General features: G+C 45.0%; 1 long non-coding RNA gene, 102 other non-coding genes and 1 pseudogene across 103 annotated transcripts; 93 read left to right on the top strand and 11 right to left on the bottom strand.

Annotated features, from left to right (window-relative positions):
- Nucleotides 1-3,953: 3,953 nt before the first annotated feature.
- Nucleotides 3,954-4,025, bottom strand: trnad-guc (transfer RNA aspartic acid (anticodon GUC)). The gene has a single exon. It is a non-coding gene; the product is annotated as a tRNA-Asp (tRNA).
- A 1,575-nt stretch (nucleotides 4,026-5,600) lies between these two features.
- On the bottom strand, nucleotides 5,601-5,682 carry trnas-aga (transfer RNA serine (anticodon AGA)). The gene has a single exon. It is a non-coding gene; the product is annotated as a tRNA-Ser (tRNA).
- A 1,868-nt stretch (nucleotides 5,683-7,550) lies between these two features.
- On the bottom strand, nucleotides 7,551-7,632 carry trnas-aga (transfer RNA serine (anticodon AGA)). Its single transcript has one exon. It is a non-coding gene; the product is annotated as a tRNA-Ser (tRNA).
- Nucleotides 7,633-7,848: 216 nt separating this feature from the next.
- trnad-guc (transfer RNA aspartic acid (anticodon GUC)) lies at nucleotides 7,849-7,920 on the bottom strand. Its single transcript has one exon. It is a non-coding gene; the product is annotated as a tRNA-Asp (tRNA).
- Nucleotides 7,921-9,808: 1,888 nt separating this feature from the next.
- trnad-guc (transfer RNA aspartic acid (anticodon GUC)) lies at nucleotides 9,809-9,880 on the bottom strand. Its single transcript has one exon. It is a non-coding gene; the product is annotated as a tRNA-Asp (tRNA).
- Nucleotides 9,881-11,775: 1,895 nt separating this feature from the next.
- On the bottom strand, nucleotides 11,776-11,847 carry trnad-guc (transfer RNA aspartic acid (anticodon GUC)). The gene has a single exon. It is a non-coding gene; the product is annotated as a tRNA-Asp (tRNA).
- Nucleotides 11,848-13,742: 1,895 nt separating this feature from the next.
- Nucleotides 13,743-13,814, bottom strand: trnad-guc (transfer RNA aspartic acid (anticodon GUC)). Its single transcript has one exon. It is a non-coding gene; the product is annotated as a tRNA-Asp (tRNA).
- A 1,894-nt stretch (nucleotides 13,815-15,708) lies between these two features.
- Nucleotides 15,709-15,780, bottom strand: trnad-guc (transfer RNA aspartic acid (anticodon GUC)). Its single transcript has one exon. It is a non-coding gene; the product is annotated as a tRNA-Asp (tRNA).
- A 1,594-nt stretch (nucleotides 15,781-17,374) lies between these two features.
- trnap-agg (transfer RNA proline (anticodon AGG)) lies at nucleotides 17,375-17,455 on the bottom strand. Its single transcript has one exon. It is a non-coding gene; the product is annotated as a tRNA-Pro (tRNA).
- A 98,201-nt stretch (nucleotides 17,456-115,656) lies between these two features.
- trnaf-aaa (transfer RNA phenylalanine (anticodon AAA)) lies at nucleotides 115,657-115,738 on the top strand. The gene has a single exon. It is a non-coding gene; the product is annotated as a tRNA-Phe (tRNA).
- A 1,581-nt stretch (nucleotides 115,739-117,319) lies between these two features.
- Nucleotides 117,320-117,391, top strand: trnad-guc (transfer RNA aspartic acid (anticodon GUC)). The gene has a single exon. It is a non-coding gene; the product is annotated as a tRNA-Asp (tRNA).
- Nucleotides 117,392-117,606: 215 nt separating this feature from the next.
- Nucleotides 117,607-117,688, top strand: trnas-aga (transfer RNA serine (anticodon AGA)). The gene has a single exon. It is a non-coding gene; the product is annotated as a tRNA-Ser (tRNA).
- Nucleotides 117,689-119,267: 1,579 nt separating this feature from the next.
- Nucleotides 119,268-119,339, top strand: trnad-guc (transfer RNA aspartic acid (anticodon GUC)). The gene has a single exon. It is a non-coding gene; the product is annotated as a tRNA-Asp (tRNA).
- A 215-nt stretch (nucleotides 119,340-119,554) lies between these two features.
- Nucleotides 119,555-119,636, top strand: trnas-aga (transfer RNA serine (anticodon AGA)). Its single transcript has one exon. It is a non-coding gene; the product is annotated as a tRNA-Ser (tRNA).
- A 1,579-nt stretch (nucleotides 119,637-121,215) lies between these two features.
- trnad-guc (transfer RNA aspartic acid (anticodon GUC)) lies at nucleotides 121,216-121,287 on the top strand. Its single transcript has one exon. It is a non-coding gene; the product is annotated as a tRNA-Asp (tRNA).
- Nucleotides 121,288-121,503: 216 nt separating this feature from the next.
- Nucleotides 121,504-121,585, top strand: trnas-aga (transfer RNA serine (anticodon AGA)). Its single transcript has one exon. It is a non-coding gene; the product is annotated as a tRNA-Ser (tRNA).
- A 1,579-nt stretch (nucleotides 121,586-123,164) lies between these two features.
- Nucleotides 123,165-123,236, top strand: trnad-guc (transfer RNA aspartic acid (anticodon GUC)). The gene has a single exon. It is a non-coding gene; the product is annotated as a tRNA-Asp (tRNA).
- Nucleotides 123,237-123,452: 216 nt separating this feature from the next.
- On the top strand, nucleotides 123,453-123,534 carry trnas-aga (transfer RNA serine (anticodon AGA)). Its single transcript has one exon. It is a non-coding gene; the product is annotated as a tRNA-Ser (tRNA).
- Nucleotides 123,535-125,572: 2,038 nt separating this feature from the next.
- Nucleotides 125,573-125,644, top strand: trnad-guc (transfer RNA aspartic acid (anticodon GUC)). Its single transcript has one exon. It is a non-coding gene; the product is annotated as a tRNA-Asp (tRNA).
- A 216-nt stretch (nucleotides 125,645-125,860) lies between these two features.
- On the top strand, nucleotides 125,861-125,942 carry trnas-aga (transfer RNA serine (anticodon AGA)). The gene has a single exon. It is a non-coding gene; the product is annotated as a tRNA-Ser (tRNA).
- Nucleotides 125,943-127,521: 1,579 nt separating this feature from the next.
- On the top strand, nucleotides 127,522-127,593 carry trnad-guc (transfer RNA aspartic acid (anticodon GUC)). Its single transcript has one exon. It is a non-coding gene; the product is annotated as a tRNA-Asp (tRNA).
- Nucleotides 127,594-127,809: 216 nt separating this feature from the next.
- Nucleotides 127,810-127,891, top strand: trnas-aga (transfer RNA serine (anticodon AGA)). Its single transcript has one exon. It is a non-coding gene; the product is annotated as a tRNA-Ser (tRNA).
- A 2,038-nt stretch (nucleotides 127,892-129,929) lies between these two features.
- On the top strand, nucleotides 129,930-130,001 carry trnad-guc (transfer RNA aspartic acid (anticodon GUC)). The gene has a single exon. It is a non-coding gene; the product is annotated as a tRNA-Asp (tRNA).
- Nucleotides 130,002-130,217: 216 nt separating this feature from the next.
- Nucleotides 130,218-130,299, top strand: trnas-aga (transfer RNA serine (anticodon AGA)). The gene has a single exon. It is a non-coding gene; the product is annotated as a tRNA-Ser (tRNA).
- A 1,579-nt stretch (nucleotides 130,300-131,878) lies between these two features.
- Nucleotides 131,879-131,950, top strand: trnad-guc (transfer RNA aspartic acid (anticodon GUC)). Its single transcript has one exon. It is a non-coding gene; the product is annotated as a tRNA-Asp (tRNA).
- A 216-nt stretch (nucleotides 131,951-132,166) lies between these two features.
- On the top strand, nucleotides 132,167-132,248 carry trnas-aga (transfer RNA serine (anticodon AGA)). The gene has a single exon. It is a non-coding gene; the product is annotated as a tRNA-Ser (tRNA).
- A 1,579-nt stretch (nucleotides 132,249-133,827) lies between these two features.
- Nucleotides 133,828-133,899, top strand: trnad-guc (transfer RNA aspartic acid (anticodon GUC)). The gene has a single exon. It is a non-coding gene; the product is annotated as a tRNA-Asp (tRNA).
- A 216-nt stretch (nucleotides 133,900-134,115) lies between these two features.
- Nucleotides 134,116-134,197, top strand: trnas-aga (transfer RNA serine (anticodon AGA)). The gene has a single exon. It is a non-coding gene; the product is annotated as a tRNA-Ser (tRNA).
- Nucleotides 134,198-135,776: 1,579 nt separating this feature from the next.
- trnad-guc (transfer RNA aspartic acid (anticodon GUC)) lies at nucleotides 135,777-135,848 on the top strand. Its single transcript has one exon. It is a non-coding gene; the product is annotated as a tRNA-Asp (tRNA).
- A 216-nt stretch (nucleotides 135,849-136,064) lies between these two features.
- Nucleotides 136,065-136,146, top strand: trnas-aga (transfer RNA serine (anticodon AGA)). Its single transcript has one exon. It is a non-coding gene; the product is annotated as a tRNA-Ser (tRNA).
- A 1,579-nt stretch (nucleotides 136,147-137,725) lies between these two features.
- trnad-guc (transfer RNA aspartic acid (anticodon GUC)) lies at nucleotides 137,726-137,797 on the top strand. The gene has a single exon. It is a non-coding gene; the product is annotated as a tRNA-Asp (tRNA).
- Nucleotides 137,798-138,013: 216 nt separating this feature from the next.
- Nucleotides 138,014-138,095, top strand: trnas-aga (transfer RNA serine (anticodon AGA)). The gene has a single exon. It is a non-coding gene; the product is annotated as a tRNA-Ser (tRNA).
- A 1,580-nt stretch (nucleotides 138,096-139,675) lies between these two features.
- Nucleotides 139,676-139,747, top strand: trnad-guc (transfer RNA aspartic acid (anticodon GUC)). Its single transcript has one exon. It is a non-coding gene; the product is annotated as a tRNA-Asp (tRNA).
- Nucleotides 139,748-139,963: 216 nt separating this feature from the next.
- On the top strand, nucleotides 139,964-140,045 carry trnas-aga (transfer RNA serine (anticodon AGA)). Its single transcript has one exon. It is a non-coding gene; the product is annotated as a tRNA-Ser (tRNA).
- Nucleotides 140,046-141,625: 1,580 nt separating this feature from the next.
- Nucleotides 141,626-141,697, top strand: trnad-guc (transfer RNA aspartic acid (anticodon GUC)). The gene has a single exon. It is a non-coding gene; the product is annotated as a tRNA-Asp (tRNA).
- Nucleotides 141,698-143,574: 1,877 nt separating this feature from the next.
- On the top strand, nucleotides 143,575-143,646 carry trnad-guc (transfer RNA aspartic acid (anticodon GUC)). Its single transcript has one exon. It is a non-coding gene; the product is annotated as a tRNA-Asp (tRNA).
- A 216-nt stretch (nucleotides 143,647-143,862) lies between these two features.
- trnas-aga (transfer RNA serine (anticodon AGA)) lies at nucleotides 143,863-143,944 on the top strand. The gene has a single exon. It is a non-coding gene; the product is annotated as a tRNA-Ser (tRNA).
- Nucleotides 143,945-145,524: 1,580 nt separating this feature from the next.
- Nucleotides 145,525-145,596, top strand: trnad-guc (transfer RNA aspartic acid (anticodon GUC)). The gene has a single exon. It is a non-coding gene; the product is annotated as a tRNA-Asp (tRNA).
- A 216-nt stretch (nucleotides 145,597-145,812) lies between these two features.
- On the top strand, nucleotides 145,813-145,894 carry trnas-aga (transfer RNA serine (anticodon AGA)). Its single transcript has one exon. It is a non-coding gene; the product is annotated as a tRNA-Ser (tRNA).
- A 1,580-nt stretch (nucleotides 145,895-147,474) lies between these two features.
- trnag-gcc (transfer RNA glycine (anticodon GCC)) lies at nucleotides 147,475-147,546 on the top strand. Its single transcript has one exon. It is a non-coding gene; the product is annotated as a tRNA-Gly (tRNA).
- Nucleotides 147,547-147,762: 216 nt separating this feature from the next.
- On the top strand, nucleotides 147,763-147,844 carry trnas-aga (transfer RNA serine (anticodon AGA)). Its single transcript has one exon. It is a non-coding gene; the product is annotated as a tRNA-Ser (tRNA).
- A 1,580-nt stretch (nucleotides 147,845-149,424) lies between these two features.
- trnag-gcc (transfer RNA glycine (anticodon GCC)) lies at nucleotides 149,425-149,496 on the top strand. Its single transcript has one exon. It is a non-coding gene; the product is annotated as a tRNA-Gly (tRNA).
- A 216-nt stretch (nucleotides 149,497-149,712) lies between these two features.
- trnas-aga (transfer RNA serine (anticodon AGA)) lies at nucleotides 149,713-149,794 on the top strand. The gene has a single exon. It is a non-coding gene; the product is annotated as a tRNA-Ser (tRNA).
- Nucleotides 149,795-151,663: 1,869 nt separating this feature from the next.
- trnas-aga (transfer RNA serine (anticodon AGA)) lies at nucleotides 151,664-151,745 on the top strand. Its single transcript has one exon. It is a non-coding gene; the product is annotated as a tRNA-Ser (tRNA).
- Nucleotides 151,746-153,614: 1,869 nt separating this feature from the next.
- On the top strand, nucleotides 153,615-153,696 carry trnas-aga (transfer RNA serine (anticodon AGA)). The gene has a single exon. It is a non-coding gene; the product is annotated as a tRNA-Ser (tRNA).
- Nucleotides 153,697-155,276: 1,580 nt separating this feature from the next.
- trnad-guc (transfer RNA aspartic acid (anticodon GUC)) lies at nucleotides 155,277-155,348 on the top strand. The gene has a single exon. It is a non-coding gene; the product is annotated as a tRNA-Asp (tRNA).
- Nucleotides 155,349-157,226: 1,878 nt separating this feature from the next.
- Nucleotides 157,227-157,298, top strand: trnad-guc (transfer RNA aspartic acid (anticodon GUC)). Its single transcript has one exon. It is a non-coding gene; the product is annotated as a tRNA-Asp (tRNA).
- A 2,166-nt stretch (nucleotides 157,299-159,464) lies between these two features.
- Nucleotides 159,465-159,546, top strand: trnas-aga (transfer RNA serine (anticodon AGA)). The gene has a single exon. It is a non-coding gene; the product is annotated as a tRNA-Ser (tRNA).
- Nucleotides 159,547-161,128: 1,582 nt separating this feature from the next.
- On the top strand, nucleotides 161,129-161,200 carry trnad-guc (transfer RNA aspartic acid (anticodon GUC)). Its single transcript has one exon. It is a non-coding gene; the product is annotated as a tRNA-Asp (tRNA).
- A 216-nt stretch (nucleotides 161,201-161,416) lies between these two features.
- On the top strand, nucleotides 161,417-161,498 carry trnas-aga (transfer RNA serine (anticodon AGA)). The gene has a single exon. It is a non-coding gene; the product is annotated as a tRNA-Ser (tRNA).
- A 1,866-nt stretch (nucleotides 161,499-163,364) lies between these two features.
- On the top strand, nucleotides 163,365-163,446 carry trnas-aga (transfer RNA serine (anticodon AGA)). Its single transcript has one exon. It is a non-coding gene; the product is annotated as a tRNA-Ser (tRNA).
- A 1,581-nt stretch (nucleotides 163,447-165,027) lies between these two features.
- trnad-guc (transfer RNA aspartic acid (anticodon GUC)) lies at nucleotides 165,028-165,099 on the top strand. The gene has a single exon. It is a non-coding gene; the product is annotated as a tRNA-Asp (tRNA).
- Nucleotides 165,100-165,341: 242 nt separating this feature from the next.
- On the top strand, nucleotides 165,342-165,422 carry trnas-aga (transfer RNA serine (anticodon AGA)). Its single transcript has one exon. It is a non-coding gene; the product is annotated as a tRNA-Ser (tRNA).
- Nucleotides 165,423-167,288: 1,866 nt separating this feature from the next.
- Nucleotides 167,289-167,370, top strand: trnas-aga (transfer RNA serine (anticodon AGA)). Its single transcript has one exon. It is a non-coding gene; the product is annotated as a tRNA-Ser (tRNA).
- Nucleotides 167,371-168,951: 1,581 nt separating this feature from the next.
- On the top strand, nucleotides 168,952-169,023 carry trnad-guc (transfer RNA aspartic acid (anticodon GUC)). Its single transcript has one exon. It is a non-coding gene; the product is annotated as a tRNA-Asp (tRNA).
- A 216-nt stretch (nucleotides 169,024-169,239) lies between these two features.
- trnas-aga (transfer RNA serine (anticodon AGA)) lies at nucleotides 169,240-169,321 on the top strand. Its single transcript has one exon. It is a non-coding gene; the product is annotated as a tRNA-Ser (tRNA).
- Nucleotides 169,322-170,901: 1,580 nt separating this feature from the next.
- On the top strand, nucleotides 170,902-170,973 carry trnad-guc (transfer RNA aspartic acid (anticodon GUC)). Its single transcript has one exon. It is a non-coding gene; the product is annotated as a tRNA-Asp (tRNA).
- Nucleotides 170,974-171,189: 216 nt separating this feature from the next.
- Nucleotides 171,190-171,271, top strand: trnas-aga (transfer RNA serine (anticodon AGA)). The gene has a single exon. It is a non-coding gene; the product is annotated as a tRNA-Ser (tRNA).
- A 1,580-nt stretch (nucleotides 171,272-172,851) lies between these two features.
- trnad-guc (transfer RNA aspartic acid (anticodon GUC)) lies at nucleotides 172,852-172,923 on the top strand. Its single transcript has one exon. It is a non-coding gene; the product is annotated as a tRNA-Asp (tRNA).
- Nucleotides 172,924-173,139: 216 nt separating this feature from the next.
- On the top strand, nucleotides 173,140-173,221 carry trnas-uga (transfer RNA serine (anticodon UGA)). The gene has a single exon. It is a non-coding gene; the product is annotated as a tRNA-Ser (tRNA).
- A 1,580-nt stretch (nucleotides 173,222-174,801) lies between these two features.
- trnad-guc (transfer RNA aspartic acid (anticodon GUC)) lies at nucleotides 174,802-174,873 on the top strand. The gene has a single exon. It is a non-coding gene; the product is annotated as a tRNA-Asp (tRNA).
- A 216-nt stretch (nucleotides 174,874-175,089) lies between these two features.
- Nucleotides 175,090-175,171, top strand: trnas-aga (transfer RNA serine (anticodon AGA)). The gene has a single exon. It is a non-coding gene; the product is annotated as a tRNA-Ser (tRNA).
- Nucleotides 175,172-176,752: 1,581 nt separating this feature from the next.
- On the top strand, nucleotides 176,753-176,824 carry trnad-guc (transfer RNA aspartic acid (anticodon GUC)). The gene has a single exon. It is a non-coding gene; the product is annotated as a tRNA-Asp (tRNA).
- A 216-nt stretch (nucleotides 176,825-177,040) lies between these two features.
- trnas-uga (transfer RNA serine (anticodon UGA)) lies at nucleotides 177,041-177,122 on the top strand. The gene has a single exon. It is a non-coding gene; the product is annotated as a tRNA-Ser (tRNA).
- A 1,581-nt stretch (nucleotides 177,123-178,703) lies between these two features.
- Nucleotides 178,704-178,775, top strand: trnad-guc (transfer RNA aspartic acid (anticodon GUC)). Its single transcript has one exon. It is a non-coding gene; the product is annotated as a tRNA-Asp (tRNA).
- A 216-nt stretch (nucleotides 178,776-178,991) lies between these two features.
- Nucleotides 178,992-179,073, top strand: trnas-aga (transfer RNA serine (anticodon AGA)). The gene has a single exon. It is a non-coding gene; the product is annotated as a tRNA-Ser (tRNA).
- A 1,568-nt stretch (nucleotides 179,074-180,641) lies between these two features.
- On the top strand, nucleotides 180,642-180,713 carry trnad-guc (transfer RNA aspartic acid (anticodon GUC)). The gene has a single exon. It is a non-coding gene; the product is annotated as a tRNA-Asp (tRNA).
- A 216-nt stretch (nucleotides 180,714-180,929) lies between these two features.
- Nucleotides 180,930-181,011, top strand: trnas-aga (transfer RNA serine (anticodon AGA)). The gene has a single exon. It is a non-coding gene; the product is annotated as a tRNA-Ser (tRNA).
- A 1,580-nt stretch (nucleotides 181,012-182,591) lies between these two features.
- trnad-guc (transfer RNA aspartic acid (anticodon GUC)) lies at nucleotides 182,592-182,663 on the top strand. The gene has a single exon. It is a non-coding gene; the product is annotated as a tRNA-Asp (tRNA).
- Nucleotides 182,664-182,879: 216 nt separating this feature from the next.
- On the top strand, nucleotides 182,880-182,961 carry trnas-aga (transfer RNA serine (anticodon AGA)). Its single transcript has one exon. It is a non-coding gene; the product is annotated as a tRNA-Ser (tRNA).
- Nucleotides 182,962-184,541: 1,580 nt separating this feature from the next.
- On the top strand, nucleotides 184,542-184,613 carry trnad-guc (transfer RNA aspartic acid (anticodon GUC)). The gene has a single exon. It is a non-coding gene; the product is annotated as a tRNA-Asp (tRNA).
- Nucleotides 184,614-184,829: 216 nt separating this feature from the next.
- trnas-aga (transfer RNA serine (anticodon AGA)) lies at nucleotides 184,830-184,911 on the top strand. Its single transcript has one exon. It is a non-coding gene; the product is annotated as a tRNA-Ser (tRNA).
- Nucleotides 184,912-186,491: 1,580 nt separating this feature from the next.
- On the top strand, nucleotides 186,492-186,563 carry trnad-guc (transfer RNA aspartic acid (anticodon GUC)). The gene has a single exon. It is a non-coding gene; the product is annotated as a tRNA-Asp (tRNA).
- A 216-nt stretch (nucleotides 186,564-186,779) lies between these two features.
- Nucleotides 186,780-186,861, top strand: trnas-aga (transfer RNA serine (anticodon AGA)). The gene has a single exon. It is a non-coding gene; the product is annotated as a tRNA-Ser (tRNA).
- A 1,568-nt stretch (nucleotides 186,862-188,429) lies between these two features.
- trnad-guc (transfer RNA aspartic acid (anticodon GUC)) lies at nucleotides 188,430-188,501 on the top strand. Its single transcript has one exon. It is a non-coding gene; the product is annotated as a tRNA-Asp (tRNA).
- Nucleotides 188,502-188,717: 216 nt separating this feature from the next.
- trnas-aga (transfer RNA serine (anticodon AGA)) lies at nucleotides 188,718-188,799 on the top strand. The gene has a single exon. It is a non-coding gene; the product is annotated as a tRNA-Ser (tRNA).
- Nucleotides 188,800-190,379: 1,580 nt separating this feature from the next.
- trnad-guc (transfer RNA aspartic acid (anticodon GUC)) lies at nucleotides 190,380-190,451 on the top strand. The gene has a single exon. It is a non-coding gene; the product is annotated as a tRNA-Asp (tRNA).
- A 216-nt stretch (nucleotides 190,452-190,667) lies between these two features.
- Nucleotides 190,668-190,749, top strand: trnas-aga (transfer RNA serine (anticodon AGA)). Its single transcript has one exon. It is a non-coding gene; the product is annotated as a tRNA-Ser (tRNA).
- A 1,581-nt stretch (nucleotides 190,750-192,330) lies between these two features.
- Nucleotides 192,331-192,402, top strand: trnad-guc (transfer RNA aspartic acid (anticodon GUC)). The gene has a single exon. It is a non-coding gene; the product is annotated as a tRNA-Asp (tRNA).
- A 216-nt stretch (nucleotides 192,403-192,618) lies between these two features.
- trnas-aga (transfer RNA serine (anticodon AGA)) lies at nucleotides 192,619-192,700 on the top strand. Its single transcript has one exon. It is a non-coding gene; the product is annotated as a tRNA-Ser (tRNA).
- A 1,868-nt stretch (nucleotides 192,701-194,568) lies between these two features.
- On the top strand, nucleotides 194,569-194,650 carry trnas-aga (transfer RNA serine (anticodon AGA)). The gene has a single exon. It is a non-coding gene; the product is annotated as a tRNA-Ser (tRNA).
- Nucleotides 194,651-196,518: 1,868 nt separating this feature from the next.
- trnas-aga (transfer RNA serine (anticodon AGA)) lies at nucleotides 196,519-196,600 on the top strand. The gene has a single exon. It is a non-coding gene; the product is annotated as a tRNA-Ser (tRNA).
- Nucleotides 196,601-198,082: 1,482 nt separating this feature from the next.
- trnad-guc (transfer RNA aspartic acid (anticodon GUC)) lies at nucleotides 198,083-198,154 on the top strand. Its single transcript has one exon. It is a non-coding gene; the product is annotated as a tRNA-Asp (tRNA).
- Nucleotides 198,155-200,319: 2,165 nt separating this feature from the next.
- On the top strand, nucleotides 200,320-200,401 carry trnas-uga (transfer RNA serine (anticodon UGA)). The gene has a single exon. It is a non-coding gene; the product is annotated as a tRNA-Ser (tRNA).
- Nucleotides 200,402-201,883: 1,482 nt separating this feature from the next.
- On the top strand, nucleotides 201,884-201,955 carry trnad-guc (transfer RNA aspartic acid (anticodon GUC)). Its single transcript has one exon. It is a non-coding gene; the product is annotated as a tRNA-Asp (tRNA).
- A 2,165-nt stretch (nucleotides 201,956-204,120) lies between these two features.
- On the top strand, nucleotides 204,121-204,202 carry trnas-aga (transfer RNA serine (anticodon AGA)). Its single transcript has one exon. It is a non-coding gene; the product is annotated as a tRNA-Ser (tRNA).
- A 1,576-nt stretch (nucleotides 204,203-205,778) lies between these two features.
- trnad-guc (transfer RNA aspartic acid (anticodon GUC)) lies at nucleotides 205,779-205,850 on the top strand. The gene has a single exon. It is a non-coding gene; the product is annotated as a tRNA-Asp (tRNA).
- Nucleotides 205,851-207,728: 1,878 nt separating this feature from the next.
- Nucleotides 207,729-207,800, top strand: trnad-guc (transfer RNA aspartic acid (anticodon GUC)). Its single transcript has one exon. It is a non-coding gene; the product is annotated as a tRNA-Asp (tRNA).
- A 217-nt stretch (nucleotides 207,801-208,017) lies between these two features.
- trnas-uga (transfer RNA serine (anticodon UGA)) lies at nucleotides 208,018-208,099 on the top strand. The gene has a single exon. It is a non-coding gene; the product is annotated as a tRNA-Ser (tRNA).
- Nucleotides 208,100-209,680: 1,581 nt separating this feature from the next.
- trnad-guc (transfer RNA aspartic acid (anticodon GUC)) lies at nucleotides 209,681-209,752 on the top strand. Its single transcript has one exon. It is a non-coding gene; the product is annotated as a tRNA-Asp (tRNA).
- A 217-nt stretch (nucleotides 209,753-209,969) lies between these two features.
- Nucleotides 209,970-210,051, top strand: trnas-uga (transfer RNA serine (anticodon UGA)). Its single transcript has one exon. It is a non-coding gene; the product is annotated as a tRNA-Ser (tRNA).
- Nucleotides 210,052-211,632: 1,581 nt separating this feature from the next.
- On the top strand, nucleotides 211,633-211,704 carry trnad-guc (transfer RNA aspartic acid (anticodon GUC)). Its single transcript has one exon. It is a non-coding gene; the product is annotated as a tRNA-Asp (tRNA).
- A 216-nt stretch (nucleotides 211,705-211,920) lies between these two features.
- On the top strand, nucleotides 211,921-212,002 carry trnas-uga (transfer RNA serine (anticodon UGA)). Its single transcript has one exon. It is a non-coding gene; the product is annotated as a tRNA-Ser (tRNA).
- Nucleotides 212,003-213,873: 1,871 nt separating this feature from the next.
- Nucleotides 213,874-213,954, top strand: trnap-agg (transfer RNA proline (anticodon AGG)). The gene has a single exon. It is a non-coding gene; the product is annotated as a tRNA-Pro (tRNA).
- A 1,595-nt stretch (nucleotides 213,955-215,549) lies between these two features.
- Nucleotides 215,550-215,621, top strand: trnad-guc (transfer RNA aspartic acid (anticodon GUC)). The gene has a single exon. It is a non-coding gene; the product is annotated as a tRNA-Asp (tRNA).
- A 1,894-nt stretch (nucleotides 215,622-217,515) lies between these two features.
- Nucleotides 217,516-217,587, top strand: trnad-guc (transfer RNA aspartic acid (anticodon GUC)). The gene has a single exon. It is a non-coding gene; the product is annotated as a tRNA-Asp (tRNA).
- Nucleotides 217,588-221,436: 3,849 nt separating this feature from the next.
- On the top strand, nucleotides 221,437-221,508 carry trnad-guc (transfer RNA aspartic acid (anticodon GUC)). Its single transcript has one exon. It is a non-coding gene; the product is annotated as a tRNA-Asp (tRNA).
- A 1,890-nt stretch (nucleotides 221,509-223,398) lies between these two features.
- Nucleotides 223,399-223,470, top strand: trnad-guc (transfer RNA aspartic acid (anticodon GUC)). Its single transcript has one exon. It is a non-coding gene; the product is annotated as a tRNA-Asp (tRNA).
- Nucleotides 223,471-223,686: 216 nt separating this feature from the next.
- On the top strand, nucleotides 223,687-223,768 carry trnas-aga (transfer RNA serine (anticodon AGA)). Its single transcript has one exon. It is a non-coding gene; the product is annotated as a tRNA-Ser (tRNA).
- Nucleotides 223,769-225,348: 1,580 nt separating this feature from the next.
- On the top strand, nucleotides 225,349-225,420 carry trnad-guc (transfer RNA aspartic acid (anticodon GUC)). Its single transcript has one exon. It is a non-coding gene; the product is annotated as a tRNA-Asp (tRNA).
- A 216-nt stretch (nucleotides 225,421-225,636) lies between these two features.
- On the top strand, nucleotides 225,637-225,718 carry trnas-aga (transfer RNA serine (anticodon AGA)). Its single transcript has one exon. It is a non-coding gene; the product is annotated as a tRNA-Ser (tRNA).
- Nucleotides 225,719-227,601: 1,883 nt separating this feature from the next.
- Nucleotides 227,602-227,682, top strand: trnas-aga (transfer RNA serine (anticodon AGA)). Its single transcript has one exon. It is a non-coding gene; the product is annotated as a tRNA-Ser (tRNA).
- A 6,375-nt stretch (nucleotides 227,683-234,057) lies between these two features.
- Nucleotides 234,058-241,050, bottom strand: LOC139254666 (zinc finger protein 180-like; annotated as a pseudogene).
- A 10,951-nt stretch (nucleotides 241,051-252,001) lies between these two features.
- LOC139254665 (uncharacterized) lies at nucleotides 252,002-258,381 on the bottom strand. The gene is made up of 2 exons (XR_011592035.1): nucleotides 257,791-258,381; nucleotides 252,002-253,376 (listed from the first exon to the last, which is right to left on the bottom strand). It is a non-coding gene; the product is annotated as an uncharacterized lncRNA (long non-coding RNA).
- Between the last annotated feature and the right edge of the window lie 20,383 nt (nucleotides 258,382-278,764).

Genomic DNA, 278,764 nt, shown 5'->3' with positions numbered 1-278,764 from the left:
GAATAATTTGCTTTTTTATTTGTACTACCAAAGGGGATAAGCTGACATTTTAACACATTACAGTCCATCTGCCAGATTTTGCCCACTCACTGAGCCTGGCTATATCCTTTCGTAGATTATTTGCGTCCTCCTCACAGCTTGTTTTCCCAACTATCTTTGTATCATCAGCAAATTTGATTATGTTACACTCGGTCCCTTCATCCAAGTCATTAATATAAATGGTAAATAGTTAAGGCCCCAGCACTGATCCCTGTGGCACTCCACTAGTTACAGTTTGCCAACCTGAAAATGATCCATTTATCCCGACTCTCTGTTTTCTGTTCGTTTGCCAATCCTCCATCCACGGTGATACATTAACCCCAACCCCATGAGCTCTTAGCTTGTGCATTAGCCTTTTCTGTAGCACCATATGGAATGCTTTATGGAAATCCAAATATACAGCATCAACTGGATCTCCTGTATCCACTTCGCTCGTTACATCCTCGAACAACTCCAGGAAATTTGTCAACATGATTTCTCTTTCATAAAATCATGCTGACTCTGCTTGACTGCAATATGATTTTCTAAATGTCTTGCTACTTTTCCTTAATGATGGACTCCAGTATTTTTCCACTGACAGATGGTAGGCTAACTGGTCTATAGGTTCCTGCTCTCTGTCTCACTCATTTTTAATTAAGGGTGTTACATTTGCGGTATTCCTGTCCACTGGGACCTCGCCAGAATTTAGGGAATTTTGTTAGATTACAACCGATGCACCCTCTATCTCTGCAGCCACTTTTTTCAGAACCTAGAATGCATGTAATCAAGTCCAGGGGACTTGGCCGTCTTTAGTCCCATTAGTTTGATTAGTACTTGATCTCTAGTGACAGTGATTGCTCCCCCGCTCCCCCGCCCCCCGCAATAGCTCCTTGGTTATCAACTATTAGGAAGTTTTTAGGTGCCCTCTACCATGAAGACCGATTCAAAATTATTTTTTTAAAGTCTCTGCCATTTCCGTGTTTCCCATTATTAATTCTCCAGTTTCACCTTCTAAGGGACCTCAGCTGCTCGTTTCCGTTTTATATCCCTGTAGAAGCTCTTATTTTCTGTTTCCATATTCCTTGCTAATTTGCTTTCATCTGCTATCTTCACTGTCTTTATCATTTTTTCGTCGTCCTTTGCTGGTTTCTAAAAATTTCCCAAACCTCAGGCCTTCCACTGTCGTTCGCAACATTATATGCCTTTTTTCAATTTGATACCATCCTTTACTTCCTTAGTTAGGCAGGGATGGTTCATCCTTCTCTTAGCATCTTAATTTCTCACTTGAATAAATCTTTGCTGAGAGTTATGAAATATATCCTTAAATGTTTGCCATTGCATTTCTACAGTCTTATCCTCCAACATATTTTCCCAGTCCACTTGTTGTCAGTGACAAGGGTTGGTTTATATCACATGGGAGGAACTTGGTGTCAGTGACTGAGGCTTTGGTTCAACATTCTTTGACATGACGAAGGACTTTGACAAGGTCAACCATGAGCCGTTATGGAGTGTACTCTACAATTTCTGCTGTCCATATTCCCAATACAAGCCTCCTAAAGCAAGTGCTCCATTCGGAGTTTCGACACGGCAGGGACATTGGGTGGGCGGGGCTTCAGGGTGTCTGTCAGTTTTATTAGTCATCATGTTTGTGCCCAGATCAGTGGCCCCTGAAAGGGAACCTTGTTGTTCTGGTGATTGTTGTCTGGTGACTCTGGGCCAAACTGGCTCACCCTATTGGGCCAGCCTGTGATCACCCTATTGGGCTAGCCCAGGCTCACCTGGCCCAGGCCATCCCAGGCTCACCTCATTGGGCCAGCCCGGGCTCACCTATTGGGCCAGCCTGGCCACGCCCTACTAGGCCAGCCCGGCTCACACGATTGGGCCCGCCCGGCTCACACTATTGGACTAGCCTGGACTCACCTATTGGGCCAGCCTGGGCTCACCCTATTCGGCCAGCCCGTCTCACCCTATTGGGCCAGCACAAAAGACCCATTGTCCAGCGGAAAGAATCGGCAGCTCATTGATTTTATTCTCACTCTGCGCACAGCGGTTGCAGAACTGAACCCAACCTTGTAAGCTGAAAATGCATAGTCACAGTCACACTGGGGAGATCCCGTTCAGCTGCTCTGAGTGTGGGAATGGATTCACTCAGCCATCCCACCTGCTGACACACCAGCGAATTCACACTGGGGAGAGGCCGTTCTCCTGTTCTGAGTGTGGGAAGGGATTCACTCAGTCATCCCAACTGCTGAGACACCAACGAGTTCACAAGTGACTGCAGGAGTTGGATTCTATTGATTTTGCTGCTGTTAATCGCATCCTTTTGAATCATGTTTGTTGTATCACTTGGGGTTTGTTTCTGTTGATGTGAATAACCTATAACTGGGCTAGAGCTTAATATTTTCATATTTCAAATAACACAGTGTGTCGATATTTGATATCTCCAAGACCAGAGAGGACTAACTGATGTCCTGTTACTGACTGCACCAATTTGGGCCTTTTCTTCTTTCTAATTCTGGATTATTACAGTTCTCATACCATCAGTTACTCTCCGGGACAAGTTCCCAGTCTGGTAATCACTTTCAGATACTGGACTTAGCGTGTGCCCCACAGCATCTCTCTCACCTTCGATGTGTGAATGGAGCACCCCGCCTGCAAACCTGGGTTCAATTTAAATTTGAATCCACTCAGCAAATGCATTTTAAAAAATATGTACATGTAAACTGATCACATGAAATAATTGGCAAAGGTTTAGAGTCACCAAGATGAATAAGTGAACACATCACGGACTAACAACCCAGCTCTATATTCACAGGGGAAAGTTTGTTATCTATCTGCTCGAATGTCAGTTGGTGAGATGAGCGACTGAATCTCTTTCCACGCACAACAGCATCCATTCCCGCTGTCCCCACATTTGCAGTGTTGAGTCAGGTGGGTGCACGAGTCTCACAGGCTGAACGATTGGTTGTAGGAGCATCCACACACAGAACAGGTGTCCTGTTTCTCCCCGCTGTGATTGGTGTTTTTACAAAGGCTGATGATAAGATGATCCTGATCAATCTGGGGAATCTGTCAAATCTTGACACGATGTCTGGATTGCATTTCCCAGTTGCAGATCCTCCCCTTCTAATACCCTGCAAATAAATGGTGGTTACAAACGTTGTTACTTTAAGTACAGGATATAAATTAAGAATAGACAATTCTAGATTCTATGGAACATTCTGTCCCCTCCTGTCCCTCCTAAATTCCTTATTCTAGACATTTACTGTCTAAAATCAACATTCATTTCATCGCCTGAGCTTTATTATCTCCAGAAAGTGATGAATCTGGCTCGGTGCAATTCCACAGACATTAGTTAACCTCTAGTGCCTCACGGTCAGTCGATTCAGTGAGTGCCAGCAGGATTTCCACTGTGGTAGGCATCACAGCCTCAACTCCTGTCCTCAAATGACATCCACACACTTCCCAGTTGTACAGAGGACAATTATAACCTGTGAACTGCTGCCTTGGCTGAGCTCAACTAACAGCCCAGATCAAGGATCGAACTTGTGACCGTCCAAGTCAGTACTGCAGTGTTCTGAAATTGGGGGTTGGGGGTGCGGTGGGGGGGGAGGGGGTATGGGGCAGGGTGGGAACAGAATATTTTGAAACAAATTTGGCTCCACCTGTAAAGGAAAACTTCGTCACAATGCACAATTCTGAACTCTTTCCAAATTAGACAAGCAAGTGAAATGCATCATCTAAAACAGTGAGACATTTTAGAATGGCTCAAGTCACTGAATTAGCTTTACAATCATTGCACAGTACAGAAGGGAGCGACTGGTAATGGTAGCTCGGTTCGTAAAGTCCCCCAACACAAGATATTGCTCTGGAACTTTTTAATATGCATCTCTTCCAAGAAAGAGAAGTAAAATTCGACATCTTGAAACAACTGCCTCCTCATCAGGGAATTGAACCCCGGTCTCCCGCGTGACAGGCAGGGATACTCACCACTATACTAACGAGGAACTGACGTGTAGCAGCTCTGTCAGAGCAGGAATCGAGTCACTGTGAACAGAACTGGACACCAGGAGAAGTCGACAGACACATTGAGAGACAGAGAAAAACCGACAAACAGGGAGAGACAGACAGCGAGATAGAGACAACGAGAGACAGTTTGTGTGAGACTGAGAAGGAGAGGCAGACTGAGTGCGAAAAAGAATCAAATATATACATATACAGAGATGTGTGTGTGTGATCTATTAAGAGAGAAAGGGAAAGAGTGAGAGAAAGACAATGAATAAAGACAGTGACGCGGAGAGAGAGAGATAGAGGGAGAGCGATAGAGACTAAAACAGAAAATGATGGAAATACTTCTCAGCTTACAAGCAGGGACTAACAGAGATAGGCAAAGACATGGACAGACCGAAATGATGATGGGAAAGAGAGAGCCAGTCAGACAAAGAGTCTGAGAGAATCCCATTGGAACAGACGTGGCACCGTGAGAAAGAGACAGATTGAGAGACTGAGACAAACAGAGAAACAGGGACAGACAGAGTGAGTCAGACTGAGAGAGACAAAGACTCAAACATACAAAACTCTCTGAAGAGAGAGAGAGGCAGAAACCGAGCGACACAGATACATTTCACAATTTCATTTCATTATCGGTTCAGAGTGACACATAGTTACAGAAAATTGTTGATTCAAACGATGAAAATCGGACATCACTGATCAGAATGGGAGGAAATCTGTGTTAAAATAAATAGAAACCAGGAGTGGGGAAGAACCCACGGTGGAAAACCCTTTGAAGTTTAAGGCCAACGACATAACCACTCGGTTATCCTGGCCCTGTGAGAGCTTGGATTCTGTCTCTGTGACAAACTGGGCTTCAACCCCAACCCCACATACAAACACATGCACATAGTCTTTTAGTGAGCATTTACGAACATTTTTAGGAATATTGACACGAGGGCAACTCTCCTACTCTGTTTCGAGTAATGCTCTGGGACCTTTCATATCCACCCGAGGGTGCAGACGGAGCTTCAATTTAACATTTCATCCGAAAGTCAACAGCTTCAACATTGCAAAATTCCCCAAGTGCTGCACTTGAGTGTTAGCCAAGATGATATGCTCAAGTCCAAGGAGTGCGACTTGAACACACAAACTCCTGATTCAGTCGAGAATGCTGCCACTGAACCAAAGCCGATACAAAAGTTCACAACCGTATTATTTTCCCCAAGTCTTTTTTATAAGTTCCAGGACATACCAAATTCATGGTGATGATTTCCACAGACAGTTGCACATACACAGAGACAAAAATAGAGATAGACAGACACAGAGACACACATAACCAAAAATTTACACGCACCAACGGGCATGCACAGATGCCTTAGACATCTCGAGGGATAGACAGGCTGAATCACTGTCGCAACTTTGACTGATTGTTGCGATTTTTTAAACGGATGTATCGTAAATATTGCAGATTAATAAAAATGAGAACAAATGTCAGTGTTGAAAGGTGTGGGACGTTATTCCAATTATCACATGATCAGTTTGGGAGAGAACTGGTTAAATTGTGAAATGGAATGAAAAATGCTGAGAATCGTAGTCGGCAGGATTCGAACCTGCGCGGGAAAACCCCAATGGATTTCTAGTCCATCGCCTTAACCACTCGGCCACGACTACTGTGTCGCTGGCTTTTTAAACGTTACTCAGAAAAAACTCAGTCATCCATCTCTGTGCAGCAGACGGCCAAAGAATCCTGAAAAAGTCTCCGTTTGCTAAAAATCTGGAAGAGGCAAACTCCTCTACCTGTATTTTCACAGTTCGATTTCGCTCTGGAATTTTTAATATGAATCGACCAAGAAACAGAAGTAAAAATCACATTTTGAAACAGCTGCCTCCCCGTCGGGAAATTGAACCCCGGTCTCCTTCGTGACAGGCAGGGACACTCACCACTACACTAACGAGGAACTGACGGATAGCTGCTCTGTCGGAGCAGGAATCGAGCTGTGAACAGAACTGGACACCATGAGAAGTCGACAGACACATTGAGAGACAGAGACAAACCGACAAACAGGGAGAGACAGACACCGAGACAGAGACAACGAGAGACAGAAAGGGTGAGACTGAGAAGGAGAGGCAGATTGGGTGAGAAAAAGACTCAAACACATACAGAGACAGAGATTTGTGTGTTTGATCTATTAAGAGAGAAAGGGAAAGAGTGAGAGAAAGACAATGATAAAGACAGTGACAAGGAGAGAGACAGATAGAGAGAAAGAGATAGAGACTAAAACAGAAAATGATGGAAATGATTCTCAGGTTAGAGGCAGGGACTAACAGAGACAGGCAAAGAAATGGACAGACCGAAATGATGGGAAAGAGAGAGCCAGTCAGACAAAGCATCTGAGAGAATCCCATTGGAACAGACGTGGGCACCGTGAGAAAGAGACAGATTGAGAGACTGAGACAAACGGAGAAACAGGGACAGACAGAGTGAGTCAGACTGAGAGAGACAAAGACTCAGACATACAAACACATACACAGCTCTGTGGAGAGAGAGAGAGAGGCAGAGACCGAGCGACACAGATACATTTCACAATTTCATTTCATTATCGGTTCAGAGTGACACATAGTTACAGAAAATTGTTGATTCAACCGATGAAAATCGGACATCACTGATCAGAATGGGAGGAAATCTGTGTTAAAATAAATAGAAACCAGGAGTGGGGAAGAACCCACGGTGGAAAACTCTTTGAAGTTTAAGGCCAACGACATAACCACTCGGTTATCCTGGCCCTGTGAGAGCTTGGATTCTGTCTCTGTGACAAACTGGGCTTCAACCCCAACCCCACATACAAACACATGCACATAGTCTTTTAGTGAGCATTTACGAACATTTTTAGTAATATTTACACGGGGGCAACTCTCCTACTCTGTTTCGAGTAATGCTCTGGGACCTTTCATATCCACCCGAGGGTGCAGACGGAGCTTCAATTTAACATTTCATCCGAAAGTCAACAGCTTCAACATTGCAAAATTCCACAAGTGCTGCACTTGAGTGTTAGCCAAGATGATATGCTCAAGTCGAAGCAGTGCGACTTGAACACACAAACTCCTGATTCAGTCGAGAATGCTGCCACTGAACCAAAGCCGATACAAAAGTTCACAACCGTATTATTTTCCCCAAGTCTTTTTTATAAGTTCCAGGACATACCAAATTCATGGTGATGATTTCCACAGACAGTTGCACATACACAGAGACAAAAATAGAGATAGACAGACACAGAGACACACATAACCAAAAATTTACACGCACCAACGGGCATGCACAGCTGCCTTAGACATCTCGAGGGATAGACAGGCTGAATCACTGTCGCAACTTTGACTGATTGTTGCGATTTTTTAATCGGATGTATCTTGAATATTGCAGATTAATAAAAATGAGAACAAATGTCAGTGTTGAAAGGTGTGGGACGTTATTCCAATTATCACATGATCAGTTTGGTAGAGAACTGGTTAAATTGTGATATGGAATGAAAAATGCTGAGAATCGTAGTCGGCAGGATTCGAACCTGCGCGTGAAAATCCCAATGGATTTCTAGACCATCGCCTTAACCACTCGGCCACGACTACTGTGTCGCTGGCTTTTTAAACGTTACTCAGAAAAAACTCAGTCATCCATCTCTGTGCAGCAGACGGCCAAAGAATCCTGAAAAAGTCTCAGTTTGCTAAAAATCTGGAAGAGGCAAACTCCTCTACCTGCATTTTCACAGTTCGATTTCGCTATGGAATTTTTAATATGTATCTACCAAGAAACAGAAGTAAAAATCAACATTTTGAAACATCTGCCTCCCCGTCGGGAAATTGAACCCCGGTCTCCCGCGTGACAGGCGGGGATACTCACCACTATACTAACGAGGAACTGACGGATAGCTGCTCTGTCGGAGCAGGAATCGAGCTGTGAACAGAACTGGACACCATGAGAAGTCGACAGACACATTGAGAGACAGAGACAAACCGACAAACAGGGAGAGACAGACACCGAGACAGAGACAACGAGAGACAGAAAGGGTGAGACTGAGAAGGAGAGGCAGATTGGGTGAGAAAAAGACTCAAACACATACAGAGACAGAGATTTGTGTGTTTGATCTATTAAGAGAGAAAGGGAAAGAGTGAGAGAAAGACAATGATAAAGACAGTGACAAGGAGAGAGACAGATGGAGAGAGAGCGATAGAGACTGAAACAGAAAATGATGGAAATGCTTCTCAGCTTACTGGCAGGGACTAACAGAGACAGGCAAAGACATGGACAGACCGAAATGATGGGAAAGAGAGAGCCAGTCAGACAAAGAATCTGAGAGAATCCCATTGGAACAGACGTGGCACCGTGAGAAAGAGACAGATTGAGAGACAGAGACAAACAGAGAAACAGGGACAGCCAGAGTGAGTCAGACTGAGAGAGACAAAGGCTCAAACATACAAACACATACACAACTCTCTGAAGAGAGAGAGAGAGAGAGACCGAGCGACGCAGATACATTTCACAATTTCATTTCATTGTCGGTTCAGAGTGTCACATTGTTACAGAAAATTGCTGATTCAACCGATGAAAATCCGGTCTCACTGATCAGAATGGGAGGAAATCCGTGTTAAATTAAAGAGATACCAGGAGTGGTGTGCGAACCCACGCGGGAAAAATCCATTAAAATTCAAGGCCAACGCCTCAACCACTCGGCGATCCTCGTCCTGTGAGAGCCTGCATTCCGTCTCTGTGACAATCTGGGCTTCAACCCCGACCCCACATACAAACACATGCACATCGGCTTTCAGTGAGCATTTACGAACATTTTTAGGAATATTGAGACGGGGGCAACTCTCCTATTCTTTTTCGAGTAATGCACTGGGAACTTTCATATGCACCCGAGGGTGCAGACGGAGCTTAAATTTACCATTTCATCCGAAAGTCAACAGCTTCAACATTGCAAAATTCCCCAAGTGCTGCACTTGAGTGTTAGACAAGATGATAATGCTCAAGTCTCAGAAGTGCGACTTGAACACACAAACTCCCGATTCAGTCGAGAGTGCTGCCACTGAACCAAAGCCGATACAAAAGTTCACAACCTTATTATTTCCCCCAAGTCTTTTTTATAAGTTCCAGGACATACCAAATTCATGGTGATGATTTGCACAGACAGTTGCACATACACAGAGACATATATAGAGATAGACAGACACAAAGACACGCACACACATAACCAAAAATGTGCACGCACCAACGGGCATGCACAGATGCCTTCGTCATCCCGAGGGATAGACAGGCTGAATCATTGTCACAACTTTGACTGATGTTTGCGATTTTTGAAACGGATGTATCGTGAATATTGCAGATTAATAAAAATGAGAAAAAAATGTCAGTGTTGAAAGGTGTGGGACGTTATTCCATCCATCTCAGGATCAGTTTGGCAGCGAACCGGTTAAATTGTGAAATAGAATGAAAAATGCTGAGAATCGTAGTCGGCAGGATTCGAACATTAGCGGCATAACCCAATGGATTTCTAGTCTACCGCCTTAACCACTCGGCCACGACTACTGTGTCGCTGCCTTTTTAAACCTGACTCATAAAAAACTCAGTCATCCATCTCTGTGCAGCAGACGGCCAAAGACGCCTGAAAAATTCTCCGTTTGCTAAAAATCTGGACGAGGCAATCTCCTCTACCTGTATTTTTACAGTTCGATATTGCTCTGGAACTTTTTAATATGAATCTCTTCCAAGAAATAGAAGTAAAATTCTACATTTTGAAACAACTGCCTCCCCGTCGGGGAATTGAACCCCGGTCTCCCGCGTGACAGGCAGGGATACTCACCACTATACTAACGAGGAACTGACGTGTACCCGTTCTGCCAGATCAGTAATCGAACCACTGTGAACAGAACTGGACACCATGAGAAGTCAACAGACACATTGAGAGACAGAGACAAACCGACAAACAGGGAGAGACAGACAGCGAGATAGAGACAACGAGAGACAGAAAGTGTGAGACTGAGAAGGAGAGGCAGACTGAGTGAGAAAAAGACTCAAACATATACATATACAGAGATGTGTGTGTGTTTGATCTATTAAGAGAGAGAGAGGGAAAGAGTGATAGAAAGACAATGATAAAGACAGTTACAAGGAAAGAGACAGATGGAGAGAGAGCGATAGAGACTGAAACAGAAAATGATGGACATACTTCTCAGCTTACAGGCAGGGACTAACAGAGACAGGCAAAGACATGGACAGACCGAAATGATGGGAAAGAGAGAGCCAGTTAGACAAAGAATCTGAGAGAATCCTATTGGAACAGACGTGGCACCGTGAGAAAGAGACAGATTGAGAGACAGAGACAAACAGAGAAACAGGGACAGCCAGAGTGAGTCAGACTGAGAGAGACAAAGACTCAAACATACAAACACATACACAACACTCTGAAGAGAGAGAGAGAGAGAGACCGAGCGACGCAGATACATTTCACAATTTCATTTCATTGTCGGTTCAGAGTGTCACATTGTTACAGAAAATTGCTGATTCAACCGATGAAAATCCGGTCTCACTGATCAGAATGGGAGGAAATCCGTGTTAAATTAAAGAGATACCAGGAGTGGTGTGCGAACCCACGCGGGAAAAATCCATTAAAATTCAAGGCCAACGCCTCAACCACTCGGCGATCCTCGTCCTATGAGAGCCTGCATTCCGTCTCTGTGACAATCTGGGCTTCAACCCCGACCCCACATACAAACACATGCACATCGGCTTTCAGTGAGCATTTACGAACATTTTTAGGAATATTGAGACGGGGGCAACTCTCCTATTCTTTTTCGAGTAATGCACTGGGAACTTTCATATGCACCCGAGGGTGCAGACGGAGCTTAAATTTACCATTTCATCCGAAAGTCAACAGCTTCAACATTGCAAAATTCCCCAAGTGCTGCACTTGAGTGTTAGACAAGATGATAATGCTCAAGTCTCAGAAGTGCGACTTGAACACACAAACTCCCGATTCAGTCGAGAGTGCTGCCACTGAACCAAAGCCGATACAAAAGTTCACAACCTTATTATTTCCCCCAAGTCTTTTTTATAAGTTCCAGGACATACCAAATTCATGGTGATGATTTGCACAGACAGTTGCACATACACAGAGACATATATAGAGATAGACAGACACAAAGACACGCACACACATAACCAAAAATGTGCACGCACCAACGGGCATGCACAGATGCCTTCGTCATCCCGAGGGATAGACAGGCTGAATCATTGTCACAACTTTGACTGATGTTTGCGATTTTTGAAACGGATGTATCGTGAATATTGCAGATTAATAAAAATGAGAAAAAAATGTCAGTGTTGAAAGGTGTGGGACGTTATTCCATCTATCTCAGGATCAGTTTGGCAGCGAACCGGTTAAATTGTGAAATAGAATGAAAAATGCTGAGAATCGTAGTCGGTAGGATTCGAACATTAGCGGGATAACCCAATGGATTTCTAGTCTACCGCCTTAACCACTCGGCCACGACTACTGTGTCGCTGCCTTTTTAAACGTGACTCATAAAAAACTCAGTCATCCATCTCTGTGCAGCAGACGGCCAAAGACGCCTGAAAAATTCTCCGTTTGCTAAAAATCTGGACGAGGCAATCTCCTCCACCTGTATTTTTACAGTTCGATATTGCTCTGGAACTTTTTAATATGAATCTCTTCCAAGAAATAGAAGTAAAATTCTACATTTTGAAACAACTGCCTCCCCGTCGGGGAATTGAACCCCGGTCTCCCGCGTGACAGACAGGGATACTCACCACTATACTAACGAGGAACTGACGTGTACCTGTTTTGCCAGAGCAGTAATCGAACCACTGTGAACAGAACTGGACACCATGAGAAGTCAACAGACACATTGAGAGACAGAGACAAACCGACAAACAGGGAGAGACAGACAGCGAGATAGAGACAACGAGAGACAGAAAGTGTGAGACTGAGAAGGAGAGGCAGACTGAGTGAGAAAAAGACTCAAACATATACATATACAGAGATGTGTGTGTGTTTGATCTATTAAGAGAGAGAGAGGGAAAGAGTGATAGAAAGACAATGATAAAGACAGTTACAAGGAAAGAGACAGATGGAGAGAGAGCGATAGAGACTGAAACAGAAAATGATGGACATACTTCTCAGCTTACAGGCAGGGACTAACAGAGACAGGCAAAGACATGGACAGACCCAAATGATGGGAAAGAGAGAGCCAGTCAGACAAAGAATCTGAGAGAATCCCATTGGAACAGACGTGGCACCGTGAGAAAGAGACAGATTGAGAGACAGAGACAAACAGAGAAACAGGGACAGCCAGAGTGAGTCAGACTGAGAGAGACAAAGACTCAAGCATACAAACACATACACAACTCTCTGAAGAGAGAGAGAGGGAGAGACCGAGCGACGCAGATACATTTCACAATTTCATTTCATTATCGGTTCAGAGTGTCACATTGTTACAGAAAATTGCTGATTCAACCGATGAAAATCCGGTCTCACTGATCAGAATGGGAGGAAATCCGTGTTAAATTAAAGAGATACCAGGAGTGGTGTGCGAACCCACGCGGGAAAAATCCATTAAAATTCAAGGCCAACGCCTCAACCACTCGGCGATCCTCGTCCTGTGAGAGCCTGCATTCCGTCTCTGTGACAATCTGGGCTTCAACCCCGACCCCACATACAAAAACATACACATCGGTTTTCAGTGAGCATTTAGGAACATTTTTAGGAATATTGAGACGGGGGCAACTCTCCTATTCTTTTTCGAGTAATGCACTGGGAACTTCCATATCCACCCGAGGGTGCAGACGGAGATTCAATTTAACATTTCATCCGAAAGTCAACAGCTTCAACATTGCAAAATTCCCCAAGTGCTGCACTTGAGTGTTAGACAAGATGATAATGCTCAAGTCTCAGAAGTGCGACTTGAACACACAAAATCCCGATTCAGTCGAGAGTGCTGCCACTGAACCAAAGCCGATACAAAAGTTCACAACCTTATTATTTCCCCCAAGTCTTTTTTATAAGTTCCAGGACATACCAAATTCATGGTGATGATTTCCACAGACAGTTGCACATACACAGAGACATATATAGAGATAGACAGACACAAAGACACGCACACACATAACCAAAAATGTGCACGCACCAACGGGCATGCACAGATGCCTTCGTCATCTCGAGGGATAGACAGGCTGAATCATTGTCACAACTTTGACTGATGTTTGCGATTTTTGAAACGGATGTATCGTGAATATTGCAGATTAATAAAAATGAGAAAAAAATGTCAGTGTTGAAAGGTGTGGGACGTTATTCCATCCATCTCAGGATCAGTTTGGCAGCGAACCGGTTAAATTGTGAAATAGAATGAAAAATGCTGAGAATCGTAGTCGGCAGGATTCGAACATTAGCGGCATAACCCAATGGATTTCTAGTCTACCGCCTTAACCACTCGGCCACGACTACTGTGTCGCTGCCTTTTTAAACCTGACTCATAAAAAACTCAGTCATCCATCTCTGTGCAGCAGACGGCCAAAGACGCCTGAAAAATTCTCCGTTTGCTAAAAATCTGGACGAGGCAATCTCCTCTACCTGTATTTTTACAGTTCGATATTGCTCTGGAACTTTTTAATATGAATCTCTTCCAAGAAATAGAAGTAAAATTCTACATTTTGAAACAACTGCCTCCCCGTCGGGGAATTGAACCCCGGTCTCCCGCGTGACAGGCAGGGATACTCACCACTATACTAACGAGGAACTGACGTGTACCCGTTCTGCCAGATCAGTAATCGAACCACTGTGAACAGAACTGGACACCATGAGAAGTCAACAGACACATTGAGAGACAGAGACAAACCGACAAACAGGGAGAGACAGGCAGCGAGATAGAGACAACGAGAGACAGAAAGTGTGAGACTGAGAAGGAGAGGCAGACTGAGTGAGAAAAAGACTCAAACATATACATATACAGAGATGTGTGTGTGTTTGATCTATTAAGAGAGAGAGAGGGAAAGAGTGATAGAAAGACAATGATAAAGACAGTTACAAGGAAAGAGACAGATGGAGAGAGAGCGATAGAGACTGAAACAGAAAATGATGGACATACTTCTCAGCTTACAGGCAGGGACTAACAGAGACAGGCAAAGACATGGACAGACCGAAATGATGGGAAAGAGAGAGCCAGTTAGACAAAGAATCTGAGAGAATCCTATTGGAACAGACGTGGCACCGTGAGAAAGAGACAGATTGAGAGACAGAGACAAACAGAGAAACAGGGACAGCCAGAGTGAGTCAGACTGAGAGAGACAAAAACTCAAACATACAAACACATACACAACACTCTGAAGAGAGAGAGAGAGAGAGACCGAGCGACGCAGATAATTTTCACAATTACATTTCATTGTCGGTTCAGAGTGTCACATTGTTACAGAAAATTGCTGATTCAACCGATGAAAATCCGGTCTCACTGATCAGAATGGGAGGAAATCCGTGTTAAATTAAAGAGATACCAGGAGTGGTGTGCGAACCCACGCGGGAAAAATCCATTAAAATTCAAGGCCAACGCCTCAACCACTCGGCGATCCTCGTCCTATGAGAGCCTGCATTCCGTCTCTGTGACAATCTGGGCTTCAACCCCGACCCCACATACAAACACATGCACATCGGCTTTCAGTGAGCATTTACGAACATTTTTAGGAATATTGAGACGGGGGCAACTCTCCTATTCTTTTTCGAGTAATGCACTGGGAACTTTCATATGCACCCGAGGGTGCAGACGGAGCTTAAATTTACCATTTCATCCGAAAGTCAACAGCTTCAACATTGCAAAATTCCCCAAGTGCTGCACTTGAGTGTTAGACAAGATGATAATGCTCAAGTCTCAGAAGTGCGACTTGAACACACAAACTCCCGATTCAGTCGAGAGTGCTGCCACTGAACCAAAGCCGATACAAAAGTTCACAACCTTATCATTTCCCCCAAGTCTTTTTTATAAGTTCCAGGACATACCAAATTCATGGTGATGATTTCCACGGACAGTTGCACATACACAGAGACATATATAGAGATAGACAGACACAAAAACACGCACACACATAACCAAAAATGTGCACGCACCAACGGGCATGCACAGATGCCTTCGTCATCTCGAGGGATAGACAGGCTGAATCATTGTCGCAACTTTGACTGATGTTTGCGATTTTTGAAACGGATGTATCGTGAATATTGCAGATTAATAAAAATGAGAAAAAAATGTCAGTGTTGAAAGGTGTGGGACGTTATTCCATCGATCTCAGGATCAGTTTGGCAGCGAACCGGTTAAATTGTGAAATGGAATGAAAATGCTGAGAATCGTAGTCGGCAGGATTCGAACATTAGCGGGATAACCCAATGGATTTCTAGTCTACCGCCTTAACCACTCGGCCACGACTACTGTGTCGCTGCCTTTTTAAACGTTCCTCAGAAGAAACTAAGTCATCCATCTCTGTGCAGCAGACGGCCAAAGACGCCTGAAAAATTCTCCGTTTGCTAAAAATCTGGACCAGGCAATCTCCTCTACCTGTATTTTTACAGTTCGATATTGCTCTGGAACTTTTTAATATGAATCTCTTCCAAGAAACAGAAGTAAAATTCTACATTTTGAAACAACTGCCTCCCCGTCGGGGAATTGAACCCTGGTCTCCCGCGTGACAGGCGGGGATACTCACCACTATACTAACGAGGAACTGACGTGCGCTTATTCTGCCAGAGCAGTAATCGAACCACTGTGAACAGAACTGGACACCATGAGAAGTCAACAGACACATTGAGAGACAGAGACAAACCGACAAACAGGGAGAGACAGGCAGCGAGATAGAGACAACGAGAGACAGAAAGTGTGAGACTGAGAAGGAGAGGCAGACTGAGTGAGAAAAAGACTCAAACATATACATATACAGAGATGTGTGTGTGTTTGATCTATTAAGAGAGAGAGAGGGAAAGAGTGATAGAAAGACAATGATAAAGACAGTTACAAGGAAAGAGACAGACGGAGAGAGAGCGATAGAGACTGAAACAGAAAATGATGGACATACTTCTCAGCTTACAGGCAGGGACTGACAGAGACAGGCAAAGACATGGACAGACCCAAATGATGGGAAAGAGAGAGCCAGTCAGACAAAGAATCTGAGAGAATCCCATTGGAACAGACGTGGCACCGTGAGAAAGAGACAGATTTGGAGAGAGAGACAAACAGAGAAACAGGGACAGCCAGAGTGAGTCAGACTGAGAGAGACAATGACTCAAACATACAAACACCAACACAACTCTCTGAAGAGAGAGAGAGGGAGAGACCGAGCGACGCAGATACATTTCACAATTTCATTTCATTATCGGTTCAGAGTGTCACATTGTTACAGAAAATTGCTGATTCAACCGATGAAAATCCGGTCTCACTGATCAGAATGGGAGGAAATCCGTGTTAAATTAAAGAGATACCAGGAGTGGTGTGCGAACCCACGCGAGAAAAATCCATTAAAATTCAAGGCCAACACCTCAACCACTCGGCGATCCTCGTCCTGTGAGAGCCTGCATTCCGTCTCTGTGAGAATCTGGGCTTCAACCCCGACCCCACATACAAACACATACACATCGGTTTTCAGTGAGCATTTAGGACATTTTTCGGAATATTGAGACGGGGGCAACTCTCCTATTCTTTTTCGAGTAATGCACTGGGAACTTTCATATCCACCCGAGGGTGCAGACGGAGATTCAATTTACCATTTCATCCGAAAGTCAACAGCTTCAACATTGCAAAATTCCTCAAGTGCTGCACTTGAGTGTTTGCCAGGATGATAATGCTCAAGTCTCAGAAGTGCGACTTGAACACACAAACTCCAGATTCAGTCGAGAGTGCTGCCACTGAACCAAAGCCGATACAAAAGTTCACAACCTTATTATTTCCCCCAAGTCTTTTTTATAAGTTCCAGCACATACCAAATTCATGATGATGATTTCCACAGACAGTTGCACATACACAGAGACATATATAGAGATAGACAGAAACAAAGACACGCACACACATAACCAAAAATGTGCACGCACCAACGGGCATGCACAGATGCCTTCGTCATCTCGAGGGATCGACTGGCTGAATCACTGTCGGAACTTTGACTGATGTTTGCGATTTTTGAAACGGATGTATCGTGAATATTGCAGATTAATAAAAATGAGAAAAAAATTTCAGTGTTGAAAGGTGTGGGACGTTATTCCATCGATCTCAGAATCAATTTGGCAGAGAACCGGTTAAATTGTGAAATGGAATGAAAAATGCTGAGAATGGTAGTCGGCAGGATTCGACCATGTGCGGGATAACCCAATGGATTCCTAGTCCATCGCCTTAACCACTCGGCCACGACTACTGTGTCGCTGCCTTTTTAAATGTGACTCAGAAAAAACTCAGTCATCCATCTCTGTGCAGCAGACGGTCAAAGACACCTGAAAAATTCTCCGTTTGCGAAAAATCTGGACCAGGCAATCTCCTCTATCTGTATTTTTACAGTTCGATATTGCTCTGGAACTTTTTAATACGAATCTCTTCCAAGAAACAGAAGTAAAATTCTACATTTTGAAACAACTGCCTCCCCGTCGGGGAATTTAACCCCGGTCTCCCGCGTGACAGGCAGGGATACTCACCACTATACTAACGAGGAACTGACGTGTATCAGTTCTGCCAGAGCAGTAATCGAGCCACTGTGAACAGAACTGGACACCATGAGAAGTCGACAGACACATTGAGAGACAGAGACAAACCGACAAACAGGGAGAGACAGACAGCGAGATAGAGACAACGAGAGACAGAAAGTGTGAGACTGAGAAGAAGAGGCAGACTGAGTGAGAAAAAGACTCAAACATATACATATACAGAGATGTGTGTGCGTTTGATCTATTGAGAGAGAGAAAGGGAAAGAGTGATAGAAAGACAATGATAAAGACAGTTACAAGGAAAGAGACAGATGGAGAGAGAGCGATAGAGACTGAAACAGAAAATGATGGAAAAGCTTCTCAGCTTAGAGGCAGGGACTAACAGTGACAGGCAAAGACATGGACAGACCGAAATGATGGGAAAGAGAGAGCCAGTCAGACAAAGAATCTGAGAGAATCCCATTGGAACAGACGTGGCACCGTGAGAAAGAGACAGATTGAGAGACAGAGACAAACAGAGAAACAGGGACAGCCAGAGTGAGTCAGACTGAGAGAGACAAAGACTCAAACATACAAACACATACACAACTCTCTGAAGAGAGAGAGAGGGAGAGACCGAGCGACGCAGATACATTTCACAATTTCATTTCATTATCGGTTCAGAGTGTCACATTGTTACAGAAAATTGCTGATTCAACCGATGAAAATCCGGTCTCACTGATCAGAATGGGAGGAAATCCGTGTTAAATTAAAGAGATACCAGGAGTGGTGTGCGAACCCACGCGGGAAAAATCCATTAAAATTCAAGGCCAACGCCTCAACCACTCGGCGCTCCTCGTCCTGTGAGAGCCTGCATTCCGTCTCTGTGAGAATCTGGGCTTTAACCCCGACCCCACATACAAACACATACACATCGGTTTTCAGTGAGCATTTAGGAACATTTTTAGGAATATTGAGACGGGGGCAACTCTCCTATTCTTTTTCGAGTAATGCACTGGGAACTTTCATATCCACCCGAGGGTGCAGACGGAGATTCAATTTACCATTTCATCCGAAAGTCAACAGCTTCAACATTGCAAAATTCCCCAAGTGCTGCACTTGAGTGTTTGCCAGGATGATAATGCTCAAGTCTCAGAGGTGCGACTTGAACACACAAACTCCCGATTCAGTCGAGAGTGCTGCCACTGAACCAAAGCCGATACAAAAGTTCACAACCTTATTATTTCCCCCAAGTCTTTTTTATAAGTTCCAGGACATACCAAATTCATGATGATGATTTCCACAGACAGATGCACATACACAGAGACATATATAGAGATAGACAGAAACAAAGACACGCACACACATAACCAAAAATGTGCACGCACCAAGGGGCATGCACAGATGCCTTCGTCATCTCGAGGGATCGACTGGCTGAATCACTGTCGCATCTTTGACTGATGTTTGCGATTTTTGAAACGGATGTATCGTGAATATTGCAGATTAATAAAAATGAGAAAAAAATGTCAGTGTTGAAAGCTGTGGGACGTTATTCCATCGATCTCAGGATCAGTTTGGCAGAGAACCGGTTAAATTGTGAAATGGAATGAAAAATGCTGAGAATGGAAGTCGGCAGGATTCGAACATTAGCGGGATAACCCAATGCATTGCTAGTCCATCGCCTTAACCACTCGGCCACGATTACTGTCTTTTTCAGGTACAGACAGAGTGAGTCAGACTGAGAGAGACAAAGACTCAAACATCTGAACAATGCTCTGTTCTGTGAAGTGAGAGCGAGAGGCAGAGACCGAGCGACACGGATACATTTCATTATCGGTTCAGATTGTCACATTGTTGCAGAAAATTGCTGATTCAAACGATGAAAATCCGGTTTTACTGATCAGAATGGGAGGAAATCCGTGTCAAATGAAAGAGATACCAGGAGTGGGGTACGAACCCACGCGGAAAAAAAAACAATTGAATTTTAACGCCAACGCCATTACCACTCGGCTATTCTGGTTCTGTGAGAACCTGGTGAGTACTTGGTAGAGATTAACTCAGAAAAAACTCAGTCATCAGACTGCCAAAGAATCGTGAAAAAGTCTCCGTTTCCGAAAAATCTGGAAGTGGCTCTCTCCTCTACGTGTATTTTTACAGTTCTTTATTGCTCTGGAACTTTTTAATATGAAACTCTTCCAAGAAACAGAAGTAAAATTCTCCATTTTGAATTGAACCCCGGTCTCCCGCGTGACAGGCGGGGATACTCACCACTTTCCTAACGAGGAGCTGACAGGTAATGTAGCTGTCAGAGCAGGAATCGAGCTGAACAGAACTGGACACCATGAGAAGTCGACAGACACAATGAGAGACAGAGCCAAACCGAAAAACAGGGAGAGACAGACAACGAGATCGAGGCAACAAGAGACAGAAAGTCGAGACTGAGAAGAAGAGGCAGACTGAGTGAGAAAAAGACTCAAACACTTACATATACAGAGATATGTGTGTGTGTGTGTGATCTCTAAAGAGAGAGAGGGAAAGAGTGAGAGAAAGACCGTGATAAAGGCAGTGACAAGGAGAGAGACAGATAGAGAGAGAGCGACAGATCGAGAGAGAGACAAAGATATAAACAGAAAATGATGGCAATTCTCAGCAGGTTAGATACAGGAACTACCAGCCACAGGCAAAGCGAGACAGACAGGCAGAGACATAGACAGACAGAGATGATGGGACAGTCAGAAGAGAGACTGAGAGAATCCCATTGGAACAGAACTGATCACCGTGAGAATGAGACAGACACATTGAGAAACAGACACAAACAGTGAAACAGGGAGAGGCAGACAGCGAGATAGAGACAGAGATAGACAGAAAGCTTGAGACTGAGAGGGAGGGTCAGACTGAGCGAGACAAAGACTCAAATGCATACATACACAGAGATATGTTTGCGTGCTCCATAAAGAGAGTGAGGCAAATAATGATGGAATGACAAGAAAAAGACAGGAACAAAAAGGGAGACAAAGAGGGAGACAGATAGAGAGAAAGTCAGATAGAGAGAGAGACATAAAAATGATGGGAAAGAGAGAGCCAGTCAGACAAAGAGTCTGAGAGAATCCTATTGGAACAGAACTGGACACCGTGAGAGAGACAGATTGAGAGACAGAGACAAACGGAGAGACAGGGACAGACAGAGTGAGTCAGAGAGAGGCAGACTGAGAGAGACAAAAACTCAAACACATAAACACATACACAGCTCGCTAAAGAGAGAGAGAGGCAGAGACTGAGCGACACAGATACATTTAACAATTTCATTTCATTGTCTGCTCAGAGTGTCACAGATTTACAGAAAAATGCAAATCGGATATCACTGAGCAGGATGGGAAAAATCTCTGTTTAATTAACATATTCCAGGAGTGGTGTTCGAGCTCACACGGGTATAAACCCATTGGATTTTATGCCCAACACCTTAACCGCCCGGCCATCCTAGCCCTGTCAATGCTGGGACTCTGTCTCGATGAGAAGCTGGCCTTTAACTCCATCCGCACAGACGCACACAGACACATCGGATTTCAGGGAGCATTTTCCAACATTTTTCGTCATATTGACACAGGCGCAACTCTCCTATTCTTCTTCGATAAGGCTCTGGGAACTTTCACATCCACCCGAAGGTGCAGACGAAGCTTCCATTTCACATTTCATCCGAAAGTCAACAGCTTCAACAATGCAAAGTTCCCCAAATACTGCATTTGAGTGTCAGCCAAGATTGTATGCTCAAGTCTCAGGAGTGGGACTTACACACACAATCTCCTGATTCAGTCGAGAATGGAGCCAATGAACCATAGCCAATATCAAAGATCACAACTGTATTATTTTCCCCAAGTTATTAAAAATGTTCCAGGACACATCAAATTCAATGTGATGATTTCCATAGACAGTTGCACATACACAGAGACATACATACAGATAGACATATACAGACACACACACACACACACTTGTCAAAAATATACACGCATCAACATAGAAACATATAAATTAGTTGCAGGAGTTGGTCATTCGGCCCTTCGAGCCTACACCGCCATTCAATAAGATCATGGCTTATCATTCAACCTCAGTACCCCTTTCCTGCTTTCTCTCCATACCCCTTGATCTCTTCAGCCGTAAGGGCCATATCTAACTCCCTTTTGAATATATCTAACGAAATGGCCTCAACAACTTTCTGCGGTAGAGAATTCCACAGGTTAACCACTCTCTGAGTGAAGAAGTTTCTCCTCATCTCGGTCTTAAATGGCTTACCCCTTATTCTTGGACTGAGACCTTGGTTCTTGAACTCCACAGCAACGGGAACATTCTTTCTGCCTCTAACCCTTCCAATCTCGTCAGAAAGTTATATATTTCTATGAGATCGCCTCTCATTCTTCTAAACTCCAGTGGATAACAGCCCAGTTGATCAAGTCTCTCCTCATATGTCAGTCCTGCCATCCCGGGAATCAAGCTGGTGAACCTTCGCTGAACTCCCTCAATCGCAAGGACGTCCTTCCTCAGATTTGGAGACCAAAACTGAACACAATATTCCAGGTGTGGCCTCACCAAGACCCTGTGTAATTGCAGTAAGACCTCCCTGCTCCTATACTCAAATCACCTCGCTATGAAGGTGAACATGCCATTTGCCTTTTTACCGCCTGCTGCCAACTTTCAATGACTCATGTACTATGACACCAGATCAAGATATACACAGAGTGCCTTAGACAAATAGAGGGATAGACAGGCAGGATCACTCTCGCTACTTTGGCTGCCTTTTGCTTTTTTCTATCCGTATGTATCGTGCATATTGCAGATTAATGAAATAAATAAAAAAAATGGCAGTGTTGAAAGATGTGGTACTTTATTTCACAAAACCACAGGATCAGTTTTGCGGAGACCTCGCTAAATTGTGAAATGGAAAGAATTGTTGTCGGCAGGATTCGAACCTGGCGGGGAAAACCCAATGCATTTCTAGTGCATCGCCTTAATCACTGGGCCACGACTACTAGTTTGCTGCATTTTTAAATATCACTCAGATAAAACTCAGTCATCCATCTCTGTGCAGCAGACGGCCACAGAATCCTGAAAAAGTTTCTGTTTGCTAAAAATCTGGAAGAGGCAATCTCCTCTTTTTGTATTTTTACTCTTCTTTATTGCTCTCGAACTTTTTAACATGAATCTATACCAAGAAACAAAAGTAAAATTCTACATTTTGAAAAAGCCTTCCCCCTGTCTGGGAATTCAACTCCGGTCTCCTGCATAACAGGCGGTGATAATCACCACTATACTAACGAGGTACTGAGGGGTATGGGTTCTCTAAGAGCAGAAATCGAGCTGTGAACAGAACTGGACACCATGAGAAGTCGACATGCACATTGAGACACAGAGATAAACAGAGAAACAGGGAGAGACAGACAGCGAGATAGAGACAAAGAGACAGATAAAGTGTGAGACTGAGAGGGAGAGAAAGACACAGTGAGAAAAAAAACTCAAGCACATACATACAAAGATGTGTGTGTGCTCTATAAAGAGAGAAAGGGAAAGAGTGATAGAAATACAGAGATGAAGACAGGGACAAAGAGAGTCACAGAGATAGACAGATAGAGAGAGAGAGACAGATAGAGTGAGAGAGACAGAGATAAAAAGAGAAAATGATAGAAATACTCAGCAGGTTAGAGACAGGGCAAAGAAAGACAGGCAGGCAGAGACATAGACAGATAGAGTGAGACGATGGGAAAGAGAGAGACAGTCAGACAGAGAGGGATGATGGGAAAGAGAGACCCAAATAGACAGGGAGACTGAGAGAATCCCATTGAAGCAGAATTTTGACACCGTGAGAAAGTAAGAGATAGATTGAGAGACAGGGACAAACAGAGAAACATAGAAAATAGGTGCAGGAGTAGGCCATTCGGGCTTTCGAATCTGCACCACCATTCAATAAGATCATGGCTGCTCATTCAGCTCAGTACCCCTTTACTGCTTTCTCTCCAAACCTCTTGATGCCTTTCGCCATAATTGCCATATCTAACTCCCTCTTGAATATAGCCAATGAATTGGCATCAACAACTCTCTGCGATAGGGAATTCCACAGGTTAACAACTCTCTGAGTGAAGAAGTTTCTCCTCATCTCGGTCCTAAATGACCTGCCCCTTATCATTAGACTGTGTCCCCTAATTCTGGACTTCCCCAACATCGGGAATTTTCTTGCTGCATCTAACCTGTTAAGTCCCGTCAGAATTGTTCATGTTTTGATGAGATCCCCTCTCATGCTTCTTAACTCCAGTGACTACAAGCCACTGTCGATCCAGTCTCTCCTCATATGTCAGTCCTGCCATCCCGGGAATCAGTCTGGTGAACCTTCGCTGCACTCCCTCAATAGCAAGAAAGTCCATCCTCAGATTACGAGACCAAAACTGAACACAATATTCCAGGTGAGGTCTCACAAAGGCCCTGTAAAACTGCAGTAAGACCTCCGTACTCCTATACTCAAAACCCGTAGCTATAAAGGCCAAAATACCATTTGCCTTCTTCACCGCCTGCTGTAACTGCATGCCAACTTTCAATGACTGATGTACCACGACACGCAGCTCCCATTGCACCTCCCCTTTTCCTAATCTGCCGCCATATAGATAATATTCTACCTTCGTGTTTTTGCCACCAAAGTGGATAACCTCACATTTATTCACATTATACTGCATCTGCCATGCATTTGCCCACTCACCTAACCTGTCCAAGTCACCCTGCAGCCTCTTAGCGTCATCCTCACAGCTCACACCCCACCCTGTTAGTATCATCTGCAAACTTGAAGATATTACACTCAATTCCTTCATCTAAACCATTAATGTATATTGTAAATAGCTGTGGTCCCAGCACTGAGCCCTGTGGCACCCCACTAGTAACTGACTGCTTTTCTGAAAAGGACCCGTTTATCCCGACTCTCTGCTTCCTGTCTGCCAACCAGTTCTCTATCCACGTCAGTACATTACCCCCAATACCATGTGCTTTAATTTTGCACACCAATACGTGTGTGGGACCTTGTTGAAAGTCTTTTGAAAGTCCAAATACACCACATCCACTGGTTCCCCTTGTCCACTATACTAGTTACATCCTCAATAAATTCCAGAAGATTTGTCAAGCTTGATTTCCCTTTCATAAATTCATGCAGCTTGGACCGATCCTGTCATTGCTGTCCAAATTCACTGCTATTTCATCTTTAATAATTGATTCCTACATTTTCCCCACTACTGATGTCAGGCTAACCGGTCTATAATTATCAGTTTTTTATCTCCCTCCTTTTTTAAAATGCGGTGTTACATTTGTTACTCTCCAGTCCATACGAACTGATCTGTAGTCCATGGACTGTTGGAAAATGATCACCAATGAATCCGCTATTTCTAGGGCCACTTCCTTAAGTACTTCCAATGCAGACTATCAGGCCCCGCGGATTTATCGGTCTTCAATCCCATCAATTTCCCTAACACAATTACCTGACTGATAAGGATTTCCTTCAGTTCCTCCTTCTCGCTAGATCCTTGGTGCCCTAGTATTTTGGAAGGCTATGCGTGTCTTCCTTCGTGAAGACAGAAACAAAGTAATTGTTCAACTGGTCTACCATTTCTTTGTTCCCCATTATAAATTCACATGAATCTGACTGCAAGGGACCTACGTTTGTCTTCTCTAATCTTTTTGTCTTCACATATCTTTCGAGCTTTATTATGTTTCCAACAAGCTTCCTCTCATAATCTATTTTCCCCTTCCTAATTAAACCCTTTGTCCTCCTCTGCTGAATTCTAAATTTCTCCCAGTCCTCAGGTTGCGGCTTTTTCTGGCCAATTTATATGTCTCTTCCTTGCATTTAACACTATCCTTAATTTCCCTTGTTAGCTACGGTTGAACCACCTTCCCCGTTTTATTTTTACTCCAGACATGGAAATACAATTGTTGAAGTTCATCCATGTGATCTTTAAATGTTTGCCATGGCCTATCCACCGTCAACCATTTAAGTATCATTTGCCAGTCTATTCTAGCCAATTCACGTCTCATACCATCGAAGTTACCTTTCCTTAAGTTCAGGATCCTAGTCTCTTAATTAACTGTGTCACTTGCCACCTTAATAAAGAATTCTACCTTATTATGGTCACTCTTCCCCAAGGGGGCCTCGCACAACAAGATTGCTAATTAGTCCTTTCTCATTACACATCACCCAGTCTAGAATGGCCAGCCCTCTAGATGGTCCCTCGACATCCTCCTCCACCGTATTGCTTCCTGTTTGGTTCGCCCAATCTACATGTAGAGTAACGTCTTGATAACTGCTGTATCTTTATGGCACACATCCCTCATTTCTTGTTGGATGCTGTCCCTAACTTCACTTCTACTGTTTACTGATCTCTACAAAACTCCTCTAGCGTTTTCTTCCCTTTGGTATTCCGCAACTCCACCCATACATGTTCCAGATCATCCAAGCTAATGTCGTTCCTTACTACTGCCTTAATTTCCTCTTTAACCAGCAACGCTACCCCACCACCTTTTCATTTCTGTCTGTGCTTCCTGAATGTTGAATTCCCAGCCTTGGTCACCCTGGAGCTATGTCTCCATCATGCCAATTATACCATATTCAGTAATTGCTGCTGGGCAGTTAATTCGTCCACTTTATTACGAATACTCCTCGTAATGAGGCACAGAGCCTTCAGGCTTGTTATTTTAGTACATTTTGACCCTTTATAATTTTGCTGTAAAGTGGCCCGATCAGGTTTCTGCTCTCCACCTTTACTTTTATTATTTCACTTCTGCGCCCCTTCTACTTCCCTCTGTCTCCCGTCGCCCTGCCATATTACTTTAAACATGCCCCAACACTAGCAAACAATCCCCCTTGGAATTTGTTTCTGGTCCTGCCCAGGTGCAGATCTTCCGGTTTAGTTCTGGTCCCACCTCCCCCCCAGAACCAGTTCCAAATTCCCAGGAATTGAATCCCTCCCATCTGCACCACATTTCAAGCCACGTATTCACGTGAGCTATCCTGCGATTCCTGCTCCGACTAGCAGGTGGCACTGGTCGCAATCCTGAGTTTGCGACCTTTGAGGTCCTACTTTTTAATTTAACTCCGAGCTCCCTGAATTCAGCTTGTAGGTCCTCAGACAGAGTGAGTCAGAGAGTGACAGAGACTGAAACACATAAAGATATACAGGGCTCTCTAAAGACAGAGAGTGAGAGGCACAGATACATTTCACGATTCCATTTCTTTGTCAGATGAGAGTGTGACAGGGTTACAAATTCAACGGAAGCCATTCGGGTAACACTGAGCAGGATGGTAGAAAATCGGTGTTAAATTCAAGAGTTACCAGGAGTGGGGTTCGACACCACGCGGGTATAAACCCATTAGATCTTAAATGCAACGACTTATACACTCGGCCATTCAGGACTTGTGAACCTTCACCTTCTGTCTCTGTGAGAATCTGGGCTTGAGCTCCACCCTCACAGACACACGCATACACACAGGTTTTCAGTGAGCGTTTCAGAATATTTATATAAAAGTGACACGGGGCAACTCACTACTCTTTATCGAATAATGCTGTTGGAACTTTAACATTCACCCGAGAGAGCAGACAGAGCTTCAATTTAACATTTCATCCGAAAGTCAACAGCTTCGACAATGCAAAATTCTGCAAGTACTGCACTCGAGTGTTAGCCAAAATTATATGCTCAAGTCTCAGGAGTGGGACTTGAAGTCGAAAATACTGCCGCTGAACCAAAGCCGATATCAAATGTCACAACCGTATTATTTTCCCCAAGTCTTTTTAACAAGTTCCAGTACATACCAAATTCAGGGTGATGATATCCACAGACAGTTGCACATACACAGTGACATACGTACAGATAGGCACACATAGAGACCTTTGAGGTCCTACTTTTTAATTAACTCCGAGCTCCCTGACCCCTCTGTGAAGGGAAATAGGTCCTTCCTATCCACTCTATCCACTCCTCATAATTTTATACACCTCATTAACGTCTGCCCTCAGCCTCCTCTGTTCCAAAGAAAACAAACCATTAAGTGGGTTGATGGGCTGGTGGAGATTACAGAGATAGGGAAGGGTGAGACCCTGGAGAGATTTGAACACTAAAATGCGTATTTTAAAGGCTGATGCCACCAGCCATCACGCCCAGCATAGAATGTGACTCACTATCAACAGGAAGGATGTTACGTTAACTACTACAAATGCATAATGAGAGGAAATCAATCTCTGTCCCTTTAATTAACAGCAACATGTAAAGAGGGAAATGAATGACCTTTAAATACTGGTCCACTTGGCACTGAAGTGTCTGAAACTCATAATAGGAACTCATAAATGGAAATAAAATACTGACAGATGTTAAACTGTTTTGTTGACAAAAGAAATCTCGATTTAACTTTTAAAAGATAAATAGTTTAACAGGGGTTGACACATACTCACCCGATAGGCCTACTCAGGATCCACGCCTCAAGAACCGCGATTGGTTGCAGAACACGCTGCTCCCTTGGCCCTCCGGCCTCTGATCTCTCTTCCTGTTGGTTCCCAAGGCAATCAATCACCATTCGCCAACATCCCACTGCCAGATTAAGTTGAGGGGCTCGGAGGAAGAAATAAAATGAGGCCGTGAATCTGAGTTAAGAAATAAAATTAGAAAAAACATAATTAAATGAACGAGGAGAGACAATATAAACTAAAGGGTACAATCCTAAAGGGGATGCATGAACAGTGAGACCTGCGGGTATATGTGGACAAATCGCTGAAGGTGGCAGGACAGGTTAAAAAAGCTTGCAGGATCCTGGGCATCATAGAGTACAAAAGCAAGGAGGTTATGACGAACCTTTGTAAAACACTGGTTCGGCCTCAAGTGGAGCATTGTGTCCAATTCTGGGCACCGCCCATTGGGATGGGATACCCTTAGAGAGGGTGCAGAAGAGATTGACAAGAATGATTCACCAGATGAGGGACTTCAGTTTTGTGACTTGACTGGAGAAGCTGGGGTTGTTCTCTTTGGAGCAGAGAACGTTGAGAGGAGAATTGATAGAAATGTTCAAAATCATGAGGGTCCCGACAGAGAAGATCGAGAGATATATTCCCATTGGTGGAAGGGTCAAGAACCAGAGGAGACGGATTTAAGGTGGATGAGCAGAAGAACCAAAGGCGATGTAAGAAAAATCTATTTCATGCTACGAATCGTCAGGATCTGGAATGCACGGCCACAAAGGATGGTGGAGGCAGACTCAATCACAGCTTTCAAAAGGGAATTGGATAATATCTGAAAGAAAACATTTGCAGGGCTGGGGGAAAAGGCGGGGCAGTGGGACTAGCTGGGAGCCGGCAAGGGCTCGACGGGCCGAATGGCCTTCCGTGCTGTAACCATTCTCTCATTGCGTGAGCAGAACCACTCTGTTCCCTGACCCAATCTAAAGCCTTCCTGTTTGTAAGCACCTCTGTTAAACCTCTTTATCTCCGCCTTAAATATATTCAATGATCCAGCCTCCACAGCTCTCTGGCAGAGAATTCCACAGATTTGCAAGAAGAAATTCCTATTCATCTCATTTTTAAATGGTCTGAGGAGAAAGGCTGCATTTGTAAATAGAACAGGATTTACTCGGATTGCTTTGGGCACTGAACCATGTTCATTCTGGCAGCTCTTGTTTGTTTCTGATTATCTTAATAACCCCTATATATGGGCTGGAGATTAATATCTTGTATAAATGTTTCACAAATTATCTTCGTTTCAAACACAGTGTGTCGAATATTTGATTCCTCCATGATCAGAGGAGACTAATTGATGTTCTGTTACCGACTGTTCCATTTTAGTGCTTTTTCTTAATCTAACTTATATCACTTCTCACCTAGTTCATCTTCTATTATATCAAACCCCAAACTTGTCCCGTTTGAGTACATGAGTTGCAATTGTAGTAGACTTAACTGCAGTGTCTTAATTTAAACTCAGCTGAAATCCTTTGAACCGCCCCTTTATTGAACTGCCTTGCAAAAGATTTGAAATCAGTTACTTTCTGTAACCTGGTTTTCGAACCGACTGAATTTTAAAATGCATCCACACATTTTGCCCGTGATAGCCTGTGAAATATTCTGATATTTGTAATTGTCATTGCCACAAACTCAGCTCTCTAGCCACCGATTCAATCCCTCTCCCCAACTTGTGTCTGTACCTGAACCGGACTGTTTGCAACCTTGGTGCCATATTTAACCCTGAAGTATGATTTTGACCACATATCCACAGCATAATTAAGAATGCATATTTCCACCTGTGTAACATCGCCCTTACCTCACCTCATCCGCTGCTGACCCCTCATCCCTGTCTTTCTTACTTCTGGATTTGACTATTACAACACACTCCTGCCACATTCTCACCTGCATAAACTAGAGTTGATCCAAAATTAGGTTGCCCGTGCCCTAACTCTCACGAAGTCCAGCTCACCCATCAGCCCTGTGCTCGTTGAACGACATTGGCTTCTGGTTCAGCAACGCCTTGATTTCAAAATTCTAATACTTATTTGCAAAACTCTCCATGGCCTCACCCCTCCCGAGCTCTGGAAACTCCTCCACCCCCAACCAGCACCACACCGCCACCTCCCCCCCGCCCCGACCCCCCGCCGCCCACCCATGAGATATCTATCTTCCTGAGCATCCCTGATTATAATTGGTGGCTGTGCCTTCTGTTGTCCAGGCCCCAAGTTCTTGAGAACCCAGCCTAAACCTTTCTGTCTAACCTGTGCAGTACCTGCCTTGACAGTTCCTGATGGGATACTGCAGAGCAAGCTTTTCTCTCTTATCTAATCCATGCTGCATCTTTCCACGGAGTGTTTGATAGCAGAGTGTAGGGTGAACTTTACTCAGTATCTAACCCGTGTTGTTCCTCCTCTGGGTGTGTTTGATGGGATGGTGTAGAGGGAGATTTACTCTGTATCTAACCCGTGCTTTACCTGTCCTGGAAGTGTTTGATGGACAGTGTCGGGGGAGCTTTACAGTGTATGTAACCTGTGCTGTACCGGCGCTGGGAGTGTTTGATAGGACAATGTCGCAGGAGTTGTACTCTATATCTAACCCATGCCGTAACTGCGATGGGAGTGTTTGATGGATCAGTCTATGGGAGCTTTGCACTCTGACTAACCCATGTGCCTATTGTGCGAGTGGTTGATGGAACAGTGTAGAGGGAGATTAACTCTGTATCTAACCAATGCTGTACCTACCCTGGGACTGTTTGGGACAGGCTGGAGGGTGGTTTAACCTTCAATCTCCAAGGCTGTATCTACCTGAGAATGTCTGGTGAGACATTGCAGAGGGAGCTTTACTCTGTATCTAACCTGTGTTGTCATCATCATCATCATCATCATAGGTAGTCCCTCGAAATCGAGGAAGACTTGCTTCCACTCCTGAAGTGAGTTATTTGGTGGCTGAACCGTCTAATACTAGAGCCACGGACTCTGTCACAGGTGGAACAGATAGTCGTTGAAGGAAGGGGTGGTTGGGTGCAGCACGCTCTTTCCAGTACCTGCACTTGTTTTCTGCATGCCCTTGGCGATGAGACTCCCGGATGCACTTCCTCCACTTAGGGTGGTCTTTGGCCAGGGACTCCCAGATGTCAGTGGGTATCTCGCACTTTATCAGGGAGGCTTTAAGGGTGTCCTTGTAACGTTTCCGCTGCCCACCTTTGGCTCATTTTCCGTGAAGAAGCTCCGCATAGAGCACTTGCTTTGGGAGTCTCATGTCTGGCATGCGAACTATGTGGTCTGCGTAGCGGAGCTAATCGAGTGTGGTCAGTGCTTCAATGCTGGGGACGTTAGCCTGGACGAGGACGCTGATGTTGGTGTGCCTCTACTGCCAGGTGATTTGTAGGATTTTGCGGAGACATCGTTGGTGATATATCTCCAGCGAGAAAAATTGTCTACTGTACATTGTCCATGCCTCTGAGCCATACAGGAGGGCGGGTATTACTACAGCCCTGGAGACCATGAGTTTGGTTGTACCTGCCCAGGGAAAGGTTAATGAGACAGTGCAGAGGAAACTTTACTCTGTCTCTAACCCGTGTTGTGTCTGTCCTTTGAGTGTTTGATGGGACAGTGTAGAGGGAGCTTTACTCTGTATCTCACCCGTGCTGCACCTGCCCCGCGAATATCCGCTGGAATAGTATAGAGGGAGATTTTCTCTATATCTAACAGGTGCTGTATCTGTCCTGGAATGGCTGGGACAAGTTAGAGGGAGATGTAGTCTGTGTCTAACCTGTGCTGTACTTGCACTGGAAACGTTTGGTGGAACAGTATAGAGGGAGCTTTATTCTATATTTAACCTGTTAAGTCCAGAAAAAGTAATGTGATTGAGTACTGTAGACGTGAGTAAGTGTGACCTGTCTCTTTATTCTAACTTCAGAGTGCACGTACAAAATGGAAGGTCTGCTTATATACAGTGCTCCCAAGGGACGCTGGTATCCCTTGGGACTCCAACAGATACGCCCTGTGGTGGTGGTAGAATTCTGGTTACATAGAGTTATATACATCACATCACTCCCTCCTAAAGTCAAAGTACACTTATTTGCAAGTTGAGACGATCTGGGGCTTTTCACTCCCGAGTCGATCGTCTCGGTACAAATACAGGTGCAGGTGAGTTGGTTGGTTCTTCGCTGGGCTGCTGTGCAGCTGACCTTACTGGGCTGCTGGGGATGATGAGTTCAATTTCGTGGTCAACCATGATGTTGGTTGCCACTTGTGTGTGTGTCAGAGGGTCGAAGTTGGTTGCTTGTGGCTGTCTGTGAATCGAAGTTTGGTTTGGTCCAAATGCTTTCTGCAAGTTAATTCATTTGCGAGTTTGACCTGAAACACCCTCCTCCTTTCTTTGTCTATGACAGTGCCAGCAAGCTATTTGGGACCATGTCCATAGTTGAGTACAAATACAGGGTCATTGACTTCAATATTGCGTGACAAATCTATGCGATCACGGTACATGCTTTGTTGATGCCGCCTGCCCTCGGCTTGATCATGGAGATCAGGGTGAACAAGATAAAGTCTTGTTTTGAGCATCCTTTTCAGGAGCAGCTCAGCTGGGGTACCCCGGTGAGAGCATGGTGTCTGGTGCAGTGGCTGAGCAGGACTCGGGACAGGTGGGTCCGCAGGGAGCCTTTTGACATGTGTTTCAAGCTTTGCTTGATGGTTTGGACTGCACGTTCTGTCTGGTCATTGGATGCGGGCTTGAACGGGGCAGATGAGATGTGCTTGATCCCATTGCGTGTCATTAAATGCTTGAATTCAGCGTTGGTGAAGTATGCACGGCCCGTTGTCGCTAAAAAGACATCAGGCAGGCCGTGCGTGGCTCGTAGGTTTTCGAGGAATGCAGTGGACGTTCTTACAGACATTATTACAGACTCAATCCAGTTAGAATAAACATCCACAAGAACGAAGAACATTTTGCCTAAAATGGGCTGGCAAAGTCAACGTGGATCCTAGACCACGGTTTGGAGGGCCATGACCACAAACTTGGGTGCCCTGGGTGCATTGCTCAGTTGCGAGCAAGTGGTGCATTGGCGCACGCAAGACTCCAAATCTGAGTCGATATCGGGCCACCACACATGGGGTCTGACTATAGCTTTCATCATTACTATGCCTGGGTGGGCACAGTGTAGGTAACGTTTGAACATTTCCCTCGCTTTCTTGGGCAAAACCACGTGATTACCCCACAAAAGACAGTCCGTCTGTCTGGACATTTCGTCTTTACGCTGCTGGAATAGCTTGATCTCTTCATGCATCTCCGCTGGGACGCTGGACCAACTCCCATGGAGGACACAGTTTTTACAAGGGACAGTAAAGGATCCTGGCTGGTCCAGGTCCTCATCTGGCGGCCGTAACGGGTGACTTTTCATTTTCAAATGCATCCATCACCAAGAGCAAGTCTGCAGGCTGTGCCATTTCCATCCCGGTGGTGTGAAAAGTAGCCGACTGAGGGCATCAGTGCAGTTCTCTGTGCCTCGCCAGTGGTGAATTACATACTTATATGCATACAGCGTGAGCGCCCATCTTTGGATGCTAGCAGAAGCATTGGTATTCATACCTTTGCTCTCTGTGAATAGCGATATGAGCGGCTTATGGTGAGTTTCTAACTCGAACTAAAGCCCAAACAGGTACTGCTGCATTTTTTCACCCCGTACACGCATGCGAGCGCTTCTTTTTCAATCTCATGCTGTAGGTCCTTTCGGCCTTGGACGAACTCCTGGTCGCATGGGCGACCGGTTGCAATGTTCCCAATTCGTCTGCTTATTGTAACATCGCAAGCTAGCACTAAACGTTTACATGGATCATACAGGGCAAGCAGTTTGTTGGAACATAACAGATTTCGGGCTTCCTCAAAAGCAGTCTCTTTTGATCTCCCCCATGCCTAATAATCTCCCTTGTGCAGCCATATGTGCAGAGGTTCTAGCAAGGTGCTCAACCCGGGTAGGAAATTACCAAAATAATTGAGGAGCCCCAGGAAGGACCACAGCTCCGTCACGTTCTGTGGTCTCGCCGCATTCTTGATGGCCTCCGTCTTGGTATCAGTGGGTCTGATGCCATCTGCCACAGTTCTTCTCCCTAAAAACTCGACCTTTGGAACCAGGAAAACACACTTCGAGCGTTTCAACATGAGTCCCACATGATCTAGCCGACTTAGAACCTCTTCCGTGTTCTGCAATTGCTCGATGGTGTCCCGACCTGTGACCAGTAAATCATCCTGGAAAACCACGATGTGCAGAACCGACTTCAGCAGACTCTCCATGTCCCTTTGAAAAATAGCCACGGTCGATCAAATTCCAAACGTGCATCTAATGTAGATGAACAGACCTTTGTGCGTGTTGATGCAGGTGAGGCCTTTTTAAGGTTCCGCCAGCTCCTGCGTCATGTGGGCCGAGGTCAGGTCCAACTTGGTGAATGTCTTTTCTTCTGCCAGTGTCGCAAATAGTTCATCTGCCTTGGGTTGCGGGTACTGGTCCTGCAGCGAAAAATGGTTAATCATTACTTTATAGTCCCCGCAAATTCTGACCATGACATCACCCTTGAGAACCAGAACAATCTGACTGGCCCACTCGTTGAACTCCACCAGTGCGATGATGCCCTCTCGTTGCAGCCTGTCTAACTCGATCTCCACTTTCTCTCGCATCATATATGCCACTGCCCGTGCCTTGTGATGGATGGGTCATGTACCGGGAATCAAGCGGACCTGCACCTTCACCCTCAAGAAACTTCCGATCCCTAGCTCAAACAATGACGGAAACTTGCTCAGAACCTGGGCACATGAGGCGTCATCGATGGATGAAAGCGCTCGGATGTCATCCCAGTTCCAACGTATTTTTCTCAGCCAGCTTCTGCCGAACAGTGTGGGGCCATCTCCTGACACTATCCTGAGTGGTAGTTCGTGTACTGTTCCATTATAAGAGACTTTTAATACTGTGCTGTCAATTACTGGGATCAGCTCTTTAGTGTAAGTTTTCAGTTTTGTGTGTATGGGGCTCAGCTTGGGCCTGTCGAAGGCCCTTTTCCCATGATGGAATGACTCGCACCCATGTCCAATTCCACAGATACTGGAATTCCGTTCAGTTCAACATTTAACATGATTGGTGGACATTCCGTGGTGAAGTGTGTACGCTGCACACTTCTGCCTCCTCGGTTTGAGTCTCTAGTTCAGTTTGATCCATCATGGATCGGTCTACCACTGCAATGTGGTGCTTTGCAGTGTTAGCAGCTCATCTGCACATTCGCTGGAGGTGTCCCATTGTTCCACAGCCTTTGAACGCATAGTGTTTGAAGCTGCATTAATGGGCTCGATGATCACCTCCGCAGGGACAACAAGCTGTTAACTGCCTCGCATTAACGCTTGATGGCAGACTCTGAATCATCTGAGATCATGCAGCTGCAGGTGTGTACATTCTGCCATATGCATTCCTGCCTGGAAACGATGTTACTTTGTGTACAGTACTTGCCGAAACATCTGTATGCTGCGAAATTTGTTTGGCTGGTGGAAATAAATGCCTAGGCTATCGTTATGGCTTTGCTCAGGTGCGGTGTTTCAACAGTCAATAGTTTGCGAAGGTTATCCTCATGGCCAATGCCAAGCACAAAAAATCTCTTCGCATTTACTCCAGGTGTCCATCAAATTCGCAATGTCATGCAAGGTGCCTTATTTCGTCGACGTAGCTCGCCACTTCCTGGCTTTCAGACCGTTGACATCTGTAAAATTGATACCTTACCATCAGAATGCTCTCCTTCGGATGTAGGTGCTCCTGGATCAGCGCACACAGTTCTTCATACGATTTGGTTGTTGCTTTCACCGGAGACCATATTCTTCATGAGACCATAGGTTGTTGCCCTGCAGAGAGTGAGGAGGATCGCCCTTTTGTTTGGCATAATTCACATTCCCTGCCAGCTCGTTGGCCATGAAGTATTAATCAAGTCGCTGCATGAAGACCTCCCAATCGTCCCCTTCTGAGAATTTCTCCAGGATATCAACAGTTCTCTGCATTTTCACATGATGGTTCATTATCTCGTCGCTAATTGTTATGTCCAGAATAAAGTAACGTGATTGAGTACTGTGGACATGAGTAAGTGTGATCTTGGTCTCTTTTTTCTAACTCCGGAGTGCACGTACAGCATGGGAGGCCTGCTTATATACAGTGCTCCCAAGAGATACTGGGATTCCTTGGGACTCGAACAGATATGACCTCTGATGGCGGTAGATTGCTGGTTACATCGGGTTGCATACATAACATAACCCATGTTGTACTTGCCCTGGGAATGTCTGATGGGACAGTGTAGAGAGAGCTTTAATCTGTATGTACTCCATGTCCTTTGTACTCCGTAGAGGACGAAATCCCCATTGTGACTCCAGGAGAAGCTCCTCAGCCACAGGGGAAGACGGTTGAGGAGGATTCTAGTGATGACTTTCCCAGTGGCTGGTAACAGAGAGACTGATCTGTAATTGCTACAGTCGGACTTGTCCCCTTTGTTATAGATGGTCATGATTACTGCATCTCTGAGATCTCCAGGCATGCTCTCCTCCTTCCAGATGAGAGAGATGAGGTCATGCATTCATGCCAATATTGCCTCTCCACCATACTTTAGTGCCTCAGCGGGGATTCCATCCGCTCCCATTGCCTTGTTGTTCTTGAGCTGGCGGATGGCCTTTTCTATCTTGTGCAGTGCTGAGGTTTTGCTGAGATGTTGGCGGATAGCATGCTGCAGGATGGAGTCGAGGACACTCAAGTCAAAGGCAGAGTCTCGGTTAAGGACATCTTCGAAGTGCTCCTTCCAGCGGGTCCTGACTGCCTCAGTGTCCTTGATGAGTGTTTCCCCATTCTTGGCCAGCATTGGGGCGGTGCCTTGGGTGCTTGGGCCATAGGTGGCCTTGACTGCGATGAAGAATCCTCGCACATCATGGCTGCCGGCCAGCTGCTGAAACTCCTGTGATTTCTCCACCCACCATTTATGCTTTATTTCACAGGTTTTTTCTTGGACCTCAGCCTTAAGCCATCTGTAATGCTGCTTTGCTGCTCCCGAGTTGGGTTGTTGTTTTAGGTTCAGAATTGCCCTGTGCTTGAGATTAATTAGCTCTTGGATCTCCTGGTCATTCTCATCAAACTAGTCCTGGTGTTTCCTCGATCAAGCCAACATCCCCAGCATCGAAGCACTGACCACACTCGACCAGCTGCGTTGGGTTGGCCACATTGTTCACAACTATTTTAAGTAGAACAATAATCAAGTTCCCCCTGATTAAAGGGTGGAGGGGGGTCACACTCAAGAAACTTTCATTAAAGTGCCCCCTTGTTTTTTTTAAGGAACCAAAAACACAACTTAACAATTCAACATAAAGGTAACTTTTGTCAAATCAAATCAAACGAATTAAAATTACAATTCTGTTCCCTCTTGAATGATGCACTCCAGTCTCTCTGGTGCTCAACTCTCATGGAAGGCCACGAATCTACCAGTGGACACTCCATGCTCAATCTCCAGTGATACCATGGCTCGACACATTGTTCACAAGACTCCCAAAGCAAGGCTCTACTCGGAACTCCTACATGGAAAGCGAGCCTACAGTGGGCAGAGGAAACCTTTCAACGACAACCTCAAAGCCTCCTTGATGAAATTCACCAACCCCCCGATACCTAGGAGTCCCTGAAAAAAGTCCGCCCTAAATTGAGGAAGTGCATCTGGGAGGGCACTGAGCACCTCGAGTCTCATCGCTGAGTGCATGCAGAAACCAAGCTAGGGAGCATGTGGCAAACCAGTCCCACCCACTCATTCGTTCAACGACTCTCTGTCCCACCTGTGACAGAGACTGTCATTCCCATACTGGACTGTTTCGTCACCTAAGAACTCATCTTTAGAGTGTAAGCAAGTCTTTCTCGATTTAGACGGACTGCCTGTGATAATGATGATGTCTATCTCACCTGTGTTGTGCCTGTCCTGTGCATTTTTGGATTGGCAGTTTAGAGAGATGTTTACCATGCATCTAAATTATGCTGTACTTGCCCTGGGAGTGTTTGATGGGACAGTATAGAGGGAGCTTCACTCTGTATCTAACCTATGCTGTACCTGCACTGGGAGTGTTTAATGGGACAGTGTAGAGGGAGCTTTACTCCATATCTAACCGATACTGTACCTGACCTGGGAGTGTTTCATTCTTCACTGTAGATGGAGCTTTACTCTGTATCTAACATGTGCTGTACGTGCCCTGGGAGTGTTTGATGTGACAGTGTAGAGGGAGCTTTACTCTGTATGTAACCCGTGCTGTACCTGCCCTGGGAGTGTTTGGTAGGTCACTGTAGAGGGAGCTTTACTCTGTATCTAACATGTGCTGTACCTGCCACAAGTACGCTTGCAGCCTTCTGCAAGAGGTCGGCACTGGAGGGACTGGAGTGCATCATCACCTCCAGCAACCAAATTTTACTTTGATTTAAGTTTACCGTCCAAAGTTTAATTGGTTTATTTTGCCGGTTATAGTGTTCCCTCCCCCCTTTAATCAGGGTGCATTTGATTTACAGATCAACAACAAAATAGTTGTGCTGTACCTGCCCTGTGATTGTTTCTTGGGTCAAGAGAGAGGGAGCTTTATTCTGTATCTAACCTGTGCTGTGCATAGCCTGGGAATACCTGGTGGGACAGTGCAGATGGATCCTTACTGTGTATTTAATATGTGCTGCACCTGCCCTGGGAGTGTTTGATGGGTCAGCGTGCAGCAAGCTTTAAATTGTAACTAACCCGTGCTGTACCTGCCCTGGGATTCTTTAGGACAGTACAGAGGGAGCTTTACTCTGGAAAGAACCGTGCAGTATCTGGCCCAGTCCTGCTCCGATTTCACAAGGTCTTATGTACCCAGCATGCCCCGCGGGGTAGAATGTGCTGCACGCAGACGACAGCAGCTCACTGCGCAGGCGCATGCCTTGCCTGGTTTGGAGCATGCGCGAGGCATATAATGGCGGTGAAGACATGTTTTGGACAGGCCCCTCAGAAGTGTCATTTTCAGCGGAACGGAGCGGGGTAAGGGACCAGCGGGGTGCCGGGGATGCTTCACAAACAACCGGTGCCCGCCGGAAGCCCGGAATAATAACCGGAATATCGGCGGTTGCAGCTTCGGTTCTGTCTCCGGTCAAAGGCCCAGGCTAACGGCGGCCATCTTGGTAAAGGATGGTAGATTCCGCGTTCCACCATTTTGATTCAGTGAGTAGCACAGCGCATGTGCGGCCATCTTGGTGCAGGAACAAAGTGAAATGTCAGTGGAACTGAACCCAGCCAGAGTCAGTACCTTCAGGGGAGGGGGACCAGTGAGTGTAGAACTGAACCCAGCCAGAGTCAGTACCTTCAGGGGAGGGGAATCAGTGAGTGCAGAACTGAACCCAGCCAGAGTCAGTACCTTCAGGGGAGGGGAACCAGTGAGTGTAGAACTGAACCCAGCCAGAGTCAGTACCTTCAGGGGAGGGGAACCAGTGAGTGTAGAACTGAACCCAGCCAGAGTCAGTACCTTCAGGGGAGGGGAACCACTGAGTGTAGAACTGAACCCAGCCAGAGTCAGTACCTTCAGGGGAGGGGGACCAGTGATTGTAGAACTGAACCCAGCCAGAGTCAGTACCTTCAGGGGAGGGGAACCAGTGAGTGTAGAACTGAACCCAGCCAGAGTCAGTACCTTCAGGGGAGGGGGACCAGTGAGTGTGGAACTGAACCCAGCCAGAGTCAGTACCTTCAGGGGAGGGGAACCAGTGAGTGTAGAACTGAACCCAGCCAGAGTCAGTACCTTCCGGGGAGGGGAACCAGTGAGTGTAGAACTGAACCCAGACAGAGTCAGTACCTTCAGGGGAGGAACATAGGAATTAGGAACAGGAGTAGGCCATCTAGCCCTTCGAGCCTGCTCCGCCATTCAATAAGTTCATGGCTGATCTGGTCATGGACTCAGCTCCACTTACCCGCCCTCTCCCCGTAACCCTTATTGTTTTAAAATCTATCTATCTTTGACTTGAAAACACGCCTGGGGAACGTGCCGCTCCATCTCGTGAACGTGTACGCCCCTCAGCCCGGCCCGCAGCAAACGCGCTTCTTTAAAGAGGTGTCCGCTCTTCTTGGCTCCATCGACGTCGGCGACTGCATTGTCCTCGGGGGGGATTTTAACTGCACCCTCGAGGCGAGGGACCGCTCTGGTGCCCCGCAGTGCATGACGGCGATGGAGAAATTGAGGGACCTGGTCGGGTCCTTCGACTTGGTGGACGTCTGGCGAAATCTCCACCCCGACTCCAGCGCCTTTACTTGGGTGAGGCCTGGAGTTGGATGGTCTAGAGTCGACCGCCTTTACGTGTCTCGGGCGTACGTTTCCTGTGTCCCGGCGGCCTCCATGCGGCCGGTGCCGTGTTCGGACCACCACCTTGGTGTGGGCGGAGCTCGCTTCGCTCCGCGCGAGGACGGGGTCCGCGTACTGGCACTTTAACAACCGGCTGCTGGAGGACGTGCGGTTCCAGGACTCGTTCCGTCGATTCTGGTCCGACTGGTGAAGGAAGCAGGGGGGCTTCCCCTCCTTTAGGCTATGGTGGGACGTGGGCAAGGCTCACGTCCGCGTCTTCTGTCAAGAGTACGCGAGGGGGTCGACCAAGAGGCGGGCGGCCAGAGTCGGGCGCCTAGAAAAAGAGGTGCTCGACCTGGAAGCCCGTCTCGGTCAAGTCGTCCAGGACCCGGCCCTGCGGACGGTGTACGAAGCGAAGAAGGCCACGCTGAAGGACCTGCAGCTCGTTGGGTCCCGAGGCGCGTTCGTGAGGTCGCGGATCCGGTTCCTGCGGTATCTGGACCGCGGCTCCCCCTTCTTCTACTCGCTGGAAAAAAGGCAGAGTGTCCGTAAGCAGCTCTTGACGCTGCTGGCCGACGACGGCTCTCTCGTCTCGGATCCGGAGGGCGTCAACAACAGGGCCCGTGAATATTACGGGGCTCTGTTCTCTCCGGATCCGTCCAGCGAGGAAGCGCGTAGAGTTTTGTGGGAGGACCTGCCGAAGGTCAGCCCGGAGGGCGCCGAAAATCTGGAAGCTCCGCTAAGCCTGGCGGAGCTGACCGGTGCCCTCGCCCGGTTCTCGAGGGGAAAATCCCCGGGGCTGGACGGGCTGACCGTAGAGTTCCACAGGGCGTTCTGGGACATCCTGGGGGGCGACTACGCGTGGGTCCTAGGGGAAAGTCTGGCGACCGGGGAGATGCCCCTCTCTTGGCGCAGGGCAGTCATCGTCCTGCTGCCAAAGAAGGGCGACCTCCGCCTCCTTAAGAACTGGCGCCCGGTCTCCCTCCTCAGCACGGACTACAAAATCTTCGCCAGGGCGATGTCTGCTCGCCTTGGTGCCGTGCTGGACCACATGATCCACCCCGACCAGTCCTACACGGTCCCGGGCTGGACAATCCACGATAACATCCATCTGGTCCGGGACCTCATCCATTGTTCCCAGGTGGCTGGTCTGTCGGTCGCCTTCCTATCCCTCGACCAAGAGAAGGCGTTCGACAGGGTGGATCACGATTATCTGCTCGGAACTCTGCGCGCTTTCGGGTTCGGGACGCATTTCGTCGCTCGGATCCGACTTTTGTACGCCGCTGCGGAGTGTCTGATTAAGGTTAACGGGTCCTTGACGGCGCCCCTTCGCTTTAGGAGAGGGGTGCGCCAGGGATGCCCCATGTCCGGCCAGTTATACGCCGTTTGCGTGGAGCCTTTCCTGCGCCACTTGCGGACGAGGTTGACGGGACTGGCTCTGCAAGGGCCGGGCGTGAAGGTCGTCCTCTCAGCTTACGCCGATGACGTGCTTCTCGCGGTAGAGGATCCCGCTGACCTGCGGAGGATGCGTGAGTGCCAGGAGATTTACTGGGCCGCGTCCTCCGCCAGGATCAACTGGGAGAAATGTTCCAGACTCCTGGTGGGTCAGTGGCAGGTGGACTCTCTGCTGGAGGAGCTCAGGCCTTTTGCCTGGAGCACGACCCATCTCCTCTATCTGGGAGTCTACCTTAGCCCCGACAAGGGAGCCTGGCCGGCGAACTGGCAGGATCTGGAGGCCAAGGTCGCCGCTCGACTAGGGCGCTGGACAGGACTGCTCCGAGTGCTGTCCTACAGGGGTCGAGCGCTAGTCATAAACCAGCTGTTGGCCGCAATGCTGTGGTACCGGCTGGTCACTTTGACCCCTCCCCCTGCGTTTGTCGCCAAGATACAGAAGAAGCTGGTGGACTTCTTCTGGAACAACAGGAAGCACTGGGTCTCTGCCGCGGTCTTGAGTCTCCCGCTTGAGGAGGGCGGTCAGTCGTTGGTGTGCGTCAGCGCCCAGCTCGCGACTTTCCGTCTTCAGACCCTGCAGAGATACATTTACGTCGAGCCCCCTCCTAGGCGGTGCGCTCTGGCGAGGTATTTCTTCCGCCAGCAGTGTGACCTCAATTATGACACGCAGCTCCTGTTTGTGAACTTGGGGGGTGCCAGGACCGCCCTCCGGGAGCTGCCTGTCTTTTACAGGGAACTCATCAGGATCTGGAACAAAGTCTCCATCAAGCGCAGCTCTCCGCCGGCTGGAGTGGCGGCCGTCCTGCAGGAACCGCTGCTCGGGAATCCGTACCTCCACGGCCGAGGTTTTATGTGGCGGTCGGAAGAGAGGACTGTGGCTGGTGAGGTGACCAGGGTCAGGGACCTGCTCGATGGCGGAGGAGCGGGCTGGATGGCGCCAGACACACTGGCGCGGCGCCTAAATTCTGCCAACGTCCGCCATGTGGCCGATGCCATCGAGTCGCTAAAAACAGCTCTGGGCCCTGACTCCGTTAGGTGCATCGAGGAGGCTCAAGCACGTGGGGAGATCCCGTCCGAACTGACCCCCGTCCGGACGGAATTCCTCATCGGCGCCAAACCCCGGAACCTCCCTCGGGGGCCGCCGCCTCACATCTTGAGCCGCCTCGGGGAAATCCCGTCCGTGCCTTTCAGTTCCGCGCGGAGGGGATTCCTGTACGGGCTGCTCCTGCACACTCTCAACTTTGCCATCCTCGCCGGCCGTCCGGACACGCCATGGCATACCATCTTGCCGTCCGGAGGAGGCAGGGGTCCCCGATGGAGGGCACTCTATGCGGGAGTCCTCCCACTATTCATCGGGGACTTGGCCTGGAGAGTGGTGCACGGAGCAGTGCCGTGCAACAAATTTTTAAGCCGGTTCACGGACTCCCAGGCCACCTGCAATTTCTGCGGTCTGGAGTAGTCCGTGTTCCATATTTTTATTGAGTGCACGAGGTTGCAGCCCCTGTTTTGTTATCTAAACGGGCTGCTCCTGAAATTCTGGCTGCACTTCAGTCCCACTCTCCTGATCTTTGGACACCCTGTGCGGAGGGGAGCGGGTAGGTCCGAGGGCCTCCTCGTAGGACTGCTCCTGGGCACGGCCACGGGTGCCATCAGCCGGTCCAGGCAGCGGGCGGTCGAGGGGGTCCTTCAACCTGACTGCCTGCCTCTCTTCCGCTCTTGCATCCGGTCCAGGGTGTCCTTGGAGATGGAGCACGCGGTGTCCACTGGTACGCTCGCGGCCTTCCGCGAGAGGTGGGCACCGGAGGGACTGGAGTGCATCATCACGCCCGGCAACCAAATTTTAATTTGATTTTACGTTTTAAAGTTTAATTTGTTTTAATTGCCGGTGCTTTTAGTGTCACCCTCCCCTTTTATAGTGGGCACTGGAGAAAAAAAATTTGATTTTAGTGCCCAAAAAAAAAAGAAAAAGAAAAAAAAACACAAAAAAAACCACAAAAAAGGAAAAAAAAGGGCCTTGTAAATGCCTGGTGTGTCATCCAGGTCGGGTGGCACGGATTAATGTTTTATGTTTGATAGCTAAACTCCAAGAGTTTCATGCACAAGGAACCCAGGTTTCCTAAAAGAGTTTCATGCACAAGGACCCCCAGGTTCCTCTGCACCACAGCATGTTGCAATTTCTTCCCATTCAAATAATATTCCCTTTTACTGTTTTTTTTCCCCAAGGTGGATGACCTCACATTTTCTGACATTGTATTCCATCTGCCAAACCTTAGCCCATTCACTTAACCTATCTAAATCTCTTTGGACCTCTCTGTGTCCTCTACACAACCCGCTTTCCCACTAATCTTTGTGTCATCTGCAAATTTTGTTACACTACACCCTGTCCCCTCTTCCAGGTCATCTATGTATACTGTAAACAGTTGTGGTCCCAGCACCGATCCCTGTGGCACACCACTAACCACCGATTTCCAACCCGAAAAGGACCCATTCATCCCGACTCTCTGCTTTCTGCCAGCCAGCCAATTCTCTAACCATGCTAATACATTTCCTCTGACTCCGCATACCTTTATCTTCTGCAGTAACCTTTTGTGTGGCACCTTATCGATTGCCTTTTGGAAATCTAAATACACCACATCCATCGGTACACCTCTATCCACCATGCTCGTTACATCCTCAAAGAATTCCAGTAAATTAGTTAAACATGATTTCCCCTTCATGAATCCATGTTGCGTCTGCTTGATTGCACTATTCGTATCTAGATGTCCCGCTATTTCTTCCTTAATGATAGCTTCAAGCATTTACCCCATTACAGATGTTAAACTAACCGGCCTACAGTTACCTGCCTTTTGTCGGCCCACTTTTTTTAAATAGAGGCGTTACATTAGTTGTTTTCCAATCCGCTGGTACCTCCCCACAGTCCAGAGAATTTTGGTAGATTATAACGAATGCATCTGCTATAACTTCCGCCATCTCTTTTAATACCCTGGGATGCATTTTATCCGGACCAGGGGACTTGTCTACCTTGAGTCCCATTAGCCTGTCCAACACTACCCCCCTAATGACAGTGATTATCTCAAGGTCCTCCCTTCCCACATTCCCATGACCAGCAATTTTTGGCATGGTTTTTGTGTCTTCCACTGTGAAGAGCGAAGCAAAATAATTGTTTAAGGTCTTAGCCATTTCCACATTTCCCATTATTAAATCCCCCTTCTCATCTTCTAAGGGACCAACATTTACTTTTGTCACTCTTTTCCATTTTATCTAATCGGTAAAAGCTTTTACTATCTGTTTATATGTTTTGCGCAAGTTTACTTTCGTACTCTATCTTTCCTTTCTTTATTGCTTTCTTATTCATTCTTTGCTGTCGTTTATAATTTTCCCAATCTTCTAGTTTCCCACTAACCTTGGCCACCTTATACGCATTGGTTTTTAATTTGATACTCTCCCTTATTTCCTTGGTTATCCACGGCTGGTTATCCCTTCTCTTACCGGCTTTCTTTTCACTGGAATGTATTTTTTTTGAGCACTATGAAAGAGCTCCTTAAAAGTCCTCCACTGTTCCTCAATTGTGCCACCGTTTAGTCTGTGTTTCCAGTCTACTTTAGCCAACTCTGCCCTCATCCCACTGTAGTCCCTTTTGTTTAAGCATAGTACGCTCGTTTGAGACACTACTTCCTCACCCTCAATCTGTATTACAAATTCAACCATACTGTGATACTCATTCCGAGAGGATCTTTCACTTGGAGATCGTTTATTATTCTTGTCTCATTTAACTGGACCAGATCCAAGATAGCTTGCTCCCTTGTAGGTTCTGTAACATACTTCCTATTTTTTGTGTGTTTATTCATTTATTGATTGATTGTGGTCCATTTTTCATTTTGCTTTCTGGGTTGCAAGAGATCTCTTGAGACCCCAGTTTCAGTTCACTAAAGAGATTCTGAGATTTCTCTGAGTTTTGACTACACATATATGCAAGTTGAGTTGCAGTCAGTAGGAGGTTGAGGGTATATCACCAGGAGCAGATCTACACAGTGAGAGAGAACCGATTCGCCAACCTTTTTATTTGTTATTGATTGATTGCTTTTTATATGGAAACATAGAAAATAGATGCAGGAGTAGGCCATTCGGCCCTTCGAGCCTGCACCACCATTCAATAAGATCATGGCTGATCATTCACCTCAGTACCCCTTTCCTGCTTTCTCTCCATACCCTTTGATCCCTTTAGCCGTAAGGGCCCTATCTAACTCCCTCTTGAATATATGCAATGAACTGGCATCAACAGCTCTTTGCGGTAGGGAATTCCACAGGTCAGCAACTCTCTGAGTGAAGAAGTTTCTCCTCATCTCAGTCCGAAATGGCTTACCCCTTATCCTTAGACAATAACCCCTGGTTCTGGACTTCCCCAACATCGGGAACATTCTTCCTGCATCTAACTTGTCCAGTCCCGTCAGATTTTTATGTTTCTATGAGATCCCCTCTCATCCTTCTAAACTCCAGTGAATACAGACCCAGTCGATCCAGTCTCTCCTCATGTCAGTCCTGCCATCCCGGGAATCAGTCTGGTGAACCTTCGCTGCACTCCCTCAATAGCAAGAATGTCCTTCCTCAGATTAGGAGACCAAAACTGAACACAATATTCCAGCTGAGGCCTCACCAAGGCCCTGTACAACTGCAGGAAGACCTCCCTGCTCCGATACTCAAATCCCCTAGCTATGAAGGCCAACATACCATTTGCCTTCTTCTCCGCCGGCTGTACCTGCATGCTAATTTTCAATGACCATGACACCCAGGTCTCGTTGCAGCTCCCCTTTTCCTAATCTGTTGCCATTCAGATAATATTCTGCCTTTGTGTTTTTGCCACTAAAGTGGATAACCTCACATTTATCCACATTATACTGCATCTGCCATGCGTTTGCCCACTCACCTAACCTGTCGAAGTCAAGCTGCAACCTCTTTGCGTCCTCCTCACAGCTCACACCGCCACCCTGCTTGGTGTCATCTGCAAACTTCATTTAAATCGCTAATGTATATTGTAAATAGCTGGGGTCCCAGCACGGAGCCCTATGGCACCCCACTAGTCATTGCCTGCCATTCTGAAAAGGACTTGTTTATCCCGACTCTCTGCTTCCTATCTGCCAACCAGTTCTCTATCCACGTCAGTACATTACCCCCAGTACCATGTGCTTTAATTTTGCACACCAGTCTCTTGTGTGGGACCTTGTCAAAAGCCTTTTAAAAATCCAAATACACCACATCCACTGGTTCTCCCTTGTCCACTCTACCAGTTATAATCTCAAAAAATTGTGGATTTGTCAAGCATGATTTCCCCTTCATAAATCCATGGACCGATCCTGTCACTGCTTTCCAAATGCACTGCTATTTCATCTTTACCAATTGATTCCAACATTTTCCCCACTACTGATGTCAGGCTAACCGGTCTATAATTACCCGTTTTCTCTCTCCGTTTTTCAAAAGTGGTGTTACATTAGCTACCCACCAAGTCCATAGGAACTGATTCAGAGTCGATAGACTGTTGGAAAATGATGACCAATACATCCACTATTTCTAGGGCCACTTCCTTAATTACTCTGGAATGCAGACTTTCAGGCCCCAGGGATTTATTGGCCTTCAATCCTATCAATTACTTTGGTCTTGGTGCTTTAGATGCAGGGTTCGTTCTATTTTTTTATTTGTTAATTAATTGCTTATTATTCTTGTGCTTTGTTTAGTGCTTTGTTAATCTTGGTGCTAGGTGCAGGTTATCTCAGCTTCCTTGTATTTTTTATTTGTTATTGAATGTTTATTTTGTGCTTTGTTTAGTGCTTGGTGCTTTCTTAACTCACCACAAGATTTTTTTATGCGGCCAGATATGCTGGCCTAAGTTAGTTTGGAGTAACTATTAGCTGTTCAAACTAGCTTCATGACATCACTGCAGTGCCTAGCAACCAACCTCCCTGAGCCCTGCTCATTATGGGCAAGGTTTAGTGTTTGATGGGACAGTGTAGAGGGAGCTTTACTCTGTATCGAACCCTTGCTATGTCTGATGAAACAGTGTAGAACATAAGAACAAATGAACATAAGAAATAGGAGCAGGAGCAGGCCATACTCCAACCTGCTTCACAACCCAACATGATCATGGCTGATCCGATCATGGACTCAGGACCACTTCCCTGACTTCTACCCATAACCCTTTAATCGTTTATTGGTTAATAAACTGTCGATCTCTGTCTTAAATTTATTCAATGATGCAGCTTCCACAGCTCTCTGAGGCAGCGAATTCCACAGATTTACAACCCTCCGAGAGAAGAAACTGCCACCAAAGCAAGTATATCCTTTCGTAAAAATGGAAACCAAAACTGCACACAGTATTCCAGGTGTACCCTCATCAATGCCCTGTATAACTGTTGCAAGACTTCCCTGCTTTTATACTCCATCCCCTTTGCAATAAATGCCAAGATTTCATTGGCCTTCCTGATCATTTGTTGTACCTGCAAAATAACCTTCGCAATTTTTCTCCATTTAATTAATAAATTGCTCTTTGAATTTTTCTGCCAAAGCACATGACCTCATACTTTCCAACATTATACTCCATCTACCAAATTTTTGCACACTCATTTAGCCTGTCTATGTCCTTTTGCAGATTTTTTGTGTCCTCCTCACACATTGCTTTTCCTCCTATCTTTGTATCGTTAGCAAATGTGGCTATGTTACACTCGGTCCTTTCTTCCACGTTGTTAATATAGATTGTAAATAGTCGGGGTCCCAGCACTGCTCCCTGCGACACCCCACTAGTTACTGATTGCCAACCCGAGAATGAACCATTTATCCTCACTCTGTTTTCTGTTAGTTAGCCAATCCTTTATCCATGCTAATATATTACCCCCAATCCCGTGATATTTTATCTTGTGCGTAACCTTTTATGTGACACCTTGTCAAATGCTTTCTGGAAGTTCAAATACACCATACTCACTGGTTCCCCTTTATCCACCCTGTGTGTTACATCCTTAAAGAATTCCAACAAATTTGTCAAACATGACTTCCCCTTCATAAATCCATGGTGACTCTGCCTGACTGAACTGTGTTTTTTGTAAATGTCCTGCTACTGCTTCTTTAATAATGGACTCCAACATTTTCCCAACCACAGATGTTCGGCTAACTGGTCTATAGTTTCCTGCTTTTTGTCTGCCTTCTTTTTTAAATAGAGGGGTTACATTTGCAGTTTTCCAATCTCTGGGACCTCCCCAGAATCCAGGGAATTATGGTAAATTACAACCAATGCATCCACTATCCCTGCCGTTACATCTCTTAAGACCCTAGGATGCAAGCCATCAGGTGCAGGGAATTTATCCGCCTTTAGTCCCAATATCTTGATAACACTATCACAATCACTAAGAAGGAGGTGCTTAAGTTCCTCCCCCGCCTATAGCCCCTTGACTGTCCACTGTTGGGATATTGTTAGTGTCCTCTACCGTAAAGACTGAGAGAAAATATTTGTTCAGTGTTTCTGCCATCTCCATGTTCCCCATTACTAATTCCCTGATCTCATCCTCTAAGGTATCAACATTTACTTCAGCCACTCTTTTCCTTTTTATATAACTGTAGAAACTCTTGCTATCTGTTTTTATATTTCGTGCTAGTTTACTTTCATAGTCTATCTTCCCTTTATTAATTTTTTTAGTCTTTCTTTGCTGGCTTTTAAAAGCTTCCCAATCTTCTGTCCTCCCACTAGTTTTGACCACTTTGTATGCCCTTGTTTTTAATTGGATACCTTCCTTTATTTCTTCAGTTAGCCACGGATAGCTATCTTTTCTTTTACACCCTTTTATCCTCACTGGAATATATTTTTCTTGAGAGTTGTGAAATTGTCCTTAAATGTACGCCACTGTTCATCAACCTTCCTACACTTTAATCTATTTTCCCAGTCCACTTTACCCAACTCTGCCCTCATACCTAAATAATCTCCTTTATTTAAGATTAGTACGCTGGTTAGAGATCAACTTTCTCATCCACCGTCTGAATTTCAAACTTAGATCATGCTATGATCACTCATTCCAAGGGGATCCTTTACTAGGAGATTGTTTATTAATCCTGTCTCATTACACGGGACCAGATCTAAGATAGCCTGCCTCCTGGTTGGTTCCGTTACATACTGCTGAAGGAACCCATCCCTTATGCACTCTATGAACTCCTTCTCAAGGCTACCCTGACCAATTTGATTTGTCCAATCAATATGGAGGTTAAAATCACCCATGATTATTGTTGTTAACTTTTTACAAGCCCCCACTATTTCCTGATTTATACTCCAACCAACACATTTGCTACTGTTAGGGGGCCTATAGACTACGCCCACCAGTGACTTTTTCCCTTTATTATTCCTTACCTCCACCCAAACTGGTTCATCATCCTGATCATTTGAGCCAATATTGTTTCTCATTATTGCAGTGATTCCATCCTTTATCAATAGAGCTGCCCACCTCATTTTCCTTTCTGTCTGTCCTTCTGGATTGTCAATTGCCCCTGAATATTTAATTCCCAGTGCTGGTCACCTTGCAACCACGTCTCTGTAATGCCTATCAGATCATACCCATTTGTATCAATTTGTGCCATCAACTCATCTATTTTGTTACGAATGCTTCGTGCATTTAGACAAAGTGCCTTTAAGTTTGTTTTATTGCACTTTTTTCCTGCTTGTTTCCTCTCTCCTTCAAACTCACTTTCTTTAATTTTGCTTTCTAATTCCAGCTTTACTCCCCTCCCAACAGAATCTATTTTCAGATTCCCATCCCCTTGCTAAGCTAGATTAAACTCTCCCCAACAGCACTAGCAACCCCCACCCCCATGAGGATATTGGTCCCGGCTCTGTTGAGATGCAACACGTCCGGCTTGTACCGGTCCCACCTCCCCCAGAAGCGGTCCCAATGCCTCAGGAAACTAAAGCCCTCCCTCCTGCACCATCTCTCCAGCCACGTATTCATCTGCTCTATCCTCCTATTTCTGTACTCACTAGCTCGTGGCATTGGGAGTAATCCGGAGATTACTAGCTTTGAGGTCCTGCTTTTTAATCTCTCTCCTAGCTCCCTAAACTCTGCCTGCAGGACCTCACCCCTCTTTCTACCCGTGTCATTGGTCCCGATGTGGACCACAACCTCCGGCTGTTCACCCTCTCCCCCCAGAATGCCCTGCAGCCGCTCAGTGACATCCTTGACTCTGGCACCAGGGAGGCAACATACCATCCTGGAGTCACATCTGTGGCCGCAGGAACATCTGTCTGCTCCCCTGACTATTGAATCCCCTACCACTATAGCTCTTCCATTCTTCTTCCTCCCCCCCGTACAGCTGAGACACCCGTGATGTTGTGAATGTGGCTCTGGCTCACTCCCCAGAGCCAGCATCGCCCTCAGCGGTACTCAGAACAGAGTTCCAGTTGGAGAGCGAGATGGACTCAGGGAACTCCTGCACTACCTGCCTAGTCCTCATCTTCTGTCCAGGGGTCACCCAATCCCTATCTGCCTGCACATTTCTAAGCTGCGGGGTGACCACCTCTAGAAACGTGATATCCCCGTAGCTCTCAGTCTCATGGAGTCTCAGTGAATCCAGCTGCCGCTCAAGCTCCAAAACGCGGAGCTGAAGTTGGTACAGCTGGAGATACCTCCTGCACATGTGGTCGTCCCGGCTGTGTGAAGCTCCCAGGATTTCCCACATGCCACAGGATGTGTAATCCACGGGACTGAGCTGTCCTGTCATCCCTCGAGTTACACTCGCAACTATCAAGTAGAACTAAACTCTAAACCTTAGAGAAATACACCCAGCAACTACTCAGCAATCCGCTGATTTAACTAACCTTTATTTACAGACTAAATACTAACTTAACAGAGAAAAAAACCTTCATGGGACGAGAGGGAGGGGAACTAGTGAGTATAGAACTGAACCCAGCCAGAGTCAGCACCTTCAGGGGAGGGGAACCAGTGAGTGTAGAACTGATCCCAGCCAGAGTCAGTACCTTCAGTGGAGGGGAACCAGTGAGTGTAGAACTGAACCCAGCCAGAGTCAGTACCTTCAGGGGAGGGGAACCAGTGAGTGTAGAACTGAACCCAGCCAGAGTCAGTACGTTCAGGGGAGGGGAACCAGTGAGTGTCGAACTGAACCCAGCCAGAATTGGTGGTGAAAACTGGGAGTAGAGGAGAAACAGTTTAGAATTGTGTGTTGATTTGGTTTTCAGCACATCAGGAGGGACAATGTGTGGGACAGGGATTTACAGCTTTGGAAGAACAAGAGAGGAAAAGAATATTCCATGGAAAGTAGATGTGTCTATCCTGAATTTGTGTCTTGTACTGGCAGTGATGAGTTTTGTTATCTCCTTTTACAGCGTATTAGAAGGGGAGATTTTCAGACAGTAAACACAAACCAAACATCGTGTCAAGATCTGACGGAGTCAATCCATTCATCAGGACCCGAATATCATCGGCCTTTGAAAGCGGAAGGAGAAATGTTTGTCTGTCCTGCCTGTGCGAAAATATTTCAAACATCAGTGTGACTGGAAAAGCACTGAGACACACACACCCGAGTGAGTGTTCCAGTGCACTGCCTGTGGAAAGAGCTTTAACCAGTTACACAGCCTGAAGAAACATCGCACCATTCATAGCGGGGAGAAACTGTAAACGTGTTGTGTGTGTGGGCGAGGCTTCAACTGATCGTACAACCGGGAGAGTCACAAGGATACCCGCACCATGGAGAAACCGTGGGAGTGTGGGGACTGTGGGAAGGTATTTAGATCGCTTTCTGTGCTGGAAATTCATCGACGCATTCACACTGGGAAGAGGCCGTTCACCTGCACCATGTGTGGGAAGGGATTCACTGGGTCATCTCACCTGCTGACACATCAGCGAGTTCACAAGTGACTGCAGGGGTTGAAATCTGCTGTTAATGCTGCTGTTAATCACATTCTGACTGAACCATGTTCAATCTGATAGTTGGGGTGTGTTTCTGATGATGTTAATAACTCTACAACTGGGCTGGACTTTAATATTCTGGATATATTGCTGATTGTGTTCTCAGGGCTGCAGTGTCAATTTAAGAAACGCTGTAAGTTATCTTTTTCCCTTAATTTAGCGAATCTCAACAGAAATTCAGTTTGCAATAAAATTATGCATTTATACTTTAATCCTACATTGATATTTGGTACAAAATCTCCAATAGTGTCAAACATTCCACTGAATATAATCTCCAATTAGAAAGAGCTTGCTGACAATGCTTACTGACTTGCACATTACACACAGTGGCCCCTCCATTATCCACGAGAAAGAAGGGGAATGGGAATTGGTGCGGAATCAGTGTCCCCAAATGTTGCCCCTCCTGTCTGGTGTAACAATCCCCTCGGCACAGGAATGGAGACAAGTCCAGACCAAAACTGTGCGCAGTACTCCAGGTGTGGTCTTACCAACGCCCTGTACAGTTGTAGCAGGAATTATCTACATTTAAACTCCATCCCCCTTGCAATAAAGACCAGCATTCCATTTGCCTTCCTGATTATTTGCTGTACCTGCATGCTAACCTTTTGAGTTTCTTGTACAAGAACCCCCAGATCCCTCTGTACTGCAGCATTTTGTAATAGTCTCCATTTAAATAATTTGTGTTTTTATTTTTCCTATCAAAGAGGATAACCTGACGTTTTACCACATTATAGTCCAGCTGCCAGATTTTTCCCCACTCACTGAGCCTGTCTATCTCCTTTTGTAGATTTGTTGCAGGCTCCTCACAGCTTGCTTTCCCACCTATCTTTGTATCAGCAAATTTGGCTGCGTTACTCTCAGTCCCTTCATCCAAGTCATTAATATAAATTGTAAATAGTTGAGGCCCCAGCACTGATCCCTGTGTCACCCCACTAGTTACAGTTTGGCAAATCTAAAAATGACCCATTTATCCTGACTTTCTGTTTTATGTTAGTTAGCCAATCCTCTATCCATGCTAATATATTACCCCCACCTCCGTGAGCTCTTAGCTTCTGCAGTAACCTTTTGTGTGGCAACTTATCAAATGCTTTCTGGAAATCCACATATACGACATCAACTGGTTCTACTTCATCCACTCTGCTCATTACATCCTCAAACAACTCCAGCAAATTTGTCAAACATGATGTCCCTTTCATAAAACCATGCTGACTCTGCTTGACTGCAATATGATTTTCTAAATGTCCTGCTCCTACTTCCTTAATGATGGACTCCAGTATTTTCCCAATGACAGATGGTAGACTAATTGGTCTACAGTTTCCAGCTCTCTGTCTCACTCCTTTCTTCAACAGGAGTGTTACATTTGCTGTTTTCCAGTCGGCTGGGACCTCTCCAGAATTCAGGGAATATTGGTAGATTACAACCAGTGCATCCACTATCTCTGCAGCCACTTCTCTGAAGACCCTGGGATGCATGTCATCAGGTCCAGGGGACTTGTCCTCCTTTAGTCCCATTAGTTTGCTGAGTAATTTATCTCTAGTGATAGTGACTGTTTTAAGTTCCCACCCACCCTACAATAGCTCCTTGAATAACAACTGTTGGGATGTTTTCAGTGTCCTCTACCGTGAAGACAGATACAAAATATTTGTTCAAAATCTCTGCCATTTCCATGTTTCCCATTATTAATTCTCCAGTCCCATCCTCGAAGGGACCAGAATTTACTTTAGATACTCGTTTTCTTTTTACATCCCTGTAGAAGCTCTTGCTGTCTGTTTTTATATTTCTTGCAGTTTGCTCTGGTCTGCTTTCTTCTCCGTCTTTATCATTTTTTTAGTCGTCCTTTGCTGGTTTCTAAAAATTTCCCAATTCTCTGGCCTTCCACTGTCCTGCACAACATTGTATGCTTTTTTTTCAATTTGATACCATCCTTTACTTCCTTAGTTAGCCAGGGATGGTTCATCCATCTCTTAGCATCTTTATTTCTCACTTGAATAAATCTTTGCTGAGATTATGAAATGTCTCCTTAAATGTTTGCCACTGTGTTTTGACAATCTTACCCTTGAACATATTTTCCCAGTCCACTTGGTGTCAGTGACAAGGGTTGGTTTATATCACATGGGAGGAGATTGGTGTCAGTGACTGTGGGGTTGGGTCAACCTTCTTTGACCTGACCAAGGCCTTTGACACTGTCAACCGTGAGGGATTATGGAGTGTAGTCTTCAAATTCGGCTGTCCTCAAAAATTTTTCACCATCCTCCACTTGCTTGGTGATGACATGCAAGCTGTGATCCTGACCGATGGATCCACCACAGACCCAATTCATGTCCGGACCAAGGCTGTGTCACTGCACCCACGCTCTTCTCCATCTTCCTTGCTTCATTTGCTACAGCTCACCGTCAGTAAGCTTCCCGCTGGAGTGGAGATAATCTACAGAACAAATGGGAAACTGTTCAACCTCCATCACCTTCAGACCAGATCCAAGGTCGTGCCATCCTCTGTCATCGAATTACAATATGCAGATGATGCTTGTGTCTGCGCTCACTCAGAGGACGAGCTCCAAACCATCGTCAAAACAATCACCGTAGTGTCTGAGAGCATAGGCCTTACAATAAACATCTCCGAAAAACAAAGGTGCTCTATCAAACTAGCCCCGCCACACAGCACTGCCCTTCCAAGGCACCACGGGTGGCTCAGCTGCACAGGGGGGAGGGACAAAGAATAAAAGAGCTGTAGTGATAGGGGATTCTGTAGTAGGAGAACAGAGAGGCGTTTCTGCGGCCGCAGACGTGACTCCAGAATGGTGTGGTGCCAAGCTCAAGGATGTGACAGAGCAGACACAGGGAATTCTGGGGGGGTGGGGAGAGGGTAAAGAGCTAGAGGTCATGGACCATATCAGGACCAGTACCATAGATAGAAAGAGGGATGAGGTCCTACAGGCAAAATTTAGGGAGCTAGGAAGAAAATTAAAGAGTAGGACCTCAAAGGTAGTAATCTCCAGATCACTACCAGTGCCACGTGCTAATGCGTTCAAGAATAGAAGGACAGAGAGAATGAACACGTGGCTGGAGAGTTGGTGTAGGAGGGAGGGCTTTAAATTCTTGAGCGATTGGGACAACTTCTGGGGGAGATGGGACCTGTACAAACCGGACCGGTTGCACCTCAACAGTGCCGGGACCAATATCCTCGCGGGATGCTTTGCTAGTGCTGTTGGGGAGAGATTAAACTAGCTTGGCAGGGGGATGGGAACCTGAGAACACATTCAATAGGGAAGGAAGTAAAGCAGAAATTGGATTGCATGAATTTAGAAAGCAAATCTGTAAAACAGAGGAAACAAGGAGGTCTTCTTGTGCTAAATGGTATATACTTTAATGCAAGGAGTGTAGCGAGTAAGCCAGATGAGCTAAGAGCACAGGTAGATACTTGGGAGTATGACATTATAGCCATTACAGAGACATGGCTTAAAGAGGGGCAGGTTTGGCAGATCAATATTCCTGGTTACAGGATTTTTTGACAAGACAGAGAGGGAGGTAAAAAGGGTGTCACAGTATTGATTAAAGAAACTATTACAGCGGTGAGGAGGGATATTTTGGAGAGATCATCAAATAAGGCCATATGGGTCGAATTTAAAAATAAAGAAGGGGCAATCGCACTGCTGGCCGTGTATTATAGTCCCCCAAACAGAGGGAGGGAGATAGAAGAACAAATATGTCGGCAAATTGCTGTGAAGTCCAAAAACCATAGGGCAGTAATAGTAGGGGATTTTAACTATCCTAATATTGATTGGGACAAATTTAGTGTGAAGGGTATAGAGGGTGCGGAATTCTTAAACTGCATTCAAGAGAACTTTTCAGAGGGGGCGGTTTTGGATTTAGTTTTGGGGAATGAAGCTGGGCAGGTTGAAGGGGTATTAGTGGGAGAGCACTTGGGTGCCAGTGACCATAATTCAGTCAGATTCAAGTTAGTTCTGGATAAGGACAAGGATAGGCCTCGAATAAAAGTCCCAAATTGTGGAAAAGCTAACTTCGCTAAGTTGAGGAGTGATTTGGCCACAGTGGACTGGAAATTGTTTAACAGGGGTTGACACATACTTACCCGATGGGCCGACTCAGGATCCACCCCTCAAGCACCGGGATTGATTGCAGAACACGCTGCTCCCTGGGCCCTCCGGCCTCTGAGCTCTCTTCCTGTTGGTTCCCAGGGCAATCAATCACCACTCGCCAACATTACACGGACAGATTAAGTTGAGAGGCTCGGAGGAAGAAATAAAATGAGGCCGTGAATCTGAGTTAAGAAATAAAATTAGAAAAGCATGATTAAATGAATGAGGAGAGGCAATATAAACTAAAGAGTACAATCCTAAAGGGGATGCATGAACAGTGAGATCTGCGGGTATATGTGCACAAATCGCTGAAGGTGGCAGGACATGTTGAGAAAGCAGTTAAAAATGCTTACAGGATCCTGGGCATCACAGAGTTCAAAATCAAGGAAGTTATGATGAACCTTTGTAAAACACTGGTTCGGCCTCAACTGGAGCATTGTGTCCAATTCTGGGCACCGCACATTAGGATGTGAAGGCCTTCGAGAGGGTGCAGAAAATATTGACAAGAATGATTCATGAGATGAGGGACTTCGGTTACGTGGATTGACGGGAGAAGCTGGAGTTGTTCTCCTGGGAGCAGAGAAGGTTGAGAGGAGAATTGATAGAGGTGTTCAAATTCATGAGGGGTCCGGACAGAGTAGATAGATAGGTACTGTTCCCATTGGTGGAGGGGTCGAGAACCAGAGGAGACCGATTTAAGGTGATTGGTAGAAGAACCAAAGGCAACATAAGAAAAATCTATTTTATGCAGCGAGTGTTTAGGATACGGAAAGCACGGCCTGAAAGTCTGGTGGAGACAGACTCAATCACAACTTTCAAAAGGAAGGTGGATAAGTATCTGAAAGAAAACATTTGCAGGGGGAAAGGGCGGGGCAGTGGGACTAGCTGGGAGCCGGCAAGGGCTCGACGGGCCGAATGGATTTCCGTGCTGTAACCATTCTCTGATTGTGTGAGCAGAACCACTCTGTTCCCTGACTCAATCTAAAGCCTTCCTGATTGTGAGCACCTCTGTTAAACCTGTCTATCTCCGCCTTAAATATATTCAATGACCTAGCCTCCACAGCTTTCTGGGGCAGAGATTTCTGCAGATTTACAGCACTCAAGAGAGAAGAAATTCCTCCTCATCACAGTTTTAAATGGGCGGCCCCTTCTTTTAAGACAATGTCCCCTTGTAATCGGTTTCTCCATGTGGAAACATCCTCTCTGCATCCACCTTGTCGAGCCCCCTCCTTATCTTATAAATTTCAATAAGATCACCCCTCATTCTTCTAAACTCCAATGTGTACAGGCCCAACCTACTTAACCTATCCTCATAAGTCAACCCCTTCATCTCCAAAATCAACCTGCATTCACTGGTTCCACTCTGTCCCTTCCCCTGAAGGTGCTGGCTCTAGCTGGGTTCAGTTCTACACTCACTGGTCCTCCTCCCCTGAAGGTGCTGACTCTGGCTGGGTTCAGTTCTACACTCACTGGTTCTCCTCCCCTGAAGGTGCTGACTCTGGCTGGATTCAGTTCTATACTCACTGGTTCCTCTCCCCTGAAGTTGCTGACTCTGGCTGGGTTCAGTTCTACACTCACTGGTTCCCCTCCCCTGAAGGTACTGACTCTGGTTGGGTGCAGTTCTACACTCACTGGTTCCCCTCCCCTGAAGGTACTGACTCTGGCTGGGTTCAGTTCTGCACTCACTGGTTCCCCTCCCCTGAAGGTACTGACTCTGGCTGGGTTCAGTTTCAGACACTGACTTCATTCGCATTGTTCCTGCACCAAAATGGCCGCGCATGCACTATGCTACTCACTGAATGAAGAAGGCGGAGCGCTGAAGCTGCCTTCCTGTACGAAGATGGCCGCCCTTAGCCTGGGCCTGTGACCGGGAGAAAGCCCCGAAGTTGCAACCGCCGATATTCCGGTGATTATTCCGGGCTTGCGGCGAGCACTGGTTGTTTATGAAGCCTCCCCAGCTCCCCGCTGGTCCATTACTCCTCTCCATCCCACTGAAAAGCACACTTCTGAGGAGCCTGTCCAAAACACGTCTTGTCCGCCATTACACGTGTCGCGCATGCTCCAAACACAGCCAGGGTCCGCGCCTGCGCACTGACCTCCTTTAAACTTGGTGCGGCACATTCTCCCCCGCGGGGCATGCTGGATACATAAGACCATGAGAAATCGGAGCAGGAGTGGGCCACCCGGACCCCTGAGCCTGCTCTCCATTCAATAACATTTGACTGGACAGTCGAGGGGGAGCGTCACTCTATCTCACCCGTGCTGTACCTGCCCTGAGAGTCTTTGATGGGACAGTGTACAGGGAGATTAACTCTATCTAACCAATGCAGTATCTAACCTGGGAGAGTTTGGGACAGGCTAGAGGGAGATTTAATCTTTATGTAACCCGTGCTGTACCTGCCTTTGAATGTCTGGTGAGACAATGTAGAGGGACCATTACTCTGCATCTAACCTGCGTTGCAAGTTCCCTGGAAATAGTTGATGGGACAATGTGTATTTAATTGTGTATTTAACATGTGCTGTCCTGCCATGGGAGTGTTTGATAGGTCAGCTTACAGGGTGCTTTAAATTGTGACTAACCCTTGCTGTACCTGACCTGGGATTCTTTAGGACAGTGCAGGAGGAGCTTTACTCTGTATGTAACCCGTGCTGTATCTGCCGTTGGACTGTGTAGAGAGAGATTTACTCTGTATTTAAATGGTGCTGTACTTCACCTCAGAGTGTTTGATGGGACAGTGTAGAGGGAGCTTTACTCTGTATCTAACCCGTGATGTACCTGCCCTAGTTGTGTTTGATGGGGCAATGTAGACAAAGCTTTACTTTGAATCTGAGTCGGGATAAATGGGCCATTTTCCAGTTGGCAAACAGTGATTAGTGGGGTGCTACAGTGATCGGTGCTCGGTCCTCAACTATTTACAATCAGTATTAATGACTTGGATGAAGGGACCGAGTGTAATGTAGTAACGATTGCTGATGATCCAAAGATGGATTGGAAAACAGATAAGATAATGAGAGGGCTCGACAAGGTGAATGCAGAGAAGATATTTGCACTCATAGGGGAAACTAAACCTCGGGGATACAGTCTCAGAATAAGAGGTCGCTCATTTAAAACTGAGATGAGGAGAAATTTCTTCTCTCAAGGGTTATAAATCTGTGGAATTTCTGCCTTAGAGAGCTGTAGAGGCTGTGTCATTGAATATATTAAAGGCAGAGATAGATAGATTTTTGAGCGACAAGAGAATAAGTTGTATGGGGAGCAGGCAGGAAAGTAGAGCTGAGCTCAAGATCAATCAGCCATAATCTTATTAAATGGCGGAGCAGTCTCGAGGGGCAAGTGGCCTACTCCTGCTCCTATTTATTATATTTTCATCGACCCTGTTCTATCCTTCCCTGGGAGTGTGTGATGGGACAATGTAGACGGAGCTTTACTCTGTATCTAACGTGTGCTGTACCTGCCTCGGAATTTTTGTTGGGGTATTGTAGAGGGATGGATTACTCTGTATTTATCCCATGCTGTACCTGCCCTGGGAGTGTGTGATGGGACAATGTAGATGGAGCTTTATTCTGTATCTAACCCCGTGTTGTACCTGCCCTTGGAATGTCTGGTGGGACAGTGTCGAGGGAGCTTTACTCAGTATCTAAGCAAGGCAAGTCTCTCATTCCTTAGATAAGGAGACCAAAACTGTGCACAGTGCTCCAAGTGTGGTCTCATCAAGGCCCTGTACAATTGTAGAGAGAGATTAGAGAGATAATTACACTGTATCTAAATTATGCTGTACCTGCCCTTGGAATGTTTATTTGGACAGTGCAGAGGGAGCTTTACTTATTATCTAACCAATGCAGTACCTGCCCTGGGAATGTCCGGTGGAACAATATAGAGGGAGATTTAGTCTATATCTAATCCATGCTGTACTTGCCCTGGGCTGGTTGGGACAGGGTAGTGGGAGATGCACCCCATGTCTAACCCATGCGGTAACTGCCCTGGGAGTGTTTGATGGGACAGTGTAGAGGAAGGTTTATCCTGTATCTAACCCCGTGCTGTACCTGCCCTGGGAGTGTTTGATGGAACAGTGCAGAGCGAGCTTTACTCTGTATCTAACCCCGTGCTATACCTGCCCTGGTGCTGTTTGATGGAACAGTGTAGAGGGAGCTTTTCTCTGTATCTAACCCATGTTGTACCTGCCCTGGGAGTGTTTGGGATATTGTAGACTGTGATTTAATCTGTATCAACCCTCGTAGTGTTTGGGACAAGATGGAGTGAGATTTAATCTGTATCTAACCCCTGCATTACTTGTCGTCCTGACATCAGTCGCAGCAAAAATGCTGAAATCTACTATTAAGCACGTTGTAAGTACTAACAGGATTGGGCAGAATCAGCACGGATTTATTTAGGGAAATTGTACTTGACAAATCTGTTCGCATTTTTGAGGCTGTAACTAGCAGGATAGATAAGGGCGAACCACTGGACGTGGTGTATTTAGATTTACAGAAGGCATTCGATGAGGTGCCACACAAGAGGTTATAAAATAAAATTAGGGCTCATGGGATTGAAGGTAATATACGAGCAAGGATTAAGGATTGGTTAACGGACAGAAAACAGAGAGTAGGAATAAACGGGTGATTTTCGGGTTGGCAGGCTGTAACTGGTGGGGTGCTGCAAGGATCGGTGCTTGGGCCCCAGCTATTCACAATCTATATCAATAATTTGGATGAGGGGACCAAATGTAATATATCGAAGTTTGCTGAGGTTGCCAAACTAGTTGGGAATGTAAGTTATGAGGAGGATGAAAAGAGGTTTCAAGGGGATATATACAGGCTCAGTGAGTGGGCAAGAACATGGTAAAAGGAATATAATGTGAAGAAATGTTCAGTTAGACACTGACAGTAAAAATAGAAAGGCAGAATATTGTTTTTTAAATGGTGAGATTGGGAAACATTGTGTTCAGAGGGACCTGGGTGTTCTTGTACACAAATCGCCAAAAGTTAATATGCAGGTGCAGCAAGCAATTTAGAAAGCAAATGGTATATTGGCCTTTATTACAAAAAGATTTGAATATTTACGTCTTATTGCAATTATACAGGGCCCTGTTGAGACCACACCAGGAGTATTGTGTACTGTTTTGTTCTCCTTACCTAAGGAAAGATAAACTAGCTGTAGAGGGAGTGCAATGAAGATTCACCAGACTGATTCCTGGGATGGGGGATTGTCCTATGAGAGATTGAATAGACTCGGCCTACATTCTCCAGCGTTTAGAAGAATGAGAGGTGAGAGGCGACACCCACAGTCCATGAACACATTTTTAAAAAGAGATGTGAGGTGTTTAACTTTGATAAAGGACGCCAGCCAAATTATTAGAGACACTCCCTGTCCTTCAGGACATGTGTTCAGGGGACAAGCTGATGGGTTTATCTGATCATCTTTGGGTTAAATGTTGTGCTCATCGAGCTGAGCACCTCGTGCCAGCATCAAACACTCTCCAGTCGGGCACAGCTCGGGTTAGATACAGAGTGAACCCATCGGTCGCTCCCCGGCATAGATACTGAGGGACAGGCAGTGTCCGGGACACTGACATTTCTCACTCAATAAGGTATAAATTGATCCTGTACTTCTCCCCATTAATCCTGCGCTCCACACGGTTCGAATCCTGCTCCTGTTTCCTTCCTGTAACAGCACTGCGATCAACCCAGCCCATAATGAGCAGGGCTCAGGGAGGGTGGTTGCTCGGCGCTGCAGTGATGTCATAAAGCAGGGCCATTCAGGCCAGCTGGTCGTCTCCTTGCCCTTTAAAGGTGGAGAGCTGGGACATCCTGTCTCCATACACAAACCACTGTTCATACTGAGAATCCCCGGGGAAGGCCCAAGGCCCAAGGCCCAGAGTGTGGAACACAACCAAAGGGGAAAGAGGAGGAGAGAAGGGGAGGTAAATCAAGGAGTGAGGGCTGAGGGCCACCAAGCTTCAGTTTTAAAGCCTGGAGACTTCAGGAGGGATCAGTGAGTTCTGTAATTTCAGGATCCAGGGAGAGAACAAGGTGCAGATGGGGAGACTGGTGTGGATGCCAGCACAGTGAGGATGTAGGGGGAGGGAGATTGTGTCGGGCCGTGTATTAGGGGTGTAGGAGGGACAAGAGAGGAAAGGTCAGAGGAGCAATTACTGCAGCCGTGTCCATCAATAGTGAGAGAGAGAAGGTGGGGGTCAGTGTGTGCCCTGGACAGGCCGGGAAACTATTTGTTTGCTGTGACCAGCTTTCCTTCTGTCACAAATAGCCTCCTGTAGCCCAGTGACACAAAGAGCCAATTAAACTCCAGCCAATGTCCTTTGGTCGGGTGAGGTCTCCCTTTGTGAAACACGGCTGTTGTTAAAGCTTCTCATTCTGACTCGCTCACAGTGAGACATTATCCACTGTCCCTTTTATTCCATGGGCTTCATCTTTGCTGGTATTGGTAACACGCCCGGGATCACAAAACACAAAACCCAGTCTGTCAATCACTTTCAGCTACTGGACTTTGCGTGTGCCCCACAGCATCTCTCTCACCTTCGATGTGTGAATAGGGCATCACACCTGCAAAACTTGTTTAAGTTTGTATCCACGGAGCAAATTTATTTGAGAAAAGCCTGTTGGAAGATGAGACACATTTCAGGTGCCAATGTGCTGCTGGTTTGCCCGGCATTTTGCCTGCCATGAAACATAACTGGACATTTCTCCCAGTGTAACCTTTGCTGTAATGAAATGTGTCTTTTAATAAGCCTCATGTCCTTGCTCATGTCTGCTGCTATTGTGTAGAAAGAGGATGTGTGAAGTGATGGTGTTTGTATGGAGATGTGAAACGAGGAAATGGTATCGGCGTTGACACAGCCTTGTGGTCACAGGCAGAACCATGCACCGATATTCTTGTCGTTATGGTTTGAGCAGGGTCAGTTCATGAATGCTCAAGCTAAGAGATGCCAGGGATCGGGAGCAGCGGCAGTAAATAAAATCTAATGTAAATTCCGATGTAGTTTATCTTCATTTATTCCTATTATAATAGCTTTTGCTGAATGTGGCCCATGCCAAGTGCCAGGATATTGGATCAGGCCCACCATAGAAAATGAGTTTGACACCTTGAGGTAGACAATGTCAACCGGATTCCCCCATCCACCAACCGAACAACTTCTTCACAAACTCAAGCTAGTTTGTAAGATGTGACCATGTTTACCAAAATCCATGTTCAGTATCTGTAATGGCCCCTTCCCTTTCCCCATGATGGAAAACAACAGCTCTCAGGATCCCTTCTAGCACCTTCCTGGTGATCAAGGTCACGTTGATGGGCCTTCAGTTCCTGAGCTCTGACTTGTGGCCAATTTGGAAAATGGGAACTACATGTGCTACCTTCCAATCTCAGGGAACAACCCATGACTCTACTGAGCTGTTGGAGATATGGGCAAGTGGCTGACTTGGCACCCGTCCCATCTCTTTAAACACCCTTGGGTGGATATCATCCGCACCTTACACCGTCAAGATTAACCCGCACGGTGACTTTGCTGACAGTGAAGAGAGATGAGAAAGACGAAAGTGCCTTTTGCCCCTCTCAGTGTGACCCTGAAGGACTGTGTCGAGGCTGAAGTTCTCCCCCATACGATCTTCCCCCAGATTGTCCTCTCTGAGCTCCAGCCAGGTGATGCTAAACACACTGGTGGGAAAGACAAAAATCTACAGCAATGTGTTGAAAGCAACACGAATTTATTTGTCTATATCCCAAATATTAAACTCCAGTCCAGTTACCAGAGTTATTAACATCAGCGGAAACAAACCCCAACTGTCAGAATGAACATGGTTCAGTCGGGATGTGATTAACAGCAGCAATAACAGCAGATACCAAATCCTGCAGTCACTTGTGAACTTGCTGGTGTATCAGTAGGTGCAATGACTGAATGATTCCCTTCCCACACTCAGAGCAGGTGAATGACCTTTCCCCAATGTGTATTCGCTGGTGCCTCAACAGATGGGATAACCGAGTGAATCCCTTCCCACAGTCAGAGCAGGTGAATGGCATCTCCCCAGTGTGCATTCGCTGGTGCCTCAACAGATAGGATGACCGAGTGAATCCCTTCCACACTCAGAGCAGCTGAACGACCTCTCCCCGTTGTGAACTCGCCGCGATGTTTCCAGCTGCGACGGGCAGTTGAAGCGTTTCCCGCAGTCCACACATTTACACAATTTCTCCCCAGTGTGTCTGCACTTGTGTCTCTCCAGGTTGGATGATAGGCTGAAGCATTGTCCACACACAGAGCACGTGTACAGTTTCTCCCCGCTGTGAACAGTGCTTTTGGCTTCCATGGTCAAAGACCGATGATATTCTGTTCCCATGAATCGAGTGACTCCATCAGATCTGAATGTGCTGGTTGGTTTGAGCCTCCAGTCGACAAATCCTTCTCTTTTAATACCCTGCAAAGTGAATTTCAGACAGAAAAAATGGTGGGTGAGAGAGAATCCTGAAAAACACAAAGGCATGTTGAGAAATAGAGCTGAGTGAACTTGTTCATTTGTGGGGCCAACACTAGAAATAGTAACCATGAAAGCTGCCAGTTTGTGACAAAACCCAACTGGTTCATTAATGTCCTTCAGGGAAGGGAACCCACCTCCATTGACAGCCACACATTGGGAATTGTTGGTCCCACTGTGCCCAGAATTACTGGGGGTGAAACCCAGCAGCTTTTCCTCCATCTCCACTCCAGCTCAAACTGATGCAACAAACAGATCCACACAGGAGGCCAGGTATCCAAAGCATCTTTCTAACATTTGCAGCATGGTTGAGAGGCGATCTACTCTAAATTGCCACGGATTTGGAGATTTGAGAGTCTAGATTTTGCTTTGTACCGGAATCCAGGTCAGTGATTGGAGCATGGGCAGGACCATCGGAACGGCCCAGGTACAGCAGGCGATGCGGCAAGCAGCAGAGGAGTGGTGAGGTCCGGGTGGAGTAGCGGCGAGAGATCAGGGCTGAGAGATTGGGGCCCACAAGAGGCGAGAGTTTGGGGTGGAGAGATTGTGGCCTACGAGAGGCACGAATTCGGGGCCCGGAAGAGGCAAGGGCCCAGGGACAGCATGGGCCAGACCACACTGTGATCTATGGGCAGTAGGAGTATGTGCACCAGGTCTGTGCAGCAGAGCTTGGTCTCCAGTCGTCTTGTTTAACACTTGCCACTGGACCAAGACCTCGCTCTGTCCAGCCCGTGTGGTGGCTGGTGTACAACGGACACACACATTAAAAGAATGCATGCACAGGCATCTCCCACCCTTCAATATGTAGTTCGGGACCTGGAATATCAGATCTCATATTGAAACATCTGTGAACTCATCCCTTTTTGGTGTGGAAGTGGGTCATCTTCGATTCAAGGGACTGTCTAATACTATACTGTACAGGAGGACAGGGAGTGACTTCTGCATCCAGCACCCACCCTGATACAGAGCGGCTGGGAATTGCTGGGCCTGCTGTATAAATGCAACCAGTTGTTTTCATGGTTTGGGTGAGGCGCTGCCCCCGGTATTTGCTGGGGCCGAGCCCTGTTCTCTGACTCCGGGCGGGGGAGGGGGCCACACTCGGTGTTGCCCGGGGCCTGAGGGCCGCACTCGGTGCTGCCCGGGGCCTGAGAGCAGCACTCGGTGTTGCCTGTGGCCTGAGAGCCGCACTCGGTGTTGCCCGGGACCTGAGTGCCATACTCGGTGTTGCCCGGGGCCTGAGAGCCACACTCGCTGTTGCCCGCGACCTGAGGGCCACACTCGGTGTTGCCCGGGGCCTGAGAGCCACACTAACTGTTGCCCGCGACCTGCGGGCCACACTTGGTGTTGTCAGGGGCCTGAGAGCCGCACTCCGTGTTGCCCGGGGCCTGAGGGCCGCACTCGGTGTTGCCCTTGGCCGTGCTCGCTCCGCTCTGTCCCTGGGAGCCTCTCCGCACAGGGAGGTGCTCTCTGGGAACCAGTCCTTCACAGGCGTTGCCTCCCTGCTGATGGAGATAGGGTGTATTCCCCCGGGCGGAGCACTCTGGGTACAATCATTCGATATTGTCAGGGAGTGGTACAGCACAGAAGGCCATGCGACCCATCGTGCCTGTGCCAGTTCTTCAGTGGAGCTGTTCAATGAGTCTCACTGCTCTCCTCTTTACCGATAGCTCGGTATATTCTTCCCGGCAAGTATTTATCCAATTCCCTTTTAAAAGTTACGATTGAATCTGCTTCCACCACCCTTTCAGATAGTGCATTCTGTATCATAACAATTCGCTGGGTAACAAATGATCCCACATTTCACTTCTCGTTATTTTGCCAATCATCGGAAGTCTGACTCCTCTGGTTACCTTCCCTAATGCCGCTGGAAAGAATTTCCATATTTACTCTTTCTTCTAAATCATTCATAATTTTGTACATCTCTGTCAAATATCCTTTTACCCTTTTTTGCTCTCTGAAGAAAACTTCACCAGGCTCTCCACATCACGGAAGTCCCACATCCCTGGCACCGCTACTTCCGCACCTTCTCTAAAAGCTTGGCATCATTCCGAAAGTTTGGAGCCCAAACTTGAACACAATTCTCCAGCTGAGGCCGAACCAGTTTTTTTATAAAGGTTTGGCAAACTAAACATCAAATGCTGATATTTCTCTGATGGGGTTTAAAGGGCGAGGTCCATCCAGTCAGTTGGATGTGTCAATGAGACTGCGATCTGAAATAAGCGCATTTGGAGTGGAGAGCCAGGGACATGCTGTGTAACTGGGCGCAAACAGTCCTGCACTCCCCCAGCATCACTTGTTTCCCATTTGGCATGAAAGGAACGTGTTAGTTGCAACAATGCATTTGATTTGATTTCAAATAGTTTAGTATAGAAATTTAATTATGTTTCTATGATTTCTTTGCCCCAACTCAGGTTCAAGGCCTCAATTTTTCGCTTCGACTGTGTACTGTCACAGGATTCCAACTCTGCGACTGTACATTGCAATTCCAACCCTGGGACTGTATATTGGGATTCTAACCCTGGGAGTGTATGTGGGCATTCTAACCCTGGGGGAGAGTACATAGGGATTCTAACCCTGGCACTGTACATGGGGATTCTAAACCTGGGACTGCACATGGGGATTCTAACCCTGGGACTGTACATGGGGATTCTAACCCTGGGAGAGTACATGGGGATTCTAAAACTGGCACTGTACATGGGGATTCTACGTCTGGCCCTGTACATGGGGATTCTAAACCTGGCACTGTATATGCGGATTCAAATCCTGGCACTGTACACGGGGATTCTAACCATGGAACTGTATATTGTGTCCAGGCATTCGGGCCCCCTTTGGAGCCGACCAGGCCTCTACTTCCCCGCAGTGCTCCAGGTGTGGTCTAGCCAATGCTTTGTGCAGCTGCAGAAGGCTGGCAGTGCCCATGGAATAGTATCAAGGGAGATAGCTTAATCGTGACTTTCATTTTAAACTTTAAATCAACTTGGGAAACTTATAAATAACTTGGGAAAACTTTTTTAAACTCCAGAAGAAACATTTAAAACTTCTGAAAAAACTTTTAACCAACATGGAAGAACTTTCAGCAATTCTTTTCTTTAAACATTTTTTTTATTGAGGAATTGAATACAGTACCCCAATCTAACGACAAATAGTTTGGTGTGTTTTATTAGCATCATTTTCAGTCATTTGAAACCAGGTTACACACGAGGATGCCTGGCAAGCAGGTGTGCCTCCGACCAGGTGACCTGGACGTCAGCCTCCCGCCTCCCCCCAGAGGCGAGATTTCATCCCTCCATTTATGTATTTATTTGTCTATATCACAAATATTAAACTCCAGTCCAGTTACAGGAGTTATCATCAGCAGAAACAAACTCCAATTGTCAGAATGAACATGGTTCAGTCAGGATGTGATTAATAGCAGATTCCAACCCCTGCAGTCAGTTGTGAACTCGCTGGTGTGCCAGCAGGGTGGATGACTGATTGAATCCCTTCCCACACTCAGAGCAGGTGAACGGCCTCTCTCCAGTGTGAACTCGCTGGTGTCACAGCAGGCTGGATGACCGAAAGAATCGTTTCCAACACTCAGAGCAGGTGAATGGCCTCTCCCTAGTGTGAATTCCCTGGTGTGCCAGTAGGTGCGATGGCTGAGTGAATCTCTTCCCACACACGGAGAAGGTGAACGGCCTCTCCCCAGTGTGAATTCGCTGGTGTGCCAGTAGGTCAGATGACTGAAAGAATCCCTTCCCACACTCAGAGCAGGTGAACGGTCTCTCCCGAGTATGAACTCGCTGGTGTGTCAGCAGGTGGGATGACTGAGTGAATCTCTTCTCACACACGGAGCAGGTGAATGGCCTCTCCCCAGTGTGAATGCGTCGATGAATTTCCAGTTCTGATGTCGACCTGAATCCCTTCCCACAGTCACCACATTTCCACGGTTTCTCCATGGTGCGGGTATCCTTGTGACTCTCCATGGTTGGATGATCAGTTGAAGCCTCGCCCACACACACAACACGTTTACAGTTTCTCCGCGCTGTGAATGGTGCGATGTTTCTTCAAGCTGTGTAACTGGTTAAAGCTCTTTCCACAGGCAGTGCACTGGAACACTCACTCAGGTGTGTGTGTGTTTCGGTGCTTTTCCAGTCACACTGAAATTTACAATATTGTCCCACAGGCAGGACAGACAAATATTTCTCATTCCGCTTTCAAAGACCGATAATATTCAGGTCCTGATGAATCGATTGACTCCGTCAGATCTTGACGCGATGTTTGGTTTCTGTTTCCTGTCTGAAAATCTCCCCTTCTAATATGCTGTAAAAGGAGATAACAAAACTCATCACTGTCAGTGCAAGACACACATTCAGGATAGACACATCTCGGGGCCAGGTTTCGACAGGAGTTGCTCCGATTGTTTTGGAGTATCTAATAAATCACAATTCTCCACGTTTAGTTTGTTCCACTTTCAGTCAGTTAGTTCAGTTTATTTTTCCAGCCACTTACGCCCGTTTTGGCCAGTTAAGCAAGTTTAGACAGCGAAAAGTTTCTCAAAACTAACTTAGGCCTGAGTCAGTGCTCACTTTTGTACGCTCAGAAAAACCTTGTGGAGACTTTAGAAATCAGGCGCCGGTAGCCAGAGATGGTGGGTGGGGGAGGGGTTGTGGAGGGAAGGGAAGTCCGAGGATTTTCCAAAGCATTAAATACTTCACTTTTAAAAATAAAGAACCATCATCAATAATAAATGATCAATAACTCAATCAATAAATAACATTTAAAAAGAAATTAAAAATCAATCAACAAATAAAAAATTAAAGGTTGCTACCTCACCGACTGCAGCACCTCTCCGTTCCGGAGCACTGCGAGCCCTCCAGCAGCACACACAGCCCTGCCTGCCTCTTACATTTTCAAGGTTGAAGAGTTAAAGCGAGGCGCGCCACCGGGGAAGAGTTTGGGCAGGGCCCGCCGCCGGGGAAGAGTTTGGGTGCGGCCCGTCGGAGAGATGGTCAGACGGCCCCATCACGGAGCTGGTGTTTGAGCGGGCCGACAGGGAGGTCTTGAGGTAAGAGCAGTGGCAGTGATGCGAGGCCCGAGGACAGGCAGCGGCGAGGTGAGGGACGGTGAGGCAAGGCGAGGGGCGGCGAGGCGAGGCTCAGGCAGGCAGGCCACTCGGCCCGGGCTAGGGGAAGTGAACATCGCGTCGTTCCTTCGGCCAGGGATAGGGTCGCCCGGAGCCACGACACGCTGGGAGGGCCAGGAGCTACTGTGTACACACACAGACCCCACTGCACACACGCGCAGCTGCCGACACTCTGTTTGGTGCATGGCTGTAGCTCCACCCCCCGCTGCTTCTCTTGTGCTCAGCCCAAAGCAGGCCAGATCACCGTGGAGAACCCCGAGGTAAGTATAAGGAACACTTTTCCTTCTGGAAAGTCGGCGGACCTCTCGGAGGTGCACCCTTCTATGGGTCAGTCGAAACTTGGTCCCCTAGTTTCCATGGAACATTCTGTCCTCTCTTGTTCTTCCAAAGCTGTAAATCCCTGTCCCACACATTGTCCCTCCTGCTGTGCTGAAATCCAAATCAACACACAAAACTAAACTGTTTCTCCTCCACTCCCAGTTTTCACCAGCAATTCTGACTGGGTTCAGAAATACACTCACTGGTACACTTCCTTCTCCTATATGAGTGGCCTCTGGCTGGGTTCAATTGTACACTCACTGGTTCCCCTCCCATGTGTGTGTTGATTCTGGTTATTCTCAGTTTTACACTCACTGGTTCCCCTCCCTCTGCTCCCCTGAAGTTGCTGACTCTGGCTTGGTTCAGTTCTACACTCACTGGTTCCCCTCCCTCTCCTCCCGTGAAGGTACTGACTCTGGCTGGGTTCAGATCCACACTCACTGGTTCCCCTCCCTCTCCTCCCCTGAAGGTGCTGACTCTGGCAGGGTCCAGTTCTACACTCACTGATTCCCCTCCCTCTCCTCCCCTGAAGGTGCTGACTCTGGCTGGATTCAGTTCTACACTCACTGGTTCCCCTCCCTCTCCTCCCCTGAAGGGACTGATTCTGGCTGGGTTCAGTTCTACACTCAAAGGTTTCTCTCCAATATGTGTCCCATGTGCCCGATCTCCATGTGTGAAAATCGACAGTGAGTTTCGACAGGCTATTCCACTGTCCTCACCTGAGGCCTCACACATGCATTTTCCAGCAGGGTCACTGGACCCTCCTCACAATGGCTCAGTTTCTAAACAATAAGGTGATATGTGGTTATGGGGAGCAGGCAGGGAACAGAAGAACATAAGAAATAGGAGCAGGAGTAGGCTATAGGGCCCCTCGAGCCTGCTCCGCCATTCAATAAGATCATGACTGATCCAATCATGGACTCAGCTCCACTTACCGGCCTGCTCCCCATAACCTCTGATCGTTTAAGAAACTGTCTATTTCTGTCTTAAATTTATTCAATGTCCCAGCTTCCACAGCTCTCTGAGGCAGAAAATTCCACAGATTTACAACCGTCTGAGAGAAGAAAGTTCTCCTCATCTCTGCTTTAAATGGCCGGCCCCATATTCTAAGATCATGCCCTCTAGTTCTAGTCTCACCTATCAGTAGAAACATCCTCTCTGCATCCACCTTGTCAAAACCCCTCATAATCTTATACGTTTCGATAAGATCACCTCTCATTCTTCTGAATTACAATGAGTAGACGCCCAACCCCCTCAACCTTTCTTCATAAGTCAACCCCCTCATCCCCGGAATCAATATAGCGAACATTCTCTGAACTGCCACCAAAGCAAGTATATCCTTTCGTAAATATGGAAACCAAAACTGCATGCAGTAGTCCAGCTGTGGCCTCACCAATACCTTATATATCTTCAGCAAGACTTCCCTGCTTTTATACTCCATCCACTTTGCAATAAAAGCCAAGATACCATTGGCGTTCCTGATCACTTGCTGTACCTGCATACTATCCCTTTGTGTTTCATGCACAAGTACCTCCAGGTCCCGCTGTACTGCAGCACTTCACAATCTTTCTCCATTTAAATAATAACTTGTTCTTTCATTTTTTTTATGCCAAAGTACATGACCTCACACTTTCCAACATTATACTCCATCTGCCAAATTTTCCCCCACTCACTTAGCCTGTTTATGTCCTTTTGCAGTTTTTTTGTGTGCTCACACATTGCTTTTCCTCCCTACTTTGTATCATCAAAAACCTGGCTACGTTACATTCAGACCCTTCTTCCACGTCGTTAATATAGATTGTAAATAGTTGGGGTCCCAGCACTGATCCCTGCGGCACCCGACGAGTTATTAGTTGCCAACCCGAGAATGAACCATTTATCCTGACTCTGTTTTCTGTCAGTTAGCCAATCCTCAATCCATGCTAATATATTGCCCCTAACCTCCTCAACATTTCCTCATTAGTCCACCCCCTCATCTCCAGAATCAACCTCATAAACCTTCTCTGAACTGCCTCCCCTCTCCACCGCTGAAGATGCTGAATCTATCTGGTTTCAGTTCTGCACTCACTGGTTCCCCTGCCCTGAATTTGCTAACTCTGGCTGGGATCCATTTTGCACTCACTGGTTCCCCTCCCTCCCATCTGCCACTCCCCTTAGGGTGCTGACTCTGGCTGGGTTCAGATATAGACTCTCTGGTTCCCCTCTCATTTCCTGAAGGTGTAGACTCTGGCTGCGATCAGTTCGACAATCACTCATTTCCCTCCCCCATCTCTCTCCTCCCCTGAAGGTACTGACTCTGGCTGGGTTCAATTCCACACTCACTGGTTCCTCTCCCCTGAAGGTACTGACTGTGGCTGGGTTCAGTTCTACACTCACTGGTTCCCCTCCCCTGAAGGTGCTGACTCGGGCTGGGTTCAGTTCTACACTCACCGGTTCCCCTCCCGTGAAGGTGCTGACTCTGGCTGGGTTCAGTTCTGCACTCACCGGTTTCCCTCCCGTGAAGATACTGACTGGCTGGGTTCAGTTCTACACTCATTGATTCCCCTCCCCTGAAGGTCCTGACTCTGGCTGGGTTCAGTTCTACACTCACTGGTTCCCCTCCCTCCCCTGAAGTTACTGACTCTGGCTGGGTTCAGTTATATATTCACTGGTTCCCCTTCTCTGAAGGTGCTGACTCTGGCTGGGTTCAGTTCTACACTCACTGGTTCCCCTTCCCCGAAGGTGCTGACTCTGGCTGGGTTCAGTTCTACACTCACTGGTTCCCCTCCCTCCCCTGAAGGTGCTGACTCTGCCTGGGTTCAGTTGTATACTCAGTGGTTCCCCTCCCTCCCATCTGCCCCGTCCCAGAAGGTGCTAACTCTGGCTGTGTTCAATTCCACGCTCACCGTTTCCCCTCCCTCCCCTCTCCAGCAGGCAGAGTTTAGGGAATTAGGAGAGAGATTAAAAAGCAGGACCTCAAAGCTAGTAATCTCCAGATTCCTCCCGCTGTCACGAGCTAGTGACTACAGAAATAGGAGGATAAAGCAGATGAATACCTGTTTGGAGAGATGGTGCAGGCGGGAGGGCATTAGTTTCCTGAGGCACTGGGACCGCTACTGGGGGAGGTGGGACCTGCACAAACCAGGACCAATATCCTCGCGGGGGGGGGGGGGCAGGGGTTGCTTGTGCTGTTGGGGATAGTTTAAACTAGCTTGGCAGGGGGATGGGAACCTGAAAATAGAGTCAGTAGGGAGGGGAGTAAAGCTGGAATTAGAAAGCAAAAAGAAATAAAGTGAGTTTGAAGCAGAGAGGAAACAAGCAGGAAAACAGTGTAAAAAAACAAACTTAAAGGTACTTTGTCTAAATGCACGTAGCATTTGAAACAAAATAGATGAGTTGACGGCACAAATTGATACAAATAGATATGATCTGATAGCCATTACAGAGACGTGGTTGCAAGGTGACCAGGTCTGGGAATTAAATATTCAGCGGTACTGGACAATTGGAAGGACAGACAGAAAGGAAAAGGAGGTGGAGTAGCTCTATTGATAAAGGATGGAATCACTGCAATAGTAAGAAACAATATTGGCTCAAATGATCAGGATTTTGAAATGGTTTGGGTGGAGATAAGGAACAATAAGTGGAAAAAGTCACTGGTGGGTGTAGACTATAGGTCCCCTAACAAAAGCTACTCTGTTGTCAGCGCATAAACCAGGAAATAGTGGGGGCTTGTAAAAAGGGAACAGCAATAATCATGGGTGATTTTACCCTCCATATTGATTGGACAAATCAAATTGGTCAGGGTCGCCTTGAGGAGGAGTTCATAGAGTGCATAAGGGATGGGTTCCTTCAGCAGTATGTAACGGAACCAACGAGAGGACAGGCTATCTTAGATCTGGTCCTGTGTAATGAGACAGGATTAATAAACAATCTCCTAGTAAAGGATCCCTTGGAATGAGTGATCATAGCATGATCTGAATTTGAAATTCAGATGGTCGGTGAGAAAGTTGGATCACTAACCAGCGTACTAATCTTACATAAAGGAGACTGTTGTAGGAATTAGGCACCTGCTGAATATATAAAACACTAGGCATTAGGCACCTGTTGAATATATCTAAACTCATATAAGTTTAAAGCGGCCACATATAAAATGGCTGCCCAAGCATGATGGGAACCCCTTTAGACAAGAAATGAACTGGGACTGAGCGAGCAATGATCGAGCAATGACCCTGTGAGGCCCACTACCAGCAATGCCTGGGATATCAGATAAGCATAAGGAACCAGTGATTTCCCGAGGAAGAGAGCGATAAGGAGATAACTTGTCTCACATAACAAGGTCATTAATCAGCCCGAGCTGACAAAAACCGAACACTAATCAGCCCGAGCTGACAAAAAACGAACATGCAGTTCCTGAGATATCAGGGGAATTCTATTGGGGTAAAAGAACCTATATGTAATCTATAATCGTTATGATTGGATTGTGTCCAGCCGTAATGGGCTGAGTAACTGTAGTAAACTGTTGTGAAACATATAAAAATCCATGAAACCCTTTGTTCTGTGGAGAGAAGCCTGGATCCAGTCCTGAGACTTCGTCCCCGCTGAGCGTTAATAAAGGCCGCATTGGCGTTGGAACCGACTCTGAGTGTTGAGTGATTATTCTGAGAAAGCATTCACGCTAACAGTGACGTCACGAACAGGATTTCGGGGTCGCTGGACGCCCTTGGAAAAACCCGGTTGAGTATAAAGAACGATTTTTAATTATAAAGGATGTGGAAGGTGGATGCTGGTTGATCGACACGAGGAGACAGTCTAATATCTCAAACGCCTAGCCTGAATTAAGAGGACTTATGTCCCACGTGACGGCCAGGAACCAAGTAGGCATAGGGAACACACTTCGACCGTGGGATCGTGATAACGAGAGACATCTTCCGGACCCAGTAGTGTAATTTGAGATATACCCCGGGGTAGAACCAAGCGGTGTACAGCGGCTAACGGAATCCAAACCGGTGAACAGGGACGGACCAACGGGCAGAGCGGTGGTAGGTGGTCGTTAAGGATACGTAGAGCACTGCGGGAATTGCTTAAACGCCTTTTAAGAATTGTATAAGTTTGTGCAACAGCAGAACTTGTGACCTGACAGTAGCCAGGAGATGGTCTACTCCAAGTTGCGCTAGGAAGAAAGCGGACCTCTGAGAGTAGATTCCTAACGGTACTAGTCCTACCCAGGAATGGCCATGAAAGCAAGTAACCTCGAGTGGGGATCAGAAGGGTCCATTACCCGCCATCAGGCGGAAAAGCTAAAGAAACCAACCGAAAAAATTATTAGAGCAGGATGGGATCCTCAGGAACTACTAGCAAAGCAAAGGGAATGGTGGGAGAAGGAAAAGAAAGACAAAGAGGAAAAGGCAGTAATTTTGATACTGCGAGCACATGTAAAGTTAACAGAGAAAGTTAACCAATATGTGCAAACAAAAAGAAAGCAAATAACTGTTGAAAACGGACACACAGTGTTGCCAGTCCTGACCAGAAATAGCCCAAGTGCGCTACCTAGTGAGGAAGATTGGGAATGCCTAGGGAATGAAACGGATAGTTGCGAATCGGTTAAAGGGGGAGTCTTACCACCCCCATATGCCACAATAAACCCGGCCCAGATCGCGCCGCTAAAGGTGGAATGCATACCCGAGATCCCAGCAGGAGCAAGATGTCATGGCAGTCCCGCCATACCCGCACAAACACGAATAACATACACATCGTTGTCCCCCAGGGACACGATGCAGTTGTTAGACAAACTGCCACCCCAATACCCCGCCATAGCAATGCAATCTTCTGGCAGAAGCTCAAGGAAATGACAATTTGCCACCAGCTCCATAATCAAGATATCGCTGGTATAGTTAGGATTAAAATTCCAGAAAACTACTGGGACAGACTACATAATGATAGAGCCGGCCAAAACAATAGGAAAGAAGAGAGACTTTTGTGAACGTCTGTTTTAAACTTTTTATGTTTTCATGTTCCAAAAGCCTAGTTGGAAGAGGAATGCAAGTGTCTGTTTATTTCAGAAACAGAGTGAAAGTCTTTTTTTTAACCCTTTGTAGTGTTGTCCTGTATGTGGGAAGTTTTAAGACATTTTAAGTTAGAAACGCAGGTGTGGATTTATTTGGATGATAAGTTACGGAGCTAGGAAATGTACAAAGGATAGGTTTGTTGAGTAAAACATAATAAATACATGGTCCTGGTGGTTAAAAAAAAGAATTTACTTGTCGAAAGAAAACGTGCAATGATTGATTACATTGGATTGAAAGACATAAATTTAGTCTCGGAATGAGATAAAGAATGCCTTTTAAGAAAGCTTCTAGCTCAAAACAACAAAAAAAGGTTTTAAATAAAGATTGAAATTACAAAGTTTGAAGTGGGATTTTGAGATATTCAGAGAAGGCACAGAAAATACTGAGGTGGATTCAAAAAAAAAAATTATTAAATTAAATCTGATCAGGTCAAACTCCTGGGCGAGTGGCGAGCTATCTGCGAAGGTTTAAAAGGGACTTTTGAAAAATAACGAAAAGCAGCCCTCAAACCTGGACTCCATTCCAGTTATGGAGAAAAGAAAAAGATAAAGACGCCATTTTGAAAGTAAACAAATGATTTTAAATTAGCAACTTTATGGAGTTAAGGGCCCTCCGTGTAAAATACAAAACCTAATTTGAAGAAAGAAAAAAAAAAGATGTAACGGACTAAATAAGTGCTGAAAAAAAAATGTGTTTGTGATGGAAAAAATACATAACTTACGAAATGCTAGTTGATGTTTGCTGTGAAAAAAAAAAGATATTAGTTTAAGTAGAAAAAGAAAAAAAAATTTGGAAGAGGTAAAAAAACACTCAACATTGATAATGATTTTAAATTATGAGAAAGTATCAATGCAGTTTGAAAAGATTTCCAAAATGGACAGTGTTTATCAAGAAAAGTCGCAAACAGTCTAAACAAGCAGGAGGGTTTTGAAGATAACGAGGAAAAAGAGAGAAATTTAAAAAAAAAAAAATTGAATTTCAGTAAACAAAATTGCTATTGTATGTGTGGTCTCGTTTTAAATCAATTATTTTTTTTAATTCTTTGGCAAGTACTTGAATTAGAAGTTAAGAAAACATTGGAGTTTACTCTAATGATTTATGCTGTTTAACAGATTCCTAATTTCTAAGCCAGTTTTGAAGGCACAAATACTTTTTATTTCAGATGATTACGTGAAGTCACGTAATGACATCAGGTCTTCTTACAAACCTGGAAAGGAGTTAACCCTTTCAATTGACAGCCATTTAAGATACTGAACATTATTAGTTTGGATTTCTTACTAGAAAAAAAAGACTCACCTAACAGAGGAAACAAAAATAAAAACAGATCTAGCTTATGTAATAATACTTGCCTGATACAATAAAGAAATAGATACTCAAACAAAACAAATTGAAGAGTTAAAAGCTAAGATAAACAGGCTGGAAGAGATAACGGGACTAGACGGATAGTGCAGTGCGGAGCCATAGCACCATCACCTATGGCAATAGAGCCAATGTACCCCACGGGGGGTAGGTGTAGTCCACAAACCCAACCTAACGGTAAAGCAGACAACGTTGTTCGGAGGAATAGCTTTGGCCTTGGTCATAATAGGAGTTTGGGTAATATTTAAGTGGGTAAAGAAACGGGGCGCACGCCCCACAGTTTCAACTCGAAATGGTTCGATTATAACCTTGTGCTTCTGATTTCGCAGGGTGACAGGGATACTCGTAGAGCAAAACCTAACCCATGGTGACGACCAGGCCGTCTGTTTAAAATTACAGATAATACCTACCAGAATGGGAATACGAACGGCACTCCTCGTAATATGGATAGCCCTGCGACAGGCACGTACCCTGGACGACACCGACGGATTGCAGCGCACTCAGGAAATAAACAACTACATGAACTATGCAGTCTTGTTTAATTTAACGAATGGAATGTGCATCCCAGCAGCCAAGGACTGGAGCAAGGACAGGACTTATTTTAATGCACGGTTACAAGTGAATCCTAATAAGAATCCTAATAAGAATAAGAGTAGGTGTACAGTGCTCCACGGGTATAAGGAGCAGCTGCATTAAACGGAGGGATGTCAAAGGGCCTGATGAATGTACTTTCGGCATAATTTGCATGCCTCCGGGACAATCCCAGCAATCGGTCATCCGCAAGAAGGGAATGGGGCTGTGTGGGTATTACGAGGAGGTGGGGGCAGCTGCAATATCATTGTATGTATGTTTCTCACCCCCTCCAACACCGCGCCCCATAAGAACCACTACATTGCCCGAGGAACTGCCTTGTCACATAACTACTAAGGGACCAGAGAATGGGATTGTAATGTACAACGAAGGGGAATTATTGTATGATAATGTTAAACATGAAATTGTGCCTGTCCTGATCAATATTTCAGGCATCCAGATGCCGGAATACTGTACAGAACAGTCAAGGAAGATGCACAATGTATTAAGTAAAGTTGTAATGCAGCAGGCTGCCGATGCAATGGGTGCCAGTAGATTCCGAGGACAGGGGTCAGCCCTAAGGATAAAGAGGGAAATAGTTAATGATATTGCCACCGTTTTCAATACAGGGACCTCCGTAGTAAACTCGTTAGATATACAAGGGTTAAATGAGAGGGTGGGACAGCTTAGAGGGGTGATGAAGGGGTTATTAGAGAGGCTGGAGCTAAACCAGGAAGACCAAGCCAACCTAGGAAAGGAGGGTGCCGAAATCCAGTTGGATGGCATCTCAGTCTTGGAGGCTCACGCCAAAACTATCAGCCACCTCATTGATAGAGAAAAAAAAGATCCGGGAAAGCAAAGACAGGGGCAACTCTGTCACGCATATGGTCTGTGGATGGTGGGACAGATACACCACAATCTCGACCAGATCCAACGCGGGGAAGTACCCGATTGGATAGACAGTTCACATTTGGCTCAGTTGGCTAACCAGAGGGGGACACTGGATAATTGTACCCTGAAGGGACTGACTCGAGTATACCAAGCAATTCCAGATTGCCAGATGGGTAGGACTACTGGGATAGGGATAGTCCTGATGATCCCTATAGCAACGCCGGACTCAGGGCCGTTCCCCCTATACCAACTGGAGAATATCGGAGTAATACGGGAAAATGTCTCCATGCGTTACTACCTGAACACCAGCTCCGCCGTTTGTCGAGACAACATACTTACCGGGATTTCCCTAACAGATTGCAAGCAAAGGGGGGAGATCACAGTATGCCCTCACCCGGTAGGCCGAGGTGAGCTAGACGAGTGCGGGTTTAACTGAACCGACGGTTGTGTACTAGAAATAGTGCCCGCACACAGACACTTCGCGAGGGCAGGCTACGGAGGGAAGGGAAGATACTGCGTCTCTACCACAGAGCGTTCATTCCAGTATAATGACCTGCAGTGCCCTATACCATGGCCAAACTTTTGCTTTACGCCACTACGACCTGTCACGATCGGGCAAGCGCATATCACCCAGGTTAGGCGCCGGAAGCCCGAAGTTATTGATGTAACCGATCAGCTCCATGATCATTTGTAAGATTATGACGAGCCAGATCAGGTCCCTATCCCACATCTAACCGAAGTATTACGAGAATTGAGGCTCAGGGTGGGTCAATCCGTAAAGCTCTGCAAACTAAAATCAAAGTACCAGAAGAAGATATCGATGTAGACTTACAAAGTCAGAATTGGTGGAGAAAGGTCTGGGACTGGGGACTGAATGTGAACATCCATCCTTGGATTCGAATAATTTCACACATACTGGTAGGGATACAATTGATCTTAGCGATAACATGGGGCATAATGGCCTGCCAGGCATGCAGGCACCACGCACAACGAAGAGGGACCAGTGACCGTTCCCCGGATACTAAACAAGTCTGTCTAATAAGGGGGCTGGAGGATTTGCCCTTTGTCAATTTGATTTAAGCAACCGGGACACCTGAAACCGCGTGATTGGCCAGCACGTTGAGGCAGGGAATACCGGGCCGTGCACAAAATCGAATAAAGGTAGGGCGGTCGGTTAAAAGGGGACTAGGACTAGTCCCTTTACCGAAAGGAGGGAATTGTTGTAGGAATTAGGCACCTGCTGAATATATAAAACACTAGGCATTAGGCACCTGTTGAATAGATCTAAACTCATATAAGTTTAAAGCGGCCACATATAAACTGGCTGCCCAAGCATGATGGGAACCCCGTTAGTCAAGTAATGAACTGGGACTGACCGAGCAATGACCAAGCAATGACCCTGTGAGGCCCACTACCAGGAATGCCTTGGATACCAGATAAGCATAATGAACCAGTGATTTCTCAAGGAAGAGAGATAAGGAGAGAACCTGTCTCACATAACAAGGTCATTAATCAGCTCGAGCTGACAAAAAACGAACACTAATGAGCCTGAGCTGACAAAAACCGAACATGCAGTTCCTGAGGTATCAGGGTAATTCTATTGGGTTAAAAGATCCTATATGTAATCTATTATCGTTATGATTGTATTGTGTCCAGCCGTAATGGGCTGAGTAACTGTAGTAAGCTGTTGTGAAACAGAAAAAACCATGAAACCCTTTGTTCTGTGGAGAGAAGCCTGGATCCAGTCCTGAGACTTCCTCCCCGCTGAGCCTTAATAAAGGCCGTATTGGCGTTGGAACCGACTCTGAGTGTTGAGTGATTCTTCTGAGAAAACATTCACACTAACAGAGACGATGTAGCTATGAGGGCAGAGTTGGGTAAAGTGGACAGGGAAAATAGATTAAAGTGAAGGACGGTTGATGAACAGTGATGTAAATTTAAGGAGATATTGCACAACTCTCAAGAAAAATATATTCCAGTGAGGAGGAAAGGGTGTAAAAGAAAAGATAGCCATCCGTGGCTAACTCAAGAAATAAAGGACGGTATCCAATTAAAAACAAGGGAATAGAAAGTGGCCGAAACTAGTGGGAGGACAGAAGACTGGGAAGCTTTTAAAAGCCAGCAAAGAATGACTAAAAACATGATTAAGAAAGGGAAGATAGACTATGAAAGTAAACTAGCACAAAATATAAATACAGATAGCAAGAGTTTCTATAGATATATAAAAAGGAAAAGAGTGGCTAAAGTAAATGTTGGTCCCTCAGAGGACGAGATCAGTGAATTAGTAATGGGGAACATGGAGATGGCAGAAACTCTGAACAAATATATTCTATCGGTCTTTACAGCCGAGGACACTAACAATATTCCAACAGTGGACAGTCAAGGGGCGACAGGGGGGAGGAACTTAACACAATCACGATGAAGGTGGTACTCAGTAAGATAATGGGACTAAAGGTGGATAAATCCCCTGGAGCTGATGGCTTGCTTCCTCGGGTCTTAAGAGAAGCAGCAGCAGGGACAGTGGATGCATTGGTTGTAATTTACCAAAACTCCCTGGATTCTGGGGAGGTCCCAGCAATTGGAAAACTGCAAATGTAACGTCCTTATTTAAAAAAGGAGGCAGAAAAAAAGCAGGAAACTATAGACCAGTTAGCCTAACTTCTGTGGTTGGGAAAATGTTGGAGTTCATTATTAAAGACGCAGTAGCAGGATATTTGGAAAAGCAAAATTCGGTCAGGCAGAGTCAGCATGGATTTATGAAGGGGAAGGCATGTTTGAAAAATTTGCTGGAATTCTTTGAGGATGTAACAAACAGGGTGGATAAAGGGGAACCAGTGATTGTGGTGTATTTGGATTTCCAGAATGCATTTGACAAGGTGCCACGTAAAAGGTTACTGCACAAGATAAAAGTTCACAGGGTTGGGGGTAATATAGCAGCAAGGATAGAGGATTGGCTAACTAACGAAAACAGAGAGTGGGATAAATGGTTCATTCTCTGGTTGGCAACCAGTATCTAGTGGGTTGCTGCAGGGATCCGTGCTGGGACCCCAACTATTTACATTCTATATTAAAGAACTTGGAAGAAGGGACTGAATGTAATGTTGCCAAGTTTGCTGGCGATACAAAGGATGGGAGGAAAAGCAATGTGTGAGTACGCATAAAATCTGCAAAAGGACATAGACAGGCTAAGTGAATGGGAAAAAATTTGGCAGATGGAGTATAATATTAGAAAGTGTGAGGTCATGCACTTTGGCAGAAAAAAAATCAAAGAGCAAGTTATTATTTAAATGGAGAAAGATTGCAAAGTGCTGCAGTACAGCGGGACCTGGGGATACTTTTGCATGAAACACAAAAGAATAGTATGCAGGTACAGCAAGTGATCAGGAAAGCGAATAGAATCTTGGCCTTCCTGATCCATGTTTATGAAAGGATATACTTGCTTTGGAGGCAGTTCAGAGAAGGTTTCGGGGATGAGGGGGATGACTTATGAGGAAAGGTTGAGTAGTTTGGGCCTCTACCCATTGGAATTCAGAAGAATGAGAGGTGATCTTATCGAAACGTATAAGATTATGAGGGGGCGGGACAAGGTGGATGCAGAGAGGATGTTTCCACTGATGGGGGAGACTCGAACTAGAGGGCATAATCTTAGAATAAGGGGCCACCCATTTAAAACTGAGATGAGGAGGAATGTCTTCTCTCAAAGGGTTATGAATCTGTGGAATTTGCTGCCTCAGAGAGCTGTGGAAGTTGGGTCATAGAAACATAGAAAATAGTTGCAGGAGTGGGCCATTCGGTGTTTTTGTGACTGGAAAGCTGTTTCCAGTGGGGTTCTGCAGGGCTCAGTGCTGGGCCCCTTGTTTTTTGTGGTATATATCAATGACTTGGACTTGAATGTTGGGGGTATGATTAAGAAGTTTGAAGGTGACACTAAAATAGGCTGCGTGGTTGAGAATTAAGAAGAAAGCTGCGGACTGCAGGAAGATATCAACGTACTGGTCAGGGGGGCAGTAAAGTGGCAAATGGAATTTAATCCAGATAAGCGTGAGGTAATGCATTTGGGGAGGTCAAACAAGGCAAGGGATTACACATTAAATGCTACAACACTGAAAATTGTAGAGGAACAAAGGGACCTTGGAGTGTCGGTCCACCGATTCCTGAAAGTGGCTGGCCAGGTAGATAAGGTGCTTAAGAAGGCATATGGAATACTTACCTTTATTAGTCGAGGCATGGAATACAAGATCTAGGAGGTTATGCTTGAACTGGTTAGGCCGCAGTTGGAATACTGTGTGCAGTTCTGGTCACCACATTACAGGAAAGATGTGATTGTACTGGAAAGGGTACAGAGGAGATTTACAAGAATGTTGCCTGGACTGGAGAATTTTGGCTATGAGGAAAGATTGGAGATGCAGAGTCCATTTTCTTTGGATCAGAGGACGCTGAGGGGAGACCTGATGAAAGTGTATTAAATTATGAGGGGCCTGGATAGAGTGGATAGGAAGGACCTGTTTCCCTTGGCAGAGTGGTTAATAACAAGGAGGCACAGATTTAAAGTAATTGGTTCAGAGGAGATACGCAGGGAAATTTCTTCACCCAGAGGTTTGTGGGGGTCTGGAACTCACTGCCTGAAAGGATGGTAGAGGCAGAAACACTCAGCACATTTGAAAAATACTTGGATGTGCACTTAAAGTGTCATCACCTGCAGGGCTACGGACCGAGAGCTGGAGAGTGGGATTAGGCTGGATAGCTGTTTGTCGGCCGGCACGGATACGGTGGGCTGAAATGGTCTCCTGCCATGCTGTAAATTTCGATGATTTTATGATCTGGATGAAGGGACTGAGTCTAATTTATCCAAATTTGCTGATGATACAAAACTAGGTGGGACAGTAAGCTGTGAGAACACAAGAATCTGCAAGATATATATATATATATAGATAGACTATGTGAGTGGGCAGTAAGGTGGCAGATGGAGTATAATGTAGGGAAATGTGAGGTTATTCACTTTGGTAGGAACAACAGAAGAACAGAGTATCTTTTAAATGATGAGAAACTTTTAAACGTTGGTGTTTTGAGAGATTTGGGGTGTCCTTTTGCAAGACACACAGAAAGTGAGCATGCAGGTACGCAAGCAATAAGGAAGGTAAATGGTTTGTCCTTTATTGCAAGGGGTTACAGTATAAAAGTAAGGAGGTCTTGCTACAATTGTACAGGGCCTTGGTGAGACCACACCTAGAGTACTGGGCACACTTTGGTCTCCTATCTAAGGACGGAAACACTTGCCTTGGAGACAGTGCAACAAAGGTTCACAAGATTGATTACTGGGCTGTCTTATGATGAGATAGTGTGTAGAATGGGCCTATACACTCTCGAGTTTAGAATAATGAGAGGTGATCTCATTGAAACATACAAGGTTCTGAAGGGGATTGACAGGTTAGATGCTAAGAGGTTGATTTGCCTGGCTGGACTGTCTAGAACTAGGGGGCACAGTCTTCGGATAAGTGGTAAGCCATTTAAGACAGAGATGAGGAGGAATTTCTTCATTCAGAGGGCTGTGAATCTTTGGCATTCTCTCCCCCAGAGGGCTGTGAATGCTCAGTCTATTCAAGGTTGAGATAGATAGATTTTTGTATATTAAGCGAATCAAGGGATATCGAGTTCAGGCGGGAAAGTGGAGTTGAGGGCGATGATCAGCCATGATCTCATTGAATGGCCGTGCAGGTTCGAGGGACCTTAAGGCCTCCTCCTGCCGCTATTTCTTATGTTGATATCCAGGGGGCTCTAGATTTATTAGTCCCACCCTTTTTCTTGAAGGTAATATACTTCCTCTGAACCCTCATTATCTCCTCATTGAATGCCTCCCACTGCTCTGAGACTGATTTAACTTCAACATAAGAACATAAGATTTCAGAGCAGGAGTATGCCATTCGGCCCCTCGACCTGCTCTGCCATTCAATGAGATCATGGTTGATCTTCCACCTCAACTCCACTTTCCTGCACTATTCCATATCCCTTGATTCCCTTAATTTACAAAAATCTATCGATCTCTGTCTTAAATATGCTCAAAGACAGAGCCTCCACAGCCCTCTGGGGTAGAGAATTACAAAGATTAAGAGTAAATAAATTTCTGCTCATCTCAGTGCTAAATGGCCAACCCCTTATTTTGAGACTGTGACCCCTGGTTCTAGACTCCTCAGGCAGAGGAAACATCCTCCCTGCATCTATCCTTTCACGCCTTGTAAGAATTTTGTATGTTTCAATGAGATCATCTCTCATTCTTCAAAATCTAGAGAATACATGCCAAGTCTACTCAATCTCTCCTCATAGGACAATCCTCCCATCCCAGGAATTCAGTTTGGTGAACCTTCGTTGCCATCCTCAACGGCAAGTACATCCTTCCTTTGGTAAGCAGCCAAAACTGTACACAATACTCCAGGTGTAGTCTCACCAGGGCCCTATATAATTGCAGTAAGACGTCTTTACTCCTGTACTCAAATCCTCTTGTAATAAAGGCCAACATACCATTTGCTTTCTTCATTGCTTGCTGTACCTGCATATTAACTTTCAGTGATTCGTGTACAAGGACACCAAGGTCCCTCTGAACATCAAGGTTTCCCAATCTCTCACCATTTCAAATAGCTGTTTCGAGTTCACTTTGGCTAAACCACATCTCAGCTTCGTAAAATTGGCTTCTCCCCAATTGAGAACTTTTATTCCTAGTCTATCTTTGTACTTTTCCATAACTACCCGAATTCTAACTGAATTATGATCACAAGCACCAATGCTCTCCCACTGATACCCCTTCCACCTGTCCAGCTTCAGTCCCTAATACTAAGTCCAGAATTTCCCCTTCTCTTGTTGGGCTTGCTACATACTGGCTAAAAAGTTCTGCTGGTTGCTGACCCCTCTGTTAAGGGAAATAGGTCCGTCCTATCCACTATATCTAGGCCCCTCATAATTTTATACACCTCATTAAATTCTCCCCTCAGCCTTCTTTGTTCCAAAGAAATCAAACTATTAAGAGGGTTGGTGGGCTGGAGGAGGTTACAGAGATAGCGAAGGGTGAGACCCTGGAGAGAGTTGAACAAGAGAATGCGTATTTTAAAGGCTGATGCCACCAGCCATCTCGCCCAGCACAGAATGTAACTCACTACTAACAGAAAGGATGTTACTTTAATACTGCGAATGCATAATGCGGAGAAATCAATATCTGTCCCTTTAACTAACAGCGTCATGGAAAGAGGGAAATGAATGACCTTTAAACAACTGATTAACTTGGCATTGAAGTGTCAGAAACTCATAATTGGAACTCCAGGAAAACAAAATACTGAGCAATGTTACATTGCTTTTTCAACAAAAGAAATCTCGATTTAACTTTTAAAAGATAAATTGTTTAACAGGGGTTCACACAGACTCACCCGACAGGCCGACTCAGGATCCACCCCTCAAGCACCACGATTGGTTGCAGAACTCGCTGCTCACTGGGCCCAACGTCTCCTGACCTCTTTCCTGTTGGTTCCCAGGGCAATCAATCATCACTCGCCAACATTATACTGCCAGATTAAGTTGAGGGGCTTGGAGAAAGAAATAAAACAAGACTGTGAACATGAGTGAAGAAATAAAATTAGAGAAGCATGATGAAATGAACGAGGAGAGACAATATAAACGAAAGGGTACAATCCGAAAGGGGGTGCATGAACAGTGAGACCTGCGGTTATATGTGCACAAATCACTGAAGGTGGCAGGACAGGTTGAGAAAGCAGTTAAAAAAGCTTACCGGTTTCTGGGCATCACAGAGTACAAAAGCAAGGAAGTTATGATGAACCTTTGTAAAACACTGGTTCGGTCTCAACTGGAGCATTGTGTCCAATTCTGGGCAGCGCACATTAGGATGTGAAGGCCTGAGAGGGTGCAGAAAAGATTGACAAGAATGATTCATGAGATGAGGGACTTCGGTTACGTGGATTGACTGGAGAAGCTGGGGTTGTTCCCCTTGGAGCAGAGAAGGTTGAGAGGAGAATTGATAGAAGTGTTCAAAATCATTAGGGGTCTGGACAGAGTAGATAGAGAGATACTGTTCCCACTGGCAGAAGGGTAGAGAATCAGAGGAGATGGATTTGAGGTGAATGGCAAAAGAACCAAAGGTGACATCAGAAAATCTATTTTACGCAGCGAGTGATTAGGATCCGGAAAGCACGGCCTGAAAGGGTGGTGGAGACAGACTCAATCACAGCTATCTAAAAAAAAAGTTGGATAAGTATCTGAAAGAAAACATTTGCAGGACTGGGGGAAAGGGCAGGCAGTGGGACTAGCTGGGAGCAGGCAAGGGTTCGATGCGCCGAATGGCCTTCCGTGCTGTAACCATTCTCTGATTGTGTGAATAGAACCACTCTGTTCCCTGACTCAATCTAAAGCCTTCCTGATTGTGAGCACCTCTGTTAAACCTGCCCTGCACCTTCACTGCTCCAAGGAGAACCACCCCAGATGCTGCAGCCATCATCTTATTGAATGGCGGCAGGCTCGAAGGGGCAAAGGGCCGACTCATCTCCTATTTCTGATGTTCTTATGTGTTCATGTCACTGGTCCCCATCCTGCACCTGCACCCTGCAGTAAGATGGCCACCGCGCATGTTCCCTGCCCTGCAGCGGGACAATGGAAAGTATTGTGACATCGAGGAAGTCCCGCCCCCCGTGGCGGGCGGACCTGTGCTGCCCAAAGATGGCGGCCAAACTCCCGGCAACTCCCGACAGTAACTAAGGCCTGTTCCCGGCCGAAGGTGCCCCACAAGCCGACTCAGCGGCAAATCTCACCGCCCGCACGTGTCCGTGAGTCTGTGAGTCCTCAGGGAGGCTGGGCGCACTGCCCGGGCTGCTCATCCATCCTCCGCGGGGGAGGCAATCCGCAGCTAATCTCCCACAATAGGCTGGCCCACGCCTGCGCACAACTCCGCCCCGCCTCACCTGGGCCCCGAGCTCAAAGGCTGCGAACGGAGCCCACCAACAAACTCCCCAACCGCAACACTCAGCCCGCAGCCAATGGCGAGGCGATGCGGGGCACCAGCTCAACCAGCGCGGTGCTCCGCACCAATCAGTGGCGGGGGGCGAGGCCACGGCATCAATCAATCACTGGTCCATGAAGGTACTGACTGTGGCTGGGTTCAGATCTACACTCACTGGTTCCCATCCCCTGAAGGTACTGACTCTGGCTGGGTTCAGTTCTACACTCACTTGTTCCCCTCCCCTGAAGGTACTGACTCTGGCTGGGTTCAGTTCTACACTCACTGGTTCCCCTCCCCTGAAGGTACTGACCCTGGCTGGGTTCAGTTCTACACTCACTGGTTCCCCTCCCCTGGAGGTGCTGACTCCGGCTGGGTTCAGTTCAACACTCACTGGTTCCCCTCCCCTGAAGGTGCTGACTCTGGCTGGGTTCAGTTCTACACTCACTGGTTCCCCTCCCCTGAAGGTACTGACTCTGGCTGGGTTCAGTTCTACACTCACTGGTTCCCCTCCCCTGAAGGTACTGACCCTGGCTGGGTTCAGTTCTACACTCAGTGGTTCCCCTCCCCTGAAGGTACTGACTCTGGCTGGGTTCAGTTCCAGACACTGACATCATTCACTTTGTTCCTGCACAAATATGGCCGCGCATGCGCGCTGCTACTCTCTGAATCAAAATGGCGGAGCGCTGAACCTGCCTTCCTGCACGAAGATGGCCGCCGTCAGTCTGTGACCGGGAGAAAGCCCCGAAGCTGCAACCGCCGATATTTTGGTTATTATTACCGGCTTGCGGCGAGCACCGGTTGTTTATGAAGCCTCCACGACTCCCTGCTGGTCCATTACTCCACTCCGCCCCGCCGAAATGGACACTTCTCAGGAACCTCTGAAAAACATGTCCCTCCGCCATTACATGCGCCGCGCATGCTCCAAACACTGTCTGGGCCCGCGCCTGCGCACTGAAATCCTGTAGTCTGGGTGCGGTAAATTCTCCCCCGCGGGGCATGCTGGGTACATAGCACCATGAGAAATCGGAGCAGGAGTGGGCAAGACACTGCACGGTAATATACAGAGTAAAGCTCCCTCGATGCTGTCCTAAAGAATCCTAGGGCAGGTACAGCACGAGTTCGTTACAATTTAAACCTTGCTGTACGCTGATTCATCAAATACTCCCAGGGCAGGTACAGCACATGTTAAATACTCAGCAAGGATCCATCTGCACTCTCCCACCAGGTATTCCCAGGGTATGCACAGCACAGGTTAGATACAGAATAAAACTCCCTCTGCACTGTCCCAAGAACCAATCCCAGGGCAGGTACATCACAACTATTTTGTTGTTGACCTGTAAATCAAATGCATCCTGATTAAAGGAGGGAGGGGAACTATAACCGACAAAATAAACCAAATAAACTTTGGACGGTAAACTTAAATCAAATTAAAATTTTGCTTGCTGGAGGTGCTGATGCACTCCAGTCCCTCCGGTGCCGACCTCTTAAAGAAGGCGGCAAGCGTACTGGTGGCAGGTACAGCACATGTTAGATACAGAGTAAAGCTCCTTTTACAGTGACCTATCAAACACACCCAGGGCAGGTACAGCACGGGTTAGATAAAGAGTAAAGCTCCCTCTACACTGTCCCATCAAACACTGCCAGGGTAAGCTTGCAGGGAATGGAGTACGAGAAGAAGCTTGCAGGGAATGGACTGCGAGAAGAAGCTTGCAGGGAACATTAAGGCGGATTGCAAAAGTTTCTAAAGGTATGTAAAGAGAAAAAGGTTAGTAAAGACAAACGTAGGTCCCCTGCAGTCAGAATCAGGGGAAGTCATAACGGGGAACAAAGAAATGGCAGACCAATTGAACAAGTACTTTGGTTCGGTATTCACTAAGGAGGATACAAACAACCTTCCGGATATAAAAGGGGTCAGAGGGTCTAGTAAGGAGGGGGAACTGAGGGAAATCTTTATTAGTCGGGAAATTGTGTTGGGGAAATTGATGGGATTGAAGGCCGATAAATCCCCAGGGCCTGATGGATTGCATCCCAGAGTACTTAAGGATGTGGCCTTGGAAATAGCAGATGCATTGACAGTCATTTTCCAACATTCCATTGACTCTGGATCAGTTCCTATGGAGTGGAGGGTAGCCAATGTAACCCCACTTTTTAAAAAAGGAGGGAGAGAGAAAACAGGGAATTATAGACCGGTCAGCCTGACCTCAGTAGTGGGTAAAATGATGGAATCAATTATTAAGGATGTCATAGCAGTGCATCTGGAAAATGGTGACATGATAGGTCCAAGTCAGCATCGATTTGTGAAAGGGAAATCATGCTTGACAAATCTTCTGGAATTTTTGAGGATGTTTCCAGTAAAGTGGACAAAGGAGAACCAGTTGATGTGGTATATTTGGACTTTCAGAAGGCTTTCGACAAGGTCCCACACAAGAGATTAATGAGCAAAGTTAAAGCACATGGGATTGGGGGTAGTGTGCTGACGTGGATTGAGAAGTGGTTGTCAGACAGGAAGCAAAGAGTAGGAGTAAACGGGTACTTTTCAGAATGGCAGGCAGTGACTAGTGGGGTGCCGCAAGGTTCTTTGCTGGGGCCCCAGCTGTTTACATTGTACATTAATGATTTAGACTAGGGGATTAAATGCAGTATCTCCAAATTTGCGGATGACACTAAGTTGGGCGGCAGTGTGAGCTGCGAGGAGGATGCTATTAGGCTGCAGAGTGACTTGGATAGGTTAGGTGAGTGAGCAAATGCATGGCAGATGAAGTATAATGTGGATAAATGTGAGGTTATCCACTTTGGTGGTAAAAACAGAGAGACAGACTATTATCTGAATGGTTTCAGATTAGGAAAAGGGAAGGTGCAACGAGACCTGGGTGTCATGGTACATCAGTCATTGAAGGTTAGCATGCAGGTACAGCAGGCGGTTAAGAAAGCAAATGGCATGTTGGCCTTCATAGCGAGGGTATTTGAATACAGGAGCAGGGAGATGTTGCTACAATTGTACAGGGCCTTGGTGAGGCCACACCTGGAGTATTGTGTACAGTTTTGGTCTCCTAACATGAGGAAGGACATTCTTGCTATTGAGGGAGTGCAGCGAAGATTCACCAGACTGATTCCCGGGATGGCGGGACTGACCTATCAAGAAAGACTGGATCAACTGGGCTTGTATTCACTGGAGTTCAGAAGAATGAGAGGGGACCTCATGGAAGCGTTTAAAATTCTGACGGGTTTAGACAGGTTAGATGCAGGAAGAATGTTCCCAATGTTGGGGAAGTCCAGAACCAGGGGTCACAGTCTGAGGATAAGGGGTAAGCCATTTAGGACCGAGATGAGGAGAAACTTCTTCACCCGGAGAGTGGTGAACCTGTGGAATTCTCTACCACAGAAAGTAGTTGTGGCCAATTCACTAAATATATTCAAAAGGGAGTTAGATGAAGTCCTTACTACTCGGGGGATCAAGGGTTATGGCGAGAAAGCAGGAAGGGGGTACTGACGTTTCATGTTCAGCCATGAACTCATTGAATGGCGGTGCAGGCTAGAAGGGCTGAATGGCCTGCTCCTGCACCTATTTTCTATGTTTCTATGTTTCTATGTACAGCACATGTTAGATACAGAGTAAAGCTCCATCTACAGTGACGAATCAAACACCCCCAGGTCAAGTACAGAACCGGTTAGATACGGAGTAAAGCTCCCTCAACACTGTCCCATTAAACACTCCCAGTGCAGGTACAGCATGGGTTAGATACAGAGTGAACCTCCGTCTCCACTGTTCCATTAAACACTCCCAGGGCAAGTACAGCATAATTTAAATGCAGGGTAAACCTCTCTCTAAACAGCCAATCCAAAAATCCACAGGACAAGCACAACACAGGTTCGGTACACATCATCATCATCACAGGCAGTCCGTCAAAATCGAGGAAGTCTTGCTTACACTCTCAAGGTGAGTTCTTACGTGACTAAAGAATCCAGTACGGGAATTACTATCGCTGTCACAGGTGGGACAGCCAGTCGTTGAACGACAGGGTGGGTGGGACTGGTTTGCCGCATGGTCCTACGCTTGGTTTCTGCATGTTCTCGGCGATGAGACTCGAGGTGCTCAGAGCCCTCCCGGATGCACTTCCTCAACTTAGGGCGGACGTTTGTCAGGGACTCCTAGGTATCGGGGGCTTGTTGAATTTTATCAAGGAGGCTTTGAGGGTGTCGTTGAAAGGTTTTCTCTGCCCACTGTAGGATCGCTTGCCATGTAGGAGTTCCGAGTAGAGCCTTGCTTTGGGAGTCTTGTGTCAGGCAGGTGAACAATGTGTCGAGCCAGGGTATCGCTGGAGATTGAGCATGCAGTGTCCACCGGTAGACTCGTGGCCTTCCATGAGAGGTGAGCACCAGAGAGACTGGAGTGCATCATTCCAGAGGGAACAGAATTGTAATATTAATTCATTTGATTTGATTTGACAAAAGTTACCTTTATGTTGAATTGTTAATTTGTGTTTTTGATTCCCCCCAAAAAAACAAGGGGACACGTTAATGAAAGTTTCTGGAGTGTGACCCCCCTCCACCCTTTAATCAGGAGGAACCTGATGATTGCTCCACTTAAAATAGTTGTGAAAAATATGGCCCACCCAATGCAGCTGATCGAGTGTGGTCAGTGCTTCGATGCTGGGGATGTTAGCCTGATCGAGGAAACACCAGGACTGGTTTGATGAGAATGACCAGGAGATGCAAGAGCTAATTAATCACAAGCACAGGGTATTTCTGAACCTAAAACAACAACCCAACTCGGGAGCAGCAAAGCAGCATTATAGACGGCTTAAGGCTGAGGTCCAAGAAAAAACCTGTGACCGAAAGCATAGATGGTGGGTGGAGAAATCACAGGAGTTTCAGCAGCTGGCCGACAGCCATGATGTGCGAGGATTCTTCACCGCAGTCAAGGCCACCTATGGTCCAAGCACCCAAGGCACCGCCACACTGCTGGCCAAGAATGGGGAAACACTCATCAAGGACACTGAGGCAGTCAGGACCCGCTGGAAGGAGCAATTCGAAGATGTCCTTAACCGAGACTCTGCCTTTGACTCGAGTGTCCTCGACTCCATCCTGCAGCATGCTACCCGCCAACATCTCAGCAAACCCTCAGCCCTGCACGAGATAGAAAAGGCCACCCGCCAGCTCAAGAACAACAAGTCAATGAGAGCGGATGCAATCCCCGCTGAGGCACTAAAGTATGGTGGAGAGGCAATATTGGCATGAATGCATGACCTCATCTCTCTCATCTGGAAGGAGGAGAGCAGGCCTGGAGATCTCAGAGATGCAGTAATCGTGACCATCTTTAACAAAGGGGACAAGTCCGACTGTTGCAATTACAGATGAGTCTCCCTGTTACCAGCCACTGGGAAAGACATCGCTAGAACCCTCCTCAACCGTCTTCCCCTGTGGCTGAGGAGCTCCTCCTGGAGTCACAATGTGGATTTCGTCCTCTACGGAGTACAACGGACATGGAGTAGATACAGATTAAAGCTCCCTCTACACTGTCCCATCAGACATTCCCAGGGCAAGTACAACATGGGTTATGTTATGTATGCAACACTGTGTAACCAGCAATATACCGCCATCAGAGGGCATATATGTTGGAGTACCAAGGGATCCCAGCATCCCTTGGGAGCACTGTATATAAGTAGGCCTCCCATGCTGTACGTGCAATCTGGAGTTAGAAAAACGAGACCAAGATCACACTTACTCATGTCTACAGTAGTCAATCACGTTACTTTATTCTGGACATAACAATTGGCGACGAGATAATGACCCATCATGTGAAAATGCAGAGAACTGTTGGTATCCTGGAGACATTCGCAGAAGGGGACGATTGGGAGGTCTTCATGCAGCGACTCGACTAATACTTCATGGCCAACGAGCTGGCAGGGAATGTGAATGCTGCCAAACAAAGGGTGATCCTCCTCACTCTCTGCGGGGCAACAACCTATGGCCTCATGAAGAATTTTCTTGCTCCGGTGAAACCAACAACCAAATCGTATGAAGAACTGTGTACACTGGTCCAGGAGCACCTAAATCCGAAGGAGAGCATTCTGATGGCAAGGTATCGATTTTACACATGTCAACGGTCTGAAGGCCAGGAAGTGGCGAGCTACGTCGACGAAATAAGGCACCTTGCAGGATATTGCGAATTTGAAGGATGCCTGGAGTAAATGCTGAGAGATTTTTTGTGCTTGGCATTGGCCATGAGGATATCCTTCACAAACTATTGACTGTTGAAGCACTGCACCTGAGCAAAGCCATAACGATAGCCTCGGCATTTATTCCACCAGCGATAACACCAAACAGACTTCGCAGCGTACAGATGTTTCAGCAAGTACTGTACACAAAGTAACATCGTTTTCAGGCAGGAATGCATATGGCACAATGTGCACGCCTGCAGCTGCATGATCTCAGATGACTCAGAGTCTGCCATCAAGCGCTAATGCGAGGCAGTTAACAGTTCGTTGGCACTGCGGAGCTGATCATCGAGCCCATTAATGCAGCTTCAAACACTGTGCGTGCAAAGGCTGTGGAACACGGGGACACCTCCAGCAAATGTGCAGATGAGTTGCAAACACTGCAAAGCACCACATTGCAGTGGAAGACCGATCCATGGTGGATCAAACTGAATTAGAGACTCAAACCGAGGAGGCAGAAGTGTATGGGGTACACACCTTCATCAGGAAATGTCCACCGATCATGTTAAATGTTGAACTGAACGGAATTCCAGTATCCATGGAATTGGACATGGGTGCGAGTCAGTCCATCATGGGAAAAGGGCCTTCGACAGGCCCAAGCTGAGCCCCATTCACACCAAACTGAAAACTTACACTAAAGAGCTGATCCCTGTAATTGTCAGCACAGTATTAAAAGTCTCTTATGATGGAACCGTGCACGAACTACCACTAAGGATAAATTCAGTAGATGGCCCCACACTATTCGGCAGAAGCTGGCTGAGAAAAATACGCTGGAACTGGGAGGGCATCTGAGCGCTTTCATCCATCGATGATGCCTCATGTGCCCAACATCTGAGCAAGTTTCCTTCGTTGTTTGAGCCAGAGATCGGAAGTTTCTTGAGGGCGAAGGTGCAGTTCCACTTGATTCCCGGTACATGACCCATCCATCACAAGGCAAGGACAGTGACATCTATGATGCGAGAGAAAGTGGAGATCGAGTTCGACAGGCTGCAAAGAGAGGGCATCATCGCACTGGTGGAGTTCAACGAGTGGGCCAGTCAGATTGTTCTGGTTCTCAAGGGCGATGTCATGGTCAGAATTTGCGGGGACTATAAAGTAATGATGAACCATTTTTCGCTGCAGGACCAGTACCCTCAACCAAAGGCAGACGAACTATTTGTGACACTGGCAGGAGAAAAGACATTCACCAAGTTGGACCTGACCTCGGCCCACATGATGCAGGAGCTGGCGGAATCTTAAAAAGGCCACACCTGCATCAACACGCAAAGGTCTGTTCATCGACATTAGATGCACGTTTGGAATTCGATCGACCGTGGCTATTTTTAAAAGGGACATGGAGAGTCTGCTAAAGTCGGTTCTGCACATCGTGGTTTTCCAAGATGATATACTGGTCACAGGTCGGGACACCATCGAGCACGTGCAGAACGTGGAAGAGGTTCTAAGTCGGCTAGATCATGTGAGACTCAGGTTGAAACGTTCGAAGTGTGTTTTCCTGTCGCCAAAGGTCGAGTTTTTAGGGAGAAGAATCGTGGCAAATACCATCAGACGCACTGACACCAAGATGGAGGCCATCATAACGCGCCGAGACCAAAGGACGTGACGGATCTGCGGTCGTTCCTGGGTCTCCTCAATTATTTTGGTAATCTCCTACCCGGGTTAAGCACCTTGCTAGAACCTCTACATATATGGCTGCGCAAGTGAGATTATTAGGCATGGGGGAGATCAAAAGAGACTGCTTTTGAGAAAGCCCAAAACCTGTTATGTTCCAACAAACTGCTTGTCCTTTATGATTCATGAAAATGTTCAGTGCTAGCTTGCGATGCATCTTTGTACGAGCTCGGGTGTGTGTTACAATATGCAAGCGAATTGGGAACATTGCAACCGGTCGCCTATGCATCCAGGAGATCGTCCAAGGCCGAAAGCACCTACAGCATGATTGAAAAAGAAGCTCTGGCATGCGTTACGGGGAGAAAAAATGCACCAGTATCATTTTGGGCTTTAGTTCGAGTTAGAAACTCATCTTAAGCCGCTCATATCGCTATTCACAGAGAGCAAAGGTATTAATACAAATGCTTCTGCTCGCATCCAAAGATGGGTGCTCACGCTGTATGCATATAAATATGTAATTCACCACTGGCCAGGCACAGAGAACTGCGCTGATGCCCTCAGTCGTCTACTTTTCCCACCACCGGGGTGGAAATGGCACAGCCTGAAGACTTGCTCTTGGTGATGGATGCATTTGAAAATGAAAATTCACCCGTTACGGCCGCCATATGAGGACCTGGACCAGCCAGGATCCTTTACTGTCCTTTGTAAAAACGGTGTCCTCCATTGGAGTTGGTCCAGCGCCCCAGCGGAGATGCATGAAGAGATCAAGCTGTTCCAGCAGCGTAAAGACGAAATGTCCATACAGAGGGACTGTCTTTTCTGGGGTAATCATATAGTTTTGCCCACGAAAGGCAGGGAAATGTTCAAACGCGACCTACACTGTGCCCACCCAGGCATAGTAATGATGAAAGCTATAGCCAGATACATGTGCGGTGGCCCGATATCGACTCAGATTTGGAGTCTTGTGTGCGCCAATACACCACTTGCTTGTAACTGAGCAATGCACCCAGGGCACCCAAGTTTGTGGTCATGGCTCTCCAAACCGTGGTCTAGGATCCACGTTGACTTTGCTGGCCCATTTCTAGGCAAAATGTTCTTCGTTCTTGTGGATGTTTATGCTAACTGGATTGAGTGTGTAATAATGTCTGTAAGCACGTCCACTGCCACCCTCGAAAACCTACGAGCCACGCACGGCCTGCCTGATATCCTTGTCAGCGACAATGGGCCATGCTTCACCAGCGCTGAATTCAAGGAATTCATGACACGTAATGGGATCAAGCACATCACATCTGCACCGTTCAAGCCCGCATCCAATGGCCAGAGAGAACGTGCAGTCCAAACCATCAAGCAAAGCTTGAAACACATGTCAAAAGGCTCCCTGCAGACCCACCTGTCCCGAGTCCTGCTCAGCCACTGCACCAGACACCATTCTCTCACCGGGGTTCCCCAGCTGAGCTGCTCCAGAAAAGGGTGCTCAAAACAAGCCTTTCTCTCGTTCACCCTGATCTCCATGATCAAGTCGAGGGCAGGCGGCATCAACAAAGCATGTACCGTGATCTCACAAATTTGTCACACAATATTGAAGTCAATGACCCTGTATTTGTACTTAACTATGGACCTGGTCCCAAATAGCTTGCTGGCACTGTCGTAGCCAATGAAGGGAAGAGGATGTTTCAGGTCAAACTCGCAAATGGATTAACTTGCAGAAAGCATTTGGACCAAACCAAACTGCGATTCACAGACAGCCACAAGCAACCAACTTCGACCATCCGACACACACACAAGTCGCAACCAACATCATGGTTGACCACGAAGCTGAACTCATCATCCCCAGCAGCCCAGCAAGGTCAGCTGCGCAGCAGACCAGCGAAGAACCAACCAACTCACCTGCACCTGCATTTGTATCGAGACGTTCGACTCGGGAGCGAAAAGCCCCAGATCGCCTCAACTTGCAAATAAGTGTACTATTGACTTTGGGAGGGAGTGATGTTATCTATACAACCCTATGTAACCAGAATTCTATCATCACCACAGGGCGTATCTGTTGGAGTCCCAAGGGATCCCAGCGTCCCCTGGGAGCACTGTATATAAGCAGACATTCCATGTTGTAAGTGCACTCTGAAGTTATAATAAAGAGACAGGTGACACTTACTCACGTCTACAGTACTCAATCACATTACGTTTTCTGGACTTAACAGGTTAAATATAGAATAAAGCTCCCTCTATACTGTTCCACCAAACGTTTCCAGTGCAAGTACAGCACAGGTTAGACACAGACTACATCTCCCTCTAACTTGTCCCAGCCATTCCAGGGCAGATACAGCATCTGTTAGATGTCGAGAAAATCTTCCTCTATACTGTTCCAGCGGATATTCGTGGGGCAGGTGTAGCACGGGTGAGATACAGAGTAAATCTCCCTCTACACTGTCCCATCAAACACTCCCAGGACAGACACAGCATGGGTTAGAGACAGAGTAAAGTTTCCTCTACACCGTCTCAGTAACCATTCCCTGGGCAGGTACTACCAAGCTCATGGTCAACAGGGCTGTAGTAATACCCGCCCTCCTGTATGGCTCAGAGGCATGGACACTGTGCAGTAGACAATTTTTCTCGCTGGAGAAATATCACCAATGATGTCTCCGCAAAATCCTACAAATCACCTGGCAGTACAGGCACACCAACATCAGCGTCCTCGTTCAGGCTAACGTCCCCAGCATTGAAGCACTGACCACACTCGATTAGCTCCGCTACGCAGACCACATAGTTCGCATGCCAGACACGAGACTCCCAAAGCAAGTGCTCTATCTGGAGCTTCTTCACGGAAAATGAGCCAAATGTGGGCAGCGGAAACGTTACAAGGACACCCTCAAAGCCTCCCTGATAAGGTGCGATATCCCCACTGACATCTGGGATTCCCTGGCCAAAGACCACCCTAAGTGGAGGAAATGCATCCGGGAGTCTCATCGCCAAGAGCATGCAGAAAACAAGTGCAGGCAGTGGAAAGAGCGTGCTGCAAAGCAGTCCCAGCCACCCCTTCCTTCAACGACTATCTGTCCCACCTGTGACAGAGTATGTGGCTTTCGTATTAGACTGTTCAGCCACCAAGTAATTCACTTCAGGTGTGGAAGCAAGTCTTCCTCGATTCCGAGGGACTGCCTATGATGATAATGATGATGACAACACAGATTAGATGCAGAGTAAAGCTCCCTCTGCAATGTCTCACCAGACATTCCCAGGCAGAGACAGCTTTGGTTTTTGAAGGTTAAATCTCCCTCTATCCTGTCCCAAACACTCCCAGGGTTGGTACAGCATTGGTTAGATACAGAGTTAATCTCCCTCTACACTGTCCCATCAAACACTCGCACAATAGGCACAGCATGGGTTAGTCAGAGAGTAAAGCTCTCCATAGACTTGTCCATCAAACACTCCCATCGCAGTTACGGCATGGGTTAGATATAGAGTACAACTTCTGCGACATTGTCCCATCAAACACTCCCAGCGCAGGTACAGCACAGGTTACATACACTGTAAAGCTCCCCCAACACTGTCCATCAAACACATCCAGGACATGTAAAGCACGGGTTAGATACAGAGTAAATCTCCCTCTACACCGTCCCATCAAACACACCCAGGGGAGGAACAACACGGGTTAGATACTGAATAAAGCTCACCCTACACTCTCCTATCAAACACTCCATGGAAAGATACAGCACGGATTAGATAAGAGAGAAAAGCTTGCTTTCCACTATCGCATCAAGAACTGCCAGAGCAGATACAGCATGGATGAGACAGAAAGGTTTAGGCTGGGTTTTCCAGAACTTGGAGCCTGGGCAACAGAAGGCACAGCCACCAATTATAATCAGGGATGCTCAGGAAGACAGATATTTCATAGGCGGTGTGGTGGGTGGGGGGGTGGGTGGTGGCTGGTGGCGGTGTGGTGCTGGTTGGGGCTGGAGGAGTTTACACAGCCAGGGAGGGGCGAGGCCATAGAGAGTTTTGAAAATAAGTATTAGAATTTTGAAATCAAAGCGTTGCTGAACCAGAAGCCAATGTAGTTCAGCGAGCACAGGGCTGATGGGTGAGCTGGACTTGGTGAGAGTTAGGGCACGGGCAACCTAATTTTGGATCAACTCCAGTTTATGCAGGTGAGAATGTGTCAGGACTGCGTTGGAATAGTCAAGTCCATAAGTAACAAAGGCAGGGATGAGGGGTCAGCAGCGGATGAGCTGAGGCAAGGGCGATGTTACAGAGGTGCAAATATGCATTCTTAATTATGGTGAGGATATGTGGTCAAAAACATACTTCAGGGTTAAGTATGGCACCATTGTTGCAAACAGTCCGGTTCAGGCACAGACATAAGTTGGGGAGAGGGATTGAGTCGGTGGCCAGGGAACTCAGTTTGTGGCAATGAAAATTACAAATTCAGAATATTTCACAGACTATCACGTGCAAAATGTGTGGATGCATTTTAAAATTCAATCGGTTCCAAAACCAGGTTACAGAAAGTAACGGATTTCAAATCTTATGCAAGGCAGTTCAATAAAGGGGCGGTCGAAAGGTTTTCAGCTGAGTTTAAAGTAAGACACTGCAGTTAAGTCTACTACAACTACAACTCGTGTACTCAAACGGAACAAGTTTGGGGTTTGATATAATAGAAGGTGAACTAGGTGAGAAGTGATGTAAGTGAGATTAAGAAAAAGCCCTAAAATGGAACAGTCGGTAACAGAACATCAATTGGTCTCCTCTGATCATGGAGGAATCAAATATTCGACACACTGTGTTTGAAACGAAGACAATTTGTTCAACATTTATACAAGATATTAATCTCCAGCCCATATATAGGAGTTATTAAGATAATCAGAAATAAACAAGAGCTGCCACAATGAACATGGTTCAGTGCCCAAAGCAATCCCAGTAAATCCTGTTCTAGTTACAAATGCAGCTTTTCTCCTCACACTATTTAAAACTGAGATGAGGAGGAATTTCTTCTCTCAGAGGGTTGTAATCTGTGGAATTCTCTGCCCCAGAGAGCTGTGGAGGCTTGGTCATTGAATATATTTAAAGCTGAGGTAGACAGGTTTAACAGAGGTGCTCACACTTAGGAAGGCTTTAGATTGAGTCAGGGAACAGAGTGGTTCTGCTCACAAAATCAGAGGATGGTTACAGCACGGAAGTGCATTCGGCCCGTCGAGCCCTTGCCGGCTCCCAGCTAGTCCCATTGCCCCGCCCTTGCCCCCCGGTCCTGCAAATGTTTTCTTTCGGATACTTATCCAATTCCCTTCTGCCTCCACCAACCTTTCAGGCCGTGCATTCCAGATCCGAACGACTCACTGCATAAAATAGATTTTTCTTACACTGTCTTTGGTTTTTCTGCTCATCCACCTTAAATCCGTCTCCTCTGGTTCTCGACCCTCCACCAATGCGAACAGTATCTCTCCATCTACTCTGTCCGGACCCCTCATGATTTTGAACACCTCTATCAATTCTCCTCTCAACCTTCTCTGCTTCAAGGAGAACAACCCCAGCTTCTCCAGTCAATGCACGGAACTGAAGTCCCTCATCTCGTGAATCATTCTTGTCAATCTTTTCTGCACCCTTTCTCAGGCCATCACATCCTAATCTGCGGTGCCCAGAATTGGACACAACGCTCCAGTTGAGACCGAACCAGTGTTTTATAAAGGTTCATCATAACCTCCTTGCCTTTGTACTCTGTGATGCCCAGGATCCTGTAAGCTTTTTTAACTGCTTTCCCAACCTGTCCTGCCACCTTCAGCGATTTGTCCACATATACCCGCAGATCTCACTGTTCTTGCATCCCCTTTAGGATTGTACCCTTTAGTTTATATTGTCTCTCCTCGTTCATTTAATCATGCTTTTCTAATTGTATTTTTCAACTCAGATTCACGGCCTCATTTTATTTCTTCCTCTGATCCGCTCAACTTAATCTGGCAGTGTAATGTTGGCGAGTGGTGATTGATTGTCCTGGGAACCAACAGGAAGAGAGGTCAGAGGCCGGAGGGCCAAGGGAGCAACGTGTTCTGCAACCAATCGCGGTGCTTGAGGGGTGGATCCTGAGACGGCCGATCAGGTGAATCTGTGTGAATCGCTGTTAAACTATTCATCTTTTAAAGTTAAATCGAGATTTCTTTTGTCAACAAAACAGTTTAACATCTGTCAGTATTTTATTTCCATTTATGAGTTCCTATTATGAGTTTCAGACACTTCAGTGCCAAGTGGACCAGGTATTTAAAGGTCATTCATTTCCCTCTTTCCATGTCACTGTTAGTTAAAGGGACAGAGATTGATTTCCTTTCATTATGCATGCGTAGTAGTAAACATAACATCCTTCCGCTTGGTATTGAGTTACATTCTGTGCTGGGCGAGATGGCTGCTGGCATCAGCCTTTAAAATACACATTCTCTTGTTCAAATCTCTCCAGGGTCTCACCCTTCCCTATCTCTGTAACATCCTCCAGCTCACCAACCCTCTAAATAGTTTGTTTTCTTTGGAACAGAGGAGGCTGAGGGCAGACGTTAATGAGGTGTATAAAATTATAAGAGGCCTAGATAGAGTGGAGAGGAAGGACCTATTTCCCTTCGCAGAGGGGTCAGCAACCAGCTGAACCTCTTAGCCAGTACTTAGCAAGCCCAACAAGAGAGGGGGAAGTTCTGGACTTCGTATTAGAGACTGAAGCTGGGCAGGTGGAATGGGTATCATTGGGAGAGCATTGGTGCTAGTTATAGTAATTCAGTTAGATTTAGGGTAGTTATGGAAAAGGACAAAGATAGACAAGGAATAAAAGTTCTCAATTGGGGAAAAGCCAATTTAACTAAACTGAGATGTGGTTTAGCCAAAGTGGACTGGAAACAGCTACTTGAAATGGTGAGATATTTGGGAAATGTTGGTGTTCAGAGGGACCTTTGTGTCGTTGTACACAAATCACTGAAAGTTAATATGCAGGCACAGCAAACCATTAAGAAAACAAATAGTATGTCGGCCTTTATTACAAGAGGAGTTGAGGATAATAGTAAACATAAGAAAAGGAACATGAGAAATAGGAACTGGGGTCGGCCATACCCCTCGAGCCTGCTCCGCCATTCAATCAGATCATGGCTGATCTGATCATAGACTCAGCTCCACTTACCCGCCCGCTCTCCATAAACCCTCATCCCCTTATCATTTAAGAAACTATTTCTGTCTTAAATTTATTCAATGTACCAGCTTCCACAGCTCTCTGAGGCAGCGAGTTCGACAGATTTACAACCCTCTGAGAGAAGAAATTCCTCCTCAACTGTTTTAAATGGGCGGCCCCTACTTCGAAGATCATGCCCTCTAGTTCGAGTCTCCCCCCATCAGTGGAAACATCAGCTCTGCATCCACCTTGTTTCGATAAGATCACCTCTCATTCTTCTGAATTCCAATGAGTCGAGGCCCAAACTATTCAACCTTTCCTCATAAGTCAACCTGCTCATCCCTTATATCAACCTATTGAACCTTATCTGAACTGCCTTCAAAGCAATCGTAAATATGGAAACCAAAACTGCATGCAGTATTCCAGGTGTGGCCTCACCAAAACCTTATATAGCTGTAACAAGACTTCCCCACTTTTATACTCCATCCCCTTTGCAAAAAAGTTCAAGATACCATTGGCCTTCCTGATCAATTGCTGTACCTGCATACTATCCTTTTGTGTTTCATGCACAAGTAACCCCAGGGCCTGCTGTACTGCGGCACTTTGCAATCTTTCTCAATTTAAATAATAGCTTGCTCCTAGACATCTTACTGCAATTATATAGGACCCTGGTGAGAATACACCTGGAGTATTGTGTACAGTTTTGATAGCTTACCTAAGGAAGGATGTACTTACTATTGAGGATGGCAACGAAGGTTCACCAAACTGATTCCTGGGATGGGACATTATCCTTTGAGGAGAGATTGAGTAGACGAAGCCTATATTCTGTACAGGATAGAAGAATGAGAGGTGATCTCATTTTAAAATATACGAAATTCTTACGGGGCTTGACAGTGTAGATCAGAGGTGTCAAACATACGGCCCGCGGGCCGGACACGGTCCCGCAAGTCCCTTCCTCCGGCCGCCACGTGTTTTAATTTATTTGACCCCCGCCCCCAGCCCCGACATTTTGCTTGCTGACTGGAACACAACCTGAATTTGTCGGCCGTCACGGAGCAGGAGGAGGGTGGCGGAGGCACGGGGAAGGTCAGTCAGTGTCCACGGGGAGCAATTCTGGGACAACGAGGGCACTCACATGGATTGTCAATGGGAGATAAGCTTTGAGTGAGGCAGTGAGTAGATAAATACCGAGAGAGAGGGGGAGGAGTGTCGCTGGAACTCCAGGTGATGTAACAGATGATGGGGGTTAGTGCAGGGTAGGTAGTGAGGGGGTTGTGTTCCTGCAATTCGCCGCCATCCTCGGCCCCAGTGAGGCGCTGATTTTGAAATTCTCAGCATCCTGTTCACACCCCTCGATGGCCCCGCCCCTCACTATCTCTGTAACCTCCTCCAGCCCCTACACCCCTTCCTCTCTCTGTAACCTTCTCCAGCCACTACACCCCTCCGTTTCTCTGTAACCTCCTCCAGTCCCTACACCCCTCCCTATCTCTGTAAACTCGTCCAGTCCCTACACCCCTCCCTATCTCCGTAACCTCCTCCAGCCCTACACTCCTCCCTATCTCTCTAACCTCTTCGAGCCCCGACAGCTCTCCCTGTCTCTCTAACCTTGTTAGGGTTAACTTCAAACCACCACTAGGATTCTGTTAGCCTTAAAGTAAATGCAGGTTTTATTAATACAAGCCGGCAGGGGAGATATCCTTGAAGGAATGCTCGAAGATACTGCCAGAGACATCTTACTTTATACAGTTTCAGATTATAGCATTAAGTAATTACGCAAGTTACAATTATTTCATGCTGATTGATTAATACATGATTGATTGGTACAGCGCTTCCTCCAATCTGGCATCTACATGCCTTAATTGGCAATTCCAAATACATGTTGTTATGATTATTTATATTTAACTCTTATTTTGTTATACAATTCCAATTCTATGTTATCTGTGTCCATGCCCAGCTCCCAAGGCCTTTAGTCTATGAATTGGAGCATCTGCTCCTCTGTGGAAGGCATCCCTCACATGCTTCCCACAAAAAACAGGCTGTGGGTTCCATTTTAAAAACCTGTTAACTCCATTTTAAAACATCACAATTATTATTATTCATTGTAATTAGAATTTGTAATCTGCCCTTTCAGTCCCTCCTGTTGGTCCCTGATTATTTCGAAATAATCAGCTGACCACATATATGTTCTGAGCCATTTGCTGGAAATGGTGATATCAAGTCCATATCCCTGGGATCACTTGTAGTTCCATCTTTTGCGGAGTCTTTACATACTACCCCTGACCATTTCCCTGGGATATTGGCACATCACTTATATTTCTTTTTGTACATACAGTGCATAAGCTCGGGGTCTTGGTTGTTTCCCTAACGCGTTCCAAAGTCACTCGCCTCCCTATCATGCCTACATTACATAATTAAAAGGGCTGTTTGCTGTTCGGCTAGAACCACGTGGTTGTTTATCTCTCTGATCTTACACATCAGATATAGTTGGATCACGATACATATCCCTTCCACTACCATTATTACCACAATTGAATGCCACATCAATTTGAGGACTGCGTAGGCTTTAGGTGATCAGCCCTTAAAAAACCCACCATGAACAACAATTTTCCATTCCCTGCCTTATCCTTACCTGATTCCTATTTCTCCCGCCTCCGTTTCGTTGGTCAGGCGACAGGATTGGGACACTCATGATTCAGATCAGGTATTCATGCCGTCTTTTTGTTTGATTAACCTTCTTTGGATCTAGCAAAGGCTTTCTTCGTTCTTGGTTACGGGTCTTGGCCAATCTCTTCTTTCTGCGCCTCTTGTATCTGCCTGTACAGTCTCCCAGGAGCATCAACACCACTATCAGCTGCACTAGGACTAACACATGGGATATAATTCTAATCCCTATCTTGTAACTTTGCTCGGGTAAGCCTCGCCTGTCTTTGCACTTGTTACATAACATTACCAACCAACTCAAGGCTATTACTATCTGTATTGCCACTAGGGTATGGGAAAGGATCCTTATCCAGGAATGTATAATCTCAAGTACCAAGGCGGGTTTTTCAGGTTATCCTTTATTTCACTGTCCAGTTCTTCAGCTTTCTCCTTCAGCTCTTAATATCTTTTAATGTTATTTCTTGAGCTAGTTAAATCTTCAAGTAACAGGGGAATTGATTGTGCTTGCTCTTCCATGTAAACATCAATATCTTGCTTAATCTCATCGCTTACATTGTCTTCCTGGCATGTCATGCGTGCTCTTCCCCCTGCCACCAACAGTCTTGGAGTAACGTAAGTTCCCAGACTAGTTACCACACAATATTGTCCTCGCCCTTGATACGTGTAATGTAGGTTCGGGCAGGTTTTATTCCAATGACGCACCCTTCCGTAGTATTGTCAAACCCGCATCTATCCTTGCTCCCGTCTCCCACTAGATGAGGACCTATAGTTAGGGTTCCTCCTCTCCGGAACATGGATAACGATATTCCCCTTATATTTCCATTCTTTTTGATCTCATACTGATCCATCGCGGATGTACTCTTCCCCTCGTATTTTGTTTGTTTCCCCTCACATCCTCCTGTAACCGCATACACCCTTGTCATTCCTTTCAAAAAGGGCCACATTACAGCAAAGTCTAAAGGGACAAAGCGTGTTAAAAAGACAAGCCTGAAGGCTCTGTGCCTCAATGCGAGGACTATTCGTAATAAGGTGGATGAATTAACTGCACAGGTAGCAATTAATGAATATGATATAATTGGCACCACGGAGACATGGCTGTCCTGAGGCTGTGTCCCCTGGTTCTGGACTTCCCCAACATCGGGAACAAGCTACCTGCATTTAACCTGTCCCGTCCCGCCAGAATCTTTATGTTTCTACGAAATCCCCTCTCATCCGTCTAAACTCCAATGTATAAAAACCAAGTTGATCCAGTCTCTCCTCATATGACAGTCCAGCCATCCCGAGAATCAATCTGGTGAACTTTCGCTTCACTTGCTCAATAGCAAGAACGTCCTTCCTCAGATTAGGAGACCAAAACTAAACACAATATTCCAGGTGAGGCCTCACCAAGGCCCTGTACAACTGCAGTAAGAATCTGTTAAATCTGCATTTTACTGCAATTCTATGACATTCTGAACCGATAAAGAAATGGAATCGTGTCTCTCAGTCTCTGCCTCACTCTCTACCTCTGTCTCTTTAGAGATCTGTGCATGTGTTTGCGTGTTTGAGTCTTTGTCTCCCTCACTCTGCCTCTCTCTGACTCACTCTGTCTCTCCCTGTTTCTCTGTTTGTCTCGGTCTCTCAATCTGCCCGTGTCTTTCTCACAGTGTCCAGTTCTGTTGCAATGGGATTCTCTCAGTCTCTCTGTCTGACTGTCTCTCTCTTTCCCATCATTACTGTCTGTCTATGTCTCTGCCTGCCTGTCTCCCTTTGCCTGTCTCTGTTCGATCCTGTCCGTAACCTGTTGAGTATTTCCATCTTTTTTTGTTTTTATCTCTGTCTCTCTCTCTCTATCTTCTCTCTCACTATCTCTCTCTCTCTTTGTCGCTTTCTTTGTCCATGTCTTTTTCTTTGTCTCTGGTTTTCCATTACTATTTGCCTCTCTCTCTTTATGGAGCGCATACACACACACACACATCTCTGTGTATGTGTGTGTTTGAGTCTTTGTCTCACTCAGTCTCCCTATCCCTCTCAGTCTCACAATTGATCTCTCTCTATTTCTCTAGCTCGCTGTCTGTCTCTCCCTGTTTCTCTGTTTGTGTCTGTCTCTCAAAGTGTCTGTCTCTTTCTCATGATGTCCACTTCTTTTCACAGCTCGATTCCTGCTGTCTCAAAATCTACACCCGTCAGTCCATCATTGGTATAGTCGTGCGTATCCCTGACTGTCACGCGGGAGGAATCATTTTCGAAATGTAGAATTGTACCTCTGTTATTCGGTATAGATTCATATTAACAGTTCCGGAGCAACATAGAAGAGTAAAAATACAGCAATAGGAGATTGGCTCTTCCAGAATTTTAGGAAACGGAGACTTTTTCAGGACTCTGCGGCGTTCTGATGCAGAGAGATGGATGATTGAGTTTTATGTGAGTAACATTTAAAGAGGTAGAAACCCAGTCGTCGTGCCTGGGTGATTAAGGCGATGGACCAAAAAACCCACTGGGGTTTCACCGTGCGGGTTCTATACTGTCGACTACCGATTTCAGCGTTTTGCATTCCATTTCACAATTTAACCAGATCCCTGCAAAACGGATCCTGAGTTCGGTGGAATAACGTCCCACACCTTGCAACACTGACATTTTTTTCTCATGTTCATTAATTTGCAATATTCACGATACATACGGATAGAAAAACGCAAAAATCAGCCAAATTAGCGACAGTGATTCAGCCTGTCGATCCTTCTTTATACTAAGGCACTCTGTGTATGTCCATTGGTGCGTGTATATTTTTGGTTGTGTGTGTGTGTGTCTCTGTATCTGTCTATCTGTATGCATGTCACTGTGTATGTGCAACTGTCTGTGGATATCATCACCATGCATTTGGTATGTCCTGGAACTTTTTAAAAAGACTTGGGGAAAATAATATAGTTGTGACATTTGATATCGGCTTTGGTTCAGCGGCAGCATTTTCGACTTCAAGTCCCACTCCTGAGACTTGAGCATATAATCTTGGCTGACACTCAAGTGCAGTACTTGCGGAATTTTGCATTGTTGAAACTGTTGACTTTTGGATGAAATGTCAAATTGAAGCTCCGTCTGCTCTCTCCGGTGAATGCGAAAGTTCCCACAGCATTATTAGATAAAGAATAGTGAGTTGTCCCCGTGTCACTTTTATATAAATATTCTGAAATGCTCACTGAAAACCTGTGTGTATGCGTGTGTCTGTGAGGGTGGAGCTCAAGCCCAGATTCTCATCGAGACAGAATGTGAAGGTTCGCAAGTTCAGAATGGCTGAGTGTATAAGTCGTTGCATTTAGGATCTAATGGGTTTATACCCGCGTGGGTTCGAACCCCACTCTTCGTAGCTCTTGAATTTTGCACCGATTTTCTCCCATCCTGCTCAGTGTTACCCGAATACCTTCTGTTGAATCTGTAACTCTGTCACACTCTCAACTGACAAAGAAATGGGATTGTGAAATGTATCTGTGCCTCTCACTCTCTGTCTTTAGAGAGCCCTGTATATCTTTATGTGTTTGAGTCTCTGTCACTCTCTGACTCACTCTGTCTGTGGACCTACAAGCTGAATTCAGGGAGCTCGGAGTTAAATTAAAAAGTAGGACCTCAAAGGTCGCAAACTCAGGATTGCTACCAGTGCCACCTGCTAGTCGGAGCAGGAATCGCAGGATAGCTCAGATGAATACGTGGCTTGAAATGTGGTGCAGATGGGAGGTATTCAAGTTCCTGGGACTTTGGAACCGGTTCTGGGGGAGGTGGGACCAGAACTAAACCGGAAGGTCTGCACCTGGGCAGGACCCAAAACAATGTCCAAGGGGGAGTGTTTGCTAGTGTTATTGGGGAGGGTTTAAAGTAATATGGCAGGGCGACGGGAGACAGAGGGAAGTCGAATGGGCACAGAACGAAAGATTAAAAGTAAAGGTGGAGGGCAGAGAATCCCACTGCAAAAATCAAATAGGGCCACTTTACAGCCAAATTCTAAAGGGTCAAAATGTGCTACAATAACAAGCCTGAAGGCTCTGTGCCTCATTGTGAGGTGTATTCGTAATAAGGCGGATGAATTAACTGCACAAGCAGCAATTACTGAATATGATATAATTGGCATGACGGAGACATAGCTCCAGGGTGACCAAGGCTGGGAATTCAACATTCAGGAAGCATAGACAGAAATGAAAAGGTGTTGGGGTAGCGTTGCTGGTTAAAGAGGAAATTAAAGCAATAGTAAGGAACGACATTAGCTTGGAAGATGTGGAACATGTATGGTTGGTGCTGCGGAATACCAAAGGGAAGAAAACGCGAGAGGAGTTGTGTACAGATCAGCAAACAGTAGTAGTGAGGTTGGGGACAGCATCAAACAAGAAATTTAGGGATGCGTGCCATAAAGATACAGCAGTTATCAAGGACGACCTTGCTCTAAATGTAGATTGGGCTAATAAAACAGGAAGCAATACGGTGGAGGAGGATTTCCTCGAGCGTATTAGGGATGGTTTTCTCGACCAATATGTCGAGGGACCATCTAGAGGGCTGGCCATCCTAGACTGGGTGGTGTGTAATGAGAAAGGACAAATTAGCAATCTTGTTGTGCGAGGCCCCTTGGGATGAGTGGCCATAATAAGGTAGAATTCTTTATTAAGGTGGCGAGTGCCACAGTTAATTCAGAGACTTGGGTCCTGAACTTAAGGAAAGGTAACTTCGATGATATGAGACGTGAATTGGCTAGAATAGACTGGCGAATGATACTTAAAGGGTTGACGGTGGATAGGAAATGGCAAACATTTAAAGATCACATAGACGAACTTCAACAATTGTATTTCCCTGTCTGGAGTAAAAATAAAACTGGGAAGGTGGCTCAACAGTAGCTAACAAGGGAAATTAAGGATAGTGCAAGGAAGAGGCATATAAATTGGCCAGAAAAAGACGCAACCTGAGGACTGGGAGACATTTAGAATTCAGCAGAGGAGGACAAAGGGTTTAATTAGGAGGGGGAAATTGGATTATGAGAGGAAGCTTGTTGGAAACATAATAAAGTTCTCTAGATATGTGAAGACAAAAAGATTAGAGAAGACAAACGTAGGTCACTTGCAGTCAGATTCAGGTGAATTTATAATGGGGAACAAAGAAATGGTAGACCAGTTGAACAATTACTTTGGTTCTGTCTTCACGAAGGAAGACACACATAACCTTCCAAAAATACTAGGGCACCAAGGATCTAGCGAGAAGGAGGAACTGAAGCAAATCCTTATCAGTCAGGTAATTGTGTTAGGGAAATTGATGGGATTGAAGACCGATAAATCCCCGGGGCCTGATAGTCTGCATTGGAAAGTACTTGAGGAAGTGGCCCTAGAAATAGCGGATTCATTGGTGATCATTTTCCAACAGTCCGTGGACTCTAAATCAGTTCGTATGGACTGGAGATTAGCTAATGTAACACCACATTTTAAAAAAGGAGGGAGATAGAAAATGGATAATTATAGACCGGTTAGCCTGACATCAGTAGTGGGGAAAATGTAGGAATCAATTATTAAAGATGAAATAGCAGTGCATTTGGAAAGCAGTGACAGGATCGGTCCAAGCTGCATGAATTTATGAAAGGGAAATCAAGCTTGACAAATCTTCTGGAATTTATTGAGGATGTAACTAGAATAGTGGACAAGGGGAACCAGTGCATGTGGTGTAATTACTTTCAAAAGGCTTTCAACAAATTCCCACTCACGTATTGGTGTGCATAGTATTGGGAGTAATGTACTGACGTGGATAGAGAACTGGTTGGCAGAGAGGAAGCAGAGAGTCGGGATAAACGGGTCCTTTTCAGAAAAGCAGGCAGTGACTAGTGGGGTGCCGCAGGGCTCAGTGCTCGTACCCCAGCTATTTACAATATACATGAATGATTTAGATGAAGGAATTGAGTGTAATATCTTCAAGTTTGCAGATGATACTAACAGGGTGGCGGTGTGAGCTGTGAGGAGGACGCTAAGAGGCTGCAGGGTGACTTGGACAGGTTAGGTTAGTGGGCAAATGCATGGCAGATTCAGTATAATGTGGATAAATGAGAGGTTATCCACTTTGGTGGCAAAAACACGAAGGCAGAATATTATCTGTATGGCGGCAGATTAGGAAAAGGGGAGGTGCAATGGGAGCTGCGTGTCGTGTTACACCAGTCATTGAAAGTTGACATGCAGTTGCAGCAGGCGGTGAAGAAGGCAAATGGTATGTTGACCTTTATAGCTAGGGGTTCTGGGTATAGGAGTACTGAGGTCTTACTGCTGTTGTACAGGGCCTTTGTGAGACCTCACCTGGAATATTGTGTTCAGTTTTGGTCTCGTAATCTGAGGAAGGACTTTCTTGCTCTTGAGGGAGTGCAGCGAAGTTTCACCATACTGATTCCCGGGATGACAGGACTGACATATGAGGAGAGACTGGATCGACTGGGCTTGTAGTCACTGGAGTTGAGAAGTAAGAGAGGGGATCTCATAGAAACATAAAAAATTCTGACGGGACTTTACAGGTTAGATGCAGCAAGAACGTTCCCGATGTTGGGGAAGTCCAGAATTAGGGGACACAGTCTAAGGATAAGGGGCAGGCCATTTAGGATCGAAGTGAGGAGAAACTTCTTCACTCAGAGAGTTGTTAACCTGTGGAATTCCCTATCGCAGAGAGATGTTGATGCCAGTTCATTGGCTATATTCAAGAGGGCGTTAGATATGGCCATGAAGGCTAAAGGCATCAAGAGGTATGGAGAGAAAGCAGGAAAGGGGTACTGAGCTGAATCATCAGCCATGATCTTATTGAATGGTGGTGCAGACTCGAAAGCCCGAATGGCCTACTCCTGCACATATTTTCTATGTTTCTCTGTTTGTCCCTATCTCTCAATCTGTCTCTTACTTTCTCACGGTGTAAAAGTTCTGCTCCAATGGGATTCTCTCAGTCTCCCTGTCTATTTGGCTCTCTCTTTCCCATCATCCCTCTCTGTCTGACTGTCTCTCTCGATCTGTCTATGTCTCTGCCTGCTGTCTTTCTTTGCTCTGTCTCTAACCTGCTGAGTATTTCCATCATTTTCTCTTTTAGTCTCTATCTCTCTTTCTCGATCAGTCTCTCTCCTTGTCACTGTCTTTATCATTGTCTTTCTCTCACTCTTTCCCTCTCTCTCTGAATAGATCACACACACACATCTCTGTATATGTATGTATTTGAGTCTTTTTCACACTCAGTCTGCCACTCCATCATTGTCTCACACTTTCTGTCTCTCGTTGTCTCTATCTCGCTCTCTGTCTCTCCCTGCTGTCGGACTAGAAATCCATTGGGATTTTCCCACGCAGATTCGAATCCTGCCAACTCCGATTCTCAGCATTATTCATTCCATTTCACAATTTAACCAGTTCTCTGCCAAACTGATCATGAGATAAATGGAATAACGTCCCACACCTTTCAACACTGACATTTGTTTCTCATTTTTATTAATCTGCAATATTCACGATACATCCGTTTAAAACATCGCAAAAATCAGTCAAAGTTGCGACAGTGATTCAGCCTGTCTATCCCTCGAGATGTCTCAGGCATCTGTGCATGCCCGTTGGTGCGTGTAAATTTTTGGTTATGTGTGTGTGTGTCTCTGTGTCTGTCTATCTCTATTTTTGTCTCTCCATATGTGCAACTGTCTGTGGAAATCATCACCATGAATTTGGTATGTCCTGGAACTTATAAAAAAGACTTGGGGAAAATAATACGGTTGTGAACTTTTGGATCGGCTTTTGTTCAGTGGCAGCATTCTCGACTGAATCGGGAGTTTGTGTGTTCAAGTCGAACTCCTTGGACTTGAGCATATCATCTTGGCTAACACTCAAGTGCAGCACTTGGGGAATTTTGCAATGTTGAAGCTGTTGACTCTCGGATGAAATATTACATTGAAGCTCCGTCTGCACCCTCGGGTGGATATGAAAGGTCCCAGAGCATTACTCGAAACAGAATAGGAGAGTTGCCCACGTGTAAATATTACTAAAAATGTTCGTAAATGCTCACTAAAAGACTATGTGCATGTGTTTGTATGTGGGGTTGGCGTTGAAGCCTAGTTTGTCACAGAGACAGAATCCAAGCTCTCACAGGACCAGGATAGCCGAGTGGTTAGGGCGTTGGCCTTAAACTTCAAAGGGTTTTCCCAGCGTGGGTTCTTCCCCACTCCTGGTTTTTATTTAAATTAACACGGATTTCCTCCCATTCTGATCAGTGATGTCCGATTTTCATCGGTTGAATCAACAATTTTCTGTAACTGTGTGACACTCTGAACCGATAATGAAATAAAATTGTGAAAGGTATCAGTGTCGCTCGGTCCCTGCCTCTCTCTTTCTCTTCACAGAGTTGTGTATGTGTTTGGATGTTTGAGTCTTTGTCTCTCTCAGTCTGACTCAATCTGTCTGTCCCTGTTTCTCCGTTTGTCTCAGTCTCTCAATCTGTCTCTTTCTCACGGTGCCCACGTCTGTTCCAATGGGATTCTCTCAGATTCTTTGTCTGACTGGCTCTCTCTTTCCCATCATTTCGGTCTGTCCATGTCTTTGCCTGCCTCTGTTAGTCCCTGCCTCTAACCTGAGAAGTATTTCCATTATTTTCTGTTTTAGTCTCTATCTCTCTCTCTCTATCTGTCTCTCGCCTTGTCACTATCTTTATCATTGCCTTTCTCTCACTCTTTCCCTCTCTCTCTTAATAGATCACACACACACATCTCTGTATATTTATGTGTTTGAGTCTTTTTCTCACACATCCTGCCTCTCCTTCTCAGTCTCACACTTTCTGTCTCTCGTTGTCTCTATCTCGGTGTCTGTCTCTCCCTGTTTGTCGGTTTGTCTCTGTCTCTCAATGTGTCTGTTGACTTCTCATTGTGTCCAGTTCTGTTCACAGCTCGATTCCTGCTCCGACAGAGCAGCTATCCGTCAGTTCCTCGTTAGTATAGTGGTGAATATCCTCGCCTGTCACGCGGGATCCCTCGGTTCAATTCACCGTGCGGGAAGGCAGTTGTTTCAAAATGTAGAATTTTACTTTTGTTTCTTGGTAGAGATACATATCAAAAAATCCAGAGTGAAATTGAACTGTGAAAATACAGGTAGAGGAGTTTGCCTCTTCCAGATTTTTAGCAAACGGAGACTTTTTCAGGATTCTTTGGCCGTCTGCTGCACAGAGATGGATGACTGAGTTTTTTCTGAGTAACGTTTAAAAAGCTATCGACACAGTAGTCGTGGCCGAGTGATTAAGGCCATGGACTAAAAATCCATTGGGATTTTCCCGCGCAGGTTCGAATCCTGCCGACTACGATTCTCAGCATTTTTCATTCCATTTCACAATTTAACCAGTTCTCTGCCAAACTGATCATGTGGTAAATGGAATAAAGTCCCACACCTTTCAACACTGACATTTGTTTCTCATTTTTATTAATCTGCAATATTCACGATACATCCGTTTAAAACATCGCAAAAATCAGTCAAAGTTGCGACAGTGATTCAGCCTGTCTATCCCTCGAGATGTCTAAGGCATCTGTGCATGCCCGTTGGTGCGTGTAAATTTTTGGTTATGTGTGTCTCTGTGTCTGTCTATCTCTATTTTTGTATCTGTTTATGTGCAACTGTCTGTGGAAATCATCATATGAATTTGGTATGTCCTGGAACTTATAAAAAAGACTTGGGGAAAATAATACGGTTGTGAACTTTTGTATCGGCTTTGGTTCAGTGGCAGCATTCTCGACTGAATCAGGAGTTTGTGTGTTCAAGTCGCACTCCTTGGACTTGAGCATATCATCTTGGCTAACACTCAAGTGCAGCACTTGGGGAATTTTGCAATGTTGAAGCTGTTGACTTTCGGATGAAATGTTAAATTGAAGCTCCGTCTGCACCCTCGGGTGGATATGAAAGGTCCCAGAGCATTACTCGAAACAGAGTAGGAGAGTTGCCCCCGTGTCAATATTACTAAAAATGTTCGTAAATGCTCACTAAAAGACTATGTGCATGTGTTTGTATGTGGGGTTGGGGTTGAAGCCCAGTTTGTCACAGAGACAGAATCCAAGCTCTCACAGGGCCAGGATAACCGAGTGGTTATGTCGTTGGCCTTAAACTTCAAAGGGTTTTCCACCGTGGGTTCTTCCCCACTCCTGGTTTCTATTTATTTTAAAACAGATTTCCTCCCATTCTGATCAGTGATGTCCGATTTTCATCGGTTGAATCAACAATTTTCTGTAACTATGTGTCACTCTGAACCGATAATGAAATGAAATTGTGAAATGTATCTGTGTCGCTCGGTCTCTGCCTCTCTCTCTCTCTCCACAGAGCTGTGTATGTGTTTGTATGTCTGAGTCTTTGTCTCTCTCAGTCTGACTCACTCTGTCTGTCCCTGTTTCTCCGTTTGTCTCAGTCTCTCAATCTGTCTCTTTCTCACGGTGCCCACGTCTGTTCCAATGGGATTCTCTCAGATTCTTTGTCTGACTGGCTCTCTCTTTCCCATCATTTCGGTCTGTCCATTTCTTTGCCTGTCTCTGTTAGTCCCTGCATCTAACCTGAGAAGTATTTCCATCATTTTCTGTTTTAGTCTCTATCTCTTTCTCTCTATCTGTCTCTCTCCTTGTCACTGTCTTTATCATTGTCTTTCACTCACTCTTTCCCTTTCTCTCTTAATAGATCAAACACACAAATCTCTGTCTCTGTATGTGTTTGAGTCTTTTTCTCACCCAATCTGCCTCTCCTTCTCAGTCTCACACTTTCTGTCTCTCGTTGTCTCTGTCTCGGTGTCTGTCTCTCCCTGTTTGTCGGTTTGTCTCTGTCTCTCAATGTGTCTGTCGACTTCTCATGGTGTCCAGTTCTGTTCACAGCTCGATTCCTGCTCCGACAGAGCAGCTATCCGTCAGTTCCTCGTTAGTATAGTGGTGAGTATCCCCGCCTGTCACGCGGGAGACCGGTGTTCAATTCCCCGACGGGGAGGCAGATGTTTCAAAATGTTGATTTTTACTTCTGTTTCTTGGTAGATACATATTAAAAATTCCAGAGCGAAATCGAACTGTGAAAATACAGGTAGAGGAGTTTGCCTCTTCCAGATTTTTAGCAAACGAGACTTTTTCAGGATTCTTTGGCCGTCTGCTGCACAGAGATGGATGACCGAGTTTTTTCTGAGTAACGTTTAAAAAGCCAGCGACACAGAAGTCGTGGCCGAGTGGTTAAGGCGATGGACTAGAAATCCATTGGGATTTTCCCGCGTAGGTTCGAATCCTGCCGACTACGATTCTCAGCATTTTTCATTCCATTTCACAATTTAACCAGTTCTCGACCAAACTGATCATGTGATAATTGGAATAACGTCCCACACCTTTCAACACTGACATTTGTTCTCATTTTTATTAATCTGCAATATTCACGATACATCCGTTTAAAAAATCGCAACAATCAGTCAAAGTTGCGACAGTGATTCAGCCTGTCTATCCCTCGAGATGTCTAAGGCATCTGTGCATGCCCGTTGGTGCGTGTAAATTTTTGGTTATGTGTGTCTCTGTGTCTGTCTATCTCTATTTTTGTCTCTGTGTATGTGCAACTGTCTGTGGAAATCATCACCATGAATTTGGTATGTCCTGGAACTTATAAAAAGACTTGGGGAAAATAATACGGTTGTGAACTTTTGTATCGGCTTTGGTTCAGTTGCAGCATTCTCGACTGAATCAGGAGTTTGTGTGTTCAAGTCGCACTCCTTGGACTTGAGCATATCATCTTGGCTAACACTCAAGTGCAGCACTTGGGGAATTTTGCAATGTTGAAGCTGTTGACTTTCGGATGAAATGTTAAATTGAAGCTCCGTCTGCACCCTCGGGTGGATATGAAAGGTCCCAGAGCATTACTCGAAACAGAGTAGGAGAGTTGCCCCCGTGTAAATATTACTAAAAATGTTCGTAAATGCTCACTAAAAGACTATGTGCATGTGTTTGTATGTGGGGTTGGGGTTGAAGCCCAGTTTGTCACAGAGACAGAATCCAAACTCTCACAGGGCCAGGATAACCGAGTGGTTATGTCGTTCGCCTTAACTTCAAAGGGTTTTCCACCGTGGGTTCTTCCCCACTCCTGGTTTCTATTTATTTTAACACAAATTTCCTCCCATTCTGATCAGTGATGTCCGATTTTCATCGGTTGAATCAACAATTTTCTGTAACTATGTGTCACTCTGAACCGATAATGAAATGAAATTGTGAAATGTATCTGTGTCGCTCGGTCTCTGCCTCTCTCTCTCTCTCCACAGAGCTGTGTATGTGTTTGTATGTCTGAGTCTTTGTCTCTCTCAGTCTGACTCACTCTGTCTGTCCCTGTTTCTCCGTTTGTCTCAGTCTCTCAATCTGTCTCTTTCTCACGGTGCCCACGTCTGTTCCAATGGGATTCTCTCAGATTCTTTGTCTGACTGGCTCTCTCTTTCCCATCATTTCGGTCTGTCCATTTCTTTGCCTGTCTCTGTTAGTCCCTGCATCTAACCTGAGAAGTATTTCCATCATTTTCTGTTTTAGTCTCTATCTCTTTCTCTCTATCTGTCTCTCTCCTTGTCACTGTCTTTATCATTGTCTTTCACTCACTCTTTCCCTTTCTCTCTTAATAGATCAAACACACAAATCTCTGTCTCTGTATGTGTTTGAGTCTTTTTCTCACCCAATCTGCCTCTCCTTCTCAGTCTCACACTTTCTGTCTCTCGTTGTCTCTGTCTCGGTGTCTGTCTCTCCCTGTTTGTCGGTTTGTCTCTGTCTCTCAATGTGTCTGTCGACTTCTCATGGTGTCCAGTTCTGTTCACAGCTCGATTCCTGCTCCGACAGAGCAGCTATCCGTCAGTTCCTCGTTAGTATAGTGGTGAGTATCCCCGCCTGTCACGCGGGAGACCGGGGTTCAATTCCCCGACGGGGAGGCAGATGTTTCAAAATGTTGATTTTTACTTCTGTTTCTTGGTAGATACATATTAAAAATTCCAGAGCGAAATCGAACTGTGAAAATACAGGTAGAGGAGTTTGCCTCTTCCAGATTTTTAGCAAACGAGACTTTTTCAGGATTCTTTGGCCGTCTGCTGCACAGAGATGGATGACCGAGTTTTTTCTGAGTAACGTTTAAAAAGCCAGCGACACAGAAGTCGTGGCCGAGTGGTTAAGGCGATGGACTAGAAATCCATTGGGATTTTCCCGCGTAGGTTCGAATCCTGCCGACTACGATTCTCAGCATTTTTCATTCCATTTCACAATTTAACCAGTTCTCGACCAAACTGATCATGTGATAATTGGAATAACGTCCCACACCTTTCAACACTGACATTTGTTCTCATTTTTATTAATCTGCAATATTCACGATACATCCGTTTAAAAAATCGCAACAATCAGTCAAAGTTGCGACAGTGATTCAGCCTGTCTATCCCTCGAGATGTCTAAGGCATCTGTGCATGCCCGTTGGTGCGTGTAAATTTTTGGTTATGTGTGTCTCTGTGTCTGTCTATCTCTATTTTTGTCTCTGTGTATGTGCAACTGTCTGTGGAAATCATCACCATGAATTTGGTATGTCCTGGAACTTATAAAAAGACTTGGGGAAAATAATACGGTTGTGAACTTTTGTATCGGCTTTGGTTCAGTTGCAGCATTCTCGACTGAATCAGGAGTTTGTGTGTTCAAGTCGCACTCCTTGGACTTGAGCATATCATCTTGGCTAACACTCAAGTGCAGCACTTGGGGAATTTTGCAATGTTGAAGCTGTTGACTTTCGGATGAAATGTTAAATTGAAGCTCCGTCTGCACCCTCGGGTGGATATGAAAGGTCCCAGAGCATTACTCGAAACAGAGTAGGAGAGTTGCCCCCGTGTAAATATTACTAAAAATGTTCGTAAATGCTCACTAAAAGACTATGTGCATGTGTTTGTATGTGGGGTTGGGGTTGAAGCCCAGTTTGTCACAGAGACAGAATCCAAACTCTCACAGGGCCAGGATAACCGAGTGGTTATGTCGTTCGCCTTAACTTCAAAGGGTTTTCCACCGTGGGTTCTTCCCCACTCCTGGTTTCTATTTATTTTAACACAAATTTCCTCCCATTCTGATCAGTGATGTCCGATTTTCATCGGTTGAATCAACAATTTTCTGTAACTATGTGTCACTCTGAACCGATAATGAAATGAAATTGTGAAATGTATCTGTGTCGCTCGGTCTCTGCCTCTCTCTCTCTCTACACAGAGCTGTGTATGTGTTTGTATGTCTGAGTCTTTGTCTCTCTCAGTCTGACTCACTCTGTCTGTCCTTGTTTCTCCGTTTGTCTCAGTCTCTCAATCTGTCTCTTTCTCACGGTGCCCACGTCTGTTCCAATTCGATTCTCTCAGATTCTTTGTCTGACTGGCTCTCTCTTTCCCATCATTTCGGTCTGTCCATTTCTTTGCCTGTCTCTGTTAGTCCCTGCCTCTAACCTGAGAAGTATTTCCATCATTTTCTGTTTTAGTCTCTATCTCTTTCTCTCTATCTGTCTCTCTCCTTGTCACTGTCTTTATCATTGTCTTTCTCTCACTCTTTCCCTTTCTCTCATAACAGATCAAACACACAAATCTCTGTCTCTGTATGTGTTTGAGTCTTTTTCTCACCCAATCTGCCTCTCCTTCTCAGTCTCACACTTTCTGTCTCTCATTGTCTCTATCTCGGTGTCTGTCTCTCCCTGTTTGTCGGTTTGTCTCTGTCTCTCAATGTGTCTGTCGACTTCTCATGGTGTCCAGTTCTGTTCACAGCTCGATTCCTGCTCCGACAGAGCAGCGATCCGTCAGTTCCTCGTTAGTGTAGTGGTGAGTATCCCCGCCTGTCACGCGGGAGACCGGGGATCAATTCCCCGACGGGGAGGCAGATGTTTCAAAATGTTGATTTTTACTTCTGTTTCTTGGTAGATACATATTAAAAATTCCAGAGCGAAATCGAACTGTGAAAATACAGGTGGAGGAGTTTGCCTCTTCCAGATTTTTAGCAAACGGAGACTTTTTCAGGATTCTTTGGCGGTCTGCTGCACCGAGATGGATGACTGAGTTTTTTCTGAGTAACGTTTAAAAAGCCAGCGACACAGTAGTCGTGGCCGAGTGGTTAAGGCGATGGACTAGAAATCCATTGGGATTTTCCCGCGCAGGTTCGAATCCTGCCGACTACGATTCTCAGCATTTTTCATTCCATTTCACAATTTAACCAGTTCTCGACCAAACTGATCATGTGATAATTGGAATAACGTCCCACACCTTTCAAAACTGACATTTGTTCTCATTTTTATTAATCTGCAATATTCACGATACATCCGTTTAAAAAATCGCAACAATCAGTCAAAGTTGCGACAGTGATTCAGCCTGTCTATCCCTCGAGATGTCTAAGGCATCTGTGCATGCCCGTTGGTGAGTGTAAATTTTTGGTTATATGTGTCTCTGTGTCTGTCTATCTCTATTTTTGTCTCTGTGTATGTGCAACTGTCTGTGGAAATCATCACCATGAATTTGGTATGTCTGGATCTTATAAAAAAGACTTGGGGAAAATAATACGGTTGTGAACTTTTGTATCGGCTTTGGTTCAGTGGCAGCATTCTCGACTGAATCAGGAGTTTGTGTGTTCAAGTCGCACTCCTTGGACTTGAGCATATCATCTTGGCTAACACTCAAGTGCAGCACTTGGGGAATTTTGCAATGTTGAAGCTGTTGACTTTCGGATGAAATGTTAAATTGAAGCTCCGTCTGCACCCTCGGGTGGATATGAAAGGTCCCAGAGCATTACTCGAAACAGAGTAGGAGAGTTGCCCCCGTGTAAATATTACTAAAAATGTTCGTAAATGCTCACTAAAAGACTATGTGCATGTGTTTGTATGTGGGGTTGGGGTTGAAGCCCAGTTTGTCACAGAGACAGAATCCAAACTCTCACAGGGCCAGGATAACCGAGTGGTTATGTCGTTGGCCTTAACTTCAAAGGATTTTCCACCGTGGGTTCTTCCCCAATCCTGGTTTCTATTTATTTTAACACAAATTTCCTCCCATTCTGATCAGTGATGTCCGATTTTCATCGGTTGAATCAACAATTTTCTGTAACTATGTGTCACTCTGAACCGATAATGAAATGAAATTGTGAAATGTATCTGTGTCGCTCGGTCTCTGCCTCTCTCTCTCTCTACACAGAGCTGTGTATGTGTTTGTATGTCTGAGTCTTTGTCTCTCTCAGTCTGACTCACTCTGTCTGTCCCTGTTTCTCCGTTTGTCTCAGTCTCTCAATCTGTCTCTTTCTCACGGTGCCCACGTCTGTTCCAATGGGATTCTCTCAGATTCTTTGTCTGACTGGCTCTCTCTTTCCCATCATTTCGGTCTGTCCATTTCTTTGCCTGTCTCTGTTAGTCCCTGCCTCTAACCTGAGAAGTATTTCCATCATTTTCTGTTTTAGTCTCTATCTCTTTCTCTCTATCTGTCTCTCTCCTTGTCACTGTCTTTATCATTGTCTTTCTCTCACTCTTTCCCTTTCTCTCATAATAGATCAAACACACAAATCTCTGTCTCTGTATGTGTTTGAGTCTTTTTCTCACCCAATCTGCCTCTCCTTCTCAGTCTCACACTTTCTGTCTCTCATTGTCTCTATCTCGGTGTCTGTCTCTCCCTGTTTGTCGGTTTGTCTCTGTCTCTCAATGTGTCTGTCGACTTCTCATGGTGTCCAGTTCAGTTCACAGCTCGATTCCTGCTCCGACAGAGCAGCTATCCGTCAGTTCCTCGTTAGTGTAGTGGTGCGTATCCCCGCCTGTCACGCGGGAGACCGGGGTTCAATTCCCCGACGGGGAGGCAGATGTTTTAAAATGTTGATTTTTACTTCTGTTTCTTGGTAGATACATATTAAAAATTCCAGAGCGAAATCGAACTGTGAAAATACAGGTAGAGGAGTTTGCCTCTTCCAGATTTTTAGCAAACGGAGACTTTTTCAGGATTCTTTGGCCGTCTGCTGCACAGAGATGGATGACTGAGTTTTTTCTGAGTAACGTTTAAAAAACCAGCGACACAGTAGTCGTGGCCGAGTGGTTAAGGCGATGGACTAGAAATCCATTGGGATTTTCCCGCGCAGGTTCGAATCCTGCCGACTACGATTCTCAGCATTTTTCATTCCATTTCACAATTTAACCAGTTCTCGACCAAACTGATCATGTGATAATTGGAATAACGTCCCACACCTTTCAACACTGACATTTGTTCTCATTTTTATTAATCTGCAATATTCACGATACATCCGTTTAAAAAATCGCAACAATCAGTCAAAGTTGCGACAGTGATTCAGCCTGTCTATCCCTCGAGATGTCTAAGGCATCTGTGCATGCCCGTTGGTGCGTGTAAATTTTTGGTTATATGTGTCTCTGTGTCTGTCTATCTCTATTTTTGTCTCTGTGTATGTGCAACTGTCTGTGGAAATCATCACCATGAATTTGGTATGTCCTGGAACTTATAAAAATGACTTGGGGAAAATAATACGGTTGTGAACTTTTGTATCGGCTTTGGTTCAGTGGCAGCATTCTCGACTGAATCAGGAGTTTGTGTGTTCAAGTCGCACTCCTTGGACTTGAGCATATCATCTTGGCTAACACTCAAGTGCAGCACTTGGGGAATTTTGCAATGTTGAAGCTGTTGACTTTCGGATGAAATGTTAAATTGAAGCTCCGTCTGCACCCTCGGGTGGATATGAAAGGTCCCAGAGCATTACTCGAAACAGAGTAGGAGAGTTGCCCCCGTGTAAATATTACTAAAAATGTTCGTAAATGCTCACTAAAAGACTATGTGCATGTGTTTGTATGTGGGGTTGGGGTTGAAGCCCAGTTTGTCACAGAGACAGAATCCAAACTCTCACAGGGCCAGGATAACCGAGTGGTTATGTCGTTGGCCTTAACTTCAAAGGGTTTTCCACATTGGGTTCTTCCCCACTCCTGGTTTCTATTTATTTTAACACGAATTTCCTCCCATTCTGATCAGTGATGTCCGATTTTCATCGGTTGAATCAACAATTTTCTGTAACTATGTGTCACTCTGAACCGATAATGAAATGAAATTGTGAAATGTATCTGTGTCGCTCGGTCTCTGCCTCTCTCTCTCTCTACACAGAGCTGTGTATGTGTTTGTATGTCTGAGTCTTTGTCTCTCTCAGTCTGACTCACTCTGTCTGTCCCTGTTTCTCCGTTTGTCTCAGTCTCTCAATCTGTCTCTTTCTCACGGTGCCCACGTCTGTTCCAATGGGATTCTCTCAGATTCTTTGTCTGACTGGCTCTCTCTTTCCCATCATTTCGGTCTGTCCATTTCTTTGCCTGTCTCTAACCTGAGAAGTATTTCCATCATTTTCTGTTTTAGTCTCTATCTCTTTCTCTCTATCTGTCTCTCTCCTTGTCACTGTCTTTATCCCGGGATGGCGGGACTGACCTATCAAGAAAGATTGGATCAATTGGGCTTGTATTCACTGGAGTTCAGAAGAATGAGAGGGGACCTCATAGAAACGTTTAAAATTCTGACGGGTTTAGACAGGTTAGATGCAGAAAGAATGTTCCCAATGTTGGGGAAGTCCAGAACCAGGGGTCACAGTCTGAGGATAAGGGGTAAGCCATTTAGGACCGAGATGAGGAGAAACTTCTTCACCCAGAGAGTGGTGAACCTGTGGAATTCTCTACCACAGAAAGTAGTTGAGGCCAATTCACTAAATATATTCAAAAGGGAGTTAGATGAAGTCCTTACTACTCGGGGGATCAAGGGTTATGGCGAGAAAGCAGGAAGGGGGTACTGAAGTTTCATGTTCAGCCATGAACTCATTGAATGGCGGTGCAGGCTAGAAGGGCTGAATGGCCTGCTCCTGCACCTATTTTCTATGTTTCTATGTTTCTATTGTCTTTCTCTCACTCTTTCCCTTTCTCTCATAATAGATCAAACACACAAATCTCTGTCTCTGTATGTGTTTGAGTCTTATTCTCACCCAATCTGCCTCTCCTTCTCAGTCTCACACTTTCTGTCTCTCATTGTCTCTATCTCGGTGTCTGTCTCTCCCTGTTTGTCGGTTTGTCTCTGTCTCTCAATGTGTCTGTCGACTTCTCATGGTGTCCAGTTCTGTTCACAGCTCGATTCCTGCTCCGACAGAGCAGCTGTCCGTCAGTTCCTCGTTAGTGTAGTGGTGAGTGTCCCCGCCTGTCACGCGGGAGACCGGGGTTCAATTCCCCGACGGGGAGGCAGATGTTTTAAAATGTTGATTTTTACTTCTGTTTCTTGGTAGATACATATTAAAAATTCCAGAGCGAAATCGAACTGTGAAAATACAGGTAGAGGAGTTTGCCTCTTCCAGATTTTTAGCAAACGGAGACTTTTTCAGGATTCTTTGGCCGTCTGCTGCACAGAGATGGATGACTGAGTTTTTTCTGAGTAACGTTTAAAAAACCAGCGACACAGTAGTCGTGGCCGAGTGGTTAAGGCGATGGACTAGAAATCCATTGGGATTTTCCCGCGCAGGTTCGAATCCTGCCGACTACGATTCTCAGCATTTTTCATTCCATTTCACAATTTAACCAGTTCTCGACCAAACTGATCATGTGATAATTGGAATAACGTCCCACACCTTTCAACACTGACATTTGTTCTCATTTTTATTAATCTGCAATATTCACGATACATCCGTTTAAAAAATCGCAACAATCAGTCAAAGTTGCGACAGTGATTCAGCCTGTCTATCCCTCGAGATGTCTAAGCTATCTGTGCATGCCCGTTGGTGAGTGTAAATTTTTGGTTATATGTGTCTCTGTGTCTGTCTATCTCTATTTTTGTCTCTGTGTATGTGCAACTGTCTGTGGAAATCATCACCATGAATTTGGTATGTCTGGATCTTATAAAAAAGACTTGGGGAAAATAATACGGTTGTGAACTTTTGTATCGGCTTTGGTTCAGTGGCAGCATTCTCGACTGAATCAGGAGTTTGTGTGTTCAAGTCGCACTCCTTGGACTTGAGCATATCATCTTGGCTAACACTCAAGTGCAGCACTTGGGGAATTTTGCAATGTTGAAGCTGTTGACTTTCGGATGAAATGTTAAATTGAAGCTCCGTCTGCACCCTCGGGTGGATATGAAAGGTCCCAGAGCATTACTCGAAACAGAGTAGGAGAGTTGCCCCCGTGTAAATATTACTAAAAATGTTCGTAAATGCTCACTAAAAGACTATGTGCATGTGTTTGTATGTGGGGTTGGGGTTGAAGCCCAGTTTGTCACAGAGACAGAATCCAAACTCTCAGAGGGCCAGGATAACCGAGTGGTTATGTCGTTGGCCTTAACTTCAAAGGGTTTTCCACCGTGGGTTCTTCCCCAATCCTGGTTTCTATTTATTTTAACACAAATTTCCTCCCATTCTGATCAGTGATGTCCGATTTTCATCGGTTGAATCAACAATTTTCTGTAACTATGTGTCACTCTGAACCGATAATGAAATGAAATTGTGAAATGTATCTGTGTCGCTCGGTCTCTGCCTCTCTCTCTCTCTACACAGAGCTGTGTATGTGTTTGTATGTCTGAGTCTTTGTCTCTCTCAGTCTGACTCACTCTGTCTGTCCCTGTTTCTCCGTTTGTCTCAGTCTCTCAATCTGTCTCTTTCTCACGGTGCCCACGTCTGTTCCAATGGGATTCTCTCAGATTCTTTGTCTGACTGGCTCTCTCTTTCCCATCATTTCGGTCTGTCCATTTCTTTGACTGTCTCTGTTAGTCCCTGCCTCTAACCTGAGAAGTATTTCCATCATTTTCTGTTTTAGTCTCTATCTCTTTCTCTCTATCTGTCTCTCTCCTTGTCACTGTCTTTATCATTGTCTTTCTCTCACTCTTTCCCTTTCTCTCATAATAGATCAAACACACAAATCTCTGTCTCTGTATGTGTTTGAGTCTTTTTCTCACCCAATCTGCCTCTCCTTCTCAGTCTCACACTTTCTGTCTCTCATTGTCTCTATCTCGGTGTCTGTCTCTCCCTGTTTGTCGGTTTGTCTCTGTCTCTCAATGTGTCTGTCGACTTCTCATGGTGTCCAGTTCAGTTCACAGCTCGATTCCTGCTCCGACAGAGCAGCTATCCGTCAGTTCCTCGTTAGTGTAGTGGTGCGTATCCCCGCCTGTCACGCGGGAGACCGGGGTTCAATTCCCCGACGGGGAGGCAGATGTTTTAAAATGTTGATTTTTACTTCTGTTTCTTGGTAGATACATATTAAAAATTCCAGAGCGAAATCGAACTGTGAAAATACAGGTAGAGGAGTTTGCCTCTTCCAGATTTTTAGCAAACGGAGACTTTTTCAGGATTCTTTGGCCGTCTGCTGCACAGAGATGGATGACTGAGTTTTTTCTGAGTAACGTTTAAAAAACCAGCGACACAGTAGTCGTGGCCGAGTGGTTAAGGCGATGGACTAGAAATCCATTGGGATTTTCCCGCGCAGGTTCGAATCCTGCCGACTACGATTCTCAGCATTTTTCATTCCATTTCACAATTTAACCAGTTCTCGACCAAACTGATCATGTCATAATTGGAATAACGTCCCACACCTTTCAACACTGACATTTGTTCTCATTTTTATTAATCTGCAATATTCACGATACATCCGTTTAAAAAATCGCAACAATCAGTCAAAGTTGCGACAGTGATTCAGCCTGTCTATCCCTCGAGATGTCTAAGGCATCTGTGCATGCCCGTTGGTGCGTGTAAATTTTTGGTTATATGTGTCTCTGTGTCTGTCTATCTCTATTTTTGTCTCTGTGTATGTGCAACTGTCTGTGGAAATCATCACCATGAATTTGGTATGTCCTGGAACTTATAAAAATGACTTGGGGAAAATAATACGGTTGTGAACTTTTGTATCGGCTTTGGTTCAGTGGCAGCATTCTCGACTGAATCAGGAGTTTGTGTGTTCAAGTCGCACTCCTTGGACTTGAGCATATCATCTTGGCTAACACTCAAGTGCAGCACTTGGGGAATTTTGCAATGTTGAAGCTGTTGACTTTCGGATGAAATGTTAAATTGAAGCTCCGTCTGCACCCTCGGGTGGATATGAAAGGTCCCAGAGCATTACTCGAAACAGAGTAGGAGAGTTGCCCCCGTGTAAATATTACTAAAAATGTTCGTAAATGCTCACTAAAAGACTATGTGCATGTGTTTGTATGTGGGGTTGGGGTTGAAGCCCAGTTTGTCACAGAGACAGAATCCAAACTCTCACAGGGCCAGGATAACCGAGTGGTTATGTCGTTGGCCTTAACTTCAAAGGGTTTTCCACATTGGGTTCTTCCCCACTCCTGGTTTCTATTTATTTTAACACGAATTTCCTCCCATTCTGATCAGTGATGTCCGATTTTCATCGGTTGAATCAACAATTTTCTGTAACTATGTGTCACTCTGAACCGATAATGAAATAAAATTGTGAAATGTATCTGTGTCGCTCGGTCTCTGCCTCTCTCTCTCTCTACACAGAGCTGTGTATGTGTTTGTATGTCTGAGTCTTTGTCTCTCTCAGTCTGACTCACTCTGTCTGTCCCTGTTTCTCCGTTTGTCTCAGTCTCTCAATCTGTCTCTTTCTCACGGTGCCCACGTCTGTTCCAATGGGATTCTCTCAGATTCTTTGTCTGACTGGCTCTCTCTTTCCCATCATTTCGGTCTGTCCATTTCTTTGCCTGTCTCTAACCTGAGAAGTATTTCCATCATTTTCTGTTTTAGTCTCTATCTCTTTCTCTCTATCTGTCTCTCTCCTTGTCACTGTCTTTATCCCGGGATGGCGGGACTGACCTATCAAGAAAGATTGGATCAATTGGGCTTGTATTCACTGGAGTTCAGAAGAATGAGAGGGGACCTCATAGAAACGTTTAAAATTCTGACGGGTTTAGACAGGTTAGATGCAGAAAGAATGTTCCCAATGTTGGGGAAGTCCAGAACCAGGGGTCACAGTCTGAGGATAAGGGGTAAGCCATTTAGGACCGAGATGAGGAGAAACTTCTTCACCCAGAGAGTGGTGAAACTGTGGAATTCTCTACCACAGAAAGTAGTTGAGGCCAATTCACTAAATATATTCAAAAGGGAGTTAGATGAAGTCCTTACTACTCGGGGGATCAAGGGTTATGGCGAGAAAGCAGGAAGGGGGTACTGAAGTTTCATGTTCAGCCATGAACTCATTGAATGGCGGTGCAGGCTAGAAGGGCTGAATGGCCTGCTCCTGCACCTATTTTCTATGTTTCTATGTTTCTATTGTCTTTCTCTCACTCTTTCCCTTTCTCTCATAATAGATCAAACACACAAATCTCTGTCTCTGTATGTGTTTGAGTCTTATTCTCACCCAATCTGCCTCTCCTTCTCAGTCTCACACTTTCTGTCTCTCATTGTCTCTATCTCGGTGTCTGTCTCTCCCTGTTTGTCGGTTTGTCTCTGTCTCTCAATGTGTCTGTCGACTTCTCATGGTGTCCAGTTCTGTTCACAGCTCGATTCCTGCTCCGACAGAGCAGCTATCCGTCAGTTCCTCGTTAGTGTAGTGGTGAGTGTCCCCGCCTGTCACGCGGGAGACCGGGGTTCAATTCCCCGACGGGGAGGCAGATGTTTTAAAATGTTGATTTTTACTTCTGTTTCTTGGTAGATACATATTAAAAATTCCAGAGCGAAATCGAACTGTGAAAATACAGGTAGAGGAGTTTGCCTCTTCCAGATTTTTAGCAAACGGAGACTTTTTCAGGATTCTTTGGCCGTCTGCTGCACAGAGATGGATGACTGAGTTTTTTCTGAGTAACGTTTAAAAAGCCAGCGACACAGTAGTCGTGGCCGAGTGGTTAAGGCGATGGACTAGAAATCCATTGGGATTTTCCCGCGCAGGTTCGAATCCTGCCGAATACGATTCTCAGCATTTTTCATTCCATTTCACAATTTAACCAGTTCTCGACCAAACTGATCATGTGATAATTGGAATAACGTCCCACACCTTTCAACACTGACATTTGTTCTCATTTTTATTAATCTGCAATATTCACGATACATCCGTTTAAAAAATCGCAACAATCAGTCAAAGTTGCGACAGTGATTCAGCCTGTCTATCCCTCGAGATGTCTAAGGCATCTGGGCATGCCCGTTGGTGCGTGTAAATTTTTGGTTATATGTGTCTCTGTGTCTGTCTATCTCTATTTTTGTCTCTGTGTATGTGCAACTGTCTGTGGAAATCATCACCATGAATTTGGTATGTCTGGAACTTATAAAAAAGACTTGGGGAACATAATACGGTTGTGAACTTTTGTATCGGCTTTGGTTCAGTGGCAGCATTCTCGACTGAATCAGGAGTTTGTGTGTTCAAGTCGCACTCCTTGGACTTGAGCATATCATCTTGGCTAACACTCAAGTGCAGCACTTGGGGAATTTTGCAATGTTGAAGCTGTTGACTTTCGGATGAAATGTTAAATTGAAGCTCCGTCTGCACCCTCGGGTGGATATGAAAGGTCCCAGAGCATTACTCGAAACAGAGTAGGAGAGTTGCCCCCGTGTAAATATTACTAAAAATGTTCGTAAATGCTCACTAAAAGACTATGTGCGTGTGTTTGTATGTGGGGTTGGGGTTGAAGCCCAGTTTGTCACAGAGACAGAATCCAAACTCTCACAGGGCCAGGATAACCGAGTGGTTATGTCGTTGGCCTTAACTTCAAAGGGTTTTCCACCGTGGGTTCTTCCCCACTCCTGGTTTCTATTTATTTTAACACAAATTTCCTCCCATTCTGATCAGTGATATCCGATTTTCATCGGTTGAATCAACAATTTTCTGTAACTATGTGTCACTCTGAACCGATAATGAAATGAAATTGTGAAATGTATCTGTGTCGCTCGGTCTCTGCCTCTCTCTCTCTCTACACAGAGCTGTGTATGTGTTTGTATGTCTGAGTCTTTGTCTCTCTCAGTCTGACTCACTCTGTCTGTCCCTGTTTCTCCGTTTGTCTCAGTCTCTCAATCTGTCTCTTTCTCACGGTGCCCACGTCTGTTCCAATGGGATTCTCTCAGATTCTTTGTCTGACTGGCTCTCTCTTTCCCATCATTTCGGTCTGTCCATTTCTTTGCCTGTCTCTGTTAGTCCCTGCCTCTAACCTGAGAAGTATTTCCATCATTTTCTGTTTTAGTCTCTATCTCTTTCTCTCTATCTGTCTCTCTCCTTGTCACTGTCTTTATCATTGTCTTTCTCTCACTCTTTCCCTTTCTCTCATAATAGATCAAACACACAAATCTCTGTCTCTGTATGTGTTTGAGTCTTTTTCTCACCCAATCTGCCTCTCCTTCTCAGTCTCACACTTTCTGTCTCTCATTGTCTCTATCTCGGTGTCTGTCTCTCCCTGTTTGTCGGTTTGTCTCTGTCTCTCAATGTGTCTGTCGACTTCTCATGGTGTCCAGTTCAGTTCACAGCTCGATTCCTGCTCCGACAGAGCAGCTATCCGTCAGTTCCTCGTTAGTGTAGTGGTGAGTATCCCCGCCTGTCACGCGGGAGACCGGGGTTCAATTCCCCGACGGGGCGGCAGATGTTTTAAAATGTTGATTTTTACTTCTGTTTCTTGGTAGATACATATTAAAAATTCCAGAGCGAAATCGAACTGTGAAAATACAGGTGGAGGAGTTTGCCTCTTCCAGATTTTTAGCAAACGGAGACTTTTTCAGGATTCTTTGGCCGTCTGCTGCACAGAGATGGATGACTGAGTTTTTTCTGAGTAACGTTTAAAAAGCCAGCGACACAGTAGTCGTGGCCGAGTGGTTAAGGCGATGGACTAGAAATCCATTGGGATTTTCCCGCGCAGGTTCGAATCCTGCCGACTACGATTCTCAGCATTTTTCATTCCATTTCACAATTTAACCAGTTCTCGACCAAACTGATCATGTGATAATTGGAATAACGTCCCACACCTTTCAACACTGACATTTGTTCTCATTTTTATTAATCTGCAATATTCACGATACATCCGTTTAAAAAATAGCAACAATCAGTCAAAGTTGCGACAGTGATTCAGCCTGTCTATCCCTCGAGATGTCTAAGGCATCTGGGCATGCCCGTTGGTGCGTGTAAATTTTTGGTTATATGTGTCTCTGTGTCTGTCTATCTCTATTTTTGTCTCTGTGTATGTGCAACTGTCTGTGGAAATCATCACCATGAATTTGGTATGTCTGGAACTTATAAAAAAGACTTGGGGAACATAATACGGTTGTGAACTTTTGTATCGGCTTTGGTTCAGTGGCAGCATTCTCGACTGAATCAGGAGTTTGTGTGTTCAAGTCGCACTCCTTGGACTTGAGCATATCATCTTGGCTAACACTCAAGTGCAGCACTTGGGGAATTTTGCAATGTTGAAGCTGTTGACTTTCGGATGAAATGTTAAATTGAAGCTCCGTCTGCACCCTCGGGTGGATATGAAAGGTCCCAGAGCATTACTCGAAACAGAGTAGGAGAGTTGCCCCCGTGTAAATATTACTAAAAATGTTCGTAAATGCTCACTAAAAGACTATGTGCGTGTGTTTGTATGTGGGGTTGGGGTTGAAGCCCAGTTTGTCACAGAGACAGAATCCAAACTCTCACAGGGCCAGGATAACCGAGTGGTTATGTCGTTGGCCTTAACTTCAAAGGGTTTTCCACCGTGGGTTCTTCCCCACTCCTGGTTTCTATTTATTTTAACACAAATTTCCTCCCATTCTGATCAGTGATGTCCGATTTTCATCGGTTGAATCAACAATTTTCTGTAACTATGTGTCACTCTGAACCGATAATGAAATGAAATTGTGAAATGTATCTGTGTCGCTCGGTCTCTGCCTCTCTCTCTCTCTACACAGAGCTGTGTATGTGTTTGTATGTCTGAGTCTTTGTCTCTCTCAGTCTGACTCACTCTGTCTGTCCCTGTTTCTCCGTTTGTCTCAGTCTCTCAATCTGTCTCTTTCTCACGGTGCCCACGTCTGTTCCAATGGGATTCTCTCAGATTCTTTGTCTGACTGGCTCTCTCTTTCCCATCATTTCGGTCTGTCCATTTCTTTGCCTGTCTCTGTTAGTCCCTGCCTCTAACCTGAGAAGTATTTCCATCATTTTCTGTTTTAGTCTCTATCTCTTTCTCTCTATCTGTCTCTCTCCTTGTCACTGTCTTTATCATTGTCTTTCTCTCACTCTTTCCCTTTCTCTCATAATAGATCAAACACACAAATCTCTGTCTCTGTATGTGTTTGAGTCTTTTTCTCACCCAATCTGCCTCTCCTTCTCAGTCTCACACTTTCTGTCTCTCATTGTCTCTATCTCGGTGTCTGTCTCTCCCTGTTTGTCGGTTTGTCTCTGTCTCTCAATGTGTCTGTCGACTTCTCATGGTGTCCAGTTCAGTTCACAGCTCGATTCCTGCTCCGACAGAGCAGCTATCCGTCAGTTCCTCGTTAGTGTAGTGGTGAGTATCCCCGCCTGTCACGCGGGAGACCGGGGTTCAATTCCCCGACGGGGAGGCAGATGTTTTAAAATGTTGATTTTTACTTCTGTTTCTTGGTAGATACATATTAAAAATTCCAGAGCGAAATCGAACTGTGAAAATACAGGTGGAGGAGTTTGCCTCTTCCAGATTTTTAGCAAACGGAGACTTTTTCAGGATTCTTTGGCCGTCTGCTGCACAGAGATGGATGACTGAGTTTTTTCTGAGTAACGTTTAAAAAGCCAGCGACACAGTAGTCGTGGCCGAGTGGTTAAGGCGATGGACTAGAAATCCATTGGGATTTTCCCGCGCAGGTTCGAATCCTGCCGACTACGATTCTCAGCATTTTTCATTCCATTTCACAATTTAACCAGTTCTCGACCAAACTGATCATGTGATAATTGGAATAACGTCCCACACCTTTCAACACTGACATTTGTTCTCATTTTTATTAATCTGCAATATTCACGATACATCCGTTTAAAAAATAGCAACAATCAGTCAAAGTTGCGACAGTGATTCAGCCTGTCTATCCCTCGAGATGTCTAAGGCATCTGGGCATGCCCGTTGGTGCGTGTAAATTTTTGGTTATATGTGTCTCTGTGTCTGTCTATCTCTATTTTTGTCTCTGTGTATGTGCAACTGTCTGTGGAAATCATCACCATGAATTTGGTATGTCTGGAACTTATAAAAAAGACTTGGGGAACATAATACGGTTGTGAACTTTTGTATCGGCTTTGGTTCAGTGGCAGCATTCTCGACTGAATCAGGAGTTTGTGTGTTCAAGTCGCACTCCTTGGACTTGAGCATATCATCTTGGCTAACACTCAAGTGCAGCACTTGGGGAATTTTGCAATGTTGAAGCTGTTGACTTTCGGATGAAATGTTAAATTGAAGCTCCGTCTGCACCCTCGGGTGGATATGAAAGGTCCCAGAGCATTACTCGAAACAGAGTAGGAGAGTTGCCCCCGTGTAAATATTACTAAAAATGTTCGTAAATGCTCACTAAAAGACTATGTGCGTGTGTTTGTATGTGGGGTTGGGGTTGAAGCCCAGTTTGTCACAGAGACAGAATCCAAACTCTCACAGGGCCAGGATAACCGAGTGGTTATGTCGTTGGCCTTAACTTCAAAGGGTTTTCCACCGTGGGTTCTTCCCCACTCCTGGTTTCTATTTATTTTAACACAAATTTCCTCCCATTCTGATCAGTGATGTCCGATTTTCATCGGTTGAATCAACAATTTTCTGTAACTATGTGTCACTCTGAACCGATAATGAAATGAAATTGTGAAATGTATCTGTGTCGCTCGGTCTCTGCCTCTCTCTCTCTCTACACAGAGCTGTGTATGTGTTTGTATGTCTGAGTCTTTGTCTCTCTCAGTCTGACTCACTCTGTCTGTCCCTGTTTCTCCGTTTGTCTCAGTCTCTCAATCTGTCTCTTTCTCACGGTGCCCACGTCTGTTCCAATGGGATTCTCTCAGATTCTTTGTCTGACTGGCTCTCTCTTTCCCATCATTTCGGTCTGTCCATTTCTTTGCCTGTCTCTGTTAGTCCCTGCCTCTAACCTGAGAAGTATTTCCATCATTTTCTGTTTTAGTCTCTATCTCTTTCTCTCTATCTGTCTCTCTCCTTGTCACTGTCTTTATCATTGTCTTTCTCTCACTCTTTCCCTTTCTCTCATAATAGATCAAACACACAAATCTCTGTCTCTGTATGTGTTTGAGTCTTTTTCTCACCCAATCTGCCTCTCCTTCTCAGTCTCACACTTTCTGTCTCTCATTGTCTCTATCTCGGTGTCTGTCTCTCCCTGTTTGTCGGTTTGTCTCTGTCTCTCAATGTGTCTGTCGACTTCTCATGGTGTCCAGTTCAGTTCACAGCTCGATTCCTGCTCCGACAGAGCAGCTATCCGTCAGTTCCTCGTTAGTGTAGTGGTGAGTATCCCCGCCTGTCACGCGGGAGACCGGGGTTCAATTCCCCGACGGGGAGGCAGATGTTTTAAAATGTTGATTTTTACTTCTGTTTCTTGGTAGATACATATTAAAAATTCCAGAGCGAAATCGAACTGTGAAAATACAGGTGGAGGAGTTTGCCTCTTCCAGATTTTTAGCAAACGGAGACTTTTTCAGGATTCTTTGGCCGTCTGCTGCACAGAGATGGATGACTGAGTTTTTTCTGAGTAACGTTTAAAAAGCCAGCGACACAGTAGTCGTGGCCGAGTGGTTAAGGCGATGGACTAGAAATCCATTGGGATTTTCCCGCGCAGGTTCGAATCCTGCCGACTACGATTCTCAGCATTTTTCATTCCATTTCACAATTTAACCAGTTCTCGACCAAACTGATCATGTGATAATTGGAATAACGTCCCACACCTTTCAACACTGACATTTGTTCTCATTTTTATTAATCTGCAATATTCACGATACATCCGTTTAAAAAATAGCAACAATCAGTCAAAGTTGCGACAGTGATTCAGCCTGTCTATCCCTCGAGATGTCTAAGGCATCTGTGCATGCCCGTTGGTGCGTGTAAATTTTTGGTTATATGTGTCTCTGTGTCTGTCTATCTCTATTTTTGTCTCTGTGTATGTGCAACTGTCTGTGGAAATCATCACCATGAATTTGGTATGTCCTGGAACTTATAAAAATGACTTGGGGAAAATAATACGGTTGTGAACTTTTGTATCGGCTTTGGTTCAGTGGCAGCATTCTCGACTGAATCAGGAGTTTGTGTGTTCAAGTCGCACTCCTTGGACTTGAGCATAGCATCTTGGCTAACACTCAAGTACAGCACTTGGGGAATTTTGCAATGTTGAAGCTGTTGACTTTCGGATGAAATGTTAAATTGAAGCTCCGTCTGCACCCTCGGGTGGATATGAAAGGTCCCAGAGCATTACTCGAAACAGAGTAGGAGAGTTGCCCCCGTGTAAATATTACTAAAAATGTTCGTAAATGCTCACTAAAAGACTATGTGCATGTGTTTGTATGTGGGGTTGGGGTTGAAGCCCAGTTTGTCACAGAGACAGAATCCAAACTCTCACAGGGCCAGGATAACCGAGTGGTTATGTCGTTGGCCTTAACTTCAAAGGGTTTTCCACATTGGGTTCTTCCCCACTCCTGGTTTCTATTTATTTTAACACAAATTTCCTCCCATTCTGATCAGTGATGTCCGATTTTCATCGGTTGAATCAACAATTTTCTGTAACTATGTGTCACTCTGAACCGATAATGAAATGAAATTGTGAAATGTATCTGTGTCGCTCGGTCTCTGCCTCTCTCTCTCTCTACACAGAGCTGTGTATGTGTTTGTATGTCTGAGTCTTTGTCTCTCTCAGTCTGACTCACTCTGTCTGCCCTGTTTCTCCGTTTGTCTCAGTCTCTCAATCTGTCTCTTTCTCACGGTGCCCACGTCTGTTCCAATGGGATTCTCTCAGATTCTTTGTCTGACTGGCTCTCTCTTTCCCATCATTTCGGTCTGTCCATTTCTTTGCCTGTCTCTGTTAGTCCCTGCCTCTAACCTGAGAAGTATTTCCATCATTTTCTGTTTTAGTCTCTATCTCTTTCTCTCTATCTTTCTCTCTCCTTGTCACTGTCTTTATCATTGTCTTTCTCTCACTCTTTCCCTTTCTCTCATAATAGATCAAACACACAAATCTCTGTCTCTGTATGTGTTTGAGTCTTTTTCTCACCCAATCTGCCTCTCCTTCTCAGTCTCACACTTTCTGTCTCTCATTGTCTCTATCTCGGTGTCTGTCTCTCCCTGTTTGTCGGTTTGTCTCTGTCTCTCAATGTGTCTGTCGACTTCTCATGGTGTCCAGTTCAGTTCACAGCTCGATTCCTGCTCCGACAGAGCAGCTATCCGTCAGTTCCTCGTTAGTGTAGTGGTGAGTATCCCCGCCTGTCACGCGGGAGACCGGGGTTCAATTCCCCGACGGGGAGGCAGATGTTTTAAAATGTTGATTTTTACTTCTGTTTCTTGGTAGATACATATTAAAAATTCCAGAGCGAAATCGAACTGTGAAAATACAGGTGGAGGAGTTTGCCTCTTCCAGATTTTTAGCAAACGGAGACTTTTTCAGGATTCTTTGGCCGTCTGCTGCACAGAGATGGATGACTGAGTTTTTTCTGAGTAACGTTTAAAAAACCAGCGACACAGTAGTCGTGGCCGAGTGGTTAAGGCGATGGACTAGAAATCCATTGGGATTTTCCCGCGCAGGTTCGAATCCTGCCGACTACGATTCTCAGCATTTTTCATTCCATTTCACAATTTAACCAGTTCTCGACCAAACTGATCATGTGATAATTGGAATAACGTCCCACACCTTTCAACACTGACATTTGTTCTCATTTTTATTAATCTGCAATATTCACGATACATCCGTTTACAAAATCGCAACAATCAGTCAAAGTTGCGACAGTGATTCAGCCTGTCTATCCCTCGAGATGTCTAAGGCATCTGTGCATGCCCGTTGGTGCGTGTAAATTTTTGGTTATATGTGTCTCTGTGTCTGTCTATCTCTATTTGTGTCTCTGTGTATGTGCAACTGTCTGTGAAAATCATCACCATGAATTTGGTATGTCCTGGAACTTATAAAAATGACTTGGGGAAAATAATACGGTTGTGAACTTTTGTATCGGCTTTGGTTCAGTGGCAGCATTCTCGACTGAATCAGGAGTTTGTGTGTTCAACTCGCACTCCTTGGACTTGAGCATATCATCTTGGCTAACACTCAAGTGCAGCACTTGGGGAATTTTGCAATGTTGAAGCTGTTGACTTTCGGATGAAATGTTAAATTGAAGCTCCGTCTGCACCCTCGGGTGGATATGAAAGGTCCCAGAGCATTACTCGAAACAGAGTAGGAGAGTTGCCCCCGTGTAAATATTACTAAAAATGTTCGTAAATGCTCACTAAAAGACTATGTGCATGTGTTTGTATGTGGGGTTGGGGTTGAAGCCCAGTTTGTCACAGAGACAGAATCCAAACTCTCACAGGGCCAGGATAACCGAGTGGTTATGTCGTTCGCCTTAACTTCAAAGGGTTTTCCACATTGGGTTCTTCCCCACTCCTGGTTTCTATTTATTTTAACACAAATTTCCTCCCATTCTGATCAGTGATGTCCGATTTTCATCGGTTGAATCAACAATTTTCTGTAACTATGTGTCACTCTGAACCGATAATGAAATGAAATTGTGAAATGTATCTGTGTCGCTCGGTCTCTGCCTCTCTCTCTCTCTACACAGAGCTGTGTATGTGTTTGTATGTCTGAGTCTTTGTCTCTCTCAGTCTGACTCACTCTGTCTGTCCCTGTTTCTCCGTTTGTCTCAGTCTCTCAATCTGTCTCTTTCTCACGGTGCCCACGTCTGTTCCAATGGGATTCTCTCAGATTCTTTGTCTGACTGGCTCTCTCTTTCCCATCATTTCGGTCTGTCCATTTCTTTGCCTGTCTCTGTTAGTCCCTGCCTCTAACCTGAGAAGTATTTCCATCATTTTCTGTTTTAGTCTCTATCTCTTTCTCTCTATCTGTCTCTCTCCTTGTCACTGTCTTTATCATTGTCTTTCTCTCACTCTTTCCCTTTCTCTCATAATAGATCAAACACACAAATCTCTGTCTCTGTATGTGTTTGAGTCTTTTTCTCACCCAATCTGCCTCTCCTTCTCAGTCTCACACTTTCTGTCTCTCATTGTCTCTATCTCGGTGTCTGTCTCTCCCTGTTTGTCGGTTTGTCTGTGTCTCTCAATGTGTCTGTCGACTTCTCATGGTGTCCAGTTCAGTTCACAGCTCGATTCCTGCTCCGACAGAGCAGCGATCCGTCAGTTCCTCGTTAGTGTAGTGGTGAGTATCACCGCCTGTCACGCGGGAGACCGGGGTTCAATTCCCCGACGGGGAGGCAGATGTTTTAAAATGTTGATTTTTACTTCTGTTTCTTGGTAGATACATATTAAAAATTCCAGAGCGAAACCGACCTGTGAAAATACAGGTAGAGGAGTTTGCCTCTTCCAGATTTTTAGCAAACGGAGACTTTTTCAGGATTCTTTGGCCGTCTGCTGCACAGAGATGGATGACTGAGTTTTTTCTGAGTAACGTTTAAAAAGCCAGCGACACAGTAGTCGTGGCCGAGTGGTTAAGGCGATGGACTAGAAATCCATTGGGATTTTCCCGCGCAGGTTCGAATCCTGCCGACTACGATTCTCAGCATTTTTCATTCCATTTCACAATTTAACCAGTTCTCGACCAAACTGATCATGTGATAATTGGAATAACGTCCCACACCTTTCAACACTGACATTTGTTCTCATTTTTATTAATCTGCAATATTCACGATACATCCGTTTAAAAAATCGCAACAATCAGTCAAAGTTGCGACAGTGATTCAGCCTGTCTATCCCTCGAGATGTCTAAGGCATCTGTGCATGCCCGTTGGTGCGTGTAAATTTTTGGTTATATGTGTCTCTGTGTCTGTCTATCTCTATTTTTGTCTCTGTGTATCTGCAACTGTCCGTGGAAATCATCACCATGAATTTGGTATGTCCTGGAACTTATAAAAAAGACTTGGGGAAAATAATACGGTTGTGAACTTTTGTATCGGCTTTGGTTCAGTGGCAGCATTCTCGACTGAATCGGGAGTTTGTGTGTTCAAATCGCACTCCTTGGACTTGAGCATATCATCTTGGCTAACACTCAAGTGCAGCACTTGGGGAATTTTGCAATGTTGAAGCTGTTGACTTTCGGATGAAATGTTAAATTGAAGCTCCGTCTGCACCCTCGGGTGGATATGAAAGGTCCCAGAGCATTACTCGAAACAGAGTAGGAGAGTTGCCCCCGTGTAAATATTACTAAAAATGTTCGTAAATGCTCACTAAAAGACTTTGTGCATGTGTTTGTATGTGGGGTTGGGATTGAAGCCCAGTTTGTCACAGAGACAGAATCCAGACTCTCACAGGGCCAGGATAACCGAGTGGTTATGTCGTTCGCCTTAACTTCAAAGGGTTTTCCACCGTGGGTTCTTCCCCACTCCTGGTTTCTATTTATTTTAACACAAATTTCCTCCCATTCTGATCAGTGATGTCCGATTTTCATCGGTTGAATCAACAATTTTCTGTAACTATGTGTCACTCTGAACCGATAATGAAATGAAATTGTGAAATGTATCTGTGTCGCTCGGTCTCTGCCTCTCTCTCTCTCTACACAGAGCTGTGTATGTGTTTGTATGTCTGAGTCTTTGTCTCTCTCAGTCTGACTCACTCTGTCTGTCCCTGTTTCTCCGTTTGTCTCAGTCTCTCAATCTGTCTCTTTCTCACTCTGCCCACGTCTGTTCCAATGGGATTCTCTCAGATTCTTTGTCTGACTGGCTCTCTCTTTCCCATCATTTCGGTCTGTCCATTTCTTTGCCTGTCTCTGTTAGTCCCTGCCTCTAACCTGAGAAGTATTTCCATCATTTTCTGTTTTAGTCTCTATCTCTTTCTCTCTATCTGTCTCTCTCCTTGTCACTGTCTTTATCATTGTCTTTCTCTCACTCTTTCCCTTTCTCTCATAATAGATCAAACACACAAATCTCTGTCTCTGTATGTGTTTGAGTCTTTTTCTCACCCAATCTGCCTCTCCTTCTCAGTCTCACACTTTCTGTCTCTCATTGTCTCTATCTCGGTGTCTGTCTCTCCCTGTTTGTCGGTTTGTCTCTGTCTCTCAATGTGTCTGTCGACTTCTCATGGTGTCCAGTTCTGTTCACAGCTCGATTCCTGCTCCGACAGAGCAGCTATCCGTCAGTTCCTCGTTAGTGTAGTGGTGAGTATCCCCGCCTGTCACGCGGGAGACCGGGGTTCAATTCCCCGACGGGGAGGCAGATGTTTCAAAACGTTGATTTTTACTTCTGTTTCTTGGTAGATACATATTAAAAATTCCAAGCGAAATCGAACTGTGAAAATACAGGTAGAGGAGTTTGCCTCTTCCAGATTTATAGCAAACGGAGACTTTTTCAGGATTCTTTGACCGTATGCTGCACAGAGATGGATGACTGAGTTTTTTCTGAGTAACGTTTAAAAAGCCAGCGACACAGTAGTCGTGGCCGTGTGGTTAAGGCGATGGACTAGAAATCCATTGGGATTTTCCCGCGCAGGTGCGAATCCTGCCGACTACGATTCTCAGCATTTTTCATTCCATTTCACAATTTAACCAGTTCTCGACCAAACTGATCATGTGATAATTGGAATAACGTCCCACACCTTTCAACACTGACATTTGTTCTCATTTTTATTAATCTGCAATATTCACGATACATCCGTTTAAAAAATCGCAACAATCAGTCAAAGTTGCGACAGTGATTCAGCCTGTCTATCCCTCGAGATGTCTAAGGCATCGGTGCATGCCCGTTGGTGCGTGTAAATTTTTGGTTATATGTGTCTCTGTGTCTGTCTATCTCTATTTTTGTCTCTGTGTATGTGCAACTGTCTGTGGAAATCATCACCATGAATTTGGTATGTCCTGGAACTTATAAAAAAGACTTGGGGAAAATAATACGGTTGTGAACTTTTGTATCGGCTTTGGTTCAGTGGCAGCATTCTCGACTGAATCAGGAGTTTGTGTGTTCAAGTCGCACTCCTTGGACTTGAGCATATCATCTTGGCTAACACTCAAGTGCAGCACTTGGGGAATTTTGCAATGTTGAAGCTGTTGACTTTCGGATGAAATGTTAAATTGAAGCTCCGTCTGCACCCTCGGGTGGATATGAAAGGTCCCAGAGCATTACTCGAAACAGAGTAGGAGAGTTGCCCCCGTGTAACTATTACTAAAAATGTTCGTAAATGCTCACTAAAAGACTATGTGCGTGTGTTTGTATGTGGGGTTGGGGTTGAAGCCCAGTTTGTCACAGAGACAGAATCCAAACTCTCACAGGGCCAGGATAACCGAGTGGTTATGTCGTTGGCCTTAACTTCAAAGGGTTTTCCACCGTGGGTTCTTCCCCACTCCTGGTTTCTATTTATTTTAACACAAATTTCCTCCCATTCTGATCAGTGATGTCCGATTTTCATCGGTTGAATCAACAATTTTCTGTAACTATGTGTCACTCTGAACCGATAATGAAATGAAATTGTGAAATGTATCTGTGTCGCTCGGTCTCTGCCTCTCTCTCTCTCTACACAGAGCTGTGTATGTGTTTGTATGTCTGAGTCTTTGTCTCTCTCAGTCTGACTCACTCTGTCTGTCCCTGTTTCTCCGTTTGTCTCAGTCTCTCAATCTGTCTCTTTCTCACGGTGCCCACGTCTGTTCCAATGGGATTCTCTCAGATTCTTTGTCTGACTGGCTCTCTCTTTCCCATCATTTCGGTCTGTCCATTTCTTTGCCTGTCTCTGTTAGTCCCTGCCTCTAACCTGAGAAGTATTTCCATCATTTTCTGTTTTAGTCTCTATCTCTTTCTCTCTATCTTTCTCTCTCCTTGTCACTGTCTTTATCATTGTCTTTCTCTCACTCTTTCCCTTTCTCTCATAATAGATCAAACACACAAATCTCTGTCTCTGTATGTGTTTGAGTCTTTTTCTCACCCAATCTGCCTCTCCTTCTCAGTCTCACACTTTCTGTCTCTCATTGTCTCTATCTCGGTGTCTGTCTCTCCCTGTTTGTCGGTTTGTCTCTGTCTCTCAATGTGTCTGTCGACTTCTCATGGTGTCCAGTTCAGTTCACAGCTCGATTCCTGCTCCGACAGAGCAGCTGTCCGTCAGTTCCTCGTTAGTGTAGTGGTGAGTATCCCCGCCTGTCACGCGGGAGACCGGGGTTCAATTCCCCGACGGGGAGGCAGATGTTTTAAAATGTTGATTTTTACTTCTGTTTCTTGGTAGATACATATTAAAAATTCCAGAGCGAAATCGAACTGTGAAAATACAGGTGGAGGAGTTTGCCTCTTCCAGATTTTTAGCAAACGGAGACTTTTTCAGGAATCTTTGGCCGTCTGCTGCACAGAGATGGATGACTGAGTTTTTTCTGAGTAACGTTTAAAAAACCAGCGACACAGTAGTCGTGGCCGAGTGGTTAAGGCGATGGACTAGAAATCCATTGGGATTTTCCCGCGCAGGTTCGAATCCTGCCGACTACGATTCTCAGCATTTTTCATTCCATTTCACAATTTAACCAGTTCTCGACCAAACTGATCATGTGATAATTGGAATAACGTCCCACACCTTTCAACACTGACATTTGTTCTCATTTTTATTAATCTGCAATATTCACGATACATCCGTTTACAAAATCGCAACAATCAGTCAAAGTTGCGACAGTGATTCAGCCTGTCTATCCCTCGAGATGTCTAAGGCATCTGTGCATGCCCGTTGGTGCGTGTAAATTTTTGGTTATATGTGTCTCTGTGTCTGTCTATCTCTATTTGTGTCTCTGTGTATGTGCAACTGTCTGTGGAAATCATCACCATGAATTTGGTATGTCCTGGAACTTATAAAAATGACTTGGGGAAAATAATACGGTTGTGAACTTTTGTATCGGCTTTGGTTCAGTGGCAGCATTCTCGACTGAATCAGGAGTTTGTGTGTTCAACTCGCACTCCTTGGACTTGAGCATATCATCTTGGCTAACACTCAAGTGCAGCACTTGGGGAATTTTGCAATGTTGAAGCTGTTGACTTTCGGATGAAATGTTAAATTGAAGCTCCGTCTGCACCCTCGGGTGGATATGAAACGTCCCAGAGCATTACTCGAAACAGAGTAGGAGAGTTGCCCCCGTGTAAATATTACTAAAAATGTTCGTAAATGCTCACTAAAAGACTATGTGCATGTGTTTGTATGTGGGGTTGGGGTTGAAGCCCAGTTTGTCACAGAGACAGAATCCAAACTCTCACAGGGCCAGGATAACCGAGTGGTTATGTCGTTCGCCTTAACTTCAAAGGGTTTTCCACATTGGGTTCTTCCCCACTCCTGGTTTCTATTTATTTTAACACAAATTTCCTCCCATTCTGATCAGTGATGTCCGATTTTCATCGGTTGAATCAACAATTTTCTGTAACTATGTGTCACTCTGAACCGATAATGAAATGAAATTGTGAAATGTATCTGTGTCGCTCGGTCTCTGCCTCTCTCTCTCTCTACACAGAGCTGTGTATGTGTTTGTATGTCTGAGTCTTTGTCTCTCTCAGTCTGACTCACTCTGTCTGTCCCTGTTTCTCCGTTTGTCTCAGTCTCTCAATCTGTCTCTTTCTCACGGTGCCCACGTCTGTTCCAATGGGATTCTCTCAGATTCTTTGTCTGACTGGCTCTCTCTTTCCCATCATTTAGGTCTGTCCATTTCTTTGCCTGTCTCTGTTAGTCCCTGCCTCTAACCTGAGAAGTATTTCCATCATTTTCTGTTTTAGTCTCTATCTCTTTCTCTCTATCTGTCTCTCTCCTTGTCACTGTCTTTATCATTGTCTTTCTCTCACTCTTTCCCTTTCTCTCATAATAGATCAAACACACAAATCTCTGTCTCTGTATGTGTTTGAGTCTTTTTCTCACCCAATCTGCCTCTCCTTCTCAGTCTCACACTTTCTGTCTCTCATTGTCTCTATCTCGGTGTCTGTCTCTCCCTGTTTGTCGGTTTGTCTCTGTCTCTCAATGTGTCTGTCGACTTCTCATGGTGTCCAGTTCAGTTCACAGCTCGATTCCTGCTCCGACAGAGCAGCTATCCGTCAGTTCCTCGTTAGTGTAGTGGTGAGTATCCCCGCCTGTCACGCGGGAGACCGGGGTTCAATTCCCCGACGGGGAGGCAGATGTTTTAAAATGTTGATTTTTACTTCTGTTTCTTGGTAGATACATATTAAAAATTCCAGAGCGAAATCGAACTGTGAAAATACAGGTAGAGGAGTTTGCCTCTTCCAGATTTTTAGCAAACGGAGACTTTTTCAGGATTCTTTGGCCGTCTGCTGCACAGAGATGGATGACTGAGTTTTTTCTGAGTAACGTTTAAAAAGCCAGCGACACAGTAGTCGTGGCCGAGTGGTTAAGGCGATGGACTAGAAATCCATTGGGATTTTCCCGCGCAGGTTCGAATCCTGCCGACTACGATTCTCAGCATTTTTCATTCCATTTCACAATTTAACCAGTTCTCGACCAAACTGATCATGTGATAATTGGAATAACGTCCCACACCTTTCAACACTGACATTTGTTCTCATTTTTATTAATCTGCAATATTCTCGATACATCCGTTTAAAAAAGCGCAACAATCAGTCAAAGTTGCGACAGTGATTCAGCCTGTCTATCCCTCGAGATGTCTAAGGCATCTGTGCATGCCCGTTGGTGCGTGTAAATTTTTGGTTATATGTGTCTCTGTGTCTGTCTATCTCTATTTTTGTCTCTGTGTATGTGCAACTGTCTGTGGAAATCATCACCATGAATTTGGTATGTCCTGGAACTTATAAAAAAGACTTGGGGAAAATAATACGGTTGTGAACTTTTGTATCGGCTTTGGTTCAGTGGCAGCATTCTCGACTGAATCGGGAGTTTGTGTGTTCAAATCGCACTCCTTGGACTTGAGCATATCATCTTGGCTAACACTCAAGTGCAGCACTTGGGGAATTTTGCAATGTTGAAGCTGTTGATTTTCGGATGAAATGTTAAATTGAAGCTCCGTCTGCACCCTCGGGTGGATATGAAAGGTCCCAGAGCATTACTCGAAACAGAGTAGGAGAGTTGCCCCCGTGTAAATATTACTAAAAATGTTCGTAAATGCTCACTAAAAGACTATGTGCATGTGTTTGTATGTGGGGTTGGGGTTGAAGCCCAGTTTGTCACAGAGACAGAATCCAAACTCTCACAGGGCCAGGATAACCGAGTGGTTATGTCGTTGGCCTTAACTTCAAAGGGTTTTCCACCGTGGGTTCTTCCCCACTCCTGGTTTCTATTTATTTTAACACAAATTTCCTCCCATTCTGATCAGTGATGTCCGATTTTCATCGGTTGAATCAACAATTTTCTGTAACTATGTGTCACTCTGAACCGATAATGAAATGAAATTGTGAAATGTATCTGTGTCGCTCGGTCTCTGCCTCGCTCTCTCTCTACACAGAGCTGTGTATGTGTTTGTATGTCTGAGTCTTTGTCTCTCTCAGTCTGACTCACTCTGTCTGTCCTTGTTTCTCCGTTTGTCTCAGTCTCTCAATCTGTCTCTTTCTCACGGTGCCCACGTCTGTTCCAATGGGATTCTCTCAGATTCTTTGTCTGACTGGCTCTCTCTTTCCCATCATTTCGGTCTGTCCATTTCTTTGCCTGTCTCTGTTAGTCCCTGCCTCTAACCTGAGAAGTATTTCCATCATTTTCTGTTTTAGTCTCTATCTCTTTCTCTCTATCTGTCTCTCTCCTTGTCACTGTCTTTATCATTGTCTTTCTCTCACTCTTTCCCTTTCTCTCTTAATAGATCAAACACACAAATCTCTGTCTCTCTATGTGTTTGAGTCTTTTTCTCACCCAATCTGCCTCTCCTTCTCAGTCTCACACTTTCTGTCTCTCATTGTCTCTATCTCGGTGTCTGTCTCTCCCTGTTTGTCGGTTTGTCTCTGTCTCTCAATGTGTCTGTCGACTTCTCATGGTGTCCAGTTCTGTTCACAGCTCGATTCCTGCTCCGACAGAGCAGCTATCCGTCAGTTCCTCGTTAGTGTAGTGGTGAGTATCCCCGCCTGCCACGCGGGAGACCGGGGTTCAATTCCCCGACGGGGAGGCAGATGTTTTAAAATGTTGATTTTTACTTCTGTTTCTTGGTAGATACATATTAAAAATTCCAGAGCGAAATCGAACTGTGAAAATACAGGTAGAGGAGTTTGCCTCTTCCAGATTTTTAGCAAACGGAGACTTTTTCAGGATTCTTTGGCCGTCTGCTGCACAGAGATGGATGACTGAGTTTTTTCTGAGTAACGTTTAAAAAGCCAGCGACACAGTAGTCGTGGCCGAGTGGTTAAGGCGATGGACTAGAAATCCATTGGGATTTTCCCGCGCAGGTTCGAATCCTGCCGACTACGATTCTCAGCATTTTTCATTCCATTTCACAAGTTAACCAGTTCTCGACCAAACTGATCATGTGATAATTGGAATAACGTCCCACACCTTTCAACACTGACATTTGTTCTCATTTTTATTAATCTGCAATATTCACGATACATCCGTTTAAAAAATCGCAACAATCAGTCAAAGTTGCGACAGTGATTCAGCCTGTCTATCCCTCGAGATGTCTAAGGCATCTGTGCATGCCCGTTGGTGCGTGTAAATTTTTGGTTATATGTGTCTCTGTGTCTGTCTATCTCTATTTTTGTCTCTGTGTATGTGCAACTGTCTGTGGAAATCATCACCATGAATTTGGTATGTCCTGGAACTTATAAAAAAGACTTGTGGAAAATAATACGGTTGTGAACTTTTGTATCGGCTTTGGTTCAGTGGCAGCATTCTCGACTGAATCAGGAGTTTGTGTGTTCAAGTCGCACTCCTTGGACTTGAGCATATCATCTTGGCTAACACTCAAGTGCAGCACTTGGGGAATTTTGCAATGTTGAAGTTGTTGACTTTCGGATGAAATGTTAAATTGAAGCTCCGTCTGCACCTTCGGGTGGATATGAAAGGTCCCAGAGCATTACTCGAAACAGAGTAGGAGAGTTGCCCCCGTGTAAATATTACTAAAAATGTTCGTAAATGCTCACTAAAAGACTATGTGCATGTGTTTGTATGTGGGGTTGGGGTTGAAGCCCAGTTTGTCACAGAGACAGAATCCAAACTCTCAGAGGGCCAGGATAACCGAGTGGTTATGTCTTTGGCCTTAACTTCAAAGGGTTTTCCACCGTGGGTTCTTCCCCACTCCTGGTTTCTATTTATTTTAACACAAATTTCCTCCCATTCTGATCAGTGATGTCCGATTTTCATCGGTTGAATCAACAATTTTCTGTAACTATGTGTCACTCTGAACCGATAATGAAATGAAATTGTGAAATGTATCTGTGTCGCTCGGTCTCTGCCTCTCTCTCTCTCTACACAGAGCTGTGTATGTGTTTGTATGTCTGAGTCTTTGTCTCTCTCAGTCTGACTCACTCTGTCTGTCCCTGTTTCTCCGTTTGTCTCAGTCTCTCAATCTGTCTCTTTCTCACGGTGCCCACGTCTGTTCCAATGGGATTCTCTCAGATTCTTTGTCTGACTGGCTCTCTCTTTCCCATCATTTCGGTCTGTCCATTTCTTTGCCTGTCTCTGTTAGTCCCTGCCTCTAACCTGAGAAGTATTTCCATCATTTTCTGTTTTAGTCTCTATCTCTTTCTCTCTATCTGTCTCTCTCCTTGTCACTGTCTTTATCATTGTCTTTCTCTCACTCTTTCCCTTTCTCTCATAATAGATCAAACACACAAATCTCTGTCTCTGTATGTGTTTGAGTCTTTTTCTCACCCAATCTGCCTCTCCTTCTCAGTCTCACACTTTCTGTCTCTCATTGTCTCTATCTCGGTGTCTGTCTCTCCCTGTTTGTCGGTTTGTCTCTGTCTCTCAATGTGTCTGTCGACTTCTCATGGTGTCCAGTTCTGTTCACAGCTCGATTCCTGCTCCGACAGAGCAGCTATCCGTCAGTTCCTCGTTAGTGTAGTGGTGAGTATCCCCGCCTGCCACGCGGGAGACCGGGGTTCAATTCCCCGACGGGGAGGCAGATGTTTTAAAATGTTGATTTTTACTTCTGTTTCTTGGTAGATACATATTAAAAATTCCAGAGCGAAATCGAACTGTGAAAATACAGGTAGAGGAGTTTGCCTCTTCCAGATTTTTAGCAAACGGAGACTTTTTCAGGATTCTTTGGCCGTCTGCTGCACAGAGATGGATGACTGAGTTTTTTCTGAGTAACGTTTAAAAAGCCAGCGACACAGTAGTCGTGGCCGAGTGGTTAAGGCGATGGACTAGAAATCCATTGGGATTTTCCCGCGCAGGTTCGAATCCTGCCGACTACGATTCTCAGCATTTTTCATTCCATTTCACAAGTTAACCAGTTCTCGACCAAACTGATCATGTGATAATTGGAATAACGTCCCACACCTTTCAACACTGACATTTGTTCTCATTTTTATTAATCTGCAATATTCACGATACATCCGTTTAAAAAATCGCAACAATCAGTCAAAGTTGCGACAGTGATTCAGCCTGTCTATCCCTCGAGATGTCTAAGGCATCTGTGCATGCCCGTTGGTGCGTGTAAATTTTTGGTTATATGTGTCTCTGTGTCTGTCTATCTCTATTTTTGTCTCTGTGTATGTGCAACTGTCTGTGGAAATCATCACCATGAATTTGGTATGTCCTGGAACTTATAAAAAAGACTTGTGGAAAATAATACGGTTGTGAACTTTTGTATCGGCTTTGGTTCAGTGGCAGCATTCTCGACTGAATCAGGAGTTTGTGTGTTCAAGTCGCACTCCTTGGACTTGAGCATATCATCTTGGCTAACACTCAAGTGCAGCACTTGGGGAATTTTGCAATGTTGAAGTTGTTGACTTTCGGATGAAATGTTAAATTGAAGCTCCGTCTGCACCTTCGGGTGGATATGAAAGGTCCCAGAGCATTACTCGAAACAGAGTAGGAGAGTTGCCCCCGTGTAAATATTACTAAAAATGTTCGTAAATGCTCACTAAAAGACTATGTGCATGTGTTTGTATGTGGGTTTGGGGTTGAAGCCCAGTTTGTCACAGAGACAGAATCCAAACTCTCAGAGGGCCAGGATAACCGAGTGGTTATGTCGTTGGCCTTAACTTCAAAGGGTTTTCCACCGTGGGTTCTTCCCCACTCCTGGTTTCTATTTATTTTAACACAAATTTCCTCCCATTCTGATCAGTGATGTCCGATTTTCATCGGTTGAATCAACAATTTTCTGTAACTATGTGTCACTCTGAACCGATAATGAAATGAAATTGTGAAATGTATCTGTGTCGCTCGGTCTCTGCCTCTCTCTCTCTCTACACAGAGCTGTGTATGTGTTTGTATGTCTGAGTCTTTGTCTCTCTCAGTCTGACTCACTCTGTCTGTCCCTGTTTCTCCGTTTGTCTCAGTCTCTCAATCTGTCTCTTTCTCACGGTGCCCACGTCTGTTCCAATGGGATTCTCTCAGATTCTTTGTCTGACTGGCTCTCTCTTTCCCATCATTTCGGTCTGTCCATTTCTTTGCCTGTCTCTGTTAGTCCCTGCCTCTAACCTGAGAAGTATTTCCATCATTTTCTGTTTTAGTCTCTATCTCTTTCTCTCTATCTGTCTCTCTCCTTGTCACTGTCTTTATCATTGTCTTTCTCTCACTCTTTCCCTTTCTCTCATAATAGATCAAACACACAAATCTCTGTCTCTGTATGTGTTTGAGTCTTTTTCTCACCCAATCTGCCTCTCCTTCTCAGTCTCACACTTTCTGTCTCTCATTGTCTCTATCTCGGTGTCTGTCTCTCCCTGTTTGTCGGTTTTGTCTCTGTCTCTCAATATGTCTGTCGACTTCTCATGGTGTCCAGTTCAGTTCACAGCTCGATTCCTGCTCCGACAGAGCAGCTACCCGTCAGTTCCTCGTTAGTGTAGTGGTGAGTATCCCCGCCTGTCACGCCGGAGACCGGGGTTCAATTCCCCGACGGGGAGGCAGATGTTTTAAAATGTTGATTTTTACTTCTGTTTCTTGGTAGAGACATATTAAAAATTCCAGAGCAAAATCGAACTGTGAAAATACAGGTAGAGGAGTTTGCCTCTTCCAGATTTTTAGCAAACGGAGACTTTTTCAGGATTCTTTGGCCGTCTGCTGCACAGAGATGGATGACTGAGTTTTTTCTGAGTAACGTTTAAAAAGCCAGCGACACAGTAGTCGTGGCCGAGTGGTTAAGGCGATGGACTAGAAATCCATTGGGATTTTCCCGCGCAGGTTCGAATCCTGCCGACTACGATTCTCAGCATTTTTCATTCCATTTCACAAGTTAACCAGTTCTCGACCAAACTGATCATGTGATAATTGGAATAATGTCCCACACCTTTCAACACTGACATTTGTTCTTATTTTTATTAATCTGCAATATTCACGATACATCCGTTTAAAAAATCGCAACAATCAGTCAAAGTTGCGACAGTGATTCAGCCTGTCTATCCCTCGAGATGTCTAAGGCATCTGTGCATGCCCGTTGGTGCGAGTAAATTTTTGGTTATATGTGTCTCTGTGTCTGTCTATCTCTATTTTTGTCTCTGTGTATGTGCAACTGTCTGTGGAAATCATCACCATGAATTTGGTATGTACTGGAACTTATAAAAAAGACTTGTGGAAAATAATACGGTTGTGAACTTTTGTATCGGCTTTGGTTCAGTGGCAGCATTCTCGACTGAATCAGGAGTTTGTGTGTTCAAGTCGCACTCCTTGGACTTGAGCATATCATCTTGGCTAACACTCAAGTGCAGCACTTGGGGAATTTTGCAATGTTGAAGTTGTTGACTTTCGGATGAAATGTTAAATTGAAGCTCCGTCTGCACCTTCGGGTGGATATGAAAGGTCCCAGAGCATTACTCGAAACAGAGTAGGAGAGTTGCCCCCGTGTAAATATTACTAAAAATGTTCGTAAATGCTCACTAAAAGACTATGTGCATGTGTTTGTATGTGGGGTTGGGGTTGAAGCCCAGTTTGTCACAGAGACAGAATCCAAACTCTCAGAGGGCCAGGATAACCGAGTGGTTATGTCGTTGGCCTTAACTTCAAAGGGTTTTCCACCGTGGGTTCTTCCCCACTCCTGGTTTCTATTTATTTTAACACAAATTTCCTCCCATTCTGATCAGTGATGTCCGATTTTCATCGGTTGAATCAACAATTTTCTGTAACTATGTGTCACTCTGAACCGATAATGAAATGAAATTGTGAAATGTATCTGTGTCGCTCGGTCTCTGCCTCTCTCTCTCTCTACACAGAGCTGTGTATGTGTTTGTATGTCTGAGTCTTTGTCTCTCTCAGTCTGACTCACTCTGTCTGTCCCTGTTTCTCCGTTTGTCTCAGTCTCTCAATCTGTCTCTTTCTCACGGTGCCCACGTCTGTTCCAATGGGATTCTCTCAGATTCTTTGTCTGACTGGCTCTCTCTTTCCCATCATTTCGGTCTGTCCATTTCTTTGCCTGTCTCTGTTAGTCCCTGCCTCTAACCTGAGAAGTATTTCCATCATTTTCTGTTTTAGTCTCTATCTCTTTCTCTCTATCTGTCTCTCTCCTTGTCACTGTCTTTATCATTGTCTTTCTCTCACTCTTTCCCTTTCTCTCATAATAGATCAAACACACAAATCTCTGTCTCTGTATGTGTTTGAGTCTTTTTCTCACCCAATCTGCCTCTCCTTCTCAGTCTCACACTTTCTGTCTCTCATTGTCTCTATCTCGGTGTCTGTCTCTCCCTGTTTGTCGGTTTTGTCTCTGTCTCTCAATATGTCTGTCGACTTCTCATGGTGTCCAGTTCAGTTCACAGCTCGATTCCTGCTCCGACAGAGCAGCTACCCGTCAGTTCCTCGTTAGTGTAGTGGTGAGTATCCCCGCCTGTCACGCCGGAGACCGGGGTTCAATTCCCCGACGGGGAGGCAGATGTTTTAAAATGTTGATTTTTACTTCTGTTTCTTGGTAGAGACATATTAAAAATTCCAGAGCAAAATCGAACTGTGAAAATACAGGTAGAGGAGTTTGCCTCTTCCAGATTTTTAGCAAACGGAGACTTTTTCAGGATTCTTTGGCCGTCTGCTGCACAGAGATGGATGACTGAGTTTTTTCTGAGTAACGTTTAAAAAGCCAGCGACACAGTAGTCGTGGCCGAGTGGTTAAGGCGATGGACTAGAAATCCATTGGGATTTTCCTGCGCAGGTTCGAATCCTGCCGACTACGATTCTCAGCATTTTTCATTCCATTTCACAATTTAACCAGTTCTCGACCAAACTGATCATGTGATAATTGGAATAACGTCCCACACCTTTCAACACTGACATTTGTTCTCATTTTTATTAATCTGCAATATTCACGATACATCCTTTTAAAAAATCGCAACAATCAGTCAAAGTTGCGACAGTGATTCAGCCTGTCTATCCCTCGAGATGACTAAGGCATCTGTGCATGCCCGTTGGTGCGTGTAAATTTTTGGTTATATGTGTCTCTGTGTCTGTCTATCTCTATTTTTGTCTCTGTGTATGTGCAACTGTCTGTGGAAATCATCACCATGAATTTGGTATGTCCTGGAACTTATAAAAAAGACTTGGGGAAAATAATACGGTTGTGAACTTTTGTATCGGCTTTGGTTCAGTGGCAGCATTCTCGACTGAATCAGGAGTTTGTGTGTTCAAGTCGCACTCCTTGGACTTGAGCATATCATCTTGGCTAACACTCAAGTGCAGCACTTGGGGAATTTTGCAATGTTGAAGCTGTTGACTTTCGGATGAAATGTTAAATTGAAGCTCCGTCTGCACCCTCGGGTGGATATGAAAGGTCCCAGAGCATTACTCGAAACAGAGTAGGAGAGTTGCCCCCGTGTAAATATTACTAAAAATGTTCGTAAATGCTCACTAAAAGACTATGTGCATGTGTTTGTATGTGGGATTGGGATTGAAGCCCAGTTTGTCACAGAGACAGAATCCAAACTCTCACAGGGCCAGGATAACCGAGTGGTTATGTCGTTCGCCTTAACTTCAAAGGGTTTTCCACCGTGGGTTCTTCCCCACTCCTGGTTTCTATTTATTTTAACACAAATTTCCTCCCATTCTGATCAGTGATGTCCGATTTTCATCGGTTGAATCAACAATTTTCTGTAACTATGTGTCACTCTGAACCGATAATGAAATGAAATTGTGAAATGTATCTGTGTCGCTCGGTCTCTGCCTCTCTCTCTCTCTCCACAGAGCTGTGTATGTGTTTGTATGTCTGAGTCTTTGTCTCTCTCAGTCTGACTCACTCTGTCTGTCCCTGTTTCTCCGTTTGTCTCAGTCTCTCAATCTGTCTCTTTCTCACGGTGCCCACGTCTGTTCCAATGGGATTCTCTCAGATTCTTTGTCTGACTGGCTCTCTCTTTCCCATCATTTCGGTCTGTCCATTTCTTTGCCTGTCTCTGTTAGTCCCTGCCTCTAACCTGAGAAGTATTTCCATCATGTTCTGTTTTAGTCTCTATCTCTTTCTCTCTATCTGTCTCTCTCCTTGTCACTGTCTTTATCATTGTCTTTCTCTCACTCTTTCCCTTTCTCTCATAATAGATCAAACACACAAATCTCTGTCTCTGTATGTGTTTGAGTCTTTTTCTCACCCAATCTGCCTCTCCTTCTCAGTCTCACACTTTCTGTCTCTCATTGTCTCTATCTCGGTGTCTGTCTCTCCCTGTTTGTCGGTTTGTCTCTGTCTCTCAATGTGTCTGTCGACTTCTCATGGTGTCCAGTTCAGTTCACAGCTCGATTCCTGCTCCGACAGAGCAGCTATCCGTCAGTTCCTCGTTAGTGTAGTGGTGAGTATCCCCGCCTGTCACGCGGGAGACCGGGGTTCAATTCCCCGACGGGGAGGCAGATGTTTCAAAACGTTGATTTTTACTTCTGTTTCTTGGTAGATACATATTAAAAATTCCAGAGCGAAATCGAACTGTGAAAATACAGGTAGAGGAGTTTGCCTCTTCCAGATTTTTAGCAAACGGAGACTTTTTCAGGATTCTTTGGCCGTCTGCTGCACAGAGATGGATGACTGAGTTTTTTCTGAGTAACGTTTAAAAAGCCAGCGACACAGTAGTCGAGGCCGTGTGGTTAAGGCGATGGACTAGAAATCAATTGGGATTTTCCCGCGCAGGTTCGAATCCTGCCGACTACGATTCTCAGCATTTTTCATTCCATTTCACAATTTAACCAGTTCTCGACCAAACTGATCATGTGATAATTGGAATAACGTCCCACACCTTTCAACACTGACATTTGTTCTCATTTTTATTAATCTGCAATATTCACGATACATCCTTTTAAAAAATCGCAACAATCAGTCAAAGTTGCGACAGTGATTCAGCCTGTCTATCCCTCGAGATGACTAAGGCATCTGTGCATGCCCGTTGGTGCGTGTAAATTTTTGGTTATATGTGTCTCTGTGTCTGTCTATCTCTATTTTTGTCTCTGTGTATGTGCAACTGTCTGTGGAAATCATCACCATGAATTTGGTATGTCCTGGAACTTATAAAAAAGACTTGGGGAAAATAATACGGTTGTGAACTTTTGTATCGGCTTTGGTTCAGTGGCAGCATTCTCGACTGAATCAGGAGTTTGTGTGTTCAAGTCGCACTCCTTGGACTTGAGCATATCATCTTGGCTAACACTCAAGTGCAGCACTTGGGGAATTTTGCAATGTTGAAGCTGTTGACTTTCGGATGAAATGTTAAATTGAAGCTCCGTCTGCACCCTCGGGTGGATATGAAAGGTCCCAGAGCATTACTCGAAACAGAGTAGGAGAGTTGCCCCCGTGTAAATATTACTAAAAATGTTCGTAAATGCTCACTAAAAGACTATGTGCATGTGTTTGTATGTGGGATTGGGATTGAAGCCCAGTTTGTCACAGAGACAGAATCCAAACTCTCACAGGGCCAGGATAACCGAGTGGTTATGTCGTTCGCCTTAACTTCAAAGGGTTTTCCACCGTGGGTTCTTCCCCACTCCTGGTTTCTATTTATTTTAACACAAATTTCCTCCCATTCTGATCAGTGATGTCCGATTTTCATCGGTTGAATCAACAATTTTCTGTAACTATGTGTCACTCTGAACCGATAATGAAATGAAATTGTGAAATGTATCTGTGTCGCTCGGTCTCTGCCTCTCTCTCTCTCTCCACAGAGCTGTGTATGTGTTTGTATGTCTGAGTCTTTGTCTCTCTCAGTCTGACTCACTCTGTCTGTCCCTGTTTCTCCGTTTGTCTCAGTCTCTCAATCTGTCTCTTTCTCACGGTGCCCACGTCTGTTCCAATGGGATTCTCTCAGATTCTTTGTCTGACTGGCTCTCTCTTTCCCATCATTTCGGTCTGTCCATTTCTTTGCCTGTCTCTGTTAGTCCCTGCCTCTAACTTGAGAAGTATTTCCATCATTTTCTGTTTTAGTCTCTATCTCTTTCTCTCTATCTGTCTCTCTCCTTGTCACTGTCTTTATCATTGTCTTTCTCTCACTCTTTCCCTTTCTCTCATAATAGATCAAACACACAAATCTCTGTCTCTGTATGTGTTTGAGTCTTTTTCTCACCCAATCTGCCTCTCCTTCTCAGTCTCACACTTTCTGTCTCTCATTGTCTCTATCTCGGTGTCTGTCTCTCCCTGTTTGTCGGTTTGTCTCTGTCTCTCAATGTGTCTGTCGACTTCTCATGGTGTCCAGTTCAGTTCACAGCTCGATTCCTGCTCCGACAGAGCAGCTATCCGTCAGTTCCTCGTTAGTGTAGTGGTGAGTATCCCCGCCTGTCACGCGGGAGACCGGGGTTCAATTCCCCGACGGGGAGGCAGATGTTTCAAAACGTTGATTTTTACTTCTGTTTCTTGGTAGATACATATTAAAAATTCCAGAGCGAAATCGAACTGTGAAAATACAGGTAGAGGAGTTTGCCTCTTCCAGATTTTTAGCAAACGGAGACTTTTTCAGGATTCTTTGGCCGTCTGCTGCACAGAGATGGATGACTGAGTTTTTTCTGAGTAACGTTTAAAAAGCCAGCGACACAGTAGTCGAGGCCGTGTGGTTAAGGCGATGGACTAGAAATCAATTGGGATTTTCCCGCGCAGGTTCGAATCCTGCCGACTACGATTCTCAGCATTTTTCATTCCATTTCACAATTTAACCAGTTCTCGACCAAACTGATCATGTGATAATTGGAATAACGTCCCACACCTTTCAACACTGACATTTGTTCTCATTTTTATTAATCTGCAATATTCACGATACAGCCGTTTAAAAAATCGCAATAATCAGTCAAATTTGCGACAGTGATTCAGCCTGTCTATCCCTCGAGATGTCTAAGGCATCTGTGCATGCCCGTTGGTGCGTGTAAATTTTTGGTTATATGTGTCTCTGTGTCTGTCTATATCTATTTTTGTCTCTGTGTATGTGCAACTGTCTGTGGAAATCATCACCATGAATTTGGTATGTCCTGGAACTTATAAAAAAGACTTGGGGAAAATAATACGGTTGTGAACTTTTGTATCGGCTTTGGTTCAGTGGCAGCATTCTCGACTGAATCAGGAGTTTGTGTGTTCAAGTCGCACTCCTTGGACTTGAGCATATCATCTTGGCTAACACTCAAGTGCAGCACTTGGGGAATTTTGCAATGTTGAAGCTGTTGACTTTCGGATGAAATGTTAAATTGAAGCTCCGTCTGCACCCTCGGGTGGATATGAAAGGTCCCAGAGCATTACTCGAAACAGAGTAGGAGAGTTGCCCCCGTGTAAATATTACTAAAAATGTTCGTAAATGCTCACTAAAAGACTATGTGCATGTGTTTGTATGTGGGGTTGGGGTTGAAGCCCAGTTTGTCACAGAGACAGAATCCAAACTCTCACAGGGCCAGGATAACCGAGTGGTTATGTCGTTGGCCTTAACTTCAAAGGGTTTTCCACCGTGGGTTCTTCCCCACTCCTGGTTTCTATTTATTTTAACACAAATTTCCTCCCATTCTGATCAGTGATGTCCGATTTTCATCGGTTGAATCAACAATTTTCTGTAACTATGTGTCACTCTGAACCGATAATGAAATGAAATTGTGAAATGTATCTGTGTCGCTCGGTCTCTGCCTCTCTCTCTCTCTACACAGAACTGTGTATGTGTTTGTATGTCTGAGTCTTTGTCTCTCTCAGTCTGACTCACTCTGTCTGTCCCTGTTTCTCCGTTTGTCTCAGTCTCTCAATCTGTCTCTTTCTCACGGTGCCCACGTCTGTTCCAATGAGATTCTCTCAGATTCTTTGTCTGACTGGCTCTCTCTTTCCCATCATTTCGGTCTGTCCATTTCTTTGCCTGTCTCTGTTAGTCCCTGCCTCTAACCTGAGAAGTATTTCCATCATTTTCTGTTTTAGTCTCTATCTCTTTCTCTCTATCTGTCTCTCTCCTTGTCACTGTCTATTTCATTGTCTTTCTCTCACTCTTTCCCTTTCTCTCATAATAGATCAAACACACAAATCTCTGTCTCTGTATGTGTTTGAGTCTTTTTCTCACCCAATCTGCCTCTCCTTCTCAGTCTCACACTTTCTGTCTCTCATTGTCTCTATCTCGGTGTCTGTCTCTCCCTGTTTGTCGGTTTGTCTCTGTCTCTCAATGTGTCTGTCGACTTCTCATGGTGTCCAGTTCAGTTCACAGCTCGATTCCTGCTCCAACAGAGCAGCTATGCGTCAGTTCCTCGTTAGTGTAGTGGTGAGTATCCCCGCCTGTCACGCGGGAGACCGGGGTTCAATTGCCCGACGGGGAGGCAGATGTTTTAAAATGTTGATTTTTACTTCTGTTTCTTGGTAGATACATATTAAAAATTCCAGAGCGAAATCGAACTGTGAAAATAGAGGAAGAGGAGTTTGCCTCTTCCAGATTTTTAGCAAACGGAGACTTTTTCAGGATTCTTTGGCCGTCTGCTGCACAGAGATGGATGACTGAGTTTTTTCTGAGTAACGTTTAAAAAGCCAGCGACACAGTAGTCGTGGCCGTGTGGTTAAGGCGATGGACTAGAAATCCATTGGGATTTTCCCGCGCAGGTTCGAATCCTGCCGACTACGATTCTCAGCATTTTTCATTCCATTTCACAATTTAACCAGTTCTCGACCAAACTGATCATGTGATAATTGGAATAACGTCCCACACCTTTCAACACTGACATTTGTTCTCATTTTTATTAATCTGCAATATTCACGATACATCCGTTTAAAAAATCGCAACAATCAGTCAAAGTTGCCACAGTGATTCAGCCTGTCTATCCGTCGAGATGTCTAAGGCATCTGTGCATGCCCGTTGGTGCGTGTAAATTTTTGGTTATATGTGTCTCTGTGTCTGTCTAGCTCTATTTTTGTCTCTGTGTATGTGCAACTGTCTGTGGAAATCATCACCATGAATTTGGTATGTCCTGGAACTTATAAAAAAGACTTGGGGAAAATAATACGGTTGTGAACTTTTGTATCGGCTTTGGTTCAGTGGCAGCATTCTCGACTGAATCAGGAGTTTGTGTGTTCAAGTCGCACTCCTTGGACTTGAGCATATCATCTTGGCTAACACTCAAGTGCAGCACTTGGGGAATTTTGCAATGTTGAAGCTGTTGACTTTCGGATGAAATGTTAAATTGAAGCTCCGTCTGCACCCTCGGGTGGATATGAAATGTCCCAGAGCATTACTCGAAACAGAGTAGGAGAGTTGCCCCCGTGTAAATATTACTAAAAATGTTCGTAAATGCTCACTAAAAGACTATGTGCATGTGTTTGTATGTGGGGTTGGGGTTGAAGCCCAGTTTGTCACAGAGACAGAATCCAAACTCTCACAGGGCCAGGATAACCGAGTGGTTATGTCGTTGGCCTTAACTTCAAAGGGTTTTCCACCGTGGGTTCTTCCCCACTCCTGGTTTCTATTTATTTTAACACAAATTTCCTCCCATTCTGATCAGTGATGTCCGATTTTCATCGGTTGAATCAACAATTTTCTGTAACTATGTGTCACTCTGAACCGATAATGAAATGAAATTGTGAAATGTATCTGTGTCGCTCGGTCTCTGCCTCTCTCTCTCTCTCTACACAGAGCTGTGTATGTGTTTGTATGTCTGAGTCTTTGTCTCTCTCAGTCTGACTCACTCTGTCTGTCCCTGTTTCTCCGTTTGTCTCAGTCTCTCAATCTGTCTCTTTCTCACGGTGCCCACGTCTGTTCCAATGGGATTCTCTCAGATTCTTTGTCTGACTGGCTCTCTCTTTCCCATCATTTCGGTCTGTCCATTTCTTTGCCTGTCTCTGTTAGTCCCTGCCTCTAACCTGAGAAGTATTTCCATCATTTTCTATTTTAGTCTCTATCTCTTTCTCTCTATCTGTCTCTCTCCTTGTCACTGTCTTTATCATTGTCTTTCTCTCACTCTTTCCCTTTCTTTCTTAATAGATCAAACACACAAATCTCTGTCTCTGTATGTGTTTGAGTCTTTTTCTCACCCAATCTGCCTCTCCTTCTCAGTCTCACACTTTCTGTCTCTCGTTGTCTCTATCTCGGTGTCTGTCTCTCCCTGTTTGTCGGTTTGTCTCTGTCTCTCAATGTGTCTGTCGACTTCTCATGGTGTCCAGTTCTGTTCACAGCTCGATTCCTGCTCCGACAGAGCAGCTATCCGTCAGTTCCTCGTTAGTATAGTGGTGAGTATCCCCGCCTGTCACGTGGGAGACCGGGGTTCAATTCCCCGACGGGGAGGCAGATGTTTCAAAATGTTGATTTTTACTTCTGTTTCTTGGTAGATACATATTAAAAATTCCAGAGCGAAATCGAACTGTGAAAATACATGTGGAGGAGTTTGCCTCTTCCAGATTTTTAGCAAACGGAGACTTTTTCAGGATTCTTTGGCCGTCTGCTGCACAGAGATGGATGACTGAGTTTTTTCTGAGTAACGTTTAAAAAGCCAGCGACACCGTAGTCGTGGCCGAGTGGTTAAGGCGATGGACTAGAAATCCATTGGGATTTTCCCGCGCAGGTTCGAATCCTGCCGACTACGATTCTCAGCATTTTTCATTCCATTTCACAATTTAACCAGTTCGCTACCAAACTGATCATGTGATAATTGGAATAACGTCCCACACCTTTCAACACTGACATTTGTTCTCATTTTTATTAATCTGCAATATACACGATACATCCGATTAAAAAATCGCAACAATCAGTCATAGTTGCGACAGTGATTCAGCCTGTCTATCCCTCGAGATGTCTAAGGCAGCTGTGCATGCCCGTTGGTGCGTGTAAATTTTTGGTTATCTGTGTCTCTGTGTCTGTCTATCTCTATTTTTGTCTCTGTGTATGTGCAACTGTCTGTGGAAATCATCACCATGAATTTGGTATGTCCTGGAACTTATAAAAAAGACTTGGGGAAAATAATACGGTTGTGAACTTTTGTATCGGCTTTGGTTCAGTGGCAGCATTCTCGACTGAATCAGGAGTTTGTGTGTTCAAGTCGCACTCCTTGGACTTGAGCATATCATCTTGGCTAACACTCAAGTGCAGCACTTGGGGAATTTTGCAATGTTGAAGCTGTTGACTTTCGGATGAAATGTTAAATTGAAGCTCCGTCTGCACCCTCGGGTGGATATGAAAGGTCCCAGAGCATTACTCGAAACAGAGTAGGAGAGTTGCCCCCGTGTAAATATTACTAAAAATGTTCGTAAATGCTCACTAAAAGACTATGTGCATGTGTTTGTATGTGGGGTTGGGGTTGTAGCCCAGTTTGTCACAGAGACAGAATCCAAACTTTCACAGGGCCAGGATAACCGAGTGGTTATGTCGTTGGATTTAACTTCAAAGGGTTTTCCACCGTGGGTTCTTCCCCACTCCTGTTTTCTATTTATTTTAACACAAATTTGCTCCCATTCTGATCAGTGATGTCCGATTTTCATCGGTTGAATCAACAATTTTCTGTAACTATGTGTCACTCTGAACCGATAATGAAATGAAATTGTGAAATGTATCTGTGTCGCTCGGTCTCTGCCTCTCTCTCTCTCTACACAGAGCTGTGCATGTGTTTGTATGTCTGAGTCTTTGTCTCTCTCAGTCTGACTCACACTGTCTGTCCCTGTTTCTCCGTTTGTCTCAGTCTCTCAATCTGTCTCTTTCTCACGGTGCCCACGTCTGTTCCAATGGGATTCTCTCAGATTCTTTGTCTGACTGGCTCTCTCTTTCCCATCATTTCGGTCTGTCCATTTCTTTGCCTGTCTCTGTTAGTCCCTGCCTCTAACCTGAGAAGTATTTCCATCATTTTCTGTTTTAGTCTCTATCTCTTTCTCTCTATCTGTCTCTCTCCTTGTCACTGTCTTTATCATTGTCTTTCTCTCACTCTTTCCCTTTCTCTCTTAATAGATCAAACAAACAAATCTCTGTCTCTGTATGTGTTTGAGTCTTTTTCTCACCAAATCTGCCTCTCCTTCTCAGTCTCACACTTTCTGTCTCTCGTTGTCTCTATCTCGGTGTCTGTCTCTCCCTGTTTGCCGGTTTGTCTCTGTCTCTCAATGTGTCTGTCGACTTCTCATGGTGTCCAGTTCTGTTCACAGCTCGATTCCTGCTCCGACAGAGGAGCTATCCGTCAGTTCCTCGTTAGTATAGTGGTGAGTATCCCCGCCTGTCACGCGGGAGACCAGGGTTCAATTCCCCGACGGCGAGGCAGATGTTTCAAAATGTTGATTTTTACTTCTGTTTCTTGGTAGATACATATTAAAAATTCCAGAAGAAATCGAACTGTGAAAATACATGTGGAGGAGTTTGCCTCTTCCAGATTTTTTGCAAACGGAGACTTTTTCAGGATTCTTTGGCCGTCTGCTGTCAGAGATGGATGACTGAGTTTTTTCTGAGTAACGTTTAAAAAGCCAGCGACACAGTAGTCGTGGCCGAGTGGTTAAGGCGATGGCCTAGAAATCCATTGGGATTTTCCCGCGCAGGTTCGAATCCTGCCGACTACGATTCTCAGCATTTTTCATTCCATTTCACAATTTAACCAGTTCGCTACCAAACTGATCATGTGATAATTGGAATAACGTCCCACACCTTTCAACACTGACATTTGTTCTCATTTTTATTAATCTGCAATATTCACGATACATCCGATTAAAAAATCGCAACAAGCAGTCATAGTTGCGACAGTGATTCAGCCTGTCTATCCCTCGAGATGTCGAAGGCAGCTGTGCATGCCCGTTGGTGCGTGTAAATTTTTGGTTATCTGTGTCTCTGTGTCTGTCTATCTCTATTTTTGTCTCTGTGTATGTGCAACTGTCTGTGGAAATCATCACCATGAATTTGGTATGTCCTGGAACTTATAAAAAAGACTTGGGGAAAATAATACGGTTGTGAACTTTTGTATCGGCTTTGGTTCAGTGGCAGCATTCTCGACTGAATCAGGAGTTTGTGTCTTCAAGTCGCACTCCTTGGACTTGAGCATATCATCTTGGCTAACACTCATGTGCAGCACTTGGGGAATTTTGCAATGTTGAAGCTGTTGACTTTCGGATGAAATGTTAAATTGAAGCTCCGTCTGCACCCTCGGGTGGATATGAAAGGTCCCAGAGCATTACTCGAAACAGAGTAGGAGAGTTGCCCCCGTGTCAATATTCCTCAAAATGTTCGTAAATGCTCACTAAAAGACTATGTGCATGTGTTTGTATGTGGGGTTGGTGTTGAAGCCCAGTTTGTCACAGAGACAGAATCCAAGCTCTCACAGGGCCAGGATAACCGAGTGGTTATGTCGTTGGCCTTAAACTTCAAAGGGTTTTCCACCTTGGGTTCTTCCCCACTCCTGGTTTCTATTTATTTTAACACAGATTTCCTCCCATTCTGATCAGTGATGTCCGATTTTCATCGGTTGAATCAACAATTTTCTGTAACTATGTGTCACTCTGAACCGATACTGAAATGAAATTGTGAAATGTATCTGTGTCGCTCGGTCTCTGCCTCTCTCTCTCTCTACACAGAGCTGTGTATGTGTTTGTATGTCTGAGTCTTTGTCTCTCTCAGTCTGACTCACTCTGTCTGTCCCTGTTTCTCCGTTTGTCTCAGTCTCTCAATCTGTCTCTTTCTCACGGTGCCCACGTCTGTTCCAATGGGATTCTCTCAGATTCTTTGTCTGACTGGCTCTCTCTTTCCCATCATTTCGGTCTGTCCATTTCTTTGCCTGTCTCTGTTAGTCCCTGCCTCTAACCTGAGAAGTATTTCCATCATTTTCTGTTTTAGTCTCTATCTCTTTCTCTCTATCTGTCTCTCTCCTTGTCACTGTCTTTATCATTGTCTTTCTCTCACTCTTTCCCTTTCTCTCTTAATAGATCAAACACACAAATCTCTGTCTCTGTATGTGTTTGAGTCTTTTTCTCACCCAATCTGCCTCTCCTTCTCAGTCTCACACTTTCTGTCTCTCGTTGTCTCTATCTCGGTGTCTGTCTCTCCCTGTTTGTCGGTTTGTCTCTGTCTCTCAATGTGTCTGTCGACTTCTCATGGTGTCCAGTTCTGTTCACAGCTCGATTCCTGCTCCGACAGAGGAGCTATCCGTCAGTTCCTCGTTAGTATAGTGGTGAGTATCCCCGCCTGTCACGCGGGAGACCGGGGTTCAATTCCCCGACGGGGAGGCAGATCTTTCAAAATGTTGATTTTTACTTCTGTTTCAAAATGTTGATTTTTACTTCTGTTTCTTGGTAGATACATATTAAAAATTCCAGAGCGAAATCGAACTGTGAAAATACAGGTAGAGGAGTTTGCCTCTTCCAGATTTTTAGCAAACGGAGACTTTTTCAGGATTCTTTGGCCGTCTGCTGCACAGAGATGGATGACTGAGTTTTTTCTGAGTAACGTTTAAAAAGCCAGCGACACAGTAGTCGTGGCCGAGTGGTTAAGGCGATGGACTAGAAATCCATTGGGATTTCCCGCGCAGGTTCGAATCCTGCCGACTACGATTCTCCGCATTTTTCATTCCATTTCACAATTTAACCAGTTCGCTACCAAACTGATCATGTGATAATTGGAATAACGTCCCACACCTTTCAACACTGACATTTGTTCTCTTTTTTATTAATCTGCAATATACACGATACATCCGATTAAAAAATCGCAACAATCAGTCATAGTTGCGACAGTGATTCAGCCTGTCTATCCCTCGAGATGTCTAAGGCAGCTGTGCATGCCCGTTGGTGCGTGTAAATTTTTGGTTATCTGTGTCTCTGTGTCTGTCTATCTCTATTTTTGTCTCTGTGTATGTGCAACTGTCTGTGGAAATCATCACCATGAATTTGGTATGTCCTGGAACTTATAAAAAAGACTTGGGGAAAATAATACGGTTGTGAACTTTTGTATCGGCTTTGGTTCAGTGGCAGCATTCTCGACTGAATCAGGAGTTTGTGTGTTCAAGTCGCACTCCTTGGACTTGAGCATATCATCTTGGCTAACACTCAAGTGCAGCACTTGGGGAATTTTGCAATGTTGAAGCTGTTGACTTTCGGATGAAATGTTAAATTGAAGCTCCGTCTGCACCCTCGGGTGGATATGAAAGGTCCCAGAGCATTACTCGAAACAGAGTAGGAGAGTTGCCCCCGTGTAAATATTACTAAAAATGTTCGTAAATGCTCACTAAAAGACTATGTGCATGTGTTTGTATGTGGGGTTGGGGTTGTAGCCCAGTTTGTCACAGAGACAGAATCCAAACTTTCACAGGGCCAGGATAACCGAGTGGTTATGTCGTTGGATTTAACTTCAAAGGGTTTTCCACCGTGGGTTCTTCCCCACTCCTGGTTTCTATTTATTTTAACACAAATTTGCTCCCATTCTGATCAGTGATGTCCGATTTTCATCCGTTGAATCAACAATTTTCTGTAACTATGTGTCACTCTGAACCGATAATGAAATGAAATTGTGAAATGTATCTGTGTCGCTCGGTCTCTGCCTCTCTCTCTCTCTACACAGAGCTGTGCATGTGTTTGTATGTCTGAGTCTTTGTCTCTCTCAGTCTGACTCACACTGTCTGTCCCTGTTTCTCCGTTTGTCTCAGTCTCTCAATCTGTCTCTTTCTCACGGTGCCCACGTCTGTTCCAATGGGATTCTCTCAGATTCTTTGTCTGACTGGCTCTCTCTTTCCCATCATTTCGGTCTGTCCATTTCTTTGCCTGTCTCTGTTAGTCCCTGCCTCTAACCTGAGAAGTATTTCCATCATTTTCTGTTTTAGTCTCTATCTCTTTCTCTCTATCTGTCTCTCTCCTTGTCACTGTCTTTATCATTGTCTTTCTCTCACTCTTTCCCTTTCTCTCTTAATAGATCAAACAAACAAATCTCTGTCTCTGTATGTGTTTGAGTCTTTTTCTCACCAAATCTGCCTCTCCTTCTCAGTCTCACACTTTCTGTCTCTCGTTGTCTCTATCTCGGTGTCTGTCTCTCCCTGTTTGCCGGTTTGTCTCTGTCTCTCAATGTGTCTGTCGACTTCTCATGGTGTCCAGTTCTGTTCACAGCTCGATTCCTGCTCCGACAGAGGAGCTATCCGTCAGTTCCTCGTTAGTATAGTGGTGAGTATCCCCGCCTGTCACGCGGGAGACCAGGGTTCAATTCCCCGACGGCGAGGCAGATGTTTCAAAATGTTGATTTTTACTTCTGTTTCTTGGTAGATACATATTAAAAATTCCAGAAGAAATCGAACTGTGAAAATACATGTGGAGGAGTTTGCCTCTTCCAGATTTTTTGCAAACGGAGACTTTTTCAGGATTCTTTGGCCGTCTGCTGTCAGAGATGGATGACTGAGTTTTTTCTGAGTAACGTTTAAAAAGCCAGCGACACAGTAGTCGTGGCCGAGTGGTTAAGGCGATGGCCTAGAAATCCATTGGGATTTTCCCGCGCAGGTTCGAATCCTGCCGACTACGATTCTCAGCATTTTTCATTCCATTTCACAATTTAACCAGTTCGCTACCAAACTAATCATGTGATAATTGGAATAACGTCCCACACCTTTCAACACTGACATTTGTTCTCATTTTTATTAATCTGCAAAATTCACGATACATCCGATTAAAAAATCGCAACAATCAGTCATAGTTGCGACAGTGATTCAGCCTGTCTATCCCTCGAGATGTCTAAGGCAGCTGTGCATGCCCGTTGGTGCGTGTAAATTTTTGGTTATCTGTGTCTCTGTGTCTGTCTATCTCTATTTTTGTCTCTGTGTGTGTGCAACTGTCTGTGGAAATCATCACCATGAATTTGGTATGTCCTGGAACTTATAAAAAAGACTTGGGGAAAATAATACGGTTGTGAACTTTTGTATCGGCTTTGGTTCAGTGGCAGCATTCTCGACTGAATCAGGAGTTTGTGTCTTCAAGTCGCACTCCTTGGACTTGAGCATATCATCTTGGCTAACACTCAAGTGCAGCACTTGGGGAATTTTGCAATGTTGAAGCTGTTGACTTTCGGATGAAATGTTAAATTGAAGCTCCGTCTGCACCCTCGGGTGGATATGAAAAGTCCCAGAGCATTACTCGAAACAGAGTAGGAGAGTTGCCCCCGTGTCAATATTCCTCAATGTGTTCGTAAATGCTCACTAAAAGACTATGTGCATGTGTTTGTATGTGGGGTTGGTGTTGAAGCCCAGTTTGTCACAGAGACAGAATCCAAGCTCTCACAGGTCCAGGATAACCGAGTGGTTATGTCGTTGGCCTTAAACTTCAAAGGGTTTTCCACCGTGGGTTCTTCCCCACTTCTGGTTTCTATTTATTTTAACACAGATTTCCTCCCATTCTGATCAGTGATGTCCGATTTTCATCGGTTGAATCAACAATTTTCTGTAACTATGTGTCACTCTGAACCGATAATGAAATGAAATTGTGAAATGTATCTGTGTCGCTCGGTCTCTGCCTCTCTCTCTCTCTACACAGAGCTGTGTATGTGTTTGTATGTCTGAGTCTTTGTCTCTCTCAGTCTGACTCACTCTGTCTGTCCCTGTTTCTCCGTTTGTCTCAGTCTCTCAATCTGTCTCTTTCTCACGGTGCCCACGTCTGTTCCAATGGGATTCTCTCAGATTCTTTGTCTGACTGGCTCTCTCTTTCCCATCATTTCGGTCCGTCCATTTCTTTGCCTGTCTCTGTTAGTCCCTGCCACTAACCTGAGAAGTATTTCCATCATTTTCTGTTTTAGTCTCTATCTCTTTCTCTCTATCTGTCACTCTCCTTGTCACTGTCTTTATCATTGTCTTACTCTCACTCTTTCCCTTTCTCTCTTCATAGATCAAACACACAAATCTCTGTCTCTGTATGTGTTTGAGTCTTTTTCTCACCCAATCTGCCTCTCCTTCTCAGTCTCACACTTTCTGTCTCTCGTTGTCTCTGTCTCGGTGTCTGTCTCTCCCTGTTTGTCGGTTTGTCTCTGTCTCTCAATGTGTCTGTCGACTTCTCATGGTGTCCAGTTCTGTTCACAGCTCGATTCCTGCTCCGACAGAGCAGCTATCCTTCAGTTCCTCGTTAGTATAGTGGTAAGTATCCCCGCCTGTCACGCGGGAGACCGGGGTTCAATTCCCTGACGGGGAGGCAGATGTTTCAAAATGTTGATTTTTACTTCTGTTTCTTGGTTGATACATATTAAAAATTCCAGAGCGAAATCGAACTGTGAAAATACATGTGGAGGAGTTTGCCTCTTCCAGATTTTTTGCAAACGGAGACTTTTTCAGGATTCTTTGGCCGTCTGCTGCACAGAGATGGATGACTGAGTTTTTTCTGAGTAACGTTTAAAAAGCCAGCGACACAGTAGTCGTGGCCGAGTGGTTAAGGCGATGGACTAGAAATCCATTGGGATTTTCCCGCGCAGGTTCGAATCCTGCCGACTACGATTCTCAGCATTTTTCATTCCATTTCACAATTTAACCAGTTCTCGACCAAACTGATCATGTGATAATTGGAATAACGTCCCACTCCTTTCAACACTGACATTTGTTCTCATTTTTATTAATCTGCAATATTCACGATACATCCGATTAAAAAATCGCAACAATCAGTCATAGTTGCGACAGTGATTCAGCCTGTCTATCCCTCGAGATGTCTAAGGCAGCTGTGCATGCCCGTTGGTGCGTGTAAATTTTTGGTTATCTGTGTCTCTGTGTCTGTCTAGCTCTATTTTTGTCTCTGTGTATGTGCAACTGTCTGTGGAAATCATCACCATGAATTTGGTATGTCCTGGAACTTATAAAAAAGACTTGGGGAAAATAATACGGTTGTGAACTTTTGTATCGGCTTTGGTTCAGTGGCAGCATTCTCGACTGAATCAGGAGTTTGTGTCTTCAAGTCGCACTCCTTGGACTTGAGCATATCATCTTGGCTAACACTCAAGTGCAGCACTTGGGGAATTTTGCAATGTTGAAGCTGTTGACTTTCGGATGAAATGTTAAATTGAAGCTCCGTCTGCACCCTCGGGTGGATATGAAAGGTCCCAGAGCATTACTCGAAACAGAGTAGGAGAGTTGCCCCCGTGTCAATATTCCTCAAAATGTTCGTAAATGCTCACTAAAAGACTATGTGCATGTGTTTGTATGTGGGGTTGGGGTTGAAGCCCAGTTTGTCACAGAGACAGAATCCAAACTCTCATCGGGCCAGGATAACCGAGTGGTTATGTCGTTGGCCTTAACTTCAAAGGGTTTTCCACCGTGGGTTCTTCCCCACTCCTGGTTTCTATTTATTTTAACACAAATTTCCTCCCATTCTGATCAGTGATGTCCGATTTTCATCGGTTGAATCAACAATTTTCTGTAACTATGTGTCACTCTGAACCGATAATGAAATGAAATTGTGAAATGTATCTGTGTCGCTCGGTCTCTGCCTCTCTCTCTCTCTACACAGAGCTGTGCAGGTGTTTGTATGTCTGAGTCTTTGTCTCTCTCAGTCTGACTCACTCTGTCTGTCCCTGTTTCTCCGTTTGTCTCAGTCTCTCAATCTGTCTCTTTCTCACGGTGCCCACGTCTGTTCCAATGGGATTCTCTCAGATTCTTTGTCTGACTGGCTCTCTCTTTCCCATCATTTCGGTCTGTCCATTTCTTTGCCTGTCTCTGTTAGTCCCTGCCTCTAACCTGAGAAGTATTTCCATCATTTTCTGTTTTAGTCTCTATCTCTTTCTCTCTATCTGTCTCTCTCCTTGTCACTGTCTTTATCATTGTCTTTCTCTCACTCTTTCCCTTTCTCTCTTCATAGATCTAACACACTAATCTCTGTCTCTGTATGTGTTTGAGTCTTTTTCTCACCCAATCTGCCTCTCCTTCTCAGTCTCACACTTTCTGTCTCTCGTTGTCTCTATCTCGGTGTCTGTCTCTCCCTGTTTGTCGGTTTGTCTCTGTCTCTCAATGTGTCTGTCGACTTCTCATGGTGTCCAGTTCTGTTCACAGCTCGATTCCTGCTCCGACAGAGGAGCTATCCGTCAGTTCCTCGTTAGTATAGTGGTGAGTATCCCCGCCTGTCACGCGGGAGACCGGGGTTCAATTCCCCGACGGGGAGGCAGATGTTTCAAAATGTTAATTTTTACTTCTGTTTCTTGGTAGATACATATTAAAAATTCCAGAGCGAAATCGAACTGTGAAAATACAGGTAGAGGAGTTTGCATCTTCCAGATTTTTAGCAAACGGAGACTTTTTCAGGATTCTTTGGCCGTCTGCTGCACAGAGATGGATGACTGAGTTTTTTCTGAGTAACGTTTAAAAAGCCAGCGACACAGTAGTCGTGGCCGAGTGGTTAAGGCGATGGATTAGAAATCCATTGGGATTTTCCCGCGCAGGTTCGAATCCTGCCGACTACGATTCTCAGCATTTTTCATTCCATTTCACAATTTAACCAGTTCGCTGCCAAACTGATCATGTGATAATTGGAATAACGTCCCACACCTTTCAACACTGACATTTGTTCTCATTTTTATTAATCTGCAATATTCACGATACATCCGATTAAAAAATCGCAACAATCAGTCATAGTTGCGACAGTGATTCAGCCTGTCTATCCCTCGAGATGTCTAAGGCAGCTGTGCATGCCCGTTGGTGCGTGTAAATTTTTGGTTATCTGTGTCTCTGTGTCTGTCTATCTCTATTTTTGTCTCTGTGTATGTGCAACTGTCTGTGGAAATCATCACCATGAATTTGGTATGTCCTGGAACTTATAAAAAAGACTTGGGGAAAATAATACGGTTGTGAACTTTTGTATCGGCTTTGGTTCAGTGGCAGCATTCTCGACTGAATCAGGAGTTTGTGTCTTCAAGTCGCACTCCTTGGACTTGAGCATATCATCTTGGCTAACACTCAAGTGCAGCACTTGGGGAATTTTGCAATGTTGAAGCTGTTGACTTTCGGATGGAATGTTAAATTGAAGCTCCGTCTGCACCCTCGGGTGGATATGAAAGGTCCCAGAGCATTACTCGAAACAGAGTAGGAGAGTTGCCCCCGTGTCAATATTCCTCAAAATGTTCGTAAATGCTCACTAAAAGACTATGTGCATGTGTTTGTATGTGGGGTTGGTGTTGAAGCCCAGTTTGTCACAGAGACAGAATCCAAGCTCTCACAGGGCCAGGATAACCGAGTGGTTATGTCGTTGGCCTTAAACTTCAAAGGGTTTTCCACCGTGGGTTCTTCCCCACTTCTGGTTTCTATTTATTTTAACACAGATTTCCTCCCATTCTGATCAGTGATGTCCGATATTCATCGGTTGAATCAACAATTTTCTGTAACTATGTGTCACTCTGAACCGATAATGAAATGAAATTGTGAAATGTATCTGTGTCGCTCGGTCTCTGCCTCTCTCTCTCTCTACACAGAGCTGTGTATGTGTTTGTATGTCTGAGTCTTTGTCTCTCTCAGTCTGACTCACTCTGTCTGTCCCTGTTTCTCCGTTTGTCTCAGTCTCTCAATCTGTCTCTTTCTCACGGTGCCCACGTCTGTTCCAATGGGATTCTCTCAGATTCTTTGTCTGACTGGCTCTCTCTTTCCCATCATTTCGGTCTGTCCATTTCTTTGCCTGTCTCTGTTAGTCCCTGCCTCTAACCTGAGAAGTATTTCCATCATTTTCTGTTTTAGTCTCTATCTCTTTCTCTCTATCTGTCTCTCTCCTTGTCACTGTCTTTATCATTGTCTTTCTCTCACTCTTTCCCTTTCTCTCTTAATAGATCAAACACACAAATCTCTGTCTCTGTATGTGTTTGAGGTTTTTCTCACCCAATCTGCCTCTCCTTCTCAGTCTCACACTTTCTGTCTCTCGTTGTCTCTATCTCGGTGTCTGTCTCTCCCTGTTTGTCGGTTTGTATCTGTCTCTCAATGTGTCTGTCGACTTCTCATGGTGTCCAGTTCTGTTCACAGCTCGATTCCTGCTCCGACAGAGCAGCTATCCTTCAGTTCCTCGTTAGTATAGTGGTAAGTATCCCCGCCTGTCACGCGGGAGACCGGGGTTCAATTCCCCGACGGGGAGGCAGATGTTTCAAAATGTTGATTTTTACTTCTGTTTCTTGGTAGATACATATTAAAAATTCCAGAGCGAAATCGAACTGTGAAAATACATGTGGAGGAGTTTGCCTCTTCCAGATTTTTTGCAAACGGAGACTTTTTCAGGATTCTTTGGCCGTCTGCTGCACAGAGATGGATGACTGAGTTTTTTCTGAGTAACGTTTAAAAAGCCAGCGACACAGTAGTCGTGGCCGAGTGGTTAAGGCGATGGAGTTGAAATCCATTGGGATTTTCCCGCGCAGGTTCGAATCCTGCCGACTACGATTCTCAGCATTTTTCATTCCATTTCACAATTTAACCAGTTCTCGACCAAACTGATCATGTGATAATTGGAATAACGTCCCACTCCTTTCAACACTGACATTTGTTCTCATTTTTATTAATCTGCAATATTCACGATACATCCAATTAAAAAATCGCAACAATCAGTCATAGTTGCGACAGTGATTCAGCCTGTCTATCCCTCGAGATGTCTAAGGCAGCTGTGCATGCCCGTTGGTGCGTGTAAATTTTTGGTTATCTGTGTCTCTGTGTCTGTCTAGCTCTATTTTTGTCTCTGTGTATGTGCAACTGTCTGTGGAAATCATCACCATGAATTTGGTATGTCCTGGAACTTATAAAAAAGACTTGGGGAAAATAATACGGTTGTGAACTTTTGTATCGGCTTTGGTTCAGTGGCAGCATTCTCGACTGAATCAGGAGTTTGTGTCTTCAAGTCGCACTCCTTGGACTTGAGCATATCATCTTGGCTAACACTCAAGTGCAGCACTTGGGGAATTTTGCAATGTTGAAGCTGTTGACTTTCGGATGAAATGTTAAATTGAAGCTCCGTCTGCACCCTCGGGTGGATATGAAAGGTCCCAGAGCATTACTCGAAACAGAGTAGGAGAGTTGCCCCCGTGTCAATATTCCTCAAAATGTTCGTAAATGCTCACTAAAAGACTATGTGCATGTGTTTGTATGTGGGGTTGGGGTTGAAGCCCAGTTTGTCACAGAGACAGAATCCAAACTCTCATCGGGCCAGGATAACCGAGTGGTTATGTCGTTGGCCTTAACTTCAAAGGGTTTTCCACCGTGGGTTCTTCCCCACTCCTGGTTTCTATTTATTTTAACACAAATTTCCTCCCATTCTGATCAGTGATGTCCGATTTTCATCGGTTGAATCAACAATTTTCTGTAACTATGTGTCACTCTGAACCGATAATGAAATGAAATTGTGAAATGTATCTGTGTCGCTCGGTCTCTGCCTCTCTCTCTCTCTACACAGAGCTGTGCATGTGTTTGTATGTCTGAGTCTTTGTCTCTCTCAGTCTGACTCACTCTGTCTGTCCCTGTTTCTCCGTTTGTCTCAGTCTCTCAATCTGTCTCTTTCTCACGGTGCCCACGTCTGTTCCAATGGGATTCTCTCAGATTCTTTGTCTGACTGGCTCTCTCTTTCCCATCATTTCGGTCTGTCCATTTCTTTGCCTGTCTCTGTTAGTCCCTGCCTCTAACCTGAGAAGTATTTCCATCATTTTCTGTTTTAGTCTCTATCTCTTTCTCTCTATCTGTCTCTCTCCTTGTCACTGTCTTTATCATTGTCTTTCTCTCACTCTTTCCCTTTCTCTCTTCATAGATCAAACACACAAATCTCTGTCTCTGTATGTGTTTGAGTCTTTTTCTCACCCAATCTGCCTCTCCTTCTCAGTCTCACACTTTCTGTCTCTCGTTGTCTCTATGTCGGTGTCTGTCTCTCCCTGTTTGTCGGTTTGTCTCTGTCTCTCAATGTGTCTGTCGACTTCTCATGGTGTCCAGTTCTGTTCACAGCTCGATTCCTGCTCCGACAGAGGAGCTATCCGTCAGTTCCTCGTTAGTATAGTGGTGAGTATCCCCGCCTGTCACGCGGGAGACCGGGGTTCAATTCCCCGACGGGGAGGCAGATGTTTCAAAATGTTAATTTTTACTTCTGTTTCTTGGTAGATACATATTAAAAATTCCAGAGCGAAATCGAACTGTGAAAATACAGGTAGAGGAGTTTGCATCTTCCAGATTTTTAGCAAACGGAGACTTTTTCAGGATTCTTTGGCCGTCTGCTGCACAGAGATGGATGACTGAGTTTTTTCTGAGTAACGTTTAAAAAGCCAGCGACACAGTAGTCGTGGCCGAGTGGTTAAGGCGATGGATTAGAAATCCATTGGGATTTTCCCGCGCAGGTTCGAATCCTGCCGACTACGATTCTCAGCATTTTTCATTCCATTTCACAATTTAACCAGTTCGCTGCCAAACTGATCATGTGATAATTGGAATAACGTCCCACACCTTTCAACACTGACATTTGTTCTCATTTTTATTAATCTGCAATATTCACGATACATCCGATTAAAAAATCGCAACAATCAGTCATAGTTGCGACAGTGATTCAGCCTGTCTATCCCTCGAGATGTCTAAGGCAGCTGTGCATGCCCGTTGGTGCGTGTAAATTTTTGGTTATCTGTGTCTCTGTGTCTGTCTATCTCTATTTTTGTCTCTGTGTATGTGCAACTGTCTGTGGAAATCATCACCATGAATTTGGTATGTCCTGGAACTTATAAAAAAGACTTGGGGAAAATAATACGGTTGTGAACTTTTGTATCGGCTTTGGTTCAGTGGCAGCATTCTCGACTGAATCAGGAGTTTGTGTCTTCAAGTCGCACTCCTTGGACTTGAGCATATCATCTTGGCTAACACTCAAGTGCAGCACTTGGGGAATTTTGCAATGTTGAAGCTGTTGACTTTCGGATGGAATGTTAAATTGAAGCTCCGTCTGCACCCTCGGGTGGATATGAAAGGTCCCAGAGCATTACTCGAAACAGAGTAGGAGAGTTGCCCCCGTGTCAATATTCCTCAAAATGTTCGTAAATGCTCACTAAAAGACTATGTGCATGTGTTTGTATGTGGGGTTGGTGTTGAAGCCCAGTTTGTCACAGAGACAGAATCCAAGCTCTCACAGGGCCAGGATAACCGAGTGGTTATGTCGTTGGCCTTAAACTTCAAAGGGTTTTCCACCGTGGGTTCTTCCCCACTTCTGGTTTCTATTTATTTTAACACAGATTTCCTCCCATTCTGATCAGTGATGTCCGATTTTCATCGGTTGAATCAACAATTTTCTGTAACTATGTGTCACTCTGAACCGATAATGAAATGAAATTGTGAAATGTATCTGTGTCGCTCGGTCTCTGCCTCTCTCTCTCTCTACACAGAGCTGTGTATGTGTTTGTATGTCTGAGTCTTTGTCTCTCTCAGTCTGACTCACTCTGTCTGTCCCTGTTTCTCCGTTTGTCTCAGTCTCTCAATCTGTCTCTTTCTCACGGTGCCCACGTCTGTTCCAATGGGATTCTCTCAGATTCTTTGTCTGACTGGCTCTGTCTTTCCCATCATTTCGGTCTGTCCATTTCTTTGCCTGTCTCTGTTAGTCCCTGCCTCTAACCTGAGAAGTATTTCCATCATTTTCTGTTTTAGTCTCTATCTCTTTCTCTCTATCTGTCTCTCTCCTTGTCACTGTCTTTATCATTGTCTTTCTCTCACTCTTTCCCTTTCTCTCTTCATAGATCAAACACACAAATCTCTGTCTCTGTATGTGTTTGAGTCTTTTTCTCACCCAATCTGCCTCTCCTTCTCAGTCTCACACTTTCTGTCTCTCGTTGTCTCTATCTCGGTGTCTGTCTCTCCCTGTTTGTCGGTTTGTATCTGTCTCTCAATGTGTCTGTCGACTTCTCATGGTGTCCAGTTCTGTTCACAGCTCGATTCCTGCTCCGACAGAGCAGCTATCCTTCAGTTCCTCGTTAGTATAGTGGTAAGTATCCCCGCCTGTCACGCGGGAGACCGGGGTTCAATTCCCCGACGGGGAGGCAGATGTTTCAAAATGTTGATTTTTACTTCTGTTTCTTGGTAGATACATATTAAAAATTCCAGAGCGAAATCGAACTGTGAAAATACATGTGGAGGAGTTTGCCTCTTCCAGATTTTTTGCAAACGGAGACTTTTTCAGGATTCTTTGGCCGTCTGCTGCACAGAGATGGATGACTGAGTTTTTTCTGAGTAACGTTTAAAAAGCCAGCGACACAGTAGTCGTGGCCGAGTGGTTAAGGCGATGGAGTTGAAATCCATTGGGATTTTCCCGCGCAGGTTCGAATCCTGCCGACTACGATTCTCAGCATTTTTCATTCCATTTCACAATTTAACCAGTTCTCGACCAAACTGATCATGTGATAATTGGAATAACGTCCCACTCCTTTCAACACTGACATTTGTTCTCATTTTTATTAATCTGCAATATTCACGATACATCCGATTAAAAAATCGCAACAATCAGTCATAGTTGCGACAGTGATTCAGCCTGTCTATCCCTCGAGATGTCTAAGGCAGCTGTGCATGCCCGTTGGTGCGTGTAAATTTTTGGTTATCTGTGTCTCTGTGTCTGTCTAGCTCTATTTTTGTCTCTGTGTATGTGCAACTGTCTGTGGAAATCATCACCATGAATTTGGTATGTCCTGGAACTTATAAAAAAGACTTGGGGAAAATAATACGGTTGTGAACTTTTGTATCGGCTTTGGTTCAGTGGCAGCATTCTCGACTGAATCAGGAGTTTGTGTCTTCAAGTCGCACTCCTTGGACTTGAGCATATCATCTTGGCTAACACTCAAGTGCAGCACTTGGGGAATTTTGCAATGTTGAAGCTGTTGACTTTCGGATGAAATGTTAAATTGAAGCTCCGTCTGCACCCTCGGGTGGATATGAAAGGTCCCAGAGCATTACTCGAAACAGAGTAGGAGAGTTGCCCCCGTGTCAATATTCCTCAAAATGTTCGTAAATGCTCACTAAAAGACTATGTGCATGTGTTTGTATGTGGGGTTGGGGTTGAAGCCCAGTTTGTCACAGAGACAGAATCCAAACTCTCATCGGGCCAGGATAACCGAGTGGTTATGTCGTTGGCCTTAAACTTCAAAGGGTTTTCCACCGTGGGTTCTTCCCCACTCCTGGTTTCTATTTATTTTAACACAAATTTCCTCCCATTCTGATCAGTGATGTCCGATTTTCATCGGTTGAATCAACAATTTTCTGTAACTATGTGTCACTCTGAACCGATAATGAAATGAAATTGTGAAATGTATCTGTGTCGCTCGGTCTCTGCCTCTCTCTCTCTCTACACAGAGCTGTGCATGTGTTTGTATGTCTGAGTCTTTGTCTCTCTCAGTCTGACTCACTCTGTCTGTCCCTGTTTCTCCGTTTGTCTCAGTCTCTCAATCTGTCTCTTTCTCACGGTGCCCACGTCTGTTCCAATGGGATTCTCTCAGATTCTTTGTCTGACTGGCTCTCTCTTTCCCATCATTTCGGTCTGTCCATTTCTTTGCCTGTCTCTGTTAGTCCCTGCCTCTAACCTGAGAAGTATTTCCATCATTTTCTGTTTTAGTCTCTATCTCTTTCTCTCTATCTGTCTCTCTCCTTGTCACTGTCTTTATCATTGTCTTTCTCTCACTCTTTCCCTTTCTCTCTTCATAGATCAAACACACAAATCTCTGTCTCTGTATGTGTTTGAGTCTTTTTCTCACCCAATCTGCCTCTCCTTCTCAGTCTCACACTTTCTGTCTCTCGTTGTCTCTATCTCGGTGTCTGTCTCTCCCTGTTTGTCGGTTTGTCTCTGTCTCTCAATGTGTCTGTCGACTTCTCATGGTGTCCAGTTCTGTTCACAGCTCGATTCCTGCTCCGACAGAGGAGCTATCCGTCAGTTCCTCGTTAGTATAGTGGTGAGTATCCCCGCCTGTCACGCGGGAGACCGGGGTTCAATTCCCCGACGGGGAGGCAGATGTTTCAAAATGTTAATTTTTACTTCTGTTTCTTGGTAGATACATATTAAAAATTCCAGAGCGAAATCGAACTGTGAAAATACAGGTAGAGGAGTTTGCATCTTCCAGATTTTTAGCAAACGGAGACTTTTATAGGATTCTTTGGCCGTCTGCTGCACAGAGATGGATGACTGAGTTTTTTCTGAGTAACGTTTAAAAAGCCAGCGACACAGTAGTCGTGGCCGAGTGGTTAAGGCGATGGATTAGAAATCCATTGGGATTTTCCCGCGCAGGTTCGAATCCTGCCGACTACGATTCTCAGCATTTTTCATTCCATTTCACAATTTAACCAGTTCGCTGCCAAACTGATCATGTGATAATTGGAATAACGTCCCACACCTTTCAACACTGACATTTGTTCTCATTTTTATTAATCTGCAATATTCACGATACATCCGATTAAAAAATCGCAACAATCAGTCATAGTTGCGACAGTGATTCAGCCTGTCTATCCCTCGAGATGTCTAAGGCAGCTGTGCATGCCCGTTGGTGCGTGTAAATTTTTGGTTATCTGTGTCTCTGTGTCTGTCTATCTCTATTTTTGTCTCTGTGTATGTGCAACTGTCTGTGGAAATCATCACCATGAATTTGGTATGTCCTGGAACTTATAAAAAAGACTTGGGGAAAATAATACGGTTGTGAACTTTTGTATCGGCTTTGGTTCAGTGGCAGCATTCTCGACTGAATCAGGAGTTTGTGTCTTCAAGTCGCACTCCTTGGACTTGAGCATATCATCTTGGCTAACACTCAAGTGCAGCACTTGGGGAATTTTGCAATGTTGAAGCTGTTGACTTTCGGATGGAATGTTAAATTGAAGCTCCGTCTGCACCCTCGGGTGGATATGAAAGGTCCCAGAGCATTACTCGAAACAGAGTAGGAGAGTTGCCCCCGTGTCAATATTCCTCAAAATGTTCGTAAATGCTCACTAAAAGACTATGTGCATGTGTTTGGTGTTGAAGCCCAGTTTGTCACAGAGACAGAATCCAAGCTCTCACAGGGCCAGGATAACCGAGTGGTTATGTCGTTGGCCTTAAACTTCAAAGGGTTTTCCACCGTGGGTTCTTCCCCACTTCTGGTTTCTATTTATTTTAACACAGATTTCCTCCCATTCTGATCAGTGATGTCCGATTTTCATCGGTTGAATCAACAATTTTCTGTAACTATGTGTCACTCTGAACCGATAATGAAATGAAATTGTGAAATGTATCTGTGTCGCTCGGTCTCTGCCTCTCTCTCTCTCTACACAGAGCTGTGTATGTGTTTGTATGTCTGAGTCTTTGTCTCTCTCAGTCTGACTCACTCTGTCTGTCCCTGTTTCTCCGTTTGTCTCAGTCTCTCAATCTCTCTCTTTCTCACGGTGCCCACGTCTGTTCCAATGGGATTCTCTCAGATTCTTTGTCTGACTGGCTCTCTCTTTCCCATCATTTCGGTCTGTCCATTTCTTTGCCTGTCTCTGTTAGTCCCTGCCTCTAACCTGAGAAGTATTTCCATCATTTTCTGTTTTAGTCTCTATCTCTTTCTCTCTATCTGTCTCTCTCCTTGTCACTGTCTTTATCATTGTCTTTCTCTCACTCTTTCCCTTTCTCTCTTAATAGATCAAACACACAAATCTCTGTCTCTGTATGTGTTTGAGGTTTTTCTCACCCAATCTGCCTCTCCTTCTCAGTCTCACACTTTCTGTCTCTCGTTGTCTCTATCTCGGTGTCTGTCTCTCCCTGTTTGTCGGTTTGTATCTGTCTCTCAATGTGTCTGTCGACTTCTCATGGTGTCCAGTTCTGTTCACAGCTCGATTCCTGCTCCGACAGAGCAGCTATCCTTCAGGTCCTCGTTAGTATAGTGGTAAGTATCCCCGCCTGTCACGCGGGAGACTGGGGTTCAATTCCCCGACGGGGAGGCAGATGTTTCAAAATGTTGATTTTTACTTCTGTTTCTTGGTAGATATATATTAAAAATTCCAGAGCGAAATCGAACTGTGAAAATACATGTGGAGGAGTTTGCCTCTTCCAGATTTTTTGCAAACGGAGACTTTTTCAGGATTCTTTGGCCGTCTGCTGCACAGAGATGGATGACTGAGTTTCTTCTGAGTCACGTTTAAAAAGCCAGCGACACAGTAGTCGTGGCCGAGTGGTTAAGGCGATGGACTAGAAATCCATTGGGATTTTCCCGCGCAGGTTCGAATCCTGCCGACTACGATTCTCAGCATTTTTCATTCCATTTCACAATTTAACCAGTTCTCGACCAAACTGATCATGTGATAATTGGAATAACGTCCCACTCCTTTCAACACTGACATTTGTTCTCATTTTTATTAATCTGCAATATTCACGATACATCCGATTAAAAAATCGCAACAATCAGTCATAGTTGCGACAGTGATTCAGCCTGTCTATCCCTCGAGATGTCTAAGGCAGCTGTGCATGCCCGTTGGTGCGTGTAAATTTTTGGTTATCTGTGTCTCTGTGTCTGTCTAGCTCTATTTTTGTCTCTGTGTATGTGCAACTGTCTGTGGAAATCATCACCATGAATTTGGTATGTCCTGGAACTTATAAAAAAGACTTGGGGAAAATAATACGGTTGTGAACTTTTGTATCGGCTTTGGTTCAGTGGCAGCATTCTCGACTGAATCAGGAGTTTGTGTCTTCAAGTCGCACTCCTTGGACTTGAGCATATCATCTTGGCTAACACTCAAGTGCAGCACTTGGGGAATTTTGCAATGTTGAAGCTGTTGACTTTCGGATGAAATGTTAAATTGAAGCTCCGTCTGCACCCTCGGGTGGATATGAAAGGTCCCAGAGCATTACTCGAAACAGAGTAGGAGAGTTGCCCCCGTGTCAATATTCCTCAAAATGTTCGTAAATGCTCACTAAAAGACTATGTGCATGTGTTTGTATGTGGGGTTGGGGTTGAAGCCCAGTTTGTCACAGAGACAGAATCCAAACTCTCATCGGGCCAGGATAACCGAGTGGTTATGTCGTTGGCCTTAACTTCAAAGGGTTTTCCACCGTGGGTTCTTCCCCACTCCTGGTTTCTATTTATTTTAACACAAATTTCCTCCCATTCTGATCAGTGATGTCCGATTTTCATCGGTTGAATCAACAATTTTCTGTAACTATGTGTCACTCTGAACCGATAATGAAATGAAATTGTGAAATGTATCTGTGTCGCTCGGTCTCTGCCTCTCTCTCTCTCTACACAGAGCTGTGCATGTATTTGTATGTCTGAGTCTTTGTCTCTCTCAGTCTGACTCTCTCTGTCTGTCCCTGTTTCTCCGTTTGTCTCAGTCTCTCAATCTGTCTCTTTCTCACGGTGCCCACGTCTGTTCCAATGGGATTCTCTCAGATTCTTTGTCTGACTGGCTCTCTCTTTCCCATCATTTCGGTCTGTCCATTTCTTTGCCTGTCTCTGTTAGTCCCTGCCTCTAACCTGAGAAGTATTTCCATCATTTTCTGTTTTAGTCTCTATCTCTTTCTCTCTATCTGTCTCTCTCCTTGTCACTGTCTTTATCATTGTCTTTCTCTCACTCTTTCCCTTTCTCTCTTCATAGATCAAACACACAAATCTCTGTCTCTGTATGTGTTTGAGTCTTTTTCTCACCCAATCTGCCTCTCCTTCTCAGTCTCACACTTTCTGTCTCTCGTTGTCTCTATCTCGGTGTCTGTCTCTCCCTGTTTGTCGGTTTGTCTCTGTCTCTCAATGTGTCTGTCGACTTCTCATGGTGTCCAGTTCTGTTCACAGCTCGATTCCTGCTCCGACAGAGCAGCTATCCGTCAGTTCCTCGTTAGTATAGTGGTGAGTATCCCCGCCTGTCACGCGGGAGACCGGGGTTCAATTCCCCGACGGGGAGGCAGATGTTTCAAAATGTTAATTTTTACTTCTGTTTCTTGGTAGATACATATTAAAAATTCCAGAGCGAAATCGAACTGTGAAAATACAGGTAGAGGAGTTTGCATCTTCCAGATTTTTAGCAAACGGAGACTTTTTCAGGATTCTTTGGCCGTCTGCTGCACAGAGATGGATGACTGAGTTTTTTCTGAGTAACGTTTAAAAAGCCAGCGACACAGTAGTCGTGGCCGAGTGGTTAAGGCGATGGATTAGAAATCCATTGGGATTTTCCCGCGCAGGTTCGAATCCTGCCGACTACGATTCTCAGCATTTTTCATTCCATTTCACAATTTAACCAGTTCGCTGCCAAACTGATCATGTGATAATTGGAATAACGTCCCACACCTTTCAACACTGACATTTGTTCTCATTTTTATTAATCTGCAATATTCACGATACATCCGATTAAAAAATCGCAACAATCAGTCATAGTTGCGACAGTGATTCAGCCTGTCTATCCCTCGAGATGTCTAAGGCAGCTGTGCATGCCCGTTGGTGCGTGTAAATTTTTGGTTATCTGTGTCTCTGTGTCTGTCTATCTCTATTTTTGTCTCTGTGTATGTGCAACTGTCTGTGGAAATCATCACCATGAATTTGGTATGTCCTGGAACTTATAAAAAAGACTTGGGGAAAATAATACGGTTGTGAACTTTTGTATCGGCTTTGGTTCAGTGGCAGCATTCTCGACTGAATCAGGAGTTTGTGTCTTCAAGTCGCACTCCTTGGACTTGAGCATATCATCTTGGCTAACACTCAAGTGCAGCACTTGGGGAATTTTGCAATGTTGAAGCTGTTGACTTTCGGATGGAATGTTAAATTGAAGCTCCGTCTGCACCCTCGGGTGGATATGAAAGGTCCCAGAGCATTACTCGAAACAGAGTAGGAGAGTTGCCCCCGTGTCAATATTCCTCAAAATGTTCGTAAATGCTCACTAAAAGACTATGTGCATGTGTTTGTATGTGGGGTTGGTGTTGAAGCCCAGTTTGTCACAGAGACAGAATCCAAGCTCTCACAGGGCCAGGATAACCGAGTGGTTATGTCGTTGGCCTTAAACTTCAAAGGGTTTTCCACCGTGGGTTCTTCCCCACTTCTGGTTTCTATTTATTTTAACACAGATTTCCTCCCATTCTGATCAGTGATGTCCGATTTTCATCGGTTGAATCAACAATTTTCTGTAACTATGTGTCACTCTGAACCGATAATGAAATGAAATTGTGAAATGTATCTGTGTCGCTCGGTCTCTGCCTCTCTCTCTCTCTACACAGAGCTGTGTATGTGTTTGTATGTCTGAGTCTTTGTCTCTCTCAGTCTGACTCACTCTGTCTGTCCCTGTTTCTCCGTTTGTCTCAGTCTCTCAATCTGTCTCTTTCTCACGGTGCCCACGTCTGTTCCAATGGGATTCTCTCAGATTCTTTGTCTAACTGGCTCTCTCTTTCCCATCATTTCGGTCTGTCCATTTCTTTGCCTGTCTCTGTTAGTCCCTGCCTCTAACCTGAGAAGTATTTCCATCATTTTCTGTTTTAGTCTCTATCTCTTTCTCTCTATCTGTCTCTCTCCTTGTCACTGTCTTTATCATTGTCTTTCTCTCACTCTTTCCCTTTCTCTCTTAATAGATCAAACACACAAATCTCTGTCTCTGTATGTGTTTGAGGTTTTTCTCACCCAATCTGCCTCTCCTTCTCAGTCTCACACTTTCTGTCTCTCGTTGTCTCTATCTCGGTGTCTGTCTCTCCCTGTTTGTCGGTTTGTATCTGTCTCTCAATGTGTCTGTCGACTTCTCATGGTGTCCAGTTCTGTTCACAGCTCGATTCCTGCTCCGACAGAGCAGCTATCCTTCAGTTCCTCGTTAGTATAGTGGTAAGTATCCCCGCCTGTCACGCGGGAGACCGGGGTTCAATTCCCCGACGGGGAGGCAGATGTTTCAAAATGTTGATTTTTACTTCTGTTTCTTGGTAGATACATATTAAAAATTCCAGAGCGAAATCGAACTGTGAAAATACATGTGGAGGAGTTTGCCTCTTCCAGAATTTTTGCAAACGGAGACTTTTTCAGGATTCTTTGGCCGTCTGCTGCACAGAGATGGATGACTGAGTTTTTTCTGAGTAACGTTTAAAAAGCCAGCGACACAGTAGTCGTGGCCGAGTGGTTAAGGCGATGGACTAGAAATCCATTGGGATTTTCCCGCGCAGGTTCGAATCCTGCCGACTACGATTCTCAGCATTTTTCATTCCATTTCACAATTTAACCAGTTCTCGACCAAACTGATCATGTGATAATTGGAATAACGTCCCACTCCTTTCAACACTGACATTTGTTCTCATTTTTATTAATCTGCAATATTCACGATACATCCGATTAAAAAATCGCAACAATCAGTCATAGTTGCGACAGTGATTCAGCCTGTCTATCCCTCGAGATGTCTAAGGCAGCTGTGCATGCCCGTTGGTGCGTGTAAATTTTTGGTTATCTGTGTCTCTGTGTCTGTCTAGCTCTATTTTTGTCTCTGTGTATGTGCAACTGTCTGTGGAAATCATCACCATGAATTTGGTATGTCCTGGAACTTATAAAAAAGACTTGGGGAAAATAATACGGTTGTGAACTTTTGTATCGGCTTTGGTTCAGTGGCAGCATTCTCGACTGAATCAGGAGTTTGTGTCTTCAAGTCGCACTCCTTGGACTTGAGCATATCATCTTGGCTAACACTCAAGTGCAGCACTTGCGGAATTTTGCAATGTTGAAGCTGTTGACTTTCGGATGAAATGTTAAATTGAAGCTCCGTCTGCACCCTCGGGTGGATATGAAAGGTCCCAGAGCATTACTCGAAACAGAGTAGGAGAGTTGCCCCCGTGTCAATATTCCTCAAAATGTTCGTAAATGCTCACTAAAAGACTATGTGCATGTGTTTGTATGTGGGGTTGGGGTTGAAGCCCAGTTTGTCACAGAGACAGAATCCAAACTCTCATCGGGCCAGGATAACCGAGTGGTTATGTCGTTGGCCTTAACTTCAAAGGGTTTTCCACCGTGGGTTCTTCCCCACTCCTGGTTTCTATTTATTTTAACACAAATTTCCTCCCATTCTGATCAGTGATGTCCGATTTTCATCGGTTGAATCAACAATTTTCTGTAACTATGTGTCACTCTGAACCGATAATGAAATGAAATTGTGAAATGTATCTGTGTCGCTCGGTCTCTGCCTCTCTCTCTCTCTACACAGAGCTGTGCATGTGTTTGTATGTCTGAGTCTTTGTCTCTCTCAGTCTGACTCACTCTGTCTGTCCCTGTTTCTCCGTTTGTCTCAGTCTCTCAATCTGTCTCTTTCTCACGGTGCCCACGTCTGTTCCAATGGGATTCTCTCAGATTCTTTGTCTGACTGGCTCTCTCTTTCCCATCATTTCGGTCTGTCCATTTCTTTGCCTGTCTCTGTTAGTCCCTGCCTCTAACCTGAGAAGTATTTCCATCATTTTCTGTTTTAGTCTCTATCTCTTTCTCTCTATCTGTCTCTCTCCTTGTCACTGTCTTTATCATTGTCTTTCTCTCACTCTTTCCCTTTCTCTCTTCATAGATCAAACACACAAATCTCTGTCTCTGTATGTGTTTGAGTCTTTTTCTCACCCAATCTGCCTCTCCTTCTCAGTCTCACACTTTCTGTCTCTCGTTGTCTCTATCTCGGTGTCTGTCTCTCCCTGTTTGTCGGTTTGTCTCTGTCTCTCAATGTGTCTGTCGACTTCTCATGGTGTCCAGTTCTGTTCACAGCTCGATTCCTGCTCCGACAGAGGAGCTATCCGTCAGATCCTCGTTAGTATAGTGGTGAGTATCCCCGCCTGTCACGCGGGAGACCGGGGTTCAATTCCCCGACAGGGAGGCAGATGTTTCAAAATGTTAATTTTTACTTCTGTTTCTTGGTAGATACATATTAAAAATTCCAGAGCGAAATCGAACTGTGAAAATACAGGTAGAGGAGTTTGCATCTTCCAGATTTTTAGCAAACGGAGACTTTTTCAGGATTCTTTGGCCGTCTGCTGCACAGAGATGGATGACTGAGTTTTTTCTGAGTAACGTTTAAAAAGCCAGCGACACAGTAGTCGTGGCCGAGTGGTTAAGGCGATGGATTAGAAATCCATTGGGATTTTCCCGCGCAGGTTCGAATCCTGCCGACTACGATTCTCAGCATTTTTCATTCCATTTCACAATTTATCCAGTTCGCTGCCAAACTGATCATGTGATAATTGGAATAACGTCCCACACCTTTCAACACTGACATTTGTTCTCATTTTTATTAATCTGCAATATTCACGATACATCCGATTAAAAAATCGCAACAATCAGTCATAGTTGCGACAGTGATTCAGCCTGTCTATCCCTCGAGATGTCTAAGGCAGCTGTGCATGCCCGTTGGTGCGTGTAAATTTTTGGTTATCTGTGTCTCTGTGTCTGTCTATCTCTATTTTTGTCTCTGTGTATGTGCAACTGTCTGTGGAAATCATCACCATGAATTTGGTATGTCCTGGAACTTATAAAAAAGACTTGGGGAAAATAATACGGTTGTGAACTTTTGTATCGGCTTTGGTTCAGTGGCAGCATTCTCGACTGAATCAGGAGTTTGTGTCTTCAAGTCGCACTCCTTGGACTTGAGCATATCATCTTGGCTAACACTCAAGTGCAGCACTTGGGGAATTTTGCAATGTTGAAGCTGTTGACTTTCGGATGGAATGTTAAATTGAAGCTCCGTCTGCACCCTCGGGTGGATATGAAAGGTCCCAGAGCATTACTCGAAACAGAGTAGGAGAGTTGCCCCCGTGTCAATATTCCTCAAAATGTTCGTAAATGCTCACTAAAAGACTATGTGCATGTGTTTGGTGTTGAAGCCCAGTTTGTCACAGAGACAGAATCCAAGCTCTCACAGGGCCAGGATAACCGAGTGGTTATGTCGTTGGCCTTAAACTTCAAAGGGTTTTCCACCGTGGGTTCTTCCCCACTTCTGGTTTCTATTTATTTTAACACAGATTTCCTCCCATTCTGATCAGTGATGTCCGATTTTCATCGGTTGAATCAACAATTTTCTGTAACTATGTGTCACTCTGAACCGATAATGAAATGAAATTGTGAAATGTATCTGTGTCGCTCGGTCTCTGCCTCTCTCTCTCTCTACACAGAGCTATGTATGTGTTTGTATGTCTGAGTCTTTGTCTCTCTCAGTCTGACTCACTCTGTCTGTCCCTGTTTCTCCGTTTGTCTCAGTCTCTCAATCTGTCTCTTTCTCACGGTGCCCACGTCTGTTCCAATGGGATTCTCTCAGATTCTTTGTCTGACTGGCTCTCTCTTTCCCATCATTTCGGTCTGTCCATTTCTTTGCCTGTCTCTGTTAGTCCCTGCCTCTAACCTGAGAAGTATTTCCATCATTTTCTGTTTTAGTCTCTATCTCTTTCTCTCTATCTGTCTCTCTCCTTGTCACTGTCTTTATCATTGTCTTTCTCTCACTCTTTCCCTTTCTCTCTTAATAGATCAAACACACAAATCTCTGTCTCTGTATGTGTTTGAGGTTTTTCTCACCCAATCTGCCTCTCCTTCTCAGTCTCACACTTTCTGTCTCTCGTTGTCTCTATCTCGGTGTCTGTCTCTCCCTGTTTGTCGGTTTGTATCTGTCTCTCAATGTGTCTGTCGACTTCTCATGGTGTCCAGTTCTGTTCACAGCTCGATTCCTGCTCCGACAGAGTAGCTATCCTTCAGTTCCTCGTTAGTATAGTGGTAAGTATCCCCGCCTGTCACGCGGGAGACCGGGGTTCAATTCCCCGACGGAGAGGCAGATGTTTCAAAATGTTGATTTTTACTTCTGTTTCTTGGTAGATACATATTAAAAATTCCAGAGCGAAATCGAACTGTGAAAATACATGTGGAGGAGTTTGCCTCTTCCAGATTTTTTGCAAACGGAGACTTTTTCAGGATTCTTTGGCCGTCTGCTGCACAGAGATGGATGACTGAGTTTTTTCTGAGTAACGTTTAAAAAGCCAGCGACACAGTAGTCGTGGCCGAGTGGTTAAGGCGATGGACTAGAAATCCATTGGGATTTTCCCGCGCAGGTTCGAATCCTGCCGACTACGATTCTCAGCATTTTTCATTCCATTTCACAATTTAACCAGTTCTCGACCAAACTGATCATGTGATAATTGGAATAACGTCCCACTCCTTTCAACACTGACATTTGTTCTCATTTTTATTAATCTGCAATATTCACGATACATCCGATTAAAAAATCGCAACAATCAGTCATAGTTGCGACAGTGATTCAGCCTGTCTATCCCTCGAGATGTCTAAGGCAGCTGTGCATGCCCGTTGGTGCGTGTAAATTTTTGGTTATCTGTGTCTCTGTGTCTGTCTAGCTCTATTTTTGTCTCTGTGTATGTGCAACTGTCTGTGGAAATCATCACCATGAATTTGGTATGTCCTGGAACTTATAAAAAAGACTTGGGGAAAATAATACGGTTGTGAACTTTTGTATCGGCTTTGGTTCAGTGGCAGCATTCTCGACTGAATCAGGAGTTTGTGTCTTCAAGTCGCACTCCTTGGACTTGAGCATATCATCTTGGCTAACACTCAAGTGCAGCACTTGGGGAATTTTGCAATGTTGAAGCTGTTGACTTTCGGATGAAATGTTAAATTGAAGCTCCGTCTGCACCCTCGGGTGGATATGAAAGGACCCAGAGCATTACTCGAAACAGAGTAGGAGAGTTGCCCCCGTGTCAATATTCCTCAAAATGTTCGTAAATGCTCACTAAAAGACTATGTGCATGTGTTTGTATGTGGGGTTGGTGTTGAAGCCCAGTTTGTCACAGAGACAGAATCCAAACTCTCATCGGGCCAGGATAACCGAGTGGTTATGTCGTTGGCCTTAACTTCAAAGGGTTTTCCACCGTGGGTTCTTCCCCACTCCTGGTTTCTATTTATTTTAACACAAATTTCCTCCCATTCTGATCAGTGATGTCCGATTTTCATCGGTTGAATCAACAATTTTCTGTAACTATGTGTCACTCTGAACCGATAATGAAATGAAATTGTGAAATGTATCTGTGTCGCTCGGTCTCTGCCTCTCTCTCTCTCTACACAGAGCTGTGCATGTGTTTGTATGTCTGAGTCTTTGTCTCTCTCAGTCTGACTCACTCTGTCTGTCCCTGTTTCTCCGTTTGTCTCAGTCTCTCAATCTGTCTCTTTCTCACGGTGCCCACGTCTGTTCCAATGGGATTCTCTCAGATTCTTTGTCTGACTGGCTCTCTCTTTCCCATCATTTCGGTCTGTCCATTTCTTTGCCTGTCTCTGTTAGTCCCTGCCTCTAACCTGAGAAGTATTTCCATCATTTTCTGTTTTAGTCTCTATCTCTTTCTCTCTATCTGTCTCTCTCCTTGTCACTGTCTTTATCATTGTCTTTCTCTCACTCTTTCCCTTTCTCTCTTCATAGATCAAACACACAAATCTCTGTCTCTGTATGTGTTTGAGTCTTTTTCTCACCCAATCTGCCTCTCCTTCTCAGTCTCACACTTTCTGTCTCTCGTTGTCTCTATCTCGGTGTCTGTCTCTCCCTGTTTGTCGGTTTGTCTCTGTCTCTCAATGTGTCTGTCGACTTCTCATGGTGTCCAGTTCTGTTCACAGCTCGATTCCTGCTCCGACAGAGGAGCTATCCGTCAGTTCCTCGTTAGTATAGTGGTGAGTATCCCCGCCTGTCACGCGGGAGACCGGGGTTCAATTCCCCGACGGGGAGGCAGATGTTTCAAAATGTTAATTTTTACTTCTGTTTCTTGGTAGATACATATTAAAAATTCCAGAGCGAAATCGAACTGTGAAAATACATGTGGAGGAGTTTGCCTCTTCCAGATTTTTTGCAAACGGAGACTTTTTCAGGATTCTTTGGCCGTCTGCTGCACAGAGATGGATGACTGAGTTTTTTCTGAGTAACGTTTAAAAAGCCAGCGACACAGTAGTCGTGGCCGAGTGGTTAAGGCGATGGACTAGAAATCCATTGGGATTTTCCCGCGCAGGTTCGAATCCTGCAGACTACGATTCGCAGCATTTTTCGTTCCATTTCACAATTTAACCAGTTCTCTACCAAACTGATCATGTGATAATTGGAATAACGTCCCACACCTTTCAACACTGACATTTGTTCTCATTTTTATTAATCTGCAATATTCACGATACATCCGATTAAAAAATCGCAACAATCAGTCAAAGTTGCGACACTGATTCAGCCTGTCTATCCCTCGAGATGTCTAAGGCAGCTGTGCATGCCCGTTGGTGCGTGTAAATTTTTGGTTATGTGTGTCTCTGTGTCTGTCTATCTCTATTTTTGTCTCTGTGTATGTGCAACTGTCTGTGGAAATCATCACCATGAATTTGGTATGTCCTGGAACTTATAAAAAAGACTTGGGGAAAATAATACGGTTGTGAACTTTTGTATCGGCTTTGGTTCAGTGGCAGCATTCTCGACTGAATCAGGAGTTTGTGTGTTCAAGTCGCACTCCTTGGACTTGAGCATATCATCTTGGCTAACACTCAAGTGCAGCACTTGGGGAATTTTGCAATGTTGAAGTTGTTGACTTTCGGATGAAATGTTAAATTGAAGCTCCGTCTGCACCCTCGGGTGGATATGAAAGGTCCCAGAGCATTACTCGAAACAGAGTAGGAGAGTTGCCCCCGTGTCAATATTCCTCAAAATGTTCGTAAATGCTCACTAAAAGACTATGTGCATGTGTTTGTATGTGGGGTTGGGGTTGAAGCCCAGTTTGTCACAGAAACAGAATCCAAGCTCTCACAGGGCCAGGATAACCGAGTGGTTATGTCGTTGGCCTTAAACTTCAAAGGGTTTTCCACCGTGGGTTCTTCCCCACTCCTGGTTTCTATTTATTTTAACACAGATTTCCTCCCATTCTGATCAGTGATGTCCGATTTTCATCGGTTGAATCAACAATTTTCTGTAACTATGTGTCACTCTGAATCGATAATGAAATGAAATTGTGAAATGTATCTGTGTTGCTCGGTCTCTGCCTCTCTCACTCTCTCCACAGAGCTGTGTATGTGTTTGTATGTCTGAGTCTTTGTCTCTCTCATTCTGACTCACTCTGTCTGTCCCTGTTTCTCCGTTTGTCTCAGTCTCTCAATCTGTCTCTTTCTCACGGTGCCCACGTCTGTTCCAATGGGATTCTCTCAGATTCTTTGTCTGACTGGCTCTCTCTTTCCCATCATTTCGGTCTGTCCATTTCTTTGCCTGTCTCTGTTAGTCCCTGCCTCTAACCTGAGAAGTATTTCCATCATTTTCTGTTTTAGTCTCTACCTCTTTCTCTCTATCTGTCTCTCTCCTTGTCACTGTCTTTATCATTGTCTTTCTCTCACTCTTTCCCTTTCTCTCTTAATAGATCAAACACACAAATCTCTGTCTCTGTATGTGTTTGAGTCTTTTTCTCACCCAATCTGCCTCTCCTTCTCAGTCTCACACTTTCTGTCTCTCATTGTCTCTATCTCGGTGTCTGTCTCTCCCTGTTTGTCGGTTTGTCTCTGTCTCTCAATGTGTCTGTCGACTTCTCATGGTGTCCAGTTCTGTTCACAGCTCGATTCCTGCTCCGACAGAGCAGTTATCCGTCAGTTCCTCGTTAGTGTAGTGGTGAGTATCCCCGCCTGTCACGCGGGAGACCGGGGTTCAATTCCCCGACGGGGAGGCAGATGTTTCAAAATGTTGATTTTTACTTCTGTTTCTTGGTAGATACATATTAAAAATTCCAGAGCGAAATCGAACTGTGAAAATACAGGTAGAGTAGTTTGCCTCTTCCAGATTTTTAGCAAACGGAGACTTTTTCAGGATTCTTTGGCCATCTGCTGCACAGAGATGGATGACTGAGTTTTTTCTGAGTAACGTTTAAAAAGCCAGCGACACAGTAGTCGTGGCCGAGTGGTTAAGGCGATGGACTAGAAATCCATTGGGATTTTCCCGCGCAGGTTCGAATCCTGCCGACTACGATTCTCAGCATTTTTCATTCCATTTCACAATTTAACCAGTTCTCGAACAAACTGATCATGTGATAATTGGAATAACGTCCCACACCTTTCAACACTGACATTTGTTCTCATTTTTATTAATCTGCAATATTCACGATACATCCGTTTAAAAAATCGCAACAATCAGTCAAAGTTGCGACACTGATTCAGCCTGTCTATCCCTCGAGATGTCTAAGGCATCTGTGCATGCCCGTTGGTGCGTGTAAATTTTTGGTTATATGTGTCTCTGTGTCTGTCTATCTCTATTTTTGTCTCTGTGTATGTGCAACTGTCTGTGGAAATCATCACCATGAATTTGGTATGTCCTGGAACTTATAAAAAAGACTTGGGGAAAATAATACGGTTGTGAACTTTTGTATCGGCTTTGGTTCAGTGGCAGCATTCTCGACTGAATCAGGAGTTTGTGTGTTCAAGTCGCACTCCTTGGACTTGAGCATATCATCTTGGCTAACACTCAAGTGCAGCACTTGGGGAATTTTGCAATGTTGAAGCTGTTGACTTTCGGATGAAATGTTAAATTGAAGCTCCGTCTGCACCCTCGGGTGGATATGAAAGGTCCCAGAGCATTACTCGAAACAGAGTAGGAGAGTTGCCCCCGTGTAAATATTACTAAAAATGTTCGTAAATGCTCACTAAAAGACTATGTGCATGTGTTTGTATGTGGGGTTGGGGTTGAAGCCCAGTTTGTCATAGAGACAGAATCCAAACTCTCACAGGGCCAGGATAACCGAGTGGTTATGTCGTTGGCCTTAACTTCAAAGGGTTTTCCACCGTGGGTTCTTCCCCACTCCTGGTTTCTATTTATTTTAACACAAATTTCCTCCCATTCTGATCAGTGATGTCCGATTTTCATCGGTTGAATCAACAATTTTCTGTAACTATGTGTCACTCTGAACCGATAATGAAATGAAATTGTGAAATGTATCTCTGTCGCTCGGTCTCTGCCTCTCTCTCTCTCTACACAGAGCTGTGTATGTGTTTGTATGTCTGAGTCTTTGTCTCTCTCAGTCTGACTCACTCTGTCTGTCCCTGTTTCTCCGTTTGTCTCAGTCTCTCAATCTGTCTCTTTCTCACGGTGCCCACGTCTGTTCAAATGGGATTCTCTCAGATTCTTTGTCTGACTGGCTCTCTCTTTCCCATCATTTCGGTCTGTCCATTTCTTTGCCTGCCTCTGTTAGTCCCTGCCTCTAACCTGAGAAGTATTTCCATCATTTTCTGTTTTAGTCTCTATCTCTTTCTCTCTGTCTGTCTCTCTCCTTGTCACTGTCTTTATCATTGTCTTTCTCTCACTCTTTCCCTTTCTCTCTTCATAGATCAAACACACAAATCTCTGTCTCTGTATGTGTTTGAGTCTTTTTCTCACCCAATCTGCCTCTCCTTCTCAGTCTCACACTTTCTGTCTCTCGTTGTCTCTATCTCGGTGTCTGTCTCTCCCTGTTTGTCGGTTTGTCTCTGTCTCTCAATGTGTCTGTCGACTTCTCATGGTGTCCAGTTCTGTTCACAGCTCGATTCCTGCTCCGACAGAGCAGCTATCCGTCAGTTCCTCGATAGTATAGTGGTAAGTATCCCCACCTGTCACGCGGGAGATCGGGGTTCAATTCCCCGACGGGGAGGCAGATGTTTCAAAATGTTGATTTTTACTTCTGTTTCTTGGTAGATACATATTAAAAATTCCAGAGCGAAATCGAACTGTGAAAATACATGTGGAGGAGTTTGACTCTTCCAGATTTTTAGCAAACGGAGACTTTTTCAGGATTCTTTTGCCGTCTGCTGCACAGAGATGGATGACTGAGTTTTTTCTGAGTAACGTTTAAAAAGCCAGCGACACAGTAGTCGTAGCCGAGTGGTTAAGGCGATGGACTAGAAATCCATTGGGATTTTCCCGCACAGGTTCGAATCCTGCCGACTACGATTCGCAGCATTTTTCATTCCATTTCACAATTTAACCAGTTCTCTCCCAAACAGATCATGTGATAATTGGAATAACGTCCCACACCTTTCAACACTGACATTTGTTCTCATTTTTATTAATCTGCAATATTCACGATACATCCGATTAAAAAATCGCAACAATCAGTCATAGTTGCGACAGTGATTCAGCCTGTCTATCCCTCGAGATGTCTAAGGCAGCTGTGCATGCCCGTTGGTGCGTGTAATTTTTTGGTTATCTGTGTCTCAGTATCTGTCTATCTCTATTTCTGTCTCTGTGTATGTGCAACTGTCTGTGGAAATCATCACCATGAATTTGGTATGTCCTGGAACTTATAAAAAAGACTTGGGGAAAATAATACGGTTGTGAACTTTTGTATCGGCTTTGGTTCAGTGGCAGCATTCTCGACTGAATCAGGAGTTTGTGTCTTCAAGTCGCACTCCTTGGACTTGAGCATATCATCTTGGCTAACACTCAAGTGCAGCACTTGGGGAATTTTGCAATGTTGAAGCTGTTGACATTCGGATGAAATGTTAAATTGAAGCTCCGTCTGCACCCTCGGGTGGATATGAAAGGTCGCAGAGCATTACTCGAAACAGAGTAGGAGAGTTGCCCCCGTGTAAATATTACTAAAAATGTTCGTAAATGCTCACTAAAAGACTATGTGCATGTGTTTGTATGTGGGGTTGGGGTTGAAGCCCAGTTTGTCACAGAGACAGAATCCAAACTCTCACAGGGCCAGGATCACCGAGTGGTTATGTCGTTGGCCTTAACTTCAAAGGGTTTTCCACCGTGGGTTCTTCCCCACTCCTGGTTTCTATTTATTTTAACACAAATTTCCTCCCATTCTGATCAGTGATGTCCGATTTTCATCGGTTGAATCAACAATTTTCTGTAACTATGTGTCACTCTGAACCGATAATGAAATGAAATTGTGAAATGTATCTGTGTCGCTCGGTCTCTGCCTCTCTCTCTCTCTACACAGAGCTGTGCATGTGTTTGTATGTCTGAGTCTTTGCCTCTCTCAGTCTGACTCACTCTGTCTGTCCCTGTTTCTCCATTTGTCTCAGTCTCTCAATCTGTCTCTTTCTCACTGTGCCCACGTCTGTTCCAATGGGATTCTCTCAGATTCTTTGTCTGACTGGCTCTCTCTTTCCCATCATTTCGGTCTGTCCATTTCTTTGCCTGTCTCTGTTAGTCCCTGCCTCTGACCTGAGAAGTATTTCCATCATTTTCTGTTTTAGTCTCTAGCTCTTTCTCTCTATCTGTCTCTCTCCTTGTCACTGTCTTTATCATTGTCTTTCTCTCACTCTTTCCCTTTCTCTCTCAATAGATCAAACACACAAATCTCTGTCTCTGTATGTGTTTGAGTCTTTTTCTCACCCAATCTGCCTCTCCTTCTCAGTCTCACACTTTCTGTCTCTCGTTGTCTCTATCTCGGTGTCTGTCTCTCCCTGTTTGTCGGTTTGTCTCTGTCTCTCAATGTGTCTGTCGACTTCTCATGGTGTCCAGTTCTGTTCACAGCTCGATTCCTGCTCCGACAGACCAGCTATCCGTCAGTTCCTCGTTAGTAAAGTGGTGAATATCCCTGCCTGTCACGCGGGAAACCGGGGTTCAATTCCCAGACGGGGAGGCAGATGTTTCAAAATGTTGATTTTTACTTCTGTTTCTTGGTAGATTCATATTAAAAATTCCAGAGCGAAATCGAACTGTGAAAATACAGATAGAGGAGTTTGCCTCTTCCAGATTTTTAGCAAACGGAGACTTTTTCAGGATTCTTTGGCCGTCTGCTGCACAGAGATGGATGACTGAGTTTTTTCTGAGTAACGTTTAAAAAGCCAGCGACACAGTAGTCGTGGCCGAGTGGTTAAGGCGATGGACTAGAAATCCATTGGGATTTTCCCGCGCAGGTTCGAATCCTGCCGACTGCGATTCTCAGCATTTTTCATTCCATTTCACAATTTAACCAGTTCTCGAACAAACTGATCATGTGATAATTGGAATAACGTCCCACACCTTTCAACACTGACATTTGTTCTCATTTTTATTAATCTGCAATATTCACGATACATCCGATTAAAAAATCGCAACAATCAGTCATAGTTGCGACAGTGATTCAGCCTGTCTATCCCTCGAGATGTCTAAGGCAGCTGTGCATGCCCGTTGGTGCGTGTAAATTTTTGGTTATGTGTGTCTCTGTGTCTGTCTATCTCTATTTTTGTCTCTGTGTATGTGCAACTGTCTGTGGAAATCATCACCATGAATTTGGTATGTCCTGGAACTTATAAAAAAGACTTGGGGAAAATAATACGATTGTGAACTTTTGTATCGGCTTTGGTTCAGTGGCATCATTCTCGACTGAATCAGGAGTTTGTGTGTTCAAGTCGCACTCCTTGGACTTGAGCATATCATCTTGGCTAACACTCAAGTGCAGCACTTGGGGAATTTTGCAATGTTGAAGCTGTTGACTTTCGGATGCAATTTAAATTGAAGCTCCGTCTGCACCCTCGGGTGGATATGAAAGGTCCCAGAGCATTACTCGAAACAGAGTAGGAGTGTTGCCCTCGTGTAAATATTACTAAAAATGTTCGTAAATGCTCACTAAAAGACAATGTGCATGTGTTTGTATGTGGGTTTGGGGTTGAAGCCCAGTTTGTCACAGAGACAGAATCCAAGCTCTCACAGGCCAGGATAACCGAGTGGTTATGTCGTTGGCCTTTAACTTCAAAGGGTTTCCACCGTGGGTTCTTCCCCACTCCTGGTTTCTATTTATTTTAACACAGATTTCCTCCCATTCTGATCAGTGATGTCCGATTTTCATCGGTTGAATCAACAATTTTCTGTAAATATGTGTCACTCTGAACCGATAATGAAATGAAATTGTGAAATGTATCTGTGTCGCTCGGTCTCTGCCTCTCTCTCTCTACACAGAGCTGTGTATGTGTTTGTATGTCTGAGTCTTTGTCTCTCTCAGTCTGACTCACTCTGTCTGTCCCTGTTTCTCCGTTTGTCTCAGTCTCTCAGTCTGTCTCTTTCTCACGGTGCCCACGTCTGTTCCAATGGGATTCTCACAGATTCTTTGTCTGACTGGCTCTCTCTTTCCCATCATTTCTGTCAGTCCATTTCTTTGCCTGTCTCTGTTAGTCCCTGCCTCTAACCTGAGAAGTATTTCCATCATTTTCTGTTTCAGACACACAAATCTCTGTCTCTGTATGTGTTTGAGTCTTTTTCTCACCCAATCTGCCTCTCCTTCTCAGTCTCACACTTTCTGTCTCTCGTTGTCTCTATCTCGGTGTCTGTCTCTCCCTGTTTGTCGGTTTGTCTCTGTCTCTCAATGTGTCTGTCGACTTCTCATGGTGTCCAGTTCTGTTCACAGCTCGATTCCTGCTCCGACAGAGCAGCTATCCGTCAGTTCCTCGTTAGTATAGTGGTGAGTATCCCCGCCTGTCACGCGGGAGACCGGGGTTCAATTCCCCGACGGGGAGGCAGATGTTTCAAAATGTTGATTTTTACTTCTGTTTCTTGGTAGATACATATTAAAAATTCCAGAGCGAAATCGAACTGTGAAAATACAGGTGGAGGAGTTTGCCTCTTCCAGATTTTTAGCTGACGGAGACTTTTTCAGGATTCTTTGGCCGTCTGCTGCACAGAGATGGATGACTGAGTTTTTTCTGAGTAACGTTTAAAAAGCCAACGACACAGTAGTCGTGGCCGAGTGGTTAAGGCGATGGAGTAGAAATCCATTGGGATTTTCCCGCGCAGGTTCGAATCCTGCCGACTTCGATTCTCAGCATTTTTCATTCCATTTCACAATTTAACCAGTTCTCTACCAAACTGATCATGTGATAATTGGAATAACGTCCCACACCTTTCAACACTGACATTTGTTCTCATTTTTATTAATCTGCAATATTCATGATACATCCGATTAAAAAATCGCAGCAATCAGTCAAAGTTGCGACAGTTTTTCAGCCTGTCTATCCCTCGAGATATCTAAGGCAGCTGTGCATGCCCGTTGGTGCGTGTAAATTTTTGGTTATGTGTGTCTCTGTGTCTGTCTATCTCTATTTTTGTCTCTGTGTATGTGCAACTGTCTGTGGAAATCATCACCATGAATTAGGTATGTCCTGGAACTTATAAAAAAGACTTGGGGAAAATAATACGGTTGTGAACTTTTGTATCGGCTTTGGTTCAGTGGCAGCATTCTCGACTGAATCAGGAGTTTGTGTGTTCAAGTCGCACTCCTTGGACTTGAGCATATCATCTTGGCTAACACTCAAGTGCAGCACTTGGGGAATTTTGCAATGTTGAAGCTGTTGACTTTCGGATGAAATGTTAAATTGAAGCTCCGTCTGCACCCTCGGGTGGATATGAAAGGTCCCAGAGCATTACTCGAAACAGAGTAGGAGTGTTGCCCGGGTGTAAATATTACTAAAAATGTTCGTAAATGCTCACTAAAAGACAATGTGCATGTGTTTGTATGTGGGGTTGGGGTTGAAGCCCAATTTGTCACAGAGACAGAATCCAAGCTCTCACAGGGCCAGGATAACCGAGTGGTTATGTCGTTGGCCTTAAACTTCAAAGGGTTTCCACCGTGGGTTCTTCCCCACTCCTGGTTTCTATTTATTTTAACACAGATTTCCTCCCATTCTCATCAGTGATGTCCGATTTTCATCGGTTGAATCAACAATTTTCTGTAAATATGTGTCACTCTGAACCGATAATGAAATGAAATTGTGAAATGTATCTGTGTCGCTCGGTCTCTGCCTCTCTCTCTCTCTCCACAGAGCTGTGCATGTGTTTGTATGTCTGAGTCTTTGTCTCTCTCAGTCTGACTCACTCTGTCTGTCCCTGATTCTCCGTTTGTCTCAGTCTCTCAATCTGTCTCTTTCTCACGGTGCCTACGTCTGTTCCAATGGGATTCTCTCAGATTCTTTGTCTGACTGGCTCTCTCTTTCCCATCATTTCAGTCTGTCCATTTCTTTGCCTGTCTCTGTTAGTCCCTGCCTCTAACCTGAGAAGTATTTCCATCATTTTCTGTTTTAGTCTCTATCTCTTTCTCTCTATCTGTCTCTCTCCTTGTCACTGTCTTTATCATTGTCTTTCTCTCACTCTTTCCCTTTCTCTGTTAATAGATCAAACACACAAATCTCTGTCTCTGTATGTGTTTGAGGTTTTTCTCACCCAATCTGCCTCTCCTTCTCAGTCTCACACTTTCTGTCTCTCGTTGTCTCTATCTCGGTGTCTGTCTCTCCCTGTTTGTCGGTTTGTATCTGTCTCTCAATGTGTCTGTCGACTTCTCATGGTGTCCAGTTCTGTTCACAGCTCGATTCCTGCTCCGACAGAGGAGCTATCCGTCAGTTCCTCGTTAGTATAGTGGTGAGTATCCCCGCCTGTCCAGCGGGAGACCGGGGTTCAATTCCCCGACGGATGGCAGATGTTTCAAAACGTTGATTTTTACTTCTGTTTCTTGGTAGATACATATTAAAAATTCCAGAGCGAAATCCGAACTGTGAAAATACAGGGAGAGGAGTTTGCCTCTTCCAGATTTTTAGCTGACGGAAACTTTTTCAGGATTCTTTGGCCGTCTGCTGCACAGAGATGGATGACTGAGTTTTTTCTGAGTAACGTTTAAAAAGCCAGCGACACAGTAGTTGTGGCCGAGTGGTTAAGGCGATGGAGTTGAAATCCATTGGGATTTTCCCGCGCAGGTTCGAATCCTGCCGACTACGATTCTCAGCATTTTTCATTCCATTTCACAATTTAACCAGTTCTCGAACAAACTGATCATGTGATAATTGGAATAACGTCCCACACCTTTCAACACTGACATTTGTTCTCATTTTAATTAATCTGCAATATTCACGATACATCCGATTAAAAAATCGCAACAATCAGTCATAGTTGCGACAGTGATTCAGCCTGTCTATCCCTCGAGATGTCTAAGGCAGCTGTGCATGCCCGTTGGTGCGTGTAAATTTTTGGTTATGTGTGTCTCTTTGTCTGTCTATCTCTATTTTTGTCTCTGTGTATGTGCAACTGTCTGTGGAAATCATCACCATGAATTTGGTATGTCCTGGAACTTATAAAAAAGACTTGGGGAAAATAATACGATTGTGAACTTTTGTATCGGCTTTGGTTCAGTGGCATCATTCTCGACTGAATCAGGAGTTTGTGTGTTCAAGTCGCACTCCTTGGACTTGAGCATATCATCTTGGCTAACACTCAAGTGCAGCACTTGGGGAATTTTGCAATGTTGAAGCTGTTGACTTTCGGATGAAATTTAAATTGAAGCTCCGTCTGCACCCTCGGGTGGATATGAAAGGTCCCAGAGCATTACTCGAAACAGAGTAGGAGTGTTGCCCTCGTGTAAATATTACTAAAAATGTTCGTAAATGCTCACTAAAAGACAATGTGCATGTGTTTGTATGTGGGTTTGGGGTTGAAGCCCAGTTTGTCACAGAGACAGAATCCAAGCTCTCACAGGCCAGGATAACCGAGTGGTTATGTCGTTGGCCTTTAACTTCAAAGGGTTTCCACCGTGGGTTCTTCCCCACTCCTGGTTTCTATTTATTTTAACACAGATTTCCTCCCATTCTGATCAGTGATGTCCGATTTTCATCGGTTGAATCAACAATTTTCTGTAAATATGTGTCACTCTGAACCGATAATGAAATGAAATTGTGAAATGTATCTGTGTCGCTCGGTCTCTGCCTCTCTCTCTCTACACAGAGCTGTGTATGTGTTTGTATGTCTGAGTCTTTGTCTCTCTCAGTCTGACTCACTCTGTCTGTCCCTGTTTCTCCGTTTGTCTCAGTCTCTCAATCTGTCTCTTTCTCACGGTGCCCACGTCTGTTCCAATGGGATTCTCACAGATTCTTTGTCTGACTGGCTCTCTCTTTCCCATCATTTCTGTCAGTCCATTTCTTTGCCTGTCTCTGTTAGTCCCTGCCTCTAACCTGAGAAGTATTTCCATCATTTTCTGTTTCAGACACACAAATCTCTGTCTCTGTATGTGTTTGAGTCTTTTTCTCACCCAATCTGCCTCTCCTTCTCAGTCTCACACTTTCTGTCTCTCGTTGTCTCTATCTCGGTGTCTGTCTCTCCCTGTTTGTCGGTTTGTCTCTGTCTCTCAATGTGTCTGTTGACTTCTCATGGTGTCCAGTTCTGTTCACAGCTCGATTCCTGCTCCGACAGAGCAGCTATCCGTCAGTTCCTCGTTAGTATAGTGGTGAGTATCCCCGCCTGTCACGCGGGAGACCGGGGTTCAATTCCCCGACGGGGAGGCAGATGTTTCAAAATGTTGATCTTTACTTCTGTTTCTTGGTAGATACATATTAAAAATTCCAGAGCGAAATCGAACTGTGAAAATACAGGTGGAGGAGTTTGCCTCTACCAGATTTTTAGCTGACGGAGACTTTTTCAGGATTCTTTGGCCGTCTGCTGCACAGAGATGGATGACTGAGTTTTTTCTGAGTAACGTTTAAAAAGCCAACGACACAGTAGTCGTGGCCGAGTGGTTAAGGCGATGGAGTAGAAATCCATTGGGATTTTCCCGCGCAGGTTCGAATCCTGCCGACTTCGATTCTCAGCATTTTTCATTCCATTTCACAATTTAACCAGTTCTCTACCAAACTGATCATGTGATAATTGGAACAACGTCCCACACCTTTCAACACTGACATTTGTTCTCATTTTTATTAATCTGCAATATTCATGATACATCCGATTAAAAAATCGCAGCAATCAGTCAAAGTTGCGACAGTTTTTCAGCCTGTCTATCCCTCGAGATATCTAAGGCAGCTGTGCATGCCCGTTGGTGCGTGTAAATTTTTGGTTATGTGTGTCTCTGTGTCTGTCTATCTCTATTTTTGTCTCTGTGTATGTGCAACTGTCTGTGGAAATCATCACCATGAATTAGGTATGTCCTGGAACGTATAAAAAAGACTTGGGGAAAATAATACGGTTGTGAACTTTTGTATCGGCTTTGGTTCAGTGGCAGCATTCTCGACTGAATCAGGAGTTTGTGTGTTCAAGTCGCACTCCTTGGACTTGAGCATATCATCTTGGCTAACACTCAAGTGCAGCACTTGGGGAATTTTGCAATGTTGAAGCTGTTGACTTTCGGATGAAATGTTAAATTGAAGCTCCGTCTGCACCCTCGGGTGGATATGAAAGGTCCCAGAGCATTACTCGAAACAGAGTAGGAGTGTTGCCCGGGTGTAAATATTACTAAAAATGTTCGTAAATGCTCACTAAAAGACAATGTGCATGTGTTTGTATGTGGGGTTGGGGTTGAAGCCCAATTTGTCACAGAGACAGAATCCAAGCTCTCACAGGGCCAGGATAACCGAGTGGTTATGTCGTTGGCCTTAAACTTCAAAGGGTTTCCACCGTGGGTTCTTCCCCACTCCTGGTTTCTATTTATTTTAACACAGATTTCCTCCCATTCTGATCAGTGATGTCCGATTTTCATCGGTTGAATCAACAATTTTCTGTAAATATGTGTCACTCTGAACCGATAATGAAATGAAATTGTGAAATGTATCTGTGTCGCTCGGTCTCTGCCTCTCTCTCTCTCTCCACAGAGCTGTGCATGTGTTTGTATGTCTGAGTCTTTGTCTCTCTCAGTCTGACTCACTCTGTCTGTCCCTGATTCTCCGTTTGTCTCAGTCTCTCAATCTGTCTCTTTCTCACGGTGCCTACGTCTGTTCCAATGGGATTCTCTCAGATTCTTTGTCTGACTGGCTCTCTCTTTCCCATCATTTCAGTCTGTCCATTTCTTTGCCTGTCTCTGTTAGTCCCTGCCTCTAACCTGAGAAGTATTTCCATCATTTTCTGTTTTAGTCTCTATCTCTTTCTCTCTATCTGTCTCTCTCCTTGTCACTGTCTTTATCATTGTCTTTCTCTCACTCTTTCCCTTTCTCTGTTAATAGATCAAACACACAAATCTCTGTCTCTGTATGTGTTTGAGGTTTTTCTCACCCAATCTGCCTCTCCTTCTCAGTCTCACACTTTCTGTCTCTCGTTGTCTCTATCTCGGTGTCTGTCTCTCCCTGTTTGTCGGTTTGTATCTGTCTCTCAATGTGTCTGTCGACTTCTCATGGTGTCCAGTTCTGTTCACAGCTCGATTCCTGCTCCGACAGAGGAGCTATCCGTCAGTTCCTCGTTAGTAAAGTGGTGAATATCCCTGCCTGTCACGCGGGAAACCGGGGTTCAATTCCCAGACGGGGAGGCAGATGTTTCAAAATGTTGATTTTTACTTCTGTTTCTTGGTAGATTCATATTAAAAATTCCAGAGCGAAATCGAACTGTGAAAATACAGATAGAGGAGTTTGCCTCTTCCAGATTTTTAGCAAACGGAGACTTTTTCAGGATTCTTTGGCCGTCTGCTGCACAGAGATGGATGACTGAGTTTTTTCTGAGTAACGTTTAAAAAGCCAGTGACACAGTAGTCGTGGCCGAGTGGTTAAGGCGATGGACTAGAAATCCATTGGGATTTTCCCGCGCAGGTTCGAATCCTGCCGACTGCGATTCTCAGCATTTTTCATTCCATTTCACAATTTAACCAGTTCTCGAACAAACTGATCATGTGATAATTGGAATAACGTCCCACACCTTTCAACACTGACATTTGTTCTCATTTTTATTAATCTGCAATATTCACGATACATCCGATTAAAAAATCGCAACAATCAGTCATAGTTGCGACAGTGATTCAGCCTGTCTATCCCTCGAGATGTCTAAGGCAGCTGTGCATGCCAGTTGGTGCGTGTAAATTTTTGGTTATGTGTGTCTCTGTGCCTGTCTATCTCTATTTTTGTCTCTGTGTATGTGCAACTGTCTGTGGAAATCATCACCATGAATTTGGTATGTCCTGGAACTTATAAAAAAGACTTGGGGAAAATAAAACGGTTGTGAACTTTTGTATCGGCTTTGGTTCAGTGGCAGCATTCTCGACTGAATCAGGAGTTTGTGTGTTCAAGTCGCACTCCTTGGACTTGAGCATATCATCTTGGCTAACACTCAAGTGCAGCACTTGGGGAATTTTGCAATGTTGAAGCTGTTGACTTTCGGATGAAATTTAAATTGAAGCTCCGTCTGCACCCTCGGGTGGATATGAAAGGTCCCAGAGCATTACTCGAAACAGAGTAGGAGTGTTGCCCTCGTGTAAATATTACTAAAAATGTTCGTAAATGCTCACTAAAAGACAATGTGCATGTGTTTGTATGTGGGTTTGGGGTTGAAGCCCAGTTTGTCACAGAGACAGAATCCAAGCTCTCACAGGGCCAGGATAACCGAGTGGTTATGTCGTTGGCCTTTAACTTCAAAGGGTTTCCACCGTGGGTTCTTCCCCACTCCTGGTTTCTATTTATTTTAACACAGATTTCCTCCCATTCTGATCAGTGATGTCCGATTTTCATCGGTTGAATCAACAATTTTCTGTAAATATGTGTCACTCTGAACCGATAATGAAATGAAATTGTGAAATGTATCTGTGTCGCTCGGTCTCTGCCTCTCTCTCTCTACACAGAGCTGTGTATGTGTTTGTATGTCTGAGTCTTTGTCTCTCTCAGTCTGACTCACTCTGTCTGTCCCTGTTTCTCCGTTTGTCTCAGTCTCTCAATCTGTCTCTTTCTCACGGTGCCCACGTCTGTTCCAATGGGATTCTCACAGATTCTTTGTCTGACTGGCTCTCTCTTTCCCATCATTTCGGTCAGTCCATTTCTTTGCCTGTCTCTGTTAGTCCCTGCCTCTAACCTGAGAAGTATTTCCATCATTTTCTGTTTTAGTCTCTATCTCTTTCTTCTATCTGTCTCTCTCCTTGTCACTGTCTTTATCATTGTCTTTCTCTCACTCTTTCCCTTTCTCTCTTAATAGATCAAACACACAAATCTCTGTCTCTGTATGTGTTTGAGTCTTTTTCTCACCCAATCTGCCTCTCCTTCTCAGTCTCACACTTTCTGTCTCTCGTTGTCTCTATCTCGGTGTCTGTCTCTCCCTGTTTGTCGGTTTGTCTCTGTCTCTCAATGTGTCTGTCGACTTCTCATGGTGTCCAGTTCTGTTCACAGCTCGATTCCTGCTCCGACAGAGCAGCTATCCGTCAGTTCCTCGTTAGTATAGTGGTGAGTATCCCCGCCTGTCACGCGGGAGACCGGGGTTTAATTCCCCGACGGGGAGGCAGATGTTTCAAAATGTTGATTTTTACTTCTGTTTCTTGGTAGATACATATTAAAAATTCCAGAGCGAAATCGAACTGTGAAAATACAGGTGGAGGAGTTTGCCTCTTCCAGATTTTTAGCTGACGGAAACTTTTTCAGGATTCTTTGGCCGTCTGCTGCACAGAGATGGATGACTGAGTTTTTTCTGAGTAACGTTTAAAAAGCCAGCGACACAGTAGTCGTGGCCGAGTGGTTAAGGCGATGGAGTAGAAATCCATTGGAATTTTCCCGCGCAGGTTCGAATCCTGCCGACTATGATTCTCAGCATTTTTCATTCCATTTCACAATTTAACCAGTTCTCTACCAAACTGATCATGTGATAATTGGAATAACGTCCCACACCTTTCAACACTGACATTTGTTCTCATTTTTATTAATCTGCAATATTCATGATACATCCGATTAAAAAATCGCAACAATCAGTCAAAGTTGCGACAGTGATTCAGCCTGTCTATCCCTCGAGATGTCTAAGGCAGCTGTGCATGCCCGTTGGTGCGTGTAAATTTTTGGTTATGTGTGTCTCTGTGTCTGTCTATCTCTATTTTTGTCTCTGTGTATGTGCAACTGTCTGTGGAAATCATCACCATGAATTTGGTATGTCCTGGAACTTATAAAAAAGACTTGGGGAAAATAATACGGTTGTGAACTTTTGTATCGGCTTTGGTTCAGTGGCAGCATTCTCGACTGAATCAGGAGTTTGTGTGTTCAAGTCGCACTCCTTGGACTTGAGCATATCATCTTGGCTAACACTCAAGTGCAGCACTTGGGGAATTTTGCAATGTTGAAGCTGTTGACTTTCGGATGAAATGTTAAATTGAAGCTCCGTCTGCACCCTCGGGTGGATATGAAAGGTCCCAGAGCATTACTCGAAACAGAGTAGGAGTGTTGCCCTCGTGTAAATATTACTAAAAATGTTCGTAAATGCTCACTAAAAGACAATGTGCATGTGTTTGTATGTGGGGTTGGGGTTGAAGCCCAATTTGTCACAGAGACAGAATCCAAGCTCTCACAGGGCCAGGATAACCGAGTGGTTATGTCGTTGGCCTTAAACTTCAAAGGGTTTCCACCGTGGGTTCTTCCCCACTCCTGGTTTCTATTTATTTTAACACAGATTTCCTCCCATTCTGATCAGTGATGTCCGATTTTCATCGGTTGAATCAACAATTTTCTGTAAATATGTGTCACTCTGAACCGATAATGAAATGAAATTGTGAAATGTATCTGTGTCGCTCGGTCTCTGCCTCTCTCTCTCTCTCCACAGAGCTGTGCATGTGTTTGTATGTCTGAGTCTTTGTCTCTCTCAGTCTGACTCACTCTGTCTGTCCCTGATTCTCCGTTTCTCTCAGTCTCTCAATCTGTCTCTTTCTCACGGTGCCCACGTCTGTTCCAATGGGATTCTCTCAGATTCTTTGTCTGACTGGCTCTCTCTTTCCCATCATTTCGGTCTGTCCATTTCTTTGCCTGTCTCTGTTAGTCCCTGCCTCTAACCTGAGAAGTATTTCCATCATTTTCTGTTTTAGTCTCTATCTCTTTCTCTCTATCTGTCTCTCTCCTTGTCACTGTCTTTATCATTGTCTTTCTCTCACTCTTTCCCTTTCTCTCTTAATAGATCAAACACACATATCTCTGTCTCTGTATGTGTTTGCGTCTTTTTCTCACCCAATCTGCCTCTCCTTCTCAGTCTCACACTTTCTGTCTCTCGTTGTCTGTATCTCGGTGTCTGTCTCTCCCTGTTTGTCGGTTTGTCTCTGTCTCTCAATGTGTCTGTCGACTTCTCATGATGTCCAGTTCTGTTCACAGCTCGATTCCTGCTCCGACAGAGGAGCTATCCGTCAGTTCCTCGTTAGTATAGTGGTGAGTATCCCCGCCTGTCACGCGGGAGACCGGGGTTCAATTCCCCGACGGGGAGGCAGATGTTTCAAAACGTTGATTTTTACTTCTGTTTCTTGGTAGATACATATTAAAAATTCCAGAGCGAAATCCGAACTGTGAAAATACAGGGAGAGGAGTTTGCCTCTTCCAGATTTTTAGCTGACGGAAACTTTTTCAGGATTCTTTGGCCGTCTGCTGCACAGAAATGGATGACTGAGTTTTTTCAGAGTAACGTTTAAAAAGCCAGCGACACAGTAGTCGTGGCCGAGTGGTTAAGGCGATGGAGTTGAAATCCATTGGGATTTTCCCGCGCAGGTTCGAATCCTGCCGACTACGATTCTCAGCATTTTTCATTCCATTTCACAATTTAACCAGTTCTCGAACAAACTGATCATGTGATAATTGGAATAACGTCCCACACCTTTTAACACTGACATTTGTTCTCATTTTTATTAATCTGCAATATTCACGATACATCCGATTAAAAAAATCGCAACAATCAGTCAAAGTTGCGACAGTGATTCAGCCTGTCTGTCCCTCGAGATGTCTAAGGCAGCTGTGCATGCCCGTTGGTGCGTGTAAATTTTTGGTTATGTGTGTCTCTGTGTCTGTCTATCTCTATTTTTGTCTCTGTGTATGTGCAACTGTCTGTGGAAATCATCACCATGAATTTGGTATGTCCTGGAACTTATAAAAAAGACTTGGGGAAAATAATACGGTTGTGAACTTTTGTATCGGCTTTGGTTCAGTGGCAGCATTCTCGACTGAATCAGGAGTTTGTGTGTTCAAGTCGCACTCCTTGGACTTGAGCATATCATCTTGGCTAACACTCAAGTGCAGCACTTGGGGAATTTTGCAATGTTGAAGCTGTTGACTTTCGGATGAAATGTTAAATTGAAGCTCCGTCTGCACCCTCGGGTGGATATGAAAGGTCCCAGAGCATTACTCGAAACAGAGTAGGAGTGTTGCCCTCGTGTAAATATTACTAAAAATGTTCGTAAATGCTCACTAAAAGACAATGTGCATGTGTTTGTATGTGGGGTTGGAGTTGAAGCCCAATTTGTCACAGAGACAGAATCCAAGCTCTCACAGGGCCAGGATAACCGAGTGGTTATGTCGTTGGCCTTAAACTTCAAAGGGTTTCCACCGTGGGTTCTTCCCCACTCCTGGTTTCTATTTATTTTAACACAGATTTCCTCCCATTCTGATCAGTGATGTCCGATTTTCATCGATTGAATCAACAATTTTCTGTAAATATGTGTCACTCTGAACCGATAATGAATTGAAATTGTGAAATGTATCTGTGTCGCTCGGTCTCTGCCTCTCTCTCTCTCTCCACAGAGCTGTGCATGTGTTTGTATGTCTGAGTCTTTGTCTCTCTCAGTCTGACTCACTCTGTCTGTCCCTGTTTCTCCGTTTGTCTCAGTCTCTCAATCTGTCTCTTTCTCACGGTGCCCACGTCTGTTCCAATGGGATTCTCACAGATTCTTTGTCTGACTGGCTCTCTCTTTCCCATCATTTCGGTCAGTCCATTTCTTTGCCTGTCTCTGTTAGTCCCTGCCTCCAACCTGAGAAGTATTTCCATCATTTTCTGTTTTAGTCTCTATCTCTTTCTCTCTATCTGTCTCTCTCCTTGTCACTGTCTTTATCATTGTCTTTCTCTCACTATTTCCCTTTCTCTCTTAATAGATCAAACACACATATCTCTGTCTCTGTATGTGTTTGCGTCTTTTTCTCACCCAATCTGCCTCTCCTTCTCAGTCTCACACTTTCTGTCTCTCGTTGTCTCTATCTCGGTGTCTGTCTCTCCCTGTTTGTCGGTTTGTCTCTGTCTCTCAATGTGTCTGTCGACTTCTCATGATGTCCAGTTCTGTTCACAGCTCGATTCCTGCTCCGACAGAGGAGCTATCCGTCAGTTCCTCGTTAGTATAGTGGTGAGTATCCCTGCCTGTCACGCGGGAGACCGGGGTTCAATTCCCCGACGGGGAGGCAGATGTTTCAAAACGTTGATTTTTACTTCTGTTTCTTGGTAGATACATATTAAAAATTCCAGAGCGAAATCCGAACTGTGAAAATACAGGGAGAGGAGTTTGCCTCTTCCAGATTTTTAGCTGACGGAAACTTTTTCAGGATTCTTTGGCCGTCTGCTGCACAGAGATGGATGACTGAGTTTTTTCTGAGTAACGTTTAAAAAGCCAGCGACACAGTAGTCGTGGCCGAGTGGTTAAGGCGATGGAGTTGAAATCCATTGGGATTTTCCCGCGCAGGTTCGAATCCTGCCGACTACGATTCTCAGCATTTTTCATTCCATTTCACAATTTAACCAGTTCTCGAACAAACTGATCATGTGATAATTGGAATAACGTCCCACACCTTCCAACACTGACATTTGTTCTCATTTTTATTAATCTGCAATATTCACGATACATCCGATTAAAAAAATCGCAACAATCAGTCAAAGTTGCGACAGTGATTCAGCCTGTCTATCCCTCGAGATGTCTAAGGCAGCTGTGCATGCCCGTTGGTGCGTGTAAATTTTTGGTTATGTGTGTCTCTGTGCCTGTCTATCTCTATTTTTGTCTCTGTGTATGTGCAACTGTCTGTGGAAATCATCACCATGAATTTGGTATGTCCTGGAACTTATAAAAAAGACTTGGGGAAAATAATACGGTTGTGAACTTTTGTATCGGCTTTGGTTCAGTGGCAGCATTCTCGACTGAATCAGGAGTTTGTGTGTTCAAGTCGCACTCCTTGGACTTGAGCATATCATCTTGGCTAACACTCAAGTGCAGCACTTGGGGAATTTTGCAATGTTGAAGCTGTTGACTTTCGGATGAAATGTTAAATTGAAGCTCCGTCTGCACCCTCGGGTGGATATGAAAGGTCCCAGAGCATTATTCGAAACAGAGTAGGAGTGTTGCCCTCGTGTAAATATTACTAAAAATGTTCGTAAATGCTCACTAAAATACAATGTGCATGTGTTTGTATGTGGGGTTGGGGTTGAAGCCCAGTTTGTCACAGAGACAGAATCCAAGCTCTCACAGGGCCAGGATAACCGAGTGGTTATGTCGTTGGCCTTTAACTTCAAAGGGCTTCCACCGTGGGTTCTTCCCCACTCCTGGTTTCTATTTATTTTAACACAGATTTCCTCCCATTCTGATCAGTGATGTCCGATTTTCATCGGTTGAATCAACAATTTTCTGTAAATATGTGTCACTCTGAACCGATAATGAAATTAAATTGTGAAATGTATCTGTGTCGCTCGGTCTCTGCCTCTCTCTCTCTCTCCACAGAGCTGTGTATGTGTTTGTATGTCTGAATCTTTGTCTCTCTCAGTCTGACTCACTCTGTCTGTCCCTGTTTCTCCGTTTGTCTCAGTCTATCAATCTGTCTCTTTCTCACGGTGCCCACGTCTGTTCCAATGGGATTCTCTCAGATTCTTTGTCTGACTGGCTCTCTCTTTCCCATCATTTCGGTCAGTCCATTTCTTTGCCTGTCTCTGTTAGTCCCTGCCTCTAACCTGAGAAGTATTTCCATCATTTTCTGTTTTAGTCTCTATCTCTTTCTCTCTATCTGTCTCTCTCCTTGTCACTGTCTTTATCATTGTCTTTCTCTCACTCTTTCCCTTTCTCTCTTAATAGATCAAACACACAAATCTCTGTCTCTGTATGTGTTTGAGTCTTTTTCTCACCCAATCTGCCTCTCCTTCTCAGTCTCACACTTTCTGTCTCTCGTTGTCTCTATCTCGGTGTCTGTCTCTCCCTGTTTGTCGGTTTGTCTCTGTCTCTCAATGTGTCTGTCGACTTCTCATGCTGTCCAGTTCTGTTCACAGCTCGATTCCTGCTCCGACAGAGCAGCTATCCGTCAGTTCCTCGTTAGTATAGTGCTGAGTATCCCCGCCTGTCACGCGGGAGACCGGGGTTCAATTCCCCGACGGGGAGGCAGATGTTTCAAAATGTTGATTTTTACTTCTGTTTCTTGGTAGATAAATATTAAAAATTCCAGAGCGAAATCGAACTGTGAAAATACAGGTAGAGGAGTTTGCCTCTTCCAGATTTTTAGCTGACGGAGACTTTTTCAGGATTCTTCGGCCGTCTGCTGCACAGAGATGGATGACTGAGTTTTTTCTGAGTAACGTTTAAAAAGCATGCGACACAGTAGTCGTGGCCGAGTGGTTAAGGCGATGGAGTTGAAATCCATTGGGATTTTCCCGCGCAGGTTCGAATCCTGCCGACTACGATTCTCAGCATTTTTCATTCCATTTCACAATTTAACCAGTTCTCAACCAAACTGATCATGTGATAATTGGAATAACGTCCCACACCTTTCAACACTGACATTTGTTCTCATTTTTATTAATCTGCAATATTCACGATACATCCGATTAAAAAATCGCAACAATCAGTCAAAGTTGCGACAGTGATTCAGCCTGTCTATCCCTCGAGATGTCTAAGGCAGCTGTGCATGCCCGTTGGTGCGTGTAAATTTTTGGTTATGTGTGTCTCTGTGTCTGTCTATCTCTATTTTTGTCTCTGTGTATGTGCAACTGTCTGTGGAAATCATCACCATGAATTTGGTATGTCCTGGAACTTATAAAAAAGACTTGGGGAAAATAATACGGTGGTGAACTTTTGTATCGGCTTTGGTTCAGTGGCAGCATTCTCGACTGAATCAGGAGTTTGTGTGTTCAAGTCGCACTCCTTGGACTTGAGCATATCATCTTGGCTAACACTCAAGTGCAGCACTTGGGGAATTTTGCAATGTTGAAGCTGTTGACTTTCGGATGAAATGTTAAATTGAAGCTCCGTCTGCACCCTCGGGTGGATATGAAAGGTCCCAGAGCATTACTCGAAACAGAGTAGGAGAGTTGCCCCCGTGTCAATAATCCTCAAAATGTTCGTAAATGCTCACTAAAAGACTATGTGCATGTGTTTGTATGTGGGGTTGGGGTTGAAGCCCAGTTTGTCACAGAGACAGAAGCCAATCTCTCACAGGGCCAGGATAACCGAGTGGTTATGTCGTTGGCCTTAAACTTCAAAGGGTTTCCACCGTGGGTTCTTCCCCACTCCTGGTTTCTATTTATTTTAACACAGATTTCCTCCCATTCTGATCAGTGATGTCCGATTTTCATCGGTTGAATCAACAATTTTCTGTAAATATGTGTCACTCTGAACCGATAATGAAATGAAATTGTGAAATGTATCTGTGTCGCTCGGTCTCTGCCTCTCTCTCTCTCTCCACAGAGCTGTGTATGTGTTTGTATGTCTGAATCTTTGTCTCTCTCAGTCTGACTCACTCTGTCTGTCCCTGTTTCTCCGTTTGTCTCAGTCTCTCAATCTGTCTCTTTCTCACGGTGCCCACGTCTGTTCCAATGGGATTCTCTCAGATTCTTTGTCTGACTGGCTCTCTCTTTCCCATCATTTCGGTCAGTCCATTTCTTTGCCTGTCTCTGTTAGTCCCTGCCTCTAACCTGAGAAGTATTTCCATCATTTTCTGTTTTAGTCTCTATCTCTTTCTCTCTATCTGTCTCTCTCCTTGTCACTGTCTTTATCATTGTCTTTCTCTCACTCTTTCCCTTTCTCTCTTAATAGATCAAACACACAAATCTCTGTCTCTGTATGTGTTTGAGTCTTTTTCTCACCCAATCTGCCTCTCCTTCTCAGTCTCACACTTTCTGTCTCTCGTTGTCTCTATCTCGGTGTCTGTCTCTCCCTGTTTGTCGGTTTGTCTCTGTCTCTCAATGTGTCTGTCGACTTCTCATGCTGTCCAGTTCTGTTCACAGCTCGATTCCTGCTCCGACAGAGCAGCTATCCGTCAGTTCCTCGTTAGTATAGTGCTGAGTATCCCCGCCTGTCACGTGGGAGACCGGGGTTCAGTTCCCCGACGGGGAGGCAGATGTTTCAAAATGTTGAATTTTACTTCTGTTTCTTGGAAGAGAGTCGTATTAAAAAGTTCCAGAGCAATATCGAACTGTAAAAATACAGATAGATGAGATTGCCTGGTCCAGATTTTTCGCAAACGGAGAATTTTTCAGGTGTCTTTGACCGTCTGCTGCACAGAGATGGATGACTGAGTTTTTTCTGAGTCACATTTAAAAAGGCAGCGACACAGTAGTCGTGGCCGAGTGGTTAAGGCGATGGACTAGGAATCCATTGGGTTATCCCGCGCATGTTCGAATCCTGCCGACTACCATTCTCAGCATTTTTCATTCCATTTCACAATTTAACCGGTTCTCTGCCAAACTGATTCTGAGATCGATGGAATAACGTCCCACACCTTTCAACACTGAAATTTTTTTCTCATTTTTATTAATCTGCAATATTCACGATACATCCGTTTCAAAAATCGCAAACATCAGTCAAAGTTCCGACAGTGATTCAGCCAGTCGATCCCTCGAGATGACGAAGGCATCTGTGCATGCCCGTTGGTGCGTGCACATTTTTGGTTATGTGTGTGCGTGTCTTTGTTTCTGTCTATCTCTATATATGTCTCTGTGTATGTGCAACTGTCCGTGGAAATCATCACCATGAATTTGGTATGTCCTGGAACTTATAAAAAAGACTTGGGGGAAATAATAAGGTTGTGAACTTTTGTATCGGCTTTGGTTCAGTGGCAGCACTCTCGACTGAATCGGGAGTTTGTGTGTTCAAGTCGCACTTCTGAGACTTGAGCATTATCATCTTGTCTAACACTCAAGTGCAGCACTTGGGGAATTTTGCAATGTTGAAGCTGTTGACTTTCGGATGAAATGGTAAATTGAATCTCCGTCTGCACCCTCGGGTGGATATGAAAGTTCCCAGTGCATTACTCGAAAAAGAATAGGAGAGTTGCCCCCGTCTCAATATTCCTAAAAATGTTCCTAAATGCTCACTGAAAACCGATGTGTATGTGTTTGTATGTGGGGTCGGGGTTGAAGCCCAGATTCTCACAGAGACGGAATGCAGGCTCTCACAGGACGAGGATCGCCGCGTGGTTGAGGCGTTGGCCTTGAATTTTAATGGATTTTTCCCGCGTGGGTTCGCACACCACTCCTGGTATCTCTTTAATTTAACACGGATTTCCTCCCATTCTGATCAGTGAGGCCGGATTTTCATCGGTTGAATCAGCAATTTTCTGTAACAATGTGACACTCTGAACCGATAATGAAATGAAATTGTGAAATGTATCTGCGTCGCTCGGTCTCTCCCTCTCTCTCTCTTCAGAGAGTTGTGTATGTGTTTGTATGTTTGAGTCTTTGTCTCTCTCAGTCTGACTCACTCTGGCTGTCCCTGTTTCTCTGTTTGTCTCTGTCTCTCAATCTGTCTCTTTCTCACGGTGCCACGTCTGTTCCAATGGGATTCTCTCAGATTCTTTGTCTGACTGGCTCTCTCTTTTCCATCATTTCGGTCTGTCCATGTCTTTGCCTGTCTCTGTTAGTCCCTGCCTGTAAGCTGAGAAGCTTTTCCATCATTTTCTGTTTCAGTCTCTATCGCTCTCTCTCCATCTCTCTCTTTCCTTGTAACTGTCTTTATCATTGTCTTTCTATCACTCTTTCCCTTTCTCTCTCTTAATAGATCAAACGCACACACATCTCTGTATATGTATATGTTTGAGTCTTTTTCTTACTCAGTCTGCTTCTCCTTCTCAGTCTCACACTTTCTGTCTCTCGTTGTCTCTATCTCGCTGTCTGTCTCTCCCTGTTTGTCGGTTTGTCTCTGTCTCTCAATGTGTCTGTTGACTTCTCATGGTGTCCAGTTCTGTTCACAGTGGTTCGATTACTGCTCTGGCAGAACGAGTACACGTCAGTTCCTCGTTAGTATAGTGGTGAGTATCCCCACCTGTCACGTGGGAGACCGGGGTTCAATTCCCCGACGGGGAGGCAGTTGTTTCAAAATGTAGGATTTTACTTCTGTTTCTTGGAAGAGATTCATATTAAAAAGTTCCAGAGCAATATCGAACTGTGAAAATACAGGTAGAGGAGATTGCCTCGTCCAGATTTTTAGCAAACGGAGAATTTTTCAGGCGTCTTTGGCCGTCTGCTGCACAGAGATGGATGACTGAGTTTTTTATGAGTCACGTTTAAAAAGGCAGCGACACAGTAGTCGTGGCCGAGTGGTTAAGGCGGTAGACTAGAAATCCATTGGGTTATCCCGCTAATGTTCGAATCCTGCCGACTACGATTCTCAGCATTTTTCATTCTATTTCACAATTTAACCGGTTCGCTGCCAAACTGATCCTGAGATAGATGGAATAACGTCCCACACCTTTCAACACTGACATTTTTTTCTCATTTTTATTAATCTGCAATATTCACGATACATCCGTTTCAAAAATCGCAAACATCAGTCAAAGTTGTGACAATGATTCAGCCTCTCTATCCCTCGAGATGACGAAGGCATCTGTGCATGCCCGTTGGTGCGTGCACATTTTTGGTTATGTGTGTGCGTGTCTTTGTGTCTGTCTATCTCTATATATGTCTCTGTGTATGTGCAACTGTCTGTGGAAATCATCACCATGAATTTGGTATGTCCTGGAACTTATAAAAAAGACTTGGGGGAAATAATAAGGTTGTGAACTTTTGTATCGGCTTTGGTTCAGTGGCAGCACTCTCGACTGAATCGGGAGTTTGTGTGTTCAAGTCGCACTTCTGAGACTTGAGCATTATCATCTTGTCTAACACTCAAGTGCAGCACTTGGGGAATTTTGCAATGTTGAAGCTGTTGACTTTCGGATGAAATGGTAAATTTAAGCTCCGTCTGCACCCTCGGGTGCATATGAAAGTTCCCAGTGCATTACTCGAAAAAGAATAGGAGAGTTGCCCCCGTCTCAATATTCCTAAAAATGTTCGTAAATGCTCACTGAAAGCCGATGTGCATGTGTTTGTATGTGGGGTCGGGGTTGAAGCCCAGATTGTCACAGAGACGGAATGCAGGCTCTCACAGGACGAGGATCGCCGAGTGGTTGAGGCGTTGGCCTTGAATTTTAATGGATTTTCCCGCGTGGGTTCGCACACCACTCCTGGTATCTCTTTAATTTAACACGGATTTCCTCCCATTCTGATCAGTGAGACCGGATTTTCATCGGTTGAATCAGCAATTTTCTGTAACAATGTGACACTCTGAACCGACAATGAAATGAAATTGTGAAATGTATCTGCGTCGCTCGGTCTCTCTCTCTCTCTCTCTTCAGAGAGTTGTGTATGTGTTTGTATGTTTGAGTCTTTGTCTCTCTCAGTCTGACTCACTCTGGCTGTCCCTGTTTCTCTGTTTGTCTCTGTCTCTCAATCTGTCTCTTTCTCACGGTGTCACGTCTGTTCCAATGGGATTCTCTCAGATTCTTTGTCTGACTGGCTCTCTCTTTCCCATCATTTCGGTCTGTCCATGTCTTTGCCTGTCTCTGTTAGTCCCTGCCTGTAAGCTGAGAAGTATGTCCATCATTTTCTGTTTCAGTCTCTATCGCTCTCTCTCCATCTGTCTCTTTCCTTGTAACTGTCTTTATCATTGTCTTTCTATCACTCTTTCCCTCTCTCTCTCTTAATAGATCAAACACACACACATCTCTGTATATGTATATGTTTGAGTCTTTTTCTCACTCAGTCTGCCTCTCCTTCTCAGTCTCACACTTTCTGTCTCTCGTTGTCTCTATCTCGCTGTCTGTCTCTCCCTGTTTGTCGGTTTGTCTCTGTCTCTCAATGTGTCTGTTGACTTCTCATGGTGTCCAGTTCTGTTCACAGTGGTTCGATTACTGCTCTGGCAGAACGGGTACACGTCAGTTCCTCGTTAGTATAGTGGTGAGTATCCCTGCCTGTCACGCGGGAGACCGGGGTTCAATTCCCCGACGGGGAGGCAGTTGTTTCAAAATGTAGAATTTTACTTCTATTTCTTGGAAGAGATTCATATTAAAAAGTTCCAGAGCAATATCGAACTGTAAAAATACAGGTAGAGGAGATTGCCTCGTCCAGATTTTTAGCAAACGGAGAATTTTTCAGGCGTCTTTGGCCGTCTGCTGCACAGAGATGGATGACTGAGTTTTTTATGAGTCACGTTTAAAAAGGTAGCGACACAGTAGTCGTGGCCGAGTGGTTAAGGCGGTAGACTAGAAATCCATTGGGTTATCCCGCTAATGTTCGAATCCTGCCGACTACGATTCTCAGCATTTTTCATTCTATTTCACAATTTAACCGGTTCGCTGCCAAACTGATCCTGAGATAGATGGAATAACGTCCCACACCTTTCAACACTGACATTTGTTTCTCATTTTTATTAATCTGCAATATTCACGATACATCCGTTTCAAAAATCGCAAACATCAGTCAAAGTTGTGACAATGATTCAGCCTGTCTATCCCTCGAGATGACGAAGGCATCTGTGCATGCCCGTTGGTGCGTGCACATTTTTGGTTATGTGTGTGCGTGTCTTTGTGTCTGTCTATCTCTATATATGTCTCTGTGTATGTGCAACTGTCTGTGGAAATCATCACCATGAATTTGGTATGTCCTGGAACTTATAAAAAAGACTTGGGGGAAATAATAAGGTTGTGAACTTTTGTATCGGCTTTGGTTCAGTGGCAGCACTCTCGACTGAATCGGGAGTTTGTGTGTTCAAGTCGCACTTCTGAGACTTGAGCATTATCATCTTGTCTAACACTCAAGTGCAGCACTTGGGGAATTTTGCAATGTTGAAGCTGTTGACTTTCGGATGAAATGGTAAATTTAATCTCCGTCTGCACCCTCGGGTGCATATGAAAGTTCCCAGTGCATTACTCGAAAAAGAATAGGAGAGTTGCCCCCGTCTCAATATTCCTAAAAATGTTCGTAAATGCTCACTGAAAGCCGATGTGCATGTGTTTGTATGTGGGGTCGGGGTTGAAGCCCAGATTGTCACAGAGACGGAATGCAGGCTCTCACAGGACGAGGATCGCCGAGTGGTTGAGGCGTTGGCCTTGAATTTTAATGGATTTTTCCCGCGTGGGTTCGCACACCATTCCTGGTATCTCTTTAATTTAACACGGATTTCCTCCCATTCTGATCAGTGAGACCGGATTTTCATCGGTTGAATCAGCAATTTTCTGTAACAATGTGACACTTTGAACCGACAATGAAATGAAATTGTGAAATGTATCTGCGTCGCTCGGTCTCTCTCTCTCTCTCTCTCTTCAGAGAGTCGTGTATGTGTTTGTATGTTTGAGTCTTTGTCTCTCTCAGTCTGACTCACTCTGGCTGTCCCTGTTTCTCTGTTTGTCTCTGTCTCTCAATCTGTCTCTTTCTCACGGTGCCACGTCTGTTCCAATGGGATTCTCTCAGATTCTTTGTCTGACTGGCTCTCTCTTTCCCATCATTTCGGTCTGTCCATGTCTTTGCCTGTCTCTGTTAGTCCCTGCCAGTAAGCTGAGAAGCATTTCCATAATTTTCTGTTTCAGTCTCTATCGCTCTCTCTCCATCTGTCTCTTTCATTGTAACTGTCTTTATCATTGTCTTTCTATCACTCTTTCCCTCTCTCTCTTAATAGATCAAACACACACACATCTCTGTATATGTATATGTTTGAGTCTTTTTCTCACTCAGTCTGCATCTCCTTCTCAGTCTCACACTTTCTGTCTCTCGTTGTCTCTATCTCGCTGTCTGTCTCTCCCTGATTGTCGGTTTGTCTCTGTCTCTCAATGTGTCTGTCGACTTCTCATGGTGTCCAGTTCTGTTCACAGCTCGATTCCTGCTCCGACAGAGGAGCTAGTCGTCAGTTCCTCGTTAGTATAGTGGTGAGTATCCCTGCCTGTCACGCGGGAGACCGGCGTTCAATTCCCTGACGGGGAGGCAGATGTTTCAAAATGTTGATTTTTACTTCTGTTTCTTGGTAGATACATATTAAAAATTCCAGAGCGAAATCGAACTGTGAAAATACAGGTAGAGGAGTTTGCCGCTTCCAGATTTTTAGCAAACGGAGACTTTTTCAGGATTCTTTGGCCGTCTGCTGCACAGAGATGGATGACTGAGTTTTTTCTGAGTAACGTTTAAAAAGCCAGCGACACAGTAGTCGTGGCCGAGTGGTTAAGGCGATGGTCTAGAAATCAATCGGGATTTTCCCGCGCAGGTTCGAATCCAGCCGACTACGACTCTTGGCATTTTTCATTCCATTTCACAATTTAACCAGTTCTCTTCCAAACTGATCATGTGATAATTGGAATAACGTCCCACACCTTTCAACACTGACATTTGTTCTCATTTTTATTAATCTGCAATATTCACGATACATCCGATTAAAAAATCGCAACAATCAGTCAAAGTTGCGACAGTGATTCAGCCTGTCTATCCCTCGAGATGTCTAAGGCAGCTCTGCATGCCCGTTGGTGCGTGTAAATTTTTGGTTATGTGTGTCTCTGTGTCTGTCTACCTCTATTTTTGTCTCTGTATATGTGCAACTGTCTGTGGAAATCATCACCATGAATTTGGTATGTCCTGGAACTTACAAAAAAGACTTGGGGAAAATAATACGGTTGTGAACTTTTGTATCGGCTTTGGTTCAGTGGCAGCATTCTCGACTGAATCAGGAGTTTGTGTGTTCAAGTCGCACTCCTTGGACTTGAGCATATCATATTGGCTAACACTCAAGTGCAGCACTTGGGGAATTTTGCAATGTTGAAGCTGTTGACTTTCGGATGAAATGTTAAATTGAAGCTCCGTCTGCACCCTCGGGTGGATATGAAAGGTCCCAGAGCATTACTCGAAACAGAGTAGGAGAGTTTCCCTCGTGTCAATATTCTTAAAAATGTTCGTAAATGCTCACTAAAAGACTATGTGCATGTGTTTGTATGTGGTGTTGGGGTTGAAGCCCAGTTTGTCACAGAAACAGAATCCAAGCTCTCACAGGGCCAGGATAACCGAGTGGTTATGTCGTTGGCCTTAAACTTCAAAGGGTTTTCTACCGTGGGTTCTCCCCACTCCTGGTTTCTATTTATTTTAACACAGATTTCCTCCCATTCTGATCAGTGATGTCCGATTTTCATCGGTTGAATCAACAATTTTCTGTAACTATGTGTCACTCTGAACCGATAATGAAATGAAATTGTGAAATGTATCTGTGTCGCTCGGTCTCTGCCTCTCTCTCTCTCTCCACAGAGCTGTGTATGTGTTTGTATGTCTGAGTCTTTGTCTCTCTCAGTCTGACTCACTCTGTCTGTCCCTGTTTCTCCGTTTGTCTCAGTCTCTCAATCTGTCTCTTTCTCACGGTGCCCACGTCTGTTCCAATGGGATTCTCTCAGATTCTTTGTCTGACTGGCTCTCTCTTTCCCATCATTTCGGTCTGTCCATGTCTTTGCCTGTCTCTGTTAGTCCCTGCCTGTAAGCTGAGAAGTATGTCCATCATTTTCTGTTTCAGTCTCTATCGCTCTCTCTCCATCTGTCTCTTTCCTTGTAACTGTCTTTATCATTGTCTTTCTATCACTCTTTCCCTCTCTCTCTCTTAATAGATCAAACACACACACATCTCTGTATATGTATATGTTTGAGTCTTTTTCTCACTCAGTCTGCCTCTCCTTCTCAGTCTCACACTTTCTGTCTCTCGTTGTCTCTATCTCGCTGTCTGTCTCTCCCTGTTTGTCGGTTTGTCTCTGTCTCTCAATGTGTCTGTTGACTTCTCATGGTGTCCAGTTCTGTTCACAGTGGTTCGATTACTGCTCTGGCAGAACGGGTGCACGTCAGTTCCTCGTTAGTATAATGGTGAGTATCCCTGCCTGTCACGCGGGAGACCGGGGTTCAATTCCCCGACGGGGAGGCAGTTGTTTCAAAATGTAGAATTTTACTTCTATTTCTTGGAAGAGATTCATATTAAAAAGTTCCAGAGCAATATCGAACTGTAAAAATACAGGTAGAGGAGATTGCCTCGTCCAGATTTTTAGCAAACGGAGAATTTTTCAGGCGTCTTTGGCCGTCTGCTGCACAGAGATGGATGACTGAGTTTTTTATGAGTCACGTTTAAAAAGGCAGCGACACAGTAGTCGTGGCCGAGTGGTTAAGGCGGTAGACTAGAAATCCATTGGGTTATCCCGCTAATGTTCGAATCCTGCCGACTACGATTCTCAGCATTTTTCATTCTATTTCACAATTTAACCGGTTCGCTGCCAAACTGATCCTGAGATAGATGGAATAACGTCCCACACCTTTCAACACTGACATTTTTTTCTCATTTTTATTAATCTGCAATATTCACGATACATCCGTTTCAAAAATCGCAAACATCAGTCAAAGTTGTGACAATGATTCAGCCTCTCTATCCCTCGAGATGACGAAGGCATCTGTGCATGCCCGTTGGTGCGTGCACATTTTTGGTTATGTGTGTGCGTGTCTTTGTGTCTGTCTATCTCTATATATGTCTCTGTGTATGTGCAACTGTCTGTGGAAATCATCACCATGAATTTGGTATGTCCTGGAACTTATAAAAAAGACTTGGGGGAAATAATAAGGTTGTGAACTTTTGTATCGGCTTTGGTTCAGTGGCAGCACTCTCGACTGAATCGGGAGTTTGTGTGTTCAAGTCGCACTTCTGAGACTTGAGCATTATCATCTTGTCTAACACTCAAGTGCAGCACTTGGGGAATTTTGCAATGTTGAAGCTGTTGACTTTCGGATGAAATGGTAAATTTAAGCTCCGTCTGCACCCTCGGGTGCATATGAAAGTTCCCAGTGCATTACTCGAAAAAGAATAGGAGAGTTGCCCCCGTCTCAATATTCATAAACATGTTCGTAAATGCTCACTGAAAGCCGATGTGCATGTGTTTGTATGTGGGGTCGGGGTTGAAGCCCAGATTGTCACAGAGACGGAATGCAGGCTCTCACAGGACGAGGATCGCCGAGTGGTTGAGGCGTTGGCCTTGAATTTTAATGGATTTTTCCCGCGTGGGTTCGCACACCACTCCTGGTATCTCTTTAATTTAACACGGATTTCCTCCCATTCTGATCAGTGAGACCGGATTTTCATCGGTTGAATCAGCAATTTTCTGTAACAATGTGACACTCTGAACCGACAATGAAATGAAATTGTGAAATGTATCTGCGTCGCTCGGTCTCTCTCTCTCTCTCTCTTCAGAGAGTTGTGTATGTGTTTGTATGTTTGAGTCTTTGTCTCTCTCAGTCTGACTCACTCTGGCTGTCCCTGTTTCTCTGTTTGTCTCTGTCTCTCAATCTGTCTCTTTCTCACGGTGCCACGTCTGTTCCAATGGGATTCTCTCAGATTCTTTGTCTGACTGGCTCTCTCTTTCCCATCATTTCGGTCTGTCCATGTCTTTGCCTGTCTCTGTTAGTCCCTGCCAGTAAGCTGAGAAGCATTTCCATCATTTTCTGTTTCAGTCTCTATCGCTCTCTCTCCATCTGTCTCTTTCCTTGTAACTGTCTTTATCATTGTCTTTCTATCACTCTTTCCCTCTCTCTCTTAATAAATCAAACACACACACATCTCTGTATATGTATATGTTTGAGTCTTTTTCTCACTCAGTCTGCATCTCCTTCTCAGTCTCACACTTTCTGTCTCTCATTGTCTCTATCTCGGTGTCTGTCTCTCCCTGTTTGTCGGTTTGTCTCTGTCTCTCAATGTGTCTGTCGACTTCTCATGGTGTCCAGTTCAGTTCACAGCTCGATTCCTGCTCCGACAGAGCAGCTATCCGTCAGTTCCTCGTTAGTGTAGTGGTGAGTATCCCCGCCTGTCACGCGGGAGACCGGGGTTCAATTCCCCGACGGGGAGGCAGATGTTTTAAAATGTTGATTTTTACTTCTGTTTCTTGGTAGATACATATTAAAAATTCCAGAGCGAAATCGAACTGTGAAAATACAGGTAGAGGAGTTTGCCTCTTCCAGATTTTTAGCAAACGGAGACTTTTTCAGGATTCTTTGGCCGTCTGCTGCACAGAGATGGATGACTGAGTTTTTTCTGAGTAACGTTTAAAAAGCCAGCGACACGGTAGTCGTGGCCGAGTGGTTAAGGCGATGGACTAGAAATCCATTGGGATTTTCCCGCGCAGGTTCGAATCCTGCCGACTACGATTCTCAGCATTTTTCATTCCATTTCACAATTTAAGCAGTTCTCTCCCAAACTGATCATGTGATAATTGGAATAACGTCCCACACCTTTCAACACTGACATTTGTTCTCATTTTTATTAATCTGCAATATTCACGATACATCCGTTTAAAAAATCGCAACAATCAGTCAAAGTTGCGACAGTGATTCAGCCTGTCTATCCCTCGAGATGTCTAAGGCAGCTCTGCATGCCCGTTGGTGCGTGTAAACTTTTGGTTATGTGTGTCTCTGTGTCTGTCTATCTCTATTTTTGTCTCTGTATATGTGCAACTGTCTGTGGAAATCATCACCATGAATTTGGTATGTCCTGGAACTTATAAAAAAGACTTGGGAAAATAATACGGTTGTGAACTTTTGTATCGGCTTTGGTTCAGTGGCAGCATTCTCGACTGAATCAGGAGTTTGTGTGTTCAAGTCGCACTCCTTGGACTTGAGCATATCATCTTGGCTAACACTCAAGTGCAGCACTTGGGGAATTTTGCAATGTTGAAGCTGTTGACTTTCGGATGAAATGTTAAATTGAAGCTCCGTCTGCACCCTCGGGTTGATATGAAAGGTCCCAGAGCATTACTCGAAACAGAGTAGGAGAGTTGCCCTCGTGTCAATATTCCTAAAAATGTTCGTAAATGCTCACTAAAAGACTATGTGCATGTGTTTATATGTGGGGTTGGGGTTGAAGCCCAGTTTGTCACAGAGACAGAATCCAAGCTCTCACAGGGCCAGGATAACCGAGTGGTTATGTCGTTGGCCTTAAACTTCAAAGGGTTTTCCACCGTGGGTTCTTCCCCACTCCTGGTTTCTATTTATTTTAACACAGATTTCCTCCCATTCTGATCAGTGATGTCCGATTTTCATCGGTTGAATCAACAATTTTCTGTAACTATGTGTCACTCTGAACCGATAATGAAATGAAATTGTGAAATGTATCTGTGTCGCTCGGTCTCTGCCTCTCTCTCTCTCTCCACAGAGCTGTGTATGTGTTTGTATGTCTGAGTCTTTGTCTCTCTCAGTCTGACTCACTCTGTCTGTCCCTGTTTCTCCGTTTGTCTCAGTCTCTCAATCAGTCTCTTTCTCACGGTGCCCACGTCTGTTCCAATGGGATTCTCTCAGATTCTTTGTCTGACTGGCTCTCTCTTTCCCATCATTTCGGTCTGTCCATTTCTTTTCCTGTCTCTGTTAGTCCCTGCCTCTAACCTGAGAAGTATTTCCATCATTTTCTGTTTTAGTCTCTATCTCTTTCTCTCTATCTGTCTCTCTCCTTGTCACTGTCTTTATCATTGTCTTTCTCTCACTCTTTCCCTTTCTCCCTTAATAGATCAAACACACAAATCTCTGTCTCTGTATGTGTTTGAGTCTTTTTCTCACCCAATCTGCCTCTCCTTCTCAGTCTCACACTTTCTGTCTCTCGTTGTCTCTATCTCGGTGTCTGTCTCTCCCTGTTTGTCGGTTTGTCTCTGTCTCTCAATGTGTCTGTCGACTTCTCATGGTGTCCAGTTCAGTTCACAGCTCGATTCCTGCTCCGACAGAGCAGCTATCCGTCAGCTACTCGTTAGTATAGTGGTGAGTATCCCCGCCTGTCACGCGGGAGACCGGGGTTCAATTCCCCGACGGGGAGGCAGATATTTCAAAATGTTGATTTTTACTTCTGTTTCTTGGTAGATACATATTAAAAATTCCATAGCGAAATCGAACTGTGAAAATACAGGTAGAGGAGTTTGCCTCTTCCAGATTTTTGGCAAACGGAGACTTTTTCAGAATTCTTTGGCCGTCTGCTGCACAGAGATGGATGACTGAGTTTTTTCTGAGTAACGTTTAAAAAGCCAGCGACACAGTAGTCGTGGCCGAGTGGTTAAGGCGATGGACTAGAAATCCATTGGGATTTTACTGCGCAGGTTCGAATCCTGCCGACTACGATTCTCAGCATTTTTCATTCCATTTCACAATTTAACCAGTTCTCTATCAAACTGATCCTGAGATAGATGGAATAACGTCCCACACCTTTCAACACTGACATTTCATTCTCATTTTTATTAATCTGCAATATTCACGATCCATCCGTTTCAAAAATCGCAAACATCAGTCAAAGTTGCGACAGTGATTCAGCCTGTCTGTCCCTCGAGATGTCTGAGGCATCTGTGCATGCCCGTTGGTGCGTGTAAATTTTTAGTTATGTGTGTGTGTGTCTCTGTGTCTGTCTATTTCTATATATGTCTCTGTGTATGTGCAACTGTCTGTGGAAATCATCACCATGAATTTGGTATGTCCTGGAACTTATAAAAAAGACTTGGGGGAAATAATAAGGTTGTGAACTTTTGTATCGGCTTTGGTTCAGTGGCAGCATTCTCGACTGAATCGGGCGTTTGTGTGTTCAATTCGCACTTCTGCGACTTTTGCATTATCATCTTGGCTAACACTCAAGTGCAGCACTTGGGGAATTTTGCAATGTTGAAGCTGTTGATTTTAGGATGAAATGTTAAATTGAAGCTCCGTCTGCACCCTCGGGTGGATATGAAAGTTCCCAGTGCATTACTCGAAAAACAATAGGAGAGTTGCCCCCGTCTCAATTTTACTAAAAATGTTCGTAAATACTCACTGAAAGCCGATGTGTATGTGTTTGTATGTGGGGTTGGGGTTGAAGCCCAGATTCTCACAGAGACAGAATGCAGGTTCTCACAGGACCAGGATAGCCGAGTGGTTGAGGCGTTGCCCTTAAATTTTAAAGTTTTTTTCCCGCGTAGGTTCGTACCCCACTCCTGATATCTCTTTAATTTAACACGGATTTCCTCCCATTCTGATCAGTGAGACCGGATTTTCATCGGTTGAATCAGCAATTTTCTGTAACAATGTGACACTCTGAACCGATAATGAAATCAAATTGTGAAATTTATCTGTGTCGCTCGGTCTCTGCCTCTCTCGCTCTCTTCAGAGAATTGTGTATGTGTTTGTATGTTTGAGTCTTTGTCTCCCTCAGTCTGACTCACTCTGTCTGTCCCTGTTTCTCTGTTTGTCTCTGTCTCTCAATCTGTCTCTTTCTCATGGTGCCACGTCTGTTCCAATGGGATTCTCTCAGACTCTTTGTCTGACTGGCTCTCTCTTTCCCATCATTTCGGTCTGTCCATGTCTTTGTCTTGTTCTGTTAGTCCCTGCCTGTAAGCTGAGAACTATTTCCATCATTTTCTGTTTTAGTCTCTATCGCTCTCTCTCGATCTGTCTCTCTCCTTGTCACTGTGTTTATCATTGTCTTTCTCTCACTCTTTCCCTCTCTCTCTTAATAGATCACACACACCCATCTCTGTATATGTACATATTTGAGTCTTTTTCTCACTCAGTCTACCTCTCCTTCTCAGTCTCACATTTTCTGTCTCTCGTTGTCTCTATCTCGCTGTCTGTCTCTCCCTGTTTGTCGGTTTGTCTCTGTCTGTCAATGTGTCTGTCGACTTTCATGATGTCCAGTTCTGTTCAAAGTGGCTCGATTACTGCTCTGACAGAACTGATGCACGTCAGTTCCTCGTTAGTATAGTGGTGAGTATCCCCGCCTGTCACGTGGGAGACTGGGGTTCAATTCCCCGACGGGGAGGCAGTTGTTTCAAGATGTCGAATTTTACTTCTGTTTCTTGGAAGAGATGCATATTAAAAAGTTCCAGAGCAATCTCGAACTGTAAAAATACAGATGGATGAGATTGCCTCGTCCAGATTTTTAGCAAATGGAGAATTTTTCAGGAGTCTTTGGCCGTCTGCTGCACAGAGATGGATGACTGAATTTTTTCTGAGTAACGTTTAAGAAGGCAGCGACACAGTAGTCGTGGCCGAGTGGTTAAGGCCATGGACTAGAAATCCATTGGGTTATCCCGCACAGGTTCGAATCCTGCCGACTACGATTCTCAGCACTTTTCATTCCATTTCACAATTTAACCGGTTCTCTGCCAAACTGATCCTGAGATGGATGGAATAACGTCCCACTCCTTTCAACTTTGAAATTTTTTTCTCATTTTTATTGATCTGAAATATTCACGATACATACGTTTCAAAAATCGCAAACATCAGTCAAAGTTGCGACAGTGATTCAGCCTGTCTATCCCTCGAGATGTCTGAGGCATCTGTGCATGCCCGTTGGTGCGTGCAAATTTTTAGTTATGTGTGTGTGGGTCTCTGTGTCTGTCTATCTCTTTATATGTCTCTGTGTATGTGCAACTGTCTGTGAAAATCATCACCATGAATTTGGTATGTCCTGGAACTTACAAAATCGACCTGGGGAAAATAATACGGTTGTGAACTTTTGTATCGGCAATGGTTCAGTGGCCGCATTCTCGACTGAATCGGGAGTTTGTCTGTTCAAGTCGCACTCCTGAGACTTGAGCATATCATCTTGGCTAACACTCAAGTACAGCACTTGGGGAATTTTGCATTGTTGAAGCTGCTGTCTTTCGGATGAAATGTTAAATTGAAGCTCCGTCTGCACCCTCGGGTGGATATGAAAGTTCCCAGTGTAATTCTCGAAAAAGAATAGGAGAGTTGCCCCCGTGTCAATGTTACTAAAAATGTTCGTAAATGCTCACTGAAAGCCGATGTGTATGTATTTGTATGTGGGGTTGGGGTTGAAGCCCAGATTCTCACAGAGACAGAATCCAGGTTCTCACAGGACCAGAATAGCCGAGTGGTTGAGGCGTTGGCCTTAAAACTCAATGGGTTTGTCCCGCGTGGGTTCGTCCCCCACTTCTGGTATCTCTTTAATTTAACACGGATTTCCTCCCATTCTGATCAGTGAGACCGGATTTTCATCGGTTGAATCAGCAATTTTCTGTAACAATGTGACACTCTGAACCGATAATGAAATGAAATTGTGAAATGTATCTGTGTCGCTCGGTTTCTGCCTCTCTCTCTCTTCAGAGAGTTTTGTATGTTTGAGTCTTTGTCTCTCTCAGTCTGACTCACTCTGTCTGTCCCTGTTTCTCTGTTTGTCTCAGTCTCTCAATCTGTCTCTTTCTCATGGTGCCACGTCTGTTCCAATGGGATTCTCTCAGACTCTTTGTCTGACTGGCTCTCTCTTTCCCATCATCATTTCGGTCTGTCCATGTCTTTGCCTATCTCTGTTAGTCCCTGCTTGTAAGCTGAGAAGTATTTCCATCATTTTCTGTTTCAGTCTCTATCGCTCTCTCTCTATCTCTCTCTCTCCGCGTCACTGTCTTTATTCATTGTCTTTCTCTCACTCTTTCCCTTTCTCTCTTAATAGATCACACACACACATCTCTGTATATGTATATATTTGATTCTTTTTCGCACTCAGTCTGCCTCTCCTTCTCAGTCTCACACAAACTGTCTCTCGTTGTCTCTATCTCGCTGTCTGTCTCTCCCTGTTTGTCGGTTTTTCTCTGTCTCTCAATGTGTCTGTCGACTTCTCCTGGTGTCCAGTTCTGTTCACAGTGACTCGATTCCTGCTCTGACAGAGCTGCTACACGTCAGTTCCTCGTTAGTATAGTGGTGAGTATCCCTGCCTGTCATGCGGGACACCGGGGTTCAATTCCCTGATGAGGAGGCAGTTGTTTCAAGATGTCGAATTTTACTTCTGTTTCTTGGAAGAGATGCATATTAAAAAGTTCCAGAGCAATATCTTGTGTTGGGGGACTTTACGAACCGAGCTACCATTACCAGTCGCTCCCTTCTGTACTGTGCAATGATTGTAAAGCTAATTCAGTGACTTGAGCCATTCTAAAATGTCTCACTGTTTTTGATGATGCATTTCACTTGCTTGTCTAATTTGGAAAGAGTTCAGAATTGTGCATTGTGACGAAGTTTTCCTTTACAGGTGGAGCCAAATTTGTTTCAAAATATTCTGTTCCCACCCTGCCCCAACCCCCCTCCCCGCCCACCGCACCCCCAACCCCCAATTTCAGAACACTGCAGTACTGACTGGGACGGTCACAAGTTCGATCCTTGATCTGGGCTGTTAGTTGAGCTCAGCCAAGGCAGCAGTTCACAGGTTATAATTGTCCTCTGTACAACTGGGAAGTGTGTGGATGTCATTTGAGGACAGGAGTTGAGGCTGTGATGCCTACCACAGTGGAAATCCTGCTGGCACTCACTGAATCGACTGACCGTGTGGCACTAGAGGTTAACTAATGTCTGTGGAATTGCACCGAGCCAGATTCATCACTTTCTGGAGATAATAAAGCTCAGGCGATGAAATGAATGTTGATTTTAGACAGTAAATGTCTAGAATAAGGAATTTAGGAGGGACAGGAGGGGACAGAATATTCCATAGAATCTAGAATTGTCTATTCTTAATTTATATCCTGTACTTAAAGTAACAACGTTTGTAACCACCATTTATTTGCAGGGTATTAGAAGGGGAGGATCTGCAACTGGGAAATGCAATCCAGACATCGTGTCAAGGTTTGACAGATTCCCCAGATTGATCAGGATCATCTTATCATCAGCCTTTGTAAAAACACCAATCACAGCGGGGAGAAACAGGACACCTGTTCTGTGTGTGGATGCTCCTACAACCAATCGTTCAGCCTGTGAGACTCGTGCACCCACCTGACTCAACACTGTAAATGTGGGGACAGCGGGAATGGATGCTGTTGTGCGTGGAAAGAGATTCAGTCGCTCATCTCACCAACTGACATTCGAGCAGATAGATAACAAACTTTCCCCTGTGAATATAGAGCTGGGTTGTTAGTCCGTGATGTGTTCACTTATTCATCTTGGTGACTCTAAACCTTTGCCAATTATTTCATGTGATCAGTTTACATGTACATATTTTTTAAAATGCATTTGCTGAGTGGATTCAAATTTAAATTGAACCCAGGTTTGCAGGCGGGGTGCTCCATTCACACATCGAAGGTGAGAGAGATGCTGTGGGGCACACGCTAAGTCCAGTATCTGAAAGTGATTACCAGACTGGGAACTTGTCCCGGAGAGTAACTGATGGTATGAGAACTGTAATAATCCAGAATTAGAAAGAAGAAAAGGCCCAAATTGGTGCAGTCAGTAACAGGACATCAGTTAGTCCGCTCTGGTCTTGGAGATATCAAATATCGACACACTGTGTTATTTGAAATATGAAAATATTAAGCTCTAGCCCAGTTATAGGTTATTCACATCAACAGAAACAAACCCCAAGTGATACAACAAACATGATTCAATCAGGATGCGATTAACAGCAGCAAAAACAATAGAATCCAACTCCTGCAGTCACTTGTGAACTCGTTGGTGTCTCAGCAGTTGGGATGACTGAGTGAATCCCTTCCCACACTCAGAACAGGAGAACGGCCTCTCCCCAGTGTGAATTCGCTGGTGTGTCAGCAGGTGGGATGGCTGAGTGAATCCATTCCCACACTCAGAGCAGCTGAACGGGCTCTCCCCAGTGTGACTGTGACTATGCATTTTCAGCTTACAAGGTTGGGTTCAGTTCTGCAACCGCTGCGCGCAGAGTGAGAATAAAATCAATGAGCTGCCGATTCTTTCCGCTGGACAATGGATCTTTTGTGCTGGCCCAATAGGGTGAGACGGGCTGGCCGAATAGGGTGAGCCCAGGCTGGCCCAATAGGTGAGTCCAGGCTAGTCCAATAGTGTGAGCCGGGCGGGCCCAATCGTGTGAGCCGGGCTGGCCTAGTAGGGCGTGGCCAGGCTGGCCCAATAGGTGAGCCCGGGCTGGCCCAATGAGGTGAGCCTGGGATGGCCTGGGCCAGGTGAGCCTGGGCTAGCCCAATAGGGTGATCACAGGCTGGCCCAATAGGGTGAGCCAGTTTGGCCCAGAGTCACCAGACAACAATCACCAGAACAACAAGGTTCCCTTTCAGGGGCCACTGATCTGGGCACAAACATGATGACTAATAAAACTGACAGACACCCTGAAGCCCCTCCCACCCAATGTCCCTGCCGTGTCGAAACTCCGAATGGAGCACTTGCTTTAGGAGGCTTGTATTGGGAATATGGACAGCAGAAATTGTAGAGTACACTCCATAACGCCTCATGGTTGACCTTGTCAAAGTCCTTCGTCATGTCAAAGAATGTTGAACCAAAGCCTCAGTCACTGACACCAAGTTCCTCCCATGTGATATAAACCAACCCTTGTCACTGACAACAAGTGGACTGGGAAAATATGTTGGAGGATAAGACTGTAGAAATGCAATGGCAAACATTTAAGGATATATTTGATAACTCTCAGCAAAGATTTATTCAAGTGAGAAATAAAGATGCTAAGAGAAGGATGAACCATCCCTGCCTAACTAAGGAAGTAAAGGATGGTATCAAATTGAAAAAAGGCATATAATGTTGCGAACGACAGTGGAAGGCCTGAGGATTGGGAAATTTTTAGAAACCAGCAAAGGACGACGAAAAAATGATAAAGACAGTGAAGATAGCAGATGAAAGCAAATTAGCAAGGAATATGGAAACAGAAAATAAGAGCTTCTACAGGGATATAAAACGGAAACGAGCAGCTGAGGTCCCTTAGAAGGTGAAACTGGAGAATTAATAATGGGAAACACGGAAATGGCAGAGACTTTAAAAAAATAATTTTGAATCGGTCTTCATGGTAGAGGGCACCTAAAAACTTCCTAATAGTTGATAACCAAGGAGCTATTGCGGGGGGCTGGGGAGCGGGGGAGCAATCACTATCACTAGAGATCAAGTACTAATCAAACTAATGGGACTAAAGACGGACAAGTCCCCTGGACTTGATTACATGCATTCTAGGTTCTGAAAAAAGTGGCTGCAGAGATAGAGGGTGCATCGGTTGTAATCTAACAAAATTCCCTAAATTCTGGCGAGGTCCCAGTGGACAGGAATACCGCAAATGTAACACCCCTAATTAAAAATGAGTGAGACAGAGAGCAGGAACCTATAGACCAGTTAGCCTACCATCTGTCAGTGGAAAAATACTGGAGTCCATCATTAAGGAAAAGTAGCAAGACATTTAGAAAATCATATTGCAGTCAAGCAGAGTCAGCATGATTTTATGAAAGAGAAATCATGTTGACAAATTTCCTGGAGTTGTTCGAGGATGTAACGAGCGAAGTGGATACAGGAGATCCAGTTGATGCTGTATATTTGGATTTCCATAAAGCATTCCATATGGTGCTACAGAAAAGGCTAATGCACAAGCGAAGAGCTCATGGGGTTGGGGTTAATGTATCACCGTGGATGGAGGATTGGCAAACTAACAGAAAACAGAGAGTCGGGATAAATGGATCATTTTCAGGTTGGCAAACTGTAACTAGTGGAGTGCCACAGGGATCAGTGCTGGGGCCTTAACTATTTACCATTTATATTAATGACTTGGATGAAGGGACCGAGTGTAACATAATCAAATTTGCTGATGATACAAAGATAGTTGAGAAAACAAGCTGTGAGGAGGACGCAAATAATCTACGAAAGGATATCGCCAGGCTCAGTGAGAGGCCAAAATCTGGCAGATGGACTGTAATGTGTTAAAATGTCAGCTTATCCCCTTTGGTAGTACAAATAAAAAAGCAAATTATTCTTTAAATGGGGACGATTACAAAATGCTGCAGCACGGAGGGATCTGGCGGTTCTTGTACATGAAATGCAAATATTTAGCATGCAGGTACAGCAATAATCAGGAAAGCAAATGGTATGCTGGCCTTTATTGCAAGGGAGATGGAGTATGAAAGTAGGGAAGTCCTGCTATAAATGTACAGGGCGTTGGTAAGACCACACCTGGAGCACTGCACACAGTTTTGGTTTGGACTTGACTCCATTGCCGTGCCAGGGGTTTTGCTACACCAGATGGGGGACACCATTTGGGGATACTGATTCCCCACCAATTCACATTCCCCTTCTTTCTGGTGGATAATGGAGGGGCCGCTGTGTGTAATGTGCAAGTCAGTAAGAATTGTCAGCAAGCTCTATCTAATTGGAGATTATATTCAGTACAAACGTTTACATTATTATAGATTGTGTACCAAAGATCAAGGTAGGATTAAAGTAAAAGTTCATAATTTTATTTTTGAGAGTTGCTGAATTAAGGGGAAAGATAACACACAGAGTTTTTAAATGGACACTGCAGCCCCGAGAACACAATCAGCAATATATCCAGAATATTAAGGTCCAGCCCAGTTTCAGGGTTATTATCAGCAGAAACAAACCCCAACTATGAGAATGAACATGGTTCAGTCGGGATGTGATTAACAGCAGCAATAACAGCAGATTCTAACCCTTTGTGTTACTTGTGAACTCGCTGGTGTGGCAGCAAGTCGGATGACTGAGTGAATCCCTTCCCACACTCAGAGCAGGTGAACAACCTCTCCCCAGTGTGAACTCACTGGTGTGTCAGCAGGTGGGATGACCGAGTGAATCGCTTCCCACACTCAGAGCAGGTGAACTTGTTCTCCCATGTGTGAACTCGCTGGTATTTCAGCTGGTGGGATGATGCAGTGAATCCCTTTCCACACACAGAGCAAGTGAATGGCTTCTCCCCAATGTGACTACGTCGATGAATTTCCAGTTCTGACGGCGATCTGAGTCCATTCCCACAGTCACCACATTTCCACGGTTTCTCCGTGGTGTGGGTGTCCTTGTGAATCTCCACAGTTGGTCGATCAGTTGAAGCCTAACCCATGTGCACAAAACGTTGACAGTTTCTCGGTGCTTTGTATGCTGCGATGTTTTCTTCAGGCTGTGTAACTGGTTAAAGCTCTTTCCACAATCCGTGCACTGGAACACTCACTCGGGAGTGTGTGTCTCAGTGCCTTTCCAGTCAAACTGATGTTTGAAATCTTTTCCCACAGGCAAGACAGACAAACATTGCTCCTTTCACTTTCAAAGGCCGATGATATTCAGGTCCTGATGCATCGAGTGACTCTGTCAGATCTTGACATGATATTTGGTTTGTGTTTCCTGTCTGAAAATCTCCCCTTCTAATACGCTGTAAAATGGGATAACAAAACTCATCGCTGCCAGTACAGGACAGAAATTCAGGATATACTCATCTAGTTTCCATGGAACATGCTTATCTCCCTTGTCCTTCCAAAGCTATAAATCCCTCTCCCACACGTTGGCCCACCTGCTGTGCTGAAATCCAAATCAACACAAATTTCGAGACAGTTTCTCCTCCACTCCCAGTTTTCACTACCAATTTTGGTTGGGTTCAGGTTTACACTCACTGGTTCCCCTCCTTCTCCTTCCCAGAATGTGCTGACACTGGCTGGGTTCAGTTCTACACTCACAGGTACACTTCCTTCTCCTAAAGGTGCTGACTCTGGCTGGGTTCAGTTCTACACTCACTGGTTCCCCTCCCCTGAATGTGTTAAATGTGGCTGGGTTCAGTTCTACAATCACTGGTTCCCCTTCCCTGAAGTTGCTTACTCTAGCTGGGTTCAGTTCCAGACACTGATATCATTCATTTTGTACCTGCACCAAGATGGCCGCACATTGCACTGTGCGACTAACTGAATCAAGATGGCGGAGCGCTGAACCTGCCTTCCTGCACCAAGATGCCCGCTGTTAGCCTGGGCCTGTGATTGGGAAAAAGACCCGAAGCTGCAATCGCCGATATTCTGGTTACTATTCCGGGCTTGCGGCGGGTACCGGTTGTTAATGAAGCCTCCCTTACTCCCTGGTGGTCCATTATTCCCCTTCGTCCCACTGAAAAGGATACTTCTGTAGAGCCTGCCCGAAATGTGTCTCCTCCACTATTACTCCAAACAAAGCCATGACCAGCACCGGCGCACTGAGCTCCTGGACTCTGCGTGCGGCACATTCTCCCCCACGGGGCATGCTGGGTACATAAGACCATGAGAAATAAGAGCAGGAGGGGGCCACCCGGCCCTCGGAGCCTTCTCCCTATTCAATAACATTGGACGGGATAGTCTTGGGGGGGGGCTTTACTCCATATCTAATCCGTGCTGTACTTGCCGTGGGAGTATTTGACGCGACATTATCGAGGGAGCTTTACTCTGTATCTAACCCGTGCTGTACCTGCCCTGGGAGTGTTTGATGGGACAGTGTAGAAGAAGCTCTAATCTGTATCTAACCAATGCAGTATCTGCTCTGGAATGCTTGGGGCAGGGTTGAGGAAGATATACTCTGTATCTAACCTGCTTTGTACCTGCCCTTGCAATGTCTGCTGGGAGAGTGTTGAGGGAGCTTTATTCTGTTTCTAAGCAAGGCAAATATATTCTTCCTTAGATAAGGCGACCAAAACTGTGCACAATTCTAGAGAGATTAGAGAGAGAATTATACTGTATCTACATTGTGCTGTAGCTGTCCTTGGAGTGTTTATTTCGACAGTGTAGAGGGAGCTTCACTTAGTGTATAACCAATGCAGTACCTGCTCTGGGAGTGTTTGATCGAACAGTGTAGAGGGAGATTTACTTTATATGTAACAAATGCTGTATCTGCAACGGAATGGCTGGGTCAGGGTAGAAGGAGATGTACTCCGTGTAACCTGTGCTGTACCTGTCCTGGGAGTGTTTGATGGGGCAGTGTAGAGTGAGTTCTACTCCGTATCTGACGCTGCTGTACCTGCCCTGCGAGTGTTTGATGGGAAAGTGTAGAGGGAGCTTTACTCTGTATCTAAACACGTGCTGTACCTGCACTGGGAGTGTTTAATGGGACAATGTTGAGGGAGCTTTACTCTGCATCTAACCACGTGCTGTACCTGCCCTGGGATTATTTGATGGGATAGGGCAGAGGGAGCTTTACTCTGTACCTAACCCGTGCTGTACCTGTCCTGAGAATGTTTTGTGGCAGGGTTGAGGAAGATATACTCCATGTCTAACCTATACTGCACCTGCCCTGGGACTGGTTAATGGCAAAGTGTAGAGGGAGCTTTACGCTGTATCTAAACCATGTTGTACGTGCCTTGGGAGCATTTGGGATATTGTAGTCTGAGATTTACTCTGTATCAACCCTGATAGTGTTTGAGACAGGATAGAGTGAGATTTACTCTGTATCTAACCCGTGCAATACTGGTAGTTCTGATATCAGTAGTAGTGAAAATGCTAAAATCAATTATTAAGCACGTAGTATGTAATAACACGATTGGGCAGAATGAACACGGATTTATGAGAGGGAAATTGTACTTGACAAATCTGTTAGCATTTCTTGAGTTTGTCACTCGCAGGATAGACAAGGGCGAAGCACTTGATGTCGTTTATTTAGATTTACAAAAGGCATTCAATGAGGTGCCACAAAAGGGATTATTAAACAAAATTATCGCTCGTGAGATTAGGGGTAATATATGAACAAGAATTGGTTAACGGTCAGAAAACAGAGAGTAGGAATAAACGGGTGATTTTCGGGTGGGCAGGCTGTAACTGGTGGGGTGCTGCAAGGATCGGTGCTTGGGCCCCAGCTATTCACAATCTATATCAATAATTTGGATGAGGGGACCAAATGTAATATATCGAAGTTTGCTGAGGCTACAAAGCTAGTTGGGAATGTAAGTGTGAGGAGGATGAAAAGAGGTTTCAAAGGGATAGAAAAAGGCTCAGTGAGTGGGCAAGAACATGGTAAATGGAATATAATGTGAAGAAATGTTAAGTTAGATACTGACAGTAAAAATAGAAAGGCAGAGTATTTATTTTAAATGGTGAGTGATTGGGAAATGTTGGTGTTCAGAGGGACCTGGGTGTTCTTGTATACAAATCGCTAAAAGCTTATATGCAAGCAATTAAGAAAGCAAATGGTATATTGGCCTTTATTACAAAAAGATTTGAGTATAAGAGTAAAGACATCTTACTGCAATTATAAAGGGCTCTGGTGAGACCACACCTGGAGTATTGTGTGCAGTTTTGGTCTCCTTACGTAAGGAAAGATAAACTTGCTATAGAGGGAGTGCAATGAAGGTTCGCCAGGCTGATTTCTGGGATGGGGGGATTGTCCTATGAGAGATTGAGTAGACTAGGCCTATATTCGCTCTCGTACAGAAGAATGAGAGATGAGAGGCGAGGCCCACATCCCATGAACGAATTTTTAAAAAGAGATGTGAGGTGTTTAAATTTGATCAAGGACACCAGACAAAGTATTAGAGACTCTCCCTGTCCTTCAGGACCTGTGTCCAGGGGTGAAGCTGATGGGTTTATCTGATCATCTTTGGATTAAATATTGTGATCATTGAGCTGAGCACCTCGTGCTAGCATCAAACACTATCCAGTCGGGCACAGCGCGGGTTAGATACAGAGTGAACCCATCGGTCGCTCCCCGACACAGATACTGAGGGACAGGGAATGTCTGGGACAATGACATTTCGCACTCAATAAGGTATAAATTGATCCTATACCTCTCCCCATTAATCCTGAGTTTCACACGGGTCAAATACTGCTCCTGCTTCCCTTCCTGTAACAACACTGAGCTCAACACAGACCAAAATGATCAGGGCTCAGGGAGGTTGGTTGTTAGGCACTTTAGTGATGTCATAAAGCAGGGCCAACAGCCCAGCTAGTCCTCTCCATGTCCCTTTAAAGGAGGAGAACTGGGACATCCTGTCTCAACACATATCCCTCTGTTCATACTGAGAATCCCCGGGAAAGGCCCAAGGCCCATAGTGTGGAACACAACCAAGGTGGAAAGAGGAGGAGAGCTGGGATATCCTGTCTCAACACACATCCCCCTGTTCATACTGAGAATCCCCGGGGAAGGCCCAAGGCCCAGAGTGTGGAACACAACCAAGGGGGAAAGAGGAGGAGAGAAGGGGACGTAAATCAAGGAGTGGGGACTGAGGGCCACCAAGCTTCAGTTTTAGAGCCTGTAGACTTCAGGAGGGATAAGCGAGTTCTGTAGTTTCAGGATCCAGGGAGAGAACAAGGAGCAGATGGGGAGACTGGTGTGGATTCCAGCACAGTGAGGATGCAGGGCGAGAGAGATTGTGTCGGGCCGTGTATTAGGGGTGTGGGAGGGACAAGAGAGGAAAGATTAGAGGAGGAATTACTGCAGCAGTGTCCATCAATAGTGAGAGAGAGAAGGTGGGGGTCGGAGTGGGCCCTGGACAGGCCGGTAAACTGTTTGTTTGCTGTGACCAGCTTTCCTTCTGTCACAAATAGCCTCCTGTAGCCTACTGACAAAAACAGCCCATTAAACGCCCAATGTCCTTTGGTCTGGTGAGGTCTCCCTTTGTGAAACATGGGTTGTTGTTAAAGCTTCTCATTCTGACTCACTAGTGAGACAGTATCCGCTGTCCCTTTTATTACATGGGCTTCATCTTTGCCGGTATTGGTAACACGCCCGGGATCACTAAATACAAAACCCAGTCTGTGAATCACTTTCAGCTACTGGACTGAGTGTGTGCTCCACAGCATCTCTCTCACCTTCAATGTGTGAATAGAGCATCACGCCCGCAAAGCTCGTTTAAGTTCATTTCCACGCAGCAAATCTATTTAAGAAAAGTCTGTCGGCCGATGAGACACTGTTCAGGTGCCAGTGTGCTGCTGGTTTGTCCGGCATTTTGCCTGTAATGGAAAATAACTGAACATTTCTCCCAGTGTAACCATTGCTGTAATGAAATGTGTCTTTTAATCAGCCTCACGTCCTTGCTCATGTCTGCTGCAATTGTGTAGAAAGGGGATGTGTGAACAGATGGTCTTTGTATTGAGATGTGAAACAAGGAAACGGTATCTGTGTGTGGCAGTGACACAGCCTTGTTGTCAGAGGCAGAACCATGCACCGATATCCTTGTGCTTATGGTTTGAGCAGGGTTAGTTCATGAATGCTCAAGCTAAGAGGTGCCAGGCATTGGGAGCAGCGGCAGTAAATAAAATCTAAATGCAAATTCCGATGTAGTTTATCTTCATTTATTCCTATTTTAATGGCTTTTGCTGAATGTGTCCCATGCCAAGTGCCAGGATATTGAATCAGGCCCACACTAAAAAATGAGTTTGACATCCTGAGGTAGACAATGTCAACCGGATTCCCCCATCCACATCCTGACAACTTCTTTACAAACTCAAGCTAGTTTGTAAGACATGACCTTGTTTTCCGGAATCCATGTTCAGTATCTCTAATGGCCCCTTCACTTTCCCCATGATGGAAAACAGCATCTCTCAGGATCCCTTCAAGCACCTTCCCAGTGATGGAGGTCACGTTGATGGGCCTTCAGTTCCCGAGCTCTGACTTGTGCACAATTGAAAAATGGGATCTACATCGGCTACCTTCCAATCTCAGGGAACAAACCATGAATTTACTGAGCTGTTGGCGATATGGGCAAGTGGCTGGCAGAGCACCCATCGCATCTCTTTTAGCACCCTTGCGTGGATATCATCCACACCTTACACTGTCAAGATTAACCCGCACGGGTTGCTGTCAGTGAAGAGAGATGAGAAAGACCAAAGTGCCATTTGCCCCTCTCAGTATGACCCTGAAGGGCTGTGTCCATGCTGAAGTTCTTCCCCCATATGATCCTCCCCCCAGCTTGTCCTCTCTGAGCTCCAGCCAGGTGATGCTAAACACTCGGGTAGGAAAGAGAAAAATCTACAGCAATGTATTGAAAGCAACACGAATTTATTTGTCTCCATCCCAAATATTAAACTCCAGTCCAGTTGCAGGAGTTTTCATCAGCGGAAACAAACCCCAACTGTCAGAATGAACATGGTTCAGTCGGGTTGTGATTAACAGCAGCAATAACAGCATAATCCAACCCCGACAATCATTTGTGAACTCGCTGGTGCCTCAACAGGTGGGATGACTGAGTGAATCCTTTCCCACACTCAGAGCAGGTGAACGGCCTCTGCCCAGTGTGAATTCGCTGGTGCCTCAACAGATGGGATGACCGAGTGAATCCCTTCCCACACTCAGAGCAGGTGAATGGCCTCTCCCCAGTGTGAGCTCGCTCGTGCCTCAACAGGTGGGATGACTGAATGAATCACTTCCTGCAATCAGAGCAGGTAAACGGCTTCTCCCCGGTGTGAATTCGCTGGTGTGTCAGCAGGGTTGATGACTGAGTGAATCGCTTCCCACACACGGAACAGGTGAACGGCCTCTCCCCAGTGTGAATTCGCTGATGTATCAGCGGGTTGGATGACTGAGTGAAACCCTCCTGACACTCGGAGCGGATGAACGGCCTCTCCCCACTGTGAACTCGCTGGTGTATTTCCAGCTGGGACGGGTAGTTGAAACGTTTCCCACAGTCCCCACATTTACACAGTTTCTCCCCAGTGTGACTGCGCTTGTGTCTCTCCAGGTTGGATGATCGGCTGAAGCCTTGTCCACACACAGAGCACGTATACACTTTCTCCCCGCTATGAACAGTGCTTTTTGTATCCATAGTTGCTGGATGATAATCCATTCCCGATGAATCGAGTGATTTCGTCAGATGTTAATCTGATGTTTGGTCTGAGCCTCCGGTCGATAAATCCTCCCATTTTAATACCCTGAAAAGTGAATTTCAGTCAAGAAAAAGGGTGGATGAGAGAGAATCCACAAAAACACAAAGGCACTTTGAGAAATTCAGCTTAATGAACTTGGTAATTTGTGGGGCCAGCACTCGAAATAGTAACCATGAAAACTGCCAGTCTGTGGTAAAACCCAACTGGTTTATCAATGTCCTTCAGGAAATGGAACCCACCTCCATTGACAGCCCCACATGGGGAATTGTTGGTCCCACTGGGCCCAGAAATACTGGGGGTGAAACCCAGCAGCTTCTCCTCCATCTCCACTCCAGCTCAAACAAATGCAACAAACAGACCCACACAGGAGGCCAGGTATCCAAAGCGTCTTTCTAACATTTGCAGCACAGTTGAGAGGCGATTTATTCTAATTTGTCCGAGATTTGTAGACTTCAGATTCTAGATTTTACATAAGAACATAAGAACAGAAGAATTAGGAACAGGAGTAGGCCATCTAGCCCCTCGAGCCTGCTCCGCCATTCAATAAGATCATGGCTGATCCGGCCGTGGACTCAGCTCCACTTACCCACCCTCTCACCGTAACCCTTAATTCCCTTATTGGTTAAAAATCTATCTATCTGTGACTTGAATACATTCAATGAGCTAGCCTCAACTGCTCCCTTGGGCAGAGAATTCCATAGATTCACAACCCTCTGGGAGAAGAAATTCCTTCTCAACTCGGTTTTAAATTGGCTCCCCCGTATTTTGAGGCCTTGCCCCCGAGTTCTAGTCTCCCCTACCAGTGGAAACAACCCCTCTGCCTCTATGTTGTCTATCCCTTCCTTGATTTTAAATGTTTCTATAAGATCACCCCTCATCATTCTGAACTCCAACGAGTAAAGACCCAGTCTACTCAATCTATCATCACAAGGTAACCTCCTCATCTCCGGAATCAGCCGAGTGAATCGTCTCTGTACCCCCTTCAAAGCCAGTATATCCTTCCTTAAGTAAGGTGACCAAAACTGCACGCAGTACTCCAGGTGCAGCCTTACCAATACCCTATACAGTTGCAGCAGGACCTCACTGCTTTTGTACTCCATCCCTCTCGCAATGAAGGCCAACATTCCATTCGCCTTCCTGATTACCTGCTGCACCTGCAAACTAACTTTTTGGGATTCATGCACAAGGACCCCCAGGACCCTCTGCACCTCAGCATGTTGTAATTTCTCCCCATTCAAATAATATTCCCCTTTGCTGTTTTGTTTCCCAAGGTGGATGACCTCACACTTTCCGACATTGTATTCCATCTGCCAAACCTTAGCCCATTTGCTTAACCGATCCAAATTTCTTTGCAGCCTCTCTGAGTCCTCTACAAAACCCGCTTTCCCACTAATCTTAGTTTCATCTGCAAATTTTGTTACACTACACTTTGTCCCCTCTTCCAGGTCATCTATGTATATTGTAAACAGTTGTGGTCCCAGCACCGATCCCTGTGGCACACCACTAACCACCGATTTCCAACCCGAAAAGGACCCATTTATCCCGACTCTCTGCGTTCTGTTCGCCAGCCAATTCTCTATTCATGCTAATACATTTCCTTTGACGCCACATACCTCTATCTTGTGCAGTAACCTTTTGTGTGGCACCTTATCGAATGCCATTTGGAAATCTAAATACACCACATCCATCGGTACACCTCTATATCCACCATGCTCGTTATATCCTCAAAGAATTCCAGTAAATTAGTTTAACATGATTTCCCCTTCATGAATCCATGCTGCGTCTGCTTGATTGCATTATTCCTGTCTAGATATCCCGCTTATTTCTTCCTCAATGATTTTGCTTTGTACTGGAATCCAGGTCAGCGATTGGAGCATGGGCAGGACCATCGGAACGGCCCAGGTACAGCAGGCGATGCGGCAAGCAGCAGAGGAGTGGTGAAGTCGGGGTGGAGTAGCGCCGGGAGATCGGGCCTGAGAGACTGCGGCCTACAAGAGGCGAGAGTTCGGGGCTGAGAGTTTGGGGCCAAGGAGAGGCAAGAGTTCGGAATGGAGAGATTGGGGCCAAGGAGAGGCGAGAATTTGGGGAGGAGAGATTGGAGCCAAGGAGAGGCGACAGTTCGGGGAGGAGAGATTGGGGCCAAGGAGAGGCTAGAGTTCAGGGCATAGAGATTGGGGCCCACAAGCGGCGAGAGTTCTGGGTGGCGACATTGGGCCCCATGAGAGGCGAGACTTCGGGCGGAGAGATTGGGGCCCACGAAAGGCGAGAGTTCGGGGCGGAGAGATTGGGCCCCACGAGAGATGAGAGTTTGGGGTGGAGAGATTGGAGCCACAAGAGTTGTGAGTTCGGGGCCCAGAATCGGCAAGGGTCCAGGGACAGCATGGGCCAGACCGCACTGCGATCTATGGGCATTGCAAATATGTGCACCAGGTCTGTGCAGCAGAGCTTGGTCGCCAGTCGTCTTGGTTAACCTTTGCCACTGGACCAAGACCTCACTTTGTTCAGCCCGTGTGGTGGCTGGTGTGCAACGGTTACCCACATTAAAAGAATCCACACACAAGCTTCTTCCACACTTTAATATGTAGTTCTGGACCTGGAATATCAGGTCTCATCGTGAAACATCTGTGAACTCATCCGTTTTGGTGTGGAAGTGGGTCATCATCGATTCAAGGGACTGCCTAATTCTATACTGTACAGGAGGCCAGGGAGTGACTTCCGCATTCAGTGCCCACCCTGATGCGGAGCAGCTGGGAATTGCTGGACATGCTGTATAAACGCAAGTATTTGTTTTCGTGGTGTGGCGGAGGCACTGCACCCGGGGTTTGCTGGTGCCAGGCCCGGAGGCTTTGACACGCAGGCTGAGAACCGCATTCGGTGTTGCCCGGGACCCGAGAGCCACACTCGGTGTTGCCCGGTGCCTGAGAGCCGCACTCGGTGTTGCCCGGGGCCTGAGAGCCACTCTCGGTGTTGACCGGGGCCTGAGAGCCGCACTCAGTGATGCATGGGGCCTGGTGCATGGGGCCTGGGAGCCACACTCGGTGCTGCCCGGGACTGAGAGTCACACTCGGTGTTGCCTGGCGCCTAACAGCCACACTTGGTGATGCTAATGCCGTACTAGCTCCTATCAGTTCCCGGGAGCCTCTCCGCACAGGGGCGTGCTCTCCAGGGACCAGCTCTACCCAAGTTGCCCCCCTGCTGATGGAGATAGGGCGTTTTCCGACGGGCAGAGCACTCTGGGTAAGATCATCCGCCATTGTCCCCGAGAGGACGGCACAGGAGGCCATGCAGCCCATCCTGTTGTACCGGCTCTTTGGTGGGCTGTTCAATGAGTCTCACTCCTCTGCTCTTTACACATTGCTAGATATATTTTTCCCAGCAAGTATTTATACAATTCCCTTTTAAAAGTTACAATTCAATCTGCTTCCACCACCATTTCAGACAGTGCAATCTGGATCATAACAATTCGCTGAGTAACAAATGATCCCACATCTCACCTATCGTTATTTTGCCAATCATCGGAAGTCTGACTCCATTGGTTACCTACCCTAATGCCACTGGAAACACCTTCTCCATATTTACTCTATCTAAATCGTTCATAATTTTGTACATCTCCATCAAATCTCCTTTTATCATTTCCTGCTCTCTGGAGAAAACGTCACCAGGCTCTCCACATCACTGAAGTCTCATCTCCCTGGCACCATTCCTTCTGCACCTTCTCTAAAAGCTTGCCATCATTACGAAAGTTTGGAGCCCAAACTTGAACACAATTCTCCAGCTGAGGCTTAACCAGTGTTTTATAAAGGTTTAGCAAATTAAACATCAAATACTGATATTTCTCTGATGGGGTTTAAAGGGCGAGGTCCATCTCGTCACTTGGATGTGTCAATGAGACTGTGAACCTAAAGAAGTGCATTTAGAGTGGAGAGCCAGGACATGCTGTGTAACTGGGCGCAAACACTCCTGCACAGCCCACACATCACTTGTTTCCCATTTGGCATGAAAGTAATGTGTTAATTGCAACAATTCATTTGATTTGATTTCAAATAGTTTAGGATAGAAATTGAATCATGTTTCTATGATTTTTCCCCAACTCAGACTCAAGGCCTCAATCTCAAAACCTGAGACTGTACATTGGGATTCCAATCCTGGTACTGTACATGGGGATTCTAACCCTGGGAGAGTACTTGGGCATTCTAACACTGGGAGAGTACATGGGGATTCTAACCCCGGGACCATACATGGGGGTTCTAACCTAGGCACTGTAAATGGGGATTCTAACCCTGGGACTGTACATGGGGATTTTATCCCTTGGAGAGTATGTGGGCATTCTAACCCTGGGAGAGTACATGGGGAATCTAAACCTGGGACTGTCCATGGGGATTCTAACGCTGGCATTGTACATGCGGATTCTGACACTGCGAATGTAGAGAGGGATTCTAACCCTTGGATTGTACATGGGGATTCTGACCCTGGGAATGTACATGGCGTCCAGGCATTCGGGCCCCCTTCAGAGATGACTGAGCCTCTACTTCCCCGCAGTGCTCCAGGTGTGGTCGAGCCAGGGCTTTGTGCAGCTGCAGTGGGATGGCAGCACCCATGGAACAGTACGAAGGCAGGTAGGTTACTACTGACTTTCATTTTAAACTTTTAATCAACTTGGGAAAACTTTTAAAACTTCAAGAGAAACTTTTAAACAACTTGGGGAAACTTTTAAAAACTCTGGAGAAAATTTTAAATAATTTGGGAAACCTTTTTTAAAACTCCTGGAGAAACTTTTAAAACTTCTGAAGATACTTTTAAACAACGTGGAGGAACTTTTAAGAATAATTTTCTTTTAAAAATGTTTTATTAAGCAATTGAATACTGTACCCCAATCTAAATAGAAAATAGTTTGGTGTGTTTTATTAGCATCATTTTCAGCCGTTTGAAAGCAGGTTACTCACGACGATGCCCAGCAAGCAGGTGTGCCTCCGACCCGGCGACCGCGACATCACCCGGCCCCTCCTGCGGTGGGCCTACATCCCTCGAGCGGCGGGTTTTCGTCCCTCCAGCAGCGGGCCTATATGTCTCTCCTCGTCGATGGCAGGACCTCCCCTTCCCCACTGGTGGCCTGGCTATGATTCTTTCACCCTCCTACCTCTTGCTGACCTCCCACTTGGAACTCCAGCAGATAACTGACTTCCTAATGCCTGCCCCCAACTAAGCCTCGGACCACTTACCAACAAGGGTGCTCCTCAACGCCGAGATTGCAGCCAACATTTCGCCTTAGGCAATTCGGCTCATACAGAAGTGCCTGGTCTCCAGTCGTCTTGGATCCCTTGCCACTGGACCAAGACCTTGCTCAGCTATGCCGCCCCACGTTAAAAGAACTCACACACAGGCAGCTTCCACTCCGTTAACATGAAGTTCGGGACCTGAAACGACAGGACTCCCATTGGACAGGCCAGAATGCCGCACCACCATAGTTGCCCAGGAACGTAGAAGCTTTGACATCGACATCGCCACCCTAAGCGAGATCCGGCAGGCAGGGGAAGGCTAGCTCAAGGAACAAGATGGAGGTTACACCTTTTTCTGGAAAAGAAAACCAGAGGAAGAACGCCACCTTCATTAAGTCGGATTCGCCATCAAAATGAGCTGGTCGACAGCCGCAAAGACACCCCTGTGTGGTTAACTAACGCCTCTTGATGCTTCAACTCACCCTATCCCGGAACCAATGCGCCACAGTCATCGGTGCGTATGCCCCAACACTGGATGCAATGGATTAGACCAAAGAGGGTTTTTATTCCAACCTCGAAACATCCCTGTCCTGTGTCCCCGCAGGTGACAAACTGATCCTCCTCGGTGACTTCAATGCCAGGGTCGGCAAAGAAACAGCCCTCTGGGGATGCGTGATTGGCAGTGAGGGGGTAGGGAAAGCCAACTCCAGCAATATCCTACTCCTGACAAAATATCTAGAACATGAACATCTCATCACCAACACTTTGTTCCGCCAGAAGGAAAAATACAAGGCATCGTGGCAACACCCTTGCTCCAAATGCTGGCACCTGCTCGACTATGTCATCGTCCGAGCCAGTGATCGCAAGGGTGTGCGCATCACCCACGTAATGACAGGAGCTGACGACTGTTGGCCGGACGACCGCCTGACTCATCATCGACATTAACCCCAAAGTGGAGGGGACAGCAGAAGCAGTGCCACAAGAAAGTCAATGCCGGGGCACTTAAAGACCCAGCTAAAACAGCCCTATACAACCAACGCTTCACAGCTAACCTGACGTGCCTTGATGACGCTGAGATGCTGAATGCCCACAGTTCTTGGTCTGCCCTCAAGACCTCATAACCAGTGCCTGTAAAGAGACACTTGGTCAGTCAACCAGAACACACGAGAACTGGTTTGATGAGAATGATCAGAGATCCAAGAATTTTTATTTCTGAGGCTCAAGCAAAAACCCAACTCAGGAGCAGCAAAGCAACACTACAGGCGGCTCAAAGCTGAGGTCCAACAAAAAATCTGGCACCTAAAGAACAGGTAGTGGATGGAGAAAGCACAGGAGATACAATAACTGGCCAACAGCCATGATGTGCGAGGATTCTTCATATCAGTCAAGGCCACCTACGGTCCAAACGCCCAAGGCCCCACCCGACTGCTGGCCAAGAATGGGGAAACACTCATCAAGGACACCGAGGTTGTCAAGGCCTGCTGGAAGGAGCACTTCGAAGATCTCCTCAATCGACATTCTGACTTTGACTTGAGTGTTCTCGACTCCATCCCACAGCATGCGTCCCGCCCCCACTTCAGTGAAACAACAACGTTGCATGAGGTAGGAAAAGCCATAAGGCAGCTCAAGAACAACAAGGCTACGGGCGCGGAAGGAATCCCTACTGAGGCGCTAAAGCATGGCGGAGATGTGCTGTTGGCATGGATACATGACCTCATCGCTCTCATCTGGAGGGAGGAGAGCATGACGGGAGATCACAGAGAGGCAGTGATCGTGACCATCTTTAAAAAAAGGGGGGCAATTCCAACTGCAGCAACTACAGAGGGATCTCACTGCTAATCAGCCACTGGGAAAGTTTTTGCTCGAGCCCTCTTCAACCGTCTTCTCCCTGTGGCCGAGGAGCTCCTCCTGGAATCACAGTGCCCCACGGGGCACTTCGGACATGATCTTTGCAGCGCGACAGATGCAGGAAAAATGCAGGGACCAGCGCCAGCTGTAATACATGGGCTTTTTCAACCGGACAAAGGGATTTGACACTGTGAACCATGAGGCTCTATGGAGCGTCCTCCTCCATTTTGGATGCCCTCAAAAATGTGTCAACATCCTTCACCTGCTCCATGATGACATGCATGTAATAATCCTTACCAACGGATCCATTACAGATCCAATCCACGTCCGGACCAGTGTCAAACAGGGCTGCGTCATTGCTCCCACCCTCTTCTCAATCTTCCTCGTTACCATGCTCTACCTCACAGTCAACAAATTCCCTGCTGGAGTGGAACCAAACTACAGAACCAGCAGGAAGCTGTTTAATCTTCGCTGCCTCCGGGACAAAGTCCAAGAAAACCCCAACCTCTGTCGTTGAGCTACAGTACGTGGACAACGCCTGTGTCTGCGCACATTCTGAGGCTGAACTCCAGGATATAGTCGACGTATTTACTGAGGAACACGAAAGCATGGGACTTACGCTAAATATCCGTAAGACAAAGATCCTCCACCAGCCAGTACTGAACGTACAACACTGCCACCCAGTCATCAAGATCCACGGCGCAGCCCTCGACAACATGGACCATTTCCCATACCACGGGAGCGTCTTATCAACAAAAGCAGACATTGATGAGGAGATTCAACACCACCTCCAGTGCGGCAGTGCAGCCTTCAGCCGGCGGAGGAAAAGAGTGCTCAAAGACCAGGCCCTCAAAGCTACCACCAAGCTCATGGTCTATAGGGCTGTAGTAATACCCACCATCCTTAATGGCTCAGAGGCACGGATTATGTACAGCAGAAACCTCAAGTCGTTGGAGATATATCACCAATGATGTCTCCACAAGATCCTACAAATCCCCTGGAATGACAGGCGCACCAACATCAGTGTGCTCGTCCAGGATAACATCCCCAGCATTGAAGCACTGACCACACTCGATCAGCTCCGCTGGGCAGGCCACACAGTTTGCATGCCAGACATGAGACTACTAAAGCAAATGCTCTTTGTGGAGGTCCTTCATGGCAAACAAGCCAAACGTGGGCAGCAGAAAGGTTACAAGGACACCCTCAAAGCCTCCCTGATAAAGTGCGACATCCCCACTGACACCTGGGAGTCCCTGGCCAAAGACCGCACTAAGCGGAGGAAGTGCATCCGGGAGGGCGCTTGAGTCTCAATGCAGCGAGCATTCAGAAATCAAGTGCAGGCAGCGGAAAGAGCGTGCGGCAAACCAGTCCCACCCACCCCTTCCCTCAACGACTATCTGTCCCACCTGTGACAGAATCTGTGGCTCTCGTATTCGACTGTACAGCCACCAATAAAGTCAGTTCAGGAGTGGAAGTAAGTCTTCCTCGATTCCGAGGGACTGCCTATGATAATGATGAGATGGGGATTCTAACCCTGAGACTGAACAAACGGATTCTAACCCAAGGAGTGAATATTTCTGGGCCTTCTCTGTTACAATTATGTAGGACTTAAACCATATGGTCGGTACTAAGCATCGCCTTTAGGGGAGATGGTGAGAAATTCGAGGTGTGGAGAGTGAGAAAATATCTGAAACATCCTTTACCCACTGGGACCCGGTTGGAAACAGACACTGACATCGCTCACTTTGTTCCTGAACCAAGATGGTCGCGCATGCGCGGTGCGACTCACCGAATCAACATGGCGGAGCACTGAACCCGCCTTCCTGCACGAAGATGGCCGCCGTTAGCCTGGGCCTGTGACGGGGAGAAAGACCCGAAGCTGCAACCGCCGATATTCCAGTTTTTATTCCGGGCTGGCGGCGGGCACCGCTGGTTTATGAAGGCTCCCCCGCCATCCGCTGGTCCATTGCCCCCCTCCACCCGCTCAAATTGAGCGCTTCTGCGGAAGGCATGTTACCCATTTCTCCTTCGCCACTACATTCGCCGCGCATGCTCCAAACCCAGCCAGGACACGCGCCTTCGCACTGAACTCCTGCAGAATGGGTACGGCATTTTCTTGCTCGTGGTGCATACTGGGTAAATACACCGCCATTGCAATACTGCGTTGGCGAATTGAACAGGATTTACTGGGATTGCATTGGGCATTGAACCATATTCATTCTGGCAGTTATTGTTTGTTTCTGCTGATCTTAATAACCCCTATATCTGCGCTGGAGATTAATGTTCTATATTAATGTCCTGTGATAGTTTGAACTGGTGCTCTCCTCGCTCTATCCTGTGACATTTGGAGCTGGTGCTCTCCACTCTCTCTCCTGCGACATTTGGAGCTGGTGCTCTCCACTCTCCCGTTGGTGTAGGAGGGAGGGCTTTAGTTTCCTGAACAATTGGGACCGCTTCTGGGGAAGGTGGGACCTGTGCAAGTCGGGACAGGATACATCTCAACAGCGACGGGACCAATGTTCCCGCGCGTGGTTTTGAAAGTACAGTTGGGAGGGCTTCAAATTAGCTTGGTAGGGGGATGGGTACCCAGGAGAGATCTCTGAGCTACCTGGAGTGGGTGAGAGCTCAGATGAACAGAACCCCAAGAAAGAATGCAAAAGCCAGGAGGCAAAAAAGCAGAGTAGCACTGGTGGAAGTGGAAACCACAAGGTGATAAGAAGGAACAATATGTATGAATATAAAGGGGCTGCAGGAGGGGTCAAAACTAAAAATCATGGTTTAAAAATTAGTATTAAAATACTCTACCAAAACGCACGCAGCATTCGAAATAATTTAAATGAGTTGACGGCACAAATCATTACAAATGGGTATGATTTGGTGGCCATTACAGAAACGAGGTTGCAGGGTGGCCAAGACTGGGAATTAAACATACAGGTGTATCTGACAATTCGGAAAGATAGACAAGAAGGGAAAGGAGGGGTGTTAGCTCTGTTAATAAAGGATGATATCAGGGCAGTTGTGAGAGACGATATTCGCTCGAATGAACAAAATGTTGAATCATTGTGAGTGAAGATTAGAGATAGTAAGGGTAAAATGTCACTGATGGGCATAGTTTATAGGCCCCCAAATAACAACTTCACGGTGGAGCGGACAATAATCAAGGGAATAATGGAGGCATGTGAAAAAGGAACAGCAGTAATCATGGGGGATTTTAACCTACATATCGATTGGTCAAATCAAATCACACGGGGTAGAAACATAGAAACATAGAAAATAGGTGCAGGAGTAGGCCATTCAGCCCTTCTAGCCTGCACCGCCATTCAATGAGTTCATGGCTGAACATGAAACTTCAGTACCCCCTTCCTGCTTTCTCGCCATACCTCTTGATCCCCCGAGTAGTAAGGGCTTCATCTTACTGCCTTTTGAATATATTTAGTGAATTGGCTTCAACTACTTTCTGTGGTAGAGAATTCCACAGGTTCACCACTCTCTGCGTGAAGAAGTTTCGCCTCATCTCGGTCCTAAATGGCTTACCCCTTATCCTTAGAGTGTGACCCCTGGTTCTGGACTTCCCCAACATTGGGAACATTCTTCCTGCATCTAAACTGTCTAAACCCGTCAGAATGTTAAACGTTTCTATGAGGTCCCCTCTCATCTTCTGAACTCCAGTGAATACAAGCCCAGTTGATCCAGTCTTTCTTGATAGGTCAGTCCCACCATCCCGGGAATCAGTCTGGTGAATCTTCGCTGCACTCCCTCAATAGCAAGGATGTCCTTCCTCAAAATGTTAATTCCTGGATTCTTTTACTTCAATCTGGTTCAGTAAAATTACTGAGTCGAATACCTCTTGTGCTTTGAACAAAGCAGTCTTTATTACCGGCCAGTAAGACCTATCAGACAGAAGATATACTCTCTGGATAGAGCGTACACACTCCCTACGGATAGGTGAAGTTACATCGTAAAGCGTTAACAGTTATACAGTTTTGAAATCAGATAACAAAATATAAATGGATTGACAGTCTAACTCAGTCACTCATTAGTCAATCTATATGAGATGTTCTTCTTGAAAGCTCAAGTATTGCCTCCAAATGTTTCAATCTAATGGTGTGACTATTTACTGAGACCTTGCAATTCTGCAGATGTATTTCATGTTACAATTATATATTATTGGCAGGATTAGTGACTTGAAACCTTGAGACAGACTGTTAGCTATGCTGATGTTGCACTATTTGCAATCTGACATTCTCCCAGCTATTCTTCCATGGCTTATACATTTTCATATATCCCGTTTACTTTACTGTCCTTAATTCCATATATTCCGTTCAGATATCCACATCCCCCCTTTTATCATTCTATGATAACATTTAGGATCATTCTATGAGTATTGCATTGTTGAGTAGTTCTCTAGTTTGTTGGATCATAACCCGGGAACCCTTGACCACAAGAGGGTCTGCTAACCTTGTCATTGCTTTACAGCAGAGGTTAAGGCAACCAACAATCAAACAGCAGGTAATTATTATGATGAGAACAATTGCCCCATGTATTAGATAGGATCTCCAAGATCCACCCAGAAACCAATCAAACCTGCTAAGTTCTTTTGCTGGTGTGGATAACTTTTTCACCTCCTTCCTTATGTGATCGGCAAGGTGGGTTATGTTTTCTGAACTATCAGGAATGTAAGTGCAACATTCAGATCCTATCAGGGCACACGTTCCCCCTTTCTCAGCTAACAGGTAATCGAGGGCCATTCAATTTTCTAATGCTACGGTCCTTATCGCTACCATTTCAGCTGTGATGCCCTCCAGAGCCTCAGCAGTGCGGTTAGCTACCTGTTCCAATATCGTTTCTTTGAATCCATCTAACAGTCTCAGTTAGGGTCAGGGGAACGGTGCGCAAAGGAATTCCCCCTTTGGAATGTATAGGGATATGTGAACACACCCAGCATCTAGTGAAGTGCCCTTTTTCCGCATAAACGTAAGACATATACAAAAAGGTGTTTACATGGAGCTCTCGCCTTTGTCTTCCTTCCCGTGCACCAAAACTGTCATATATCAACACTATTATGCAGACAGTAGCATACAGACACAATCTCATCTTATAGTCCAATTATTTAGCTGATAAAAAGAGTTCTGTTTTCACGTTTCCCTTCAGGTCTCCGTCAGTGTATTTGGTCAAACTGATCCTCCTTCAACTGCCTTGTTCAGCTATAGGGAGGAGGAGATCTGGAACAGAAACAGGAATTAGACTAACCAGCAAAATTTGTTTAAATGGTGATGAGCTTGCAGTGGTGCAGGTGAACCCAGGCATTTTTCCCCTCAACCTTGGCTGCAGTGGGGGTAGTGAGTGACACCTAAAAAGGCCCCTCCCATTGTGGCTCTAATCCCTTCCGAATCCATACTTCCCTGGTGCCACGAGGGACAATTCGGGTAAAACTGGGAGGTCGAGGTGAGCATCTTGAACCTGGTTGTGAACTAGTCGCAGAGCCTGAGTCAGAGAAAGAACATAGGTGGTCATCAGTCTAGCTGAGATCTCATATCTAGGAACAATTTCCCTCATTAACACCTTAACAACAGTCTGAGTCTTATTGTCCAGGTTAGGGTAGGCTTCAATCCATCTGCTAAACACATCTACTATTACTAACACATATCTGTAACACTGAACTTTTTGCAACTCAATGTAGTTCAACTAAAATGTCTCAAAGGGACCTTCGGGTAGGGGCGTTTTACCCCAATCACAGGGGACTCCCTTCCCTGGATTATGTTGCTGGCCAACCAGGCAACGACTACTGATGTTCTGGGTGAGCGCCTGGAGTTTAGGGTGCCACCAAGTAGCCAAAAGTGTATCTCTTGTTGCCCTTGCTCCACAATGAGTAGCAAAATGCAGACATTCTATAACCCATGAAGCCAACTCGTCAGACATGCAAGTCTGTTCCGCGGGAGTGGTCCAGAGTTTAGAAACATTGTCATAAGTACATGCATAATATTTCCACAACAGTTTATCTTTTTCAGGAGCGTCCCCCTGTGCTTTTATAACATCTTGGATGGTTGGCATTGGTATTTCCGAGGCTAACTTATCCTTCGCAGGATTTTTAGTCTGACTCATAATTTTGGGCACTACCATCTGTTGGTCACGAGAGGCCTGTTTGGCCTCTTGGTACAATGGCAATGCGTTTGGGGAACATGAGGGCTTGCAACAAATCAGATACTAGCTGTTTGAGATATCTCATTCCCTTGTGAGGTTAGGAATCCCCTATTTTTCCATAATTGTCCGAAATCATGCGCCACCCCAAAGGCATACCTAGAGTCGGTATAGATATTGACTTTGAGATCTTTGGCCAAGATGCAGGCTCGGGTGAGGGCGAATAGTTCAGCTTGTTGAGCAGAATAGGCGGTTTCAAAGTGGCAGATTCCAAGACCTGATTCTCCTGGTTTACTATGGCGTATCCTGAGATTCGTGTATCTTCTGGATTAATAGAAGTACTTCCGTCAACATACATAAACAATCATGACTGGGTTCTTCCTCATCTTTGGTTGGCTCAGTAAGAATACAGTCTGGATCTTCCATTGGTACATCAACTAAATCTTCCCTGACTGATGTGGCCTCTTAAATTAAAGATAAGCAATCATGACTGGGTTCTTCCTCATCTTGGGGTGGCTCAGTAAAAAAAAACAGGCCGGATTAATTGCAGTACAGTGCCGAAAAGTCAGTTTAGGATTGCCTGTGATTTCAGTGGGTTCTGTCGGATAGAGGGCCAGTCCACATTGCCCTGCACTGGGATCTCAATTAATGGGAGTATAACCCACTTGGGAGGGGTCCTCTGCCCACACATGAGGATCCACATAGTCAGGTATGTCCGAGCCAGTATGATGCCATAGAGTTGTTAATACTTTCTCGGGGTCCCCATTAAATTGGACTGTTCGGCCATGTTTTACGATTTGCACATCCCGGCTAGTAGGGTCAGCCTCATCTATGGCCTTGTGTACCATAACTCCCAAATCTTTAGCATGGTGAGGGGCTAATACTTCACGAGCAATATGCGGTGCCATTGTTAGGGGCTGTTTCCACAGATTCTTATCCACTTCCACAAAATCTGCCTCTCTTTCCAGTCCAGTCACTCTAGCCCTTAATAGAATTCCCTTCATTTCCCCTTCGTGATCCTGATAAAAGTTCTGCAGGTCCTGATTCTTTCCACTGGGATCGTATGCTAGGGTCACGTGATAGGGTGCCTGCGGCAGGTCCAGAGACCACCACTGAGGGGTTCTAGTGGTATAATACTGCCGCTTAAGGGTTTCCTGTTTTACAATAATCCCATTATCTCCACACTCCAAATGCAACTGGAATTTGCAAAGGAGGTCTCTAGCCATCAAGTTACAGTCCAGATTGGTTGTGATAACAACTCGATGTTCCACCGATTCTTCCTGGTAACCCATTTTAACCGGTTCTGACACTGGGAATGTCGAGATTTGTCCCAGGAATCCTGAAAGTTCCTGTGTTTCAGTAGAAGCAGGGAGTTTAAGCTTTGATTGTACAGAAGACATGAAGGCTCCCGTATCTATCAAAAAGGGTTGCCACTCATTCAGAATGGGTTCGTCGTCCGGGGAGGATCCCTGCACAATCAAGCTGCGTAGTCAATCGGGGGACAATTGACCAAAGGGGTTGTTCTGGGAGAAGTTAGTGTAAGATCTTCCTCTCCCCCCTTGCCCCCCTCCTCTTCCTCCTCTTCCTTTTCCATGCTGACGGTAGGGGCAATTTTTATTCCAATGTCCTTCCTGCCCACAATTAAAACAGTCAATTCCTCTTACCCAGTCCCGGCCTCTTCCCATACCATGCCGGGGACAATAGGGAGGTTTATTAGCAGGGCTCGGGCCGTTTGGTTGTTTAGTATAACCGTATCCTTGCTTATCCATCCAATCCTGTATGCCACACTACGGTTCTATTGATCCTTCCTCCCGAGATGGCTCTTCCTTTCTAGTCACGTATTCAGTCTTGACCCGGGTTGGGGGCGCACCTCCCCCCTCCCCTTTCTTTTTCTGCCAATAATATCTAACTGCCCTTTCCATCTGTCCGGATAGCGTGAGCAATCAAATAGTTGTTTGAAGATCACAGACATCTATAGAGAGGTGGTCTGCAGCTTGTTGTGCATCAGAGTTTGGCATTGGTCTGACAGGGAATTGGTGTCGGGACTTTGGGATCTTGGAAATCATTTCTAGGCCGGAGGATGTTTCAGAGCTGTCTGACTGCTTGACAGTTCTGTGTCTCGATCGGCGGGGGTGTTTGCTATGTCTTTCACAACTTGGACTGGTAGGTTGACTAGAAGATTTACGGGACTGTTTGTGATGTTGAGATATAGTTCTGCCCTTTCGAGTGTGAGATCTGGTCCTTTCGGCTGTATTGCTTGTAAACTGGGGATCCGAATCGCTATCAGAGGATGAGGAGTCAGTTTGGGTTTGTTGCTTTGGTGATATGTGGTTGTTCCTAACTCTTTTTTACTGGAGTGTTAGGTGGAGGGTGTTGGGAAGAGGACTGGAGCAAGAGGCCAGGGGGTGCGGGAGGCGCCGTTGGGCGCTGAGTCAGTGGCCACTCATCAATTTCATCATCAGCCTCGGTTAACACAAAGCCAGCCATTTTAACTTGTAGTTGATCAATACCTTTCTCAGAGGTCCCAGAGGATCTCTGAGCAAGTTTCTCGTGCGCACATTCATTCTTTTTTTAAAGACGTCTACAGTTTTAACATGTGTTCCCTCTGTCAATGCAAGTCCTAATTTAATAGCATTGTTTGCCAACTTGATAGAAGTGATGCATCTTTTAATTTCTGACAATAATGTCGCCAGGTTGCAATTAAATTTTTTTATCCCCTTTTCCTCGTCCCCTTCTCCAAATTAATCCCTGTGCTTTTTTTTTACCTCTACGCTTCTAGTGTCACTGGTCATCCCCTAATAATTTGTTCAGGGCTCCTGATAATTTTCTAAAGTCTTCAGCTCTTTCAGGGAATTCCTCACATAACTTTTGTAGCGGACTACCCGCATCCGTGGTTTTATCTAACTGATTTCCCATTTTCACACTGCCCCTCGTATTACTGTGTCGCTACGCGTTCGTGTCGTCGTGCAATTTAAACAAACTTACAAATAGACACAGACTTTACAGAACTAACACGGACTTTAACTAACTCCAAATCTAACACTTACCCGCATCACCGCACGGTCCGCGTCGCCGCACGATCTTAATACTAAACTACCACGTCGCCTCGCAGTTCACGTCGCCCCGCAATCCGCGTTGCCTCGCAGTTCACGTCGCCTCGCAATCCGCGTTGCCTCGCAGTTCACGTCGCCGCGCAATCCGCGTCGACCCGTGGCTCGCGTCGCCGCGCGAGTTAAGATACTTTAACTTTACTTCAAACACTTACCCGCATCGCCGCACGGTCCGCATAGCTGCGCGATCTACAAAATAGACAAAGACTTCTAACACTTACCCGCATCACCGCACGGTCCGCATAGCCGCACGATCTACAAAATTACCCGCATCACCGCACGGTCCGCATAGCCGCACGATCTACAAAATTACCCGCATCACCGCACGGTCCGCATAGCCGCGCGATCTTAATACTAAACTTAAAACTCTAAACACTTTAAGACTTACAGACTTACTGCCATTAGCACTGACTTTCGCGATTCGCGTTGCTGCGCCTCTGCGTCACTACGCGTCGGCGTCACTGCGCGTTTACGTCACCGCGCGTCTACGTCACTGCGCGTTGACGTCACTGCGCGTTCGCTTCACTGCGCGTTTACGTCACTGCGCGTTCGCTTCGGCCCTTCTCTCGGCCGCGCGTTCGCGTCGGCCCTACCTTCCGAGTTGCTGCGGGGTTTTTTTTTAAATTCAATCAGAGCCTAGACGGGCCAAGTGATATACAAGGTCGACGTCGTACCTGAGTTGAACACCTATCCTCTATTTAAATCCCCATTTTATTCCCTGTGAGCCTAATTTTCTAATTTTGATTTCTTATGAGCCTCAATTAATTTATTTTAGTCTCCAAATTTCCCTATCCTTTGACGTTACTGCGCAGTTTAAATTCAATCAGTCAATGAAAGCCCTAATTTAATGGAGTTTTTCTGCCAACTGGACAGGAGTGATTTTATATTTTTCATAATTTAAAATCTCAGAACATTTTTTTTTCTTTCAGCACCTATTTAGTACGTTACTTTTTTTTTATAACTAGAGAGAAGTCTGGCACGTAGGTTGTGGACTGCTTTTCGTTATCTCAATTGTTCCAGTTTCAAGGTCGTGTTATTTAATATAATTTTTTTTTTTTTTTTTTTTAAATCCTTTTGAATCCCTCTCAGTTGTTTTGCTGTGCCTTCTCTGAATGTTTTCTTTCAACAAGTTTTTCTTTTTTTTTTAACCACCGGGACCATGTAATTTTTTCTTTTTTAACAAATCTATCCTTTGGGCATTTCCTGGCTCCGCAACTTATCATCCGAATATACGTAATTCAATAAGGTTCACACTCTTAAACTTCCCACATACAGGACAACACTACGAAGGGTTAAAACAAACTTTCATTCTGTTTGAGATAAAACAAACCACAACTCCCCGGCTTTTTTTTTTACAGTAAAAGTCACAGAAGCATTTCTCATTTAAACAGACATTCATAAGAGTCTCTTTTCTTTCCTATTAAATTATTTTTTTTTTTTGATCCATGATTGATCATCTATCCCTATCTAGCTCTAACTATCTTTCCAAGTCGCCGCTTGGTTTGCATCATCGCACAATTTCCCAATCTCTATCCCTATTCTAAGTTTGAAAGGTATTCACCAGATTGTCCTGGATCTCGTTCAGACACTACCTGAGAACCAGCGAGTGGCTAAACTTTCCTCAGACTTTTGAAACCGGGGGAAACTGGAGCAGTATTGAAATCATACTCACTCCAGTGGCCATTTTCCCCTCGTCTCGTCCAAGGCTAGTCTGGCTCTTAATTCGCAAGTTTTCGGCAGTCGTCCGTTGAGATCCCACTTCTGACACCAAATGTTAATTCCTGGATTCTTTTACTTCAATCTGGTTCAGTAAAATTACTGAGTCGAATACCTCTTGTGCTTTGAACAAAGCAGTCTTTATTACCGGCCAGTAAGACCTATCAGACAGAAGATATACTCTCTGGATAGAGCGTACACACTCCCTACGGATAGGTGAAGTTACATCGTAAAGCGTTAACAGTTATACAGTTTTGAAATCAGATAACAAAATATAAATGGATTGACAGTCTAACTCAGTCACTCATTAGTCAATCTATATGAGATGTTCTTCTTGAAAGCTCAAGTATTGCCTCCAAATGTTTCAATCTAATGGTGTGACTATTTACTGAGACCTTGCAATTCTGCAGATGTATTTCATGTTACAATTATATATTATTGGCAGGATTAGTGACTTGAAACCTTGAGACAGACTGTTAGCTATGCTGATGTTGCACTATTTGCAATCTGACATTCTCCCAGCTATTCTTCCATGGCTTATACATTTTCATATATCCCGTTTACTTTACTGTCCTTAATTCCATATATTCCGTTCAGATATTCACAAAGTTAGGACACCAAAACTGCACACAATACTCCAGGTGTGGCCTCACCAAGGCCCTGTACAACTGTAGCAATGCCTCACTGCCCCTGTACTCAAATCCCCTCGCTATGAAAGCCAACATGCCATTTGCTTTCTTAACCGCCTGCTGGACCTGCATGCCAACCTTCAATGACTGATGTACCATGACACCCAGGTCTCGTTGCACCTCCCCTTTTCCTAATCTGTCACCATTCAGATAATAGTCTGTCTCTCTGTTTTTACTACCAAAGTGGATAACCTCACATTTATCCACATTATATTTCATCTGCCATGCATTTGCCCACTCACATAACCTATCCAAGTCACTCTGCAGCCTCAGAGCATCCTCCTCGCAGCTCACACTGCCACGCAACTTAGTGTCATCCGCAAATTTGGAGATACTACATTTAATCCCCTCGTCTAAATCATTAATGTACAATGTAAACAGCTGGGGCCCCAGCACAGAACCTTGCGGTACTCCACTAGTCACTGCCTGCCATTCTGAAAAGTACCCATTTACTCCAACTCTTTGCTTTCTGTCTGCCAACCAGTTCTCAATCCACATCAGCACACTACCCCCAATCCCATGTGCTTTAACTTTGCACATTAATCTATTGTGTGGGACCTTGTCGAAAGCCTTCTGAAAGTCCAAATATACCACATCAACTGGTTCTCCTTTGTCCACTTTACTGGAAACATCCTCAAAAAATTCCAGAAGATTTCTCAAGCATGATTTCCCTTTCACAAATCCATGCTGACTTGGACCAGTCATGTCACCATTTTCCAAATGCGCTGCTATGACATCCTTAATAATTGATTCCATCATTTTACCCACTACTGAGGTCACGCTGACCAATCTATAATTCCCTATTTTCACTCTCCCTCCTTTTTTTAAAAGTGGGGTTACATTGGCTACCCTCCACTCCATAGGAACTATCCAGAGTCAATGGAATGTTGGAAAATGGCTGTCAATGAATCTGCTATTTTCAAGGCCACCTCCTTAAGTACTCTGGGATGCAGTCCATCAGGCCCTGGGGATTTATCGGCCTTCAATCCCATCAATTTCCCCAACACAATTTTCCGACTAATAAAGATTTCCCTCAGTTCCTCCTCCTTACTAGACCCTCTGGCCCCTTTTATATCCGGAAGGTTGTTTGTGTCCTCCTTAGTGAATACCGAACCAAAGTACTTGTTCAATTGGTCTGCCATTTCTTTGTTCCCCGTTATGACTTCCCCTGATTCTGACTGCAGGGGACCTACGTTTGTCTATACTAACCTTTTTCTCTTTCCATACCTATAAATACTTTTGCAATCCGCCTTAATGTTCCCTGCAAGCTACTTCTCGTACTCCATTTTCCCTGCCCTAATCAAACCCTTTGTCCTCCTCTGCTGAGTTCTAAATTTCTCCCAGTCCCCGGGTTCGCTGCAATTTCTGGCCAATTTGTTTGCCACTTCCTTGGCTTTTATACTATCCCTGATTTCCCTAGATAGCCACGGTTGAGCCACCTTCCCTTTTTTATTTTTACACCAGACAGGAATGTACAATTTTTGTAGTTCATCCATGCGGTCTCTAAATGTCTGCCAGTGCCCATCCACAGGCAACCCCTTAAGTATCATTCGCCAATCTATCCTCGCCAATTCACGCCTCATACCTTCAAAATTACCCTTCTTTAAGTTCTGGACCATGGTCTCTGAATTAACTGTTTCATTCTCCATCCTAATGCAGAATTCCACCATATTATGGTCACTCTTCCCCAAGGGGCCTCGCACAATGAGATTGCTAATTAATCCTCTCTCATTACACAACACCCAGTCTAAGATGGCCTCCCCCCTAGTTGGTTCCTCGACATATTGGTTTAGAAAACCATCCCTTATGCACTCCAGGAAATCCTCCTCCACCGTATTGCTTCCAGTTTGGCTAGCCCAATCTATGTGCATATTAAAGTCACCCATTATAACTGCTGCACCTTTATTGCATGCAGCCCTAATTTCCTGTTTGATGCCCTCCCCAACATCACTACTACTGTTTGGAGGTCTGTACACAACTCCCACGAACGTTTTTTGCCCTTTAGTGTTCTGCAGCTCTACCCATATAGATTCCATATCATCTAAGCTAATGTGTTTCCTATTGCATTAATCTCCTCTTTAAGCAGCAATGCTACCCCACCTCCTTTTCCTTTTATTCTATCGTTCCTGGATGTTGAGTTCCCAGCCCTGATCATCCTGGAGCCACGTCTCCGTAATCCCAATCACATCATATTTGTTAACATATATTTGCACAGTTAATTCATCCACCTTATTGCGGATACTCCTTGCATTAAGACAAAAAGCCTTCAGGCTTTTTTTTTAACACCCTTTGTTCTTTTAGAATTTTGCTGTACAGTGGCCCTTTTTGTTCTTTGCCTTGAGGAGGAATTCATAGAATGCATACGGCATAGTTTCTTAGAACAGTATGTTACAGAACCTACAAGGGAGCAAGCTATCTTAGATCTGGTCCTGTGTGCTGAGACAGGAATAATAAACGTTCTCCTAGTAAAAGATCCTCTCGGAATGATTGATCACAGTATGGTTGAATTTGTAATACAGATTGAGGGTGAGGAAGTAGTGTCTCAAACGAGCGTACTATGCTTAAAAAAGGGGACTACAGTGGGATGAGGGCAGAGTTAGCTAAAGTAGACTGGGAACAGAGACTAAACGGTGGCACAATTGAGTTACAGTGAAGGACTTTTAAGGAGCTCTTTCATAGTGCTCAACAAAAATATATTCCAGTGAAAAAGAAGGGTGGTAAGAGAAGGGATAACCAGCCGTGGATAACCAAGGAAATAAAGGAGAGTATCAAATTAAAAACCAATGCGTATAAGGTGGCCAAGGTTAGTGGGAAACTAGAAGATTGGGAAAATTTTAAACGACATCAAAGAATGACTAAGAAAGCAATAAAGAAGGGGAAGATAGATTATGAATGTAAACTTGCACAAAACATAAAAACAGATAGTAAAAGCTTTTACAGATATATAAAATGGAAAAGAGTGACTAAAGTAAATGTTGGTCCCTTACAAGATGAGAAAGGGGATTTAATAATGGGAAATGTGGAAATGGCTGAGACCTTAAGCAATTATTTTGCTTCGGTCTTCACAGTGGAAGACACAAAAACCATGCCAAAAATTGCTGGTCACGGGAATGTGGGAAGGGAGGACTTTGAGATAATCACTTTCACTAGGGGGGTAGTGCTGGACAGGCTAATGGGACTCAAGGTAGACAAGTCCCCTGGTCCTGATGAAATGCATACCACGGTATTAAAAGAGATGGCGGAAGTAATAGCAAATGCTTTCGTTATAATCTACCAAAATTCTCTGGACTCTGGGGAGGTGCCGTTGGATTGGAAAGCAGCTAATGTAACGCCTCTGTTTAAAAAAGGGGGCAGACAAAAAGCAGGTAACTATAGGCCGGTTAGTTTAACATCTGTAGTGGGGAAAATGCTTGAAGCTATCATGAAGGAAGAAATAGCGGAACATTTAGATAGGAATACTGCCATCAAGCAGACGCAAGATGGATTCATGAAGGGGAAACTATGTGTAACTAATTTATTGGAATTCTTTGAGGATATAAAGAGCATGATGGATAGAGGTGTACCGATGGATGTGGTGTATTTAGATTTCCAAAAGGCATTCGATAAGGTGCCACACAAAAGGTTACTGCAGAAGATAAATGTACGCGGAGTCAGAGGAAATGTATTAGCATGGATCGAGAATTGGCTGGCTAACAGAAAGCAGAGAGTCGGGATAAATGGGTCCTTTTCGGGTTGGAAATCGGTGGTTAGTGGTGTGCCACAGGGATCGGTGCTGGGACCACAACTGTTTACAATATACATAGATGACCTGGAAGAAGGGACTGAGTGTAGTGTAACAAAATTTGCAGATGACACAAAGATTAGTGGGAAAGCGGGTTGTGTGAGGACACAGAGAGGCTGCAAAGAGATTTAGATAGGTTAAGTGAATGGGCTAAGATTTGGCAGATGGAATACAATGTCGGAAAATGTGAGTTCATCCACCTTGGGACAAAAAACAGTAAAAGGGAATATTATTTGAAAGGGGAGAAATTACAACATGCTGCAGTGCAAAGGGACCTGGGGGTCCTCGTCCATGAATCCCAAAAAGTTAGTTTGCAGGTGCAGCAGGTAATCAGGAAGGCAAATGGAATGTTGGCCTTCACTGCGAGAGGGATGGAGTAAAAAGCAGGGAGGTCCTACTGCAACTGTACAGGGTATTGTTGAGGCCGCACCTGGAGTACTGCGTGCAGTTTTGGTCACCTTTCTTAAGGAAGGATATATTAGCTTTGGAAGGGGTACAGAGACGATTCACAAGGCTGATTCTGGAGAAAAGGGGGTTACGTTATGATGATAGATTGAGTAGACTGGGTCTTTACTCGTTGGGAGTTCAGAAGGATGAGGGGTGATCTTATAGAAACATTTAAAATAATGAAGGGGATAGACAGGATAGAGGCAGAGAGGTTGTTCCACTGGTCGGGGAGACTAGAACTAGGGGGCACAGCCTCAAAATACGGGGGAGCCAATTTAAAACCGAGTTGAGAAGGAATTTGTTCTCCCAGAGGGTTGTGAATCTGTGAAATTCTCTGCCCAAGGAAGCAGTTGAGGCTAGCTCATTGAATATATTCAAATCACAGATAGATAGATTTTTAACCAGTCAGGGAATTAAGGGTTATGGGGAGTGGGCGCATAAGTGGAGCTGAGTCCACGGCTCGATCAGCTGTGATCTTGTTGGGTGGCGGAGCAGGCTCGAGGGGCTAGATGGCCCACTCCTGTTCCTAATTCTTATGTTCTTCTGTTCTTATGTTCTTATTAATGTTGGGGAAGTCCAGAACCAGGGGTCACAGTCTTAGGATAAGGGTAAGCCATTTAGGACCGAGATGAGGAGAAACTTCTTCACCCAGAGAGTGGTGAATCTGTGGAATTCTCTACCACAGAAAGTTGCTGAGGCCAATTCACTAAATATATTCAAAGAGGAAATAGATGTCGTCCTTACTACTCGTGGGATCAAGGGGTATGGTGAGAAAGCAGGAATGGGGTACTGAAGTTGCATGTTCAGCCATGTACTCATTGAATGGCGGTGCAGGCTCGAAGGTCCGAATGGCCGACTCCTGCACCTATTTTCTATGTTTCTATCAATATTGAATAAATCAGCTTGGTTCAAACACAGTGTGTCGAATGTTTGATTTCTCCATAATAATAACTAATTAATGTTCTGTTACCAACTGTTCCATTTTGGGCCTTTTCTTACTGTAGATTATTTCACTTCTACCCCAGTTGATCTTTTATGATATCAAATACCGAGGTTGTTCTCTATGAGTATACGGCTTGTGGGTGTCATAAACTGAACCGGAATGTTTCACATTATACTTATATGACATTCCTTTCAAGCAACCATTGAAAGTACTATGTTGCTTAAGATTGGAAATCTATTATTTTGTACATTGTTTAACGCTTTTTGAATGTAGTTACTATATGTAATCGTCTTTGAAATGTGTGATCTTATTAACTGTCTTTCCTGATGTAATAGTTTTGTTGATATAATTTCTTGTTACTAACATAGCTTGCAGAATTTCTTGTATCAAGATAATTGTTTAAATACTTCCATTATCGGGTCTTTAGCTCCTCCATTGATCCCTGTGAACAACCTTTGATTCGGGACTGGGTTTGGGAGCGGGTTTAGGGTTTAGTGGTTGTGGTTATTTGTTAGGATTGGGGTTAGTGGTTGGGATAGTCAGTCGGATATTAGGCACCTTGGAATCCCTGGCCAAAGTCTACCATAAGCGAAGGAAGAGTTTCCAGGAGGGCACTGAACACCTCGAGCCTCCTCGCCGAGAGCATGCAGATATCAAGTGCAGGCAGCAGAAAGAGCGTGCACAAACCAGTCCCACCTACCCGTTCCTTCAACGACTATCTGCCCCATCTGTGACAAGTCAGTGGCTCTCGTATTGGACTGTTCAGCCACCAAAGAACTTACTACAGGAGTGGAAGCAAGTCTTCCTTGATTCCGAGGAACAGCCTATGATGATGAGTAATTAACACAGAAACCATTGTTGACAATATAAATCACTGGACGTGTCCTTTTCCATTTCATGCCTTTAACCTCATGCAGACGAGTCACAAACCTGCCTCACAAACTGTTCATTCAAAGAACCTTCTTTCCTGCAAGCCTCATTTCCTCCCTTCTCTACAAATCTCACCGAACATTTAATTAGGGACATTAGATTTTGGTATTTTGGAACAAAAACAGACGGATACGTTTGCTGTGCTGGTTACATCAAATTATCAGCCTGTCTGAAAAGTGCTTCTGACAATAACCTATTACAAAATTGAAAAAAATCGAAAAGCAAATTATAATTTAAATGGAGAAAAATTGCAAAGTGCTGCAATACAGAGGGAGTTGGGGGTCCTTGTGTATGAAACACAAAGCGTTAGTATGCAAGTACAGCAAGTAATCAGGAAGGCAAATGGAATGATGACTTTTATTGAAAGGGGGATGGATTAGAAAAGCTGAGAATTCCTGCTGCAACTGCACAAGGTATTGGTGAATCCAAACCAAGAGTACTGCATACAGTTTTCATCTCCGTATTTAAGGAGGAATATACTTGCATTGGAGGTGGTTCAGAGAAAGTTCACTGGGTTGATTGCAGTGATGAGGTGATTGACTTATGAAGATAGGTTGAGTAGGCTGGGCCTATGCTCATTGGAGTTCAGAAGAATGAGAGGTGATCTTATTGAAAAATATAGGATCATGAGGAAGCTCGACAATATGCTTGCAGAGAGGATATTTCCACGCACAGGGGAAACTAAAACTAGGGGGCAAAGTCTCTGAATAAGGGACCGCCCATTTAAAACTGAGATGAGGAGGAATTTCTTCTCTCAGATGGTTGTAAATCTGTGGAATTCTCTGCCCCCGAGAGCTGTGGAGGCTCGGTCATTGAATAAATTTAAGGCGGAGATACATAGATTTTTCAGCAATAAGGGAATAAAGGGTTATGGGGAACGGGCAGGAAAGTGGAGCTGAGTCCATGATCAGATCAGCCATGAGGGGCCAGGTGACCGACTCCTGTTCCTACTTCTTATGTTCCTGTACCAGGCCCCATCAGTCACCATGTGATTCCACCGTCATATCTTCATCCATTACTCAGCTTTTGCCCTCAGCAGAGCTGGTTTGATCATCATGACCATTGCCCACACTAAGACTCTCTAATTCCCGAATGGTGCACAAAGGCCAGCATGGACTGATTATTCCGAATTGCCCATTTGTGTGTCGTAAATCCTATGTAATTTTGTAGTCTCAGTGTAAGTGGTCCCTGGATTTGGTGCCTCAGTGTAACTGGTCCAAGGATCTCGTGTCGCAGTGTAAGTGGTCCCTGGATTTGGTGTCTCAGTGTAAGTGGTCCCTGGATTTGGTGTCACAATGCGAGTAGTTTTTGGATTTGTTGTCGAAAGCACCTCGTCACTGGGACTGAGTGCAAACCCGCAGCCCAGCATTGCATTCAGCACAGAATGATCCCACTCAGTCTATTCCCAATTAACACGGTCCACATTAATTCAACAGAAACAACCCAGTGCCCACAAGTAACTGCTGCCCCGCATTTAACTTCAGTGAATTATAAACATTTTAAAATAAAAATGAACCGCATCATAGCACAACAGAGGAGATTAATTTCAGTAAATCCCTTTCACTCATACACCTCCTTCCCCCCGACTCTTCAACTCCCTCTCTAAATACAACTCCTCACCCCAGCTCCTCTTTCCCACTGGAGGTAAATCTCAGGAGCTTCTGTGTGACGGTGTGATGATCACTGGACAATAAAGCGCAGAGACGGCGGGGAGGGGGGGTGGGGGCCGCTCATTATCCTCGATTTGATTTAATCCGCTTTCCCACTGATTACTGCAGACAGACATGGTCACCTTGTAACAGAATGGTCAATGTGACGTCACCTTTTGAACAAGAGCACACAAGACAATGTGTTAGCAATAAATGGTAAAGTTATTAAACACCCCGCAATTGCATTGTAAACAGAATGGAAATAAATTGTTGGAAAATAATTGGTGAAGATAATTATTTATCTCTGTGGAATTGACTAGCAAACATTAAGAGTGTCGTGTTTTGTTTACAAACACACATAAATATTTATATATATGGCAAAGACTCTGTGTTTGCCCTTTTCAGTTGTTCTGCTCAACCCGACCGTTTTTACGATGTGCAATTTAGGACCCTGCGGCAGCCCATCCGGCGGTGCTTGCCGGGTCAGGATATAAAGAGACCGTGCGCTGTTCCTCCTCCCACTGCCTGGGGGAATGGGGCAGGTATTTAAAGGGACAGGGACTCCCCTTTCTCTGCTTCTTTATAGTTAAAGGGACAGTCCAGTTCATCTTGGGGTGTCGGAGGACTTCACTAACCGAGCTCCCATTGACAGTCGCTCCCTTCTGTACTGTGCAGTGATTGTAAAGCTGTCCATTTCAGTTACTTGAACATTTCTAAAATATCTCACTGATTTTGATGACCCAATTGTATAATTTGGAAAGAGCCCAGAATTGTGCAGTGTGAGGAAGATTTCATTTAAAGGTGGAGTAAAATTTGTTTCAAAATATTCTGTTCTAATCCTTCCCCAACCCCCCAAATTTTAGAACAGTACAATACTGACTGGGAAGGTCCCAAGTTCAATCTTTGATCTGGGCTGTTGGTTGACCTCAGCCAAGGCAGCAGTTCAGGGGTTATAATTGTCCTCAATACCATTGGGCTAAATAAGAGTAAAAATCAGACACTGCCCCTGCTCTTCAGACCGATCAAGTGACGTCAACTGGGAAGTGTGTGGATGTCATTTGAGGACAGGATTTGAGGCTGTGATGCCTACCAAAGTGGGAATCCTGCTGGCACTCACTGTGTCGACTGACAGTGAAGCACGAGAGGTTTTCTAATGTCTGTGGAATTGCACCCAGCCAGATTCAGCACTTTCTGGAGATAATACATCTCAGGCGATGAAAGGAATGTTGAATTTAGAGAGTGAGGATGGAGGGTAGAGTCTTGAATAAGGAATTTACAGCTTAGGGGGGACAGGAGAGGACAGGATGTTCTGTAGAATCTGGAATAGTGTGTTCTGAATTTCAATCCTTTACTTAAAGTAACAACGTTTGTAACCACCATTTGCATGGTATTAGAAGAGGAGGATCTGCAGCTGGGAAACTCAAACCGGACATCACGTCAAGATTTGAGATATTCTCTGGATTGATTAGGATCACCTTATCATCAGCCTTTGTAAAAACACCAATCACAGCGGGGAGAAACAGGACACATGTTTTGTGTGTGAATGTACCTTCAACCAATCGTTCAGCCTGTAAGACTCGTGCGCCCACCTGACTCAACACTGTAAATGTAGGGACAGTGGGAATGGATGCTGTTGCACGTGGACAGTGATTCAGTCGCTCATCTCACCAATTGACATTCGAGGCGTTAGATAACAGACTTTCTCCTGTGAATATAGAGCTAGGTTATTCGGCTGTGATGTGTTTACTTATTCATCTAGTTGATTCTAAACCTTTGCCAATTATTTGATGTGATTGGTTTAGAGAGAGATGCTGTGGGGTGTTGTGGAAAAATATTTCCGAGATTGTATAATATATAAAAAGAGGTTTATTAAATCGGAGACAAAGCTTTGGGAGAAGTGTTAGATACCCCTGTCTCTGAACCAGCTTCTCAATTTGATATCTCCAGTGAGGTTCTTTTATCTTACAAATTACGTCACTTTACATCACGTGCTTTAGCACTAGTCCTTAAGTCGCATTACAAAGTTTACAAAGCTTTTCATACAATTACTGTCCAAGGCTGAGCTCTTGATATAAACCAGCCTCGCATTGTGACAGGAATTATATACATCCAAGAGGACTAGTTCCCCTTTTATCAACAAAAAAACAAGTGGCAGGCTTTTTGGCAAAATAGGTCAATTTCGCTGTAAAACTGAACCCAGCCAGAGTCAGTACCTTCAGGGGAGGGGAACCAGTGAGTGTAGAACTGAACCCAGCCAGAGTCAGTACCTTCAGGGGAGGGGAGAAATGGGAGGGAGGGGAAGCATGGAGTATAGAACTGAACACATCCACAGAAGGTACCTTCAGGTTCACTCCCTGGTTCCTCTCCTGTCTGGTGTAGAAATCCCCTCAGCACGGGAATGGAGACAAGTCCAGACCAAAACTGTGCGCAGTACTCCAGCTGTGGTCTTACCAATAACCTGTACAGTTGTAGCAGGACTTCGACTTTTATACTCCGTCCCCTTGCAATAAAGGCCAGAATTCCATTTGCCTTCCTGATCACTTGCTGTACATACATACTAACTTTTTGAGTTTCATGTACAAGAACCCCCAGATCCCTCTGTATAACAGTATTTTGTAATCATCCATTTAAATAATAATTTGCTTTGTTATTTCTCCTACCAAAAGGAGATAACCTGACATTTTACCATATTGTCGTCCATCTGCCAGATTTTTGCCCACTCATTGAGCCTGTCTATATCCCTTTGTAGATTCTTTGCGTCCTCCACACAACTTGCTTTCCCACCTATCTTTGTATCATCAATAATTTGGTTGCGTTACACTCGGTGCCTTCACCCAAGTCATTAATATCAATTATAAATAGTTGATGTCCCAGCACTGATCCCTGCGGCACCCCACTAGTTACAGTTTGCCAAACTGAAAATGACCCATTTATCACGACTCTGTTTTGTGTGTTACCCAATCCTCGATCCATGCTGATATATTATCAACAACCCCGTGAGCTTTTAGCTTGTGCAGTAACCTTATCGAATACTTTCTGGAAATCCAAATATACATCAACGGGTTGTCCTTTATCCACTCTGCTCGTTACATCTTGAAACAACTCCAGCAAATTTGTCAAACATGATTTCCCTTTCATAAAACTATGCTGACTCTGCTTGACTGCAATATGATTTTCTAAATGTCCTGCTACTACTTCCTAAATGATGGACTCCAGTATTTTCCCATTGATAGATGGTAGGCTAACTGGTCTATAGTTTCCTGCTTTCTGTCTCCCTCCTTTCTTAAATAGGGATGTTAGATTTGCAGTTTTCCAGTCCACTGGGACCTCTCCAGAATTCAGGGAATATTGGTAAGATTGCAACCAGTGCATCCACTATCTCTGCAGCCACTTCTTTTAAGACCCTGGGATGCATGTCATCAGGTCCAGGAGACTTGTCCACCTTTAATCCCATTAGTTTGCTTCCTACTTTATCTCTAGTGATAGTGATTCTTTTAAGGCCCCCACCCCCCACAATAACTCCTTTAACAACTATTGGGATGTTTTTAGTGTCCTCTACCGTGAAGACCGATAGAAAATATCTGTTCAAAGTCGCTGCCATTTCCGTGTTTCCCATGATTAATTCTCCAGTCTCATCTTCTAAGGGACCAACGTTTACTTTAGCTACTCGTTTCTTTTTTACATACCTGTAGAAGCTCTTACTGTCTTTTTATATTTCTTACTCGTTTGATCTCGTATGCTATCATCTCTGTCTTTATCATTATTATTAGTCCTCCTTCGCTGGTTTCTAAACATTTCTCAATCCTCTGGCCTTCCACTGTCCTTTGCAACATTGTATGCTTTTTTTTCCAATTTGATACCATCCTTTACTTCCTTACTTCGCCAGGGATGGTTCATCCTTTTCTTAGCATCTTTATTTCTCTGCTGAGATTATGAAATATCTCCTTAAATGTTTGTCTTACCCTTGAACATATTTTCCCAGTCCACTTGGTGTCAGTGATAAGGGTTGGTTTATATCACATGGGAGGAGATTGGTGTGAGTGACTGTGGGGTTGGGTCAACCTTCTTTGACCTGACCAAGGCCATTGACACTGTCAACCGTGAGGGATTATCGGGTGTACTCTTCAAATTCGGCTGTCCTCAAAAATGTGTCACCATCCTCCACTTGCTTGGTGATAACATGCAAGCTGTGATCCTGAGCAATGGATCCACCACAGACCCAATTCATGTACGGACCGGGGTGAAGCAAGGCTGTGTCACTGCACCCACGCTCTTCTCCATCTTCCTTACTGCATTGCTACATCTCACCGTCAGTAAGTTTCCCGCTGGAGTGGAGATAATCTACAGAATAAATGGGAAACTGTTCAACCTCCAGCACCTTCAGACCAGATCCAAGGTCGTGCCATCCTCTGTCATCGAATTACAATATGCAGATGATGCTTGTGTCTGCGCTCACTCAGAGGACGAGCTCTAAACCTTCGTCAACACATTCACCGTAGTGTCTGAGAGCATATGCTTTACGCTAAACATCTCTGTAAAAGAAAGGTGCTCTATCAACTTATCCCCGCCATACAGCACTGCCTTCACCCCCACCCCACCGTGGATGATCAAAATCCATGATGATGCCTTTGGCAAAATGGTCCATTTTTCATACCTCGGGAGCCTACTGTCAACAAGGGCACATATCAATGACTAGGGCCAACACCACCTTCTGTGTGTCAGCACAGCCTTTGGTCACCTAAGGCATAGAGTGTTTGAAGACCAGAACCGTAAAACCGGCACAAAGCTCATGGTCTACCGAGCAGTAGTGATACCTGCCCTCAGACACGCTTCTCAGACATGGACTATGTACAGCAGGCACATCAAAGCACTGGAGAAATAACATCAACGCTGCCTTCGGAAGATCCTGCTAATCCATTGGCAGGATAGACGCACCAACGTCTGTTCTCTCACAGACCAACATCCTCAGCACTGAAGCATTGACCTCGCTCGATCAGCTACGATGGATGGGACACATCGTCCACATGCCCGATACGAGACTCCCAAAGCAAAGTCTCTACTTGGAGCTTCAACATGGCAAGCGAGCCCCGGGAGCCGAGGAAACGCTTCAAGGACACCTTCAAGGCCTCCTTGAAGTTCACCGACACCTGGGAATCCCTGGCACAAGATCGCTCAAAGAATAATCCGTGAGGGCGTCGAACACTTCGAGTCTCTCCACCTGGAGCAAGTGGAGACCAAGCGCAGACAGCGGGAGGAGCGCAGGACAACCCAAGCACTTCAACAAACCGTCACTTCAACCAACGTACTTTCAACCACCATCTGTCCAACCTGCGACAGAGACTGTAGCTCCTGCATTGGACTTAACAGAGATCTGAGATAATATTTGTAATGTGGAAGCAAGTCATCCTCGACTCCAAGGGACTGCCTATGATGTTGGTTGGTTTATATCAGACAGGAGGGGATTGGTTTCAGTGACTGTGGGGTGGGTTTATATCAGACAGGAGGGTATTGGTATCAGTGACTGTGGGGTTGGTTTATATCAGACAGGAGGGGATTGGTGTCAGTGACTGTGGGGTGGGTTTATATCAGACAGGAGGGGATTGGTGTCAGTGACTGTTGGGTGGGTTTATATCAGACAGGAGGGGATTGGTGACATGGAATCATAGCAGTTTACAACACAGAAGGAAGCCATTTGGCCTCGTGTGTCTGAAAAAGAGCTATCCAGCCTAATCCCACTTTCCAGCTCTTAGTTCATAGCCCTGTAGGTTACGGCACTTCCAGTGCATTTTCAAGTACTTCGGTAAAGGCGCTGAGGGTTTCTGCCTCTACTTTCAGGCAGTAAGTTCCAGACTCTGGAGGTTATGCTAGGACTGTGTAAAAGATTAGTTAGACCACAGCTAGAGTATTCGTACAGTTCTGGTCACCACATTGCAGGAAATATATCTTTGCACTGGAGAGGGTACAGATGAGATTTACAAGGATGTTGCCTGGACTGAAGAATTTTAGCTGAAGAATTTTAGATGTGGTGGTGTTATTTTCTTTGGAATAGAGGCTGAGGATAGAATTGCATACAAAATTATGGAGGGTCCCAGATGGAGTGGATAGGAAGGACATAAGAACATAAGGAGCAATAAATAGGAGTAGGCCATCGGACCCCTCGAGCCCACTCCGCCATGGCTGATCTGATCTTGGTCCCAACTCCACTTTCCTGCCCTCTCGCATAAACCGTTGACTTCTTTATCTATCAAAACTCTGTCTATCTCCACCTTAAATATGTTCAATGACCCAGCCTCCACAGTTCTCTGGGGCAGAGAATTCCAAAGATTCACGACCCTCTGGGAGAGAAATTCTTCCTCATTTCCATTTTAAATGGACAACCCCTTATTTTGAAACTATGCACCCTAGTTCTAGTTTCCCTCACGAGGGGAAACAGCCTCTCTGCATCCACCCTGTCAAGCCCCCTCAGCATCTTATACATTTCAATATCACCTCTCAGTCTTCTAAACTCCAATGAGTACAGGCTCAACCTATCTTCATATGACATCCCCTTCATCTCAGGAATCAACCTTGTGAACCTTCTCTGAACTGACCTATTTCCCTTCGCAGAGAGGTCAATAACCAGGGGGCACAGATTTAAAGTAATTGGTAGAAGGATTAGAGGGGAGTTGAGCAGAAACTTTTCACCCTGAGGGTGGTGGGGGTCTGGAACTCACTGCCTGAAAGGGTGGTAGAGGCAGAAACCCTCACCACATTTGAAACATACTTGGATATGCACTGGAAGTGTCATAACCCACAAGACTGTGGAGCAAGAGCTGGAAAGTGGGATTAGGCTGGATAGCTCTTTTTCGACCGGTACAGACACAGTGGGCCGAATGGCCTCCTTCTGTGCTGTAAATGTCTATGATTCTGTGGTAGTTGAAATCCCCGACTATTGCTGCCCTGTGGTTTTGGAATTCTCAGAAACCTTCCTCCATATTTGCTTTTCTATCTCCCTCTGACTGTTTATAGTACACTCCCAACATTGTGATTGCCCCGCTTTTGTTCATCAGTTCAAAACATATGGCCTCATTTGATGATCCTTCCAAGATCTCATCCCTCCTCACTGCTGTAACAACACCTCAGCTTATCTGCCTTATCCGCTAGACTTCTTGCATTGAAGTATATACCATTAAGCACGGCCAAACTCCTTTGTTGTCGATTTTCTAGCCTTTGTTTCCTCTGCCTTCCAAACTCATTTACGAATTTTCTGCTCCCATTTCCAAGCTTTGCTTCTCTCCCTCCTGAATCTACGCTCAGGTTCCCATCTCCCTGCCAAGCAAGTTTAAACCCTCCCCAACAGCATTAGCAAACCCCGGGAGGATAATGGTAGGGGCCCTGTTGAGGTGTGACCTTATCAGACTTCTACAGTCCCGAGCCCCTCAGGAATCTGTCTGTTCATCCTCGCCCCTCAGAATGTCCTGCAGTCTCTCAATGATATCCTTGACCCTGGCACCAGAAAGACAACCTACCATCCTGGAGTTATGTCGGTGGCCACAGAAAGGCCTGTCTGTTCCTGTAACTATTGAAACCTCTTTCCCTATTGCCGACCTGACCTTGCCCTTGCCCCCGTTCCGTACAGTTGAGCCACCCATGATGCCTTGGACTTGGCTCTGGCTGTACTCCCTGAGGAACCACCAGTACAGAGAGAGAGATGCACTGAGAGGTGTCCTGCACCACCTGCCTGGTCCTCCATGTCTGTCTGGGCAGTCACCCATTCCTCTCTGCCTGCACACTCTTATGCTGCGAGGTGACGACCCCCTGAAAGGTGCTATCCACGTAGCTCTCAGCCTCGCGGATGCAGTGACACTCGCTGCTGCTCAAGCTCCGAAATCCAGAGATCGAGCTCCTCCAGATGACGACACTTATTGCACATGTATTTGACCAGGACACGAGAAGCGTGGTTGTTCCACAATGACAGGGTTTCATCTGTTTGAACAAAAACAACTCCACTGTTATTCCCTGAAATAATCCCCGCTGCCCGGCCTGAATGAATCCATGTAATTCCCAAACGCTGCAATGTTTGCTCCATCTCTTGAAATGCATGACTCCCCCAGCCAAAGTGCCTTGCCCCAGTCCCAGTGCATGCCGCCCGCAGCCAAAGTTCCTTATCCCAGTCGCAATATTTGCCTTACCCGAGTCCCAGTGCCTTAGCCCAGTCCCAGTGCATGCCTCCCCCAGCCGAAGTGCCTTACGCCAGTCCCAGTGCATTCCTCCCCCAGCAGAAGTGCCTTACCCCAGTCCCAGTACATTCCTCCCCCAGTCCTGTTTCTCAGCACCACCTGCATGGAATGATTCAGGGGGTGGTGGGAAGGCTAGACAGTGGGCGGGGCTTGTCGCCTGTCGGTCACAAAGTGCAGAACTAATAGTTCCCTTGGGTTAAATAAATTCCGGGGGAGGGTCGGGGGGGTCACACAGCCCGAGTGCGGGCCCAGGCCACGACTCACAGCCCGCAGGCCCCGTGTTCACCCCCCAGTTCCAGGCCCGGCACACACTATTGGGCCAGCCTGGACTCACCCTATTGGGCCAGCACAAAAGACCCAATATAAAGAGAGACAGGGTCCAGTGCAATATATACAGAGACAGGGTCTAGTGTAATATAAACAGAGACAGGGTGTAGTGTAATATAAACAGAGACAGGGTCTAGTGTAATATAAACAGAGACAGGGTCTAGTGTAATATAAACAGAGACAGGGTCTCGTGTAATATAAACAGAGACAGGGTCTAGTGTAATATAAACAGAGACAGGGTCTAGTGTAATATAAACAGAGACAGGGTGTAGTTTAATATAAACAGAGACAGGGCCCAGTGTAATATAAACAGAGACAGGGTCTAGTGTAACATAAACAGAGACAGGGCCCAGTGTAATATAAACAGGGACAGGGTCTAGTGTAATATAAACAGAGACAGGGTCTAGTGTAATATAAACAGAGACCAGGTGTAGTGTAATATAAACAGAGACCAGGTGTAGTGTAATATAAACAGAGACCGGGTCTAGTGTAATATAAATAGGGACAGGGTGTAGTGTAATATAAACATAGACAGGGTCTAGTGTAATATAAACAGGGACAGGGCCTAGTGTAATATAAACAGAGACAGGGTCTAGTGTAATATAAACAGGGACAGGGCCTAGTGTATTATAAACAGAGACAGGGTCTAGTGTAATATAAACAGAGACAGGGTGTAGTGTAATATAAACAGGGACAGGGCCTAGTGTAATATAAACAGAGACAGGGTCTAGTGTAATATAAACAGGGACAGGGTCTAGTGTAATATAAACAGAGACAGGGTCTAGTGTAATATAAACAGAGACAGGGTCTAGTGTAATATAAACAGAGACAGGGTCTAGTGTAATATAAACAGAGACAGGGTCTAGTGTAATATAAACAGAGACAGGGTCTAGTGTAATATAAACAGAGACAGGATCCAGTGTAATATAAACAGAGACAGGATCTAGTGTAATATAAACAGAGACAGGGTGTAGTGTAATATAAACAGAGACAGGGTCCAGTGTAATATAAACAGGGACAGGGCCTAGTGTAATATAAACAGAGACAGGGGTCTAGTATAATATAAACAGGGACAGGGTCTAGTGTAATATAAACAGAGACAGAGTCTAGTGTAATATAAACAGAGACAGGATCTAGTGTAATATAAACAGTGCCTAGTGTAATATAAACAGTGTCAGGGCCCAGTGTAATATAAACAGAGACAGGGCCCAGTGTAATATAAACAGAGACAGGGTCTAGTGTAATATAAACAGTGTCACGGCCCAGTGTAATATAAACAGAGACAGGGTCTAGTGTAATATAAACAGAGACAGGATCTTGTGTAATATAAACAGTGTCAGGGCCCAGTGTAATATAAACAGAGACAGGGTCCAGTGTAATATAAACAGAGACAGGGCCCAGTGTAATATAAACAGTGTCAGGGCCCAGTGTAACATAAACAGTGTCAGGGCCCAGTGTAATATAAACAGAGACAGGGTGTAGTGTAATATAAACAGAGACAGAGCCCAGTGTAATATAAACAGAGACAGGGTCCAGTGTAATATAAACAGAAACAGGGCCCAGTGTAATATAAACAGTGTCCGGGCCCAGAGTAATATAAACAGAGACAGGGTGTAGTGTAATATAAACAGAGACAGGGCCCAGTGTAATATAAACAGAGACAGGGCCCAGTGTAATATAACCAGTGTCACGGCCCAGTGTAATATAAACAGGGACAGGGTATAGTGTAATATAAACAGAGGCAGGGTCTAGTGTAATATAAACAGAGACAGGGTCTAGTGTAATATAAACAGAGACAGGGTCTAGTGTAATATAAACAGAGACAGGGTCTAGTGTAATACAAACAGAGACATGATCTAGTGTAATATAAACAGTGTCTAGTGTAATATAAACAGTGTCAGGTCCCAGTGTAATATAAACAGAGACAAGGGTCCAGTGTAATATAAACAGAGACAGGGCCCAGTGTAATATAAACAGTGTCCGGGCCCAGTGTAATATAAACAGAGACAGGGTCTAGTGTAATATAAACAGAGACAGGGTCTAGTGTAATATAAACAGAGACAGGGTGTAGTTTAATATAAACAGAGACAGGGCCCAGTGTAATATAAACAGAGACAGGGTCTAGTGTAACATAAACAGAGACAGGGCCCAGTGTAATATAAACAGGAACAGGGTCTAGTGTAATATAAACAGAGACAGGGCCCAGTGTAATATAAACAGGGACAGGGTCTAGTGTAATATAAACAGAGACAGGGTGTAGTGTAATATAAACAGGGACAGGGCCTAGTGTAATATAAACAGAGACAGGGTCTAGTGTAATATAAACAGGGACAGGGTCTAGTGTAATATAAACAGAGACAGGGCCCAGTGTAATATAAACAGTGTCCGGGCCCAGTGCAATATAAACAGAGACAGGGTGTAGTGTAATATAAACAGAGACAGGGCCCAGTGTAATATAAACAGAGACAGGGTCTAATGTAATATAAACAGTGTCACGGCCCAGTGTAATATAAACAGAGACAGGGTCTAGTGTAATATAAACAGAGACAGGGTGTAGTTTAATATAAACAGAGACAGGGCCCAGTGTAATATAAACAGAGACAGGGTCTAGTGTAACATAAACAGAGACAGGGCCCAGTGTAATATAAACAGGAACAGGGT

This window comes from Pristiophorus japonicus, unplaced genomic scaffold (assembly GCF_044704955.1).
Source record: "Pristiophorus japonicus isolate sPriJap1 unplaced genomic scaffold, sPriJap1.hap1 HAP1_SCAFFOLD_572, whole genome shotgun sequence".
Taxonomy (NCBI): domain Eukaryota; kingdom Metazoa; phylum Chordata; class Chondrichthyes; family Pristiophoridae; genus Pristiophorus; species Pristiophorus japonicus.
This window is presented reverse-complemented; position numbering and strand designations above follow the sequence as displayed.